Source organism: Brachypodium distachyon, chromosome 1 (genome assembly GCF_000005505.3).
Source record: "Brachypodium distachyon strain Bd21 chromosome 1, Brachypodium_distachyon_v3.0, whole genome shotgun sequence".
Lineage (NCBI taxonomy): Eukaryota > Viridiplantae > Streptophyta > Magnoliopsida > Poales > Poaceae > Brachypodium > Brachypodium distachyon.
The window spans coordinates 24,724,493-24,972,225 of NC_016131.3; the positions used below are offsets into that span (position 1 = coordinate 24,724,493).

Consider the following 247,733-nt stretch of genomic DNA (forward strand, 5'->3'; position numbering starts at 1 on the left):
TCATCGCCAAGGAGCACGAAGATTTTGAGGGCGTCAGTCAGAGCCTTGGCGAAGTCGCCGATGGCATCGAACTCCTTTGCAAAGACTTTACAACGACCCTTGATGCCCTCGATGAAACTCCGCGAGATGCAACTGAACTACGACGATCTGTCTCAGCAGCAACGGGCGCAAAATTTGGCCATCACCCGGCTGGAACGTGCCAGCCATGGTGGTCCCTCCCTCGACGCGGAGGATTCGCTGCGGCCAGCCATGCATCATGGCCCCTTCCGCCACCCGACAGCGCCACTTGGGGCAGGAGAAGACCAGCCACCTCGCCTCTACAAGCTCGATTTCCCCACCTTCGACGGCACCGGTGACCCTCGACCCTGGCTGATGAGATGCAATCTCTTCTTCATCGGACAGCAGACTCCTGCCACTGACAAGACCTGGCTGGCATCCTACCACCTCATGGATGTCGCTGCCCTCTGGTACGGCCATCTGGAAGAGAAGATGGGGCGGCCTTCTTGGGCAGAATTCGTCGGCCTCATCTCCTAGCACTTCGGCCCCCCTACACGCGCCAACCCCTTCGGCGAGCTGATTTCCCTGAGGTGCACGGGCTCGGTGGCTGACTATACCCAGCAGTTCCTACAATTGGTGTCCCGCATCAAGCGGATTCCAGACGAAGCGGAGTGCAACATCTTCACCAACAACCTCGGCGAGCCTCTCAAAACCCAGGTCGAGATGCTTCCCTCGACCACTCTCGAGGCTGCCATGGACATGGCTGTCTCCTTCGAGCATCTTGCCTCCGTGACTGCGGCAGCAGGCCCCACACGTCCGAACAGGCCGCCGCGTCCGCCCAATACTGCCCAGGTTGTCGCTACCGACGCGATCCCAGGAGCAGCACCCGTCTTCAAGAAGCTGAGCGCCACCGAGATGGAGGAACGACGGGTGATGAGGACATCCCCCATGTTGATACAACCGCTGCACCTACAGCTACAATACAAGGACCTCTCACAAGAGCTCGTACACGCCAACTTAACTATCAGGTACTTTCGTTTCTTGGAACGATTCCTTCCATACATGAGCATATGATGCTGCCTAAATCAGATGTGTTTGTTACACTTAGGAATGATGGACCTAGCATGGATGAGAGGGACAAGCACTGGAGCATGATCACGCATGGAGAAGATGGTAGCAAGTGTGAGAGGCTTGAAGATGACGCCGCAACAGGAGATTTCAGAACTTTGAAGCTACCATAAGGAGAGATGAAGACGTGGGCGACATATAGAGTTTCCAATTCCTATTTACGTCCACGTGAAGATATGGTGTTGCGTCACCTCAAGTTGGGCCAGGCCCATGTAAACTGACCTATATAAACCCCTTCTAGGTCATCGTTTAGACGCGGATTTTATTTAGTTTAAGACTTAGCCATTGCTACTCTTCGCCATAGGCACGAGAGTCAAATCGACCTCCTGTACTACGCACTTGCAGAATCCCACATATAAAGCTTCATCTTTATTTGCAATATCTTGATTGCATCTATTGTTCTTGCCGGTTCTTCGGTTGCTTGCAGGGATTGATCCTTCCGGATCAGGTTGATCTAGCTCCGGCGTGGTCAATAACCTCGGAAGTTGGTGTAGCGATTGCTAAGGCGCAACGTCTCGCACGTTTGTAGTCGGTTCGCCAACGCCGACCTCCACCCAAATCGATAGCTATCTCCTCATCGAAAGAACGGGCCACCTTTACCCTATCAGCGGGCCAAGGGGACGTGCTTCAATTGTGATGAGAAATTTGTCCGTGGACATCGCTGCAAGCGTTTATTTTATATCAAGGTCGCCGACGAGGAGGAGGAGGAGGAAGAAGAGGAGGAGGAGAACCTCCAAATCTCACTCCTCGCCATCACCAGCGTCCGCACCAGCGACACCATGCAACTGGTGGTGCGGGTTGGGGAGCGTGAGCTCCTCACCCTCCTCGACTCGGGCAGCACCCACAACTTCATCAGTGAGGAGTTAGCAGCACACGTTGGCGCCCCATTCTCTACTGGTCGTCGCCTCCGGGTGACCGTTGCCAATGGAGACCACGTCGCCTGTGGCGGGCTGCTTCGACACACCACCATCGCCATCGATCAAGAGAGCTTTGTGGTGGACCTTTATGCCATCCCATTGGGCGGCTTCGACGTCGTCTTGGGTACTCGTTGGCTCAAGACTCTTGGACCCATCCTATGGGATTTTGAGCGGCTCTACATGTCCTTTTGGCGGATAGAATACCGCATCGAGTGGTACGGCCTCTCAGCCACGGGGCACCTCCACCATGTCCAAGTCAGCACGGCTCGTGACCTCCTCGACAACCTCCTCGCCAACTTCTCGGACGTTTTTGCCGAGCCCAAGGGGCTGCCGCCGTCACATACCCACGACCACCGCATTCATTTGGTGCCGGGAGCCGCTCCGGTCACTGTCCGCCCATACCGCTACCTTGCTGCCAAGAAGGACGAGATCGGGAGGCAATGTGCAGACATGTTAGCACGTGGGATGATTCGACGCAGCACCTCGGAGTTCTCTTCCCCCGTGCTCCTCGTTCGAAAGAGTGACGGGTCTTGGCGTTTCTGCGTCGACTACCGTGCCCTCAACAACAACACTGTCAAAGAAAAGTTTCCCATCCCCGTCGTCGACGAACTACTCGATGAGCTTAAGGGCGCCCGCTTCTTCACCAAGCTGGATCTGCGCACAGGCTATCACCAAGTGCGCATGTGCCCGGAGGATGTACACGCGTTCCGCACCCATGAAGGCCTCTTCGAGTTTTTCGTCAGCGAAACAAGACTACACCACTTGCATGGACTCGCTAGGAATGGTCCCTCACTAGGACGGACAATTTGGCCAAATCGGAGTCGGTGCTAAACTTAGATCCGGAATGGGTCCATTTGGCGTTATAAGATGAGCACACCAAACAAAGCTACTCATCGAAGCGGAACAAGACTAGACACTTCTACGGACTCGCTAGGCATGGCCCCTCACGAGGACGAACAATTCGGCCATATCCGAGTCGGTGCTAAACTTTGATCCGGAATACTAGCATGACAACACCAAACAAAGCTACTCCTCGAAGCGAAACAAGATTAGACCACTTGTACGGACTCACTAGGCATGGTCCCTCACTAGGACGGACAATTAGGCCAAACCGGAGACGGTGCTAAACTTTGATCCGGAACGGGTCCGTTTGGCGTTTTAAGATCAGCACACCAAACAAAGCTACCCATCAAAGCGAAATAAGACTATACCACTTGTATGGACTCGCTAGGCATGGTCCCTCACTAAGACCGACAATTCGGCCAAATCGGAGTCGGTGGTAAACTTTGATCCGGAACGGGTCCATTTGAGATACTAGGATGAGCACACTAGACAAAGCTACTCATCAAAGCGAAACAAGACTAGACCATTTGTACGGACTCTCTAGGCATGGTCCATTCCTAGGACAGACAATTCGGCGAAATCGGAGTCGGTGCTAAACTTTGATCTGGAACGTGTCCATTTGAGATACTAGGATGAGCACACCAAACAAAGCTACTCATCGAAGCGAAACAAGACTAGACTATTTCTACGGACTCTCAAGGCATGGTCCCTCACTAGGACGGACAATTTGGCGAAATCGGAGTCGGTGCTAAACTTTGATCTGGAACGTGTCCATTTGAGATACTAGGATGAGCACACCAAACAAAGCTACTCATCGAAGCGAAACAAAAATAGACCACTTGCTCGGACTCTCTAGGCATGGTCTTTTACTAGGACGGACAATTCGGCCAAATCGGAGTCGGTGCTAAAGTTCATCCGGAACGAGTCTGTTTGGCATTATAAGATGAGCACACCAAACAAAGCTACTCGTCGAAGCGAAACAAGACTAGACCACTTGTACGGACTCGCTAGGCATGGTCCTCACTATGAAGGATAATTCGGCCAATTCGGAGTCGGTGCTAAACTTTGATCCGGAACGTGTCCATTTGAGATAGTAGGATGAGCAGACCAAACAAAACTACTCATCGAAGCGAAACAAGACTAGATCAGTTGTACGGACTCGCTACGCATGGTCCCTCACTAGGACGGACAATTCAGCCAAATCGAAGTCGGTGCTAAACTTTGATCCGGAACATGTCCGTTTGGCATTATAAGATGAGCACACCAAACAAAGCTACTTAAAGAAGCAAAACAAGACTAGACCACTTGTACGGACACGCTAGGCATAGTCCCTCACTAGAACGGACAATTCGGCCATATCGGAGTCGGTGCTAAACTTTGATCCGGAACGTATCCATTTGAGATAGTAGGATGAGCACACCAAACAGAGCTACTCATCGAAGCAAAACAAGACTAAACCACTTGTACGGACTCCCTAGGCATGGTCACTCACTAGGACGGACAATTCAGTAAAATCAGAGTTGGTGTTAAACTTTTATACGTAACGGGTCCGTTTGGCGTTGTAAGATGAGCACACCAAACAAAGCTACTCATCGGAACGAAACTAGAGGACTTGTACGGACAATTCGGCCAAACAGGAGTCGATGCTAAACTTTGATCCGGAACGTGTCCATTTGAGATACTAGGATGAGCAGTCCAAACAAAACTCCTCATCGAAGCGAAACAAGACTAGCCCACTTGTATGGACTCGCTAGGCATGGTCCCTCACTAGGACGGACAATTCGGCCAAATCGGAGTCGGTGCTATACTTTGATCCAGAACAGGTCCGTTTGACGTTATTACATGAGCACACCAAACAAAGCTACTCATCGAAGCAAAAGAAGATTAAACCACTTGTACGAACTCTCTAGGCATGGTCCCTCACAAGGACGGACAATTCGGCAAAATCGGAGTCGGTGCTAAATTTTGATCCGGAATGTGACCATTTGAGATAATACGATGAGCACAACAAACAAACCTACTCATCAAATCGAAACAGGGATAGACCACTTGTACGGACTCGCTAGGCATGGTCCCTCACTAGGACGGACAATTCGGCCAAATCGGAGTCAGTGCTAAACTTTGATCCGGAACTGGTCCGTTTGGCGTTATAAGATGAGCACACCAAACAAAACTACTCATCGAAGCGAAAGAAGACTGGACCATTTGTACGGACTCTCTAGGCATGGTCCTCGCTAGGATGTACAATTCGACGAAATCGGGGCCGGTGCTAAACTTTGATCTAGATCGTGTCCATTTCAGATACTAGGATGAGCATACCAAACAAAGCTAGCCATCGAAGAGAAACAAGACTAGAGCACTTCTAGCTACGGACTCGCTAGGAATGGTCCCTTACTAGGACGGACAATTCGGCCAAAGCGGAGTCGGTGGTAACTTTGATCCGGAACGGGTCCATTTGGCGTTATAAGATGAGCACACAAAACAAAGCTACTCATGGAAGCGAAACAAAACTAGACCACTTGAACGGACTCGCTAGGCATGGTCGCTCACTAGGACGGACAATTCGACCAAATCGGAGTCGGTGCTAAAGTTGATCCGGAACGAGTCCGTTTGGCGTTATAAGATGAGCACACAAAACAAAGCTACTCGTCGAAGCGAAACAAGACTAGACCACTTGTACGGACTTGCTAGGCAGGGTCCTCAATAGGACGGACAATTCGGCGAAATCGGAGTTGGTGCTAAATTTTGATTCGGAACGTGTCCATTTGAGATAGTAGGATGAGCAGACCAAACAAAGCTACTCATCGAGACTAGACCACTTGCACGGAATCGCTAGGCATGGTCCCTCACTAGGACGAACAATTCAGCCAAATCGGAGTCGGTGCTAAACTTTGATCCGGAACGGGTCCATTTGAGATATTAGGATGAGCACACCAAACAAAACTACTCATCGAGGCGAAACAAGACTAGACCATTTGTATGGACTCTCTAGGCATGGTCCATCACTAGGACGGACAATTTGGTGAAATCGGAGTCGGTGCTAAACTTTGATCCAGAACATGTCCATTTGAGATACTAGGAATAGCACACCAAACAAAGCTACTCATCGAAGCGAAACAAGACTAGACCACTTGTACGGACTCGCTAGGAATGGTCCCTCACTAGGACGGACAATTCGGCCAAATCGGAATCGGTGGTAAACTGTGATACGGAACGGGTCCGTTTGGCGTTATAAGATGAGCACACAAAACAAAGGTACTCATCGAAGCGAAACAAGTGTAGACCACTTGCACAGATTTGCTAGGCATGGTCCTCACAAGGACGGACAATTCGGCCAACTCGGAGTCGATGCTAAACTTTGATCCGGAACGTGTCCATTTGAGATACTAGGATGAGCAGACCAAACAAAACTCCTCATCGAAGCAAAACAAGACTAGACCACTTGTACGTACTCTCTAGGCATGGTCCTTCACTAGGCCGGACAATTCGGCCAAATCGGAGTTGGTGCCAAATTTTGATCCGGAACGGTTCCGTTTGGTATTGTAATATGAGCACACCAAACAAACCTACTCATCGAAGCGAAACAAGACTAGACCACTTGTACGAACTCGCTAGGCATGGTCCCTCACTAGGACGGACAATTCGGCCAAACCGGAGTCGGTGCTAAGATTGATTCGGAATGGGTCTGTTTGACGTTATAAGATGAGCACGCCAAACAAAACTACTCATCAAAGTGAAACAAGACTATATCAATTGTACGGCTCGCTAATCATGGTCCCTCACTAGGATGGACAATTCGGTCAAATTGGATCTGGTGCTAAACTTTGATTCGGAACGTTTCCATTTGAGATACTAGGCAAATAAAAAACAATTCTGCGCTGGATTTGAACATACATAGAGAAATAATCGAAGTTCATACATGGGATCAAACTTTAAACATAAAAGAACGGAATTTGAATTTAAATTCGCCAACACGCTGGTCGGCTCACTTGGACTCTAAGAGCATCTCCAATGGGCTACCCCAAATTTCTCTCCCAAATGTCCTCTTTTTGTCCGTTTGGGGGAGCAAATGGACATGTGTCCGCCCAGTGTCCGCCCCCATCACCCAATGGTGTACCCCAAACGGACGTGTGTCCGCCCAATGTCCGTCCTCACCATCACCCAAGGGCGTCCCCCAAACGGACATCTACATGTCTGAAAATGTGTTTTATTTTTTTTTTGCATTTCTTGCTAGCACACATGCATACTTTATTTGAATTTAAAAACATACAAATTAATGACATAAAAATAGCTAATGATAAATAAACATGGATACGAACTGTCTGAACTGAAACCGTGAACGTTGACTATAGCAAAATCACACCACATATAGCTTCTAGTATAGCTCAACAAAAGCTCAAGAAAAAGTATAGCTGAACAACAAGGCTATTGCAGAATCTGAACTGAACTGGGATTCTAGTATAGCTTCAAAATCAGACCATATATAAATCAAAATCTGACATGCGAAATATGTTCGTCACTAGACACAAGAAGCTCAAGCTAGCTTCCTTGCTGAATATGAACCGAACTGAACAATGCAAATCCAGCTAGCTTCCTTGCTCCAACAAAAATGAAAACTTACAGCTTACAAGAACCTTCTTTTTTTCCCAGACATGCTTGACGGGCAGCATAGACCACTCAAAAATTACAGCTTACAAGAACATCAATTGAGGTCTATTGGTTTCCTTTGTGCCTCCATATGTGCTCAACCAAATCCTCCTGGAGTTGGTTACGAGTATCTTGATCACGAATCTCACGATGCATCTGGAGAAAAGCTTCAAAATCTTGTGGTGCATGCTCCGGCTCAATCAAAGGCCCCTGAAAGTCCCATCCTCCTAGTTCATTGGCTCCTTCTCGCTCATCCTCCACAATCATATTGTGCATGATCACACACGCAGTCATCACCTCCCACATTGTGTCGACACTCCATGTTCTTGCGGGTGCTGAACAATAGCCCACCGAGCCTGGAGCACACCAAACGCCCGCTCCACATCCTTCCTACAACCCTCTTGCTCTTTTGCGAAAGCTCTTTTTTTGTTGGTATTGGGGACAGATATCGTCTTCACAAATGTGGATCACCTGGGATAAATACCATCTGCTAAGTAGTACCCTTTTGTGTAGTGGTGGCCATTGATCTCGAAGTTGCACTCAGGAGTTTGACCTTCGATAAGCCTTGAGAACACCGGAGAACGTTGAAGCGCGTTGATATCATTATGAGACCCCGCCATGCCAAAAAAAGAGTGCCAAATCCACAAGTCGTGAGATGCTACTGCTTCGTGCGCGGTGGAGGAGCAGGCGACTGAAGCTCTTTTGAACTGAAGAGCGCAGTGGAGAAGCCAGACGCGAGGAGCCAGTTTTGTGAACTGAAGCTTGTTTTCTGAACTGAAACAATCTTGGTTGTATACAAATATACCTACACTGCAACTAGTACAGATGTTGGTTGTGCCAGCATCAATAAGTTGACATGATAATTGATAAATCCTAGCTAACCTGAGAGATCTCGCTGTAATCAGAATACCACAGCATAGTTCTTTCTGAGAAATCACAGCATAGCTCTGTGTAGAAATCACAGCATAGTTCTTTCTGAGAAATCACAGCATAGCTCTGTGTAGAAATCACAGCATAGTTCTTTCTCAGAAATCACATCATAGTTCTTTCTCAGAAATTACATCAAAGCTCTGTGTAGAAAATCACAGCATAGCTCTTTATCAAAAATCACAGCATATCTATTTGATAAAACTCACAGCATAGCTATTTGTAAAAATCACAGTATAACTCTTTATAAAAAATCTGACATATCTCACAGCATATATAGGTTCAAAACTAGCAACATTTATAGGTTCAAAAATCTGGCATATCTCACGGCATTTATATAGGTTCAAAATCTGGCATGTCTCACAGCATTTATAGTTTCAAAATCTGACATCTCTCACAGCACATATAGGTTCAAAATCTGACATCTCTCACAGCACATATAGGTTCTAAATCTGGCATCTCTCACATGAGAATATGAGAAGAAAATGCATAACAGGGTAGCTTCAAGTTTGTCGATCCGCGATCTCTTTCTTCTTCTTGATCTACCAAGCTCTCGCCACATCATCCAAGGGGCTCAAATCCATGCTCATGATCCGGTTCTCCTCCATCAACATCTTGAGCTCCACTTCTTTGGCCCTTGAAGTTGCATCCAGCTTGGCAGCGGCGGCCAGGTCAGTGGCAACAGCTGCATCTCCACGGTACTTCTCTTGAATCGTGTCCATGAAGCTTTTGAAGCGCTCATCTTTCTTCAGTTCTCGAATTTCCCCCCTCTTTCCACTTGAGGCCTCTTTAACAGAAATCATCTCTTTCAATGATTCTTGCAAGGCAATAGTGGAGGCCTCACGCTTCAAGTCATCCTTCGAAAGCTTCTTTCCCCGGGGTCGATCTGAACGCTTCCCCAAACCCCCACTTATTTCACCAGCTTCAAGATCAATTGGTATCCCATCATTCCTTCTTTTCTTCCCTTGAGCAGCATTCTTGGCTTGGATTTTGAGAGAAGCAACTAGATCAATCCATTTAGGAGCCTTGTGAAGCTTGATCCAACAATAAGGTAAGTTGAATTTCTTGCCATTGTTCATAGCCCGGAAGGCATCCATTGCTTGGATCACTTGTGAAGCCATGCCAACTCCACTCACGGGGCGGTTCTTCACACTATCATAGGCAGCGGTGTACTTGTTGCATTCAGCTAGGATATGTTGCCACCGATGGGTCAAAGAGTTTTCATTGCGATCACTTTCAAATGAGTACGGAATGTGGCTCTTGTACTTGTGGAAGTACTCATGTATGCGCTTCCAATATGCACCGCCCTTTTATTCGGCCCCGGCAATTGGGTCTTGTCCAATTGTTAGCCATGCATCACACAACAACTTATCTTCATCCTCCGTGTATGATCCGGTCCTCTTGGTGCGACTTGCTGTTTCTAAGGCTACTTGAGCTAGTTCTTCTTCGAACGTACTCTTTCCCATATAATCAAACTCTTCATCCTGCTCACCATTTTCCTCTCCATCTAGCTCATCATCTTGCTGCCCACTATGGCCACCATCTTCGTCTTCCTCTTGCCGACCATCTTGCTGCTCACCATGTCGTATCATCTCTTGCAATGATTCTTCATCATCATAGTATGCCTATTGTGATCCAAAAATATGGCATCGGTCAAGCCCCATCAATTTGTTTGAAAAGACAACAATTGAATTAGTGAAATATGTACCTCATTCGTCGGTGACAATTCATCGAACACATTCCGGGCATCCGGTGACATGGCCGTCGGGGAGGGAGAACTAAACAGATTCCGACCATCGGGGAGATCGCGGGCGGATGGAGGCATCCATTGCATCATTGGCGAGTCACCGGGGCTGTTCATGGCATTGAGGTCGAGAGCCGACGGTGCACCCACAAACGACACCGAGTCGCCCACCTCCGGGGACTGGATGCATGGAGAGAAAGGTCCCATTGCAGGCTCGGAGCCGTATGTCGGAGATGACACGGGCGGCGACATGCTCCGAGGAAGGCGGTTCCCTGAAGATTGACTCACGGCCGCTTGTTGGGCAAATGCTGCCGCCACGGCCTGCCGGTTGTACAGGAGGAGAGCCTGTTGGGCGGCCAACTGCTGATTCTGGGCGGCCAACTGCTGGTCATGCGCCGCCTCAGCAGCGATGGCATCTTCTTCCTTGGCGGCGGCAAGGGCTCCAGCAGCGGCATCCTCCTGCGACTTCTTCGCCTCCGCGGCCCGGTGGCGCCTCTCCTTGCGCTTCAAGCTCTCAGGGTTAGGGATCTTCCTTGCAACGGCAGCGTCGGCATGGACAGCAGCAGGTGCGGAGTTTCTCGGTGCATCGTCCATGGCGGCTAGGGCGCGGATAGGTGAAGGGCCCCGACGGGACGCAGCGGACGGCCCCGGTGTGTCGTCCAGGGCGGCTCGGGCGCTGGGAGGCGACGGGGGCCGTCGGGGGACGGCGGGATTCGGCCTCTGCTTCCCGTCCATGGGGGAGCTCGGGGTCAGGGAAGAACGAACGGGGGAAGGCGACGGGGGACTAGGAAACGAAGGAAATCCCGTTCGGGAGGAAAAGAAGCTCGTGCGAGAAAGAAAAAAAGTCCGTGGGCCAGGCCCGAACAGAGGACAGAAGGACATCCCATTTCTCCTCCAAATTTGGGGCAAGTTTGGGGGATCTGTCCGGACAAAAAAACCACTTTTTCTGTTTGGGGGAGTCCATTGGAATGTGATTTTTGGGCCAAGATGTCCTTTGTCTCAAATAGGACATTTGGGATAGCTTTGGGGTAGCCCATTGAAGATGCTCTGAGAGTCCGAGGAGATGACGATGACTCCACCTCTTCAAGCCATGCCTCCGTTGTCCTCGCTAGCTCCTCGTCCAAGAACCTCCGTTGGCAGGTGTCCTCGGCAACGGCTGTCTCCTCGTTGTTGCAGAATAGGTGAAAGGAGATCTCAGTGGCAGATTCATCTTGACATATTTCGACGAAGTTGGAGGATTTCATGACTGAACGATATAAAAGATCTGCTGTAACCTTGTTTTATCTCTTGTTTTGTTTCCGGTGTCGTGGTTTAGATCCCAAATTGGAATTTGGCGACGCATGTTTGATGTGTCAGAAGTAAAACGGGACATTTATACGAAGGAAATATCCATTGAAATAAAAAAATCCATTCCGTTCCGTTCGGCTTCTTTCTTCCACTCTAGGGTTTTAGCAGGCCGCGAGCGTTGAGTTGAGTTCCCCTCTTCCTCCTCCATTCGCGTGAGATCAAGCAAGCTAGGACCTCCTCCTCTTCCTCCCCACGGACCCGATTTCCTTCGGATGAATGGATTCCAGTGATCCCTGCTACTACATCCACCACCGCCCCAGCCCCGCCGCCACCGCCCAACCGCCGCCAACCGCCGCCTTTGATGACTTCCGGCACCATGTCGCTGCCTCCCCCGCCTTCTCCTTCCAGATGCCCCAGGACCAAGAACCCATGCCGCAACACCACGCCGCCTCCGCCTCCGCCTCCGCCTCCGCAGGCGCCAGTGCCGAGGATCCCAGTGAGCAGGTAAAGAAGAAGCGGGGAAGGCCCCGCAAGTATAAGCCGCCGCCGGATGGTCTTTCGCCGCCTTCCTCCACTTCTGCTTTGGTCACGGTGCCTGCCACGCCGGGATCGGGGCCGGGGCCGGGGGGCTCTGGAGGCCCTTCCGAGAAGAGAAGAGGACGGCCGCCTGGGTCTGGGAAGATGCAGCAGCTGGCTTCCCTCGGTAAGCCGGATGTGTTTGTATGGCGATTAGATAACGCAAAGGTCAAACTACTCTTCTGTTCACCGTCATGGAAGAACCTGGTTAATCTGCTTTGTTAGATGACAGACTGAAGAAAAGCCCCCATGACAAATGTAACATGGAATTCACCATCTTGTTAATTCATTGGTCGATTCAGAACCTTGTTATATGCACTACTCTAGCTGCTTAGCCACCTTGGTAGAGTTTATATCTATCTTGTATAACTCTTTAAATTGCTGTTTTATTGGGTTTTCTACAGGAAAATGTTTTCTTGGCTCTGTCGGAACAGGATTTACTCCTCATGTTATCATTATCCCCTCAGGAGAGGTATACCATACTGATATAATGCTCAACAAAATAAGATTATTTGTTCTGTATATTTCATCATGTAGGCTCTCTGTGTTGTCTCGCTACAGTTTTTCAAGAACCGCATTTCCGTGTTACCTTTCTGGAAATGATAATTTTCTGTAACAAGACAATTTTATGCCACACGTCGTCACAATGTTTGTACTGGAGTATTGTTGCTGTGCTGTCAAATTCATGGGTTCCTTTTCTTCTCTTGATAATTAGTTACCATTTGTTAACCATTCTTCTATTGCCTCCAATCATCTTTCCAAAGAATAGAAACTATTGATCAAGTGTTCTAGGCTCTATGCACATGCCGTTGCATCGACTACAGTAATAGCTTGTATATGCCTGTTTTCCTTGTACAGGATGTTGCTGCCAGGATAATGTCCTTCTCACAACAAGGCCCAAGGGCAGTCTGCATCATGTCAGCAACTGGAGCTGTCTCCACAGCAACACTTCATCAGGATGCAAGCTCTGGCAGTGTAATTACATATGAGGTATATTCTCATGGGTGTTAGCACCAGTGGTCTAGACACTGATATCTATATGCCATATAGTCATCTTGTTATCTAATGCAACAAATATCATGCTTCAATATTCCGACTTATCTGTTCTGTTACCCTGCAACTTTTTACCAGTTCCTTCAGAAAATTTGGTTTTAGAATGAACCCTTGAAAATAGATTTTTTGGAGTCTAACCATATGGTCTCATGTAGGAGTAATCATATGGTTTTCCCGTCAGGTTCAAAATCTAACCATATACGGTCATATGTTTGGTAGAATGGAACTACTTGGCTAACATATAACTGCTATTACATCCCACTTCTTGCAGGTCTACTAGCACTCTGTTGATAAACATGGAAATATGTGTGTTCCTATTTGTGGAATGGAGGTTTAATTGCATGAGCAGAGTACCCAGTATTCAACATTATAATATATTAAACAACCAGACTTTGTTTTCGTTTGTCATTTCTTTTTCTTTTTGTGGAATTTGGAAGATAATAAACCTCCTCAAGGCTGCTGGGACAGGACTATGTCGCATGGTCTATTATGCTTTGTTACAGGCATCAATGACAGTCGGACTCTTTAGTACATTTCATCGTAGTGCTCTCCTTCCTGTTATTCGGTATTTCAGAGCAGCATCTTTGATGTATTACGCTGTTGACCTGCTATCTCAGTAGAAGTAAACTGTACTGCTTCTGTCTTCTGCTATCAGATAATGTCACAGTAGTTATTTGTTCATTTGCAGTTTTTAGATCCATTCGCTCATGACTATGCAAATTATCATTTTAAATTTTATTTTGCGAAGAAATGCTTCACTTGTAACTTTGATCATGAGAAACACTTATTTGGACCACTCTGTAATCCATTTTTATGTGTCCACTGAACCTTCCACAGGGACGATTCGAAATCCTGTGCCTCTCTGGATCATATCTGGTAATAGATGATGGTGGTTCACGGACACGAAATGGAGGGCTATGCATAGCATTGTGTGGTGCTGATCACAGGGTTATTGGAGGGAGTGTTGGTGGAGTCCTTACTGCGGCTGGCACAGTTCAGGTTGATCACAGCTCTGTTATCTCCATGTTTTACCAAATTTCAGCATGTCATCAATTTGGGTAACTTTGAGTTATATAACCTGATGTTGCGTCCCAAAAGCATTTTGTAAGCATCTGAAATGGCAGAAGCCCAATTGTGGGATTATTGCGGCAACTTGTTTTGTAACACAATCTGTCGGTCCTTGCTACAGGTGATTGTAGGGAGCTTCATGTATTCTGGGTCAAAGAAGAACAAGAAAGGAAAAGCGGAACAAGAGGCTGAAACAGAGGAGGCCAATGGTGGTGGCGAAGAAGAGGCCCCGTCGTTGATGACGATGCCCCACGAGGACCTATCCTCTGATGCAATGATGGGCGGATGGCCTGACATGATGAGGCAGATGGATTCAAGGTCTTGCAGCATTGATATGAACTCGGTCCGGGAGTAGCCTGTTTGGTATAGAAGAGAAGCCTTATGAGGATGAATGCATGTAGGGGATAGTTAAATTGTATTTCCTAAATTAGAAGTCGAGTAAATCATGGTATAATTAAAAAGGAGTGTGTTGGGGATATGTTGGGGGTTTCATTAACTGGTCAAGGTGATTAGATATTGTTTACCCAGTGTGAAACGCACAATGTAGAGCAGAGCGGGTTGATCATGCCCGTCCATAGGGTTCAATGCAACGTATGTTATAACAAGTCCCGATGCAGGCAAAAGTTCAAAGTCAAAACAACATAAGGATCTCACGGTACATAAGTCCTTTTGAGTTCTAGCAGATCCCTTAAAACGTGATTAATTTTACGGTTTCGATTTGGTCCACCAGGGAATAACTAAAACCAACACCACAAATTAAAAAAAAAAACAGTTCGCGATGGAATTTGAACAAGCACAGAGCAAGAACAACCATAGTTCATCCATCATACATTTGATCAAAAATTAAACTTAAAGCAAGAAGAATTTGAACAAACACAATTAACTTAGACGTGGCGTCGTCGGCGAGCTTGTTGGCTCACTTAGAGTCGGAGTAGATGCAGACCAGTGTCTAGAGCTTTGCCTCCGCACGCTACGCCTCCGTCATCCTCGTCGGTGAATGCAAACCTCTGGCGGTGGGCATCCTCGGCGACGGTGGTCTTAAGTGAGATCCGGAGGGCATACCGGACGAGGCACTCCTCGTCCTCGTCATCGGAGTCTGTGTCAGCGTGTTGGTGGCGAAGGCGGAGGGTGGGCGGTGTCCTCGGCAACTTGCATCGGGCGGGCGACTCTCTCTATCTATCTATCTCTCTCTCTCTCTCTCAAATGCGACAATGGGCAACGATGAGCTAGCCGATCTCCTTGAGATCGGCCTGGCAGGACCAAGCGAGGGTGTGATGCCTCCGCATACTGCGCGCCGTCCAATAAGACAATACGGTGACGATCCTCGCAACGGCTGCCTGAGAACGCCATGAGGGTTTACGGCCGTGCCTAGTGGTGGCAGATTTGGGAGAAGCCGGTCGAAGAGGAGGAGGTGGGGGAGAAAATGAGGATTGCACCCCGTAAAATGACCACCATGTGTGTGACGGCCGATTTACCGTGACGAGTAAAAAGTTTATGGGCCGGGCGGCTTTACGGCCATTTATTCGGACCAAAACCTTATACTATAAGAGCCGCGCGATTTTACGGGAACTGTACCATGGACCAAAACTGTCCGTTACCGTTCAGTGCGAGTCACGATATTAGAAATTGATCGAAACCATGGAGATGGTATGCTATAGATTACATAAACAGTCGGAACGATGATTTTTCATGTGCATTTACCAAGCGTGGATATCCAAGTTCAAACTAAACCGTATCTGAAATTGTTTTGTTTCTGGTGTTGTGGTTTAATACATCTGAGATTGAAATTTCGTGATGCTTGATTGATAACCTACGGAGCATTATATGGATGAAGGAAATATCCGACGATCAAAAATCCCTTCCATTTGGCTTCTTCCTTGAGATCTCTTGTTTCTTCCATTCCATTCTAGGGTTTTAGCAGCCAGCGTTGAGTTGAGTTCCCCTCTTCTTCTTCTTCTTCTTCTTGCATTCGCGTCGCGTGAGATCAAGCAGGATCCTCTTCCTCCCCACGGACCCGATTTCCCTCGGATGAATGGATTCCAGGGATTCCTGCTACTACATCCACCACCGGCCCAGCCCCAGCCTCAGACCCCCCGCCACCGCCCAACAACCGCCGACCGCCGCCTTTGATGACTACCGGCACCATGTCGATGCCTCCCCCGCCTTCTCCTTCCAGATGCTCCAGGACCAAGAGCCCATGTCGCAACACCACGCCGCCTCCGCCTCCGCCTCCGCAGGCGCCACTGCCGAGGATCCTAGTGAGCAGGTAAAGAAGAAGCGGGGAAGGCCCCGTAAGTATAATCCGCCGCCGGATGGCCTTTCGCCGCCTTCCTCATCTGCTTTGGTCAAGGTGCCTGCCACGCCGGGACCGGGGGGCTCTGGAGGCCCTTCCGAGAAGAGAAGAGGACGGCCCCCTGGGTCTGGGAAGATGCAGCAACTGGCTTCCCTCGGTAAGTCGGATGTGTTTTCGTGCTGCATTCGTATGGCGATTACATAATGCAAACGTCAAACTACTCTTCTATTCACGGGCATGGAAGAACCTTGTTCATCTGCTTTTTTTAGATGACGGACAGAAGAAAAGTCCCCCATAACAATGTAGCATGTCATTCACCATCTTTTTAACTCGTTCATCCATTCAGAATCTTGTTTTTATATGCACAACTCTAGCTGCCTGCCTAGACCCACCTTGGTAGAGTTTTGTATTTATCTTCTGCAACTCTTAGAATTGCTGTTTTGTTGGATTGTCTACAGGAAAATGGTTTCTCGGATCGGTCGGAACAGGTTTTACTCCTCATGTTATCATCATCCCCTCAGGAGAGGTATACTATACTGATATAATGCTGAACAAATAAGATTATTTGTTCCTGTATGTTAGATCACGTAGGCTTTCTGTTTGTTGTTTTGCTCTACAGTTTTGCAACAACCGCATTTCTGTGTCACCTTTCTGAAAATGATGATTTTCTTTAACAAGACAAATTCATATGTTGTACTCCCTCCGTCACAAAATAAATGACATGGATTTGTATAAGAATCTATACAAATCTACGGCACTTATTTTGGGACGGAGGGAGTAGAATAAATGTACTTTGATATTGATTCATGGTAGGCGCAGTTTTCTATTTTGGGCACCAAAGTAAACTTGAGGAAGTTACTAGCAGTTGGTAAATGAGATTGTAGGATTATAACTTTAGTTGTGTTGGACGGAGGGAGTAGAATAAATGTACTTTGATATTGATTCATGGTAGGCGCAGTTTTCTATTTTGGGCACCAAAGTAAACTTGAGGAAGTTACTAGCAGTTGGTAAATGAGATTGTAGGATTATAACTTTAGTTGTGTTACTAGAGCTCTATATTTTAAAAAACAATACTTGCTGATAGTGAACTGTTCTGCCTAAGGGCCTTGTTGGGAGAGACGTATTTATTAGAGCAATACCACTTTCCCAAACAGCCCCCGAGTGGTTCTGATCCTTTAGCACAATAATGTGGAAGAGTTAAGCACTTTATGTTTGTTTTTCATGGTTCTGTAACCACACCAGATATATGGGTGTTGTTGCTCAAACAAATTGTCTGCAATACTCTGTTTCTTATTTTTGAAACGAGAGCCAACTGCCTTTTTTCAAGTGCATTACTCGGTCTGTAACTATTGACACTTTTGGTCTTAAACCATTAAATTGCGGCCCACATGGTTCATGATGGTTTAAATGTACTGGAATATTGTTGCTGTGTTGTTGATTCATGGGTTCCTTTTCTTCTCTTGCTAATTAGTTACCAGATGATAACAATCATCTGATTGCTTCCTTTGCCTACCTCCAATCATATTTCGAAAGAGTAGCAACTATTGATTAAGTGTTCTAGGCTTTATGCACATGCCGTTGCATATGTTACAGTAATAGCTTGTCTATGCCTTTTCTCCTTGTGCAGGATATTGCAGCAAGGATAATGTCCTTCTCACAACAAGGCCCAAGGGCAGTCTGCATCATGTCAGCAACTGGAGCTGTCTCCACACCAACACTTCATCAGGATGCAAGCTCTGGCAGTGCAATTACATATGAGGTATGTTCTCGTGAATGTTAGCATCAGTGGTCCAGAGACTGATATCTATATCCCTATAGTCTCATCTTGTTATCGAAGGCAACAAATATCGTGCTTAAATATTTCTGAGTTATCTGTTTTGTTACCATGCAACCTTTTACCAGTTCCTTGTGAAAATTTGGTCTCAGAATGAACTCTAAGAACTGGGAAAAAATTTACAGGAGTCCATCAGGTTTGAAATCTAACCATATATGGTCATACGTCATGGTAGAATGAACCAGTAGGATGACAAATGATGAAAATTCCTGCTATTACATCACACTTCTTCTTGCAGGCCTACTAGCACTTCGTTTGTAAAATTGGAAATAGGTGTGTTCTTATTTTTGGAATGGAGGCTTAATTGCATGAGTAGAGTACCCAGTATTCAGCATCATAGATCAAGAACCAGCCTTTATTTTCATTTGTCATTTCTTTCATCTTGTGGAATTTGGAAAATAAACCTCCTTAAGGCTTCTGGGATAGGACTTTCTGTTATCCTTCCATATATATCGCCTGGGCCATTAAGTTTTGTTACAGGCATCAATATCAGTATGAGACTTTAGTACATTTCATCCTAGTGCTCTCCTTCCTGCTCTTCGGTATTTCAGAGCTGCATAGTTGATGTATTACGCTGTTGATCTGCTGTCTCACTAGAAGTAAACTCTACTGCTTCTGTCCTTTGTTACCAGGGAAAGTCACAATACTCTATTGCTTCTCTGTCCTTCATTATCAGAGTCATGATAGGTTGCAGCAACTTAGGATAGTAGTTATTTGTTCATGTACAGTTTTTAGATTCATTCACTCATTACTATGCATATTATTATTTTAAATTTTATTTCACCAGGAATGCTTCAGTTATAGCATTGATCATGAGAAATGCTTATTTTCCACCACTCAGCAATCTATTTTTATGTGTTCACTGTACCTTCCACAGGGACGATTCGAAATCCTGTGCCTCTCTGGATCATATCTGGTAATAGATGATGGTGGTTCACGAACTCGAAACGGAGGGCTATGCATAGCACTGTGTGGTGCTGATCATAGGGTTATTGGAGGGAGTGTTGGTGGAGTCCTTACTGCAGCTGGCACTGTTCAGGTGATCACAGCAACGTTATCTCCATGGTTTACGAAATATCAGCATGTCATTAATTTGGGTAATTTTGGGTTATATAACCTGATGTTGCCTCCCAAAGGCACTTTGTAAGCATCTGAAAAAGCAGAAGCCCAATTGTGGAATTATTGTGGTAACTTATTTTGTAACAGAATCTGTGGCCCTTGCTACAGGTGATTGTAGGGAGCTTCATGTATGCTGGGTCAAAGAACAAGAAAGGAAAAGCGGAGCAAGAGGCTGAAACTGAGGAGGCCAATGGCAGTGGTGAGGAAGAGACCCCATCGTTGATGACAATGCCCCATGAGGACCTATCATCTGATGCAATGATGAGTGGATGGCCTGACATGATGAGGCAGATGGATTCGAGATCTTGCAGCATTGATATGAACTCAGTCCGGGAGTAGCCAGGTACGGATGGCATGGATACCCACCGGGTATTTACCCAATTAAGGTGAGGGTTTGGGAATGTTGTACACCCGTGGGTGTGTAAATGGGAAATACCTTGTACCCAGTGGGTTTGGAGAATACCATACCCTTGTACCTGCCTATTTATATGTTGGTTCTACATGCAATAGGATTTCTGTGATGTGATTGTGTGGCTTGTGTCAGCTGTTTGATCTTGTAAACCTGAACCATTCTCCATTGCATGATGTTGATGTACTGTTGTTATAAAATCTATCATGTATTGCTGTTGTAATGGTGGACTATCAACTATCTTCAATTTTGATGCCTTTCCCCCATTCTTGTTGTGCATTTACCTGACTGGTGGAGGATATGGAAAACAATTGCCACTGGGATGCAAGTGATGGGTTCAATTTTTGGTGGAGGGTACGGATTTGGGTGATCTCTACCCGTACCCAAACTGTCATGAAGATGGAGCTACATAAACTTCTTTTTTCAACTACATGAAGATGTTCCAGTTTTTTCTTAAGCTTAGAGTTTGACAAAGTTTATACTCCCTCCGTCCCATATCAACTGACTTTTTGTTACATGTATATAGACGTATTTTAGTATATAGGTACGTCCGTATATATTATTCAGAAAAATACAATGCACAGGCTATTTACGGGAGATAGAAAAAAGCTTACCTATGCTAGCAAAACTATACAAGGCTATCTAACCAAGAAGGAAAAATAGACAACAGAGCTGGCTTCAATCTATATCTGAGTAAAGAGATATCCTCCTTAAATTTCCGCAGCCAGGCTCTGAAAGTAGGGCGAACCCCTTCAAAGATCCAACATCTACAATTCCAAGTTAGTTTTATTAAATTTGTCATGATATATAGTATATTCATAGTATACTTATTGGATATTGTAGATATCAGTACATTTTTTCATGAACTTAGACAAAGTTAGAACATCTCATAAAAAGGAACAGGGGAATACCATGCTTTTCTCCCCTTTCTTTTCATGCAAGGAACTAGACTTGCATTACCTTTTTCAGAGACCATGCCCGAAATCTATCTATTTATTGCCTGCATCGCAGCAAAGTAAACCCTAGCTATATCATGACAAGGAAAAAATGTCATTTACAGGGTCGATCATGACCATTACTTAACATATAGAAAGTAGATTATGACAGACAACTCCTGACTACTCCTTAAGGGCCTGAAGCTACATTACAGGCAGTCTAAAACAAAAACTAGGACATGATACATCATTTATTTACCAGCCACTAAATTCAATTCGTTTTCCATGTTAGGAACATGATCAAGATTATATACTACTTCCTCCTTCCTAGCGGCACAAATGCAGCAGCTGCCAAACATCTACGAGGAAGAAGACGACGACCCGGTCCCAGATATATTCTTCAGCTGAGGCTGCATCATATTCATATGCATATGCGTGCACACCCTCTCTGGCTCTCCCTTGAACCACAGGTTCCGCAGCTCCCTTCTCTTCCACCCAAGCAATATCAACGTGCCTGCAACCAAAGTAGCTAGGATGTCAGTGAAACTACACTACTTCATTAACTGGATTCCCGACTAGATATTGCTTACCCAGTGTGAAAGGCACAATGTAGAGCAGAGCGGGTTGTCCATGCCCATCCATAAGGTTCAATGCAACGTATGTTATAAGAAGTCCTGATGTCAGCAAAAGTTCAAGCAAGTCAAAAGCAATATAAAGATCACACTGTGCACGAAGCTTCTGTTTTACTCGCGTAAAAGAGAGATGCATAGATCACTTACCAGTACCATAGGCCAAAGCTGACCACAGAAAGTAACCAGACCGTAAGCTTTTCTTGGCAGTCCAATCATATCTGCAGGTAAATTAAATGAAAACTAGATGCTGGCCTCAGTAACCACATAAACGCATAGTAAAACAACTATCGTAACTAGCAGCTCTCACGTGCCTGCTTGTGTTCACATGAAAGCATGGCCAGAACTTTGGCAAACTAACCTTAATGCGAATGCAACCAACAGCCCAGGAAGAAGAATGTCGCCGAAGCCAATGATACTGTATCCACCCCATGGATCAAACAACCGTGGGATTTTTAGCAACATGGGCACACCATCTTCATCAGTTCTATCACCACGTGCAACCTATGACAGCAACACCAGCATAACCAGCAAGACTAGATATGACACCACCAAATATCAGAATAGCCCTTACATAATACCTACCGCAATCATCACACTCTCATGAAACCACCTTTTGGAGACAAACACCCAGAAGATGTCATACAAGAAAGCACAGCTGAGAAGAACTGAACCAACCTGATCATGGCCAAAAGGTAAGCAAAACACGTCCCATAAAAATTTATAAAGGAAACTCACATCAAAGCTGAACACCATGCAGAAAGTCAAGTCTCAAAAGCCAAGATCAGTTAGATTACCTTGAGGTTAGGTACTCTAACAATTTGGATAACGGTAACTATCAGAGCAATACCCTGAAAGTACGGTCAGCTATCAATTGATCTGGCAATCACATTGAATGATATTGCATAACACAGATAGTTGCACTCACAAGAATATCTTGCCCAATCCAAGCATAGGCAAACTGGCGAAAAACAGCCCATAGAACAGCAAACACAATGCAAAATGGGGATACTGCGATCGTAAGGTATGAAATAGCTCCAAAGAACGGTACTTTCACAAAAGATTCTGCGGCAGGTTTAAACCATCTGAAAAATTCCATTACTTCCAATCAGTAAGAGACTAAAAGTAAGCAAAATATTTTATGGTGGTTGGAGAAGTTCCACAACTATAACGCGACACAAAGTCTCAAGCAACTCCACTGTACCTTGATAATAGAGCCACCAAACATGTTTGCAGACCCTGCATAAACAGAAGGCATTAGTTCAAGAAAGGAAACAAAGCAGGGAATTAGCTCACAATAGTTTGTGTAAGTCAGACAAAATTGTACCTCTACACCGCCGATGCAGAAGATTACCACTAGTAGATCAACAAACCAGGCGGACATCAGCTTGTAAAGCATCAGTAAGAAGCATGATGCAATCACAACAAACATTATCGCTGATATCACATTGATGTCTATCATGCCACTAGTAACTCCACCCTCAACATTCAGTGAGACTTCATGTCCATCCTTTACAATAAGTGCATCTGTCAGTCCCACATTCTAAATAGAACATACATAAAAGCTAATCGTCATGGAATTAAAAGATCAGAACCTTCAGAAGCTTCTCCTGTTCACTAACGGCTTCTCTAGCACTCCATGCTGACCAGTATGATGCACAAAGGACAGTGCCAACAGCCATGAGCCAAAGGAACACCTCTGCTGTATCGACTACAGGACGATCTGGAGAGTATAGCTGCACAGAAACTAACGAAAGGTGCAAAGATATGTCAGTAAGCTATTTTGGAAGAATAGGTAGCGTGAATCCAAGTTAGCCTAAAATCAGATCCAGCTGGATAGCAAAAGTAAGTACTCACATGTTTCACACAAAAATCAAAAGTTAGGGGCCACAATGAGTTCAGAGGTTACCTGATTTACCAGTTGTAAGAAACGAATGTAAATCGACTCCAGCATCATTTGGCAAAAGAACTGCAGGTATGTGTATATCAAGCTCTGTTTCGTTCTTTTCACAGACCATCTTGTAGAGCTCTGCAGGGTAATGCATGGATATAAGTCAAAATTTAATAGTTGACAGGAAAACATGTACATATGCTACCTATAAACATATGCCATTAATATTTTGACACTTGTAACGAACCAGCAAAGTGAAAAACAGTAACAACTTGGATGCTAAAATAAAATAAATTTTCAGGAAAACTTGGATGTATTGATTCCCTCAGAAAATGAAAAGAATGTGTTGGATTCAAAATTTGGCACATTCCCCCGGTATTACACTTGGTACCACAGTGATAACAAGCCTTCAAAGAGAGGGATCAAGACAAATATTTAACAGCGGGACTACTAAACATGAAAATAAGTTGCATAAGTGAGCATTCACAGGACAGCACATAGCATGTTAAAGCACTGAGCAGCTCTCAGCTTCCGTAGTCAGGACATTCCTCAGATAGTCAGAAAAGGTGTCGTCAAAGGAACATGGCTAGGATTGATCTTACATACAAGAAGCAAGGCCTTAACTCATAAATAGGGAGACAACTTACCGTGCCCATGGTTTATGATTAGCATGCCAGAAGCACCAGCAGCTTCAGCGAGCTTTGCTTTTTTTGTGAACTTGCATTTCCCCCTTTGAACTAAAAGAACACCACCGGAAACCTAGAACAAAGGAAGCTGCAATTATTGGGATACATAAGTGCCTGCAGGCAAAAGAAAAACAAGTGTTGACTTGCTTGAAAAGAGAAACCTTGTATTTTTGAGGAGTGCAGCAATCAATCGGTTCTGCCAAGGTAAGTATAGTTCGATTTGCGTGTTTTTCCTTGGACACTATCTTGGGACCAAAGCGAGCACCGACGCCAACATACTCATCACCTTCCTTACCATTGATCCAACTTTGTACTTTCACCTTAAATCAGATCAAATGATTAGAGATAGTAAAAGATGGAAAGATTGGCATGCTTAATAGGGAAAAACGTAGCAGCAATCTAAGTCTGTTATCACTTATCAGGTATATATTATATGAGTTTGAAACATTAGACAAATTTGTGTTGACAAACTTGAGTGATTGATTCAAGTACAGACAGCTACACTCGCACCAAATGAAGTGAGGATGTTTGTGACCAAAATAAATAAATAAATTCCAGATACCCACATAACTGCGGCTGGATTCAGCTATACATCCAATGGTAATCCAGTAGACTAGAGTTCAGTTCAATCCCCCACAAGATGAAGTTGGTTGATTTGTCTAACCCTAGGGGAGGGGTGGAAAAAGAAGAAAATTACTAGTTGGGAGCAGTAATTGGTGCTGAAATTGAAATCTGAAAGTAAAGGGGTGAAACTTGGGCGAAAGAGAAGGATCGGAGCAAGTAGAGTAGTTACAAGGACGAAGTCGTTGGAGCAGCCGGGGATCTTGGGGACCTGGTCGTCCTGGTGTACAATGTCGCCGCCGGCAGCAGCACCCGCCAGGGCGGACGCCAACAGCACAGCCAAAACCGCCGAAGCGGCCATCTCTCCCGGAGCTGAAGCTGAAGCTGAAGGTGGAGAGAGTCGCCGGCGACCACCGGCCCGGGGAAAGGAGCTGAGACTTGAGAGGATTCGGGAGAGAGATGCTTGACTTGCTTTTCTTTATTAGCGAACGAACAAGCACTAAACAACTGGACAGAGACAGACAGAAAGAAATTCGTCAGGTCAGCAACTTAACTCAAAGCGGTTACCAGTGAAACAAAAATTCAAACGTCAGAAAAAATTTACACGTGTAGTTACTCCCTCAGTCCCATAATACGAGTCACGCACGCATCCTAGATTCTTAATTTGGTTAGTTAAATATGTATGCTTCTTAACAAAAATACATCATTAGATTCCTTATCGAAAAATCTTTGATATAATTTTTTTGTTATTTAATTTTTATTTAGTTAGTTACATTGACGATATAGGGATACACACGTGCCTCGTATTACGGGACGAAGGGAGTAACAATAATCGGAGACAAAGTTAACGCACAACCTCTTACATTTATTTACTCGGGATACAAGCAACACGCCATTCCTTTTTATTTTCAAAGTATCAACATTTTATCAAGTCAAAAACAATGCTTTGTTTTTTAATTTATATAAACACAAACACCGAATACATGAATATTTATGTCAAACATGTGTAAACATTATTTATACTTGCAAATGTTTTCTGATCTGATTGTTCATACTAGGAATTGGAGGTGAATTATTGGAAAAAATATTGATTTAATACAAAGTTGTACTAAATCCAAGACACTCATTATGGATCGGGGGAGAAAAGTACGGATGAACTCGATCGAAGTGGATCCAATATATTGACTGTTTATTTATCTTTACTATTCTTTAAGCCACAGTTGCGTCCGTCGTAGGTACGTCCTCACACGACCGAGCGAAAAAACCCGGTTCACATCAGCCATCCAACAGAAAAAAGGGAAACTGCCGTGATTCTGCCGCTTAGAAAGAGTACCGATGGAACAAAAAAGAAACTGCAACCACAGACTATCGCCCAAAACAAGCAATCAGGCGCATGTTAATTGGGCAACTACTCAATCGCGTCATGATTTTCAATCGTAGCTAAAATCAATCAATTTAACTAGGCAACTATCAATTAAAAAGATGTTTCCTAATTGTAGCTGGAATCTTAGGCAACTAGCAATCGATGGTTATTTCCTAATCGTTCCCGAATCATTGTCCCCAAATTTTGATCGTTGTAATATTCGTGTCTCTGTTGCAATGGGCACTTAGCTAGTTTCACATTAAAGTAGAGTAGACTTTTATTTTATTTTGACAGACAAAGGTCTAGTTTAGCTCTCTCAATTCTAAAATATATGACGTATAGTTTTTATTGACTCTCAACTTTTAATAAGTTTGATCAAAGTTATAACAAAAAAATCAATATATAAAAAGCTGTATGTCTTATATTTTGTAACGGAATATATTCCAATTCCCAACCAGCTACACGTGGAAGGAAATTCGATCGCAAACCGACAATATAAAAGGCAAAAGGGTTTGTATTGGGCTGGCGTCACATGGAAACGAACCCTTTGCTTTCTTTGCCTTTGTCCTTTGGCATGTGCAAACGCAATCAGTCAGTTGAGTGAGTCGATTTAGGAGTAGTAGTTTGCTTCTCTTCTCACTCACTGGCCCCTTCTCCCAGCGGAGATATACATCTCGGTCGGTCGGTCGGTGATTCGTATGTCGAGATCACAGAAGAGCAGAGCTTCTTGATTATACGCCTTCGTCGTCGCCTTGGCCGGGGTAAGAAACATTTGTCCGATTTCTTTTTCCAAGCTGTACTATCTAGTCTAGTCCCGCCTTCGCCTCGCCGGAGGAGGCGCGGGCCGGCGGTCTCAATGCTGAGCCTTTTTTTCCTCTTTGATTAAATTAATTTGTTGATGCAATGCCTGTTGAGTTGCTGCTTCATCCGCCAATCCAATCCAGCTCCAGCAAGGCCAGAATTGGGCAAGGGATTTCCCCAATTCCACACGCACCTCTTTCTTTGCTTTAGTTAGGGCATTTAAGATTCCCTTTCCACCTTCCTTCCCTGTACAACTGATATGATATCCCTTCTCTCCCCTCCCCTCCCCTCCTATGTGATTTGATTGCAGTAACTAGTGCTTCAGTTTTTCTTAAAATTCTTTTGATGAATTAATTCAGTCTTTTTTAACATCGAGTTCCAGAACCAGGACATCAAAGTCTTTTCCAATTAAAGAGCAAGCAAAACTGAACACTGCATCAATCAAAGTGTATTCCATACAGGCCCTGCTAGTATGCTTGGATGACAGCCTCTGTGGCCAACCACCTTCAAGGTATCTCCCACACTCAGCCACCAGCAATTGACCTCCCACACACTCTGGAGAATCAAAATGCTGCTTCCACAACGAATTCTGCTGGCCTTACTAGAGCTGGAGAGCTCAAACTATCCAATGGGGATATCTACTCCGGCGCGTTGTCAGGGGAAATACCTGAGGGTTCAGGGCGGTACATCTGGTCGGATAGTTGCTGCATGTATGAGGGTGAGTGGAGGAGAGGGATGAGGCATGGCCAAGGAAGGACACTGTGGCCGTCAGGAGCCATCTACCAAGGCGAATACTCTGGGGGCTACATGGATGGTGAAGGAACATATGTTGGATCCTCTTCTTACAAGGGGCGCTGGAAGCTGAACCGTAAGCATGGCCTTGGTCTTCAGACCTTTCCGAATGGAGACATCTTCCAAGGTTCCTGGGTTCAGGGACAGATGGAAGGCCATGGCAGGTATACCTGGGCAAATGGCAACACCTATGTTGGCACCATGAGGAATGGACTCATGTCCGGCAAAGGGATTCTCACGTGGAACAACGGGGACTCATTTCAAGGGAGCTGGTTAGATGGCATGATGCATGGTTATGGATTATATACGTGGGAGGACAGTGGATACTATCTAGGAACCTGGACCAGGGGATTCAAGGATGGTAAAGGCACATTCTATCCAAAATGTTGCAGAGTTCCTGCTGCCCACCAGCTCTACATAAATGATTTAAGGAAGAGAGGTGTGCTACCTGACATCTCAAATATCCTTCGCTCGTCTTCCTTTGACATGACGGAAGGCACAAATCGAGAATCTGCAGGTGCTTTGTCCAGAAGAAACTTGAGTTTTGAGCAGCCTCCCTCGAAGAAGGCATCTTTACAAAGACGCTGGAGTATCGGAGTGGCTATTGAGAAACTCATCGGTCATGAAGCGAGTGCAAGTTCTGAAATACAAAGCTGTGAAAACATGGCTGATTCTAACTTCCCTATACTCGAAAGGGAATACGCACAGGGTGTTCTAATCAGCGAGGTTGTACTGAATAAGAGCTTCTTGGATTCATCCAAAAATGTGAAGCGTCGCCAGAGGAAGATTGTGAGGGATATCAAAAGGCCTGGAGAGACAATAATTAAAGGACACAGGAGCTATGACCTAATGCTCAGTCTGCAGCTTGGAATCAGGTAATGCATAATACAAGGAACCTAATTTCAACTCATTTTAACTTCCTTCAGCTTGTAGTTGACCATTGTATTTCTTTACTTATAAAGATTCGATTTGGTGGTCGTCAATTCACTTAATTGAGGCTATCACCTATACAGCTAGAAAACGAATTTATATCTTGAGAAAATTGTTATTTAACAAAATTTGAGAACATAAGAGAAAAACGCAATTAACCAACTTATGTATAATAATAATAATAATAATAATAATAATAATAATAATAATAATAATAATAATAATAACGTAGCAATGCACGTGCTTTTATCTAGTATATGTAATGTTGTGACATTAGTACATGCACTATCCATTGCCTTTACACCACATGTGGAAGGGCCCAAGTTACCAACATAGCCTACAACACCAACTGTGCATCTAACTTCATTAAGCAAAGTAGTTATGAATTTTCCAAGTCTTAGAAAGATCACTGCTATTGACATTGTGGAGTATAAGGTGCTATTGCGGTAGATAAGGGGAAAGAAAGGTTTCTCATCGGTATAGAAACTGACAATGTGTTTTCTTTTTTGCTCTTGTCTACATTAGAATGTCTTGTTGAATACCAAAATAATTTATTTTCTGGTGATCAGTAAAAGGTTGTTATGTGATTATACTACTCAGGTACACAGTTGGAAAGATCACACCAATTCAGAGGCGTGAAGTGCGAGCTTCCGATTATGGCCCCAGAGCTAGTTTTTGGATGAACTTCCCCAAAGAAGGATCACGACTTACTCCTTCACATCGTGCCATAGATTTTAAATGGAAGGACTACTGTCCAATGGTTTTCAGGTTTGTTACCATTGGCTATCACTTTTCACTTAATAAGAGTATTATCTGGTCGGCCTAGGTTATTCTGTAGATATAGTATAGCCTTGTACTTGGCTTAACAAGTAAAAGTATAAATATAAAGAAACTTGAAAAGTTCAACGTCTTAAGTACTATCATGTTGCTATCTCTGGGAATCTTGTTCTACAACGCTATTGATTGTTTATGAATTATGCATCTATTCCTGTTTAGGTAAGGGTAATAACTCATACAGTTTGGAATTACCTTGTTTGAGCACCCTAGCTGTACTGTTTCCTATTTCATAATATAACAAGACTAATTTGGTGTTTTGTTATAGAAATTTGAGGGAGATGTTCAAGATTGATACAGCAGATTATATGATTTCCATTTGTGGAAGTGATGCACTTAGGGAGCTATCTTCTCCTGGAAAGAGTGGAAGTATTTTTTTCTTATCACAAGACGACCGGTTTATGATCAAGACTCTTCGGAAATCAGAAGTGCAGGTTTTTGTGTCTCTTTGATGAGTTTAGAAAGTTTATTAAGCAGTGTACCATTGAATCATGTTAGTTACAAGATGTATCGGTAACTTGTTATGGTGTGGTAAAGAGACATAGGACCATGACATGGACCCTGGCCTCATTTTTTCCTGAGAGCTGGATCCATGTCTCATCATCTACAAAATCCCAGCAATTGACAAGAATAGGATGTTTTCAACGATCTGGAGTTTTCTTTTTTCATTTTCTTACATGTGCAACATTGATGTTTTCTTGACATGATATTTTCATGTAGGTTCTTTTGCGTATGCTTCCAGAGTATTATCGTCATGTCCACACTTATGAGAACACTCTTGTAACCAAATTTTTTGGTCTCCACAGGGTGAAACCTTCAAGTGGTCAAAAGGTAATGACATTGTAAGCTGTTCTTTGAGCTTCCTAACTATTATTCTGTCATTTTAAAAGTATGAAAATATTTAGAATTTGTATTTATTTTTTACTTTGACCAGTAGTACTACAAATAAAAATATTTAGATTGATCATATCAAATACTACTATTAGATGTTGCATGGAAAGTACTTTGATGTACATTCTTGCTAACATATCACTGTTACACTTGATGGTCAAAGTTATATATACAGTCTAAAGCTTTACATATTTTTTTTAATAAGGGTAGTACTTTTCTTTCATTTCTACAAGGATAATGGTTGATTTGATTTTTATTGTTCATATTTACAGTTCCGGTTTGTAGTGATGGGAAACATGTTCTGCACAGAACTTAGAATTCATCGAAGATTTGATCTGAAAGGTTCATCTTTGGGCCGTTCTACGGACAAAATTGAAATTGATGAGAACACAACACTGAAAGACTTGGACCTGAACTATTCGTTCTATCTTGAGCATTCTTGGAGGGATACTTTGCTTAAGTAAGCATGTTCTCTCAAAGCAGTTTATGCACAACAGACATAAAATGCATTAAGGAGTTCCCTCGTATAGAAAATCATGATTAAAGGGTTCCCTCTTATGATTTGGTTTGTTGGATTACTCGCTGTACTTTCTATGAAATTATGGTGATACAGTCAGTTAGTGCAATATATGAAGAAGGTAACCCCCTCTATTACTTGATAAGTAGGGAAATGTGCCAACTGTCTATTCTTATTGTGTGTAGGCAAATCGAGACCGACAGCGAATTTCTAAGGAACCAGGATATAATGGATTACAGTTTGCTTCTTGGTTTCCATTACCGAGGTCGACAGAACCTAGAAAGAGGAGCATCATGTCATGAAAACATTGTGCCAGATAGACTAACCGTTCTTTCAGAACAAGGTAATTAATTGTCTGGGTGTATATGATGTCCAGTTAATCCTTGGGTCGATAAGATTTCATTTGAGGTAGCAATGTTTTGGTTGCCGATGTTGGTAATATAGATGCTGTGGAAGAGGATTCTGCTTATAACTATCGAGAAGGCCTGGTTTTGGTGCAACGAGGTAGCGACCAAAAGGGTAAAGTCGCCGTTGGCCCTCACATAAGGGGGAGCCGCCTGCGCTCGTCATCTGCTAGTTTTGAGGAAGTAGATCTTTTGCTTCCAGGCACAGCAAGGTAGTTTTTTTTATTCGATCATCATTCGTCATGTATATTAGTAAATTCTCATGGATATGTGATTCCCTGGCCGTCTAGGCTAACAAACAAATGATTGATGATGTCAATTTGTTGTCGAATAAATAGGCTTCAGATCCAGCTAGGGGTGAACATGCCGGCGAGAGCCGAGAAAGAAGATGGCGAAAAATCATTCCGTCAGGTGTATGATGTGGTGCTCTACATAGGGATCATTGATATTCTGCAGGAGTACAACATGAGGAAGAAGATTGAGCATGCATACAAGTCCATCAAGTATGACCCCTTGTCAATATCTGTCGTTGAACCAAAATTCTACTGTGAGCGCTTCCTCAGATTCATCCACACCATCTTTCCACAAAACTCGTAGTTTAGCTAGCCAGCTACAATTCAATTCAATTCAATTCATCATTCTTTCCTTGTGCCGTTCTAGCAATAAAATGTAAAGAAATTCCAAGGAAATGTGTTTACTGAATTGATGTGTGTGAAATACCTAGTGTTGATAAATATCAGATCAGCATCCTGACATGTTTATAATTTGTTGTCGCCACTCTGCGTACTGTATTCGTTTCAGTTCGAATTGTGATTTCTATGATGAAAACCAAATAAGCTTAATTTCGCACATGCAACAGACCATTCATGTATAAGTAGGTGTCATCTCTCAATTAATTTGCAGTACTCAAAGACATCATCAGTTACTCTAGCACAGACTCGATGCCTCATCATTCAGCAATCATATCTATATTCTTACGTCTCGAGCCCTAACCTCTAAGCATCACCCGATTGCTTCAAAGCATCGGAATCTGTTTTCTCCTTTGAAGAGAAAACTATCCACTCACAACTGGCCGAAACCCTCATCATGATCATTTATTCTAATGTATCATGTTATCAGCACTTTCCTGCATCACATTGTGAAATTAGATGACATGTCAACTTTATATGCATCCAGCCAAGGGATTTCACAATTTAAATCATCAACAGAAAATGCATATATGAAGTACCTGTCACAAATCCAAGTTAGTCACCCGTAGCTTCTTAATCCATGCACAACCTGCAAGGCTGCAAATGAAGGGATTTTCAACAATTAGGGAAAATGTCCAATATGGCATGTCTTGGAAATAAACTGGAAGCTACAACTATTCCAAGTATTGCTCCCTAGAAGCTAGCCAAGGCTTTTACTTTACTTTGCTCTTCCTACGACATACAAGCTTAAGCTGGGAAACAATGCTTATCAGTATAGCACTCCTTTTCGTCCAGTTTCTTTCATTGTCGTTGGTGCAAACGCCAAAGCAAAATAATATTCATCCAGTGCTGAGAAGGAACACTATCCTCTTCTCATAGTAACTTGGTTTAGTTAAGCATGCGCATGAGAAAAGTAGCACTGACTCGACCAATATCAGCTTCCTATTGCATAAACCATTTAGGATCTAGGACATAACATATCCCAGCACTACCAACAACATGACCTATGCATCATCAGAAATAGCGATAGTGAGATTCTTAGACAAAATTATTATGAGGTGATCTCATGGGTATATTAAAATAAAGAATTTAAAGAGAAGATAGTTAAGAATAGAGGAATAAATGGACCACGTCATACCAGTCTTCCACAACCGATACACAAAAACTAAAGAAACAGATGGTTTTACCAACTTAGATAGTAAAGTATAATGAAGTTCCCAATACCGACTTGTCAACTAAAATAAACAAGAGGCAACTCAAGTTGCTATGAACAAGAGATTGACTTCAGTGGCAAGTGAAATGCTGCATATCGACTATGTATAAGCCCACCCGTGCAGGTTCTCATTGCTATATACAGTTGATGGACGTCATGTAGACATCAGAAGAAACTTTCAATCTACGAGAGGGTGCCACATATCCCATAGATAATGCTCCGAACAGAGATGCACCACGCTTTCAAGTACACATTGATTTCTACAAGGCCTACAAATGAAGAATGCAGATTGGCGAACTCAGCTGATTTTGTGCCTGAGCTCATTCGTCAGAGAAAGAGGCAACCCATTTTTTTTGACAAACTATTTTTACAAAATACAATTATGTTTTACATGAAGAAGGAAATAAACATGGCAAGGGAAAGAGACAACCACAGACCGTACTATCATTTACCTGGCTGTTACTTGCCACCTGAGAACTGTGATAGGCCACAAAAATCTAGTTCCTAGAAAGGCAACAACTGCAAGAGTAAAATTTTGATATTCATTACAATGGCCAGAATTGGCATGATGGAATTAATCGAAAGTACACATAATACCGGAGTGAACGTCGGACTTAAGCCAGAGCGGGTCTCTTCATAGTTGATATCCCCCATAGAACTTGAAAGGTCAGTCCCCTGCATTGAACAGAAATAGATAAATATTTGATGCAACATGACCAAAAGGACATAAATATTGTACGGAAGCACTTCATAGATCAATAATTCATAAATTGGAGCTAGGGTACCCACTTGGGACATGTTAGGAGGAGCCTCCAAGTCCTGCACGTCATAAATGTTAGGACATTGACTGCAATAAGAGGCACTAACACTGCACAGCATGAGATGAGATAATTGCAAAAGGTTGCAATATGTACACAAGCAATTTTAGTAATCAGCTACAGTTCTATGACGTGGACATAAACTATACCTGATGACGTGATGCAGGCAATAACTACCTAAAACTTTATAGAATAATGCACTCTATTACTGCAGCAACTTATAATATGCATAGCATAAACTTATTCCAATAGTTGCTCCCCAGAGAGACAAGGATTCTTGGGAAAGTCCCAGGACAGCAGAGAAACTTATATGATCGCTGCCCATTGCAAATAAATGTTGTACATGATGGCTTCAAATGGCAGTAGTTAACAATTAACATGTGGCATATATTCAAATTTGCATTGTTAAACTGGATATCTTGATACCTCGACCACAAGAAATAAAATAGCGAGATCACCTGAAACATGGCATTTTCAGATTGAGCAGAAGCATTTAACACAGCATACTGCACTGCAGGTTGTTCCAAGTGCACTTTCTGCTTCTTCCGCAGACCTTTTTCAATGTAATTTACTGGATGGCCTTTACTTTTTTTATCTTTCTTCTTTACTATTCTTGCTGGTGTGCTGCATGACTTGTCCAGGACATTTTCTGATCCGGTACCATTTGTGATAGAAGACAAGGACATCTTAAGATTGTGAACATCAGGCTGTGTCACAGATGTGCCAATGCTCTGTTTCTGTAGGATTTCTTCAACTTTCTCACTAAGTTCTCCCCAAAATTGGTCTAGTACTCTGTAGGACTCCTCACATTCAGATGCCCGGGCAACAAGCCTAACATACTTCGGGCACATGTGCTGATAGCGGTTAGAAATTTCCTCTGATCGCTCTGCTTGCACTGTTTGACCTAGAACCTCCGGTGAGGTTAAGCACCTTGCATATTTGGTCCAGCGCCTCATGATGTATCTATCTGGTATATACTTTATATCCATAGTATCTAGAATTTTCAGCGCATGGCTACACAAGAAGCCAATCGTCTCAAACTTCCTACATGAGCATGAAACTGTCTGCTCCATTGAGCTCCCATAAACTGTATATTGCTTCTCTTTTTCAACAATCGAGACAATATACTCTCGACAGGGACCACCTTCATCACGATTCACAATGTAAGCTGACTGGAACTCCTCGTATTCTTCTTGGAAAAGCTGAAAGATCATACTGGTATAGACCTCAGAAGCTTGTGTCAGCATAGGGGCTCTAATTTTTAGGCAAGGTAACTTCAACCTTGAACTATACTCAAACTCCAATTCTTTGTACCGCCTGTCCTTGATCACTTTCTGAAGATGCCTCAGGAACAAAACAATATCAACCTCGGCTCTCAAATGATCCCGCACATCAGAATTCAGGCGTTCATTCAATCTTGTGCTCATGCCAGCTGAGAAGATCCCTTTTGCATAGGGTCTAGCCCACTTTTCTTTCTCTTGAAATAACTTGTGCAACCATACGTTGTCACGAAGGTCATACTTATTGATCATAGCTTCCCAAGAAGCAAGAAATTCTGCCTCCTCGTCATAATTGTTGATGCATGCTTTGAACTCCTTGATAAAATCGCAGTGACCTTTCGCGAGCCGATTTACGTTCCTGGTTGCAGCATGCTTTACGTGCCACGCACATATAGCATGACTTGTACAAGGCATCGCTAACGAAACGGCCTTTGTGATAACCGTGTCTTGATGTGAAAAGAAAGTCTTTGGCGCTTGTCCAGACATTGCATGCAGGAAGGTCTGGAACAGCCACTGGAAAGATTCGCAAGTCTCGTCATACATGAGCGCCAGTCCAAAAATAACAGGCTCGCCGAAACTGTTGCAGCCAACAAAGGAGGCGAAATGACGGAGGCTGATACAGTTCCTAGAGAGAACATCAAAGGCGACAACATCACCGAAGTGACTATAGTCGATAACCATCCTGGCGTCAGCCCAGAAAACATTAGCCACTTTATCCTCAACATCCAGCTGCACAGCGTGGTGGAACGAGGGGTCGGCAAGAGACTGTCGCCGTAAGTAATTCAGGAGAGCGGCAGCCTCTCCATACTTGATCTCCCACTGCCTCCGGGTCCGAAGGGGCAATGCGGTGGCATCATCGTCGGTGCTTTGAGTAGAAAAGGAAGAAGAATGTAGTGAAAAACCCGGAGATGGAAGAAGAGCAGCAGGCTGAGGAGGGAAGAGGAAGAGTGGATGGTTGTGGCGAGGCTGGAAGGCGTAGACCTGGAAACCGTGCTCGGTGCGGCGGAGGATGAGGTGGGCGTTGCAGCCGGTCCTCCTGGAGCTGGTGCTGGAGCTTGGTGGCGTGATGGAGATGTGGGAGGTGCGGTTGTTGAAGCCCTCGAGGGAGCAGGCGAACTTGCAGGAGGTAACCTCGCCGGTCTTCTTGCTCTTGTTGGTGTACCGCCTGCGGACACTGAAACCGGCCTTGGAGGCGTAGCGGCGGTAGAAATCGTAGGCGTGTTGCTCCGACGAGAACTCCATGTCCATCCGCGGCGTGCAATCCTCCTCCCCCGCCGCCGCATTTGGTTTTGGTATTGGTGGTGGCGCAAGGGATTTAGGGTTTGGTGGGGAGGACTGGAGAGTGGCTGAGGCTGAGTCGGAGGAGGAGGGGAGAGGTTTTGGTGAAAGGTTGGTCGGAGTTGGATCAGGTTGTCCGGAGGCGGAGGCGGAGGCGGAGGGGGAGCTCATCGCCGGCGCCTCGCTTCCGTTCTGAGGACAGAGGAGCTTTGGGAATTCTGTGAGGGAAGGAGGGAGGCGCCTTCGCGCAACGAAGACGTATTCCTTCCTTCCTGCTGCCTACTACTCCACACTAATCAAGTGCATTCTGAATGTTCTTGGAAATCTCCATCGTGTATTGAGTGTTAAGCTTATGTATTTGTTTTCTGAAACTCGCGCTCGGAAGATAAATGTCCAAAAGGATGCAAACGTTCTCTAAGCTAACCAACCAAAAAAGCTAAAAACAAACAAGACGATACGAAAGTGGAAAGCGAAAATCTTTCGGCTACTCCATGCAGAGGGGGACAAGCATGTTGTGATAGACTCTTTAAGACCTTAGCGTCGAACATCTTTCGTTGATCAATCTTAAGAAGAACCTTCTCACCGATTGCAATTTGGTCGTGTCCATCAACAACTCAAGGATTTGATGGTTAATTGTACCTCCAATCCACGAGGATCACAACACAAGTTTAACATCCTATGTGTTTTATTTCAGGCGGATTATGTTTTTAGTGATAGGCGGCAACGAACCGTAGACAATAAACGTCAGCTGGTTGCTTTGACAATCTCAAGGCGCTCGGTGACTCCGATTTTTCATAGACATGCGTTTACAATGTAATTGATGGTTTTACAGAAAAGACAAAAACGTTGCGCATACTTTGACCGTCTTGCCAGGGTCCTATGGAATCTAAAGTATAAGGAAAAGCAATGTACTCTCTCCCTCCAACAAAGGATGTCTCAACTTTGATTAAATTTGAATGCATCTATATACACTAAGTCACATCTAGAATCCAAATTTTGACAAACTTGAGTCATCTTTTGTTGGACGGAGGGAGTATAGAAATTTCCCAAGTTTCGGTTCTCTGATAAAAAAGAGTCTTGGTGAAAGGACAATGCATTGAAACTATACAAATTCTTTCTGAAAATGCACCGGTGTCTACCCTAGCCAGGGTCAGGCATTTAGGGCATGTTTGGTTTGCTATCAAAACATACCACGCCAATTTTTTGGTCATTAACCAAAATTTGGTGTTTGTTTGGATGGTGACCAAATATTTGGCTGTCAATGTCCCATAGCCAACTTTAATTTAATTTTTTAGTCAAAATTGAACAACTCATGGGTTAGTAAAACCATAACCAACTATTTGGCTAGTCAAATTTTTGGTAGGGCAATTTTGGGTTCAAACCAAATACCCCTTAGGCCTTGAGGGGTAAACCTGCTTCCAACTTTTGGGTTCAATCCTAAATCATCCTTCTTTCCTCCCGGCAAACATATAAGATACTACAGTAGTACAAATGGAAACAATTGGTCAAACAAACGCAACATTTGACCCAACAAAAAACTAGCGACGAGTGAGTGCTCCGTCGTGCATGTGCTAATTACCGTCCTAATTAATCACAGCAACTTAAGGGAGGGGTAAAACTTTGTCTTGTCTAGAGAGACGAGTATATTAATGCTGCACTCCACTTGAGACCTCTTGTTCATCAAACTTGTTTGCCTATCCACTCAGGCGACCGGCGGCTGAAACCCTGTGCATGATCATTGCCTCTGCAGCCTGAATCGCTTCTGGGGTCCCACTGATCACCACTTCCCTGCATCACACTCTTCAGATTATTCACCACTTCTCTTTCTGCATATGCACCATGGACAAACACAAAGATGCAAAACCACATACCTGTCACAAGTATCCGCTATGAAATCACCCTTGGCTGAAATCCTGATACATGCACCGCTAACCTGAAACCCCAAGGAACTTCCAACAATCAGGCAAAAAAATCCATCCAACCAGCCAGGCTATCCAGAAACATTCCAACAGTTAGCTAATGCCCAACATCTGGGAAAGTGTCTACTTTACTGTTTGTGGCGCATCTTTGGACATACATACCTGAGTGATCTCGTTTATGCTCCTCCCAGCACGACCAATAACAGCGCCTATATGCTCATCAGCAATAGCAATAGTGAGATACTCTTGGCCATCATTCTTATCAGGTGACCTCACGGGTGTATTTGGCTGAAGAAATTCAAGAAAAGATAGTTGAGATTTTACGACAGACTTATACCATTGCTTAACTGAACATCAACAATAAATGGTAATCTTGATCATTATTTTTGTATCTAGTATGAAACAATTAATAGCGGGAGAAATTTGTTGAAGAAATTCAAGAAAAAATGTTTAAGATTTCACAATAGGCCTATACCATTGGTTAACTGAACACAAACGATAATCTCGAAAATTTAATTTACATCCAGTACGAAACAATAGGATCATGATGTTTACCAAATCATAATCTATATGAAGCATGTATGAATCAGATTAACAGTTTAGTCTGAAGACCACAATTTCGTTCTTCCTTTGAAAAAAATCTCCCACGTTTATTCTCCAGAAATATAACAGCCTTTACATGCTAGTACCTCCGTCCTGAAATAAGTGACGTGGATTTGTATAGATTCTTATATAAATCCACATCACTTATTTCAGGACGAAGGGAGTATAATATTTTTCTAAATCAGAAAGTACACTTAGACTAGGGCTGGACATCTCTTATACCTTTTCCTTTTGGCATTTCTTAGCTTTGATTTGGAATCAAGATTCTAGTGTATTACCATCAAGTTTATGACGGAATACAACATATAAAGAGTGTCATTTCTTTCTTATAGTAACTATCTCACACTCTCCTAACCTCTCATCTTTTCTCTTTACCACTTTATTTAGAACACTTACTAAATGGACATGCATGGCATGGTAAATACTAAGAAGCTCCATAAAGATGGACCAACCATGCGTGAAATGGAGTGAGATCCCCTGACTTAAACGTCAGTGACTGCAATGTGGACCCGGGCCCACCTGTCAGTGACTGCAAAGTCACTTACGTTAGGTCAGAGGATCCGTGTCCGCATGAAATAGGTAAGCCAGATTAAGGGCGAACCAGAACATGTACACGTGTACTTTGACAACAATGTCTTACCTTGTTTTGGTATCTTCCAACATGTTCATCCGACCCAACATTCTCATACTCAACAGGTGAAGCAGGATAACGTGAAAAAACAATGCCTGTATATTTGAGAAGCTGATTAGTTACTGGAAAACGTGATGCGAAAGCAACGAACTAGCAGCTCGGTGCTAGAAAATCATATGAGTAATCCAGCATATCAATACACAAGGAACGATAGAAATAGTAGGAAGCAACATCTTTATCAAGTTCAATCTTAGTAAAGCCTGTGACGGACACTACATGAAAAATACCCCTAGGCAAACAAAATGCGGATATGAGGAGGAATTCAAACCAAATTGAGTAGCAGGCAGTAAATAAACAAGGAAAACAGATATTCGCTAACTTCAAGTGCTAAACGTTACAGACATACGTGCAATTGGAATTGAGTAGAGAACGTCCTCCAGCAACTTGGATAGTATCAAAAATATTGCACGAAGCTGATTGTCCAAGGATCCTGTGATTGTAACCAGTCTATCATGCAAACCATAAGAGTTGTCCTGGGGTGAAATCTTAATTCCAGCACTTGCCTTTTGAGTTATTGCCCTAAATGATATACAAAGAGAGATTGAACATACTTTCAGTGTCTGAAAATAGCAAATAAAAAGAATAATTCCCTAAAAAAAAGAATAAGAAATGTGATGAGAATGCTGGTGTGAGGGTAGAGTACTAGAGTAGATTTTGGACTCATGGAATGCTAAATGCACTAGGTTAGGCACGCCGAGCACGATCCAAAACAAGAGATCAAGCGGAACTGTGCACGTGATGCCTCTGTTTATATATGTTCTTCACATATACAGACAGAGTTGAAACACAAGATTTAACAACAGCACTGTTGGAATAAATTGCAACGTGAAAACTAGAAAGATCCCTGAGGATGGAAATCATGAGTTTATTTGAGCTTGTTTTCATTACAAAAAACGTAGATAGAAAAGGGTCGCATTTTCTGTCGTACGGTGAAGATATGTCTCATTACAAATACCTCAAATAAAGCGCATGAGAAAAGGAAAGGAAAGCATATATATTATATACTTGAGTGTTGCTCCTCCTTTGCCAATCAGCGCACCACAACAGACGCTAGGAACCACAAGTGCAATTGTAGCTTTTGAGTCAATGACTTGGTCACCCTAAGTAGACAGAGCACATTTGTGAAGCAGGTGAAATAATGCATGAATAACATGCAAAGTAAATGAGAATGCAATTAATCCTGAGAGACCTGATAGACAAGCCTTTCGAGAATGAGCTCCATGGCATCCATGAGTTGATTGAAGAGGCCAGAGACAAGGACGACTCTGCTGGTCGTTCCAGGAAAGAGCTGGTCATGACGTGAGATGTTGATCCGAGCCCCCGATTGGGATTCCATGGACTTGACGATGGATCCAGCCTTCCCGATGATGCATCCGGCCTCCATGTGAGAGACCAGGAACATGACGTGCTTCTTCTTGCCGCCATCTGAGCCTGCAAGTGCAAGTGCCAAGAGGATGGAATTAAAGAAACGGAATGATTGATTGAAGTAAAACCCTTGCAAAACCCTCTTCCTGCTCCTGCTCCTGCTCCGGCTCCGCCGTGTCTCTACTATACTGAGCAAGAAAGAGAGGGGATCGAGAGGGAGAGAATGCAAGATGGACACGAGAGCGGAGGGGATCGATCATCTGATCTCGTTCTTCTTGTTGCACACGAAAGAAAGAAAGAAAGAAATATATGCAAGATGGATGGATCCGAGGGGGGAGTTCCGGCCATGGATGATAGAGAGCAAAAAAAAAAGGTAGCAAATGCGAGGCGATGATACCTTGGTGGTGGTGGTGGTGGTCTTCGTCGTCGGAGGCGGTGGTGGAAGGGGAATCCATGAGGAGAGGAGGAGGAGGAGGAGGAGCAGTGGCAAGCCAGGAAGGGAGAAGGTACACTGCCATGCCTGAGCCTGAGCGACCTGCCCTCCCTTCTTTTTGCCTTTTTTTTCTTTCACTCCCGCCGGCTGGACCCCGCTGCTCAGCAACACATGATCCAGACTCTTCTTCTTATTCTTTTTTTTTGTTGTTGTTACAGAAAAGAAAGAAGGCCCCACCCTCCGGTCAGGTACCTTTTCTTTCTCACAAAGAAGGCACACACATATTTCGACCAATGATTTGAGAGTTAAGTGATACAAAAATTATTTTATTAAATTCATATTTCAAAAACACATATTATTGGTCTAATCGTTAGTTAAAATTCGACCTCAAAATGCCGTGGGTGCCATTCTTTGTAAAATAGAAGAACTATGTATGTACTGTATGCTCCACAATCAAAACACCGCCCAAAAGATTCTTTCATTCTTGATGATGAGGGCTTGATCCATCAACAACATATAAGGATCAAGGAGGAAACTCATCTATCAACAAATCACAAAACGCACTAGCTCCTATATACTGTAATAAAGAAACAGCAGTCACCATCCATCAGATTCTGAATTTCTTCAGTTTACAAGGCTACCAGCTTCGTCTGCTCTCTCAACAAAGACAACAACAGCTTCCTCCTCCCTTCCTCAATTCAAACCAAAATCGCTATCTACAGACACCAGCAGATCCTACAAAAACAACTACTAGCTAGCTTAACATCATGCCTCCTCCTTCCACGGCCCCAGGATCAGCTTGTACTATGTTTTGGGAGTCAGCTTGTACGATGTTTTGGGCAGGATCAGCTTGTATGATGTTTTGGGCAGGATCAGCTTGTACGATGTTTTGGGAAGGATCAGCTTCTACGATGTTTTGGGGATCAGCTTGTGCCATCTTTCCAGGATCAGCTTGTGAGATGTTTTCTGGGATCAGCTTGTGCAGGGTGGATGTACCCTGGAACACAGTTGTCCGCGCACCCTTGAGGTGTTCCAGCAGCTGTGTCACGACATTTTTATTTATTCACAACCGGTTTCATTTCATTTTCTTCACAGTGACAATTAATGATAAAAGATTAACTCAACACCAACCTCATCTCGGCTTATCTTTGAGAATCCAAACCGCTGTGTCCAGATGGACACCGCTTCATCTGCAGCTGGTAGCACAAAGTATTTCACCTTCAGAGATGCCAACAGTCGCTCTATGCACCCAAACAGAGCTTGGAAATACCCCTGCTCAGTTCCCAAACCACAGGGGCAAACATGCATCAATAGTAGCCTTGGTTAAATTCAAAATAAACAGTATGTAGGTAGCTAAATTACTAGCACTTTCGTACCACATATCTCAACACAAAAAGAATAAGTCAACTTACAAAGCCTTGGTTATCCCTGCTTGTGGCAACCAGGGGTAGCTCAGCAGCTTCACGACCCATGATACGGAAAAGACCTGCAGAAACTACAGTGTTGCTGCATCAACAGAATCCAAATTAGAGTTGCACAGCCAATTGGTTGACAATGTTTGTTTTTCAAGAAGAAAAAAGTTTACCCAACGGTTAATACTGCACAATACATTCCTGTGTAATCTTGGTCCCTTACACTCCTCCTGGAAATAAAAGCATATGCAACTTAGATGTCTTATGCCCAGAATACATGTAAATGAGATATGCATTAGTCCATACCCATAAACCATGGCTGGAATAAGGTCTCGCCCAGTTGTAGTTTGGATAATGGGATCAAATGATTCCTGCAAAAGTGCCAATGGTAGATTAAGAAACTAACACTACCACTAATTATACAATATGAAACCACAGAAACTCACATGGAAAATCGCAACTGCTTTGGAGAGCACCAATTTACTATCTTCTGAACTTTTGTCCCTCAAAACTCTCCATCTAACATCAAGGTCGCCATCCTCATTTAAACCTTTGTCTTCACGCTTCTTCTTTATAAGATCAGCATCCATGGCAGGAACAGGTTCTGCCCCACCGCTAAGTAGGTCTTTCATTGTCTCACTAATCCTCACACAGTCACTGGAACAATACCATGCTCCCTCTGGCAATGCCTGCAGCAGTCAACCATTAATATAGTTCTTTGCTCATGATACAAACTTATCCAGATATCTCAGGCTAGGAAGATCACCGTCAAATCCGCCATGCTGTGTTCTTTCAGGCATCCAACATGATATTCCCTCCCGCACTAGACAAATAGCAACATATGATTGACAGATTATCACAAAAGAAGATAACACAATACAACAGCATAATAACACAATACAGATAGATTATATAAGCGCATCAATATCAGCATCGCTACAGTTTATGTGACTGGCGAACATACTTGGTCACAGAGCAGCACAGTTCGGGCACTAAATTTCTTTTTGCCAAAATCATGGAGCCTGCAAAAAAAAATTGCTCATTGGAGCATCAGATAGTCAAATGGACACCAGTCAAAGAACACAACGACAACTTAAATCCTAGATCATATTAGTGGTGCACGAGGATTACTATTAACTAAGTTCTTTAACATTAGAAAGAACAAATTAATGAAGTTATGATGAATGCAGAAGTGTTTAATGGATTGGTATTGACCAAGGAGATGAAATAATCAGTATGAAGCCTCCTTAGCTCCAGCAGTCTATACTGCATAACAAGTTTTCGATGCTAAGCTTAACAAAGTTTCTGTGTTGGGTAGTCTCATATGGTAGACTGGCACTGTATGTGCTGTATGGGGAAGATAATGAAACAGAGTAGATGTATATGCCAGCGAACATACAAGGGAGATGGATGGACACTTACTTGCATAATGCACATCCACCAAATCCAGTCTCAGGTGTTGTAGCAATACGTATGGATCGTGTAAATATTTGTTCCATGGAATCAATTCCGTCAATCCTCCCAGCAGCTATTGCATTGTGGTTATATGCCAAAGAACTTTCTCTCTGTTGCCTAGTCTCACAATACCGGCAACACCAAGTTCCTTTCGGTACAGCAGTCAAGTCAACACATTCTGCAATAGATAAGTAAAGACAGGCGGTGATGAGAACCCAGAAAGAAACAATGCAACATCAGGGCACCAAAAGGCAGTATCATAAGGCAACCAAACAGTAAGAACATGAACCCTCTCTTCGGAGTTTACAATTCAAAGCAGGCATAGTGTTGAAACACTAAATCTTGCAGACAGGCATTCTGACACTCTAAATTGCTGCTTATACATGGTAAACCAGCCATTCCTCCAGCAAACTAATATCCGAGCAGTCGCATATCCAAAGAGAACGGAAGGTGGCTTAACTGAGCAACATATTGTATTGGCTAGGCATAAATGCATAATGTCTTTACCTCTGTGGAAAGCTCTTGGACAGGTGTCACAAAGGAGAAGCTCACCACCATCTGAACATATGCTGCATAAGTCATCACTTTGTCTGTCTGACGTTTTTCGACCTCTTGAAAGTGAAACTGACAGTTCGTGTAGAGAGACACCATTCGACATGTATATGTTGTGGTAACTGCAATAATATTAGCAAAAGGAATGAGAGTTTGAACAGTGCTCCAACTGAACACATTACAAGAATACAAACTCACGGTTTGCGTCGAGCAGCTCGGCCAGCATGACCTTCAAACTGTGAAGGACTGACCTGTCCATTCAGCATAACAAAGTTTCTGGTCAAGTACAGGGCTAAACATAGAACGAAAACGTCCAGGCTAACTTCTTGAATGAATTGCTTTATGTATCTAATAGAAGAGACTGTAATTTACCACTGTATTGCAGCAATGACAGTGGATTCCGGGTTCCTTTATGTAGCCATCCAGCAACCTCTAGAAAGTTGACAGTAACATGTTAATAAACAATAATATTGTGCAGGCTGCAACAAGAAGTTTTGTAGACAGAAAACAAGAGATAAACCTTTCCCCCAACATAGTAGCCCACATCGGTGCCCTCTGGTAAAATGCCACTCAAGAAAACCAACTTATGCAATCCATGGTCCCTGCAGCAAGAACGGAGAGCAACAAATTGTGATAAAACTCAGGGAGAAAAAAGCTTAAGTTATAATCAACAAAACCTACTTTCTTGTAAGCCTTCCTGCGCTTGTACTCTTCGCTCCTGGGGAGAAATTTTTAGGCACCCTAGCTGATGAAGTCGGACTCCTTGCAATTTTTGGTGACCTAAACAACAAAAGGAAGACAAGGAACCACAATTCAAAGAGATTAATATCAACAGTATAAACAATGCTCTATAAGAAGAAGAAAAACTGGAACAACCGCGTAGCCAAATATGATATTACAAACATTACCTTGTACTATTCCGAGCTCCCTTGGATTCAAGACATGGATCACATAACAAACCAAATTTCCCAGTGCGAAGAGTTCTGAATGAATCTGAAAGGTAAAAAATTGATCAAAACTGCTGTAGAAATAACATTGGTCAAAATTAGAGCACCAAATGAAACAAAACTTGGTGTGGATTAGAGGAAAAACAACTCACTTTTGCAAACTTGGCATCTCAATGTCCTCTTCTGAGGCATTGGGCCTATTGCACTCTGTATTACAGATTCTAATGTATCTAAGGTAGCACCTGCGCACGCCCTCATTATACCATGCAGATTATTTCCGCTTTCCAGGAAAATATAATCAGATGGGCGTTTTTTACAACTCCCAGCATGCACCTCAAAATAGAAAGGTGAAACAACCTGCAACACATGGTGGGTTGGTTGGATTTGGAATGGAAAATTATATTGTTGCAGAAGAGAGGGGGGGGGGGGGGGGGGGGGCTCACATTCTGGCCTTTACATGAAGTGCAAGAACACAATATGCCAGTGTCTTTAATCACTCCACGAAGTACTGCTCGCTGAAACAAAAGCAGGATCAAAATGAAAGTAATTTCACCGAGAATTAGATTTAACTTTGGAGGTACCCACTACAACATTCTATTTCTTCTCATCAGTAAAATGTACGAGTTGCCTGAATTACTCCATATCGAATTCAAAGGAACCAGTATCTTAAGTCGAGCATACGAATTAAGAGGAACAAGGCAGGCATTATTACCTTCCCTTTCTTCATGATGTACTTGACAGGCTGACCCTCGAGCGTACCGGTTGCAAACAGTTCCTTTAGGTTCTTGGGGATTTTAGTCAATTTGATCTTGTTGCGCTTGGGCAGCTTAAGCTCTGTGTTCTTGTTGCTGCTGCTTGGGGAATGTGAAGGGGAGCTGCTAGCAGTGGTGGTGCCTGATAGGTCGGCATCCAGCTGGTCGTCGTCAGACGAAGCAACCGGCGCCTTGTCCTTGAGCAACAGTGACCTAGTGAAGCGGCGGGGCGTCGTAACTGCTACTCCTGAGGGCTCCTCCGCCTCTGCCTCCGGTTTGGGATTGGGATTGAGTTTGAGTTTGGGTTTGGAGTGGTTGGTGGTGGCAGGGGAGGAGGGCTTGATCATGGAGCGCGTGATCCGCCTGGGCGGCGTCTCTGGCGGGATGAAGAAGGCGTGGTGATCCTCCTCCTGCTGCTGCTGCTGCTGCTGCTGCTGTTGGGGCGGCTGCTCATTTCTGTCGGGGTCAGCAAGCAAAGCGAGCACTGGAGGAGCCTCCTCATCGGCGGCAGCGGCGGGGGGATCCGGCGGGAGCACGGGCGGATCCGGCGGGAGTAGGCTTGGATCCGGTGGGAGAGCGGCGGCGGGAGCCGGGCGGCGTGAGCGCTTGGAGGGCTTGCTGGGGTTGGAAACAGGGGCGGGAGAGGAAGAGGAAGAGGAGGAGCGCGTGCGGCCGAGGGAGGGGGCGAGCGCGGCTTGGGAGGCGATGGCGAAGGCGAACTCGCGCTTCAGCCCCACGCGGACGCCGGAGCGCAGCACGAAATCGTCCATGGCCGGAGGGAGCTTGCCTAGCCTAGCTACCAAGGGGGAGGGCTAGGGCAACCAAATCCCCCAAGGAAGACGAAGGAAGCCGATAGACATGGGATGGTGAATTTTGAATTCTGCTTTGGAAAATTTGATCGGAGGATGTGGCTTTTGCTTTTCTGATGGATCGGAATTGGAAGTGCCAGCTAAAACAGTAACTGCTCTACGCTCTTCTTTTTGTCCATTTCACAGTTAATAATTTCCTTTTTTTCTTATTGTGAATTGCCATTTTCTCTCTCAAGTATGGACACCCACTAACTGCCCCTTCCGCTTCTTTTCCGCCACGTCACTTCATTCGATGTATATATATATGGCAGCCACACGGTAACTCTTCACTCCTTACGGTTTTTTTTTCTTAGCTCGAGCGTCCATTTCACAACTAGCCGTTTTTCCTTTCTTTTCGACAATTATCATCGTTTTCAAATCTCAAACTTCTCCACCTCCGAAAGTAAGTGACGTACAAGTCCATGCACCGTTTAGTAAGGTATCCACCAAATATAACCTTCCTCATCGCCTCTCCTTTGTCACCATCTCTAGTTATTGGTCTTGTTGTATGTGTATGTCAATCCAACAGTAACTCCTCGCTCTTCGCTTTTTCTTTCATTTTGTGTCCCAAACGTCCATTTCACAAATGTCACTTTTTTGCACTCCTCTCTCTTCACTTTTCTTTCCTTTTGTGTCCCAAGCGTACAATTCACAAACGTCACTTTTTTTCAACTTGAACCTTCTCCAGCTCCTATGGCATCCTGCTGTGTTGTCAACTCTATTTATACATAGTTTCAAAAAAAAACTCTATTTATACATTTCGAGAGTCAACAAAGAGCTGGTACTAGTCTTGCTCCTCGTGGAAAAAGGCTGTGTTTGATTTGAACCCAATCTAACCCCACCAAAAGTTGGCTAGAAAATATTTAAACTTTTCGTTGCATATGTTTTGACCGATGTTGGCGAGAAAAAATGAATTAGCATTGGCCAGGGAGCATGTGCATACAAAAATACTGGCTACCATTCAAGCAAGAGCCAAAATTTCGGTCACAGTCAAAACATTGGCATGGTTTGATTTCGGTTGCCAAGTAAACACACCCTAAAACTCACAAATAACGAAATCTCAAGAGTTGGTGTAGAAACTTAAAAGATACACGTGGGCAGCGAGGTAGGGGAACACTAAACCAAAAATTATCACATGGCATCACAGCACATGGCATCAGACATATCCAGTCTCTTAGTATCATGAAGAGGAACACAAGCCAAAGTGCAACATTCAACAACTAGTCACGAGAACAGGTGACCTTCAAACTCCTGCTCAACTCCCCAGTGATACCACTTAATTTGCTGTTACTCCCATTTCAGTTATGCTTCCCATTTCTGTCCCTTCTTCCGCCTGGCGACCTCGATCGATCCCTTGACCGTCTGCGAGAACGGGGAGGTGAAGGGCTCCGTGCTCGCCCTTGAGAACGCCCGCCTGCACATACAATCAATTAGATATCATCTGAATTCATTGCTACACATTACAGACCTAGTCCCCCAACCCATCTATGTATCCCATTCTTGTCCAGCAGACCAAACTGTGTTACAGTGAAACAAGAGTACCAATCCCGTGAGTGAATCTAAAATGCACTGGAAATGAAAAAAAAAACGGCTAATCGTGTTGGCTTAAGTTCATTGTACAGTAATCTGATGCTACAGGACATATCAAACAATCTAGAAGAGAAGCAATATCAGCAACAGGAGGCAAAGCATCTATTCAAGTAATCCCAGTGCAGAAGATAAAATATATCTCTGTGCATACCTCTTGGGCCACAGTATTCTCCAGGAGTAGGGGTCCTCTTGCGAGTTCTTTTTGCCTGAAATTAAAAATGTCAGCAGCAGACAGGAATACAACCACGCTATAAACCAAAATTACTTTGCATAGATAGATTAAGTCAATTTAGTCCTAAAGGGAAGCAAAATGAGGTCCTTTAACACCAGCCACACGTACCGCAGTAGCTCAACACATATTGAAAATTTGAAACAAGGTCTACGGTGGTGACACGTAGACCTGCAACGTCCAGAGACATGTGACTTTTTTTACCCCAAGACCATAGCAGTGACTTCAGGTCTAAGGTCAGTGCAGAAAGTGCAGTGGACGATGGTGATGGAGAGGCAACAGATGGTGAAGTTGCAGGAACCAACCGGTACTTGATTCAGTAATTTTATAGACAACAATGTTGAGGCAGCCAACAATGTGGAAGCTGCATGGTCAGGGAAATCAGCAGAAGAAAAGCAAAGAAACACATAAACAAGATGAACTATCCATTTCCTGGATTGGAAATGTGTAAGAGCATAACTCGAACAAACCCTTACTAGTGTATGCTACACCAGTGCACCAACGCAATGGGCCGTGCAGAATCCATGGCCGCCCCAATATATAAATTTGCTTTGTAAGATAAACCAGCGTTTCTGAAATTCAGTGAGACTTGACCGAGTTCATAACAGAATTGCTCAAGGTTTTGATATGTATAAAAGATGTTACAAAGTACAAACCAAATTATATTTTGTTGGAGACTAGACATAAGGGCACAGACGCGCAGTTTCTAGCCTCACTCCGGTAGCAAACTATGGATTCATAACTTGTAACCAGTAACTCTTCCTGGATGTGTGGTTAATTCTCAGATAAAGTTGGCCAAAAACATCTGAGTAGGACAGCTAAATTCTTGTGTCAAGATCACGCAAAGAGTTGATACATACACTGCTCTACTACCTGGTAATAAGAACTAACATGAACACTCGAATGGATATGACATATGAGAAAAGAAAAAGATGATTATGTAACACGGGGTAGCATTAAGGTTGGTACAAAGAAAAAAAGGTATGTTACCTTTGCCACACTGATGAGGCGGCCTTCAAGTACAGTACGGTGCAGGTATTTGATGCAACGCCTTGCATCCTCGATATTGTCCATTGTCACAAATGCAAAGCCACGGGATTCTTTTGTACGAGGATCCATAACGACATGGCAGTCTTTAACCTGCAGTTTTGAAACACAGCACATTAGCTAGCCACAATAATGCAATAAGCAAGTGGTCACGGGTAAGGAGAAATATCAAATATAAGATCTGAAGGAACAATGTAGAGCACGGAGTAGCAGAGTACCTTTCCCTCTTTACTGAAGAATTTCTCCAAGTCATCACCGGATGTCCGTGTGGACAGTCCAGTGACATACAGGTTGTTCCCAGGATTCCTTACTTCATCTGCACTCCTGCTACACATAAGGAAAATAAATATGAATATCTTTTATGATACTGCACAATATATTTTCTGAATGGCTAATTGGCCGCCTAAATAACATGGTCCCTGGTACATATACCACATAGACTTGCCTTGAGCGGCTTCTATTCCGAGACCTGGATCTTGACCTTGATCTTCCACGCCTCTTTGGAGGAGGAGACCTTGAGACGCTGCGTCTTCTAGGCAGAGGAGACCTTGAGACGCTGCGCCTTTTGCAAGGAGATGACCTTGCGATGATGTGCGTGCCTTTGGGAAGTGGAGGAGGAGGAGGAAGAGGAGGTGACCTTGAGGCGGCACGTCTCTTTGGAGGGGGCGACTTTGAAGAGCTGTCTCTGTCTGCTGGGGGTGTGATCGAGCGTGCGGTGTACCTGAAAATGAAGGTAAGGTTCTCGCTCTTTTCACACAAGATAGCAAAGGCTGTGTTGTTAATAGTCGGGAGAACTGACCTTACTTCATTGGACTGCGGCATCAAGCTGCAGAAATCAGACAAGAAGAGAGTAAACACATGGCATACTGCACTATAACAACAGGGAGGGGCAGTGCCAGATAGTAGAAAGCATGAATTCTCCTCAGAGAGAGTATGCATGTTTAGGCTTTTATGGGCAGGGGATCCAGCAAGGTTAGGGTTCCATGTATCGATCCTACTAGTACAGAAGACTTGTAGGTTCGATGGATAGCCTGAAGTGGTGGAATTTGCGAAGCAGTGAAGAAACATGGTTGCTTAGATTGGATTCCTACTGCCCTACTCTAGTACGGAGTATTTAGTGACAGACAGCAGAGTAAAATTAAATACCTCCAAGATTTAAGGGTGGAGGATAAGATACTAAGATCCATAAGATGGAACGGACATTCAGTATTTCAGTGGATGAATTGACTTAAGAAGAACAAAAAAAACCCTAGGTAAAAAGAGGAACATGGAGCAAAAGGCGATCTCTATTGCATGATAAAGCAAGAAAGCAGAGAATGAAGAGGAGAAGAAATCCATACCAGCACCAGCACCACCACCACAACCTGGGGGGCTAGGGTTGAAGCTGAAGAAGACGGGCCAAGTTCAAGTCCAAGAAAAGCCAAGAAAGAAGAAGATGGATGTGCAGAGCAGAGCAGAGAAGGGGGAAGGGATTCGGGATGGACGGCGACTGCTTTCTGCCTCTACGGGACTACGGGAGGGAGGACTCCACTTGACTCCAAATCGTTTTGCCTTACTTTGCTTACTTGGGTCTTGGGTTGGGCCTTTGGGTTCTGCTAGTTGTGTCTTAGGCTGGGCCTGGCAATTTTCTACTACTACGTAGGAACAGCATGGATCATGGATCTAGGCGTTTTGTTTCAGGATATCGATCCTTTGTATTTTGTTTATTGAACCAATAAATACAGATGTTCTTAAAACCTACTGTGCTTGCTGGCCTACTGATTAATTTCTGACATGAATAAGTCTTTCCCCCTCCTCTCTCAAAACAAGAATGATCCTTACCCTCAGAGAAAAAAAAAATCATGGACAAATAAGCAGGACACATAAACACATCGTATGCAATCGATTTGAGCAGCATTGAAAAGAATTTCCAATCATATTTACTAGAGTTGTTCTCTTGAAACAAAAGATCTCTTGTTAACCAAACTTTAACTGCTGCTGCGGCTACACAAGGAGGGAATTCGATCCATCTAACTTGTACATTACTAATTGTATGTATGTATTTCTACTTACTCCATCAGTCAGTCAGTTACATACACCCACATACAACACACAGGAGCAGGATATATAAGGAAGAGGGTGGGTGATGGGTGGATGGATCAAGAAAGGAAGAATTGAAAGGACTCAGTGCTTTTGGAAGATGACCATGCAGAAGAAGGCTATACATCGGAACACTATCCCATTCGCCACAAGAATTATTATACACAGAAGCTTGTCATCAATGTCGTATCCAGTCTTCGACAGCGAACCACATCGAGTGATCAGCCACACACCGGAATACCTACATTGCAATTTACCATACATATGTATCATATGCTTTGTGAAAATATTTATAACTGTATATCTACTTTACAAATCGATCAGACATGTTTTACCTCTGCGCATTTGCGATCACAAATGCTTCCAGAGCCCATTTTGTGTAGCATAAACTGGCAAATATGGTGCCTTTCTGCTCGCTTGATACCAAAGTTAGAACAACCGGAAGCAGCGCTGACCACTGACATTAAAACCATGTCTTAATTTTCTTCACCCTAAACTTAAAAACCTAGCTAGCCGTGTACTAGTATGAGTTAATACTATATGAAACATACCAGTTGTGCAGAACCAGGCTGGAAGAAGATGGCAAAAGTGTAGCCGATTCCCGTCACGCAGTAGACAAGCGCAACAAGGACAATGTAGTTTTCCCAGATTGATGACCTTGGGTTGTTAAAGAAGTAGAACATGGATAGGTAAACGATTGGCTTTATAATCGTATTGATGTGATCTATTGTGTCTTTGGACAAGAAATATGCCAGTGAGCTCATGCCAGATGCTCTCTCTCTCCAGTAGTGTATCTTCTCCAGGGAAAATGATCGAAGAGCTCCAATCTTGCACAGCAGAGCTGCAGCCAAACACTAGCTAGTTTATTTTGTTTGCTTCACATGCAAAATGAATTCTACGTACTATGTTAACTGTTAAATTCATCCAGAAACAACCTTGACGTCGATCGTCGATTTTGAGTTCTCAGCATCAGTGCAATTTAATTTTGAGTTGTAGCTACAGCAAAAGTTGAGTTCCTATATAGGGCGTTTCCCAGAACTAGCTAAAAGACAAACTTACAGACAGCAATGACAGTGTATGTGTAGCCAAGTGCTCCAAATGTCTCGTCGCTCACTTTAGCTAGTGTGCCTAGACAGATACCAGCAAGACCCAGAATCATATAGTCGACTCCTTGTATTCTAGCTTCACGAAGCCTCTGCTTGCCACATCTGGGGCAGGGGAGTAAACAAACAAAATGAATATGATGCAGCTCATAAGTATCAAATACGTACCTCAAAAAAGAAATACGAAATCTGTATGTACTTCCCAAAGGAAACAATTATATACCTTCCCAAGTAGTACTTATACTGCCTAAGGATGCCAGGAGTGTGTCGGTTAGATAAATCTTCAGAAGATTTATTGTAATCAAACTCATCCTTCTTCTGTCCAACTATGTCCCTGACATTACCCCACACTCCGGGGTCAGCTTCAGGGCTGTGACTCCCTTCTGATCCCCTAAATGATGATTCTGCGTCAGAAGAACTCTGCAACATATCTTGTGGAACTTCGTACCCATTATGCAGCATCCATCGCAGAGGGAGATCTTTTACATTAACTGCTTCATTTGTGTTTGGCTTAACAATTCCCTCCAAAATGTCTATGTAGTAGTCCGGCGGATTCACACGATCCGGGACGACAATCCCCAATCCTTGAAAGTACTCCTCCACTTTCTTCACAGGCCCATGGTAAACAGTCAAACCACCTTTCGCGAGAAGTATCAAATCATCAAACATCTTGTACAATGTATAGCTGCATGCATGTAACCTCAGTTGAGTCAATTAATAAACTTGAGTTGTACCCAGAAGCAACAAGGCTGCATATATATAATTAAGCTGTTATGGAGGAAAAATTGGAAATTAACAGTAACCTGGGTTGATGAACCACCATAGAGATGTTGACGCCTTCAAGAGCTTCCCTGCGTAGAGCACGAAGTAAAAGCAGGGATGAAGCACTGTCCAAACCAGATGTTGGCTCATCTAAAATCAACACAGAGGGTTCCATGACCATCTCTAGGCCAACATTTACTCGTTTACGCTGGCCACCAGAGATGCCGCGCTGTTCAACAGTTCCAACCAAGGAATCACGAACTGCTTGCAGCCCCAAGGCCTCGATGACTCTTTCCACAACAAGAACTTTATCAGCTTGTGACATGTCAGCGGAAAGCCTGGAGAACATGCAACAAGACTAGCCTTTCAGCATGTCTACATTTATTTACGGGCCAACATGTAATAAATACACCACACTATGAAAGAAAAATGTAATATAGTACGTACCTGCATCTTGCATTGAACCAAAGGTTCTCTTGAACAGTCAAGTTTCCATGGACAATATCATCTTGCGGGACAAAGCCAATGATTTTCTTGTATGCCCGGAGAGGTTCTATTTTCCCGTTTATGAGTATCATACCGGTTGTCTCACATCCAGTTGCCTTGCCTGCAATAGCACTCAAGAATGTGGTCTTTCCCGCACCTGACGGGCCCATCACAGCAGCTACCCGACCAGGCATAAGCTTCCCAGTTACAGACCTTAAGAGTTTTTTCTTACTCCCCTTCAAGGTTAGAGTAAGGTCTTTGAAAGCGATCTCAATTCTAGGTCTTGTCTTGATATCTTCATCAGTTGCCATGGATATCACTCCTGAAAGGGTAAGGTTACTACTACTACTCTGCTGCTCCATTGCCTTTTCCTTTTCAAGTTGCCCATATGCATACTTGAAAATTTGGCTCTGAGTGTGCGCATGTCTCCCTTTCCTCCTTTTCTCTCCTGCTTCTACATTGTCTTTTTCGGGGTTCTCTTCAAGTGAGTGCATCGTGTCAGTAAGATTATCATTCTTCTTCCCTCCTGATTCTTTCGCATCAGGTTCTTCAGGTGGATGCAGGCCGCTACCTCCTTTAGGTGGTTCATGTGTCCTGAGAGTCTTCTTGCGTGAGAAAGTCCGGGAGAGCGATGACTGCAGGCCAATGGCATGCTTCTTTGCAACATCTTTAGCTGATTTCCACCTTTCACGAGCCTGTACAGTCTCTCTTGCGTGTCTTGCAGCAGCCTCCCTAGATTTCGCTTGCCTTTTCTCCCGGTTGGTCAGAAGTTGTCCAGAGAAGTTATATATGACCAATAACACTAAACTCAGGGCACCCTACAGAATTGTAAAGCCCAACCTGTTAGGTTAAAGATTGGGTATCAATACAGTAGACTCCGAACATCAAATACGGTATGTTACCACTAGCAATGCACCAAAAATCGTAATGTCCTGCGTTGCAGAGTTTGGTTTACAACTGCCCTTGGATAAGCATTCTGCAATTAAGGGGGATACGTTCAGAAGGTTGGCACATATGAAGCACAAAGCAAACTCTAACAACAGTATTTAATTCAGAGTGGACTAGTAGAAGAACAAAAGGAAAACATGTAAATATAAAAAGTATTAAGGAGCTAACTTACTAGTCTGGGTAGTTGATCCTTTCCTGCAATAGAACCTGCACAAATGCAGCAGCTTGCATGTATTAGTAAAAAGTTTGACGACTCACACAAGGAAACTCACATTTACATATAACTAGTAAAAAGTTTGGGCATGAGAATCATTGTGAGGTTCAATATTAAGCATTTGATCGATAGATAGAATTACCCACTACTGCAATCGAGTTTGGTTATAGTGCTTGGACAGTAGTAACCAGGTGGACAGAAAACATCGTCAGTACTAAGGACATCTGACCATCTATCAGCACCACCACAAGTATGATTTGGTTTCCCAGGAGGTGGTTGGTAATTGTATCTGCAACGATCCAGCAAGCAAGCATTTATTCATTAAGTTAGAACATAAGCCGGCCTTGCATTTCCATACACTGGGGAGATGACATGGGAGAATACGGGTAGCAATGCAACTTACGGATCACAGATTCCAGTGGTTTTGTTTAGAGTGGATTGTGGACAGTAAGCTCCCAAAGGGCAAGCTGCATGTGTAGTACAGACAGAGTAGGGCGACAATTAATTATTATATGTTTAGCGCTACGTACAAGAGTGTTAGTTCATGTACTATATATGAAGAACAAGTCTTCGAAAAATAAAGAAATTTGCAAGTGTTACTGAGGGCTTACGTACGTACGTATCATGCAAGTGAGGCCATGAGGGCAAAAGAATCCGGGACAGCACCCTCGGCAATCAACCGTCCTGGGAGGGAAGTTGGTGGCATCTTGCAAATCCACCTCCTGGCCTGCATCAGCAGTGCAACCCCAACCAGGCTCACAGCCGTCGATCCATGACGTGAGGTTGCAGTTCCTGTTTGGCCTGACATAATTCTTCCTGCCAACACTGTCGAGGATGCTCTCGAAGTAGAACTTCAACTCGGCGGCCGTGCACACACGTTGAGGTAGGTCTCCTGCATGTTGGACGGATTGATTTGTGTAAGGATGCATGAGAAGCTAGCAGACCGGATGTGTACTGGACAACGAAATGCTTAATCATAGTGTGTATTCAGTCAGAAGCAGAGCAAGAAAATGCCATCCTCCTTATGGATGTTATGGTTGTCTCATATGGATCCTTCCTAATACTGCAAGACGTACCAAATAAAGCCCTGTATAGCCTATAGGTGTGTTGGAACACGCATCACTTGCACTTGCATTGACACAAAGTTGGAACTAGTGCAGTACACTGTTAATAACTTAATACTAGTATTTCCTCCATCCAACAAAGGATGTCTCAACTTTGACTAAATTTGAATGCATTTATACACTAAGTCATGTCTGGATACATTCAAATTTTGACAAACTTGAGACATCTTTTGTTTCGTTGATAACTTCAGTATAAACTTTTGCTTGCCAAGATTTTGTGAACCGGCTTGAACACCCAGACACTGCACACGAGATGCGTATAGCCCAAGACAACCATATATAATTGCTTCAATTTATTCAAAAAGTATACCCGCAAATAATTATTATTCAAAAAGTATAATAAGTGTTGTTGTTTTATTTCGTTGATAACTGGAATGATCCATCATGATGAGTAAATGAGCATGACAAAAAAAGGGTAGGCGGGTAGCAGAGCATGATAAAGATTGTTACCATCCTTCATGCAATCGACGAGGAATGCGGGATTGGAGGAGAAGTTGAAGGTCCTATTCCACTCCCTGTCCCCGAAATTCAAGTCAATCTAATGCTTATGCTTTAATGAAAATCGAAATCCGAATTTTGGAGGGAGGAGTGGATGAGTAATATACGTACGTGTCCTTGATGCAGTAGCCAAGCTCCCTGCGCACCTGTGGCGCAAAGGCGTCGGTGAGGCTCTTGAGGCGGGGGTTGACGGTGGAAGAAGCGAAGGAGACGACGTCGCCGGCGAGGGAGCGGCGGGGAATAGGGTTAGCAGCGGACGCGGCGGAGGAGGCGGAGAGAATAAGGAGGAGCAGAAGCGCTGGCGCTCCCGCTCGCGCCTCCATGGGTATCGATCGAGATGGGGATGGCCGGGGACGGAGACCAGACCGGGATGGAGGCAGGAACCGATGATGGGGCTGGGGTCAGAGAGGGGTCTCGCTGTGGCAGGAAGGAGGAGGAGGAGGAGGAGACTCTGCATCCCCATGTCGTCGGAGGGGCGGAAGAGGCGGAGGAAGGAGAAGCAGCCGGCGAAGGATGCGGCGGAGACACACAACTCTCCAAGAGCATATGCAGCCTTTCAAAAACACACACTATATCTATACTCTTTTATTCATGCGGCCTTATATTATTTCAAAATATAAGATGTTATAGATTTAAGTCAAACTCTTAAAATTTAACCAAATTTCCTATACAAAAATCCACCAATAATTATAAATCTAATTTAGTTTTGTTAAATCCATCGTGTTGTATATCTTCATACGGAGTAGTATATTTATTTCCTAAAAAAATAGTAGTATATTTATTTGAAATTATACATATTGGTATATTTTTTTCTACAGACCTGATCAAATTTGAAGAAGTTTGACTTAGGACAAAACCCAAACATCTTAAGACTTTGCTATTTGAAGGCCTTGTCGAGACGTACTTAAACGTAAAAGCAGATGCTTAATCGGGTTTGAAATGCAAGCACAACCCATTAGACCCCGCCACGAGGATGTGCATGTAAGTTAGATGAACTTGTTAATGCATATGTGAAGACTAAGATACCGTGTGTATCAGTAATGGATAGGGCACGTACTATGTTCGATAAGACCGTCTTATATTATGTATTCCACGTCATTTAGAAAAGACAAGAAAACGTATTGTACAATGCGTTATCTCTTATTGTTATATCTTAGAATTATTGATTAGATGAATAAAATTAACTAAATAAAATGAAATATAGTATAATGAAAATTTGTCTTATCTATGCATTATCCCTGTGAATGGAAGGTTTATGTCTTTTTCTTTATTCCCCTTTCTTTCACGTCATACATGGCACCGACGATTGTACACGCTCTTATTAGTCACTCGATTTATATTTGCGAGTATCTTATATTAGAGAAAATGATGCTTTTTTCCTGGTGGTGGGCCCACCAACGGAGTTGGGGTTGGCGCAGCCAGGAGCCAGCTGGAGGGGGTGGGTAGTGAGTAAGTCAAGCGAGTCGGCAGGGCAGTCTCTGGTCTTCCTTTTCTCTTTTCCGTTCCGCCTCCCTTCTTCTTCTTCTTCATTCATGCGCCCAGATCGAATCGAACAACAAGAAGGAGAAGAAAGGTCCGAGCTTGAGCTTGGTCTTCCTTGTTAGGTGTTGTAGCAACACAAACACTAGTTGCTCTGCTCTAGCTTAGGATACATATGCGGCGCCTGCTGCCCTGCTTCCATGGAGATGGAGGAGAGCAAGAGGACACTCCCAATATCGCCATGGCGTACTCCACGAGCACCGCCACCGCATCGTCATCAACCGTCCCGTCTGGAGCCTCCGGTTCTATCAACGCCTCCGACATGAGCGTCGAGTCCATGCAGCAGCGGCAGTACCCGAGCTTCGTGGACAGGCCGGCAAACCTGAGAGTCTTCTCCTTCTCCGAGCTGCGTGCCGCCACCCGCAACCTCAGCCGGTCGCTCATGCTCGGCGAGGGTGGCTTCGGCTGCGTCTACAGAGGCACCATCCTCAACGGCAGTGGCTCTGCTCAGGAAGAGGAGGTTGCTGTCAAGCACCTGAACCGGAATGGACTCCAGGTAATTAAACATCTCATTTCCCTGTTCCTTTGTCTTAATTTGATGATCTGAACCTGAAATCGAATTTGATGGAACAGGGGCACAAGGAGTGGCTGACGGAGGTGAACGTGCTGGGAATCGTGGACCATCCCAACCTGGTGAAGCTGATCGGCTACTGCGCCCAGGACGACGAGCGAGGCCCGCAGCGTCTCCTCGTCTACGAGTTGATGCCCAACCGGAGCGTCGACGACCACCTCTCCGGCAGAGCCATCGGCACAACGCTCTCATGGCGCACCCGCCTCAAGGTCGCCCTCCACGCCGCCAGGGGGCTCAGCTACCTGCACCACGACATGGATTTCCAGATCATCTTCCGGGACCTCAAGACCTCCAACATCCTCCTGGACCAACACTGGAACGCCAAGCTCTCCGACTTCGGCATGGCCAGGGAAGGCCCCACGGAGGGCCTCACGCACGTCTCCACGGCCGTCGTCGGCACCCTCGGCTACGCCGCGCCCGAGTACATCCAGACGGGCCGCCTCACGGCCAAGAGCGACGTCTGGACCTACGGCGTGCTGCTCTACGAGCTCATCACGGGACGCCGCCCCCTCGACCGCAACCGGCCCAGGAGCGAGCAGAAGCTCCTCGACTGGGTCAGGCCATACATCTCCGACACCACCAAGCTCAAGCTCATCGTCGATCCCAAGCTCGAGGGCAACTACAACATCAGGTCCGTCGCAAAGCTCGCCACCGTCGCCAACCGATGCCTCGCCAGGCTGCCCAGGGCGCGTCCCAGGATGTCCGAGGTGCTCGACATGGTGCAAAAGGCCATGGATGTCGATCTTGCCACCAGCACCAGCGACCATGATCAGGCGCCTCTGCACTGCTACGGCGCCTGTGGGGAGGAAGATGTGAAGCAGAGAAAGGGCAAGAAAGCTGGATTATTATGGGTGTTGCTGGCCAGCTTGACAAGGTCCCGCCCAAGCTGATCATTCTCAAGCTCTACTCTCTTCTAATTAGATGTTGCTGAATCCTAATTAATCTAGCCCAGTATAGTTAGTAGTATGAGTTTTTCCCCTCTTTTTTCTGAGTGACCAATCAATTCCATCGGAAAGACTTCCTAGTGTGCGGTTTCATCGGAAAGATATAATGTTCATGAGGTGAATGAATCATATATGTGATGATACTCTCATTGTTTTCATTTTTCCTCTTCATGGCGGCCATGTCATACATCTCCTTTTTGTTGCATTTTCTTTCTTTGGGGTTGATAGTGATGCTTGCTACTCCCACCTGCTAGTTGGACTTGTAGGGTCTTCTTGTATGACCGACCAAACAAGTCCAACCTCTCTACTGTAATTAATCCGACATTCGGACTGACCAAGTCAATACATCTCCATCCAATCCATCCACACCCTGGAGTATGTGCGAAATGAATATTCTTGGCAAGCAAGATAGAGGACAAATCTGTACATGCATCTATCTCCCCAAGAAAAATAATATCCCTAGATGCATCTAAAAGAGAGAAGGAAGCTTGTCTCAGCTTCTTCAAAAAACACCAGTAACATTACAGACACAAAAAACAGAGTAGTGGGTTTTGAGATAGTCATAAGATTGACCAAGTCAACGCTAGTGTCTCTCTATCAACATGTACATCGTCTGCCACCGAAAGAGCAATAATTTTCACATAATCAGAACAAAGGGTATCAACATTTTTTTTCCACATTTACGCAAAAGAAAAGCAAAAATATTCATATGAAACCTTTTGGTGGTGACATGAGGGAGAATTATACGGCATATATAAAATTAAATTGCTGCACGCAAGAATTATACGGCATATATAAAATAAAATAAATTTAGGAAGAAGAAGAGAAATGTGAAGCAAAGCATTGGCAAGTCCAAGTTTTGATTGACGTGGTTAACAAACAGGAAAGCAGCACTAGTAGGGTAGGGACAGAGGGGAGCGGCCTCTAGGTTTCCTGTGTCAGCCTGTGGGGGGGCATGTGGAGGCCATGGGCGCGCGCTGCGTGTCCTCCTCCTCCTCTTCGGCCGCCGCACACCGCCACCACCACCATCTCGTCCCTTCTCCTCCTCCCCCATGCGCCGACAATGCGCGGCCTCAAAACCCCCTCCTCCCCTCCCTCTCGAGGTCCGCGATTTCTCCGATTCGCTTTCTCGATTTGATTCACCTAGACGACTGCTGGATTGCTTGGTTGCGGTGGATATGGCGTCCTCCTCCAAGCTGCTCTACATTGTCGTCGCCGACCATGGCCGTGACAACACCTTCCGCTACACGCGCCCCGTCCTGCAGAGCACGCTCCAGCTCATGGGATGCAAGCCTCGACACGCCTTCAAGGTCCTCCTCCTTCTCTTCATCCCCTTTCTCCAGTGGAATATAATCTGCTCTTTTTGAATTCCAATTTCCTCACAATCACTGTCTGCTTTCTTACACTTTTTCCGTCGGTTACCATTTTAGATGCAACTGACAGCTGCTAAACACCTAGCTTCACTAGGATTTTCACGAAAGTCAACAAATGACAAACCACCGCTTGCTTAATCATGTCACCAGATCAGCAGAAGAGTATTCGAGGTGACAAAGACCGATGAATCCTTAGGCTCACCAAAACCGGGTCAGGAGAACGATGGCAGCATCATCGACGCTGCTGCTGCTGACCTCTTCAACACAGACAGCAACGTGCCGTTCCAACTGTACAAGACCCAGACAACTGCTCTTGTTTCCAGGGAGGAGTTCCTAGATGTTGTGTGCCATGCCCTCACTCTCTACAAGTATGTCGGCCCCAATCAGAGGGCTGACTTGCTTCTTGCCTGCAGGTATACCGCAGTTCAGTTCGCAACCAATCTCCAACAAATTTTTGAAATGGCTCCTTCAAGTAACATCAACATCATTTTGCTTCCTTTTCATGCTTATCGCTATGTTATACATTAGGATTTTATTTTTTTCACAAAGAAATAATTTCATTATGTTATACATCAGGATCAAGGAGAGAAAAGAATCTGTGACAGTGCTGTTGTGTGGCACAAGTGGATGCGGCAAGTCCACCCTGTCATCTTTGTTGGTAAGTGCTTTTTCTTTCATTATGGCAACCCTTTTTGAAGGGAATTAGGACACCCCTTCCTTCATTGCAGTGATAGATACAAGTTGATGAATAACATCTCTTGTACACTAGTAGTATACTGTAAGATATTCCACATATCCACACAGAATGGCATTTTTTTGGGTAGGAGTGAATTAATTACACTGATTGGTTCCCTACCCTTTATTATTTCCCAGGGCAACAGGCTGGGTATCACCACCATAGTTTCCACGGACTCTATACGGCACATGATGAGGAGTTTTGTAGACGAAGAGCAAAACCCTCTGCTCTACGCGTCAACCTACCACGCAGGAGATTTTCTAGACCCTGTTGCAGTTGCCCAAGCTAAGGCGAAAGGCAAGGCAAACAAACTTGCTGTTATTTCTCATTCCAATGCTAATGGACACAAAGATGGTGGCACTTCAGATGAGAAATGTACTGACGGATCGTCAGACCTGTCTCCTAGAACTGAAGTGACCAGCAAAAAGCAAATGGCGATAGAAGGGTATAAAGCGCAGAGTGAGATGATCATTGGCAGCCTTGACAGATTAATTACGACCTGGGAGGAGCGGAAAGAATCTTTAATTGTAGAAGGAGTTCATTTAAGCCTGAATTTTGTGGTAAGTATTGTAAAGAACCATGTTGCTGACCTTGCAAAAAGGAACCCTGCTGTTTACTTGCATCTTATATTTCCATGGTTACATTCTTTTCTTTGTTCAAGAGCATGTAGTGAAGTTCTTTCTGTTTCTCTTGTCTAATAGATGGGGCTAATGAAGAAACATCCGTCCGTAATACCATTTATGGTATACATTACAAATGAGGAGAAGCACATGGAACGGTTTGCCGTCCGTGCAAAGTACATGACACTTGACCCAGCAAAGAACAGATATATTAAATACATCCAGAACATCAGAGCTATCCAGGAGTACCTGTGCAACCGAGCCGACAAACATCTAGTGCCCAAAATTAACAACACTAATGTAGACCGGAGTGTGGCGGCTATTCATGCCACGGTTTTTAGCTGCCTTCGCCGGCGGGAGGCTGGGGAGCAGCTGTATGACCCCCATACAAATACTGCAGCTATGGTTGATGAAGAGTACAGGAACCAGTGTGCCGCAAACTCATTGAGTTCCAAATGCATGTTTCAGTTAATTCAAAGGAAAGGTTCTTCTAGGAATCTGATGGCTCTCCTTAACACCGATGGATCAGTTGCTAAGGCATGGCCTGTGTACGCCGGGGACAGCAGTGGAATCATAAATGATGGCGCAATCAGTGAGAAGTCTGTTGGAAGTCCTATGTATGGCCCGTTGCAAATCGGGAAGGCAGAGCCTGTCAATCTTCAGTTTGGCTCTTTTGGGATTAGTGCATGGCCAAGTGATGTAGGAGGCACCAGTCATTCTGGAAGTGCTGATGACTCGAGGGTTGACGGCACTGATACAGGGAGTAGATATTTATCCTCATGTTGCAGCTCACCAAAGGTGTCAGAGGACCTTTCCAAAGAGGTTTGCTTCTTTATGCTTTGTATGATTGTGATATTCGGCAACTGGTTACGCACATGGAAAATTAATTGTGCTATGATAAAGCTTAATGTTTGTCATAAATGCTTCACCAGCCATGATAGCTATGTATACATGTACGGAAGTTTCAGATTTCTCATGTACCACATGTAGTGTGCAGTACAGCATGAAGTTTAAGTAGAATGCTGATGCTGTATTTGGGCTGACACAGTTTAATTCTCATACAGCTTGTGGAGGAGTATTCAGTTTTTGACAGTGAAGAAGAAGAAGAGGAAGGTGAGGATGCTGGGGATGTAGAGAGTAATGACGATCTAACGGATGAAGAAAAGGACATCCAAGAGGTAGTGTAACATAACATCCTTCTTATCCTTCATTTCTCTACACGCTATAGACAGTAGTATTTCCATGTAAAAAACGTTGGCATCACGAAATAGTTGGACTTGGGTTGTGCGAAAAGCTTGTAGATGCTGCTACGATGAACATGAAGAAATAAAAATGCACTGTAGTTTGTTTCTTTTTCCATGTGCCCAAGTGTTTGTGGTGAAAAATGTGAAGTGAACCCCATCATTTGTATACTGTAGATGGAGGAAGCAGGGTCTGTGGATGAGCGTTCGACAAAGTCGGATGAGGAGTATGACGACCTAGCCATGGACGAGGATGGCTACTGTTGTGATGATGAGCAGCAGCCCACAATCCCGTGGGTAGGCAGCAACGGCGGCGATGATGATGGTTGTATGAATTCAGAGTACAAGCACAACCTGGGGCTGTTGATGGAAATGAGAAAGGAAGGTGGGTCGGAGATGGCGTGCGCCTACTCTCTGGTGAAGGGCGGCAGCAGTGATGAGAAGATGAGGAGACGATGCGTGCAAGATTTGCAAGGGCCGTAGCACCGCCTGGCCATGGTAGCGAGCAAGACTAGGTAGGTGCTTGTGGAAGTGGAGGCTGAGACAGGTAGGTGGTGTTAGATCACCTGAGCTAGAGCTAGTTGTGTTGCTGCTTGTAAGATGTCATGCCCCACGTTGTTGTATTTCTGGAGAGGAAGCAGGGGAAGATGTAGTAGTGCAGCAGAAACTGTATCAGTAATAAATTCCATTCCGATGATTTGATTTTTATGGCACAAAAAATGGACCAGTGCAGCAGAATTACAAGAAGCTACAGCAAGCAAGCTGAAGGTGTGCTGAAGGATTACAAGGTGGTGGGTGTAGCGGCTTGCTGGGTTCCGGTGCCCTGGCATTTGGTGCAGGATCGCGTGGAGGAGCATCGGTTGCAGTAGGTCCACTTGGTGGGGAGCCCCGCGGTGTACCTGGTGGCCATGTTCTTGGCGGCCTTCCTTGCCCGGCTGGCCGTCTCCTCCGCCACCTCCTTGAAGACGAAGCCTTCCCCTTTGCAACGCGGGCACAGCCCACTCCCGCCGCAAGCACTGCACGCTTCTTCTGCTATCTGCGTTGCTTCTTCTTCTTCTGCTTCTTCTTTTGCCTGCTGCTGCTGCTGCTTGCTGTTTCCTCCCCGCAGGAGCAGGACTCCTCCGGCCACCAGTCCGGCGACCAGCACGGACGCACCAGCGGTCTCGGGCAGAGCATAGGGTGGACTAGGGAGGCCACGGCGTACATTTACTGCAGCAGCAGGACGACTGGTTGTGTTTGTGTGGAGGAGGAAGCAGCAGCTGCTTCTGCTTCTTCTTCCTCTTCCTACAGAAGAGGAGGAGCTCGAGGGCACGCTTGGTGGCGACGAGCAAGGAGAGGAGACTGGTGCCGCCATGACCACACGCTCTCTGTCGATCAGATTGCTGACTGACCTCTTTCTCTTCTTCTCTACGGGAAGTGGATGGATGGATGGATGGATGGATGTGGATGGGAACCAACTCAATCAACGGCCGAGATACCTGCCTCTACCAAATCTATCCAACCCCTTTGCTTCCTTGCTCCTTCTCATGGTCGCGCACGGACCACGGCGGCTAGGTAAACAAGGGCTGGCACCATGATACCTGCAGCAGCCGCCGCCCTCCAGCTCCCTCCCACTGCTACTCGCCGCCGGACTTGCTTCTTCTTAGCCCCTCCTCCATCTACCACCCTTCTTCGCTATCGGAATCTCAACCCCTCCAAGCGCCTCCTCGTCGTCTCCTCCTCGCAATCCAACTTCTCCAAAGGTATATATGTTCGCCCATTCATTCACCCCTTGCTGCCTTGTGCTAAATCTCCCTGGCCTGGCCTGGGAACCCCGCCAACTAAAAATCTTCTTCTTACTCTATAGTGGAGCACTATCATCTGAACGTGCTAGCTGACTCCAATTAATTAACAGACGATTATCTATATTCTTAATTTGGGGGTGCCAACACCAGCACTAGCCAGATACCCCTTACTGAATATAGCCCATCTTCGGTTTATCTCACTCCCATACGCATTTCATCTCAAGAGAACTCTGAATGTTTCCTTACAAATGTCGTCAGTTTCTTCCCTTCTCATAAGTTGCGCATATATCACTTTGTGACCTGCTGAATTTATCTGGTTGTACTCATATTGGTCTTTGTGTTTTCAACTATGAATGCCTTGCTCCTGCTCCTGCTAGTTGTTTCGATCATGATATGGAATCCCAAATATTTGTCTGTCTCGTGTTATACTCTCTAACGCTCCTGCATATCACAACAGCTGTTCAAACGGCATGGAGGGTTGGCAAGGACGCTGTGGACGCAGGAAGCTCTCTTGTCCCAGTATGTCTTACTTATTCATATTCCGCGATTTACTTACTATATTCTCTCAAAAAATAATTCCCTCTTGATGCGTGACAGGGTTCAGTTCCACGGCCAGTTGCTAGGATAGGTGTTACTTTCGTTGCCGTGTCAGTCGCCCTTTTTCTTCTCAAGTCCGTTATCTCCACAGCATTGTTTGTACTGGTATGTACGCACAGCATCCTTGGCAACCTGTCAGACACACTACATATAAACGCGTTCAATAGTTCAAATATTTCTTCACCACATCCGAAGAATGTTTATGCCCAGAATTCACTGCCACTGTATCCTCCTGTTGTAATTTTCATCAAATCCTCCGATGATTGGTTTTCATGGTGATTTTTACAGGCGATGATGGGGCTTATATATTTCGGCTTCCTTGTGATGAACCCAAAAGAGGGGTCTAGGGTGAATGAAGGAGACACCAATCCATCGGAGGACCCCGCTGAAGAAGCCCGGCGCATAATGGAGAAATACAAGTAAAGAACCTTGGGTGAGTTTAACAACTGGTGTTGCTCTGAATAGGTACATATATGAGTTGTGGCCAGCCATCTGTTCTGATCTGATGATACAGTTTTCCTGATGGATATGTGGGTCTGGTTTTAGATCATAGAATTGAATTCGATGAAATGGCTATTTCTGGTTTAAAATTATTTTAGTAAGAAAGATGAGATGGTGCACTGTGCACAATAGTTATTGTTTATACAGTAGTAATCTGATAATGGAGCTCAATTCAGTTGGTGATATAATTTGGTACCTGTTAGTTTCTTTTTATTTGGGACTTGCAGCATAATATTGTGAGTAGTAGTAATACTGTGGGCAGGAATAAGATGAATGGTATTGAGCTAGTGGAGTGCATTTGGCAATGGGAGCTGGGGAAAGGATTAGCTGTAGCAAAATGCAAATGACAGCAAAAGTTTCTTTATCTTCATTTAGTTTTGGCTTGCATCGGTGGTGCTACATGAGATGATTTACATGGACGCGGCAGCAGCATCGAGGAGATGAGCCGTCCTGGCAAGTTCCGCCTCTGCATCCTCGATGAGCCTGTCGAGGTCCAGATCGGTGTTGGTTTCGGGCAGCTGCTCCAGCATCGCCAGGAACTCATCCTCCACCATGCTGCTGCTGTCCAGCTCCAGCTTCATGGTGCTGTCTTGGTCGTCGTCGGAGGTGAGTAGAAAGTTGTCGGATGGCGGCCGCCTGCAGTGCTTCTCTATGACGATGAAGCCGGTGGATGAGCCATCATCATAGGAGCTGCTGCCGTGGCTCCGCTGCTGCTGTCGTGTGTTGTTGTTGGTGTTGATCCGAGGGCGGCAGCAGGCAGGCAGTGGCAGGCAGCAGTTAGTAGTAGCTGTCTCCTCCTCCTGCTGCTGTCCGTTGTTGTTGGTGATCTGCCGCCGGCAGCAGGCTGGCAGCGGCAGGCATGCAGTAGCAGGAGGAGACGGGACTAGCTTGTGGTGGAGGGCGAGCGTGAGCACGGCCCCGGCTGCGGCGCCGGCGAGCAGGAAGCTGAGGACGCGCGGCTGATCGCGGCCGAGGTCGACGCGAAGGTGCTGGTGTGGTTGGTACGAGCTGGGCTGCTGGTCATGGGAGATGGCGACGATGGTGAGGAGGACGGAGGTGTCGACGGGTCCAGCAGCAATGGCGTGGCAGTGGAGGAGGAGCACCTGGTTGCGGAAGTCGGCGATGCCCTCCCCGGACGCGGATGCAGAAGCACGCGGCGCCGTCTCAAGATCAAGATCAAGAGTAGTTGTTGTTGGGAGATGAAGATGGATTTGGTGCACGGAGGCGGGCAGGCCGGTGACGCGCTGCGCCTGCAGGCACACCACCTCCATTATTTCAGACCTTTGATTCCGACGATCGTCCCAAATTGGACTTGCTCAGCAGCAATGCAAGAGTAGGAGGAGTATTCAGAAATTCAGATCCGCAGCGTTTGCGCGTTCGTCTCTGATCTGAATCTGATGGCTGCTACAAGGAACGAGGGACTGCATAGCTTAGAATTGCGTTCTGGCCAAAGGGAATGAATGAATTGCGGGCCATGGATTTGGGCGGCTGCCTTTTCAATCCTGCCCAGATTTGGGCTGCCTGCTAACACAACACGTGTGTATACTAAACCCAAGAAAGTGTCTATTTTTTTCAACCGAGGAGGGGAGCAGTACACTCTATTGTTTGTCTTTGCCAACTCTTGTCATTTAGCGGCGACTATAACACACACGAGGGGGGTTCGGTTGAACTTGTACAGTAATAAATTCCCACTCCTTTGAACCAAAAGCTAGCTTAGCTGCTTTGGCTATTATACAAGTCAAGTCAGATACTAGGGTACACAATTGCTCCTAGCCATTTCAGTATACATGATACCAGTTTCAGTTTGTAAGGAAATCGACACGTCTGTGATACACATGCACCGTTTGGCAACACACAAGCGCGCTAGAAAGACCAACAAGGTGAAAAATGAGTATCACCGTTTGTGCAACCATGTGCGAATTCGTGGGGATTCAAACGGCGGTCTTCACATTTGCACCCAAATGTGTCGTCTTTGTTAAGAAACATCCCCTTAATTAATCCTAACTTTAGTCGTACGTGTGATTAGGAGGCCAAGTTTCTAATTGATGCTACAAGCGGGTGGACCCACTTGCGTACGTAGAGAGAGATAGTGGGGGCCCAGCTGTCGTATGAACCTTGACAAAGCATAACGTGGGTGGGCCCGACGGATGACATCAGGCCCACTAATACAGAGAGAGAGAGAGAGCCGTGCCAGCTCTACCATCTCCTTTCCTTTCTGCATCCCTCTCCAGCTGGCCTCCCCTTTCCTTGTCTGGAGTCAATCATCATCGTCTTTCTAGCTGTGTTGCTTCTTCTTCTTCTTCTTCTTCCCCTCAACAGAAAAGCAAATCCAAATTCAAATCCCTTTGGCGTCGCCACCGATCGATCCGCCATGGCTCGTCGTCCTCAGAACGGCGGATGCGTCCGCTGCTGCCTCGGCTTCCTGCTCAAGTTCCTCGCCTTCCTCCAGGCCTTCGCCGCCGTCTCCGCCCTCCTCTACGCCGCCTGGATCCTCTCCCGCTGGTCCCGCCACCACCACCTCCACCTCCACCACCTCCTCCCCGACCTCTGGTTTCCCTTCCCTCCCTCCGATCCCTTTCGTTTTCTTCATGTGCTTTGGTTTTCAAGATTTAAGACCTCTTCTGTTCGCGTGTTGCAGGTTCGCGTGCGCCGTCATGGCAGCCGGCCTCTTCTACTGCGCCCTCCTCCTCGCCGGATACGTCGCCGCCGAGATCAACAGCGGATGCTGCCTATGCTTCGTACGCTGCCTTATTCTTTAACTACTCGTCGCCTTAATTATTACTGTATTGCATGTCCCCCTAACCGTGACCCATCTTCAATTCCTCTTGCCTTCTAATTTCTCGTAGTACACCGCCTTGGCGATGGCCATGATGCTCGTTGAAGCGGCTTTCGCCTCCCAGATCTTCCTCAACCAACAATGGATCCAGGTGACTGGAACGACAACAAACCTCCTTTAATTCACTTGGATATTTGGATCGGAATGGATGGTCTCATTCCCTAAAACATTCAATCTAATCACTTTTCTTTCCGACAGGATCTGCCGTATGACCGCACCGGAGAACTCAACAACCTCGTTTCCTTCGTCCAGAACAATCTCGATGTCTGCAAGTGGGCTGCTATTGCAACTCTTGCTACACAGGTGCTTCCTGTTCCTATGCTTGTTACTTCAGATCAAACTTTCACAGAGTCTCTGTTTCCCTTGGAGGAGGATCTATTCTGTTCTGACGCATTTACATGTATGTATAGGCACTCTCGCTTTTCTTGGCAATGGTTTTACGAGCCATGGTTTCCACCACCAATGTCGACTATGACAGTGATGAAGACTTTGTGGTCATCAGGAGGCCGCTTCTTCTTGCCCAAGGTGCTCCAGCTTATCTACCAACGACCACCGACGCTACAGGCGTCCATCCGGACCTATGGAGCTCCAGAATGAGACAAAAGGTCAGGACCTACTCTCCAATACTTGCACTAATTACGGACAGACTAGATAACCTAAGCAAGGGAATACTATAGCAAAAGAATGACTACAGCTCCACAATGAGTTAATCAGGTTAAAACATAAATGTCTCCTTGCCAAACTCAAGAATAGTTACAACCTTTTGGTTTTATGTATCATAACATGTGAATACTATTTTATTGGAAACCTATATATCTCGACACCTGGGGTTACTCACGAGCAATGACCCTTAGCTTCTGGATACCATCTAGCCATGACACTCATTGCCCAAACTGAAACTGCATCGCAGATGATTTATTAGATCTTCTTTCAACAACTTATCTTCACAAACAATCTGAAAAAAAAAACTGCTACTAGTATTTTTGTATGCTGACTACATCATCTAGATTATATTGTATATTGGATTTCCCTCACGTCGGCATACCATGACAAGTTATGAGAGGATTATTTAGCCATTCGGCACACAATTGTTTTGGAATTCTGAACCGTATCCACCTGCTGTTGAGTTGTACAGACAAACTAGTTAGCTGGAGACCATGACTTGTAATGTAGAACAGGTAGCAAGTCGACTAGTAATGGATTTGTAAGAACGATCCCTGTTTTTGTGCTGCAGTTACAAGCTTTATTTTAGAGTAACCGTGTCATTGTTGGACCACCTATGTAGATGGAAAAGAAACTTAGAATGCCCAAAGATTATTTAATATAGCACAGAGGGCTATAGTAAACTAACCTTTTGCAAGTTTGGCTAAAAAATTGTGGCAACCTTATTATCGGAACGAAACATACACACCCTTTGTGCAACATTGCAAATGTGTTGAGATCAACAGTGTATTTCCAATTCCACCAGATTATATCAACTGAAAATAGCAATTTTATATTGTATTATGAAATGATCGATTGGTAACTAATTCATGTTCTCTTTCCCCGTCCAGTATGGACTGAACTCGAGCGACTACACCTACAACACATTAGATCAAAATGCAGTACCACCGCAGTGAGAAATTGCGGAACAGAAGAAGCGCATACCTTTGTTCAAAGCAGCTAGTATATATTTGTTGGAAGCACCTATACTGTACTGCATTTCTGTCTCTCTCTCTCTCTCTCTGTGAATGGCAGCCCTGGTTGTGTGTGTGTGTTGTGTACATAATTGCATCTTTACTAATAAGAGCATGTGAATAGCAGCCCTGGTCGGTCGGGACAAAGTAGCCAAATTATTGGCCACTAGAAGATGGAGGGCTAACCAGGTATTTTTTCTGTCCTAAAATATGGCTGGAATTTTTGTGGCTATATAGCCCACAGTTAATGGGCATTAGGGCCATTCTGAATCCTGACGACCCTTAGTAAATGATACTGTAGCTCAGGGTGTGCGTTTGGTTTTCGGTTTGGTTCGGTTTATACTGTTAATACGGTTTGTATACATCGGTTAATAAGGTTTTGTACGAAAATACGGTTCGGTTTCGGTTATAACCATTTAGTTTCAGTTCGGTTTCGGTTAACCACCAAAGTTGACTTGAATTTTTGAGAAACAAATAAAGTTTTGGTGCAACTAGTATGCTTGCAGTGAAAGATACACCAAAAACAAATAAATTTTTGGTGCAATCAAGCAGGTGTGGCTACCGTGCGTGGGTGTGCACTCGATCTCGCAAAATAATAAAGGAATACACGATTGGATCCACTGGAATCTCGATACGTCTATCGTCACCCCAACATCGCAGCCCGGGCAATACAACCCAACCACCCAAGGCCCAATCGGTGCACTACAAACCGCTAAAATGATATTTTCCTTACGGTACGAACAAGCATCGCTCAGCCTGACTGCCTGGACGGTGCAGCACAGAGGTGGAGGTCGGGAGTTCGGTTGCTGGAGGACACAATTTTCCTTATTTGAGGTGAGTTTCGGTTAATTAGGTTTAACCGAAAACTAATAGTTTCTAAAAAAAAACAAATCACCACTTTCGTGGGCCATAACCCTCGTTTTTTTGGGTCCCGTGTCGATTTTCCGAGGTCGTAACCCTCGGTAACACAGTTTCAGGCCGGAGCAGAAAAATCACATTTTTTGCCGTTTTAGTGGGCTGCACACATTTTTTGGGTCCCGGGCCGATTTTCCGAGGTCTGCGGTACACGGTTTCGAGCAGTTTTAGACCGGTGCAGACAAATCAATGTTTTGGTCGTTTTCGCGGCTATAGACCACGTTTTTTTTTGGTCCCAGGACGATTTTCCGAGATCGTGACCCCATCACACGAAAAAAAATGGGATATGCATTTGAAATAGCACACGTTCTTTGGGTCCCGGGCCGATTTCCCGTTCTCGTGATCCCATGTTCTCGGTTTCGAACAGTTTCGGGCCGGTGCAAAAAAATCACTGTTTGGGCCATTTTCGTGGGCTATAGCCCATGTTTTTTCACGTTTTTTGGGTCTCGGGCCGATTTTCCATTCTCATGACTCCAGGTTCTCGGTTAAGCAGTTTCGGGCCCGTGCAGAAAAATCACCGTTTTGGCCCTTTTCGTGGGCTAAGCCCACGTTTTTTGGGTCCCGGGCCGATTTTTCGTTCTCATGAACCTAGATTCTCAGTTTCGAACAGTTTCGAGCCGGTGTAGAAAAATTCACCGTTTTAGCCGTTTTCATGGCTAGTCCAAGTTTTTGGGGTCCCGGGCTGGTGCAGAAAAATCACCGTAGGCCCATGTTTTTTGGGTCCCGGGACGATTTTCCAAGGTCGTGACCCCACGATTTCGAGCATTTTCGTTTTGGCCGTTTTCATGGGCTATAGCCCCATGTTATTTGGGTCCCGGGACGATCTTCCGTTCTCGTGGCCCCCGATACATGGTTTCGAGCAGTTTCGGGCTGGAACAAAAAAATCACCGTTTTTGCCGTTTTCATGGGAGCCCACGTTTTTTGCTTCCTAGCCAATTTTCCGTTCTCATGACCCCAGGTGCTCGGTTTCGAGCAGTTTTGGGCCGGTGCAGAAAATCACCGTTTTTGCCGTTTTCACGGGCTATAGCCCACATTTTTTGAGTCTCGGGCCGATTTTCCGTTCTCGTGACCCTTGTACACGGTTTCGAGTAGTTTCAGGCCGGTGCAGAAAAATCACCGTTTTGGCCGTTTTCATGGGCCATATCCCACATTTTTCGGGTCCCGGGACGATTTTCCGAGGTCGTGACCCCGAGAAATGGTTTCGAGCCGCTGCAGAAAAATCAACATTTTGACCGTTTTCGTGGGTTATAACCCAAGTTATTTGGGTCCCGGTCCGACTTTCCGTTCACGTGACTCATACATGGTTTCGAGCAGTTTCGGCCGATGCAAAAAAATCACCGTTTTGGCCGTTTTCATGGGAGGCCACGTTTTTTGGGTCCTGGCCAATTTTCCGTTCTCATGATCCCAGGTGCTCGGTTTCGAGCAGTTTTGGGCCGGTTCAGACAATCACCGTTTTTGCCGTTTTCACGGGCTATAGCCCACATTTTTTGAGTCCCGGGACGATTTTCCGCTGCAGAAATATCAACGTTTTGGCCGTTTTCGTGGGTTATAGCCCAAGTTATTTGGGTCCCGGTCCGACTTTTCGTTCTCGTGACCCGTACATAGGCCCCACGTTTTTCAGGTCGGTGCAGAAAAATCACTGTTTTGGCCGTTTTCATGGGCCCCACGTTTTTTGGGTCTCGGGCCAATTTTTCATTCTCGCGAGCCCCGGTACACGGTTTCGAGCAGTTTCGGACGGGTGCAGAAAAATCACCGTTTTGGCCGTTTTCGTGGGGTGTATAGCCCACGTTTTTTGGGTCCCGGGACAATTTTCCGAGGTCGTGACGTCGGTAGAAGGTTCCGAGCAGTTTCGAGCCGCTGCACAAAAATCAACGTTTTTGTCATTTTCATGGGCTATAGCCCACGTTATTTTCGTCCGGGTCCGATTTTTTGTTTGTTGTGACCCCCCATCCACGGTTTCGAGCAGTTTCGGGTCCGTGCATAAAAATCGCCATTCTGGCCGTTTTCATGGGCTATACCCCACGTTATTTGGGTCTCGGGCCGATTATTCGTTCTCGTGACCCTTGTATACGGTTTCGAGCAGTTTCGGGCCGGTGCAGAAAAATCACTGTTTTTTGTGTCCCGGGACGTTTTCCGTTCTCATGACCCCAAGTTCTCGGTTTCGAGCAGTTTCGCGCCGGTGCAGAAAAATCACCGTTTGTGCCGTTTTCGTGGGCTGTTTTTTGGGTCCAAGGACGATTTTCCGTTCTCGTGACCCCAAGTTCTCGGTTTTGAGCAGTTTCGGGCCGGTGCAGAAAAATCACCGTTTTGATCGTTTTCGTGGGCTATGCCATGGATTGGAACAGCGCCAAAGTTACGAGGTTAACTTCGGCACAATCCAGACGGCGCAACAGAATGCTCTGGTGGGGCCATCACCCGTGGCGGCAACTCTAGAGTCGGTGGCGGCCCGGATGTTACAGGCAAGGGTTACGTTGTTGGAGTCCAGTCGAGCTGCCGAGGTACGAAAATCCCTTGAAGCTTTTAACTCTATCTTTAGCATATATATCCCTACTGCCCGAGGTTTAGGGCGAGTAAGAAATAGTCGGCCTGCAGCTTACCTTCAAAAACTTCAAACACTATTGCCCGAGATTCGGGCCGGGTTTTAGAAAAGTCGGCCTGAAGCTTAAAAACTTCAAACATTATTTCTCGAGATTCAGGCCGGGTTTAGTATAGTCGGCCTGAAGCTTAAAAATTTCAAACACTATTGCCCGAGATTCAGGCCGGGTTTAGAATAGTCAGCCTGATGCTTAGAAACTTCAAACACTATTCCTCGAGATTCAGGCCGAGTTTAGAATAGTCGGCCTGAAGCTTAAAAACTTCAAACACTATTCCCCGAGATTCAGGCCGGGTTTAGAATAGTCGGCCTGAAGCTTGTAGTTGTTGACTTGCCACCGCTATCAAATTAACTGTGGATCATTTCCTTGCAGAGCTGTATCAATAAACGAAACTCTATCTTCAAACTTCTGCTTGCGTCACACCGGAAATTGACGGATAAGCACAAGGCTTTGGTGGCCGAGCAGCAAAGCAAGAGTGAGTACACTTCCACCGACATAAAAACTATGTCAAGTTACCTATGTATTGTGAAAACTGACATGTGCCGTCACAAACAGCCGGGGACGACGCACAAGTGTCGGAGCTACTGACGCGCGTTGCGGAGGTGCAAGGTATGACTTTATTCCATATGTCGGATTGCGTCCATTTCTGTCTTTAACTCTTGTAACCCATGTCAAAACTCAGCTAGTGGAGCATCACCGAGATGAGGTGGCCCGATTAAGGGCGCAACTCGAAGCGTAGGCCGAGGCGCATAAGGCTGAGATAGTTCAACTTACCTTGGCGCTCTCTGCGCAAGCCGACGAGAAGATCCGCCTGTAAGGCGAAGTGCAAAAATACAAGGGTCTTCTCGCCGAAACCAAGACCCGAGCCGCCGCTGCTGAAGAGGAGAAGGCCGAGAGCGCATATCTACTAGGCGTGTGCACACGGGATCTCGGCAAGATAGATGGATTGCTAGCCAGTAAGTTGTCCAAACCGAATCTTTTTCTTTGATCATTTGGCTGACAATAGCAGTGTGCCGGGATTTATCACTTATTCTCTGTTTCTTTGCAGAAATCATCCCGCATTCTACCGAAGCTGCTCAGGCCGTCATGATTAGAGCTCGCGGAAAGAGGGATTCCTCCAGGGGATTGCCATCGGTGTACGATGTGGAGAACTATCTCATGATCATTTGGACCCGTGTCAAGCCTTTGAAGGCTTTCGGGATTGATATGCTCAATGCCGGCATCCCCGCCTTCCGAGCTCTTTGGCCGGGAGAGGAAGCACCGAGTGTCATTCCGGAGTTGGCCAAGCGTCTCCTGGAGGGGGAGGACCGGCTTAGCGAGTGGCAGGAGTCGGCCGCTCGTGTGGGCGCCGACGAGGCATTGTCGTTCGTACTTTCTTGGTACGACGGCATTAACCTCGACATGCTGCAATCCATGCGCGTCGGCTCTCCCTTCTTCTCGAATCCGGAGTTGATTGCCAAGCGTCAAGAACGTGCCTACTCCTTCATCCAGTACGTCGGCGTGCATTCCTTCGTGGAGAGTCCGAGATCGGACCCTGACGAAGAGGCGGCCGAGGAAGAAGAGGAGGAGGTGGATGAAGAAATCATGGCCGAGTCACCTCCCGCCGAGATAGATGCTCCGAGCACCGGCACCAATGATCCTGCCATCTGAATTCATGCCTTTTAATGTCGGCGAAAACTCTTTAAAATTGTTAAATCCTCGGGATGCCGGGTGCAGATGTAAATACGTTGAAGTACTTATTTGTGATGCACAATATTTCAATTTGGCTTATGCCACAAGTTATCGAGTTCCCAGCCGAGTCCCCGAGTTTACTTTTCTGTTGGTGAAATTATATGACCTCGTACTCGGACATGCTCTGATACCAAATGTTGGGTTTGCCCAAAGATCAATCACATGAAGACGCACACGAGGATCACCAAATTATGACCAAAGGCACCTGTCGTGCCTTGTCTGTTTATTTCTCTTGTAAATCTCACGTTACAACCCTCTTGACCTAGTTGTGTATATATACACACTACCCGACCAGCTTAGCTAGGACCAGAACACCTACACGTATTAGTACTCCTACTTCTAAACGGACTCACCCAGTCACCCGTGGCAGCACTTGCCATCTAGTTAACCTTGTCCAATTACAACTAGGAATCCACTCTGAATACAACTAGAACTCTAGCTATTGCCTGTACTATTTTCATTAGGCAAGATTATTCCAACAATCTCCCCCTAATCTTGACATGTCATCCGTGCTCTCCCTGATCTTGACTCATCACAGCTTCACGACTCGCCGACTCAGCTCAACGTATGATCTTGACACCCAGCCACGCTAACCTTGTGTACAAAACCATACACCCTGTGACAACACCGTCCACTCCTAGCGCAAAACATCCACATGCTACTAATCACATTGTCTCATGCAAGGAACATGGCCTCACTGAAGAGACTCATCACTGGTTACCGCCTCACAATACTCTTGACCTTTCGTCTTTTCGCCGAGACACACGGATGAACACCTGCCACCTTCTCTGCATGCACGTCCTTCGCCCACGATGATACACCTCATCAGAGAGCCCTTCGACCGTGAGACACTTCCGCTGCAACAGAGTCCCACACAAACGAGCACTTGGACAACTCCTCGAAGACAATCTTGACGAGATTCCCCGGTACCGCACCACAACCTCCCCTCAACGATAGTCACCGACCTTGGCGACAACAGTTTGCCCTGATGCCCAGTACTTGCCGGTTTCCCACTCGGGCTCCAAGTGGGCCGACATTGTCACGCTCTCACCTGAGATAGCCTTCATCTCCCATGGCCGAGTATCCGTCATTGTAACGGTCTTGCTGGCGATCCTCACCTCGATAAAGGGGTTACACCCGGCACCCTGCTGACATGCAGCAGTATTGGGCGCCGGACCCCGAGGTTGGCGTCCATGACCTGCCGAGTGGCGCTCTTGCGGATCTCGACAATTGTTACCGAGATGCAAACCACTTTGGCCGTCATCAACTCTTCTAGCCATTTGCTTCTCAGCCAGTGCCGGATCATAATTCTCTAGCCGCTTGTCTCAGCCAGAGTTGACACTCTTATCCCATCCGCCACCAGGCGAAAACGCTTGCTTGTCGGCCCGGCCGCCAGCGCCTGCGATCGAGTGAATGAACTGAGATGCACCGGGCTTGCCGTGCAGTCTCATGTACGCCTTGTTTTGCTCGTTAGCCGTGCGGAGCAATTCCTTTACACGCAACTACTGCAACCGGAGTGCCTCTCTCGTGAGATTCGGCAACTCTTCTACTTTAACACGGGTGCTATATTTTGGCTTTAATGCCGACGCATAGCTTGTCGACACAGCAGGTATTGCCTTGCATTGTGAAAACTGACATGTGCCGTCACAAACAGCCGGGGACGACGCACAAGTGTCGGAGCTACTGACGCGCGTTGCGGAGGTGCAAGGTATGACTTTATTCCATATGTCGGATTGCGTCCATTTCTGTCTTTAACTCTTGTAACCCATGTCAAAACTCAGCTAGTGGAGCATCACCGAGATGAGGTGGCCCGATTAAGGGCGCAACTCGAAGCGTAGGCCGAGGCGCATAAGGCTGAGATAGTTCAACTTACCTTGGCGCTCTCTGCGCAAGCCGACGAGAAGATCCGCCTGTAAGGCGAAGTGCAAAAATACAAGGGTCTTCTCGCCGAAACCAAGACCCGAGCCGCCGCTGCTGAAGAGGAGAAGGCCGAGAGCGCATATCTACTAGGCGTGTGCACACGGGATCTCGGCAAGATAGATGGATTGCTAGCCAGTAAGTTGTCCAAACCGAATCTTTTTCTTTGATCATTTGGCTGACAATAGCAGTGTGCCGGGATTTATCACTTATTCTCTGTTTCTTTGCAGAAATCATCCCGCATTCTACCGAAGCTGCTCAGGCCGTCATGATTAGAGCTCGCGGAAAGAGGGATTCCTCCAGGGGATTGCCATCGGTGTACGATGTGGAGAACTATCTCATGATCATTTGGACCCGTGTCAAGCCTTTGAAGGCTTTCGGGATTGATATGCTCAATGCCGGCATCCCCGCCTTCCGAGCTCTTTGGCCGGGAGAGGAAGCACCGAGTGTCATTCCGGAGTTGGCCAAGCGTCTCCTGGAGGGGGAGGACCGGCTTAGCGAGTGGCAGGAGTCGGCCGCTCGTGTGGGCGCCGACGAGGCATTGTCGTTCGTACTTTCTTGGTACGACGGCATTAACCTCGACATGCTGCAATCCATGCGCGTCGGCTCTCCCTTCTTCTCGAATCCGGAGTTGATTGCCAAGCGTCAAGAACGTGCCTACTCCTTCATCCAGTACGTCGGCGTGCATTCCTTCGTGGAGAGTCCGAGATCGGACCCTGACGAAGAGGCGGCCGAGGAAGAAGAGGAGGAGGTGGATGAAGAAATCATGGCCGAGTCACCTCCCGCCGAGATAGATGCTCCGAGCACCGGCACCAATGATCCTGCCATCTGAATTCATGCCTTTTAATGTCGGCGAAAACTCTTTAAAATTGTTAAATCCTCGGGATGCCGGGTGCAGATGTAAATACGTTGAAGTACTTATTTGTGATGCACAATATTTCAATTTGGCTTATGCCACAAGTTATCGAGTTCCCAGCCGAGTCCCCGAGTTTACTTTTCTGTTGGTGAAATTATATGACCTCGTACTCGGACATGCTCTGATACCAAATGTTGGGTTTGCCCAAAGATCAATCACATGAAGACGCACACGAGGATCACCAAATTATGACCAAAGGCACCTGTCGTGCCTTGTCTGTTTATTTCTCTTGTAAATCTCACGTTACAACCCTCTTGACCTAGTTGTGTATATATACACACTACCCGACCAGCTTAGCTAGGACCAGAACACCTACACGTATTAGTACTCCTACTTCTAAACGGACTCACCCAGTCACCCGTGGCAGCACTTGCCATCTAGTTAACCTTGTCCAATTACAACTAGGAATCCACTCTGAATACAACTAGAACTCTAGCTATTGCCTGTACTATTTTCATTAGGCAAGATTATTCCAACAATCTCCCCCTAATCTTGACATGTCATCCGTGCTCTCCCTGATCTTGACTCATCACAGCTTCACGACTCGCCGACTCAGCTCAACGTATGATCTTGACACCCAGCCACGCTAACCTTGTGTACAAAACCATACACCCTGTGACAACACCGTCCACTCCTAGCGCAAAACATCCACATGCTACTAATCACATTGTCTCATGCAAGGAACATGGCCTCACTGAAGAGACTCATCACTGGTTACCGCCTCACAATACTCTTGACCTTTCGTCTTTTCGCCGAGACACACGGATGAACACCTGCCACCTTCTCTGCATGCACGTCCTTCGCCCACGATGATACACCTCATCAGAGAGCCCTTCGACCGTGAGACACTTCCGCTGCAACAGAGTCCCACACAAACGAGCACTTGGACAACTCCTCGAAGACAATCTTGACGAGATTCCCCGGTACCGCACCACAACCTCCCCTCAACGATAGTCACCGACCTTGGCGACAACAGTTTGCCCTGATGCCCAGTACTTGCCGGTTTCCCACTCGGGCTCCAAGTGGGCCGACATTGTCACGCTCTCACCTGAGATAGCCTTCATCTCCCATGGCCGAGTATCCGTCATTGTAACGGTCTTGCTGGCGATCCTCACCTCGATAAAGGGGTTACACCCGGCACCCTGCTGACATGCAGCAGTATTGGGCGCCGGACCCCGAGGTTGGCGTCCATGACCTGCCGAGTGGCGCTCTTGCGGATCTCGACAATTGTTACCGAGATGCAAACCACTTTGGCCGTCATCAACTCTTCTAGCCATTTGCTTCTCAGCCAGTGCCGGATCATAATTCTCTAGCCGCTTGTCTCAGCCAGAGTTGACACTCTTATCCCATCCGCCACCAGGCGAAAACGCTTGCTTGTCGGCCCGGCCGCCAGCGCCTGCGATCGAGTGAATGAACTGAGATGCACCGGGCTTGCCGTGCAGTCTCATGTACGCCTTGTTTTGCTCGTTAGCCGTGCGGAGCAATTCCTTTACACGCAACTACTGCAACCGGAGTGCCTCTCTCGTGAGATTCGGCAACTCTTCTACTTTAACACGGGTGCTATATTTTGGCTTTAATGCCGACGCATAGCTTGTCGACACAGCAGGTATTGCCTTGCAATCCCTAGTTATCTCGGCATTCAGGTTTTTGCCACGATTACGCACTTCCCAACTCGGCTAGGGCTATGCACTGCGGTAGAATTGAGACCATGAGCTTTGTTATACTCACGGAGCAAAATCTCGAGCTCTTGCCGAGCATGAGCCACGTCGACAGCTTCCTGCAGCAGTTTCTGGCGTTCCAACTCCAGCTCAGCCTGCAGCTAGGCCGAGTTGGCGTTTGGTGCTACAGGCAAGGTCAGCCTTTCGATGGCGGCCTGGAGCGGAGTCGACTTTGCCTGTGGAGCGGATGTGCCGGCCTGAGCAGCGATGTTCTGCCGGACTTGCTCGGGAATCCAGCGCATTCTGCCGCGCCCTTGCCAGCATGACCTTCGCACGGTCAGCGGGGCAGTCGACATGCCGGCCGCGAACCGTGCCGACGACGGGTGGATCTTCGGCCTGCGCAGGGAAGTGGCGCGTTGTTGAAGCAGCCTGCGTTGTTGTCAATGAAGCCCAAAGAGCCGAATCTCTGGACCAAACCGGAGACAACGCGCTCTTCGATGACACGGAAGCTTTCCGTCGGGATGAAAACTCCAGCCAGCGCCGCTGCTGGCCCCACGGTGGGCGCCAACTGTCGTGGTGGTGTCACGGTAGATGCCATAGGATGGCTTGAGATGGGGCCAATGGACGAAGGAGGATCCGAAGGAGGGATGTCGCGGTGTTGACCACGCACGAAGGATAGAACACACGGTGTTTACCCAGGTTCGGAGCCTTCTTGATGAGGTAAAGCTCCTACTCCTGTCTTGTTGTATTATCCGAGATATGGAGGGCTACAATAGTACTCCTTGAGCTGTATCCAGAAGAGGAAGGAGAAGGAGAACTCCTAAAATGTCTAAGTGAGGAACCCCTCTCATAGGACGGGTGGATCTTTTATTTATAGGCCAAAGGTGTCACACTGACATGTGGACCAAAAGCAAACCCTACCTACCACCGAACCCGCCGGGTACGCCAATGGTCCCCTCCGGATTGTCCGGGAGGGGACAATGCAGCTTTGTACTTTACGTATTGCCAGACGGCACGCACTGTAGCATTGCCCCGGCCTTTGTCATCTGTCCTTCTACGACGCATCACTGTGCAGTCGCCCGGCACAGCGACTGCTTTTCGGAAGCTGCTTTACTTTGCGCCATATGATCAGGATAGGACCGTTGGTTGGCGCATTCCGGCCTTAGCCAAGATCAGATAATTTGTGCTTATCCTGCAACCACATAAAACAAAATAAACATGCCGGCATACCATGCCGGTACACTTTTGATATGCCAGCCGGTTATTAAGTTGGCTTTGAAGATGCCGGCGTGCTTGCTTACACCGGCTTTGCTCTCGCTATCCCGGTTAATACGTGTCGTCATGACCCTATCCAGGGTCATCCCCCGATACCGGAGCAGAAAAATCATTATTTTGGCTGTTGTCATTGGCTATAGCCCACGTTTTTTAGGTCTCCGGCCGAGTATCCGTTCTCGTGACCCCTGTACACGGTTTCGGGCAGTTTCGGGCTGATGCAAAAAAATCACGGCTTCGAGCAGTTTCAGGCCGGTGCCAATTTTCCGAGGTCATTTCCCCAATTCCCCTGTACACGGCTTCGAGCAGTTTCGAGTCCTTACAGAAAAATCATCGCTTTGGCCGTTTTCGAGAGGTATGACCTTTTTTGTTGTTCCTAGGACGATTTTCCAAGGTCATGACACCCAGTACACGATTTCGAGATGAGTTATGCATACCCTACACAGTTTTGTGTTTATGTACTTCATCCAACAAAGGATATCTCAACTTTGACTAAATTGGAATGCATCTATACACTAAGTCTTTCTAGATACATCCAAATTTTGACAAACTTAAAACATCTTTTGTTAGACGGAGGAAATAGTAAGAAATATCAGTTTTTAGGTGTTTTTGTGCGCAGTACAAGGTTTTCATGTACTTTGACAATTTCATGGTTACCGGCAGATTGAGACACCAAAAATTTCTCCTGTTTTCTAAATTATGGCAAACGGCAGAACATGGTTGGGGGAGTGGATGTACCATCCCACAACCTGAATTGAAGTCCTCACCGATGCAAATTTAGTTTCCTATTACTATAGGGTCTCCCTTACTCAGCTTGGAGAAATTAAATGCTAAAATCATAGCGTTCCAAGACAGACAAAGCGTGGGGAAATCATACCAGTCCCACAAAATCGCTGCGTCTTCTGGCTGTTCTTTGTTGGAGAACCCTTTTGCTATCTCTCCACGTGTTATCTATATCACTATCACAGCGTAGGAGTCTTACTAAATCTACCTTAATCTGGGATTTCACTCGTGGGTTACTCCTACGCTTATTACCCTCCAATATCTCTGATTCGTCACAAGATGCTGGAGGAGTGTGAGGTCCTGCTTCGGTGCTTGATCTGAAGACATGGGGGAAAACGAGTCATACGAAAGAAAAGCAAATGCACTTCTACTAATCAGCAGATTCCCAACATCCTTTGCTCAAACTATCCTAGCATAAAACTTACCAATACGTTACTCCAAGCAAGCACATCAAGCGGCCAATGCGTTACTCAAGGAACTGGTAAATTAAAACGAATATGCATACCTATCTTCCTCGCTAGCGGACCGTGGAAGCAGTATAAACCCATCACCGTTATTAGGACAGCAAGCAGGACAATAGAATGTTTCTGGAGGGGGTCCACACAAATTGATGCAATCAAAATGGTACCACTCATCACACTGATCGCATGCGATCATGGCCCTGTTATCATATGGCTTACGGCAAATGCAATAAAGAATGCTCCGGTCTCTGAGTAACTGCAATGAAACTTGGTTGGTGAGGAAAGAAACAACAAACTGCTCGTAATGAGATCCAGAATTAGCATATATACCTTTAGTTCCTTCTCGACATGCACAGATAGTTTTTTCCCTTCCATAATAAGCTCATATACAAGATCAAGTGGAAGCTCACCACAATCAAACGCAACCTGCATCACAGTATAATCTTAAAGGTTTCTGTGGTTCCATTTCCATCTTAACAAACCAAATAGCAAATGAAACTATCATTTCACCTTTTCTGCTTTGGCCAGCCACTGCTGACTGGCTTCCTTTATTTTACATATCTCCAATTTGAAGAAATCTTCACCAGATATCTCTAAATTAGAACCCTAATGGCATCAATGCATTAAAGAATACATCAGGCTGCTTGAATTTCAATTTAAATTGCCATTGAAGAAAAATTAAGATGTAGCATTAGGTAATGCAGTAAGCCTAAGGGCATCCCCAGTGTATATGGACAATTTGACCATAAGCTGGGACCCAGAAATAAAATCAAAAGCTTATGACAATGTACTCAATGTATGTGGTCACATGGTCCATAAGGTGGGTCCTACATGGACCTACATGTCATTCATGGAGGCAACTAAGCCTTTTGTCCCAACCAAGTTGGGGTAGGCTAGATATGAAACCTAAACAGAAATTTGTGGAGAATAAAAGTAAACACAAAAACAAAGAAATAATTAAGGTTCAGACACATGGATTGCGGATTTCCATACAGCCCTATCGGAAGCCAGATCTCTCGACGAAGAATATTCAACATTCGGTTTCTGGCTTTTCAATAACACATTTGCATAGCACGCTGTTAATTTAGATTTAATATAACAGCGCCACGAAGCATGTTACATATTTTCGGTACTACAGTTATGTGGAGTCCATAAATCTCCATGTTGACACCGCTGCAGTCTTTTGAACTATTTGCCTGTGCCGAAATGATTTCGTATTTGACTGGAAAAAACTTCAATCTTTTATGCAGATGCTATTTTGTGTTTCAACTGGTTGCAACTGTGGACTTCACTACATCATTCGCAACACAGAAGCAGATGGAAGTTGGGGTCAAGCCCTTGGAGTGGCTTTATGTCCTGATTTGGATGGCGGCTATAATAGGCTACTGTCATGTTGAATTGATATGGCGTGGTATATTATGTTTATTTTTGGAGCTTGCAATCATAGTTACGACACTAATAAATATTGGTTGTGTGGCCGAAGACAATATATCTCCCATTTTCTAAAAAACAGAACTTCCATATTTGCTTTCAGTGACAAAGCCATTCCAGGAATCAAGAGATCATGACCTATTATCAGAATCAGAATTAACTATAAGATGAATGGTTCATCACACCAGGTATAGGATCAATCTTGAAATGCCATATAAGTATGTAACACAAATCTACGAGACCTGATTTAAAACTGTCATTCCATCCACATCTCAGTTTCCCCGAGTGGTATCACTATGATTGCCAAAGCACCTATATTCAGGAGGAATGATTGCCGAAGCACCTGATATGGTGTAGCCATGTATGTAGTAAACCCCACATCATGGATGCTCCATCCATTACCGATCACCAAATAAATGTTCTAACTAGAGGATTTTATAGTTTAAATCAATTATATTACCTCTTTATCAAGGCGCATGACATGTTGGATTGATATCTTCATTCCACCACACGAGATTTTATGAATCTGTTTCTTCCACGAATATCTTCTCAATACCAACTCAATGTTGCGGTTCACTTCCTGATCATATAAGCCAGCAGCTGTTGTTGCCTACAACAAACAAAAATGAACATATCATGCACTTGTTTATTTCTTCTTACATATTCATCACTTCAAGTCCAGAGCATCTAAATTACATCAACATTTGTTTCGAATGGAACCAAGACTGCCAAGGATCACCTTTAGAGCAACCAGAAGAGGCTTGCACATGACCCTAAGATCTTTTCCGTCGTAAGAATCAGCATCATGCAAAATTTGCATCAGATGGGACTTAAAATCACAACCCTTCTTGACAATCTCTCCCAACAAATCCAACTCCTCGATTCTAGAAACGTTCGGGCAAATCCTAGTAAGCCAAGGTGAGGAACATAAGTTTCAATGAAATAAAATTATTGAAATTACCCTGCGTAGAAACCCTTTGTGAAACTGCGGAGTTCAGCAAGTGCACTAAGAGCAGGACGGTTCCCTTTAGACATCTGTAACATTTGCATCTGTATCAGATTATAACATCAATCATCGCCTTAATCAAATTTATCAAAACTGTTAATTACCTGTTCTCGTATTCCTTTTTCTAAAAGATCCCCGCTTTCTAAAGAGAAGCAAAATGGGCAAATATATTCACGAGACGTTCGTTTAGAAGCAAGCAGTGGTTCCACACAAGAGCTGTGGTATCTGTACAATAGATCATTCAATAAACAGATGAAAGAGAAAATGCACAGAAGGTAAAACATGAGAGGCAATATCAAGACGACATAGTTAGATTGAACTAGTTGGTTCTTTCACTTAATACTAGCATCACATATTTGAAACAAAAATTCCCTTTTTAACACAATGATTTGAGCATAAAAATATCTTGCTGTCACGTTGCATTTGGAGAATCCATCCCATGGACCATAATGATTTATGTGCACACAAATAATCAAATCATCCTACAAGCATGATATGCAGAAGCACAATATTATGTGGTTGACACTTGACACAAACATGAAAAACAAATCAAAGCACCTAAAACTTACTGGTGTTGACATATTATACATGTAGAGGTTACATCACCTCCCATATCATATGAACAGATGACACAGAACCCATTCTTCTTCCAATCCTCAGCATATAACAAAGAAGCATTGTCCAGTGATCTGCTGATCTGAAAACAGGAATGTCAAAAGTTAAGTGTTCGCCAAGAAATAGAACAAAACAACAAACCTTGGTACTTCAAACAAAAACTAACCTGTAAAAGCATGGAGCGCGATGAACCATTGACATTGCCATCAGGATACAGAGTAGAGCGGCATTTATTGAACCACCCATCGATCTTTTTAATACCAAGAACAACCATATCCATTTCACAACAATCAAATGCAACAGACTGGCCACTGTCCTATAAAGGTTCGTATCATGAAAGTTAGCAGAAGATATTCAACATGAGTATTCGATATCCCATGAATATGTAAGGAAGAATGGGGAATTTAGTTATGAAGCTCACTGTGCTGCATATCTCATGAATCCAAATTTTCGCAAGAATTACACAAATAAATATCGTGAGGTATCCAGTGAAAACCCCAATTCAGTGCAAACTTGCAAACTATCGTTGTAGGCCATCGGATCAAGGATGTACGTTTCAGATCAAAGTGACACACTTTTGTCAAGCTAACATGTAAGGGAAAGGAATTATGTGCAAAATTGTGTTTAAGTGTCTGATCAGATTCCCACCTTTGATCTGAACCGCACGTTCTTGATCCGATGGCCTACATCGATAGTTTGCAAGTTTGCACTGAATGCGGATTTTCACTGGATACATCGCCAATAAACATGAAGACAAGAAATAGCTATACTGCAGAAACATTTGCAATGTAATCATATGAATGCTACTAAGTTAACAAAAGCGCAATGAATAAGAAATGCAGCATATAGATAGTCATAATATGAATGACTTACTCTAAGCCTTACTAGTCCAGCCCAAGATTGGTGATCAGGTAACGTAAAGAAGGCATTACATTGCTGTGTCCATGACCTGAGAGGAAGGAATACTCATTGAATGATAAAATTATGGACCTGAAATGCAACTTGATCACTTAAAATATTACTTGAGCACATAAAGCATTGTGCGCGCACAAAGCAGCTTGAGGAAAAAGTGAACAAGGCGAAAGAAGATAGTCTAGAACTCTAGTACAATCTGTTAATCTTTTCCAAGATATCTGTACTAGTATATTCCAGCTTCAATATGGTAGCAAGACCTGGTTATTCATATCTATCCCCATGAACAACACTGAGAAGTTCAGCATAACGATTCTGGATACAGGTCACTTACTTATGTTTGTTTATAGCATCCTCAAGCTTGGTAGTCATCATAGAATAAGGTACAGCAATTTCCTGTGACAAGCAAAAATAAAATGGCAACAGGTGAACAAATGTATGGAAAATGTGAAAGATAAATCAGCTTAAATCAGTTCTGAAAACTTGCCTGATGTTCTGCTAAAATGTTTTCAACCTTTTCCAATTTAGGTTTTACAGACTTCCCAGAATTACGAAGCAAAACAAGAGCTTTTCTTAGCCAAGATAATCCACTCATCAACAATGTAACTAAAGGGCAGTTTGACAAAGGGGCAGGCAGGTGGACAGCTTCTTCAATTGCTCTATCAACATCCTGAGACATTAAATTTAGATTTTTACGCGAGATGATCAAAACTGTTTATGCTCCTGCAACTTCAGCTGCACACTTGAGACATACATAGTGGAATAGAAAACCATCTAGTTAGATGGCACAGGAGGACCCTCTAGTTAAACAGTAAACAATAAGAAGTTTCAATCTACACCTGAAGAATTAAAATCCAATGGTCAGTTAGGATCAGCAAGGACATGCATGTCAAAAGGACAACTGACTGGCAACTATGGTTTATTATCAATGGCTGAACTAGAATGAAGATGACCGCCACACAAATCAGAAGAAAGACAGATTCACAACTATGGTATGTTATCTTCAATAGTGAAACCAAAAGTCAGATGAAAAAGATCATGGGGTGAGGGAATTGGACATAGGAGTGTCACTAAAACAATAGAAGCAAAGGTATACAATAGAGAGCATATTAAACAGACCTACAGTACCCGAGTACCTGACTGTAGATAGAACAACTAATTAAAATGACAGATGCAGCGAGCGACAGTTAAGACTGTGATAGCATGTGAACAACATGTTACCTCTAACAAGGGAATCCCGCAGCAGAAAGACAGTGCTCTCAACATCCATTCAAGAGCCAGCAAAAAATCTTTCAGTTCATTTAGAAGCTTTAACTCAAAACCTAGAGATAGTCCACTTTCTATTTCCCCACTGACTTTATTTCGCAGCTCCTCCAAGTTTCTTTCAAGTGGGTCAACTGTAGAGCCAATCACATTAAAATGCAGTAGGGTTCTTAAATTGCTCAACAGAGTTAGCGAATTACGTTCCCACTCTTCGACATCACTGAGAACAGAATTAAGTGCTGAAGTGTCGAGAATGACTTTCATATTTCCAGGCTGACAGATTAAATCCTGTGATATGAAGAAGCAAGGTTATCAAGTAAGTATGCCCGCTGAAAACAATTTCTCATGGGTAGCCATATCGAACGAACCTTCAAGTCATCAACTTTAAGAAAAACACCATATCCAAGTTTATCACATCTAGGTCTCAGATAGGCCTGACATTTGTCCATCCACAACTTAGCAGCAATAACCTCTGCTTTCATATCACGCTCAGACAGAAGTATAGCTTTTATGTCCTCTGAGCACCTGAAATTGGAACATTAAGTATTAAAAATAGTCTGTAGCATAAGAATAGAACTCTTCATGACGACTAGTACCGTATATGATCTTCAAACTCAGAGAGAGAAGCTGATTTCTCCAGCATACGTCGAGACTTCTCTTCCCAAGCGGTGGCATTTTTTAGCAGCTTGGACAGATCAACAAATAGTTGTTCCTCTTCAATAGTTAATCTGGCAGACTTGTAATAGTAAGGCAGAGCAAAATAGTTATCCAATACAATATTTAGAAACTGGTGAATCAATTGCACTTACATGGAGGCTTGTATTAGAATTTCTTTAACAAATTCCAGCGAAGTATGTGTTGCAAGAGCCTGTTACATACTCAGATGTTATGTTATTGATCTACTTAAGCGTGCATTAAAGAAATAATATCCACCCTAACAATGGTGTTGAAACTTGAAAATACAATACAACAATTCATGGAGACAAAGATAACAGAAAATTACAACTAGGCTCTGATACTGGAAATAAGAGATGAATTATGACACTCGTTACTACTCAGATAGCACAATAGATCAGCTTTATAGAACTACTCAGATAGCACAATAGATCAGCGTTGAAGAAAATTCATGCTTTTTGTGACAGGAATAAGATGTTCTGTGACTAGGATCCAACAACAGAAGCATGACAAAATTGAAAGGGCTCCATTTCAGCTATCACAAACAATGATATTCAGCTATTTAAAAACGTCAAGAAATTAATGGGTTTCAAGTTTCAACTCAAGTAAAAAATATGTATGCTGGCATTAAGTTATACCAATAAACATCTATGTTTCAGTTGCTTTATAGTGAAAACAATTATATTGTCCGCTCATCAGCAAGAGTTACATAATCCAAATTCTGCAGGAGTCAAATGTTGGTTTAATAGCGCGATAAGAAGGTGTCTGCCAAAGTGAAAGTAGGCAACTAATTCACATTACAAGAGTTCTTACTCAAGCTCTAGAAACATACCTCGGATGCTTGCTTCCTGCAAAAGGATTTCCTCAGTTCTTTCTCAACAATTGGTAGTTCGTCAACTGAGTAGAAAAATACCTCTTGTGAACATGGGGGAAGATAATGAAACATTTCAAATACATCTTGAAGTATTTTGAAAGCATACCTTTTACCCTCAGTGATTTCCCATCCTTCAGAATGCCTGTTAACTCCTCAACAACGTTGTGATAGTCATTCCTTTCAAAAAGTTTTCCGAGTATGTTATTGACATGACTCGCCCAGGAGGAAGCATCTGAATGATGTTGCTTAAGAAGGTTCAGCTCTGGAATGCTAAACTTTGTACCATCGTACGCAAGGAGGAAACTCTCCAGCTCCTGGAGCATTTACAACAAAGGAATAACACATCTACATTCCTTCAAAAGAGATATAGCGGAAGAAAGGAATAGGACTGCCAACCTTTAGAACAGGGGAGTATTGGAGGAATGATTGACACCGCATTCTCAATGATTCAGCTTCATTCCACAGCTTTGAAACAAGATCAATTTCTGGAACTAGAACTCGAAGTTGTACCATCTATCAATGTTTTAAACATATAAACAGCAAGTGAGTCAGAATGAACTTCAAAGGGGAAGTTGACAGCCAAAATTTCTGGAAAAACACACCTCTATTTTCAGAGTATTCAGGAAATCTGAGTCAATGAGGCCCTGTTTATTCTGTTCAAGGAAAGCACGTGCTTTCTTCAACCAAGACTACAGCACAAGTGAAATACAAAACATTCCAGAAGTTCAGAAACTCGATATGTTAAAAACTGAATTCTGATTAGAATGGGAGGAGAAAATATCACTAGCATATAAGAAAATCAAAAAATTCATTACTCAACATAGTCCATACCTTCGAAAAAGAAATCTCATAAGACAATGTTGATGTTTCTGTTAGCTCAACAGGGAATTCTGAAGCTCGAGAATACAGCGTTTCCAAGCGCTCAACCTAAACATGGCAATGCGGAAACGTTGTTAGCACAATTATGAAATGGTAGGTGGAAAAATCTAAGGTTGCAATAGAATTCATTTTCTTAAAAAGCAATATAAATATGTTGTGTCCCACAAAAGATGTTTCCAGATTATACTTATTATCTTACAGAAGTACTATAGGTTTAGTTATGAACAAATACAGTTGTGGAAATGTTATTACCGTTGAGAGGGATGATAATGCAATGTTTATTTCACTTATCATCATTTTTCCTTTCTCGGCATAGGCCTGCAACAGGGGGAAATCATAACAACAGATCAAATTTTAGGGTCATAGGATAAGAACTCCAATGCCCCAATAGTAGCTGATTATACATACCTGCAGCTGCGCAAGACTAGGCTCACAGGATGGTTTACATCTTACAGCAACTAATTCTTCGATTTCCACGTAATTTACTTTCTCTGAAGACTTCTCCTTAGAGAGCAAACATTCATCAATTCTGGAAAGGCAATTTCTAACACACAGAGCCCAGTTCTTAGCCTCAGTTAATTTAAGTGTCATATTCCGGACCTAAGAAATCATAGTATCACAGTAAATACAAGTCAGTCAATTGTTTTAAAAATTCTAGGAACTCATAGCATGTTCAGTACAATAAAACGTACAGAATCCATGTCATGGTCACCCCACAGAAATTGTTCAGCAGCTTCTAAGGCAGTGGAATATGCAGTATCCAGAAAAGGCATATGGAGAATATGATCAGCTTTTGAAAGCCAATCCTCAGCAAGTTGTGCATATGATATATACTGATCTTTGACCTGGAGACAGGTAGATAAGGACCCATCGAAAGCAAGAGAAGGAAAAGAAACAAACATAATCGAGGTGGTCTTCCATAACACAAAATTATGGCATATGGTGGCATAATTTCTTGTTCACTGTATCAGATGCCATGAAATCATGAGAAGACGAACCATTGAGACATTGATAATACCATGTAAAAAGGAAGCAAATCACTCTATGCGTACTCTTGTCTAATGGACAACTAAATGCAAATACTCAAAAAAAAAGAGATAACTAAATTGACACATGGTGTGTAGTAGTCCATATCAAACCTGTTTAGATGGCACGGGACCAGTATTAAGCAAGAAGAGGCTCTGCTTAATATTCTCCCCAGAGAGACTAGCCTTGACCTCGCAAGCTAAATCACCCAACTCTGCAAGGGTGTGGCGGTAAAGTAAGCGATGCTTCTCTGGACTGCATTCACAAAGGTGCTTCCAGTGCTGGGAAAGAAAGGAATTGTTCTTAACAAACATGGCTTAAACCAATTTTATGAAAGCACTATCAGTGCCACTGCATAAGATAACATCCTCTTCAAAGATGTTCTTTTGCTTCCACACAGCAGCTAAAATATGATATTCACACCCGAGTTTCACAGTAAATGGAACAACCCATAAAGATGGCATGGGGTTAACAATTGACTAAGCAAAATAATGCCATAAGAAAGACAAACCTCAAGGCAAACGTAAGAAGAAGGCCTACAGTTACAGGAAACCGCTGAAAGATACAGGTACTGTCGGCATATAATGCACATAGGATCCTGCATAACGAAATTTGGAGATGGTTCAAAATACATCGAAAAAAATTTCCATGACTGGGAACGAAGCCATGAAGGACTAACAGAAGAAGTACCTCTTCACTTCCAATAAAGTTGGGGTTACTCCTTGGCGGCATTAAACTGGATTTGACAATCCCATTAATCCATAGCTCCCCTCGGCATTTTTTCTCTTTCACAAATAGCCTCTCTACTTCTCCTTTTAAGTACGGAAGAGATTCATTCTCCACACCATTCTGCACATAGAAGGATCAACAAATGTAAACATAGGCCAGCTAGCACTGTGCACAAGTTATAGTTACTGCTTACTACAATATACCATTATGTACCAAAGCACAACAATTCAATGCAAAACCTTTTTTGGGGAAAGCTGTAGTGCAGGCTCCGAAAGTACCTAATATATTATTAATAGGAAGAAAATGTGCCAGAAGAGATCTGATGCAAAACTGGATTGCTAACAGTGTCATAATTATGCAGTAGTTAAAAAAAGAAAAATCCACAATAAAGTACTCCCTCCGATCCGTAATAAGTGTCGGGGATTTAGTACAAAGTTGCATAATAAGTGTCGGGGATTTAGTACAAAGTTAAACTTTGTACTAAACTAAATGCACGACACTTACTATGGATCGGAGGGAGTGATACAATTCAGTAACTATAAACAAAGACTGCCGACATTACCAGAACCGGAACCATTAAATCATTCATTGCTTGACAGGATAAATTGTAAGCTAGTCCATCAATGGTTCAGTCAAAGGTAAAAAGGTTGCTGCAGCTCTGGACCACCGATACGGCCAGACCCGTCGATTGGCCAACGTGCTGACACGCAGGGATACATATGTCCCCAAGTATTCCCTGATTTCTGATCATTATTTTTACAGGAAAAAAGGAGGGATGCAGCTAGAATACGTGACTCACATGTTTGTGATATGGTGGAAGGGGATCAAGATGGCCCAAGGCCCAAAGGCACATAAAAAATAAGCTAACCTGCAGGGGCACACCGCGCACAGAAGGGAGCACTCGAGGCTCGACCCGCAGGCATCGCTAGGCGCCAGTCGCCGGACGCCGCTCAACTGCTCTGTGGCCATGCTGTGGTACAGCCAATCCTCTCCGCCCTCCGGCATCCAGCCTCGGGCAGGCAGCCCCTCTGGCTACTTCTCTCTTCTACTTCACCGAATCCCTTTTCTCTTTTTGTTTGCTATTGCCAACCGCCAATGTGCTTTTCCTTTTTATACCCATTAGCCACTTAGGCTAGCTGTCTACCGCTGCTAATGTATTTCTTAATTTCATCTCAGTATTCATGTCTTACACTTATTCTTTATACATGGCATTTTTTTTAGCTATTTTCTATGTATACTCGCCGTATCCCTGTATGACTGTTTTTGGAAAATCATGTCCCGTGTCCCCACATTCATATCCCCGTGTCCGTGTCTGTGTCCCCGTATTGGTGCAACGTAGGTAAGCAGCATCACATAGTCAGTGTTGATTACACATTTGATAATATGTATGCTGCAGTGAAAGAAACAACAAATCTTGTATCGCTCTGCTACAGTGGCTCATTGTACCCTATAGCCGTCTGCTTCACATATTAGCCACCTTAAAGCGAAAATTCCACAAAATGTTACTTTTTGGGCCAAACACAAGCAGAAAAAAGAAATTGCATTTTAAATAATTACAAGGTTAATTGTCAAGATTTGTCACATATGCTAACAACTGAATGTTGAACAGTCTTCTGTAAGCTAACTAGCTAAACTAAGAACTGACGACAAAATTTGCTGAGGATTGCTGACCAATGGCAAAAGAAAACTAAGCTAGCACAATAATCACACAAAACTAATCAGAACGTGAGACAGCAAATAACTAATAGATATTCTCTAACCTTCGCGACGACATACAAAAGCTCTTCATGGGACAAAACAGGTGCCTTACGGTACATACGATATAGTTCAGCTCCAATTCCACCATGAGGTAGCCAATCAGCAGGAGCAAAATTAACAGCCTCGGCACAGTTTAAACCTGAATTGCAAGGTGTGTCTCAAATTTTGAGTAACATCATAACTGAAAGAGAAATGATTATGGAGTATGGCCTGTATTACCTAAATTGAAACCACCATGGAATGATCTGGGAAAAGTAATCACGAAGTTGCCAGGTTCCTAGAGAAAAACAGCAAAAAAAAACAAGTTTTATCCACTAGAAGTTGATGTACATCCAATTTCCATAGCTAGCAAATACTCCCTTAGTCCACAAATAAGTGTACATACGCAGGTTTCAAGAAAATTACAGCATGAGATAGAAAATGTATTAGGAAGGTGCCAACCACCATCTCTCTTCTCTTTAATTCTCCCACCTCCAATGAGCTAAGTGCATGAAGAAATGTCATTGGTTTTGATTTCCGTGTAATGAGAGATAAGCAATTTTTCTTAGTCTAACAGAAAAATACACTATTTTGTGGACAAATTTTAAACCTAAACGTACACTAATTTGTGGACGGAGGGAGTATGATGGAAGTAGTGTGCAAGTACTTATGCAATTATACAACTAGTAATGCTGACAATAACCAGTCAAAATGGCATAGCAGGAACATCCATATCACGAAATGATGTCATCGTCATAAATAACATCAGTAGATATGTTTGAATGTTTGTCTGCCTGAAAACAGAGTCTCTACTAACCTGCATCACACTATAAACAGGAACACCATTTGCTCGTAAAACCGATGGATTCAGCATAGTGACGAGGTGAAAAAGTAGGTCAGGTTGTGCATCAAATAGATCAGGTAAAGCATTGCGCATAACCTGTGGGAGTATACAATGTCAAACACTCAAATTACACATAAGAAGGCACAAATGTTACCTAAGCCCATGTATTTATATAAAACTCATCATCATGAGCTGCAGCCCCTTCTGGAGGAAAACTAAAAGGCATGGTCAACTATATTCTGTGTCTCACTGTTCCACCATGCAGATGCGAATATCAGTCTTTTGTTCTTTCTGCAGAACTGTGACGCACTTACGTAACCATTTAACAGGATTGTCGGAAAGATTGGAGACTGAAAGAATAGCTAAACAGCAATTTTTGCTAAGGAGCATTTTACTATTTCTTAAAAATATAACCAAAAAGGGGGTAACTAAACAATTAAGCATATAGGTTATACATGACCAGCTGTATGTTGTGCATGTGCTACGCAAGATAAACGAACTACATAATCAAATAATGAAAAAAGAATGTTTGAAATAAATACATAGTAACAACAAAGTATGTTCATGACTATTATCAACTTTGCTTCCATGGTATAAATGTGCGTGAATAATTAAATCCTAGAAACGACTCAATCTTTCAAGTGAAAAAATATGGAAAGATTTACTGCAACTCCTTTGTAGCTCAAAGTAGTTAAGCAATTACAATAACACTTGCTACAAGTAGTAACAAGAGAATAACTCCACTTCCCAATCCCCACTACAGCAAATATGAAATGTTATGAAGGTGTTAAAAACAGAATGCAATGTACTGCTACGAGTGTAAACGATATTTGCACATACTAACTTTAAGTTAATATCAGATTTGTGTGAAACTGAGATACAAATATCATGCCGTAAAATACCATACCTGCTCAAAAGCATTTGCTTCTGCCCCAGGTACCCCATACCAACATTTTGGCTCTCCCCTGAAACACATATCACACATTTTACTTCAAGCTGAATGACCGCCGGCTCAAAATTCAACATGATTCAGGTAGGGTTTTCTTACCAATGTAAATAATTAATTGAATAAAAACAATGGTCCTCAACATGCCAACAAAATGACGAAAATAACATCCCTATGTAGAGCCAAGGGACCATTACACCAGCAATTTTATCCTGCACAGTTCGAAGAACTGAGCCTGGCAGGTTTGGAAAATTGTTGAGATTCCATGGGCTCTTGCAGTACTTCTGCCATAACTCTGGATCCACTGATGGCGGCACCAGATCACCAAGACGAGGAAATCCACTTCCATAAAGTGAAGTGTCCATGTCACTCCCATACATAACCTCCAGCTCCCCTGCCTTACCCTCCACAATCTCCCAAAACTGCTTCTCGACCTGAACACGGCTAGGATTCCTTTGCCCAAACCATCTCCTTCTCACCCTCTCATCAAATCGCTGGAAAGTATCAAGCAAGCAGGTCTTCCTCCTTTGGACAAATCCAAAACAATCCCTATCAGAGTTCATGCAGTCTGAGCAATACCAGTTCCCTGGAGGCACAGTGTCGAGCGGAGGTGATAAGCAATACAAATGCCACCCTTTATCGCAGCGATCACATAGCAGCATGGCGTCACCATGCAACCCGCTATTACACTGCTCACAGACCTGGTCCACTTGGTTAACCTCTGCGTCGAGCTTTCTCCTTTTACGCTTCCGAGCTCCCGAAGACGCTGCATTCTTCCCGATACTGTTACCTTGACGCTCACTACGAGCCATTCCGAAGGCTTTCTTGTGTATGGGATTCCTCCTCTTCCGGCTCCTAACACCAGAAACGTCTGCATCAATCGTTTCTGCAGAAACAGATTGGTTCCTCCCTTCATCCTGTGAACCAGAAACCGATGGTTGATCTCCGAGTTCCGCCTGCTTCACCTTCTTGTCATCCTGTCTGTTTGTGAACTTCTCGTAGTCGTAGAGATGCTCGTAGTACAGCTGAGCCAGCACGTGCTTGGCACACTCAGGCACATGCCTCGGCGCCTTGTCATCAACGAGGCGGACGACGTCGTCCCATCGCTTCCCCTCGCAGGTGCCATCGTAGCCGCCGAAGCGCTTGACGGCATGGAACAGGCGGCAGAGGTCCAGAGGGCGGCCGTCGGAGAGAGCAGGCGACTTGGACAGGCCCTTCTTGCGGCCTCGCCGTGGCGGTCCGCAGGCGGCGGCCTTGAGGAAGCGGGTGTAGTCGAGGAGGAAGGTATCCGGGTCAGCGGGGGCGGAGCGGGCGAGGAGGCGGTGGATGGGCTGCCTCTTGGTGGGGAAGGAGAGCGCGGAGACATCGAGGGCCTTGGGCGGCGACCAGGACGGCGGAGGCACGATGCGGCAGATGCCGTAGGGCTCGGCGAGCGGGCGAATGCGAGCGACGTAGGCGAGCGGATCGGCGAATTCCTCCTCCGTGGGGCGGAACACCGGCGCTTCGGGTACGAAGCCTCCGCCGCCGCTGGAGCCGGAGGGAGAGGTGGTGGTGGTGGCGGGCGGGAGGGGCCGGCCTTTGCCCATCGGCGGCGGCTGGGGCAACCTAGGGTTTCGGCGAGCAGATCGGATTGGGGAATTTTCTTTCGGGAAGGATGTTTTTCCAGAATAGACCACGCAGAGTTGGGGGCTTTGCCGAGAGAGCCGTTAGTTGTACCTTTTAGACTTCTGGCGCATTCCGTATTTCTTCCAGGGCCTCTTTGTGAATTCGAAAAGAAGAAAAAAGACCACTTGGCCCACTTCTGTCCTCTTGGCCCGTCTAAAAATAGCTTTCACCCGAGTCCATAAAAAAAATCGATTCAAGTTTCCTCTTGGTATAAAATTTCAAAATCACATGAAATGAAAAGAGGTCAGTTATTCATTAAAAAAAGACTCAAGTCTGCTTTTGGTATAAAACTTCAAAATCACATGAAATCAAACCGTACACTTTTGAAACCGTTTATTCTAAGGGAGGTCAGTTCCGTAGAAGCATGACCTTCCGCCGTATCTCGAGGGGAGGAGGAGGGCAGCGATAGCGACGGATCAAGATGAAGGGAGGGGAGGGATCACGCGTGAGAAGAGAGGTGACGCTGCGTGGTGAGGAAGGCGGCAGCTTCTCATGGGGAAGAGGAGGTGAGAGAAACGAGTGAGTGAGGGAGGAAAGAGGTGCCATGAGAGAAGAAAAAAGAAGAAGAGGAGGGGTGTGCGTGCGCAAAAGGAAAAATTCGTCACTAGAGAGGAAACTCGATCCATCTCGTCTAACAAAAACTTTCACTCGTCTATCCGAAAGAATTCATTCAAATCTTTCACGTGCTACGGAAACTTCGATATCGTAAGAAATCGAACCGTACACTTTTGAACTCTGGGGCTCGTCGCTAGCCGCCGCCGCCGCCATGCCGGGAATCTCTTCAATCCGGTTTGATTTGGGAGTCTTAGTGCTTCCACACTGTGCCAAAACCAAATCTGCCATGTCATCCTAATTTGGCACCGGTGTCATTTGAGAATTTTCTCTACAACGTAGCGGTGCCAAATTACCTAAAAAGTAGGTCCCACTTGGAAATAAAATAAAGCAAAACAACACCGCTTTCCCCTCCCCTGTTCTTTCCCATGTCTCTCGACCTCTCTCCGTCGGCTGATTCTTCTCCAAATTCCAGCCCAAATCACAAAGTCCTACTTCCAAAATCACAGCAAAGCAAAAGGCAAAAGAGAAATCCGTGCGTCCATGGCCTCCGGCCCGCGGCCAGCGCCGCCTCCGCCTACACGGCTATCCTTCGCGGGGGAGCCCTCTATTGAGGTCCTAGGGAAGCGCTGGTACCACCTGCTGCTGCCGGCCGCCGGGGGATCGCTCGAATCGGGCCACCTCGTAGTGTTTGCTGGTAGAGCTTGCCATCGCGCCTCCTGTCTTCATCGCTCCTCAATTTTTCTCTGTCTTTGTTGGTTCTTTGCCGGCGAGCAAGAGGTGGGAGACGGTCGTCGATCAATTTTTTTATTCTTCAGCCGGATTTAGCACCGGAGCAGCTACTTGCTCCGGTTCCAAAAAATTTAGATTTGGCATCGTCTCCACATTGTTGAAAAACGGTACCAAATGCCAAATAGCTATTTGGCACACATTTGTGGAGACCCTTCCCAAGTTAACCCTGGCCGATCGATCTCTAATGGATGGACGGACGGTCTGGATTAATCCCCGAGAAAGAAAGAAAAAGAAAGAACAGAACAGGGGCACCCTCGCTCGGTGCGTCGTGTGGTGACCGCTGAACCAGAAGCCGATACTCGCTCTCGGCGGCGATGGCCGCGGCGGCGACCAAGGGCGGCGCCGACGCCTGCCGGCGGGAGCAGGAGCGCGCCCGGAGGCCGAAGCCCTCTAGGGTGGCGGCGGACTTCGCCATGGGCGGCGCGGCGGCGGTGGTGGCCAAGACTGGGGCGGCGCCGGTGGAGCGCGTGAAGCTGCTGCTGCAGAACCAGGCGGAGATGCTGCGCCGCGGGGGTCTCACGCGGCCCTACAAGGGGATCGCCGACGCCTTCGCCCGCGTGCTCCGGGAGGAAGGCGCCGCCGCGCTCTGGCGGGGGAACCAGGCCAATGTCATCCGGTACTTCCCCACCCAGGTCTCTCATCTGCTCTGCTTCCTTTCCCCTTCCTTCGTTGATTCGTCCCGTTACATTCTACGGAGTACATTTCATCACTTGCTCTATTGATTGATTGGTTGAATCGAGATTGACATTCGTTCAGCCTTTAGCAGCAGCAGAAATTAACAGGCAACGCCTAATCATATATCTATGTATCCAGCAATGATAATCATGTTATAATATTCCCTCCGTCCAACAAAAGATGTCTCAACTTTGACCAAATTTGAATGCATGTCTAGATACATCTAAATTTTGACAAACTTGAGACATCTTTTGTTGGACGGAGGGAGTAGACGGATTTAGTCCTGTGATATGTTGACGGTGTCTTGCATGAGGCACACATATTTCTCTGTGGCCTCAAAAAGCTCTGCTTCCTTCAAAACAAGTTGCTCACAGCCATCAGGTCAGGTGTTGTCCTGTCTGTCTGGCTGATATCTTCCAACCTTTTCTCACCACAGAATATCATGTTCCTCCCTTTTACAAAGCTAAATTCTGAATCTAATGAAGATCGTTGTGGGAAACATCTATGCTTCTGATGGGGTGCTCTATATGCTGGAATTATAAAGAATAACTAATGTTTGCACAGTTTGCTACAGAAGAAGCTTCTGCTTCTGCTGCTGTTGCAATTATTTCCATGCTATAGCTAAGAGTGAGAACCACATTCTGTTTCATGTTGGAACTTACAAACATGACCCTCACATGTATATACATTCAACTATGTGAAGTCAGGAAGCAATGTTGTCATCACTGTAATGGACCCTCACTTGCGCCTCACTGTGCAGGCTTGCAACTTTGCATTCAAAGGCTACTTCAAGAGCTTATTTGGCTATGATAAGGAGAGAGACGGTAAGTGGAAATGGCTAGCTAGCAATGTAGCATGCGGCAGCGCTGCAGGAGCTACAACGTCGTCTCTGCTATACCATCTCGACTATGCACGAACTCGGCTAGCTACTGACGCGATTGAATCCCGGGGAAACAAACGTCAGTTCAGGGGGTTGCTGGATGTCTACAAGAAGACACTTGCGAGTGATGGTATTCCTGGATTGTATCGAGGCTTCAGTGTGTCTATTGTGGGCATCACTCTATACCGGGGTCTCTATTTTGGCATATATGACACCATGAAGCCTCTCGTCCTAGTAGGGCCATTGGAGGTAACGCCATTCTTGTGCCATATCACAGATAAGGTTCCCTGAAAATCAATCTGACACGCTTACTTTTATGGATGCTTTTGCAGGGAAATTTCCTGGCCAGTTTTGCTTTGGGCTGGGCAATAACTACATTCTCTGGGGCCTGCGCTTATCCATTCGACACAATCCGACGTAGGATGATGTTAACTTCAGGGCAACCATTTAAATACAGGAACGCCTTCCATGCCGTAAAACAGATAGTTTCCACCGAAGGGTTCTTCACACTATTCAGAGGTGTTGGTGCAAATATTCTCTCAGGAATGGCAGGAGCTGGAGTTCTTGCTGGGTACGACCAGCTTCAACGGTTTGCGGGCCAGCATGATTACAGATTTGGGAGCAAGATGAAAGGAGCATTGAAGTGATGTGCATAGATACACGTATGGGAAGAAGATTCGTTGGTTGTTAAGGCTGGGTTGGCCAAATGGGATGTAGGAGCTACAGACTAGCTTACAGAACAAAACTCTACTCCCTTCGATCTTAACAGTTACTGGGATGAATGAGTTGATCAAAAGAACATTTCCTGGAGGAGGTTCCCAGGACAGTCATGATGTAGTAAATGATTCTTGCTATACACGTTTTAAATAGATGTGATTCTTGAAGTGTAAATTGCCATAGACGCAGAAGTTGATGTCCCCATGTACACCATCACTGCAAACTGTAAATAGTACATGTGGAATTGCTATTACTGAAGGATATGATTCTTCTTTCTGTTGGGCATGACTCGGTGAGCAATTGATTTACCAACGGAAAACTGATTTAGAGTTCTAGATGTTGGTAGATTTTTCTATAAATAAGAAGTTTGACGTAGAACAAAGCTAGAACATCTTATAATTTGGAACAGAAGGAGTAGATATGATTCTTGCCGTGTAAATGAATAAAGATTAGGGTAAAGCTGAATATGTACGTACCCCATGTACACTGTCAATGTAAACTGTAAATAGCACTACTGCATAGATATGGATATTGAGGAGAATACGCATGTAAGTAATAGGCATCAATTTCAGCACGCGGAAGGAAGTGTAGGGGCAGATTGCTGGGTGTCTAGCTGGTCCTCCAGCTTCAAGACAGGTTGTTATTTTGCTCGGCAACTATCTGCTGCAGGTGTTGATTGACCGCTTCGTTGTAGGAACCCTTGAGCTGCACTTCCTTGAGGCGAGGTAACCGGTCTAGCCCAGAAATCTCAAGAGACGACTCGGTAGCAGAAGAGCAGTGAACCACCAGCACCTCAACATATTCCGGTATCCAGTTTCCAAAAACTATCTTCAACTTGTAGCTGCCGCAATCGATCTTGAGGGCTTTGGCGGCTTTGAAGTGTGCCCCACGCCACGAGCTTTCCCGCCTACCATAGTGAAGCTCACAGTCTCGAATCGGCTTGACACGAAGATGGCGAAACATATCCTGACATGGCAACTCCATAAGGCTGTCTATGTCCTCTTGCGTTGATATTGTCAACTCAAGATGAACCTTTTTGAGATTACCAAGCTGCTTGAGCCAGACAGGCGATACATGTACATTCCCGTTTCCATTCCCTCCTCCGTACAGCTTGAGGCTCTTAAGGGTCTTTGGTGGCTCGAATTTCTCATCGAAATAAAACAGATCCTGCTCATCGTCGAACCACACTGACAAGGACTCAAGATGCCCGTGACCCGATATGGTCGAACACAAGACGCGCCAGTTTTCCCTGTTGATGCCGGACACCCCAAGCTTGCGCAATTGGGTAAGCCTCTCGAGCTCCTTGAGAAGGAAGGCACCTGCACCACCGCTAACATTGACAACACCAAAAGTATGTAAGGCTGTCAGCTTCCCGATCCCCTCTACAGCAGCAGGAACAACATCAACACTGCCATCGTCATGTCGTGGCCGTCTGCGCAGCTTCTTTCTGAGGGACACCACCAAATCGTGTGCCCTTCTACAACATGACGCTACGGTAATTGATTTGCGGACCTTGTCTGCTGCTATCTGGCTTGTGCTCGCGCCATCTTTATCTGCTGCGGCTTGTTGGCTTGTGCTTGTGACATCACTGTCTGTGGCTCCTGCTGTCCGGCTTGTGCTCTTGCCATCACCCTCTGCCGCCGTTGTCTGCCTTGTGCTCCTGCCCTCACCCTCTGCCGCTGCCGTCTGGCTTGTTCTCGCGACACCACCGTCTGAGGCTGCTGCTGTCTGGTTTGTGCTTGCGCCATCACCATCTCCGGCTGCTTTCTGGCTTGTGCTCGCGCCATCACGGTCTGCAGCTGCTTGGTTTGTGCTCACGCCATCCACATCTGCTACTACTGGCACATCGCTGTTGCCTTCAACCAATGATGTATTAGTGGTGCCAGCACGAAGATACTGCAGCTTCACAAGCTTGATGATAGCACTTGACAGCTTGACTATAGAGGTGTGTCTGACATCCAGAGTCTGCAGTTGCCTCAATCCAACCAATGAATCTGGCACACGGGTAATATATTGGCATCCTCGCACAGAGAGAAACTTGAGACGAGGCAGTAGCTTCAGGATCTGCTCGAGGACATCATCTGTTACACCAGAAGTCGCGTCCTCCAGATCGAGCACACGAAGCAGTCTCATCTTGGTATCACTAGAGATGAAGAATGATTTCCAATCCCCAAACACTGTCAAAGACCTCAGCCGTGTCAAGTCCATGCTTTCAAATACAATCTTGTCTCTGTCCCAGCTGCTCATTATAGCAAGGTGTTGTCCTGTGCGTTGCATGTTGGGCCTGCAATGGCCTTCCAGTGCAAACACAAGGTTATCTTCCATTGGCCTTGACTTGATATATTCAAGGAAGAAACCGTTCACTTGGTACACCATCTTGCTGCTGTTGCTGCTGCTTGGTGTCTGCTGCTCTTGGATTATGCTTGACTCAACAAGCTGAGCAAACAACATTTCCCCATTATCCTCTGCGGTACCACTTGCAGATGTGTCCGTAGAGTAACCCTCGGCGATCCACCGCCTCAGCATACGCCCTCGTCTGATGTCCTGGAAGATTGAGAGGTAGAAGATGCATGGCTTGAGTGAATCCGAACATGCATCGAAGTAGGACTGCATCCAACAAAATAGACCCCTTAAACTATGAAATCTTGAGCCCATCTCCAACATGCCAATAAAGTCATGATGTAATGTTGATATGCTAGTGAAGGGAGAATATATTATTGGCAAGGCATATTCGCCTATAGCAGCTATTACTTTGGGAAGTCCGCCACACTTAGCCAAGATAGCTTCTGAAAACTCCCTCTCTTTGGTAGTCAACTGATTCTTGCCGGCGCCCCAAGCTATCTGAAATTTGGAGAAATTTCGAGTTACGTACGGACTCAATTTGCAAACGGTACTAACTTAACCACGTCTTTTAGAATTACTTAATGTCAAAATATATGTTGATAAATTCATCACCAAAACCAAATTAAAGCTTAGTTAGTTTCTCAAATGGATATCAGATCTGAAATCAATTTTGAAGAGGAAACAAATTCAAATATGGAATGGAATGTGTACATGTTCAATATATGCCAAATATGAGTTAATTGAATAATCATATTCACAAATTTAATTAAACTGCTATTGGACTGTGCGAAAAGTGAGCAGCTAAGGAATTCCATATTCTAATTACACTGTGCACATGTCCAATTGTTGTTTTTGAGTAATCCTTGCTTAGGAGTTAAGGCAGCAGCTTGTAGGTCCTTCTAGAACTAGTAGTCAGATTGTATGTGTTAGGCACTAAACTATAGTAGCAGTAGCAAAGTTTGTTTTGTCATCTTGGCTAGCACCAATGGGATGCCAGCCCAGGATCAGCCACTAAACTGACCTTGTACCCCTATATATATCTGAATCCAATACAAGGTGCAGTAGCTTTGCAGCGCACTTAAACCAGATAGCCATATACCTGTGTATGTGAGCAGAAAGAACTTCTAACAAGTGGTATCAGAACCCTGTTGAGAAGAGGATCCTGAGAGATGTCAGCTCCAGTTCAGGACACCACCCACGGTCGGCCTCGGCAGCTGCGGCGCCGTTTCCCTTCACCGCCGCTGAGACGACTGTGCCACCGTGAGGCTAGAAGGCGCGAGTTCATCGTCGAGCGTGTCATGAAGGACGTTGGCGGTGGCAAGTACCGACGCTGATGCTGAACGAAGCCTTCTCATGAAGGTGATGCTGCAGGCTCGCGGCCTCTGGGAGGCAATTGAGCTCGGCGCCGCTGACTTCCAGGAAGATCGAATGGCGCTGGAGGCTATCTTGCACGCGGTGCCACCAGAAATGATGGCCAAATTGGCCGTCAAGTGGACCGCGCGGGAGGCGGTCCGAGCAATGCATGTCGGTACAGACCGCGTACGGGAGGGCAGCTGAGGAGGGAGTTTGAGACGATGTCGTTTCGCGACGGGGAGACCATTGACGACTTCACGCTATGCCTCACCAACCTCGTCAGTCTCGTCACAAGCCTCGCCACGCTCGGAGAACCGATCGACGAATCTCAATTCATCAAGAAATTCTTACGAGTTGTGCCGCCTAGGTTCTCGCAGCTCGCCCTTTCGATCGAGACACTCGTCGACATATCTGAGTTGTCATTGGAAGATGTCACAGGTCGGCTGAAGGCTACAGAGGGCCATCTCGAGTCGCTGGAACAGCCACTGAGCAGTGCAAGCTCCTCCTTATTGCGGAGCAGTGGCGGGAGAAGATGAAGGAACGCCAAGGAGGCAGCTCCGCCAGGCCTGCGCGTGCACCACGCAGCGGTGACGACAACCGGCGCATAAGAAGGGTGGAGAAGGTGGTGACGAACAGGCAACATCTAGGGACAGCCCTCGCAATGACAAATGCCTCAATTGCGGGTGTCGTGGCCATTGGTCCAGGGACTGCAAGCAGCCGAGGAGAAACGGGGCTCCAATGCCACTTCTCTGCACCGTACTCCCCACGGCAAAATGGAGTTGTTGAGCGGCCGAACCAAACGGTGGTGGCAATGAAATGCGCTCTGCTGAAACAGAGAAGCATGCCGACTGAATTTTGGGGGGACGCGGTGAGCATTGCTGTCTTGCTCAACCGAGCTCCCACCAAATCACTCACCGAAAAGACGACTTACCAAGTGTGGCATAGCCACAAGCAAGAGGTCCACTACCTTCACACCTGTGGGTGCTGTATGTCAAGGAACAGGGGAACCTGCGCAAGCTCGATGACAGCAGCTCTCCTGCTGTCTTCGTCGGCTATGAGGAAGGAGTCAAGGCATATTGGCTGCTGGACCCTGCGACGAGGCACGTCCGCATCGTCCGCGACATTATCTCTGATGAAGAACATGGCTGGGATTGGGCAGCGTAGTAGGTTATGCCGGCGACGTAGCGAAGAATTCTTTTCACCGCCATCATGTGCTCCTCTGTGGGTCGTTCCATGAAACGACTCACAAAACCGATGGCAAAGTGGTTTTAGACCAGCTAGCCATATAGCTGTGTATGTGAGCTGATAGAACTTCTAACAGTTTTGAGACCTTACGCCTCTTCCTCAACACATGTCCAACACTCAGGTCGCCCCCCAACCTAGCTGGCTGGCTATTCCCCTGGTTTTTCTGGTCCTCGCAGGCAGCACGGCAGCTACGACCAGCAGAGCGGACACGGAAGGTGTACGCAAGGTGCTGCAGAGCGGCAGGCATGGCGTCCTGCGGAGCTGCCAGACGTCCGGCATCCCCTGGCGGCGAGCTTTAGGCTCACAGTGTTGCGGCTCTGCTCCTGCTTAGATGCTATCCTGGCGCTGAGCCGGCTCTTAGCCGGTCATGGGCGTTTCTTGTAGCAAGGTGACAGGCTCCAGCGCCAGCATGTTAGTTTTGGGCAGTTCCTTTCCCCAGATCTGATGGGTCTGGTTGGGCTCTTTTTGGGTATGGAATCTGTGTTGTCGTTAGCTAAAAGGGCCGAGGGTGTCCAAGGTGCGGTCATGACAGAAATGGTGATTTGTTGTAATGGTTTTTGGCTGATTTCTGCTAATTAATTGGGAATTCTCTTTTTCTTAGTCAATGGACTGAGGCCTTTGGACTCAAAAAAGGAAAAAAAACTTCCTCCTATAAAAATATCCCCTCTTGTTATCGGAAATTTGTTTTCTTGACACCAACATATATGGAATTTGGACCCCAACGATATAACAACATCATAAATGCATTTCATATGATTGAGAGTAAAACATACCTCTTTGAAGAGACGAAGTGAATGGGCAGCATTTAGACATTTCACATTGAGCACTCCCCCGTTGTCATGTGATGCACAATGTGTGGCGACACTTGCTTCATTTGAAATGACAACAACGGTACATCTTCTTTGATCAGTATGCTCGGACAAGAAGGAAGCTCTTATCAGATCCCAGTCATGTGTGGATCTTAGGCCATCAATAACAAGGAAGCAAGTGTTGTCACGCAGAATTTTACAACACGCGAGAACTGTCTCTTGGCCTTCCATGATTCCAACTGCTGCAATTTCCATGGCTTGAAGGTCATTTGAATGAAAACCCATAAGTAAGCGCCGAGAGAATTCGGTCATATGGAATGGATTAGGCACATCAACCCAACTTCTGCAAATTCCTGGGCTACCCGAAACGTCCAGGCGGTAACGACTCCTGACCAGTGCTGATTTCCCGACACCAGCAACCCCCCACAAGGAAGACACGCCGGGAAATATATGACGAAGCCATGAACTCTCTTCTTTACGGCCCACAAGGTGGTATTCAGTGGCCCAAGAAGTATGTGCCTCTTCTCTATCGTACAGAAAACGGACAGGAGGACCTAACTGCAAGTAAGATATACAGAAAACGTAGTGCACTGATTAAATTAGTATGTATATCTAGCCAGCTAGCAAAGCCAGACCGACCGCACAAAGAGATCACTACGCATAATTATTCATTAAGGTCGACGATTTAGATGAGAGAAGATCGACGATGGAGTAAACATACACACCTCTCTCAAGGGACGATGACGAAGCACTCTCAGACGTTCGACACCCAGCACTCGATCATCAACTACACAATGTCTGGCGACACTTTCGTCGTTTGTAATGACAACAATACATCCTTGAGTAGGCTGATCAGAGGACAAGAACGTAGCTCTTATCGTGTCCCAATCATCTTCAGATCGCAGACCATCGATAATAACCAAGCATTTTTTTTGTTGCAGAAGCCGACAACACTCTTGAATCGGGTCCTGCTTGCCTTTGCATAGAGCAATTACCACCTTTTCTTTGGCTTCAGGATGACGTGAATAAAAGTCCAGGAGCAAGTGCCAAGAGAAGTCTGTCAAGTCGAATGGATCACCATCGGGCACGTCCACAAAGCTGAATTCTTCAAATAAACTGAAAGTGAAGTACATTTGGCTGTAGTAGACCGTTTTAACAATCACTGATTTCCCAACACCAGAAAGGCCCCACACGGAGATCACACCAGGATCTTTTATTTGTCTCTCTAGGGCATCCACTTCATTCTGTCGACCAACAAGTTCGAAATTATTGACCCAGCAATATGCATCATCTGGGTCGTGGAACAAAAGGTGAGCCCTACGAGAATCCTCCTTTCCTCCAATTCCACAGCCTTCATAATCCTATAAGTTAATTAAGATACACATATACTTGTTAATTGAACAGACGTTTTTGTAGTACAAGTTTTATTTTTTCTGGAAAACATCTTTTGTAGAAGCTACTGAGACCAAGGACCAAGCTAGTAGAAAACTAGAATAATGATATATATGCGTGCATACATACCTTGGTCAAACGATTAAGAGCCTTGTCGGCGTCCACATCTTTTTCGTCAAAGACTCGATCCTGTTTGTGATCTACACAATGTCGGGCCACACTCTCTTCTTTTGTAATCACAATGATACTGGTGCCTTTAGTAATTGGCTTGCCGGATAATAAGAATATCTTGTTGATCTCGTCCCAGTGTTTCTTTGATTGCAGACCATTAATAACGACGAGGCAGTCATCTTCACGCAAATACCTGCAACACCGTTTGACTATAGCTTGGTGTCCCCCCTCACCGACTGCTGCAATCTCATTGGTTTGGAAATCACGTCGCTGAAAATCCAGGAACAGCCGAACTGAGAAGGCCTGCATGTCGAACGGATCTGGTACATCCACCCAACTCTGCTCTTTAAATTCCACTAGTCCGTTGAATTCTTTACGCTTATGCATTATGTACTTGTACACTTCACATATGCGATGTAGTTGGTGTCTGCGGTCTTCTACATCGTCACCACAAAGCACGGAAATGACACCACCACGCCTCATTTGCCAATTAAGTTCACCCATATCACTGCGGCGGACTGACAACTGCAGCACAATTGAAAGTATGTAGTATGAAATATATATGTAATATGCAGTATGTAGAACATAGTATACATTTTATTTCAAGTTTTCAAAAATCTTGAAATTTTTACCACAGCATTGCAACATAATATAAGATGGTTCAACGATGTGATCCGAAAAATACTTCTCGTGCCCGTGGCAAAAAGAAAAGAATCTCAATTCGCCAGTGGACATATATAAGCTCCTGTTTTTCTTTTCTTGCGACCGCTGCGCCACAACATTACAACCATAATATTGTCATGATTTTGTGGTAAAAAGAATGAAAACTTTTACACTGTCCAATCCTAAACTAGCGTACGAATTAGCCTGCATACCCAAAAATAAAATTATATATATGCTAGCTCCACCGTGAGTTTTTCTTTTCTTTTTCACAAATCATCAATTATGCGCTTACCTTCATTACTACTTCCGTTCCTAAATGTAAGATGTTTTAACTTTGTATTAAGTCAAACTTTTTAAAAATTGACCAAATTTATACAAAAATTTACCAACATCTATAACTCTAAATTAGTTTGATTAAATCCGTCATATTATATATCTTCATAGTATATTTATTTGGAGTGGTAGACGTTGGTAGATTTTCTCTATATATATCATATATTATCTCTATCTCTTCTCTAGAGATCTCCAGTACTCCCTTTTCATCGTCCAATTGTTTTGAACCGTCAGATCTAGTGGACGCCTTCAGATCGTCCCCTCTCGGTCCACGCCGCCTCGTATTTTCCTGCGACCGCTGCGCCACCTCACCTCTGCCTCTGTTCGCTGCCTCACCTCCGCGGCGCGCGCCTCCTCTCCCCCTCCACCGCCACCTCATCTCCCCCTCCGACCACCGCCTCCGCTCTCCAGCACACTGGAGGGCTAGCGGCGCGGAGCGCGTGCGACGGCGGTTCCGGCGACTCGCACGTCCTAGAGGTCGTGGCCAGGGCTTGGCCACTCCGACGGCCAGCTGCCCAGGAGTTCCTCCACTTCCTCTGCGCTGGACAACCAATCGGCACGCAGCAACGAGCAAAGTGGGGCGCCAAGGTATCCCTCTCTTCTCCAGCTCCCTCCCGTTCACACATCGTCCCATATTTCGATCTAATTATGAGCATGTACTTGTATGTGTGCTGGCTGTAGGTTATTGCAATCTTTTGGTGCAGCAATGCATCCCGGCCTCTCTTCCTCCTGTCCAATTACTTTTTGTGATGATTCTCGTCCAATTATTTTGATGGTCACTCTAGAAATAATGTTCTTAGATTTTAGGTTGTTTTAGTATTCTCAAATTTATGATTTTGCAGGCCACTCCACCTGGATTAGTAGTCAGAATGTTGACGCATGATTAAAGTACTGAGTTGCCTTTGCGTTACATTACACTAGATTGCTTGCATTAGGGAATTTTACCATGACTTGTATACTGAATAAACAAAAGAATTTCTAACAAACCTGACTGATTTCTTGATTGCAACATTGAGTTGTTCTTTTTGGTGGTGAAATATTGAAGGGGGACAGAGGTTCAGCGAGTTTTCTGGAAGTCTGAATTTGACTGGTGTGTTCATAATGTAGCTCGTCCAAAAAAAGACTGCTATATACAGTACTTCAGTCTAAACTTTGTGTCTTTCTAATGTGTTGGAACAGGACCTTAAGGCCCTTCGAATCTAATTATTTGATTCTTGTTGTTACTAGCCGGTAAAATCCATATCTTTTCGTCGTTTAGATTTCAGTATTCGATTTCAGCTAAATCTTTGATATTCTAATTCAAATCATTCTGTAATTGTGCACTCATGGGCCTGAATCCACGAGCACGCAACACCTCAAACAGAAAGGGCCAGACCATCGAGTCAAAAGTCCGAGAGCTATATCTAACTTAAGGAGGATCGCTGGGATTTTTCTGTGATGAAGTGTCTTAATCGCTTGTTGAACCACCCAGAAGTTGTCATGAATGACACGATCATGCATGAACGCGCTTTGATTGTGACTGATCAGGTTAGGGAGGCGGCCACTGAGCCTAATGCCTAATCGCCAAAATCTTAGAGAATATTTTCCCGAAATTATGGACAAGGCTGATAGGACAGAAATTGGACATGGACTCGGCACCGTCTACTTTAGGGATTAGATACATAAAGGGCCTGGTTAAGAGAGCCGAAGCCTCTAGCCTGGAGGTGGAACAAAGAGTTTAGGGCTCCCGGGACATCACTTTGATTGCATGCCAACACTTTTGATAGAAGAGAAGCGGGAAGCCATTGGGCCTCAGGGCTTTATCAACCGGCATGCAACAAATCAGCTTCCAAAATTCCTGCTCAGACCACTCCACCTACAGGCCCGCTAAGTCGAGAACAGAGAGGTCAAAGCGCCTAAAAGTTCAGGGAGCGAGATCAAGCCTTGGGAGCGCAGAGCAAATCCACAAAGAAAGTGTGTGCCTCTCTCTCCAGGTCCTTTTGGGAAGAAAGAATCCCCTCCTCCGAGACCAGGTGCGGGCTGAAGTTTTTCTTTCAGCACATGGCAGCCTGGACATGGAAAAATCTAATATTGAAATTCCCCTCTTTGAGCCAAAAAGCTTCGAACGCTTGCGCGTCAGGATGCGCTCGAGCGAGGCGAGAGCGAGACACAACAAATCGAACAGCTTGCGAAACCCAGATTCTGCTGCAGAGAGCACGCCCGTGTCATGGGCGTTAAGAATCGAGGCGGAGAATAAGCTCATGGGCCATGTAAAGCTACAGCTTGATGTTGCCCACCTTGCACTCGCTACAACAACAAAGGCCATCGGCTGTCGCACATCCAGAAGCCTAGAGGGAGAAACCCACTGGTATCCACTGGCGTCCACAATCGCTAAACTTCAGTCAGGAAGCCTGGCAGCGAAGGGCAGAAAAAATGAAGTGGAACCACCTTTTGACATGAGCCGCGAGAGCTAAGCTCATGAGCAGGGGGGAGTTATAGGACACCAAGGCCTCCTATGGGAGTTGATAACGCTCGCTTGATTGATTTCTTTTGTGGTATGAGAGCTACCTTCTCCACACGTCTAGTGTTCATGGCAGCGAGCTCCTACTCGGATTATATTTAAAAAAGTTCATGTACTATGCATGCTAGTATTTCATAAGGAAACGGATATAATTTTCATGGAAGTAGGTAGTTGAATATTTGTTGGATCAAGGGGGGTTTACTTACCTTGTTGGAGAAGGCACAAAGAGATTGACAATCGGAGATGCGTGTGAGCTCTGATACTCGGTACGGCTCTCCTGTGCAGAAACGTGCGAGCCTTACGTGCTGTGCGGTGTACACGACGATTCGGCTGCCATTGTTAGTGTCCGGCAGATACATTCTGATGGCATCCCACTCTACCACAGAGGTTACATCTTCCAGGATGACGAGATAACTCTGCTGCCGAAGTTGCTGCATGAGCTCGTCGTGTTCCATGGCCACCGCTGCCTTCAGCTTTTGACCCAACTCTGCACCCATATTTGGACGGTGAGAGTTGCAGTACAACTGGGTGAGCAAGCTCTCGAGGAACTCGTCCGGGTCAAAAGGATGCATCAGCTTCACCCAGGCACGGGTTTTGAATTCCCGGCGGATTTCTGGGTCATCGTACGCCTCCTTGATAACGTACACCGCCTCAGCCTCAGGATGAGCAGCAGAAGCACCTCCTCCAGGAATACTAGTGCTTACCCATACAGAGATCACTTGACGGTCGGTGCCTTCACTGGTGATCAAATGTTTGAGGTCCCTCGTGAAGTGACCCTCTCCTGCAGCCTCCCACACAGCGTGTAGGATGTTGAATGATGTGGGCGGCTGCTGATCCAACGCAGCAGAGTCAGAGGAGACGCCCGAGACACCATCACTGCCGATGAGGTTGTAGCGGGTGTTCCTCTGGCTGACATCCTGCACCCTCGCCTTGAGCAGATGTATCTCGGCCACCGCCTGGTCAAGTGGCCGTGGCGGCACCATGCAGGACGGCACCACGCGCCATAACCAGGACCAGTCTGACTTGATGTCGAGGGAGATGTCGAGCTCGACGCAGTCCTCGACATCAAAGGCTAGGTCGCGGATCTGCCTCACCCACGTCCTCACCACTTCGTTCTTGGCGCGCTCCTTGTTGGCCACGTTCAGGAAGGACTGCATCATCTGGAACTCGCCGGTGATGAACATGAGATCATTCTGCACCTTGACCTTGCGCTTGGTCTCCTCATCAATCGCCAACTTCACCCGGCTCACCGTCCCCTCCACCGCCGTCTTTGTCAGACCAAGCGCGAACTCCGCCATTGCTACCTAGCCAGCTCTTGCTTGGATCTATTGGCACTGTATATTACTGCTCCACCTTGCTTGGATAGATCGATCTATATCAAATGGATTGGTACTTATGCCAGATGGGTGTGGGGACTCCCCCAACAACCTAGATTAATTGTTTTCTTCTCCTTCTTCTTTTTTTAAACATTCTAATTGACTAACATTATCTCTGCACTGCACCGGCACCGACGGTCCCCCAATAATTCGAACTGGCTAGTAACAACATTATAAAGTCCTGCTCCATTACTCATTGTTGTGGACCTGTGGTTACTGTGGTACTCAAAACAGCAGAAATATGGCTCAATAAAAAGTAACCTACGGGCCTACCATCTGGCTTACACAGTACTAAAATAACTGAGCAACAGTGCCCACAATTAAGGTTGCCAACCAACTGCGAACGAACTATTGTACGCGCAAAGGTTGCAGTCTGTAAAAGTGAACAGTTGTGCACCTTGCTCTTTGATTCAACTTGTACAACGCAATGTCAATGAAGAAAACCAGGATTAAATGAAATTTATAAGGAAGTTGTGATACCTTGTGAAAATAAATAATTGAGCAGCTTTGGCGTTTTGGTGAACACATGGGCGGGCATCTTATCTTCCAAGCAATATCGATGCAACTGAATATGGCTCTCATTGTTGCCAAACACATTAATCGATGTTGGCGGGCGTTTTGGTGAACACTTGGCGAACTATTGTAAGCAATACCTTGGCCCAAATCCATGCTTGTGTGTGATTGCTTAAGAAGACAGAACCAAACAGCAGAAACAGTTGGTCATGCTTGCGAGAATCATCGGCCAATGCTCCTGAAAATGACCAAAGAGAAGGAATAAGAAAAAGCAAAAACTCCACAGGCCTAAGCATAACCATATCACGAAGACATCAAGTTAAGCAGCAGTGGTAGTAATGAAAATGGGAAGGTAAAAAAAAGCTGGCTTACCTAGCTAATGCAGACACTGCAAGGAGAGGGGGCGGTAGGTACCACCGTGTAGAATGAATGATTGATAGGCACCCGGGGAACGGAGAGCCAGCGGGTGGGGCATTTCGTCGAACAGGTGCCGCACATGGCCACGGGGGCCAGGAGACACGGAACCGAATCCATCAATCAGGTGGGGCCTCGTCGCGGAACGCGCACAAGGCGTGACAGAAGGGAGGTCCTACAGGATTGGCAGGTGGGATGCGAGGACAGACACCATTGGCCTAGCTGCCTAGCGATGCAGATCCAGATTGTATTGGCCAGGGAAGAACGGAGGGAGAGGAGACGACGCAATTTTTCTTTAAATAATACATTTTTTTCATCAATATTAAAAATAGTATGCAGTTTGAGAAATTTTCAAAAATAACACAGCCTGCCACACCGACAGGCACTAGCTGGTCTGGCCGAAACCGATTACTACTAATCAGCTTCGCCCAAACTGATTAGTACTTATTAGCTTGGGCCAAGCCGACTGCTCATATGCATGCATGCATCTCCATGGTACTTTAGCATGCAAGAGCTTCAAGTTTGAAGTAATCCTCATTAATTAAAGTCTTATCAAATAAAACCTAATACTCCCTCCGACCGGTATTACTTGTCTCAAATTTGTCCAAATACGGATGTATCTGTATGTAAAAAGCGTGATACATGTAATATTTTGACAAGTAAATCTGGCCGGAGGGAGTAGCATGGTTTATATTTTAGACGTTTAGATACATGTAATATTAAGTGAATCAAATTTGTCTTACCAAGGGGAATACCGAGGCTATGCCGTGCGTACATATAGCGTGATACAAGGAATTAACGCACTGCACGTATATGCTGCTGGCGAGAGATACATGTCCGTACATTCATCCATATACTCAATCAGTCTCATATTAAGTGACTCAAATTTGTCTAAATATGAGCGTATTTGTATACTAAACTTGTAATATTTCGGCACTACATATGGGACGGGAGAGTATACTAGAGTACATGCATTGTTCTACCTCCGTCTAAAATATAAATCATACTATTATGTTACATTTGATAAGACTTTAATTAATGAGGATTACTTCAAACTTGAAGCTCTTGCATGCTGCAAATGTATCATGGAAATGCATGCATATGGGCAGTCGGTTTGGCCCAAACTGATATGTACTAATCAGCTTGGGCGAAACTGATTAGTAGTAATCGGCTTCGGCCAGGCCGACTAGTGGCTGTCGGTTTGGCCCAAGCCGAGACCGTGTTATTTTGGAAAATTTCTCAAACTGTATATTATTTTTAATATTGATAAAAAAATGTATTATTTTAAAAAAATTAGCGGAGACGACGACGGCATTTATACGTCGAACAGCTGAGCTGCCCTGCCGCGCGCGTGTGCTCGGCCGATGAAGACAGTACAGCAGCCATGGATGGACGGATATGTATTGGGGGCGGCCAACAAGAGAGTAGTGGCCGGCGCGCACGCAATCGGGAGACGCCAGCAAGCAGCGTCGCGTGGGAGAAGAAGGGGAACAAAGAGAAAAAAAAAAAGGAGGATCAAAGGAAAAAGGGGCGTTGCGAGAATCGAACTCGCGACCTCTCGCACCCAAAGCGAGAATCATACCACTAGACCAAACGCCCGCTTTGCTCATTCGCCATGCTTGAAACTATATGAAGTAACGCACTCCTTCAGGCATTGAGGCTCGTTGTCAACCTTAGAGAACTTTCTGTCTTTCTCCCCCACTTCGCGAACTCATTCCGATCCCATCGATCCTTCAGTCCTTCTCCCCTTCCCATGCCGACGACAGCGGCGGCGATAGCCTCCCCTCCGTCTCCGGGGGGCTCCACCACCGCCCGACGCCGGAAGCCCCTCCCTCTCCTCCGCCCCCGCGCCGCCTCCTTCTTGCAGCCGACGAGGCGGCTGACAGCACGCGCCGTCGCCGCCTCCGCCGGCCGCCGCGACCGCGTCGTCTGCAAGGCCAAGGACGCCTCCTCCGCCACCGACCACGGTACGTGCATCATCCTTAACATCGATGCAGATTGATCATCCTATTGTGCTTAGGCACACACACACTATTGATAAAAAAAAAACGCTAGCTATCGACATAGAGTAGCTCACTGCCGACTATTTTACCCAGCTCAATTAGCTTAGGCACACGCACACTTTTGTGCTTTTCTTCGTCCTGCCTTGTTTAACAGCTTCCCAGCAACTCTTCTCTGTAGGCACAATCAACCAGCACTGGAATTTGACACATGTAAATCTGAAACTATGTACTTGTGCTGAGGTGTAATTTTTGTTTTGTCTATTCAGAAATTGGGAATGGATGATATTCATCTGCTGCTTGGTTAAAAACTAAACAGGAATCATTAAGGTCTCAGCTTTGGAGTTATTTTGTTTGCAACTGGAGTATACTCTGTATATAACAGAAATAAATCTAGCTTCTAGTGTCACAATAATGAACTAGTACAGTAAGTTTTTCAGGGGACAATGAACTGGCTAAGTGTGTGGTTGCACATATAATCCTAGTGCAGCAGAAATGATCTAGTCCTTGCCTGTATATTCTGGCTTCCCTAGCTCCCTGTCCATTGCTAATCCATGCATCACACACAGAACCACCTGCCTGCATGATTGCTTATTCTTCAGTTCTTCTGAAGCACACAGACTCTCAATGACTCAATCAGTCTCGATAGCCTGTGTAACTACAAATGTTTGCATTTGCAGTGGGCGATGTAGGGGAGCAAACATGGGACGAGGCCGTGCTCGGGTGCGAGACGGCGGTGCTGGTCGAGTTCTGGGCGCCGTGGTGCGGCCCCTGCCGCCTGATGCACCCCGTCATCGCAGACCTGGCCAAGGCCTACGCCGGCAGGCTCCGTTGCCTGAGGGTGAACACCGACGAGAACCAGGAGGTGGCAACGAGGTACGGCATCAGGAGCATCCCCACCATCCTCATCTTCAGCAAGGGCGAGAGGAAGGAGACCATCATCGGCGCCGTCGCCGACACCGCCTTGGCTGCCACCGTCGACAGGTTCTTGTAAGGCAAAGCAGGCTAGATCATTCATATCAGAGTTGCTGAAAACGTTGCAACTGTTTTCGTGGTTTACGGAATGAAAGACTCACGGGCCGGATCAGCTAGTTTGCTATCAACTCTTGCTAGCTTTTGACCAAAGGAATGAAGAGTTAATTTGTATGTGAGACATTTACGTGTACCCAATTATATGTAACATTTACATACCCGGTTTAATACTCCCTCACTAACTTTGTACTAAATCCAAGATACTTATTACGGATCGGATGGAGTATAAATAAAAGGAACCACACATGACTTGTAAAATTGGCAAAAGAGACATTTGGACTATCATTTTGTTGATCAAATTCATTTGTCTTTCCCTACATAATTACACGGCGAGCTAATTAAGGATAGATTTTCATGGTTTGCAGACGAGATAGTAAATCGATCTCCAGCAGCAAGGAGGAGCACTCCCACTCTTGCTTATGCATCTCCATGGTCTCCAAGTCAAGGACAATCCACCGAAGCCCACCGTGTGTCCCTAGCACCCGCAACACCACCACGTCGGCGCTCCTATCACCAGAGCCATCAAACTCAACGGCTGCAACGGCGGATTCTAGCGACCGCAGCTTCTCCTCCATGTCGATCACGGCTTCTAGCGCCCAATCACCGCCATGGCTGGGTCGTTGTCGTCCGGGAGTTGCAGCCACACGGACATGATGAAGCCATCGATGGCGAGTAGCTTCAGTAGCTTCCCGTCCGGCGATGTGCCCAGGTGGAGCTTGCTTCCTCTGTGGTGTGCGGTGGCCGGCGGGAGCTTCGCATTGGTTGAGCGGATGTCGTAGGTGAGTGCTACGTTGCCCTGATCCGATGCCAGCCAGTCTGCCAGTGGATGACGTACGCCGCCGTGAACGACGGCGGGCTGTCAGTAATTTTTCACCCACATCCAGGGGAAGTCAAGATTCTCCTCGTAGGCAACGAGAGGTCCCCAGGTGCCGGAAGATCCGGTGGTCTGTACTTTGATGGTTCGGGGTTTGATGTATTTATGAGCCCTAAGTAATTGGCTGTCTACAAAAAAGTAGACCGTATACGATATCCAAAATACTCAACTTAATTTCCGGAAATCAACACAACGTAATTCCAAGAATTTAGACGAGAACCAGGAGGTGGCGTCGATCATATATCATCGGTTTCACATGCACCACCCGGCCGATCGATCGTGGTGGTAAAATTCATTTGTGTTTCCCTGCTTACTTAATGATAGATTTTCATGGCTTTTAGCTGAGATAGTAAATTGATCTCCAGCAGCAGGGAGTAAGCCCCCGCTTGCTTATGCATCTCCTTGGTCTCCAAGTCAAGGACAATGACCGACTCAATGAAATACGACCGAAGACCATCGGGCACCCGCAACCGCAGCAGCACCGCGTTGGCGTTCCTATCCCCGGAGCAATCAAACACGATCACGCCCCCCCCCCCCCCCCCCCCCGCCCCCCGCCCTCCCCCCGTCCCCCCGCCTAGAGGCTTTAGCGACCGTAGCTTCTCCTCCACATCGATCACGGCTTCTGGCCCCCAACCGCCATCAGAGAGTTGCAGCCACACGGATATCATGAAGCCGTCGATGGCGAGCAGCTTCCCTTCCGGCGACGTCCCCAGGTGGAGATGGCTTCTCTTGTGCTTTGCGGTGGCCGGCGGGAGCTTCGTCGTGCCTCGCTTGGTTGAGCGGATGTCATAGGTGGGTATGGTGTTGCCATCATGGTCATGCGTCGCCAGCCAGTGGATGACACCGCCGTGGAGGACGGCGGGCTCGCAGTAACTTTTCACCAGCATCCGGGGGAACTCAAGGTGCTTCTCGCAAGCGACGACGGGTCCCCAGACGCCGCAAGACCCGTCGAAGGTCTGTACTCTGACGGTCCGGGGTTTGAGCTCGGCGACGAGCAGCATGAAGGAGGAGGAGCGGTCGATGCCGTCGGCGGCGGTGAGCAGGACGTACTTGTGGTAGAGCTCGGAGGTCTCGTTGTTCCACGGGATGTTGGGCGGGTAGGAGAGGAAGGTGTGAGCGCCGGTCATGGCGTCGTAGACGCACAGGTCGTTGGAAGAACGGCGCCTGCTGAGTCGGCGGCGGAAGACGACGAGGCCATGGCGGGACGCCACGGCGCCGTGGTACTGATCTAAGACGGCGACGCGGGATGTGAAACGCTTGAGGTGGCCGCGGAAGAAGGAGGCGGCTGCAGGGTTGATGGGGTGGACCAAGGAGAGGGTTTTGGTGGTGTCAAGGTAGGCCAGGATGCAGGGAGGCACGGCGCAATCTTGTCGGGTGGTGATGCGGTGGAGGAAGAACGGGCTGAGGATGTCGCGGCGGAGGAGCTTGCAGGTGGCGGCGCAACTCTCGAGGGTCGAAGGGTCGGAACGCGCGATGATCTCCAGCAGGAGATCCGCCGGAAGCTTCCACTCTATAGGCGATGCCGGCGCCATGGCAGAGGAGGAGGAGGCATTGTTTCGTTGCCGTTTCCGTGGCGGCGCCATGCGGGCTTAATTAGATCTCTATGCAGCTTAATTTGTGTGGCTTCCGATCCAAGAATATATATATAGCAGAGAGCGCCGGCAAGAGAATTAAGGCCGGGAACGAAGATAGGATTGAGTTGGACTGTTGGAGTCAGAATCGGGTACGTATTGTATAAGTGCGTTTCAGTTCAGGTATCCGATCTTGGCACGATCGATTCCAAGAATACGTATTACTCTATGTGCGTGCAGGCTTAAGTAATTGGTTGTCTACAAATAATAGCAAAGAATAGCAGAGAGCGCCGGCCGCCGGCAGCATGTATTGCAAGAGAAGGCCGGACGGGATCTCTGTGATCTTGAGTTGGAGTCGGAAGCGAATATGTGTGTGTTATACTACATACGTTGGTATACGGTTTCGTCTCAGGTCTCAGATCCTTGTTCCAAAGTAATCAAGCTTCAAAAGGATCCATCCACTCATCATCTTCCCTAACAGCTTTATCCAACCATTCTTTCAACTTCTCCATCTCAGCCGACGATTGTCTTCTATTCTATTGACATAACAGTAATGCAATAATTCACATTGGAAAATATTCGAGGAAACATTTAGTAATTTACATATAGAAAGAAGAGAAGATAGATTATTATACACTCACCTGTGTCCGTAAATCCAAACATCTGCGAGGTATCTGTCGCAAGAAAAGAAACTCAGTAATGGAGTGTGCCGGGGAATCATGGATACTGCCCTGGCAGCCATGCCACGGTAGACAGGTTCCTGTAAGGCAAGCAGGCTAGAGCAAGAAGATTGCCACTGTTTTAGTGGTTTGGGAGATGAAACTGACATCAGGGTGCATACACATCACAGATCTTACAGGCGGCCAGCCCCCTGTCAATGCCTACAATGTATTAATTGGGAAAATATGTATGTTATCATCCTTCCTTGCAATATGGGTTTATCTAAATGATGATGAGTTTCTAGCTATCTTGCCTGTCAGCATGCGACTATAAGTCTCATCGATACATAATGGCACATACTGTGATGATGACTGTTTTATTTCACAAGGCTGTACCTTGAATCAGAATCCTTATACACAAGGCTCTGTTTCGCCATTCCAAGACCAATTGGCTAGCTACAGCCATCTCCCATGGTAGTTGAGCTCTGATATGCACGACGACAGTGCTTCCCTTACCATCTTGTTATCCGCCTCCACATACAGAACATCTTCAAACAAGCTCTTTGCCTGCTCCAGAAGCCTGATCTTCTCCTTGTTCTTCCCAGAACGCAGTTGGGATCGCTGCTGCAGCGCGCTGCCCCATCGGTACAGAGCTGCAACATGCCACATTATTTACACATGAGCACTATTGTCAACGACATCCAAAGAACCAGAGATAAGAAAAAGAAAGATCAAGTTCAAAGTAGCAAGAAAAAGTAGAGCTGTATCAAACCTTCTGGAGCATAAGTGTTGCTTTTCGATAACATGGCATCAAACTTATCGATTGCAGCCAAGTACACCCGATCAGCATCAACTGCCGCTTCCTGCGTCAGTTTTTTCTCTTCCAGTAAGTGTAAGTAGAATGCAAGTTTGAAGTCGAATACAAATAGCTAAAGCATAAATGAACCTAAATACTTAGCAGCGGCATGTTACTTTGTGCAGAATGTATTGATGGATGCCTAGTATTTGAGTTTCGAGGGTGTTCACAGTGAGTTAAGTTATTGCAAGCTCTCATCTTGGCAACATCACTGGGTAACTATGTAACACTGCTTATACCCCCTAAAACAAATGTGGCATACATTACATAAACTACTAGGCGATAAATGGCGATATGAGGTTGTTCTGTGAGCATGCATATAGTTGATATGATACAGGTATGTTGATGTCCATACCGGTCCGATGTCGGCAAGTAGTTGGGCACGGAAGATAAGAGCCAGTCCCCAATTGTATAATGCTTTGACGTCACCCGAATCAATTGACACAGCCGTCCTGTAGCTTCTCCCAGCATCAACAAGCAGGCTCTCACACTCCTCACAAACATCCACTAGTGCGGACGAAATGTTCTCTCTGGTTACGATTCTTCTATCCAGCTTCCTGGACCGTGAGACACGCTCTCTCCCATTTAGATAAGCCCCGCTGTTGGCCAACAGCGTCCTCAGCTCGCGGCTAATCTTGAGCTTGAGCTCCCCATGGAGGAGGTAAGTGTTCCCTAGCTGACCCACTGCAACCAAACTTGTTGGCCTCAAAGCTACAGCAGTAGAAAGAAGGCTTGCTGATTTATACAGCAACGCATCTGCAGTCTCTTCATCAGCCCTGGCCATCATGCACTCCCTCGCCTTCCTCAAGACCTCCGCGGCCTCCTTAATATTGCGGCTGAATTCTTCACCATCCGAATCCACGGCAGCAGCACCCTCATCATCTGTAGTTTCATCAACACTTGCAGCATTACTCCTGAATTCATCGGCTGACCTCTCATGTACTCGGCTATCACTATCGCTGCGACGCTCAATCTTCAACCTGTACGACCTGTCGCGGATCTCGAGCGTCCTCTCCAGCAGAGACGACTCAGTGGCAAACCTACGGCCTTGAAATCGACCGTTGTCCTGCGCACCGCTGCCGCGCCCGTACCTGTGCTTGAACACGAGCCTCTCCAATCGGTCATCATCTTCAGCCTGACCACTCTGAGAACTGAACCCTGCATCTTCCAGGTCATCGGCATCCTTGGCGTCAAACGGCAGCATGTCGAGAGGCCTTGCAGCACTTCCGGTGGGACGGATCGATGATGAATCATCCCCATTCGCTTTTTGAGCTTGAGTGTCTCTGCTCCCACTGTTCACTAACCCAGCGTCTGAATTTTTTAGATCAAACCCAGCGTCTGAATCAGCATCTACTGCAGCGGCGGCGGCGGCGGCGGCGACCTTGACGGAGGGCTTCTTCCGCGGCGAGGTGAATCTGAGCTCCCGGAGGGTGTCCCGGACCCAGGCGCCGAAATAGCCGGCGACCTCCCTGGCCAACTCGCCCAGCGTCCCTTCGTCCGGCGCGGCTGTGCTGCCCTGGCCGGCCACCGCGGCCGCGTAGTCCCGCACCGCATCGCGCGCGCGGTCGACGGCCTGGAGGAAGCCATCGTCGGCGGGGGAGGGCGAGTGGGTTTTCTTCAGGGAGAGGAGGCGGGCGTCGAGATCCGCGAGGAGAGAGGCGAGGCGGCGCTGGGCGTGGGCGTGGGAGGAGGAAGCGCCGGGGGCGAGGTGCCTGGCGGTGGCGAATCCGGCGGCGAAGGCGGCGGCGAGGAGCGGGAGCGGCGGGAGGCGGGAGAGGGAGAGCGCGGCGGCGGGGACGAGGAGAAGGAGGATAGGAAGCGGCGCTGCGGCGATGGATTGCGGGACGCGGAAGAAGGGGAGGATGTCGTCGGGGGCGGCGGCGGGGAGGTCGGCCCAGCCGTTGTACGAAGAGGAGGAGGAGGATGCGGAGGAACAACAACGGATGGAGGGTCGGCGATGGCGCGGGTGGATGTGCAGCAACTGGAGACGAGATGGCCTCTGTGGATTAGAGAGGAGGAAGAAGAGAGGTCGGGAGGAGGAAGGAGAAGGGAGGCTGGGAGGAATGGTGGAGGAGGAGCAAGGCAGTGAGGTCGCTGCCGCCATTTCCTTCCTACCTCCCCACGAGGCTCTCCTCGATCTTCTTCCTCACCAAACTCCTCCTCTCTCGGGGAGCCAGAGCTCATGTTTTTTCCAAGCGATAATTTCTGCTTGTCGCTTTATTATTTTCAAAAACAGAAAATGGCATTCCTGCATTACACAATATATTCATGCCTTTCATATCCAGCAGTATCATCTTCAGAGATTTCACGCGGCCTGACAATATGTTAACTTCACCAGAAACTACCAGACCCATGGACACATTTTCACAGAGAGATCATACGAATAACCAACAACACTTGACAAATTACCAGATCGAAAATACTGACACTTGCTGATACGATTAATGGTAAGCAGAAGCAGATGAAACGCTAAACAAAGCTACCACTTGAATAGAGACGAAAAAAACCAAAGGATCAATATAATATATGCAGATGAGGGTTTTACCAAAATCCAACACTGGGAAAAACAAATACCGAACACGCACATCCTGTCTAGTACAGCAGCAACAGCCTTATTTTTACCAATCACTTCTCTCTCTCTCTACAAAATGCAAATAACAGTAGTAATAATATGCAACAACGAATAAAGCTTTTGCTGGTCCATTAAACAACCCTCCTTCTCTTAATAACAAAATTAATAATAATAGTACACTGGGCGTAATATCTCCGCCATGCCATCCATGCTTTGCCGCCCTGATGAACTCGGATGATTTCACCACCTTGCATGTGCTCTTTTGCCACCTCCTCTTCTGGAACAACTCTACTGACTTCCAAATATAATCCTACTGCAAACGATTAGCAGCTGATCAAGGTCATCTTCATTCAGGCTGCGGCGATGGGCTCCGCTGCGGGTGCTGGTGCTGCTGCTGCTGCGGGGGTGGCAGCGGCGGCGGCCTTCTCCATCTCAGGGACTGTGCCATTGGCAGGGGCAGGTGCTGCCGCCTTGGCTCCGTCCTTTCCAGCAGCAGCTGGAGCTCCATCCTTGGCGGCGGCAGCTGGAGCAGGTGGGGGAGGTGGCTTCATGTGTGGCGGGGGTGTGTGCTTCAGCTTCAGCAGTATCTGGCGCATCCGTGCCATGTCGGTCGGCTTCCCGGGCTTTGGTCCCTGGACCACGACAATCCCAGGCTTCTTGTCCTTGTCCTTCTTTGCACCTCTCTTCTCAATGTTTGCAATCTCATGAGGGATGAGCTCTGATATCGCCTTCCAGTACTGCTTATCTGCGCCGGTATGGAACTTCTCCTGGTTGGCTAGGAAAAGCTGAAAAGAAACAGAAACACAGTAAGAAAAAAAAAGATGTCAGGCAAATACATTGGGTACACAGGTCCGTGATCTTAAGAAAAGAAAAAAAAAAACTACCTTCTCCCTATCCCGGTTATGATCCTTGCTTGTCTCAAGGTTCAGCTTACGCTTCTCAACAAAACCGTTCTTGAATTCTTCAGCCTCAAGGATGATTTGGCTCCTCAGCTCCTTCTCATGCTCCTCCTTTTTCTCCAGAAGGATGGCATTTTGACTGTTGATAGTTGGGGTGTTAGCATCTACTTTGCACAAGAGTGAGCAAAAAGTGGTAAAATACTAAAAATAGCACCAATGATCCTCTAGCAATCACCTCAGTGAAGACCTTTAATGCAAATCATATTTATATCTCTAAATGATAGTATTTTTTTTTAAGAGAAGACACGGTTTTCTTAATGAGAAGTGACAGTTATTTACTAGAGGCTGGAGCAAACCACAGCTCTCGGCAAGGAAGCTCTACAGACAAATCATCATGTTCGACCCTTAGTTGGATATGAGGCCATGCATATCTTATTAATTATGCCCATAAGACTGTTTTATGTCGCTGGAGTTTTTTGGGTTTTCAAATTCCTGCGACATACAACAATCTTATGGGCATAATAATTTAGGCATGGCCTCATGTGCAACTCAAAGGGTTGAACATGATGATTTGGCGCTAAGCAAGTCTAGCTCAGGCAAGAACAATGGCATCATTTTCATTTCTCTATTGGTACAAACTAGATTTTTTTTTTAGTAAGTGACAGTTATTTACTAGAGGCTGGAGCAAACCACAGCTCTCAGCAAGGAACCTCCACAGACGCAAGGAACACCCACAGACAAATGAGGAAACATGAAACATACAACAATACTGTCAGAAGCATTGACAGTATTGTTGCATCCAACTCAAAGGGTTGAACATGACAATTTGGCGCTAAACAAGCCTTGCTGAGGCAAGAACAATGGCATCATTTTCATTTCTCTATTGGTACAAACTAAGAGTACACAGTTTTCATCATAGAGGCTGACGTCCAAATCTGTTTGACTTTGATTTGTTTGCACATCATGGTCTACAATACACAGGAACTACTGAAACCTGGATTTGAACTGCTTATTTTACCACAACACAAGTTTAACTAATAGCATGAAATTGACAGACCCATTTTACAGCATATTGACAGGTCACGATGCATGCAGAGTGTGGCAGCTGAATTACAGTTCTCGTATTTCTGTAAGAACGCTATGCATAATTCATATCTTGACAAAACCGTGGGATGAAGATAATATGAGCTAATCGAAGGCATCATCGATTATCAGTGCACTTAGTAATAACAAGCAATAAAACAGCTATGAAGTAAGATTGTGTGGCTTTGGGCGATCATTAGCTACTATTCAGCTGGAATCCTAGTGTACTGAAGCTGTGAAGCTGCAGATGCACTGAATTTCGAGCTGGCGGTTGGCAATAAGAGAGCGAATCTACTGCGCAGCGATGGCATCTCGTGCAAGAATACAGTAATGGGCACGCCGGATCGCCAGCAATTTAGGCAGATCTACACCTTGGAACAACCGCAACACAAGCACGATCGCGCAGGCAGGATGGACAGATCTAGCAGAACCAACCACCGAGCCGGGCCAGATCTGAGCAACAGAAGCAAGGAACAGACTGAAACACAACATACCGGCGCCACTCGCGCAGGAGGACGCCCTCGTCGGCGCCCATCTCGGTGGGCGGCGGGAGGACGGGCCCCGTGCCGTTGTGGGAGCTGAAGAGGCCTTCGTCATCGTCGTGGTGGAGGGCGCCGTTGGAGTCGGGCATGCCGAAGGGGTGCGCTCCTGCGGCGGCGGAGGCGTAGGGGTCGGGGGAGGCCGGGAATCCGTCGTCGATCCCGGCGGCGGGTGATGCGGCGGGGCCGTCGAAGCTGAGGAAGGGGTCGTCGTGGAAGGCGGCGGCTCCGGCCGGGGAGGAGGTCGGGGAGTCGAAGGGGCCGGAGGCCATGGCGTCGCTCGCTCGGGATCTGGGGGAAAGGAAGGTGGATGGTGATCTGTGATGTCGCGTGGGAAATGGTGGTGCGGTTGTGCGAGAGGGGAGTATATCAGATCGGAAGGTACGTCAAGGAAGAGAAAGGAAGGGTCGTTGGCTGGGTAAGAAATTACGCAACTGCCCCTTGGGAACTGGACCTTGGCCACCACCGACGGGTCGTATTTGCTATAGCGAGCCCACAGGTTAATGGGCCGGGCTTCAAGATTTTATCGTTACTTGTGTAGGTGTTCAAAGCCCGGCCACCTTTTGGAAAAATGCAGACATGTCGCGGGAATTTCGGACTCGGAGGATGCCGCTGGTTGTAAAAAAAACAAAAATTGTACTGTACAGCATCATTTGCCTGTATTGCTGCCGTAAAATCTATGACTAATTTGCGCCACCTGATAAGCTTCAAGTTTTTATTTTTTTGGACAGCAGCTCCCAAGTTGTTACTGACTAGCAAAAAGCCCGTGCGTTGCTACGGAAGAAAAGAAATTGAAAAACATGTCAGTTTAAGTTTTCAAAAGTGGTGTTTTTTGCACGTAGCTACGTATTGAGAGCAACTCTAGCAGTTACCGAAATTTGATCGAAAAAACGTTAATTCAGTCTACCAAAAACGCATTTTCCGATATAATTTCATATTTATAATTTTTAGCTCATATGAAAATTATGTTAGTCCCGACGAGATGCTGCTCTCCCTTTCGCTCCATCACGCATCTCTGTGATGCCATGCCACATATATTGGGCCTGTTTCAACCATGATCTTTAAGAAAAATCAAGGATCCAGCACATCATCGATTAGTCATATGATCAAGTCCAATCGGGTCAAAAAATAGATCCAGTAAAATGGTAAAACTAAAATCATATACGGAGGAGAAGTAAATCAATGGAATTTTTAGAGCAGATCCATGTCCTAATTAAATTTAGAAAGCATGGTCTGCATGTACCATCAATTAGGCCAAGATTTCAGCAAAAGTAAAGAAAAAATAGAGAAAAATGTCGGTAGTAGCAGCGTCTGAACGCCCGCTCAGGAGCAGCTGTTGCTGCGGCATCGCGGGAGGAAGGCGTCGGCGCTACCGCCATGCCCATCTCGGCCACCGCGCATCGGATCTGCAGTCGCGGCGCGCCGACGACCATCTAAGGAGGCGCCCGACCGACCCGCCGAGGAGCGAGCGCCGCGGAGGATCTTGACGACGCAGGCCGGACGAAGGAGCGGCACTGTTGTCTTCCCACGCGGATCCTCATCACTGGGATCTGACCGTCAACGGGACCCGGGCGCTCTGCAACTGGCAGCGTGTCGTCCTACGCCTCCACCTAATCGTCGAACGCGACCCGGCCTCTCCCGATCTTCTGTAGCACTGCCCTCGCGCCTCCGTCTTCAGACTACAGGGCTGCCGCCGAGCTCCACCTACCTCACTCGCGGCTCGCCCCGCCTTTGCCAGAACACACAGTCGATCTCCTCCACAGACTACAGCCAGCCGTCCAGATAGATGAAGAGGGAAGGGGGCAGGGGTCGGCGTCCTTGGTTCAGATCGGGAGCACCAGAGAAGCGAAGAGGGCGGGGGGCGCTGGGCCGCCAGATGCCCAGATCGAGTCTCCTCGGGACTCGGGAGGAGGAGACGGGGCAAGGGATGAGGAGACGGGAGTGGTCGCGTGGGCCAGATTGGTAGTAGAGAGACCGGAGAAGGACTGGAGAGAGGGCGGCGCGGCGGGGGAGAGCAGTGGCGGCGGCGGCATGGAGAACGAGCGAGGATGTTGATGAAGGGAGGAGTGGGACTTCGTGGAGGAGGCGGATCGAGCAGTGCGAGGAAGAAGAGTTCGGGGAGGATGGATCGAGGGGATATGTGCGAGAGGGAGAGGGGACAGGGGTCGGGCCGCGTGCCCGCATGAGAGGATCGTGCGGAAAGTATCGAGGACGTGCGGCGGTGGTTCGAATCAATCAGATAAAAATATGCTTCGGGATTAAAAGTGTTGACAGCGGTAGCAAATTCGTAATTTTGGTGAAGTGACGTACGGTTGCGACCGTATCATCATCACCAACTACAATTTAATATATTGGTATAGACTGGTATATGGTATAGATAAGAAGAATAAGAGAAGATGGATTCTGAGTATTTTTTTTCAGAAGAATCATCTGCAAATTGCAGCAGATCTGTGTTTTCCGGCACCGAAAAGGACACGTGCCTAGGAGTGTAGGTAAACTGGACAAGGACATGTGCTTTGCATACACGTGTCATCTTGTAAGCCCGCTTTAGTACAAAAGTAACGATGGAACCGAGCCCAAGAAAAAGGGGGACACCTATTTTTTGACAATAATCGTAATCAACTCACCTAATCCGGCCATCAGCTGAGTGGCTGACAGGTGGGGTGCAGGGTTAGGTTTGGTGCACGACATGGAGGAACAAAGCCACAGTCGATCGAATCGAAGTAGCCCGTGATTCACCACCGGCCGCGTAAATGGAGATTATTATTTTGTAATAACGCAATTTGATTTGTCTGAGATTTTCTTTCCATTTCCAGTGGCGATTACTACACTGGAGATTGATTGATTAGGCGCGCCCCCTTTCCCTTCCTTCCGCTCCAGCCACCCTTTAGAACCCTCTCGAACCTTCTTCTTCCCTTCCCCTTCCCATTCCGCCGCCCGCCGGGCGCCGGCCGACGAGGCCCCGCAGGCCACAGGAGGCCTTCCCTCCTCCACCGTGTTGCCGAACCCAACCAAGCCCTCTGTCGGCAAAGGCGGCGGCTTGCACCGACAGGCACCGGCGCCGAACGGCGGCGCGATGAAGTACCCGCCGCGGCGCGCCGCCTCGTGCGGCGGCTACCTGGCGGCCGTGGTGGCGCTCATCCTCCTAGCCGCCCTCCAGATCCAGTACCACCACCTCAAGGTCCTCCCCTGCCATTTCCCATCATCTTCTCCCACCTTCCTGCGATGCAATTTTCTTCAGATAAGTTACCTGACTGACTGCCCGACTGAACTGACACTCGAGGCGGGGGTGGTAATACTTCAGGTGGATCTTGGGAAGGCCGACTTCGCCACGGCCACGACGCAGCAGCAGCAGCGGGGTCATCGCAGGGCCGGTCGCTGGACCAGGAGGAGCACCGGCGCCGAGGGACTGCCGCGGGGCATCGTCCAGTCCAGCTCCGACATGTACCTCCGCCCGCTCTGGGACTCCACCAGGGCCACCACCGACAACAAGGTACCCTTTACCTACCTTTGCAACTGCGGTTAACCATGGTGTTACTATGCCGCTGCTCAATCCATCACTGCCACAATTGCAGCTTTGCTAGCAGCCAGCCCTATCAATGAGTTTGGCTCGCCTCACTCAGTTGGGGGTCACAGTACAGCTGCCCGAAATCGTAATGTGCGGTGCTGCGACTAGTTCATTTGTTGCTCTCCCAGAGATGCCATAGCCTAGCGTCTCCTAACACCACAATTTACGGGACGATATACTAGGATCCATCGACGCGTTCACAAACTCTTTGTGGGTGGAAAATCGGTAGCTAATGTTGTACTGCTCATCCATGCCTGCAGAATAAGAACGATAGATACAAAGCTCTGTTGGCAATGGCCGTCGGGATTTCGCAGATGCAAAATATCGACATTATGGCTCGTAAGGTATGCATCTCTCTGTCTCAACTTCTTCTTCCCTTTTAATGCTAAACTACCTATTTGGTGTTGCTCAGTAAGGAGTGGCTTATTCTATCATAATCCGGTGTTCACCATTTCCTCTGTTTAGTTCCTGAATGAGAGCTACACGGTTATGCTATTCCATTATGATGGAAATGTTGATGGATGGCGTAGTCTTGAGTGGAGTGACAAGGCCATACACATAGTTGCTCCAAACCAAACCAAATGGTAATTCCAGATAGTTTCTCATCTCGTTTAAGTCATTACGTTCCACTGCTTTTGGAGTGAGTAGTGTATGCTCCTGCTGCAGGTGGTTCGCTAAGCGTTTTCTGCATCCTAATGTTGTGGCTATCTACGATTTCATCTTTTTATGGGACGAAGACCTTGGAGTGGAGAAATTTGATCCAAAAAGGTATGGGACATGTCATAGGATTTCACCAGATTGAAAATGGTTTTTTAGTTTGCTAATGCTGACTAGATAGGATGTCATAGTAGCAAAATTAGGTTATAAAAACTCATAGTTTGATTTCCCACTCTTTTTTGTTATGATCTGTGTAACTATGAGACGGCCACTGGACAACGGATGAATTTCTTCTATTCTAATTGCTCAATCATTTTCGTGAGAAATAATTATTATGCTGCATTTTTTTGTTGGTTATGGACTCATCTTGAAGCTCCTAATGGGATTGTTTTTTTCATTGACAGTACTTTGAGTAGAATGCTATTGATTTTGGTTTGTGGCTTCTGAGAATACATCTTGATGTGTGCTGCATTTTCTGTTGAAAGGTGCTGTTTCATTTTTCATGTTGCTCATCCTAGGTATCTTGATATAATGGTTTCTGAAGGCTTAGAAATCACACAACCTGCTTTGGACCCTGATCTATCAACAGATATTCACCACCGGATCACAATCCGCAACAAGATGACAAAAGTGCATAGGTACTTGTGTCTTTCTGATTCCTCTTTCTCAGGATATGATTTTTTTTTCTTGTCAATTATTTTTATGCTGTAGATCACGTTTTTAATGTTTCTGTAGGAGAGTATATGACAACCGTTCAAGCATGAACTGTTCTGACGATAGTAAAGGACCTCCATGTACAGGGTAAAGAATGAAGCTTTGACCTTACCTTATGCAGTTATTTTGGTAGCTATTCGAATGTTTTGTAGGATTCACGTTTACCACATTTACTGTTCTGCTTTATTTAAAGTTTCATAATAACTTTATTCTTTGATTTTAAGAAATGAGTAACCTTGAGACCATATTCTTTTAATCTATTTATGTTTGTGATGGGGGTACACTATAGCCTAAATGCTGGATTATTCCATAGCATTTTTCTGGCCCTTACGATCAATCAAGGAAAACTATACCATCCAACTGATTGATTCTTAGCAAATTATACCGATCCCATTCCAATAAACTGGCTCGATTGATTTATAGTACTGTAATTGGCATTCTTGGACAGGTGGGTTGAGGGCATGGCACCAGTTTTTTCCCGTGCTGCCTGGAAATGTGTATGGCATCTAATACAGGTACAACTTATGTTCAACTTATGTCCATCGCATCATCTGATTTACTCTAGTGTAACTGGAAGGTCGTAACTCTTAATATCACATCCATTTTTATTGTTCCGAGCTTGCAGAATGACCTGATTCATGGATGGGGCCTTGACATGAAGCTTGGTTATTGCGCTCAGGTACTTAGATAGTTCAAATTTCATGGCGGTATACTGCTATGCAAGCTTCACTGTCTATTTCGATTCCTTTTTTGCAATTCTTAGTATGTCATGTTAATACGTGATCTGTTTTTTCTATTACAATGCAGTATTTTTATTTAATCTGCAGCTTAATTATGTCTGATCTTTGAACAATCATCTCTGTTGACCAGGAAGAATGCTTTAGGCACGAGTTTGTTTGGAATAATAAACCAAATACTGATGCATGTACTGCCATTTGATTTCAGGGTGATCGGGCTGAGAAGGTTGGTGTAATTGACAGTGAGTATGTTGTCCATCAAGGGATACCATCATTAGGAGGACCGTCACATACCAGCAAGGTCTGTTTGTCATCATATTTTTGGGAAAAATTGTTGATCAAACTTGAGTTTTGTGTTGGCTGTTTGCTCCATTCCTGCAAGATAACTACTAGCATTATTCACCTGATCAAGAATGTAGCTATGATCCATCGGCGTACTACATTACTGACTTCCTTTTCTTGCTACAGATACCTCGGAGATCTTTGGATTTACGGACACAGGTGAGTTTTATATTCTCTTCTTGCTCTACCTAATTTAAAATGTTTCTCAAATATTTTGTAACGTCAATTAAATTACTTTTACATCAATAGATTAGAAGACAATCGTCAGCTGAGCTAGAAAAGTTCAAAGAACGGTGGAATAAAGCTGCAAGGGAAGATGATGAGTGGATGGATCCTTTTGAAGCTTGATTACTTTAGGAAGAAGGATCTGAGACGGAAGATACAAGACAAGGCCCGCAGGTCCCGAGTGAGCCTGCCCAGATTCATTACGGTAATTAGGCTCGATGAGATATCACGTTACAGGAAAACTTGTGGGCCTCATAGGAAAAAAAGTTAGTTATAGCCATATATAGGCATTTTGCTGACTTACACACAAGACTCTGTCCTCGAGAGCTAAAAAGAACAACTGGGAATGGCGTCGATCATCAATACAAGGAGCAACTGAGCAAGAAGTCAAACTAACCAGTACGTGACCAACACAAAAATTCTTGTAACTAATTCAGTTCTCCATTTCACCGGGGTTGTATAGTAACATGACATACATATTTGTGCAGTTATTTTAATCGTAAGTTATGAAAGAAAGAAAAAAACGGTTTTGTCTCCTACTCTTGTGCTATATGTCATAAGATGTTCTGGTTTTGTATCGAGTCAAAGCTTTTAAAGTTTGGTCAAACTTGAAGATGTTTGATTTGGAACAAGGCAAGGACATCTTATGTTTAAGAACGGAGGGAGTATTTCGTAAGACATGTAATTTATTATTTTACACATTTATGGATAACGTCTGTACAGGACGTGCTTGTAAATTTGATGCAGAAGACGTAACCCCATTTCTTTTGTTTATTCTAGTTTTCGTTTGGCTGGCCGCCACTCACCTCTTCCCTATAGGTTTTGCAAGGGAGATGGCGGGGGAGACCACGGCGATGGTATACGAAGCAGCAGGCCTCACTGTCCTCTGCCGTTACCGAGTCAATAAGTGGCGTCGACCGAGGTCCAAACGCCTGTGCATCCACGACCCCATGACCGGCGCCCGCACCTTCCTCTCATACCGCCGAATGTCCAAGGGAACGACTACCACACCAAGTACGTCCTGCTCACCGCTGCCGATGGCATCGACACTGGCTACTCCTCCTTCCTGCTCCTCGCCGCCTATCTCAAAGGACGGACGATCGAAATTCAGACCTGGGGGCCGCTCGTCACCTGCACGAAGCACTACGACCCTGTGGGCTTCCCAGAGATGTACGTAAAACATGGTTGTGAACCCGCCGTCCTCCACGGTGGCGTCATCCACTGGCTAGACTGGGACGGCGACATTATCCTCGCATACGACATTCGCTCAACCAAGATGGACACATTGAAGCTCCCGCCCACCACCACGGAGCTCAAAGGAACGCAGCTCCACTTGGGGACGTCGCGGGACGGGAAGCTGCTTAAGCTACTCGCCGCTGGCGGGCTAACGATATCCGTGTGGTTGATGCAACCCTCGGACCCAGCAAGTGGTAACAATGGCGATTGGACGCTCGCTGCAAGACGTGATCGACATGGAGGGGATTCTGCGCTCGCTAGAACCCGACATTGCTCCAGGCGGCGACGGTGCAGCCATTAGGTTTCATGGCTCCGGAGATAGGAGCGCCAACACGGTGCTTCTGTGGTACCCAAAATACTGCTCGGGTCCGTACGTTGTCTTTGACTTGGAGACCAAGGGGGTGCATAGCATAGGCAGCGAGAGTGGAATCACTCTGTGCTGCTGGAGATTGATTTATCATCTCGCCTACAAGCCATGAAAATGTTTTCCTAGCAGCTGGCTAAGTAAGTGCTAGGGCAGGATCCAAATGAATATTTTGCGACCTCGATCGGGTGGTGCCCGCGATAGTCGAAATGTCTCTTTTGTCGTTTTTCATAAGTCATGTAGTGATTTGTTTCATACATTTATGGATGAAGCTAGAGTGTACACTGCTGCTTGTAAATTTGTCGTCGGCTGCGCGGCCTCGGTGATCTTGGACGGCTACTACTAAGCATCAACCTAAGTGATTTTAAATTAGTCCTCTTAAACTAAAACAACAATGACAATTTAGGATCGGAATGAAGAAGCAGTACGGTATTGTTAAAATGTGATTCCTCCCCCAATCTCCTCTGAGGCTCTGACGACAGCGTCTTTCAGAAAACACCATGGCCGATGACAGGTGGGTCCCGCAGGTCAGTGCACAGATGGACTTGTCTCCTGCAGGTTCCCGTGTCCTCCTGTTTTCTTCGCTTGTTCCTTGCAGAGTCTGCGGGGAAGGTCTCCCCGCCGTCCATGGCGGCGGTCGCGGTCTTCCTCTCGGGCTTCCTCCTCGGCCTTCTCTTTCTCTCTCTCGCGGAGGGGGCGGCGCTCGTCTGGGCCCTCCGCACCCTGCGCCGCCGCGGCCCAAGGCCTCCGGAGGCCGCAACCGCCGCCGTACAGCTCTCCGGCGACCGGCCGTTAACCACCGAGAAGCAGGTCAGCAAAATTGTATTTCTTCACTCCCTGCACCCTCCCCTTCTGACCCGATTTGCTTCTCTTCTCTTATTGCGACTGCAATTGCAGTCCAATGGGGTAGGCAAGCGAACAGACGGGGTTGCAGGAAGAGGAAAAACTCGTTTCTTTGTGATACAAAGTTCCTACTCTATGTCGGAACGCAATTTTATCGTATTTACTTCTCCGATTGTTTAGGCTGAATGCTTAGTGGATATAGGAGCAGTAATCTCTTCTCAATTTGTACATGCTCTCTGCTCTGTTGTATACAGCAAGCACCTCCTTTGCTGCACTACTAGGCTTACTGATCGTTATACAGCCTATGGCGATCTAGGGATGTTCTTTCCACGATCCAACTCTTCTTGCAAATTTGATAATTACACCTGACTGTCCTACGTGTTGCAGGGTTTTCTATGGATGCTAGAGCCACAAAAGATGCCAAATGTTAGCAGCAGCAACCAATTGCCTAATGGGGTTCAGAAAGACACCAAGGATAAAAAGAACATTGTCGAGGTTTTCCCTATAAGGATGTTGGCTAAAATTGATGGCCACTCGCTTATCTTGTCGGGCCCTGATGGTTCTCGGATAACCATTGAGCTTATGAATTGCTCAGCTGTTGCTGTTTCTGCCTCTAATCTACCGTCACGTAAATGGTCAGTATGTCTTGTCAGCCTTTAACTTCTGTTATCAACAGCATAGCCTTGATATTCTTATCTTTTGCAGTCAGCTAAATACTAAAGACACTTTATTTCTTCAAGTTCGACGTTCTTAAAAAGTGACTATATTTTCCACTTAGTTAATTTTAATGCTGATGCTAGCATACACCTCACGTCTGTACTCTAGTTTTAATGTGACCACCATTTATATTTGTCCATTTATTTTCAGGGCTAAAAGGTATCCAATAAAACTTGAAAGCAAGGGATCTGAGATTTGCAAGGGGAGCAAGGTATGTTATCTTTATGTGGACACGTCTTGGGAGAAAGAATCATGGTGCAAAGCACTTCGTCTTGCATCTTCTACAGATAAAGAGAAACTAAACTTGCGTGCCAGGCTGAGTGAAGAGTTCAGAAGTTACATATCCTCACTAAATGCTGGATACCCTTGTTTCCTGAAATCCTCGGCACTTAATGCCGAGGATCATGCAATTATGGACAAGGTAGTAAAGTCTGATGGGTCGTCTAAAGTTCGCCTTCTCCTGAAAAAATTGGCCAGGAAGGCATCTGGAAAATCTCCCCAAGTGACTAGAACAAGCTCAATCTCAGCGCAAGCAGAAAGAAACGGGTGGGATAAAATCCGCAGCAACCGTGGTTCCTCACTGATTGATGCGCCAGAAGAAAGGTCCAGCAGTAGTTCATCATCACAAGGCACAAATCAACCCAGTACACCTAGTTCTGATTTCGGCCACAGCAATGTGTTCTCAGATTCCCCTGATGCAAATATAGATGAAAAGTGTGCCGACGGAGGTACACTTTGTTGGAACCTCCTAATCTCTCGGTTCTTTTTTGATGCTAAAATGAGTGATGAGATAAGAAAGGCCATTAAAGCACGCATTCAGGTTAGATAATATTTGTATTTGCGAGTAAACTCATCCTTTACCAATGTTTGTTAACGGTTGCTTCATGTTGATCAGCGAACATTGTCAAACATGAGAACTGCAGCCTACATTGGTGAAATTACACTTACTGATCTCAGTCTTGGAGAGCTTCCACCATATTTGCGTAGGATGAGAGTCCTTCCAAGAGATTTAAATGAACTGTGGGCTTTTGAAGTTGATTTTGAATATTGTAGTGGAATAGTACTGCATATTGAAGCAAGACTTGAGGTTCAGGAACCAGAGCTGCAAAAAGACATAATGAAAACTACTCTAGGAGCGGATTCTAATGGGAGTATAGATTCAGAATTGATGGAGAATATTGAGCATTACGGCAACCAATTTAGATCTCCGCAACTTTTGGCTCCTGTAGTGGAGGATGAAGATGACACAGGTTTGTTTGCATTTTTCTACACATTTTCTTTCTCTTGTTATTGCACAGAATGACCATTTACTCTGTTTATAAATTATAAATAAGCAAGTGAACAATAAATGATGTGGTGCTCCTCCCAAAATTGCACTTGGTGTATAACTCGGGCATTATTCTTATGTATGCGAATGGTGAATCTCCGTCCATGTTGATTTGATATGCTTGCTGCTCTTTTGTACCAGACGTGTTAAGGCGGTCAAAGAGTACTGGGTGGACATCAGCATATACATCAAGGTGGAAAAATATATTACATTCAATAACTGACCATGTCTCTCAGGTTGGTTCTTGTTTTACTTGTTTCACAGACTGAAGTAATGTGTTGTTTACAGTTACACATGCAATTTGTTGTACTTAGTGAACTGACGTATATGCATAAAATATAATCTGCTACTCGTATTTTGAAGAGATTCTCTTGACCACTGTACTTACTATTTTTTCACTGTCAGTTGTTTATTTGTGAGGTGCAATATTAAGCATAAGTATATCTGTGACCTGTTTTAGCAGTTTAAATAAGAGATCAAACCCATAGATGAATTTTTTTTGGATAAAAAAGTTAATGGTAACATTACTAATATAGCCATAAAATACTGACGCGTGTAATTTGTTCTCCTTGTTCCTGCAAAAGGTGCCGTTTTCATTGGCAATTAAAATCACGTCTGTTCGTGGGACTCTGCGCATACAAATAAAGCCCCCTCCTTCTGATCAAATCTGGTATGGATTTACCTCAATGCCAGAGCTTGAATGGGAACTGGAGTCTTCTGTCGGGGACAGAAAGATCACCAACAGCCACATTGCATCGCTTATCAGCAACAGAATCAAGGTGTCCCTTCAACTTGCTCTGCTCACCATGTTAATGTCTGCTGCCTTATATGCTTACTTATGGAACATGCCCTCCCCTACAGGCTGCGCTTCATCAAAGCTTGGTGCTGCCGAATTGTGAAAGTATTCCCATGTCATGGATGGTATCGGAGAAGGATGACTGGGTACCTCGCAAAGTTGCACCCTTTATATGGCTGAATCGTGAACCCCCTGAGGCTGTAAAACAGAATGCAGACACGGGTACAGTCCGGCCTGACGATGTTGTGGCGCTAAAGGTCAGTGCCAACAACAAAGCTATAAAATCAAGTCCACCTGCTCCTTCAACTAGAATCGGAGATGAAGCACTGAAGAACGTGATATCCGCTCTAAGGCCGAACCAAGAACCTGCAGCAGTAGTATCAACCAGCTTCTGTTCTTCACTACCTTCTGAAACTGAACCTTCCAACGAATTGATGACGCCGCTGCTGACCACCAGAAACTTTGATCAGGAAGGTGCATCTGAAAATGCAGTAGGCTCTTCTCTTCAGCTTGCGGTGGTGGTACCTAGAGGGGAGCAGTCGTCATCATCTGCCTCTCCTAGAGGGTATGATGTCAAGAGGAAAGGCAGTAAGCGAGCTTTGGTGATGGGTTTGGGAAGGAGGATGGGTGATAAGTTGGAAGAGAAGAGGCGGCTTATCGTCGAAAAGATGAAGAAGGAAAATGCTGAAAAGGAGCAATAGCTTGGAGACAATACATAGTTAGAAGTATGTCCGAAAGTTCATCTGTTGCCAGAAAATGACGAGCATTAAAAGATGGATTCTGTACAGTCTGGGGTTCTGTCCCAGCAAACTTTACTTCGGTATATATCTGGCTAGTACTCCTAGCAAGAAGTGGGAGTGTTTGCAATTGCATAAATAAATGTATTTAATATCACTGTACAGGTATGGAAGAAAATGAAGAAAGTGTTGTATGTATCATATAGGTACTGACAGAATATAGAAGGAAAATAAATGATGAGTAGAAGATGTCATAATTGTGAGTGCTAAATCAACATTCCTTGAGGAAATGTCATAATTGTGAGGGCATGGATTTCAAACCCCCTTTTCCGCGTTTATTTAGCCGTTCCGTGCCTGTGCATGGATGGTTCAAACCCCCTTCCCGCGTTTATTTAGCCGTTCCGTGCATGGACGGTTCAAACATCCTTCCCGTGCACTTATTTAGCAGTTCCGTGCATGGATGCCTCAAACTTCCTTCCCGCGTTTATTTGGCCATTCAAGTTTTTCTTAGACAGCACGTCACGTGTAAAAAAAAGGCGCGAAAGATGTATAACTGTGTGGACATAAACCCTACATCGTCAAAATCCAAGAAACACACCAATCAAAACCTAAACAATAGAAAGATTCATACACACAACAACGCAAGATAACAGACATGGATGCCGGCTATTTATTCCAAAACCTTCTGATCCACAAACAACACATCAACTTATTCATGCATCCAACCCAACCTGCAGCTAGCATACACGTTTCAAGACACATCAAAACAGCATAAACACAAACACGGCCGGGCATCCGAAAACATCTAGAAAATTGATCAACCATCCTCGACATCGGTCCCTAACTGGTCCTGCCTCACGGGGTAGACGGCTTCAGTGGTGCGCTCCCCAATGGATATGCCACAGCAGTTCTCCAGGAGAGATCTCACACAATTCCCAGCGCCGGTGAAGCATGAGTAGCAGTTGATGCTGGTCACCGATACGACGGCAATGAACACGATGAAGATGATAAGCATGATCAGCGGCCCGGACCCGTCCTGATCAGCCGATCCACCATCAGAGCCTGCCGGTGTCACCATGAGCAAATGGTGGTGGTGGTGATGAGAGTGATATCTACTTGGCCTTGTATTGCCTTCCTGGCTAGCTACTAGGCCTTAAAAAGAAGCCATTGCATTGGGGGCAAAAATGGAAGGAGGAAACTTGTTAGTAGCTGCAAATGTACAACTTTTTGTGACAAAAAAATTCCTGGGCTGGAATCATCAACAATTAAACGGTGGTCACACTTTACGTGCAAGCATGAGGTAATGTGGTTTTGTCTGGGTGCATTTTCAGTTTGAAGCTTTTTGGAAAAGGAGCATTTTTTGGATGTGGAGACAAATATTGTTGTGGTCTGCTTTAATTTTGTTTATTACTTGTAGTACCGGCAACGTACATCTAACTAATAGTTATCTTTAAAATTCTTGTTTTGTTTTGATTCAGCAGCTTTATGGTAGAGAAAGAAAGGGGTTTGCGTTACTCTTGGATGGATCATGCCTACAGCCAGGTTCTCTCTTTGCTTTGCTTGGCTACACGAGAGTTCTTTCCTTTTTGTTCCTTGAGATGCCTATCTGATGTGCTGCTAAAAAGTTAGGCGTTTCCCAGAGGACACGGTGGGCCGTTGCTACAGGGCCATGGGCTTTTCTACAAAGTTGAAACTGACGAATTTTCTCTGGAATATCAAGTACTAGGAGTTGTGTACATTGTTGTAAAAAAGAGAGGAGTTTTTGACAGAAAATTAAGCACCAGAATCATCTTCCAGTCCAGAGGGTATGATGTGAAGAGGAAAGGCAGCAGGCGATCAAGCTCTAGTGATGTGTTTTGGAATTGAAGGCAGATCGGACAAGTTGGAAGAGAAGAGGCGGCATATATAGCATATACTGACATAATATAGAAGGAAACAAATGATGAGTAGAAGATGTCATACTTGTGAGTGCTATATCAACATTCCTCCAGGAGGAAATGTCATAATTGCGAGGTCAGGGCATGGATTTCAAACTCCTTTTCCCGCGATTATTTAGCCGTTCCGTGCATGGGTGGTTCAAACTCCCTTCCCGCGATTATTAGCCGTTCCATGCATGGACTGTTCAAACTTCCTTCCCGCGCTTATTTAGCCGTTCAAGTCTTTCTTAGACGACACGTCATGCATAAAAAATGGCGCCAAAGATCTAAAACTATGCTGACACGGGAACTCTACATCGTCACAATTCATGAAAACACCAGAACCTAAACAAGAGAAAGATTCATATGCACATCACAACCAGATCACACATGGATATGCCTATTATTCCAAATCCTTTAATCCACCAACATCAACTTATTCATACATCCAACCAGCAAACACTTTTCAAGACATTAAACAACATAAACACAGGCTCCATAAACATCTAGAAAAGCACAACATATATCGATGGATGTCTGAGAACATCTCCCCCTTCACAATAACCATCCTCATCAACCACCACTGGTGGCTCTAGCTAGACTCCTCCATCCTCCGGAGCCACTTCCTCGACGTTTGTTCCTTCCTTCTTCATGGGACGACGAACAACATTGGTGTTGCCCCGACCAACGGTTATGCCACAACACCGCCCCATGAACGATGTCATGCTGCATCTAGCATTGGCAAAGAAGGACCTACCTTCACCACGCTTGCGTGCGAAAACCACGGATGCAACCGTGAGGATCGCGATGATGACCAGGACCACGATCACCGGCCCATAGGAACCTCCCTGAACCGATCCAGCATCAGGAATTGTTGGTGGCACCAAGAATGGTGGTGGTGGTGATAAGAGTGACGACATCTCTATTTCTAGATTGGAGAATTGCCTTTGTGTGTGCTCAGTTGAGTTGAGTTACCTTCCTAGCTACTTGGCCTAAAAAGAAGCCATCAGGGGCAAAACAGGAAGGAGGAAACTAGTTTGTTACAAGCTATAGCAAATATATATTCTTTTTGTAACGAAATTTCCCGTGGGCTCGATCATCAACAAACAGTGGTCACACACACTTTAGGTGCACACATGAGGCAATGTGGTTTTGTCTGGATGCATTTTCAGTTTGAAGCTTTTTGGAAAAGGAGTCAGAAGAGTTGTGGGTGTGGAGACGAATATTGTTGGTCTGCGTTATTACTTTTTTTTTTGAAACTTGGTCTGCGTTATTACTTGTAGTACTTGCATGCATCCAAGTAAAACCGTGTGCCTGCATGCCTTGGTGGCAGTTAACCGAGAGTTATCTTCCAACTTTAGTACAGAAAGAAAGGAGTGTACGTTACTGTTCTTTTCATTTTTTTCTTTTTGCGAATAGTTTACGTTACCGTTGGATGGATGCATAGTGCTTTCTCTCATGCGTTACCGTTGGTTGAAAGTTGAAACTGAAGCACCCAGAATCGTCCTTGCTGGTGATCATGGACAATCGGAAATCAAATGTGAGTCTGAACTCTGAAGCACTGTTTGCACTCTTGGTGAAGGCGGATTAATTGTGTCCCCCAAAACGTCTCGGCTGCCTCTTCCTACTTCAATTCTTGGGCCGAATCAAGAACCTGCAACTGCTGCATCAACCTGCAGCTCCTCCTGTTCTTCACTGCCTTCAGACTTTGATCAGGAAGGTGCATCTAAAAATGAAAATGCAGTGAGTGGGCTCTTCTCTTCAAGTATGATGAGTAGAATGTATCCGGCAAGTACTCCTAGCAAGAAATTAGAGTGTTTGCAATTGCATAAAGAATTTTATTTAATTTCACTGTACAGCTAGGTATATATGGAAGAAAATGAACAAGTCTTGTATGTATCATAGTACTGCAGTATATACTGACAGGATATAGAAGGGAAACCAAATGATGAGTACAAGATGTTATAGTTTCTGCGCTAAACACAGCATTCCTTGAGGAGAAAATGTCATAATTGTGAAGGCATGGATTTGAAGCTCTCTTCCTGCGTTTATTTAGCGTGCCGTGCATGGCCGGTTCAAACCCCCTTCCCGCGTTTATTTAGCCATTCCGTGAATTGATGGTTCAAACTCCCTTCCCGCGTTTATTTAGCCGTTCAAGTTTTTCTTAGATGGAACGTCATGCATACAAAAGGGCGCGAAAGATTTAAAACTATGCTGACATAAAACCCTACATCGTCACAATTCAAGAAAACACCAAAACCTAAACAATAGAGAAAGATTCATATGCACACATCAACCAGATCAGACATGGATGCCTATTATTCAAAATCCTTTGATCCACCAACATGAACTTATCCATACATCGATCGAACCAGGAAATTACTTTTCAAGACATCAAATAGCTTAAACACAGGCTCGAAAGACATCTACATCATATATTGATGGATTATGACACCTCCTTCGTCGTCGATCAACCAACGGTGGCTCCGACTCCTCCATCCTCGATATTGATTAAATCGTCCCACGTCACAGGATAGAAAGCATCAGTTGTGCTCTCACCAACGGATATGCCACATAATTTCTCCACGAGAAATCTCATACCATTTCCAACACTGGGAAAGCTGCAGGGGCACCAGCAGTTAACGCACGTGCGGCGTATGAAGGACACGTGTGCAGTCACGATGAACGCGATGTAGATCAGAACCATGTACAGCCGCCCGCGAGAATCGTCCTGAGCCGATCCAACGCCGGAGCTTGGTGGTGGTGGTGGTGGTGGTGGTGGTGGTGGTGGTGGTGGTGGTGATAAGAGTGACATCTTTTTAGATAGCTAGTTTCTAGATGAAAATTGCCTTGTGTTGTGTTGTCTTGCCTCCCGGGCTACTTGTCCTTAAAAAGAAGTCATCGGGGGCAAAAAAGGAAAAAGGAAATCAACTTGTTATAGAGGCTAGCAAATGTATGTATCTTTAATTTGTGACGAATATTTCCTGGATTCATCAATGAACGGTGGTAGTGGTCAGATTTTATGTACGTGCACGCATGAAGCAATGTGGTTTGTCTAGATGCATTTTCAGTTCGAAGGTTTTTGGAAAAGGAGTCAGAAGAGCTTGGTGTGGAGACAAATATTGTTGGTCTGCTTTTTATTACTGGTAGTACCGGCAACATGTACATATATACATGCATCCAAATAAAACCCAAGTGTGTGCCTGCCTTGGTGACAGCTAACCAAGAGTTATCTTCCAACTTCTTTTGTTTCGATTCAGCAACTTTAGCAGAGAAAGGGGGTTTACGTTACTGTTAATTTCAACTTCTTTTGTTTCGACTCAGCAACTTTAGCAGAGAAAGGGGTTTGCGTTAATGTTTCCTTCTCTCATCTTTGCTAATTGCTACACGAGAGTTTGCAAGTTTCAGGTGGCCCTGGTCCCGACTCCCTGGATGCTACCAGCAGGATTGGATTGGGCCGACAAATGGGCCGTGATTTTTGTTTGTCCAGCCCGCAGCCCAAACTCCTCTGCCCCCAGACAAACTAGACAAACTGATAACATGCAGGCCAGTTTGTGTATTACCTAGAAAGAAAACCCTAACCGCCGCTGTCTTCGAGGAAGCTTCAATCTCCAACGGTTCCACTCGTCTCTCACGGCCGATATTGTTGGGAATATGCCCTAGAGGCAATCATGTATGATGTAATTCCCAATGTATTCATAAATATTATTAAGTTGTCCTTGTTTGAACATCTGATATGTATCATTGAATATGTGATTTGATTGTGGAACTATGTATTCATGTTGTTCATACTAAATTGTCCTTAGTCATTGAGGTTGTGCTGGACACATAACCTAGACTAATGTGAAAGTTGGCTGATGACTCGGTTCCACTTGTCATGGGCATGGTGATGTCATTCCAGCTTACACGGACTCGGCTAAAGAGTTTAGCGAGTCGGACTGACCCATATTGAGATGCAACGAGTAGGTCGTCATTTGCATGTCTCAATCAATGTAATCCTTAGACCTGAGGTTATCGCACAATCCGAGTTGTGGATCACCAACTTAGGTTCTGTCAAACGTTTCCGTAACAGGGCAGTTATAAAGGCAGAGTTCGGGTTGACTGAGAATTAAGCTGTGTGATGTGGATAACCAAGATGGGATTTTGCCCCTCCGACTGGAGAGATATTCTCTGGGCCCTCTCGAGTGATATGATTCGGGAAGCACGGCCATGCGCGACTTGGTTAACTGTTAACCGGGTCGATCGACTAAGAGTTAGTCGGATGAATCGTATATCACAGATCGAGAAGAGAGTTGAACTATTAAAGGGATGACGATTAATCGCCTATAGTTCGACAAGGTATATCGTGAGGCAAAAGGGACTAAGACGTATGTCACATTGGAAGGTACGTCGTCATGACTCGATGGTACTTGGGAGTCGGCACGTTCTGCTAGGAGCCGCTACCGATTGATCGATTGTGAGTTGGACTCCAATCGTGTCCAAGTCGCCATGAGCCTGCGGGGTCACACACTTAAGAGCGGGAGCAAGTATTTGGTCGGGTTGGACCCGAACTGGAATTGGGCTGACAATGCGAGTTGGACTCGCAGGGTGGATGGGCCACAAGGCTTGGAGCCCACTTCCACTCGGTATATAAACAGGGGCGTGGGATGGCTAAGGGGCACGGTTTTTCCACTCTCATGCGTTGAGAACCCTAGCCCGATTCAGTTCAACCGTCGCACCGGACCTAGCAGTCCGCCGCCGGAGCTCCTCCTCGCACGTGTGGATGCCGGCAGAGGTGCTGTACGTTCAGCACTTCGACGATCGCGGGATTGGATCGGCTGGATCGGATCGAGGGACTGCACTGCATCAAGGCGCCGCATCGATAATCCGCAACTGCGCGTCTAGTGGTAATCCTCGTGGCCTTCTACCTCGGCTAGATCTTGGGAGTTCGCGTAGGAAAAGTTTTTGTTTATCTCTACGCGCCCCTTCAGATATGGCCTTAAGAGACGATGGGAACTACGGATTAACGTCTGACATCAAGTTTTGGTATCTTGTTTTGTTAGGTTTTTGTGTGCTTCTCGGTGGCGTCTTGACGATGGAGACACCGTCGTCTAGAAGATTGGTGCCCTGGCTCCTTCATCTTTTGGTGTAGGCGCTGCAACCTATGCCATGGAGTCGGTGGTTCTCATGGCACATCTTTTTGTGTTTTTGGTCTTTTTCCTCATTGATTCATCGACGCTTGTCTTGCAAGGGGTATGACCTCGGCCATGGTGTGTTCAATGATACTAAGTTCTCACCGTTTGAGGTGGGCGACTCATGCGGCTTTTTAAAACCTCCGAGGTTAGTTCAGCTTGTGCAAGTATGATATTCTGCAATTTTGTCAACGAATACATGGAGAAGCATCAAGATGCGAATGATGAATCAAGAGAAGTTTACTTCGAAGTACTACGATGAAGCTTTTAATTTTGTTGAGTATCTTTGTTATCTGTGTTTGTTCGTGTATCGATCTTTTGTACTTTGTCTCTTGAATCAATAAAGCCATATCGTTGCTCTAAAGAAAGATGACAACGGGTCCCCCCTAAAAAAAAGCTTGATGACAGCGAGCAAGTAATTACAAATGGATACATAAATAAATATACGGAGTATTTAGATCGGAGTGCTTGCAATTGCATAAGTAAATGTATTTAATTGCACTGTACTGACAGAATATACAAGGATATATGGAAGAAAATGAACAAGCCTTGTATGCATCATACATATACTATTATATAGTATGTACTGACAGAATATACAAGGAAACCAAATGATGAGTACAAGATGTAAAATAATTGTAAGCGCTAAATCAACATTCCTTGAGGGAGGAAACGTCATAAATGTGAGGGCTTGAATTTCAAACTCCCTTCCCGTGTTTATTTAGCCGTTCTGTGCATGGACAGTTCAAACATCGTTCCCGCGTTTATTTAGCCTTCTGTGCATGGACGGTTCAAACATTCTTCCCGCGCTTATTTAGCCATTCAAGTCTTAATTTCTTAGACCATGCCACACATATATAGTAGTATGGTGCGAAAGATCTAAAACCATGCTGGTATGAACCCTACAACCTCGCAATTCAAGAAAACACCTAAACCTATAAACAAGAGAAAGATTCATATGCACACATCAACTAGATCAGATATGGATATGCCTGTTATTGAAAATCCTTTGATCGACCATCATCAACTTATTCATACATCCAACCAGCACGCCCTTTTCAAGACATCAAACAGCATAAACCCGGACTCCAAGAAACATCTAGAAAAGTACATCATATATTGATGGATTATTAGGGCATCTCCAGCAAGATACCAACTAGTAGCGGTACTAATTTTTTTTCTCTCCCTTTTTAATGTGTTTCATTTTTCTTATTCATTTCTTTTTGTTGATGGACCCACATGTCATCTTCTTTGCTGTCTTGGTATCCGTGTAGTACCGGTTACTTCTTCAAGTAACCATTAATTAGTCGTGGTATTTCTCTCTCCTTCACATTGGCCACTAATTTTTTGGTATCCGTATAGTACCCTTTGTCGAGGATGCCCTTAGAACACCCACTTCCTCGTCGATCAACCAACAGTGGCTCTGGCTCCTCCAACTTCGACATCGATCCCTTCTTCCTTCCTCATAGGACAGACGGCTTCAGTGGTGCCCTCACCAATGGATATGCCACAGCACTTGGCCACGAGAGATCTCATACCATTTCCAGCCCCGGCGAAGCATGAGGGGCGGCAGCAGTTGACGCAGGCTATGTGCGCTAAGGCCCCGAATGCGGTCGTGGTGAGCGCGATGACGACCAGAAGCATGATCAGCGGCCTGAAAAAACCGTCATACTGAGCCGATCCAACGTCGGAGCCTGGTGGTGGCACCAGCAGTGGCAGTGGTGCTGGTGGTGATAGGAGCGACATATCTCTAGCTAGCTAGTTTCTAGGTAAGAATTTTGCCTTGTGTTGAGTGAGTTGCCTTCATGGCTACGTACTTAGAGCCTTAAAAAAGAAGCCATTGGGGGCAAAACAGGGAGAAGGAAATTAATAACCTGTTATCTTTTTTTTTGCGGGTAATTAATAACCTGTTATCAATAGCATATATGTTTTTGCTACCAAATAGTGGTCACACTTTGCGTGCAGGCAAGCATGAGGCAATGTGGTTTTGTCTGGTTGCATTTTCAGTTTGAAGCTTTCCGGAAAAGGAGGCAGAAGAGCTTGGATGTGGAGACAAATAATGTCGGTGTGCTTTATTGCTTGTAGTACATGCATCCAAGTAAAACCAAGTGCCTGCATGCCTTGGTGGCAGCTAACTAAGAGTTATTAGTAGAGAGAGGGATTTACGTCACTGTTGGATGGATCATGCGTCTAATGCCGCCTTCTCTCATCTTCCTCTCTGTCTACCAGCTGGATTGGATTGGGCCCATGTTTAATTTGTCCAGCTAGCTCTCAGCCCAGTATAGGTTTTGACTAGTGTATTGGAGAGAAGATAGTGGGCCAATTTAGATGATACAACCATGTCACTACTACAGAAAACCCTATCCGTGATCCTCATCCAGTGGCGGTTAAAACGGACAAAAAACACACTGTTACTGGAGGCCTCTCGAGGCATCCACGAGCGCCACCAGTGGCGGTGATCGGTGATTATTAGCGCCACTGGCGCCTCACCACCAATAGCGGTGAATATTGCTCCGAAACATGTCACCGCCACTGGTGGTCCATCACCAGTGGCGGTGTTTGTCACCGCCACTGAAAATGGCCATGGAAACCCTAACAACCACCAGTGGCGGCCGTAAAAAAGAACCGGCCTGGTAGACCACCCGATACATGATGGTACTACTCAGTCTCAGTGACCTTCCCTGAACCCCTTAAGCACCGCCCGATCATTCGTTTAGTACTCAACCGGAACGGGGAACGCACCGAGCACTGAATAGTAACCACCGGTAAGTGGGGCGGTGGAATCCTTTTTATGCTGGTCGGAACTCTTGTAAACTAGCGAGGTGAGACTAAAGCGGGGAAACTGGTGGGAGAGCACCAGTGGCGGGCCTCCTTTAACCTGCCACCGCTGAGTCCTCCAGTGGCAGTTTATTTTTCCGCCCACCGCTGGAAGTCACCAGTGGCGGTTTATCCTTACACCTGCCACTGGTGACCTTCCTATATATAAGTATTGTGTGCGAGCCCCAGTTGGTCGAGCTCGCGCGTCTGTCTGGACCAGTTGCGGCTCTCTCCTCACTCGCACCGGCGAAGCCCTGCCAAAATTGATGGCGGCGGCCGCCAGGTAGCTCTCCCCCCTTCTCCTCCCTCTTCCTCTCCCTTCTTCCTCCTCCTATTCTTCTCCAATTTGGCAAAATCACCATTAATGGCGCCATGGCCGCCGGCGGGAAATTCGGCCCTGATCTGCCCCCGCTCTATCCGTGGCTCCCCCGCGGCATAGCTCTGCCCTCCCCCCCGGATTGCCCTCTCTATGGCTTTAATTTACTCCCATGAGCGCTCTCTCTCTAGAGCTCTCTCTCTAGCTCTCCCTCTGGAGTCCATGGTCGCTGCTGCTTATGGGGGAGCTTAGCCCCTGGGGGTTAGCCCTAGGGTTAAGCTTAACCTCGGGACCGGTGTACGTGCATGTTCAAGCATATTAAATGTGTGTTGACACCGGCCTTCGTGCCGTGTATTTCTTATGTGATGTGATACCGGCCGTCGTGTCAATGTGGGTGGGGGTAATTTGTTTTTGATGCAGGCATCGAATTTCGTAGTGCAAAATGCTATTTTTTTAGCAAAGGTCATGCCGAAATTTTCCATTTTTGTTGATCAAGCTGATTCGTTTATTTTAAAAAAAAATTGTGTTGTAGCTCGATGGCCGTGCTTGGATGTACGAGGACAGGTTACGTGTTGAGTGGATAGAGCGGCTAAAGACTTTTGTCGATGCCGGCATGGAAGACATGCATAGGAAAGGGGGTGATAAGATGTGTTGTCCCTGTGTGAGATGTCGGAACATCAAGCTGTACGAGCCAGAGGATGTCAAGATGCACTTGCTCATGCGGGGATTTGTGTATGGTTATTCAAGGTGGACTTCTCACGGGGAGGATGGCACTGAAGTCGATGACGGCATTGCGATGGAAAACATGGAGTCTGACGACCAGTTCCCGGGGGGGTCTTACCTCGGGCGGCAGCGAACAGACTGCCCGACAAGCTACCAGCCCGGAAGGGCTAGTGGGGCTTCGGGGAATATTGCCGCCAGGGCACCTCCCGGGAAGTCACTTGCCGGGACGGGGGGGGGGGGGGTTCCCTGGCGCCGGTTCCCGCCGTAAGGACGGGGCCAAGCGAGCAGGGCATCGACGCCACGTGGGCGCGCGCTGGGCGCCCAGTGTGCAGTCTCGCCAGGGCGAGGAGTGAGCCGCACGGCGCATTTAATGAGGCAACAGGAGGGGCGTTATCCATCTTGTCGAGCGAACAGTGGCTGTCCATTCCTATTCTTAGGCCCTATACCCTTCGCAGCGGGGTTGGCGTTCATGCATGCATGCCAGCGCACCGAGGAGGAGTTGCCCAAGCTCCTTGCTCGCCACTTGTAAACCATGCACCGTGGCACATGTGGTATCCCCTTGGCTATAAAAGGAGGACCCGTGCCAACGGCCAAAGGGTTCTACGGTCTCACAGCTCGACACTAGCCTTAACCAAAAGTAGTAAGGAGCACTTAGCCAAAGGGAGAGGATACCCGGGAACTCATCCGGCAACCTGTAAACACTTGGTTTTGCGGTAACACGAGCTCAGACAAGCAGAATGTAGGGTTTTACACCTCCGGGTGGCCCGAACCTGGGTAAAACGTGCGTGCATGTGTTCCTAGCTTGCGGGCATTCTGGGTGCACCTCTTTGCAGGTTACGTGCGCCATCGGCCACGCCGGCGGTCGCCGGAGCGATCCCCGCCGCCCCTGCCGAACCTAAAAGGGGGTGCCGGCGCACCCCCGATGTCGGAGCCCTGCGCGACGACATCTGGCGCGCCAGGTAGGGGGCGCGAGAGGAGAGCTCGCCGGTGACTGCCGGCGGCGACGTCTACACCAGCGTTGGCTACGCCTTTTTCGACGGCAGAGCCAACCACCATGCCCCCCAAGTGGGCTGGTGACTCGAGGATCGACCTGCGTGAGGCCCCAACGGCGCACACGCGGTCGCATGACGTGCCACGCGCGTCGCAGAAACAGGGTGATCCTAAGCCTCCCCGAGCGCAGCCAGCACAGCTGCCACCCCCACCTCCTCGGCCGACAGCAGATAATCGGCCGAGGGGGCCGACGGCCCCTAGTGCCAGGGCCAGCTGCGCGAGCGGACGCAGCGCCGCCCCCGCCGGCCATCGAGTCAAATCGCGGGCTGAAGGCGCGCAGCGTCAGCTGCGCCACGAGCATATTGCGTCACGGGCAACGCCGGTGGGATCGCACCCCGCGTACCCGGGTGCGTCTAGGGATAGGGCGGAAGGCAGCCGCTCGGGATCCTTGGTCGGCCGGCACTGATCAAGTTCATGGCGGCTACACATTGCGCCTACGGCGTAATGAAGATGCCGTCCGTGTACGGCGTCCTCTCCATCAGGTGTGATCTCAAGGACGCGGCCTGGTGTGTCGGCGAGGTCGTCAGGGCCGCCGCCGCAGCCGACGCCGGTGACGAAGACGTCGCCAGAGACGAGGGCTCGCCGGGCAACGGCCCGGCGACGAAGAAGACCCGCGCTGCCCCGCAAGAGCTTGCGGGGGGAAGTGCAGGCTCGAGCTCGTGGCCCAGCAAGGGCCGGGAGCTCCTGGAGGAGGCTGCCAAGGTGAAGAAGCTGCCCCTCCAAGACGGCAACAAGGAACGCACCGTCACCGTCGATGCGAACCTTACTGCCGAAGAGGAAAGTGCCCTCATCACTTTCCTCCAGGAGAATGCCGACGTGTTCGCTTGGGAACCGTCAGATCTTCCAGGGGTCCCCAGGGAGGTGATTGAGCATCGATTCGCGGTGCGCCCGGACGCCCGCCCCGTCAAGCAGAAGATCTGCCGGCAGGCGCAGGAGCGGAAGGATTTCATCAAGCAAGAAGTGGACAAGCTCAAGGCTGCCGGGGCTATCAGGGAAGTTCTGTACCCCACTTGGTTAGCTAACCCAGTAGTAGTGCCTAAGGTGGAAAACAAGCTTCGCATGTGCGTAGATTTCACTGATCTTAACCGTGCATGCCCCAAAGATCCCTTCCCTGTACCCCGTATCGATCAAATAGTTGATTCCACCGCCGGTTGTGACTTGCTAAGCTTTCTAGATGCTTTTTCTGGCTACCATCAAATCAAGATGGCAGTCGAAGACAAGTAGAAAACATCATTCATCACCCCGGTTGGCTGCTACTGTGACACGTGCATGCCTTTCGGGTTGAAGAACGCGGGCTCAACATTCCAGCGCGCGTTGCACGAGTGTTTGGGACCCCAGCTAGGCCGAAACGTGGAGGCCTACATGGACGACATCGTCATCAAATCGAAGTGTGGGGACTCGCTGGTTGATGACCTGCGGGAGACGTTTGACAACCTCCACAGGATCAAACTCAAGTTGAACCCTGAGAAGTGCACCTTTGGTGTGGACTCAGGCCAGCTTTTGGGTTTCTTGGTTTCTCACAGGGGGATACAAGCCAACCCATGGAAGATAGAAGCTATTGAGAAGATGGAGGCCCCCCACAAGGTGAAGTATGTCCAGCACCTCAACGGTTGCGTTGCCGCGTTGGGCCGCTTCATCTCGAGGTTGGGCGAACGCGCCCTGCCTTTCTTCAACGTAACGACGAAGAAGGGTCCGGTTGACTGGACCCCCGAGGCTGAAGCGGCGTTCCAGGAACTCAAGCAGTATCTGAGGTCGCCGCTCGTCCTCGTCGCCCCCAAGCCGGGCGAGCCGCTGCTACTCTACCTAGCAGCGACTGACCAGGTGGTCAGCTCGGTGCTGGTTGCCAAGAGGGAGGAAGATGTTCTGGGGACTGAGGCGGCGGGGCAGGGGGCTGAATGGCCCTCGGCAACCACCTCGGACCCGGGGACCACCCCCTAGCCGGCAACTCCAGTACCACGCAAGAGGCTAGTGCAGCACCCGGTGTACTTGTAAGTACGGTGTTACGCGACGCCTGAACGAGATACCCGCAAGTGCAGAAACTCCTTCTGGGGATTCTACTCACCTCCCGGAAGCTGCGCCACTACTTCCAGGCGCACCGCGTCACGGTGGTGTCGGGGTTCTGCCTGGAGCGAGCCCTCACTAACCGTGCAACCACCGGGAGGGTGGCCGAGTGGAGGATGGAGCTGTCGGAGTTTGATCTGCACTTCACCAACTCCAAGAGCATCAAGAGTGCGGCCCTGGCGGACTTCGTCACAGAATGGACGTCGACGGGTGTGGAAGAGGAGGTGCCGGAGACAAGCCTGCCGGGCAAGCTGGACGAAGGCCACTATATCCTCTACTTCGACGGCGCGTTCAGCCTCCAGGGAGCCGGCGCCGGGGTCGTCATCGAGTCACCGACGGGGGACCAGCTGAGGTTCGTTGTCCAACTTGATTTCTCGAACTCCACCAACAACACGACGGAGTACGAGGGTTTGCTCGCCGGGTTGCGGGCGGCAATCGACCTCGACAGCAAGCGCCTGGTTTTTCGCGGGGACTCCCAGCTTGTGATCAACCAGGTTAACAAGGACTACGACTGCCCGCAGATGGCACCGTAGGTGGAGGATGTCTGCAAGCTAGAACGCAAGTTCAAGGGTTTGCGATTCGAGCTCGTCAAGCGGAAGGACAACTTCGCAACTGACGAGCTGTCCAAGATGGCAGCAGAGCGCCGAAAGCCCCCGGCGGGGGTGTTCTGGCCCAGGCAAGCCGCGCCCTCAGTCGCCCCTGAGCCGGTTGCCGGGGAAGCCCCTCCGGCAACCGAAGGAAACCCCGCAACGGCAGGGGTCCATGCCACCGACATAGCAGCATGCGTTAGCAGGGAGACCCCTCCCTGGGCGGTGGAAACCGCCTGCTACTTGAAGGCGGAGGCCCTCCCGGAAGACGATGTCGCCGCGGAGCGAGTGGCACGGCAAGCTAAGATGTACGCCGTGGTGGACGGGAACCTCTACCGCAGGCGTGCAAATGGAGTCAAGCTCCTCTGCGTGCCCCAAGATGAAGGGCGCACACTGCTGGAAGAGATACATCGAGGCACATGTTCCGACCATGTGGCCTCCCAGGCGATGGCCGGCAAAGCGTTCCGGCACGGTTTTACTGGCCCACAGCCCTGGCCGACACGGAGCAGCTGGTGAGGACGTGCGAGGCATGCCAGTTCCACTCGAAGAAAAGTAACCAACCGGCGCAAGCCCTGCATGTCATCCCCTCCTCGTGGCCGTTCGCGGTCTGGGGGCTGGAAATCGTCGGCAAGCTGCCAAGGGCAGTCGGCGGCTACGAGTATTTGTTTGTGGCCATCGACAAGTTCTCCAAGTGGGTGGAAGTAGAACCAGTGCGGAAGGTGACCGCCCAGGTGGCCATCAAGTTCTTCAAGAGCATTGTGTGCCGGTTTGGTGTCCCTAATGGCATCATCACCGATAATGGCACGCAATTCACGAGCGCGGTGTTCCAAGCCTACTGCGAGGGCATGGGCACCAAGTTGCACTTCGCGTCCGTCACTCATCCAAGGAGTAACGGACAGGCGGAGCGAGCTAATGCGGAAGTATTGCAGGGGCTCAAGACGAAAACCTTTGATAAGCTCAAAGGCCACGGGAAACACTGGATCGAAGAACTCCAGCCCGTGCTGTGGTCAATCAGGACCACACCTAGTCGGGCAACGGGCAAAACCCTTTTCGCCCTTGTCTACGGGGCAGAAGCGGTACTGCCCCTCGAGCTCAAGCACGGATCTCCCCGGGTACGCGCGTACGGCGACTCTAGCCAACACGAGCAAAGGGTCGATGATCTGAACTTCATCGAAGAACTTCGATGCCGGGCTGCTATGCGAGCTGCGCGCTAACAGCAGGGACTCCGTCGTTATCACGACAGGCGAGTCCGTCCCCGGGGGCTCGAGAACGGAGACCTTGTCTTGCGCCGGATACAAGGAACAAAGCCCGGAACAAGTTGACTCCGAAATGGGAGGGCCCCTTCCGGGTAGTGCAGGTGACCAAACTAGGGGCTGTCCGGCTGGAAACCGAAGAAGGCTTGTCGGTGCAAAATAGTTGGAATATTGAGCACTTGCGCAAGTTCTACCCGTGAAGCGGCGGAGGCCGACCCTCAGGTGATGCTGCCGATGCATACCTCTCGAGCTAGTGTAGCCGGGCAGCCCCCGTGTCTAAACCGCTAGTTATTGTGAATAAAGATAAGTGCTTTTCCCTTGAGTTTTATGATTGCCTCGTTTATTTGCATGTTCCTCCTTCTTCTGTCTCCTGCTTTAGGTGCACAGAAGTGTCTTTCCATACTTGGTTGTGAGCAGGGGGCTACCGGAGCCTCGAAAACATAAACCCGTTGCCGGATCGCTCCGGCACGGGACATGGAGTTGCCGGGCTTCCCGCAAGGTGCATCACGGGATATGCAGTTGCCGGGCTTCCCGCAAGGTGCATCTCGGGACGTGTAGTTGCCGGGCTTCCTGCAACTTGCATCACGGGACGTGCAGTTGCCGGGCTCCCCGCAACGTGCATCGCGCAGTCGCTGCGCCTGGCAAATGAAATACTTGCATCCAAGTTTGGGATCGACCCTTCTGTGCCCGGGGGCTGGGAGGCAGGTGATCATCCATGTTGCTTTGAGTTTTTCATGGATTTTGAATTTTTTTTGCAGCATCTTGGGCCTGGTAAGAATCTAATGTGCAGGGTAAAGGTGGAATCTTGCGCACTGTAGTGCCCATGGACCGCCACGGGTCGCAGCATGCAGCAGCACCTTGTGGTGCGGAGTGACTGCACCACGAGGGACTCGCCACACTTTGAGGCCCCTGATTCAGGAGGAAGCCGCCACGTGTGCCACAACGGCTTGGCGTGCGGAGTGGCAAGGACCGTACCGCACTCTAAGGGGTGGGGCGCCACGCATGCCGCATTGACCCGGCGCGCGTGGTGGCAAGCCCCCCTTCCGCGCCTATAAAAGGGGCGCCCCAGCCATGGAACGGCTCAGAGCACGGCCAAGAGGCTGAAAAGGCGGGTGGTGCCGCAGAGGCGCAATGGTGGTGTATTCCATCAGCGCCTAGCGCCGACGGGTGCACTGCCGTTGCGCCCTTGCCGCATTACCCCACCGAGCCCGCTCCGAGGGGCATCGCAGAGGCACGGTGGTGGTGCATGCATCGGTGCTCGGCGTCGGCGGGTGGACTGCCACCGTGCCCTTGCCACGTCTCCTCTAGCGAGCGGCTCCGGGGCGAGGGTTGCCGCGGAAGCACTGTGGTGGTGCATTCCATCAGTGCTCAGCGTGGACGGGAGGTTCGCCGTTCACTCGGGCCCACCGCAACGTCCCTGCTGCGTCCCTCAGACAGTTTTTTCCAATGCAGTGAGGGCTGCCGCGGGAACGTCGTGACGTCCTCGCCACCCCCGCTCGCTGGTGGCGGCGAGGAAGCCACGACGTCTCCGCCGTACCCCTCGAGACAGGTTCCCCCAAAAGCAAAGGGCTTTTTCAAAAGCGAGGGTTGTTGCGGAGGCACGGTGGGAGCATCGTCATCGGCGCTTGTCGCCGGCGGCGATCCTGCCACGGCGTCTCCACCGCATTCCTCCAGCAGGCTCTCTCGAGGAAGACATGCCAGGCGCGCATCGCCAGCAAGCGTGCCGAGCACAACACTGAACGAAAAGCCAAGTGCTCGAACCTGAACGATAGAATTTTCAAGAACTGAATGTAACTGAACGCTGCGTCGCCAAGGGTGCCCCCGGAACCTGCGTGTGGCCAGGGTGTTAGAAGGAGGCTTGCGGGGGGAGTGCGCTCCCCGTGCAGCTTCCGGGTCCGTCCCGGGAGGGCATGGCTTGGAGTAGTTACCCTGCAAGTGGAGTGGCTCGCCGCTGCTGCGTGACCCCAGGTCGGCACTGCGGGTCTGTCCCGGGTCCCTGGTCTGGTCAGGAGTGAGGCGTGCAAGTCCCCGGCAACACAAAGCATAGCACACAAAGGCTAAGGGACCCACCCCGCGAGGCGGCCCCGGGAACAAAGAACAAGCATTAAGCAAAAAAAAAGCTTGATTAATTAAGCGGTGAATGATTACATGGACTAATCAAAGTGTAATTATTCAAACAGCGCAAAGTGCTACACTTGCAGGGCAAAGGCAAAAGAAGATAAACGGGAAAGCAGCGGGGACCGGCAGGGGATTGCGGCAACTTGTTGCCGGCGTCTTCCGCCAGGGGCTCCGGGGACGGTGCGGGGTCCGGCTTCCGTTGCATCCGCTCGACCACCTCGTCGACGAACCCACACACTGCTCGAGTGTGGGTGGGCTCGTCCTCACTGCCTGACCAGGCGTCTAGCAGCGTCTCGAAGGGAAACGCCGGGTCCCGAAGGTGTATCCTCGGAAGGATCGTCCCGGCAACCACCCGGGCACAGTTGGCGACCTCGTTGGCGCCATATTGGGGAATCCAGACGTCGAGCGCCCCGAGCTTCCCCACCAGGTCGGAGAAGAAGGGGATCAGCATCGAGACGTCCGTGCCATCCACCTTTGCCGCCTGCAACTCGATCCGGGGCAGCAAGTCACGCAACGCCTAGGCGATCTTGAGCAGCTTCTCGGTCTCTATCTACCGCTGCCCGATCAGCGTGCCGTGGTTGAGCCGAGCCTCGAGGGCAGCCTCCTTGGCCTTGCGAAGGCGGCTCGCCAACGTCGCCTTGGCCACATTGTCCTCGCCGCCTTGAGGAGCTCCTTCCGGACGGTGGCCAGCTCAGTCTCAAGTCTGGCCGCTCTGTCTTTGGCAAAGCTGAGCTGGATCTCATGCTGGGCCGCCGCTTCCACCTCGCTCTCGGTAGCCTTGACATGCACCTCCAGCTGGACCCGCAGACCCTGGATTTCACCGTGGTAGTTGGCGGTCAGATCGCTCTTCTCGTCAAGCCGGGCCTGGGCTGCCACGAGCACCCCGCGTGCTCCTTCATGGTTTCCTCGAGGGTTGCCGCTAGCGAGTCCAACGCCCCCTGGAGTTTGGCGCGCTAGGCCTCCAGCCGCCGGTAGAGCTCTGCTTCCGGGACGACCGGTTCGTCGGCGTGCTCCAGGGCTTCCCGGGCAAGGCGCGCCTCGTCCCTAGCAAGGCGCTCCTCCTCGCGTAGCTGGGAGAGCTCTTGCCGCTCCTTCTCCACGGCTTCCCGCACCTCGCCAAGTTGGCTCTTGGCGATTGCATGGTGCTCCCTCACCTCGTTGAAAGAGGTGACGAAGGCCAGTTGTTGGTCCTTGACGGCGTCCAGGAACCGGTGCCCTCGCTCGAAGACGCTCGGATCCCAGGTGATGGGATTCCAAGCCACCTCGGCAAGGGTGCCGAGGTCGGTGTCGAAGGTGGCGGCCGATGACGACGAAGCCCCCGCTGCCACCGTAGAGCTGGTCAGGGGATCGTCCGCTTGAGCCGAAGCACCCAGGTGCTCCTCCCCGGCGACCTCCCTCTCACCCGCGCCTGGGAACTGCGGGGCGGGTGAGGTTGTCGCACCCCCGGCAGGGACCGCCCCCTGCTGGGCGGCAGAAGGGTCCGTGCCGGCTGCATCCGCGGCTGCCGGTGCGTCACTGGGTGCCGTCCCGACGGCGGTAGTGGTCACCGCGGCCGCCGTGGCCGGCCCGGCAGGGCTTGGTACGGGAGTCATTGCTGGCTCCTCCGCCGCCCCCGTGACCTCGACGTCAGGGTCGAGGTCAACCACCATAGCGCCCACTCCTGGTACTGGCGCGATTGGGCCTGCAACGGCGAGAAGGTTGAGAAGCATGAAGCTAAGCGAATTGCCCGGAGGCAGGCGCGGGGGACCAGGATGGTTACCTTGCGGGGCCGCTGGGCTTGTGGGGGGAACGTCCCCCTCCTCATCTGCCTCGGTGGGAGGCTCTACGAGGCTTGCCGCGGGCGGAATGTTGCCTACAGAAAGGAAAGGTACGGTTACGTGACTAACTGACAATTGAAAATGCAGCGAAGTAGGAAGGGAAGAGCCATACCTGTCGCCGGTGCCTCCTCCGTTGGGGCAGGGTCATTGGCAGGTCCGACGACGACACCGCTAGCCCCTGTGCCGGTAGGGTCGGCGGCGACGCCTGCGTCCGTGCGCGCCTTCTTGCTCGGCGCGGCAGGCGGGGAGCCGTCTCTCCCTCTCTTGCTGGCGCCCGCTGGTGTATCGGTTCGCGGGGGGTTGCGCCGGAGCGCGAAGCCCCGGAAGACCCCCCGAGCGGGCGGGGCCGTGGGTGTCCGTGGGGTCGCCGCAGTCCGTAGCCCCGCGGGCACCGACGGCGAGGCCGCCGCAACGACGGAAGCCGTAGCCGGTATGGCAGCCGCCGCGGCCCCGACATCTGCTGCTGAGGTAGCCGCCGCCGTGCTGCTGGCGGTCGCCCCCAGGGCAGTCACCGCCGTAGCTCCGGCAACCGCCCCGGCTGTGGTTGCCGCCAAGGTACCGGCGGATGGCCCCAGGGCGGCTGCCACCGTGGAGCTGGGAGCCGCCGCTGGGGCGGATACCGCCGTGGAGGTAGCCGCGGCCGCTGCGTGCGCCCTTGATCTTCGCACGATCAGGGGCGCGTCGTCGCTGTCCCCCTCGTCGTCGTCCACAAGGATGACTTCCTGGGGCGTGGCAGGTTGGCCCGCCTCGTCGTCTGAGGACCGAAGGGATGGCCAACTAATCTCCGACTCCCCCCCGCTCCCTTCGAGCACCTGCTTCCCGCGAGGTGCCAGCAGGGGAGTGCGCGGGGTCTGAGTGGGGGTATCATCCATCAGTCCCCACTCGTTGCAGGGCGGGAAGGAGGCGACGATGTCGTTGAGCGCTGCAACGCCGGAGTGGAGGGAGAAAACGCCCGGCGGGAACCCCGTAGCGGGAAGGTCCTCGCCAGAGATCCCCTTCGCCCACACCTTGAGGGATTCCCGGTCCACGCCGTCGCGATGTACGCGCGTCCGGTCTCCGGGTCCCGTGTACATCGATGCAGACCGGGAGCGCAGTTGGAGTGGTGCGACGCCTTGGGTGATAAAGGTGCGCGCCACGTCCACATCGGTGAGCCCTGCCAGCCGCAAAGCCTTGATTTTCTCTACGATGGGGAGGAGATCAGCGTCGCGGTGGTACCTGTCTTGCCAGCCGCTGTGGGGTTGCGGCAGCTCCGTGGGCGAGAGGATGAACTCCTGGGGGTCTTCTAACCGGACCCAGCACCAGTCACCCCGCCACTCCTCCTCGATCTTCTTCCCCGACCGGACGATGAACTCGGACTTCATATGGTCGCGGGCGCGGAACACCACCCCCGACGACATCGCCTTCGTGTTATCGATCCGGGGGTAGAAATAATGGCGGAAGAGCGCCACCGACGGCATCACCCCCACGAACGCTTCGCAGAGGAATTGGAAAGTGGCGAGGAGGAAGAGCGAAGTGGGGTGAAGCTGCGAAGTGGTACGACTCCATCAGCGCGTGGAGAAACAGCGAGAACGGCGGCACCAGCCCGGTGAGGATGAAGCGCCCGAACACCGGGAAGTCATTTTCCTGGTGGTCGGCGCCCGCGGGGAAGATCCGAGTCTCCCCGTGCTCGTTAAACTCGGAGGCGACGGCGTGCTGGATCTTGGCCAGCACCTCGCCGTTGTAGCCGGGCCCGTAGAAGGCGAGCGAGGCCCTCATCGCCCGCTTCTTCTGGTCTTTGTCGGCGGCGGCCGTGGCGGCCGCCTCGCTCTTGCTGGCCGCCGGTGCCTTTCCCTTCCTTGTGGTGGGGGGCGCCATGGGAAGCGGGAGCAGGGAGCTAGCAGAGCTTTTGGGTGCAAGATGCGAAAGGAGTTGGAAGACGAAGGCTGGGGGAAAAGTGTTTTCCCCATGGAGCAGAAGTAAAAGCTTTAGAACACGCCGCCGTTTGGTAACGGTCGGTTCCGCACCCTACGGGCGCGCCAGGATAACTGCTAATCAAGGAGATAATGTGAAGAGTGGCCTTAACTTCCCTGTTTAAGGGGGATTATGGCGGTAAACTCGCGCCCACTACTCCGTCTGTAACGGCGGGGTACGGGGGATGGCGAAGAGACGCGGGCCCAGGGTGAGTCGTGACCCACGCATCGGTTGGGGCGTAGCCCGGCAACCGACTAGGGAAGGATTTGCCTGGGAACGGATGTTGTCAGCCGACGCCGGGGGCTACTGTCACACCAGTGGCACCTGGGGTACCACCGCCGCACGACGCGTGGGTCGCATCACTGAGTTCCCGGGGGGGTCTTACCCCGGGCGGCAGCGAACTGGCTGCCCGGCAAGCTACCAGCCCGGAAGGGCTAGCGGGGCTTCGGGGAATATTCCTGCCAGGGCACCTCCCGGGAAGTCACTTGCCGGGAGGCGGGGTTCCCGGGCGCCAGTTCCCGCTGTAAGGGCGGGGCCGAGCGAGCAGGGCGGCGACGCCACGTGGGTGCGCGCTGGGCGCCCAGTGTGCAGTCTCGCCAGGGCGAGGAGTGAGCCGCACAACGCATTTAATGAGCCGACAGGAGGGGTGTTATCCGTCTTGTCGAGCGAACAGTGACTGTCCAGTCCTATTTCTTAGGCTCTATACCCCTAGCAGCGGGGTTGGCGTTCATGCATGCATGCCAGCGCACCGAGGAGGAGTTGCCCAAGCTTCTTGCTCGCCACTTGTAAACCATGCACCGTGGCACATGTGGTATCCCCTTGGCTATAAAAGGAGGACCCCTGCCAACACTCAAAGGGTTCTACGGTCTCACAGCTCGACACTAGCCTTAACCAAAAGTAGTAAGGAGCACTTAGCCAAAGGGAGAGGATACCCGGGAACTCATCGGGCAACCTGTAAACACTTGGTTTTGCGGTAACACGAGCTCAGACAAGCAGGAAGTAGGGTTTTACACCTCCGGGTGGCCCGAACCTGGGTAGAACGTGCGTGCATGTGTTCCTAGCTTGCGTGCATTCTGGGTGCACCTCTTTGCAGGTTACGTGCGCCATCGGCCATGCCGGCGGTCGCCAGAGCGATCCCGGCCGCCCCTGCCGAACCAAAAAGGGGGTGCCGGCGCACCCCCGGTGTCGGAGCCTCGCGCGACGACAGAGGCGAAGAAAGTTACATGCCCCCTCGGGTTAGAGGTCATCAGATACCATGCTTGTCCGCTGGACTGCATCATATATAAGGGCGACTACAAAGACATGCACATCTGTCCAGTATGCAAAACATCCCGATACAGGAAGAAAGACCCCAATCCTGACGGCGGCGAGGAGGAAGAAGTGAAGCGTGATCCGGCGGCAAAGACGGTCTGGTATCTCCCGTGTGGCACCAGGCTGGAGCGTTGGTTCTAGAACGAGAAGGAGGCCAGGTGGTTCCTCTACCACGATGCGACTCAGGCGGATATCGATCCCGAGGGCGTGTACCGCAGACACGCCGCAGATGCGGCTCAATGGAGGACTCTGGACGACGAATTCTCCGAGTTCGGCGCAGAGCCCAAGAACATCAGGTTCGGGATGAGTACGGACGGGATCAATCCGTTCGGAAACTTGAGCAGCAAACACAGCACATGGCCGGTGATCCTGTTCATATACAACCTCCCCCCGTGGCTTGTCATCAAGAGGAAGTACATCCACCTATCAATGCTCATACAAGGCCCTAAGCAGCCTGGAGCTGATCTGAACGTGTATCTAGAGCTGCTGAAGGATGAGCACAAGGAGCTTTGGGAGAAGGGTCGAAAGGTTTGGAACGCTCATAAGAAGGAGGAGTTCACCTTTCAAGCAGCTCTCCTGACATGTGTGCATGACTACCCGGCGAACGGGAACTCATCCTGCAAGTCAACACATGGGTACAAAGCGTGTACAAATTGCGGGGACGAGACAGAAGGGTTGTTCCTGCCAGAATCAAAAAAGATTGTGTACATGGGACACCGTAAGTGGCTGGAGATGAAGGACCCGTGGAGGGATGATAAGAAAAACTTCAACGGGAGGGCAGAGAGGTGGCACAAACCGACGGAACTGATTGGACACGAAGTATATGAAGTTGTCAGGGACCTCGAAGTCATGGCCGGGAAAGCACAGCCGGCTACTGGTCCAGATGGCCGCCTTACGTACAAGAGGAGGTCTGTGTTCTGGGACCTGCCTTACTGGAGGTTCTTACAGAGCCGTCACACCATAGACGTCATGCATGTCGAGAAGAACGTGTGCGACAGCCTGTTGGGCTTGATAATGCACCACGCGGACAAGTCAAAATATGGACCAAAGGCACGGAAGGACCTGCAGTGGATGGGGATAAGGGAGAAGCTGTGGCTGATAGAGGAAGAGGCGCCGTAGGAAAACAAGGATGGTGAACTCACGATATATACGCGATGCAAACCTGCGTGTTACAGTCTGAGCAAAGCCGAGCTGCATAGAATGTGCGAGTGTCTCCATGGCATCAATGTTCCATCGAACTACTCATCCATCATCAAGAAACTCGTTGACATGAAGAGCCAGAAGCTGGTTGGCATGAAGTCTCATGACTGCCACGTGATTCTCACGCAGCTACTTCCGGTTGCAATAAGAGGCTGCATGGAGCCATGGGTGAGAGAGACGGTCATGAAGCTCTGTGGACCGTTGCCTGCAACTGAGGGACGCAATGATACAGATATTGTGCGAATGTGAGATGTTCTTTCCCCCAACGTTCTTCGACATTATGGTCCATCTGATGGTCCACGTCGCCGATGAGATCTTGTTGTTAGGGCCATCGTTCCTGCACAACATGTTTGGGCCCGAACAATACAACGGGGTGCTGAAGCGATATGTTCATAACAGAGGGTGTCCCGAAGGAAGCATCATGGAAGGCTATTATGCAAAAGAGTGCGTTGAGTTCTGTATTGATTGGTTGGTGGACCGCAAACCCATAGGGGTCCCCGAATCACGACATAAGGGGAAGCTAGAAGGTGAATGTGGGCTTGGCCGGAAGGATCTTGATGTGCATGCCCCCTAAAGAATGGACGACTTTATAAGAGCACACACAATGGTGCTGCAACTCACGCCAGAGGTCGAGCCGTTCATCGACATGCACATAGAAGAACTTTGAAACCTCAACCCTAACAGGAATGATGATTGGATCCGGCGAAAATACAATTCTACATCCGCCTTGTGGCTCAAGGATCTTTGGTATCCGAGGGCTGCGGCGAATGAAGATGAGAAGATTGTCCAGAAGTTGTCACGGCTTCCCGACCGCAATGGCATGACATACCAGTCATACGCAATGAATGGGTATACATACTACACCAAGGCTCAAGACAGTAAGAGTATGCACCAAAACAACGGTATAGTACTCGTTGCTGAGACGGGGACCGACAGCGAAGGCCAGACTGAAGCGTACTACGACGTGGTCGAAGAGATCTGGGAGCTTAACTACACCTTCACCACCATCGCCATGTTTTGCATCAGATGGGCACGCAATGTCAGGCATAAAGATCATAGGTTCACAACGATGATTCTGCCAAAAGAGGTTCCCCGTCATCAAGTGAACGTCAAAAGAATCTCGGCACTGCTTGAACCATGACAATTTGCTTCCAAATGCAAACAAGTCTTCTTCACAGAAGACCCGATAGAGAAAAACTGCATAGTCGTGAGGAGAGGCAAAAGGAGCATTGTTGGGGTCGACGGAGTAATTTCGCAACAAGACTATGAAGGTTTCCCCGATCCCACAACCAGGCAAGAAGAAGAGGTGGCAAGACGGACGATCCAGACAAGAAAGGAGTCAAAATTACCCACACAAGACGGGGCCTACGCCAGAAGCAGCCACGATGAGGTCCAAACGTATAAGAGAAAAGAGAAGACAACAAAGAAAAAAGACAAGATTGTCCAATAGTTCACTATTTGTGTAATTTTGATCAATTATGCTCGTTGATGATTTTCTATGTAATTTGAATTCTAACGAGGTTCGAATTTTAACTTGTTAAAATTTGAAAACAAATGCTGTAAATTTGTTCGAAATATTTTTCTAGTGCGAATGCATATTTTATTTGCTTGTTTCGATTTCGGTAACAATTACATTACAGAATGCATATTTTATTTCAGAATGAATATTTTTTGAATAATTTTTATATTTATTACTTTTATTTTCATTATAAAGGAGGAAAAAAAGATTTTTAAGCCCGCCCGGGTCAACCGAGCGTTTCGGGTTCGGGCCCAGCCAGGCGAACCTGGGAGCAGCCTACTACCTACTAGGCCAGCGCACCCTGGGCACACGGGGTTGTAATCCGAGCCCACATTGAACATTACAGGTAACGGGCCCACGGGCCAGGTTTGAATTCTAACGAGGTTCGAATTTTAACTTGTTAAAATTTGAAAACAAATGCCGTAAATTTGTTCGAAATATTTTTCTAGTGTGAATGCATATTTTATTTGCTTGCTTCGATTTCGGTAACAATTACATTACAGAATGCATATTTTATTTCAGAATGAATAATTTTTATATTTATTACTTTTTATTTTCATTATAAAGGAGGAAAAAAAGGTTTTTAAGCCCGCTCAGGTCAACCGAGCGTTTCTGGTTCGGGCCCAGCCAGGTGAACCTGGGAGCAGCCTACTACCTACTAGGCCAGCACACCCTGGGCCCACGGGGTTGTAATCCGAGCCCACATTGAACATTACATGTAACGAGCCCACGGGCCAGGTTTGAATTCTAACGAGGTTCGAATTTTCACTTGTTAAAATTTGAAAACAAATGCCGTAAATTTGTTCGAAATATATTTCTAGTGTGAATGCATATTTTATTTGCTTGTTTCGATTTCGGTAACAATTACATTACAGAATGCATATTTTATTTCAGAATGAATATTTTTTGAATAAATTTTATATCTATTACGTTTTATTTTCATTATAAAGGAGGAAAAAAAGGTTTTTAAGCCCGCCCGGGTCAACCAAGCGTTTCGGGTTCGGGCCCAGCCAGGCGAACCTGGGAGCAGCCTACTACCTACTAGGCCAGTGCACTCTGGGCCCACGGGGTTGTAATCCGAGCCCACATTGAACATTACAGGTAACGGGCCCACGGGCCAGGCGAGGAGAGGCGGTGAGAGGTTAGAGGAATATTCGGAAGCTGATGCACACAGGGGAGAAAGCCTTATATGCTGGTCGGAACGCGTGTAAACTAGCGAGGTGGGACTAAACTCCCACCTCGCCTCGTGCAGCAGCCCGCAGAAGGCCACCAGTGGCGGTTATCCAAAGAAACCCGCCACTGGTGCCCGTACCAGTGGCGGTGACTCCCGGAAACCCGCCACTGGTACACGTACCAGTGGCGGTGACCCCAGGAGACCCGCCACTGGTGCGTGCTAACAGAAAGGAGGGAAAAAAGTTTTTTAGCCCGCCCGGTCAACTAGGCTGTTTCAGATTCGGGCCCAGCCAGGCGAACCGGAAGCTGCCTACTATCTACTGGGCCAGCAGAGCACGGGCCCACAGCGCTATAATCCGAGCCCACAAGTGAACACATAGGGTACCGGGCCCACAGGCCAGGCGAACGGGAGTGGAAGGGAGAGCGGCATTTGATTTTATCCGGAATCTGAAACAGGAGGGGGAGGAAGCTATTTATGCTGGTCGAAACGCTTGTAAACTAACGAGGTGGGACTAAACTCCAACCTCGCCTCGTGCGGCAGCCTGCAGAAGGCCACCAGTGGCGGTGACGTCACAGGAACCCGCCACGGGTGCCTTAAAGCACCGGTGGCTGTGATTACAGGGAAACCCGCCACCGGAAGGGGTCACCAGTGGTGGGTGCTATAGGACTTAGGGATTTCCCAAATCTTGTCCCACTCACCACAGGCGGTGATTTGTGTGAAACCCGCTACTGGTAATGATTTCAGAATGCACTATTATACTCCTATTATATTCTCTGTGTTCCCAAAAAATATAGCAGTTGTACTTTTGGGTGTATAATAATATTGTTTGTTCCCAATACAAGTTTTAGACATTAATTCATAGTATTTCATACAAATTTATGTGATTATGTGTGGCTTTTCTGCTAATTTAATTTCATAAAATTCAATTTTCATCGAAATGAGCTAAAACTTTGCATGGGAACACCTATCAGTCTAATGAAGCCACATGGAAAAAATCAAGGTCAAAGTTGTTTTAATGTTACAATTTGGATGTGGGCTTAGAAGATATCAGAGATATCTACCTAGATGATCCCAATATGGTATTCTTATGGCCTTCATTTGGAATTTTGACACCAAACTTCATATGCAGGCATATTGTTGTGTGAGAAGCTTCCATGCCAAATATCAGACCATTCTGAGCAATTTCCTAATTTATAACAATTTTTAACCACAGTAAGCACTGCAAAAACATACATATTTCATTTTCAGCAATGCATTTAGCATTCAAAACATTAGTGAGACAAGAAATTATTATTATACACTTGAAAGTACAGGTACTATAAATTTCAGATAGACACAAAATATAATAAGAATATAATATAAAGCCAAAATAGTCGCAAGTGGCGGGTAGTTTTCAGATCCCGGCGGTGGTTGTTTAGTACCCACCACTAGTGAGCACCAATGGGGGGTATCCTTGAGAATGGCCACTCGTGGTCTCAGTTAGCAATGGCGGGTATATGCTGTTACCCACCACTGGTGGTTTTGCGTATATATATAGGACGCACTGGACTTGGCAAAAATTTGTATTCGAGACGCGCGTCTTTCCCAGACCAGCAGCGCTCACTCCCTAACCCTACGGCGAAGCCCTGCCTGACTCCGCCATCGCCGCCGCCGCAAACCCTAGCCGCCGTCGCAAACCCTAGCCGCCGCCGTCGCAGCCCTTCCCCGCGCTGCCGCCGCAAACCCTAGCCGCCGCGATGTCTTTGCAGGGGACGTAGGGAAGAAGACCCGCAGAGGCAAGGTGCGGGCGCGACCCCCGCGGCCGCCGACCCCACGGCCGCGATGTCTTTGCAGGGGACGCTGCCGGAGCTCTTCCGCGATCCCCGCTCCCACCGACCCCACGGCCGCGACCCCCGCGGCCGCCGACCCCGCCGCGACCTATGCCCCCCCGGCCGCGCCCCGTCACCCCCCCGGTAGCGACCCCTGCTCCCGCCGACCCCACGGCCGCGACCCCCGCGGCCGCCGACGCCGCCGCCACCATGCCCGCCGCCCCGACTCCTCCGCCGGCTAACGAAGCCCCTGCCCCGGTGAGTCAAATTAGGTTCAATTAGGGCTGAATCATGTTTTTTAGGGTCCAATTAGGGTTGAATCTTGTTGTTTATGTTTAATTAGGGTTTAAATATTGTTGTTTATGTTTAGTTAGGGTTTAAATATTGTTCTTTATGTTTAGTTAGGGTTTAAATATTGTTGTTTATGTTTAGTTCTAGCTAATTTTTTTTAAATAATACGATTTTTTTAATCATTTAAAAAAATAATACGCGTCTTTAAATTTTTTTAAAAATAATACGGCCTCGGCCTGGGCGAGGCCGATTGGGCCCAGGCCGATTAGGCCCAGTCGGCCTCGGCCAGGCCGACTGGATAGGCGGCCAGGCCGACTGGACAGGCGGCTTGCAGTCGGCCTGGCCGAGGCCGACTGGATTCAATTCATTTTTTTCTGGCCCGATTCGAAGTAATTCCATGTTTTTCTTCGGATCCTTCCGATCTTTTGAACTAAAAGTAACACGCCGAATCCGATTGGAAGTAATTAGTCTTCGCCGCTAGTTCGTTGCATGATCAACACATACACGGCCGAGGCCCATTTTTGTCTCGAATCCTTGCGGTTTTTTGAACTTAAAGACTTGACAACTTGGATAAAGAGTAACATATATCGAGAAATTGCTGGACAATTTCTGTGTCGATTCTTTGCGGTTTGTTTGAACTGAAAGACTTGATATTTGGATAAATTAACGTACATCGATAATGTGCTGGTTATGGAACCAAGGCACGATTAAATTAACATACATTGGTAATACGGCAATTGGACATAATTAAAGATAGCAAATACATAAAAACACAAGCACTACTGAGTCCACTTAGGCCATTTTCCGCTCGTATCACCACGTTCTTCTGCAGCCTTTGCCACGGCGGCCCTTTCTCTTTGCCTCTCCATTTCTGCCTCACGAGCATCCTTGCGCCTTCGTTCCTCCTCTTGCATCTCAAGCGCTTTCTCCCTGTTTTTCCTTACTGCTTCGTCAATCCAACAACGTTGTTCCTCCCTATGCTCTTTCATCCCTCTCTCTTGCTCCTCTTTCTCCTGGGCTGCAGCTTTTTCTGCACGCTCCTCCGCGTGGAAACGCTGCCATGCATTTCGGGACCTTGTTTTGATCTCTTCCACCGCCCAATCCGGCATCTCTGTGTCAATCCAACGATACCACATGCATAGGGGCGGAGGAGACTACAAAAAAGCCTACTGTTACAAATCTGATATGACACAAAAAACATGTTTTAGAACACCTAAATGTGCTTACCGGAGGCTTGTCGTACGGCGAAACCGGGACAGGTGGTTCATACTCATAGTTTGCGCACATGAAAAACCTCATGCCCAGCTTATCTGAAAAATCTGTCACCTCCTTCACCTTGCATAGATTGCCGCACTAACACCTGAGATGTTCCACCCCCCGAGGCAACATCGCATCTTTCATCCTCCTCGGCCTCTCGCCCTGGTCCGAGCAAGGCAAACTCATTTGGGGACACTGAAATATTGGAAAAAACAGTAGTGGGAAGGATGCTTGGATGACTACCGGAGATGAGGTATTTATAGGCTCTCAAACTCATTCTCCCGCCACCGTTTCCCTCCTCTTTTTCCCGCCTGGTTTTCGCGCCTCCTTTTCGCGCCACCGTTTCCTGCCTCCTTTTCGCGCCACCGTTTCCCGCCTCGTTTTCCCGCCATCGTTTCCAGCCTCGTTTTGGCGCCATCGTTTACTGCCTCCTTTTCCCGCCTCCTTTTACCGCCACCGTTTCTCGTTTATTTTAAGTTGGCGGTTTTAATTTCAGTCTTTCTATTGCATATGTATTTAAGTCCTACCGTTATTTATATGCAAATGTAACTTGAATGAGAAATATACATACCCTGTGGCTGGGTCTGTGGACGAAACTCGAAGTTCATCCTGGGACTCTACTGGTGCTGCCACGACGAACCTCCAGCCTCAAGAGAGGGCTGCTGCTGGTGGCACGCCGAACCTCCAGCCTCAAAAGAGGGCTGCTGCTGGTGCCAATAGTCGAAAGAAGACTGCGGCTGGTGCCACGACGAACCTCCGGCCTGCTCAAGAGGAGGTCGCCTGGGCGTCGACTGTTCTGGTAGACGTGGACGCGGGTGGTGTCGGGGGTGTGGTGCTTCCTGCTGACATGGCCGCTGCTGGTGCGTGGAGTGACGAGGGGGCCGTACGGACGCCTGGTGGTGAACGACGTTGGAAGTGCGGGTGCACGTGATAGCCGCATAAACAGAGCGTAGCTTCTCCTCCATTCGTCTAAGCCAGGACTGGTGCGGCTCCCGTGGTAGTAGAAGTGGACCAGTCGAAAGCGAACGTCCATACGCAGCGAACTCGGCCTGTAAATCCTGTGTCAACTGAGCCTGCAATTGGCACGAAGAGTATTACATATATATGGCAAAGTACGTAACAAACACATGCATTATGTTAAGAGAAGATACTTACCGCGTGCTGTCTAGAGCCTGAAGTAGACTGGCTAGGGTACATATCTTGCAAACTCGGCTCGGCTATCTCCTGGGGGTGAGAGTGCTGAATGATGGTCAATCGGGTAGCTGTCATGTACCTCTGCAAATATCCGTTGAATAGATCGAGATCAAAGGCCGCCAATGGCCAAACCCGTGTCGTCGCAGTCTCCCACTCTGTGACGTACGACTGAACCCTCTGCAGCCACTGAGTCTGGGTCCTGGTACTTCCCTTCCTGGTAAACCTGAGATCGCAATAGAAAGTTGAACAATAAATTCTGGACAATTCTGGGCGACAATCATAAATTGGAGAACTGCAGATACCTGTGGACGACCTGTGGAAATGGATCCTCCGTCGGTGGAGGAACGACCAATTGGCGTGCCCCAAACTGCCTCATGACCCTCTGTTGGGCCTTCTCCTCCACGCAGACGTCGAAAATGATCTTTGATTTTGTCATCCAGGCAGGGTGTATCATCCAATTTTCCTTAGGAGTGCGCGTGACAAGGGGCTCGACACTCCCAGGATGCGCCACCAATCGAGCAGCCCAATGCTTACTCTCAATCTCTGGAGATAGCAATGATACTCTCTCCATTTTGTGCCTGCAACATTTATAAACATAGTTAGACATACAAATTAAAGTTAACCATAGTTAAACCGAGAGTACATATTAAAACATAGTTGAACAAGCGTAGAAATTAACACACAGTTCCACACAGAGTACAAATTAAAACATAGGGCACAAATTAACACTTAGTTTCACGGAGTACAAAATAAAACTTAGTTCCACATAGAGTACAAATTAACACATAGTTTCACGGAGTACAAATTAACACATAGTTCCACATATTGTACAAATTAAAACGTAGGGTACAAATTAACACATAGTTTCACATATGCATGATAAGCCTAGTTTCTTCCTCTCCCTCGTCGTCCACGTCTGCCTCTTCCAAGGGCAGTAGCTCCACCAGTACCGAAAGTTGGACAATAAGTGTCCCTGTGGCCAAAATGGTTGCATAGAAAACATTGCCGTGACGGTCATCCGGCTTCAGATTCATCCATATCATTTCGGATGCGTGCCTGGACGGGCGTCTGCCTGTGCCTGTCCGCAGTAGCCTAGGGTCAGGGATGTACCGCCTTTCACCAGGGGTTACCTTGTTGAAATTGCCCATTGCACGAAACCCTAGCATCTCACCCATCCATGTGCTAAGCACAGACTCTTTTCAGGTAATAGGGAGACACAAAAGAGATTGCGTCCATCTCTAGTTGCCCGCAAGCAGCAAGTACATGTGAACAAGGAAGGTGAAGCAACTTTGGTTTGTTGCAGGTGCACTCAGACGTTGGCCACGCTTCATTTCCAATCTTCACCTCCTGTGTCCTCAATTCATTTCCAACGCCGAACTTGTCAGTTGGCAAGCGCACCTCAAACCTTTGTTCTTGATTACCGATGGTGACGACAGTATGCGATCTAGCTTTTTCCATCTTCTCATCCATGTACTTCATAATCTTTTCACAGTACGGTGTATTTGGGTTGTTCATTACATGCATTTCAGCTATCTGACGTCTTTCTCTGAAATACTTCACCGTGCCATGGAAAATACCCTCGACGATGGCTGTAAGTGGTAAAGCCCTATTTCTCCTCAGGACAAAGTTGTATGTCTCTGCCAGGTTAGTAGTCATGACGCCGTACCTAGCGCCATGTGTGTCGTGCAGCAAAGACCACCGCTCCAGAGGCTCGTGCTCTATCCACTGCTGGAAGTTTTTAATCTGCCTCCCAACCCTTCTCCTAGTGCCGGGTGGGTCAAACCCTGGCAAGTCACAAAGCCCAATAGGTTCTTCCTCAGATGGTCCTGTTCCAACTGCTGTCTGTGCAGCCACTGCTGCTACATGTGCTGCTACCGCCGCGTTTCGTGCTGCTGTCCTCTCCCTAACATGTTTCTTCGTGAACTCATCAAGATAACCACATATCCTAGTGTACTTGCATTGTTGGTTCTGTTTGCAGAGTTTCTTGAATAGATTCATAAGTGACTTGTTCCTGAACTGCGAGAAAAAGTTGGTCCCCAAATGCCGCATGCACCAACGACTCTGCATCAGGCCCAGGGTTTGTCAGTGTCCTTATCGCACTGAGTATGCCTGCATGTCTGTCATGAAGGATGCACACATTCGGCTTATCATGCACAATTGCTCTCTTGAGCTGTCTGAAAAACCATAACCAACTTTCAGTGTTCTCACCCTCCACGAAAGCAAATGCGAGCGGAACGATTTGATTGTTGCCGTCCTGACCAATGACGGTCAAGATCTGCCCCCTGTATTTGCCAGTGAGAAAAGTGCCATCTACGCATAACACCGGTCGACAATGATGGAAAGCTTGGACGCATACACCGAAAGTGAAGAACAGTCGTTGCAGCACCCTCACAGTTGGATACTCTGGGTGCAGGAAGTGTTGGATGTCGACATAGGTGCCTGGATTACGGGCTTGCAGTGTATGGAGGAGGTGGACAACAGAGTCGTACGAGTCGAAAAACGAACCAAATCTTTCCTCAAGAGCACTCTGCTTAGCCCTCAAAGCCTTGCCATACGAAATGTTGTACTTAAACCTTACCCTGACCTTATGCATGATGGCCTTCACTTCCATTGCTTTGCTCTCCACTATCTCCGTGTAAAGCAACCGAGCAAGAAGCGTCGACGAGAGGTTACGATGGTCTTGAGGGATACTGGGAATGACACATGTGTGCAACACCAAGTCACTCACAACCCAATCTGTGTCATACTTAGGAACATAGCCATGCACCCTCCCGGGACAATCTATTTGTTCGCACTCCATTGTCAGATATTTTTGTGAAGAGACTGTTGTTTTGAAAACCCTTTGCGTGGACATTGCCCAAGCAACTATGGCATCCTGCAAATGTTTCTTGTCAGGAAATCTGGCACCCTTCGCAATGTTGTTTTTATGATATTGCCATGCAGAGTCATGCCCATCGTTCACGGTCATAGCTGAAGAGAAGTGTTGATTCCATGATGCAGGAATCGGCACCTCCTCTTCGTCCGACTCATGAGACTCATCGTCATAAGAACTACGACCATCTGTATCTTCATCCTCCATCTCGTTCTGCAAGTGACCATCTTCGTCTGCATCTGCCTCGCCAGTGTACTCATCCTCTCCTACTGCCCCGGAGCTCTGGCCTGATTCATAACCACCACCTCCAGCATTCGACACAGAGTTTGCATTGGACAAGTCATAACTTGATTCACCCTCGCCTTTAGCTGGATTGGTCTCATGAGCGAGAACCTGGATTAAGGCGACAGGTGTAGTTCCCCTTTTCTCGCAACTTTCTAACCATCGCACCCACTTTGATGTCCGGTCTATCGGCCTCAAAACCCAGAAAATATTTGTACTTGACTTGGTCCACGATGCTTGCACACGGACGGTGTATGTTTCAGGATTGACCGCTAAACATCCTACCAACCATTCCCGCAGCTGACTAAATGTTGGGGAACGCGGTATGCTACGCTAGCAGCACGTGCCAACTCCCGAGTAACCACAAGGTATATTGACGAACCATACAATGTGTCATATGCAACATTCCTTTTGCCTCGCGATATGTGTGTCGAGCTCAAGGCGAGTGCGTGTCATCCTTGTGGATAGCTCGAGTCTCTTCTCGTTCCTGTGATACAGATTCCCGAACGGGTTAACACTTAACCCAAGTCGCATGGCCATGCTTTCCGAATCTGATCACTCGAGAGGGCCCAGAGATATCTCTCTGAACAGGAGGGGCAAATCCCATCTTGATCAACCATGACTCGCAGTATGCTTCTCAGCAAACCCGAAAGCTACCTTTATAACCACCCAGTTACGGAGTAGCGTTTGGCAACCCCTAAGTAGGCCGATTCACATCCCAAGCTCATACGATGACCTCAGGTCTAGGACTGGCATATACATCGTACTTGAGACTAACAAATGACAATCATCTCGTTGTGTCTCAGTGCGGGTCTGTCCGACTCAACAATCTCATTGTTGAGTCCATGCTATCAGTCGGCAACACCTTGCCCTATGACTTGTGAAACATAGTCATCATACTGATTCACATTGCTAGTCTAGATTATGTGTCCGCATAACCTCAATGACTAGGGACCATTAGAACAACATCATAGAATACATAGTCTCACAAACAAATCACGTATTTATTGATACATATCAGTGATGATGTTCAAGGACAATAACAATAACTCATGAATACATAGGAAATAACATCATCACATGATTGCCTCTAGGGCATATCTCCAACACTAAACGTCCATGTTTGAGGGGCCGTTAGATCCAACTCCACATACTTAAACTGACTCAGATCAGCTCCGTGCTCGGTTGTTAAGACAGTACCGGAACCGTAGTAAAAAACAAACTTCACTACACCGGACATCTCTGATGCCTAAAAAAATGTTTAGACGCGTCAATTAGTAAGCAGTACGGCATATAAAAAATATTAATATGCGTCAAATACTAAGCAGTATGGCATATTAAAAATATTAATACGCGTCAAATACTAACCAGTACGGCATATTCAAAATATTAATACGTGTCAAATACTAACCAGTACGGCATATTAAAAATATTAATACGCGTCAAATACTAACCAGTACAGCATATTAAAAATGTTTAGACGCGTCAAATACTAACCAGTACGGCATATTAAAAATATTAATACGCGTCAAATACTAACCAGTACGGCATATAAAAAATATTAATACGCGTCAAATACTAACCAGTACGGCATATAAAAATATTATGACGCGTCAAATACTTAGTAGTACGGCATATTAAAAATGTTTAGACGCGTCAAATACTAAGCAGTACGGCATATTAAAAATATTAGTACGCGTCAAATAATCACAAGTACGGCATATTAAAAATATTAATACGCGTCAAATACTAAGCAGTACGGCATATTAAAACTATTAATACGCGTCGAATACTAAGCAGTACGGCATAAAAAAAAATCTATTCTATCAAAACATATTACTCCCGGCCATAATATTTAGATGCATCAAATACTAAGCAGTACGACATTAACAGTTGTCCAAAATAATGAGCACTACCAAACGCTAAAACATACTTCTATATACACGTACACACATATCCTCATAAACATATACATTATAGGATAAATACGTGAGAGATTAGGATCTACCCTTGAAGCGTGCGAACCCCAACCTCGAGCAGCCTCACGATCACCGGATGAGCACCACCACCACCTCCAAACTCCTCCAAACCACCACCATTGCCCAAACTTAGGAACACGAAATTAGCTCAAAATGTTCAACGAAAAGAGTAGATCAAGGTGTCATTGGGTGCTAAATAGCAAGGGGATGCAGTTTTGTGGGTTAAACGGGAACAAATCTCACTAATTTTGACTAGAAATTGGGGGCATTTTTGAGGAGGAAGAAGAGAACAACAACAACAGAAGGGAAGGGCAGGGAAGGGCGACCTGGGCGTTGGGCTGCTCGGGCTCGGCCTGGGAAGGAAGAAGGGAAGGAATAAAGGGAAAAAGAGAAAAGGCGTGCGGGCCCGCGCGCGGTCGACTCCAGTCGGCCCAGGCGAAGCCGACAGCCCAGTTGGCCTGGCCCAAGCCGACTGGGCGCCAGTCGGGCAGCCCGGGCGCAAGCGGCCTGCAGTCGGCCTGGCCGAGGCCGACTGGGCCTAATCGGCTTGGGCTAGGCCGACTGGGCCCAATCGGCCGTATTATTTTTAATTTTTTTTAAAAATGCGTATTATTTTTGAAAATGCTTAAAAAATCGTATTATTTAAAAAATTTAGCTTAGTTCTATAGTTAATTAGGGTTGAATCTTGTTGTTTTTTAATTAGGGTTGAATCTTGCTATTTATGTTTAGTTAGGGTTTAAATATTGTTGTTATGTTTAGTTCTATAGTTAATTAGGGTTGAATCTTGCTTTTTTTTAATTAGGATTGAATCTTGCTGTTTATGATTAGTTAAGGTTTAAATATTGTTGTTTATGTTTAGTTTTAGCTATTTAGGGTTTATATTGCTGTTTATGGTTAAGTATTGATGTTATTACTATTTATGGTTAAATAATACATGCATGTGATCTCGACCATCATGTCGGTTGATATGAGGAATGTGGGCCCGGCCATCGTGCCGGGTCAGTGAGAAGGGTCCGGCCATCGTGCCGAGGGGGTATATGTGGGTGGGAGTTTTTTTTATGCGGGTATAAAATTCGGGTAGACTCATTTGTAGTTTTACAGCAATGGTCATTCCGAAATTTTCTTGTTTTACAGCATTGGTCATGCCGAATTTTTCCCTTTTTTTAAATTACTTTTATAAGTGTTGCATAGGAACCTCAGGCTCGCGTTGAAGAGGTGCCTGAGCAGCCACCGGTTGTGGAGGGAGAAGTCAAAGAAGAAGCGGGGGCATCTTCCTCGGGCTCGGAAATTGCCATGAGCGATGGCTTCAAGCATGGCGAAGAAGGAGCCGAGGAGCAGCTGTTCCTTGAAGGAGCCGAGGAGCAGCTTCTCCTTGAAGGAGCAGCTAACAAGGAAGAAGCCCAGGGTGCGACGTCACAGGCTACATCGTCGACTACTCAGTCGAAGTCCAAGCGGGGGGCGAATAAGGTGCCGTCGGAGTCGTGGGTCATCACCAAGCTCAATAAAGAAAGCTACCCGGAGAAACCGGTGGAGGCTGCAGAAAGATTCTTCAACACATGCAACGCCATCGTACGGTACGCGCTCGGATCTATCAAAGATGGAGTGACTTCCCGGAAGCTGTGAAGCAGGACTGTTACGAGACGACATGAAAGTGGTTCGTGCGTGCCAATGATGAGATCAGGAGACGGTTGGAGTGGCAGATGCACCAAGGCATGAGGAAGGGCCAGAGCACGTGGAAATATAACTGCAGGAAGCTCATCAGCAAAGACTGGAAGACAGTGGTTAACAAGCACCGGAAGGGGATCTCGGAAGAGGACTGGGAGAGGTTCAAGGTGTGGGTTAGGTCCCCTGAATTCAAGGCCAGCCAAAAATGGTACAAGGAGCTTCATGAGAAAAGGCCCTTTGACCACCGCCTCGGCAGTCGTGGACGCCCCGGAAAGGAGAAGGTGTGGGCGAAGGAGGAAGCCGCATTGGACCAAGCCGGTATACAGCCGAGGGTCCCAACTTTGCTTCACGGTGAGCACTTCAGCAAATGGCTGCGGTCGTCCATGACCGCAAATCAGTGGGCGGGCCTGGAGCCTATTTCAGAGAAGCAAGAGGCTGCACTCGTAAGGCCTCGTCCCGACAGCTTCTTTTATCGGTTGGGCTTCTTATACTCACATATAGATTAACACTGAGCATGTTGTTTTTTGTATACAGGATGCAATGGCAGAGTGGGAGTCGGATGGCTCCCACTCGTCTATCAACCAACAGTGGAATGATGCCATCAGCTACGCTCTACAACGAAATGAGCACGGGGGCCATATGCGAGGTGTCGGCTCCGGGCCCTTTCGCAGGTAGATGGCGAAAGAGCAAGGTTCCCGCAAACTCAGAAGGGCGTCCAGCAAAGAACATAGCTCAGAGAAATTAGATGAGAAAGATCCGGGTGTTGGCGAGGGAGGAGCTCAGGAAGCTCATGCGGCTTGCAAGGGACCAGCGTGACGTCGACAACTTCATTGATCATGGTGTTTTCCCGCTGGCGCCCATCCAACCAACCCCAACCACACCGGATCCGTCCCCGCTACCCAATAAGAGCACCTCATGCTCCGGCACCGAGTGCCAGCTTGACATGCTTGGGCCACCCGACGAGAACCTCACGGTAAGCGTCTTTGCGCGCTACGAAAAATAATGAAATACCACTATCATGCTCCAATCTATTAATGATGTTGCCATGTTTGTCATGCACAGAAGGGTATCAAATGCCGGCTACACATGCCGACAGTGGGAAATCCTCTGGGCGCGCACGGGTTGCTGATGCCGCGTACGGCCGTGGTGCACCATGTGACCCTGCGAGACGTCATGGTCAGGGTGCAGGTGGACTCCGTGCTCAAGGGCTTCGAGGAAGAACCGGTCCCTTATCCTCCGCACGAAGAGGCGACGACCCTAAGGGATTGCGTCAACTCCTACGTCATCTGGCCTAGGAGGTTGGTGGTCCTCGCTACGGAGCCTTCTCCGTCTCCGTCTCCGTCGCCCCGCCTTGGTCCGTCTCCACCTGCCCGGCGCCTGACGTCTCCGTCACCGCTTGGCGCCTCACCCGGTCCTTTGGACTACGAGCCCGCGGAACGAGACTTCTCACCTGCGGCGAAGTGCAGCGACGACAATGCAGGTCAAAATCCTCCGTCGCCGCCCAAACCCGAAGCCCCGAAACCATCCGTACCAAGACCCGTCCCTCGGAGAGCCGCGGCACAATCGGCCCCGTTGGAGCCCCGTTGAAGTGCCCCATCTGGGATGCAGGTCCCCCATAAACTGGACAGTTCCGATTTCCTGAGACGCAGGAAAAACAAGAGGGGGACAGGCGGCAAGGCAAGCAAGGGCTCCTCCAAGGAGGGGAAAGAGTCATCTTCTATGAGAAGACAACCAAAGACCGTGCCGCAGGTAGAAAGGATTTGGGAAGAGCAACCAGACATTCTGAAGATGCCCACCTACCCCCGTGTTGGAGATAGATTGCCTGATGGATCTTATTTCGTGGACAGACAATTCTCCCAATTTTTGTTGTTCCACCCCGGACAACCGATGGTGTCCCCGGATGACCTGTATCTCCTGCCACGGGAGATGCAAGAGCTCCATGAAAAATACACGAATGTGGCATCATCAGGCGCAGACCTAACAAATCTGAAAATTAGGATCCGAGTGCCAAAGCATTATGACTTCTTCGACTCCAATACGGGGGAAATCCAGAGGGAAAACGACGTTACCTTCGGCATTGACTTCCTCGACTTGTTTCACCTCTTCAATCGCAAGTGCTTCGACAACGCCATATTAAGATTGTGGTGTGTACACTACATGAGGGAGGCCTATAGGGTGAAGCAATATGGGATGGCCGTCACCGACCCCCTTCCCTTCAACGCCACTTTGCTTGGTCCAGACCCATTGTTGGCCGAAAATAGAAGGTTGGCGATTGAATACCTCACTCAATTCATGTTGAAGCACCAAGACTGCCGTTTTGTATTGATATCATACCATCTACAGTAAGTTGTTTTCAATTCGCGTGAATACATACATCTTTTTCCGTCGGAAAACTTGCTTGTTATATTATTTGGTTAATACAATGTGCGTTCTATTGTGAAACAGCGGCCATTGTGTGACAATCGCCATCTGCCTCGATCTTGGAGGGGTCACATATTTTGATCCACTACGACGCAAGAAGAATGAACCACAATGCGACTTTGAGCCGATCAAATATGTCATCGACGCAGCCTATCGCGACACGGTGAAATGGTACGCGATGCCTAGCTTCAGCCGCAATCGTAATGCTCCCCTCAGGAACACTTTCAGGTTCCCCTGCGAGCAACAGCCTGAAGGATCCGTCTACTGTGGTTACTACTGCACGCACACTATTCAGCAGTTCATCAACGACTTCCAGCCGAAGGGGAAGAGGACCTTCAAAGAAGTGAGGAATTGGTTTCTGGCCAGCGCTGAGTTAGGGCACAACTAAGAAATTCTCGTGTACAAGATCCAGAAGGACATCGGCGAAATCCTCAACAAGGAGGTCCTCAAAGCGAGCGAGGATTACTACGGCGGCGGGATTGTCGCCAAAAGTGGTTAAATTGTGTGGAACAGTTCTATTTGTGGCTCATTCTTTCAAACACTTTGTATACATGCATGTGACTTGAATGTTTAATTCGTGTGGAACTTTGTAATATATTTGCTGCTATTCTGTTTCTTTGTTGCTGTATACTGTGCTGTTGTATTCCTGCTATTGTCTGTGATATGTTGTATTCCTGCTATTTCTGTGCTTCAAGAATATTTATTTTTATAAATAATTCATTTATTTATTTTCGGGAAAAAATAGTACCAATGACGGTTATAAACCACCGCCACTGAACATATAGCAGTGGCGGTTATAAACCACCGCCACTGAACATATAGCAGTGGCGGTTATACACCACCGCCACTGGAAATGGTTCCAGTGGCGGTGGCCACAGACCACCATTGGAAATGTCCAATGGCGGGCTTTGCCCGCCACTGATGTACTCCACGCACTTTTCAGGTGGTGCCGGAGGGATTTACAGTGGCGTTTTGTAGGTCTTCGGTGGCGGATATTTTACCCGTCATTGATGATCTCAGTGCAGCAGTGGCGGGTATTTTACCCGCCACCGGTGCTAAAACCTCCAGTGACGCAAAGTTGGTGACGGGCGTGATCACCACCACCAATCCTATTTTTTGACCGCCACTGGAGGGATTTTCTGATGCACTGCATGATCACTCGTACAGCTAAATAAATGAGCTGATTCTAAAAAAAACAACTAAATAAATGAGTTTAGGAGCGCTGGCTGCACTTGTCGGAGGCCCATGGCATAGATAGCAGCTAGCTAGCATGACCAACAGAATAATCTTAATTTCCACCCTGATGCCAAGTAGTAATTAATTGTGTTTAAGATGTAAGAGGGGATGGGATGATCGATGTGGATATGTGATAGTGTATCATATGAGAGAGAGAGGTGACGTGACATCTAGATCGGAGTCCAGATATGATTAATATACACGCCCTGCGTGACGTTAATTGTCTATCTGGACGACGAACCATTATTCATTTGAAAACAATTGAGCTGAGGACTCTAGACATGTACCACGAATGTGTACAATGAGTTAACGACAGCAGCATCCCCACGTATCTATGTGGCCAAGGATTCTTTATAGTAGCTTTTCAAACATGGATAAAACATATGTAAGGTGGTCTATATATTCATTTATTGATTACTTACTCGTTTTCGTATATATTAGGTTTCGTTAAGACAAAACTTTGACAAAAAAATGTCCGCTAACTGCTCACTCTTTTTGTAGAGGCACGACGGAGTGCATGCGACTAACTATGTACATCGTCCCTCAGCTAATTTTAATTATACTTTCTTGATCGTTTCATATCATAATATACCTAATATAGATTCGTGCACTTCAACCTGCAAGACATCTCTCTCATTTCTAGTGTCTGGCCATTCATATTGATTTAAGAATAAATTACTGTGAGAAATTATTGATCCGATGCGGGAGCCAAATAAACAATGAGCTGTATTACAGAATAGAAAAACTGAGGTTTATATAACAAAACAGATGGAGTACAGATCTGGGACAATATATGCCCCTCTCGGGTATTAAATTTATAATGCTAATTGCTGCTTGAATTCCCGCAAATTATAGTATTAGATGCACCTCTATCGAGTACTAGCTTAATTAGCGCTGCCCCCCAGTGATCGAGATGCGCGATGATGCCACTTGTCTGCTCGGTCGGATTTCAAAATTCGGTAGGCAAGCCCGGTACCTAGATGAGTGATGAGACAAGCTTATGTTAAAGATACTACTCCCTCCGTCCAACAAAAAATGTCTCAACTTTGACTAAATTTGAATGTATTTATACAGTAAGTCATGCTTAGATATATTCAAATTTTGACAAACTTGAGACATCTTTTGTTGGACGGAGGAAGTATATATATGTAACAAGAAAACATACTCCAAAATAATTATGAGTATCAACCATCAAATTAATATGCACGCAAATAATTATGACAGACCAAAATAATTAATTTGGAGTACTATACGCAAAACATTTTTTATTATATATATATTATTTCCTGGCCGGGCCAGCTAAATAAGTTGGCCAGATCTGTTGACAGCTTGGGTGGTGTCTGTTGACAGTTTGATACTGATACATGAAATCATCGAAAGGCCTGCAATTTGTCGCTCTCCATATTGTTTTTGTCCCCCAATTAAAACAAGTGTGTTGTGCTTTTTTGAAGGAAAAGGTATAGTTGGGCAGAAAAACAACTTAGCTAGGTTATTATATCTTCTATATCTAAGTAGAAGCAACCCACTACTAGATTTTTCTAAACATGCAAGCATACTACATCATCATATAATTAATTTGTTCATACTTATTTAGTGGAAAATTCATATTTTGCACATGCTTGCATGTTACTTCCATCAAGCTGTTCTCACTAAGTGAAAAATGTACGGTTTTATTATATTTTTCAATTTTGAATACTCTTTGTGTTAACTAAAAAATTTCACAACAACATGCGGGACATCATCTAGTTGTTAGAACTATTGCATCCTTGATTCTTATATGCATAGATAGAATGGAGTACAGTTGTTAAAAAAATTGGAAAACTCATATTTTGCACATGCTTGCATGTTACTTCCATCAAGCTATTCCTACTAAGTGAAAAATGTACAGTTTTATTATATTTTTCATATTTGAATACCTTTTGTGTTAACTAAAAAATTTCGCAACAACGTGCGGGGCATCATCTAGTTGTTAGAACTATCGCATCCTTGATTCTTATATGCCTATAGAGAATGGAGTGCAGTTGTTAAAAAAAATACCAAACCCCTCCAATTGTGCATGTAGGACCCTGATGATTGACATGAGCAATGACACCAGATTATGTATACATATAATGTCTACCGCTGAAAAGAAAGGTGAGCGGGAGATGTTGAAAGATAGAATCAACATGGATGGTATATAGGGCCGGCGGATCTAGAGCGGAAATGACCGATGTCCAAATACAAGTGACACATATTTTTCACATAAATTTAGGGGTGTCACACTCTATATATATAGCTAACATATATTCCCTCCGTCCCATAATTCTTGTCGTTGTTCTAGTTCAAATTTGTACTAAAACAACGACAAGAATTATGGGACCGAGGGAGTACTCAAGAAAATGATCGATTTTTAGTCTTTTACCTGTGGTCTCCAGTGCACCACACTGGTTCAACCCTCTTGTACGCTCGATCCTGATCATATGATACTCTTGACGACACTAAGCTAACAGGAGAAATATTTTCCCTGACAGATATCCTTGATTTCTTGTTTCAACAGAAACATTATATCTGACGGCTTAAAATAATTAATTGTTTATGTATGTTAAAGGGTTTTAGATACATCTACTCCATGCATTGTATCTTAATTAATTACATGGAGAAAATATTTATTATGTATAGTAGATCGACCTCACTTTTATTAATACTGTGAAGTTTATTGGGTGAGGATTGTGGTTTACGTGATGATACGGTAAATACGTGCCACATATATAAACAGAATGCTGATGCCACGTGAGAGCATTTGGGAGAGACCTATAAGTTATCTCTTGCAGAGGCAACGGTTATCTCTAGCAGAAGCCACGGCTTAATTAATTGAGGCTTATTTCTCCTCTGCATCGATCACTGCAGAAAGGCGCCGATGGCAACGATCGATCGAGCGCGACGGCGGCAATTTTTAACACCTGACAGATCGAGACAGCTAATTAATGGAGTCACCGCTGGTACACGACGACATGTAACACCAGCTAGCTGGGCCACTTGCTTGTTGCGCGTTTTACAACTGTTAAGCACAACCTAATCACATGGACCCATGGTGGGTACATATAAACTTTGTTAGTTTAATCAGCCCTCAATCAATTATCTACATACGTACAGATGGAAGGACTCCATGTCCATCTCCATCTCCATGGGTATGCATTCTATATGTACTATATATGTGATGAAAACCAGAAGAGACCCTTTTGCTTTGCTTTCTTCTCTCTTCTCTGCTCTTTACACAGATAGCTTAGGAATCCCTCTCTTCTCTTTTCCACAGATCTTACTACTGTTTATCGGGGCCCTGTTTATCTCTCTCTCTCTCTCTCTGAACTCTCTATCTGTGAAGAAATCGTAAGAAGCTGCGGGTTCTTGGTCTCTATTCAGCTGCTCGCTTGGTACAATATATCCCTCAGGGTATTAATTCCTCCATCTTAAGGTCAGTGATTATTAACTCCTCGATCGGAACTGCTAATTTGTTTTCAGATGTTAATTCGTACAACGATTAGCTAGTCATGTTTTTGTTTTTGACTTATGGAAACTGTAAGTACGTCTTGCTTTTCCAAATGGCAAGTTGCAGCAAACAGCAAGTTTTGTCCGTCTGAACTTGTTAGATCTTCAGAAGATGTCCACCAGAGGGAGCAAGACCATCCCCGAACTACAATTTGACCGTTTGAATACGAACTTCTCTGATAGTATTTGTGAAGATCAATTTGGGATACTTTATAAGGTTTCACCTCTTGCCATAGCAAATTTTTTTCTGCCTTTTAAAAGGTTGAAAATTAGAAAGATGTTAATATGTAGTAGCATCTGCATGATTAATTAAACAGGGAAAAATGGATGACACGGAAATTGCTGTGAAGGAACTTACGGAATCAACTGAAAAAATATTTAAGGAGGAGGTTCAGAATATGATGGCACCCGAACATGAAAACATAGCACGATTGGTCGGATTCTGCTCGGAAGGAAGATCTGTTCATGAAAGGCCGTTACTCTGCTATGAGTATTTACCTAGTATTCTTATGACCCTTGACTGTTATCTTTTTGGTATGTAACCTCTACACTATTTTCATTTCTCTTCCAGATTCTCTCAGTACGTGTTTAAATTATTTATCTCTGTTTCCTTAATTTATAGCTTTTACACCGATATATGCAGCTGAGGGTTCAGCCTCCTCTTCGGCTGAACACGGTGTCCATTGGGACGAACGCTTCACAATAGTCAAGGGGATTTGCCAGGGTTTATGTTGTCTGCACAAGCTGCGCGTTATCCATCTGGATCTCAAGCCGGCAAATATATGGCTGGATGAAAACAAGGTGCCCAAAATTGGGTGTTTTGAACTCTACAGATTCTTTGGCCAAGGAGAGATTATAAAGTTCACAGGATCAGTTGCGGGATCAAAGTAAGCTAATCACAACTTTTGATACATCATCAATTGTTCCTCTATTATAAAGCAAAGAGATGTTTTTGTTATGATTGTTAACTCTCGATCAATATTTTTGTTGATTGATGATATATCCAGTGGATACATGGCTCCAGAATATGTACACGATGGTAAAATATCGGCCCAAGCCGACATATATAGTTTAGGCCTAATGATAATCGAGATCACCACAGGAGTGAAGAAAAGTCGGGCGATTGGCCAACCGTCCGCAAGGAAATACATTGATGAAGTAAGAAGAAATATTATTTTGGCGATTTGAGCGTTCAAATTTAAAAAGCCTATATATATATGTTACTTTACTTTGCATATGATCATCATATCACCAAAATTATATAATTCCAATTCTGTATATGTAGATACGTAAAGAATGGACACCAGAGCACATAGCATCCCAGTACCCATCGTATGATGCAGAAAGGCTCCAGCAAGTATATGCATGCATAAAAGTTGGGCTAGAATGTGTGCAGCTTGATCGGGAAAAAAGGCCTCTCATAGGGGCAATTGTTGACAGGCTCAATGCAAGCTAATCAAAAGGCAGACGAGGTATGAAAGCAAAGGGACACATGCGCGCGTACGTGTGTTCAAAAGGACAGTTTTGACAAATCCATCGTTGATTAAGCCTCTCTTGTATATTATATAATTAAATATGTATTGTGGTGTGCCCTGAAAACCCATATTACTTGTCTCAGATTTGCCCAAATATGGATGTATCTATGTTCAAAAAACATCTAGATACATGTAATATTTTGACAAATAATATCGGTCGGTGGGAGTACTAATTAAGTTATGTCACTGGAATAAACATACGAGTTCATTCGGTGTGTATACAGTGGAAAGCTCTTGTACAGTACCCTGAAATTAATTTGGTATCCATTCTCTTTAATCTAAGAACTCAGATTAGTTGCTGCTCCTTAATACTTGGATTTAGATTCGTGGAGTATCATCTCCGTATAAGATCGATGGAGTATTCAAAAGGCAAGGGTAAAATAGTAAGAGAAAAAAGAGTCGTCACTTATTGTCTTCTCTCTAGCCGGAAAACTCGCAGGGCGCCGGTGGCCGAGGGCTCGGAAGCGTGGCTGGCCTTGCCGTGGAGGCTCCGGAAGGACGGGAAATCGCGGGGCTCATCCCGGCCGGCCGGCGCTCTGAGGAAGGGCACCGTTGAGGTATATGCAGCCTCGGCCGACGGGCTGAGAGGGCGGCGAGGGCGGTTCCCCAGTCGTGGCTCGCTCCAGAAAACACACGATCGAGAACCCTCGACGTGCGCTCCTCACCGCCGTCCGGTGTGTCCCGCATCTCCTGCCGTCTTCTGCGGTTACGATCTGTAAGTGATGCCAGGGCTAAAGCCAATTCATTTCATAATTAATCTCGACGAGCAAGCAATTTTTTTTTGACGAAACGAAACAGCGTGCCATTCATATATCAAAGAAGGTCGAGAAGAATTCAATCAAGAGGGTAACAATCAAAAGCAAAAAACAACGAGCAAGCAATTTGACATCCTAAATTCCTGAATCCACTGGTGATGCTAATTTCTCTCTCTTGTTTGTATCCCCTCTTTGTATAATATGTATTTGAATCCTAGGTACTTTTATTTGTACTAATTTCAGAGGCAGCAAAAATATAATGGAGCGCCTTTTGAATTTGAAAAGAAAATTAATCTCCACCACTACGGACAGATCCTGACGAAGGTCCACCAAATGTTTACTCGTGCGTCTCCTTCGCCGGTGTCTCGACGAGACTACGAGTACGTACGTACAAGACGCAGCTAGAGGATTTATCATAGTTTTAAATAGCGGGAGCCATTTAGCGGCAGCCTGGTCCAGAAGCTATATGTGCTATAGCGGCGCTAAGACATTTAGCGGATTTTTTAAAAATCATACAAAAGTATCAATAAATGAGGCATCATATGATAAAAAAAAAATTCTCCTTGACATCGGTAGGAATTCCTTGACACTTAGAAACACCACTTGTAATGCCAGCAAGGTTGTACCTAGTCCTAGTAATGCCAACTATACATATATTGGGACAATAGCAGCATTTAATCTAATTTTTTTTTTTCAAATCTAGAAAACTACAATGAGCTGAGGCATTGCTTCTGTGATGGAATTTTAGGCATCGCCTGTGCCAAAAGCCCCAAAAATAATTACCGCGGGGGCAGCTTAGCGCGCTAACGATCCCAAAATATAGTGCTATAGCGTGATTAGCGGAGCTAATAGCGTTTTTCTTAGCTTAGCGCTAAAACTGCATAGCTTTAGCGGGAGGCTTCTCCAAACGCTATAACGCCGCTATAGCGCGCTATTTAAAACTATGGGATTTATATGAATATATTGGACTGAAGCTACGTACAAGATGAGATAATGCGCAAACATATATTTGATTAGAGGTTTATTCAGACCACCAACTGGTTTCAACTATGAAAAGAGGACCATAGAAAATATTGAACGCCATTTTAATCCTAAACTGGTTTTGTAAAATATGATTGGCTAGAGTACAACGTTGAGAAGCAACCAAATCAGAAGCAGCACCACCGTCGCCCCTCCCGTTGATGCTGGACCACCATGCATCGTCCACGACGCCGTCACTCTCCTTTGCCCAAGCCCACGACCACCCCGTGGGTTCCTGATTCCGCATACATTGGGACCCCTCGCATGGCATCTCCTCCTCCTCCTCCTCCCGTTAGATCTGAATTAGGGGGATGGTGGGTGGTGGCGAAGGTGCTCGCGTTTGTTGCTGCGAGTCTCGGGAAGGGTGGGTGGGCTGGTGGCGATGGCGGAGAAGGGGACAGAGGGGCCGGGCAAGCCAGGGCGGCCGGAGCTGGAGGAGAAGAAGGGGGGAGAACGGAGAGGAGAAAAGGTAGAAAAGATGAAAACACAGAGGGTCTGGGTGAAAATGCGTGATGGACAAAAATTGTCATACAAGGCATTACACGTGGGACCAACTTGTCGGGTTTGTCAAATGGCTTAATCGGACGGATTTGGTTGTAGCGAAAATAATTACCGCTAGAGTAGTGGTAAATTATTACGAACACTTAAAGTGGTGGCTTACTGGAATCATATCCCCAAAAGTAGTGGTTTTGTGAAATTTTCTCATTTTCAGAGTACTTTAGAAAAACTACTCATTGTTGCTACTAGTCCGTTTTGACACCGGTGACCATTATTTCGCTCCGCCCCTGCCTCTAACGGGATGGAGAACCCGCCGGTAACCTTTCGATGAGTTGAAGGACAATAATATACTTACCCCAAACCGCGGGGAACAAGTTGGACAACGAATTAATCGATGTGCCTCGAATTGCTACGAATCGTTTGCTAACCTGCATGTGATTCTGCAATTTGAAAACAATTTTTAAGCAAGGCTGGCGAGACGACGAGCTGCTAGATGGATCAGTCCTAACAAAAATGATCTGTGCTAGTACCGAGCTCACAGGCTTAATCTACTAGCTTGGACCGGCCCATCGATCGAGACCATAATATAAATCGGTCGATCGTTGAACAGCTCCTACAATCTACGATGGGTGTTATGACTGACCAGCACTAATATGTTATGACTGACTAGCTAGCTGGGAATTCTGGTGGGGCAAGGAGAACGGTAAATGTAAAATGCAATGGATTAGCTGGGATAGTACGACGAGACCCAAGACGCATGGTGGTATTGGCTTTAGGGACCTGCAACTTTTCAATCAAGCTCTGTTGGCAAGGCAGACATGGAGGCTTCTACAATTCCGAAACAGCCTTTGTGCCTGGGTTCTGAGAGCTAAGTATTACCCCAATCGAAATCTTGTGGATACCGTTTTCACTGGGAACCCCTCCTCCTCTTGGCGTGCAATCGAATATGGCCTGGAACTTTTTAAGAAGGGCGTGATATGGAGAGTCGGCAATGGGACCTCAATTCCAGCATGGCGTGACCCGTGGATTCCCCGTGATCACAATTTCAGGCCCATTACTAGACGAGGGCGATGCAGATACAAGTGGGTGGCAGACTTCATGCACCCACATGGAGGGTGGAATGAGGTTTTGGTTAAGCAATATTTTCTCCCGGTTGATGCTGAAGAAATCTTGAAAATGATTACGTCTCGTCTTACTGAGAACGATAGCTTAGCTTGGCAACCGGACAAGAAAGGTTGCTTCTCTGTGAAAGAGTTCATATCAGCAGTCCCTCAAAGAACATATGGTTGAAAGTGGGGTAGGTGCAGCTAGTAACATGCCTGGTGGTAGAAGGTCAATATGGAAAAATATTTGGAACATCCCTGTGCCAAAGAAAGTGCAAATTTTTGCCTGGAGGGCTGCTCGGAATGCCCTCTCTACACAAATGAACCTGAGACACAGGAACATCAACACACCACATAATTGCCCAATTTGTGGTACTGATCATGAGGACATTTTTCATGCCTTAATTAAGTGTCCACACGCTAGAAGACTGGTGTGCTAAGCGCCAGCACTGGGGACTCCCTGACTTTGAAACTTTCCCGAGTACCAGAGAATGGGTTCTTCTCTTGCTGGAAAGTTTTAACTCTGACCAGCGTGTTATCATCCTCATGACAATGTGGCACATATGGGATGTTCATAATGACATTACTCATGACAAACCTGAGCCGCCAACGGAGGCCTCTCGCGGCTTCCTTAATAGTTACATTGAATCACTTCTCCTGGTGAGGCAACACCCCTCTGTGCAGGATTTGAAAGGGAAGCAGGTGGTCAATGTGCTGGGAATTCGTCAGCCGATCGAAACCAATTATTAGTAATCTGTTGTCCTCGAGGAAACTAACTTGGGTGCCGCCTGAGCCTGGCAAGCTGAAGCTTAATGTCGATGGGTCCTTTAACTACGATGATGGTGTTGGCGGTGCTGGAGCTGTCTTCCGAGATAACAATGGGATTGCAATCCTTCTTGGGTGTCAGTACCTACGTTACTGTCAAGACCCCGTCGATGCTGAATTGATGGCCTGCAAAATGGGTGTTCAGCGTGCTCTCCAGTGGACGCCAGACCCTTTCGTAGTCGAGGTGGACTGTGCGGAAGCTCTAAGCCTTATTACACCGTCTGCTGTGAACATGTCGAAAGTACAGAAACAGGGTTGCTTCCATTCGCAACCTGCTTCTTGAGCGTCCAGGAATCGTGATTCAAAAATGTTCTCGTGATCAAAATTCTGTGAGTGACTGTCTAGCCAATTATGGTAGAAGTTTTGTTAGCACCAGGTGGTGGTACTGTGAAAAACCAAACTTTGTAACTGATGCTCTGCGTCGGGACTGTAACTCGTTGATTGATGATGGTTTTTTACTTGCAAAAAAAAAAGGTAGCTAGCTTAGTAGGTCTAAATGCATGCTCCGTGCATGTAGATCTGTGTGTACGTTTTCACATACATGAGCATGTGTGAGTTCATCTCCGTCAACGACTATGGACGGTCAAGGACAATTAATTACTACTCATAACAGAGTTAGCTCAAACTGTGTGAGATTGGTCGTCACATAGGCTACAGACAAGCCTTCAGATATACATTGGATTCTGTTATCTCGATCGACAACCCTCACATGCATGCTTATAGATCAGTTTGAGATCGATCCTTGGGTTCTGTTAGCTTAATTACTGTACAGAGTAAATTTAACAAGATTATATGTTGAAATAATTAATGTTCTCTCGAGTTCCAAAGTGTCTGAGTTAGTTGTGCACTAGCTGGTATATACACTGGTAAACCGAGCTAGAACTAATTCAATACCAATCCTCCTGCTAAAAATACAGTATTCCAAGCTGGGTTTAAGTTAATAAGGCCGTAAATATATATGTGACAACTAGTACTTGTAAGTTATTTCGAAAAAATATATAGCGATCGATGGAACAATATAAGAAAAGCTCGCGCGCATGTGGTAACGTGATGAGTGTGTTGCCTGTTAAATTTTTTAGAGCATACATAGTTTGTGTGTCAGCTCAGTTCTTAGGCTAATACTTATTTACAGTTTGGATCAGCGAAGACTTGCTCATTTCATTTACAATTAATATATAATCGGGCGAAGACAGGGCCATCTCGTGTGTAGTCTTGTTTAAAAATTGCATTTTTTTTAAATTGCATTTATAATTGATGGATTCATTTTTTTGGCCAAAAAAAAGCGGCCTTTGTATTCTTGGACGCACATAGCCATATTTTATTTTTCAAAAAGATGTCAGACATTAAGCCTGAACACATCAGCTAAAAAAATTTGGAGACAATCTTCTGTAGACTAGCCTCACCACACCCATCTTCTCCGTCTTCTACCAAAAACCAATTGCCAAAGACCAAATCCACTGGCAGGAACAACATAATGATCAACCCAAAGCACAATACTCCAAGACATGCGATGTTATACAGAGCCGAACGTCGAGGTTTGGCAAGACAGGGCGCGGGACGAGACGTCGCACAAAACCGTGCACCGAGGTTTAATGAGGCGAGACGACACTATGCGCATAGAGCCATGCACCAAGGCTTGACGAGGCGAGAGGCGAGACGCAGCTTTGGTACTGAGTTGGGTACCAAGGTAGGCATGCTGAGGCCATGTGGTGGCGTGGTGAGGTATTGACGTCGCATAGAGCACCTAGGCTCGCAAGGGTCAAAACGTTTTGTTTCGATTCAGAGTGGGCGTGGACCCCTTCCACAACAGATATGAAGTTCATGCCAAATGAAATTATGTTGATATTGAAATTTGGCACTCCGGTAGGTACCGGAGCAGTTAAGAACGTGGATAGATGGACGGAGGGAGTACTAAAAATAGTCTTTATAGGTTCATTAAGCGGAGACAAAATAATTAATGGCCGTTATCTAGCTGGACAATTGGATGTGCCTCGCGCCCTCGATCGAACCAGAGCATCGATCAAATTAATATTGATATCCTCTTCTAACCAGCATGTATACTGAGCTGGACATGGAATTGTTAAAGGGAAAGCTAGCTCCATCAGCATGTACCAATCAATCAAGCAATTTGAACATTTAAAAAAAAAACAAGACTGACCAGACGATGAGTTGGAGTCCTAAACAAAATGATTTTTGCAGCTGTAGACCCTTCACAGCTTTGATCTGTAATTGATCAATCATAGAGCAGCGCCCTACTTCATGGCAAACCCGGTCGTGGAAATTAAGCTAGCAAATGCTTACGGGTTAGTTTATGGCGCCATGTGAAAGCTAATTTTGGTCAACGACTCCGAGAACTCCAGAGGTGGAACAGCTAAGCATATATACTGCTTAGATCAATACAGTAAGCTCATATCATAATGGAAACCTGCACCTTCAAACAGTATATCTATATATAGTTAAATTTAAAAGGCAGATCAATCGATTCATACTTGGTACTCCGCATGGTGGTTTTTTGGGGACAACAAGGACAATGCACATTCAACTAAACGTGAATATGCTAGCGGTTCATCTAATGACGTGTAAGGGTATTTCGCTAGGTTTACCATATCCCCAAAGTGTATGATCCGTACTGACAAGTGCATTGGGCCAGTACCCCCAACTCGGAAGGCTTTTCCCTCGTTGAGGGTCTGGGAGTCCTAGGAGGGTCTCAGAGTTAAGATAGATAACATCGACAAGGAGCAAGTCAGGATACCTCGCCCGGTTGGTAACTCTAAGAATTAAAGTTTAGCTACTCGATATTGTGTGATATTACAGATGTTGGAAGGGTGTAGGGGTGTATATTGGCCTAAACCTAGGTAAACTTGGTGTTTTCCATGTCTCTTAAGTCCACATACCTTCCCCCTCCCTCAAAAAAATTCTTCGTCGAATAGCGGTAGAATTGTCCAGAGATCAGAACACCACCCTCTCTGATCTGTTCATTTCACCGCCATAGACGGCACCACACAATCCTCCATCGCCATGTGATGGTGCCAAGTTGATGACCCCAAAAAGTTTGATGTTGCTTACTATAGCTGTTAGGATTATTGGGCCTCTTAGTGTATTACCGTAGAGAGTAAGTTTAACAAAATTATACGTTGAAGTATTTAATGTGTGCTATCGTTGGAGTTACAAATTAAAGTGTACGTTGGAGTTACAAATTAAACTGGTAACTAAAAAACCATTGGAGCCTACTTGGAATGAATAACTAAATACCAACCCTGTACTAAAAATACGGTATATATATCCCAATCAGGGCATTAATTATTCAGAATATATATATAGTGATCAATGGACCAATATATATAAGAAAAGCTCCCGCGCGCGCATGTGATGATTGCTGCGTGTTGAATTTTCTAGGGCATATATAGTTTAGTTTGTGTGTCAGCACGGTTGTTAAGCTACTAGGCATTTACAATTTGGATCAGCGAAGACTTGTTCATGTCATATACAATTAATAAATAATCGGCGGAGACTGATCCATCTTGTGCAGTATATTGTTTAAAAATCATTGATGGATTTTTTAAGAATGGCACACATCCAAATGTGTGAGATGGATGGATGGATCTCCGGCCCCTTTAAGAATGGCACATCCAAATGTGACCGAGATCGATGCTCTCGCACAACTCACATAACACAGCACACAAGAATTCGAAACAGCCGAGAGACTAGCTAGATTGATCGATATTGGAGCTAGCTAGTCATGGCGGACCTTGTGCTTGGTCTGGCCAAGTATGTTGTGGAAGGGGTGATGACCAAGGCCCAGGCGGCCATCGAGAAGGAGGATGGTCTGCGGCGGAGCGCGCAGAGCAACCTGGTGTTCATCTCCGGCGAGTTCGAGATGATGCACTCCTTCCTTGAGGTGGCCAACGCAGAGCGCGTGGAGAACCCGGTGGTGAAGACGTGGGTACGGCAGATCCGGGAGCTGGCCTACGACGTGGAGGACTGCATCGAGTTCGTCGTCCACCTCGACAAGAGGACCAAGTTCTGGCTGCTGGTCCGCCGGATGGTCCCGTCGTGTGGCATGGTGCCGCCAATGCCGCTGGACGAGGCGGTGGGCGAGATCGAGCAGCTCAAGGCCAGGGTGCATGAAGTGAGCACCAGGAACACGCGCTACAACCTCATCAGTGACAATGGGTCCAAGCCCATTGTCGTGCAGCAGCACCAACAGCCGGAAGCCGCTGTCGGCGCAACCACATCCAACATGCTGGCCGAGGCAAGGGGCGCTACCAAGAGGCAGAAAGGCTTTGCTGATCTCACCAGATTGATCATCCTCGAGAACAATTCTTCACGCCCCGCGCCCGCGGACCCTTTTCAAGTCATCTCCGTGTGGGGTTCAGGAGGCGATCATGGGACCACATCCATCATCAGTAACACCTACGACCACCCTGAAATCTGCAAAGACCAAGACTTCCATCGTGCCTGGGTGAAGCTCCTGCATCCCTTGAGTCCCCGCGACTTCATCAGCAGCTTGATGGCTCAATTCTACGCAAACTCGCCTTCCCGGCAACAAAATGCTGCAACCATAGGTGTGCATGGCCTAACCAACATGCAGGTCTTCCACGACTTCGAGCGGCTAGTCGCAAAGAAGAGGTGCCTCATTGTCTTGGAAGGCCTGTCAAACAAGGCAGATTGGGATACTATCAGGACGTTCCTTCGTCGCATCAAGGATGGCAGCAGGGTCATCGTGTCCACGCAGGAATGTGAAATCGCAACCTTGTGCATCGGCCCCTCTTACCAGATATTGGAGCTCAAAAAGTTCTCGGATCACCATTCTGTCTGTGCACTCCTGATCAAGGTATTTATTATTTTTGTTAATTTCTCTTCTAATTAAGAAGATATCATTATTTCCTTTTAAGAATATATATATGAGATCGCATGCAATTTATTCCATCATCAACATATATAAAAAAGAAAGCGTACGTACGGCAGTCAAAATTAAGTACACGTCCTTAACTAGGCTTTCGGGTTCCACGTCTTGGACCGCCAACTACTTGAGAGAAAAAGATCGGTGCTCTAAATTGGAAATAATAATAATTTGAGTCTTAAACTTTTTATTTTACATTACAAAATTTTGCATGCATGTGTATCTTTAAGGAAAAAAAAACTACATAAAATAGTGTTTTTTGCACCCGTAGTCGCGTGCTGGTCTTTGGTGCAACTTTGAATTACACTTTTGTAACTGGAGTGTTCGTAGTCGCATAAGTGTAAAGATTCGCAAAAGAAGAGGACTCCTCTTCGGCTGTTCTACCACGCAGGTCCAATATGTCAATATGAGCTACTACCTCCGTTCCCTAAGTCAAACTTTCTAAACTTTGATAAAATTTATAGAAAAATTTATCAACGCGTAGAATATCAAATAAGTATACTGCAAAAATATATATTATATATATATATATATATATATATATATATATGATCAAAATCTGACTTAGAACAAAGCTAGTATGTCTTAATTATATTTAGGAACGGAGGGCAGAGAAGTATATGGCGACATTCCCAGATTCCCTTAAGCCAGCTGCTAAATTAACCAAACTTGTCGATAATTGTGCATTGCCTCTGATCTCTAGTACTAGTAGTCTTCTGCGTTTTATGGTTTGTAACATACTCCTATTTAGATAATCAAGAAATTCGAGCTGGTTTGTCTTTACTTTAAATCCCATGGCTTCTGTGAATGACATGAGGGTCCCACAGCCCGCATGTCAACCACACAACGATTAGGTGACGTACGTCAGAGAATCTACGCCGGAAGGAATTACGCCAAACAGCTAGCTAGCTTCACATGTGCATGCTGTATATACTTATATAATTGTGTGTTAATTAATGCCTCTCGATGTCCACATTATATACACATATATATACAGGGTTCTCGAGATGCACGAATCGATGAACTTGGTAATTATTTAGCAAAGGCACGTGTCGACTCTCCAGCAGTTATGTGCGTGTGGGGAACAGATGATGTTGGGAAATCAGCTCTCGTCAGGAAATTATACGATGAAAGAAGGCTTCAGCAGCAAAGCGACCAAAAATTTGACAAATATTATTGGGTGGATGTATCCCATCCATTCAATTTGACAGACCCCATTGAAGAGAAGCTTCTGAAAGATCATCAGTGCCTGATCGTTATAAACGATCTCCGGTCCAAAGAAGAATGGGACTCGATGCAAGCTGCCTTGGCGTTCAAACATTCCAAGAGTAGTAGTGTTATCATAGTAATTACAACTGACCAAAGCATTGCCTCACATTGCACAAATGATGTAGAACTCGTGTTTAATGTCAAGGCTCCAGAAGCTTCGGCAGCCTCTGATGATCTCTTCAAAAACAAGGTACGCACGTACGGTCGTCTCTCGTTTTTTACAAGCATCTACTGTATATTGACCATATAGCTAATTTTCATTTTCTATAATAGTAGCTTTATTTGATGCTCAACGTCACATGAAAACAATAGAACCAAACAAGAATAAACAATATTGTATTATTCGGTCTCTTTAGCTACACACAGCAGCATGTAGGGGTGGGCACTTTAGAATCGCGAAATCCGGAAAACGAACTGAACTGAATCTGTACAAAGCGATTTTTTATTATTATTCGGTCTATTAAGGTATAGGGTTCCCTTCTTATTTTCGTATTATTCGGGTTTCTACATTGAAAACCTGATTAGACTGATTTTTAAAAAAAATCCTTAAGTACGTCGGCAATTGAGTTTAGTTCTTGTTGTATGCATTTTCAACTAGTTGTGATGGACCACTTGTGTATTTATTATGTCTTGCTGCTATATTTTTTTTTTATTGGTTCATTAATTTGTTATGTTTCCTTTACCCTGCATGTAAAAAAATTAAGGAACAATAAAGGTCTTTATATATGGCAAATTCTCCCGAACCCATTACTCCAGCAGGACTAAACGGAGTATTAGAAATGGGCATTTTTGTCTTTCACATTTTCGCATGGATAAAATAATAATTAAGAAATAGGTTGATCATCTTCCCCACTCGAGCCTGCGTCGTCCTTGCCGCGCGCGGTGCCGCCTTCCCTGCCCGCGGCCGTCGCCGTCCTCCCCGCGCGTGCCTGCCTTTCCTGCCCGCGCCTGTCGCGGTTCTCGCCGTGAGCGCCCGCCTTCCCTGCCCACGGCTGTTGCCGTCCTCCCCGCGAGCCGCCGCCTTCCCTGCCCGCGCCCGCCGCCGTGACCGTCCTCCCCGCGCGCGCCCCCGCCTTCCCTGCCCGCGCCCGTCGCCGTCCTCGCTGCGCGCGCTGCCGCTTTCCCTGCCCGCCGCCGTCGCCATCCTCCCCGCGCGCGCCGCCCACTCTCTCCGCGTCCGCGCCGCCTCGCTCCCCTCCAGCGGGCCGCCGCCGCCCTCAACCAGCCCGCGGCGCCGCCGCCCTCATCCCAGTGTGCACTGCCGCCGCCCTTCACCCAGCCCGCGCGCCGCACGCATTCCGCCCTCGCCGTCCTCCAGCATTTCGGTCGGCGTGTGTTTTCAGGATTTTTTTAACAGGCGTGAGATTATGTTTTGCCCTTACTTTTGAATACTCCATCCTATTACTCCATACACCTCAATTGGAGTATTAGGGGTTATCAACAAATCTGAGACCTTAGATCTAAAAAATAAAAGGTTCAAATTAATTCTAAGATACTGTAGAAGAGTTCTATATATATTTCAGTCTATTCGGTTCCTGTTTTGCTCTTCAAGGATTCAGGGGCGACCTGGACTCCTGAACCTGCTTCGGCCTTCCTAATTCTTATACCAACCCCGGAACCCCAAACTCGTCCCGCAAAAGCAATCCCCGTCGCCCCCTTTCTTTCTTTATAATTTTTTTTCTCTACTCAGAGAATTAGACGCACCCGGTGCTCCACCCAGACAGCGCGGCTCGTAATTATCGGTAACATTGAGATGGTCGTCGCTGCTCCATCACCAGCAGCTCTCGTGCCGCTAGTGTAGCCGATCAGTGCACTTGCGAGGCATGCACCGTTGCCGGCGTAGTCGCCGGTGTGTGACAGCCTCGGTCTAACCCCGTGGCCTTCTACTGGCACGTGCCCCGTAAGGGCCAGTTCGGTTTCACCCTTCCCGGTGGGGATTGGCAGGGAAACGTGCAGGAAATTTAGTTCAGCTTTCCCAGAATCCCTCTCAATACATGCAGGGATCGCTCGAAACGAACGGGGCCTAAGGGAGCGATGATTATTTGGCAACTGGTTTCAGAATTAATATAACTACTTTACATATATATATTGTACTCCCTCCGTTTCATAATTCTTGTCTCAAATTTGCCCAAAATTGAATATATCTATTCCTAAAAAATGTCTAGATACATGTAATATTTCGACAAAAATTATGAAACGGAGGGAATAGAAACAACACACCATACTCCGACGTTAGTATACTATCATATGATAGTATGTATTCTATTTTATCATTTTTAATATATTTGTATGCTATTTCTAAGATATTTGAAAAAGAACTAGGTGAAATTTTTTGCAAATTGCGTTGTAGTTTTTACTATACTAAAAATTTAATTTTTTTAGCGGATACTAATAATTTAATGAATCTCCATCGTTGTCCACACACATTTATACAGGGTTCTGAAGGCGATGGAGACAAAGACAAGAACAATACTCGTACACTTTTTGGACGCGACCCACAAATAAAGGAACTCGGTGAATATGTATCAGAAACACGTGTCAACTCTCCCCCGGTGATGTCCGTTTGGGGAATAGCTGGAGTTGGGAAATCAGCTCTTGTCAGAAAATTATATGATGAAAGAAAGCTTCACAGCAATAACTATGACAAGTATTTTTGGGTGGATGTATCACGTCCGTTCAATTTAAGGGACTTGTATCTGAGCTTACTTCAAGGTATTCATTCGGAGAAAGACCCCATTGAAGAGTGTCACAGTCTTCTGACGAAGCATCGGTGCTTCGTTGTTATAGACGAGCTCCGGTCCACAAAAGAATGGGACTTGATGCAAGCTGCCTTGAAGCCCAAGAAATCTAAGAGCGTTATCATTGTCATTACAACTGACAAAAGAATCGCCACACATTGCATAAATAATGAAAAGCTCCTGTTTAATGTCAAGGCTCTAGAAGCTGCTGCGGCCTCTGATCTCCTCAATGAGGTACGTACGGTCCTCTTCTCTCTTTTTTTTTAAAGCATCGTCTCGACTATAAACCATATAGCTAATACTGTAATTTCTATTTTCACAATAGTGGGAGCTTTATTTGACTTCACATTACTGAAAACAAACAGGACCGAACAAGAATTCACAACCGATCGATCTCTTTAGCTACACACCGCAACAAACAGACCAGTCCATCCACCTACGTACGTACAATGCAGCCATAACCACATCCTAATCCTCCACTCACTGAACACGACCAGTACATTCAGGGTGAGTAGTAACCTCTGCATGATAAAAGAACTTCTCACCAATCGACCAACAGACCAAAAAGTGAGACCTAATCCTTTCACGTTGTTGAATAAGCTTGGCTATTGCTCAACGAGGGGCAAGGCGCAAAGCAATTTATCCTCCCGGAATCTTAATTATCTGAGTGCCTGGCCGTGTGCATCAGTCGATACAGAGGCCGGGAGTTATCCTCCTTTTCGAAAAAATAATTTATTTGAGTGCCATCTTTGATGTTGAAGGTTCTAAAGTGAAAAAAAAGTGTCGCTTCACATTCGTCAATTTGATGCACGTGTTAGAGCATCTCTAGCAGATTGCCGGACCATAGCCCAAATCGGTGGCCAAAAGCGTCCGATTTGGACCGTTTGGGTGACGAGCTGAACAGGTCTGGACTCGATGTCCGGCCCCTGTCCGTTTGGGTCTGCCAGGGCCGGCCCCTAACGCGGTCATATTTTAGACAATTCTGGCCATTCGATGACCACACAAATATAAAACAAGTAATCCGAATTATTGCAAATAATCCAATACAAATAGTTTACACAATCAAACATCGTTCTAAATATTGAAATAAATAGAGAAAACTAAGATGAAACTATTGGTTTCCTACGTGGTTCCACGTGTGCTAAACCAAATCATTTTGGAGTGGGTCGTGAGTTGCCCCATCACGGGTTTCATGATGCACATGGAGAAACTGTTGGAAATATGCTGGTCTAGGATGAGGTCGACCAACTCCCCACGGAAGTCCCACTCTTTATCATATATGGAATCATCCCGGTCGTTCTCAACAACCATGTTGTGGATGATCACACAAGCAGTCATCATCTCAGTCATGATCTCTACCTGTGGTAGCGGAATGGGCGGACGGTGGCACCCGCGGCGGATTGGGGAGGCAGCGAGGAATATGAGGATACCAATCCATACCCCCCCCCCCACCCCATTCCCACCCCGGCAGTAGATATATCGTGAGGGGAGACGGATTTAGGGTTTACCAAAATGAGTTCTACGTGGGCTGATATATGTAATGAATCTGTTTCGTGCAGTTTTACCGCTCACAATTGTACACCTTTACGAGAGATCTGGTAGAGACGCTCTTACGTATGTTAGAAGCCAGGACTGCATGTTTCGTGTATCGTCCTAGCTAAGGAGGACAGACTCTCTTGCAATCACATGTGAGTTGATCATGTTTGAATAGAGGTTTGCTAGTTGGTCTTGGTATGTACGTGTACACATGCAACTGCATTGTATGCCAGACAGATCAGATGTTGGAACAGGAAAAATAAAGAAAACAAGCACGTACACTCACCCTTATGAATGCACACACGCACACCCCATCTTCATAAGCACTTTGGAGAAATTGACCTGGCAGATCTTGAGATTGACGAAGTCACCAAAAGCGTCTCGTAGTTGTCACTTGCACTGAGAGAACAACGCCGGTTAAACGCTTTACTAAATTCAGGGAAATGTGAGCACTAATATTGCCAAGTCTGGAACTTGAACCTAGGTGGTCTGGTTCCATCACAAAAACCAAATCATCTGAGCGCTACACTCACTTAAAAAAAAAGCCGCCTCGAGTGATAATATTGTTAGATCGTGTGCGATTTTTCTTTTTATTTGATCGATACTTGGTTTTTTTACATCACGATGAATATCTGTAGGTCCATAAGACGTCGATTCAAGATGATAGGGAGAAGGAGGTACAAGGACTTATTTTAAAGTGTGGAGGTATACCCAAAGTAATAGCTGCCATAGCCTCCAGCATCGAGATGATGATTAAAATGAACGTTCTTGGTTCTTTCAAACACAAATTTATGCATCACCTGGAGACCAACCCGGAGTATGATATGCTACAAGATCTATTTGACTGGATCCGTGCTTACTTCCGCGATTGTCCAGACTACCTCAAGCCATGTATCTTCTATCTGTCAATATTTCCTCAAGGCAACATCATTCGTCGGAGGCGACTGGTAAGGCGGTGGATTGCGGAAGGCTACTCCAGGGACAGCCATAATGAATCTGCGGAGGAGAATGGGGAAAATCACTTCTCTGAGCTGCTTGAGCTGAGCATAATCCAACAGCTAGCATCACAGTCATCATCGACGTCACTAAATGTTGACACAGATGTTCGGATGGTCTTTTGCCAGGTGAATACTTTCATTCGAGAGTACATTGTATCACAGCGAAGGGAAGAGAACCTTGTCTTCGAACTGGGTGACAAAAGTGCCCTAACCACCCAGCGCACAGGACGTCACCTTGTCATATTGAAGAAATGGTACCGAGACAAAATTGTGTTTGAGAGGATGGACTTCTCACGGCTACGGTCGCTGACTGTGTTTGGAGAATGGAGAGGATTCTTAATCTCTGAAAGTATGAAGCTTCTTCGGGTGCTTGATCTAGAAGATGCATCCCATGACGTCAAGCATGAAGATCTAGATAAAGTAGTGAAATGGCTGCGTCGCCTCAAGTTCCTCTCTCTACGATGACACGATGAGATCAAATATCTACCAAGTTCATTGCATCGTATGGGACAGCTCCAGACACTGGATATCAGGGCGACCTCCATAGTCACCCTGCCTGAGACCATCACCAAGTTATGCAACTTGCAGTACATACGTGCCGGTAGACGACAACATCATCGCCAGCTGTTTGGTGTTGAGGTGCCTAGAGGGATTGGGAAACTCACGGCGCTGCACACGCTTGGTGTTGTCGACATCGGTGCTTCAGGCACAAAGACCATGATGAAAGAGCTCAAGGAGCTCACCCAGTTGCGCAAGCTTGGAGTCTCTGGCATCAACAGGAAGAACATTAAGAAGTTTGTAGAATCAGTTCATGGTGCCCATTTGGAATCCTTGTCCCTGCAGCTCGACAAGGACAATCAAGGCTGCTTGGATGGTATCTCCATGCCTAGGGCTTGGGTGAACCTACAGAGCCTTAAACTGTATGGGCTTCAAGATAAGTTGCCACAATGGAAGGACCAACTTAGCAAGCTCAGGAAGTTGGACCTGGAGATGGCCACTTTAAAACAAAATGACAGCACTGAGTTCCTTGCCAAGCTACCAGAACTATGCATTCTGCGCCTTTGTGTCGAGCAGCTTCAGGATAATAAGCTTAGTTTTTCTGCGAAGATGTATGGAGAAGAGGTACCCACATACGAAAAGGTGAAGATCCTCGAGATTTCTTGCAGCTCCAGCAGCTCATTACATGTGACCTTCGGATCAGAAACAATGAAAAATCTTGAGCTGCTCAAGCTTGACTACTCCAGCGGGTTGTCGTCATATGACCTGACTGGCCTGAATTATCTGTCTGAGCTCAAGGAAGTCTTGCTGAAGGGCACCAACGAAGAAGCACTCAAGACAGACCTCGAGCAAAAGCTTCTCAACCATCCAAACAAACCTGCTGCGAAGCTGGAGGAACCAGCAAGTTCGTCCTGAAGGGTCCAAATTGTGGGTTCCCCTCTAATTCTTTACTTGCATATCTTGTATGTTAATCTTATCGTCTCTTCTTGTAACTACAAGACACTGCAGGGAGCCACGTCGCTCATAATTTTTTATTATTGCAAGAAATGAAGTGCGACTCTTTTTTATGTGAAACAGTAGGAGTGTTCTACTGTAATAAATTACAATAAATTGTTAAGTGCATCTGTTCTTTTGTTGGTTCTTCTCTGCCCAGCAAGTTGCTGCTTTCTCCTTGACATGTTTAACCCAGCAATATTGCATACTTCAGTGGTATTCTGTTGCATTAGAAATATTGCATACTTGTGAACAATGATGATGCACCCAGCATTGAGAAGGACTCAGTTATGCTACAAGTCAACCATTAATCCGGCAAGCATTCCACACGACAGCCTGTTTTTTTTTTACTATTGCAGTCCGACAGTATATAAATATATAATTTTTATAAAGTGTGGCACTAAAATGCAACCTTTGATGATCGAACTCGGTGGGTTACCAGCACACCTGGCTGGCTGACTACCAAAGTTATGCTCTAAACTTACAGCCTGCTTTTTCAACAAATAACCAAGTAGCGTGGAAGAAAGGTCCTCTTATGTTTGCAAACAATCCAGAAATCCAGTAATAACAAGATCAGATTTTATAATCAATGATCCGGCGAATGCTTAACATGCATTGATCTACTACTAAGATGTAAATTGAATTTACCAAGCAGATATCATGAGAATATCCATGGCATGGCTTTCTTGTAAAACTCCCTCCGTCCAAACAAGGATGTCGCAATTTTGATCAAATTTAAATGCATCTATACACTAAGTCATGTCTAGATACGTTCAAATTTTGACAAACTTGAGACATCTTTTGTTGGACGGAGGAAGTACTATAATCAGTTGAGCTTTTACCAGACTGACAAGCCTGATCGATGACAGTTAACATCTGGAACCAATCCAGATGTTCAGAACGCACTGGTAGTACATACATGATAAAGATCATCAAATGTAAATGGAGAAGTAAGTGAAACAACTTAGAAGGGACGCGATGAGTTATGATATATGTATGGATTATATAGTATACAATATAAAATATAGAAAGCACTGAAGCACGCTAAAAAGTAAAACTTGTCTGTTCAATTACTTAAAGCCTGTTGATTAGAAGTACGGTAGTTATTGTTAGTGACCTCACCTCAAATGTTTGATCGGTTCTTCTCTGCCCAGCAATTTGCTGCTTGCTTCTTCATATGCTGCACCATTGTTTGGTTCACTTCAATATTATGCCACACATGTCCAGTCTGACACCAGAACTTTGTATTTCACATGTGTTAGGAACGGATTGAGACCCGCCCGGCAACGTGTAGCATCGTGAATGAAGAGAAGAAGAACAAGAGTGAGAACCGCCCGTCTGCGTGTGATTTACGGCCTTATCACCAATGGTTTTGAGCTACCAGTGTACACTAACCAGTGCATAGCTTTGGGACTCGAGAGAACATTTAATTACTTCAGCCTATAATTTTATTAAACTTTGTACAGTAATTAAGCTAACAGAACCCAAGGATCGATCTGAAACTGATCTAAGCATGCATGTGAGGGCTGTCGATCGAGTTAGTAGAACCCAATGTAATGACATTCATTATTATATATCTACAGGCTTATCTGTAGTCTAATGTGACGATCGACCAATCACACACAGCTGAGCAAACTCTGTGATGAGCAGTAATTAATTGTCCTTGACTGTTCAGACTCGTTGACGGAAAATGAACTACACATGCTCATCTATGTCAAAACGTACACAGATCTACACGGAGCATTTAGACCTACTAGCTAGTTAGTCATAAGATATTAGGGCTGATCGGGCGGTGAGCATACATCCATCGTAGATAATAGCTAGCTGTTCCATGATCGATAGATTAGCAAAATTTGATAATTACACCTGACTGTCCTACGTGTTGCAGGGTTTTCTATGGATGCTAGAGTCAGAAAAGATGCCAAAAGTTAGCAGCAACAACCACTTGCCTAATGGGGTTCAGAAAGACACCAAGGATAAAAAGAACATTGTCGAGGTTTTCCCTATAAGGATGTTGGCAAAAATTGATGGCCACTCGCTTATCTTGTCGGGTCCTGATGGTTCTCGGATAACCATTGAGCTTCTGAATTGCACAGTTGTTGCTGTTTCTGCCTCTAATCTACCGTCACGTAAATGGTCAGTATGTATTGTCAGCCTTTAACGTCTGTTATCAACAGCATAGCCTTGATATATGATAGGCTAGCTAAGCTTTCTTATCTTTTGCAGTAGCTAAAGACTAAAGACACTTTATTTCTTCAAGTTCGACGTTCTTAAAAAGTGACTATATTTTCCACTTAGTTAATTTTAATGCTGATGCTAGCATACACCTCACGTCTGTACTCTAGTTTTAATGTGACCACCATTTATATTTGTCCATTTATTTTCAGAGCTAAAAGGTATCCAATAAAACTTGAAAGCAAGGGATCTGAGATTTGCAAGGGGAGCAAGGTATGTTATCTTTATGTGGACACGTCTTGGGAGAAAGAATCATGGTGCAAAGCACTTCGTCTTGCATCTTCTACAGATAAAGAGAAACTAAACTTGCGTGCCAGGCTGAGTGAAGAGTTCAGAAGTTACATATCCTCACTAAATGTTGGATACCCTTGTTTCCTGAAATCCTCGGCACTTAACGCCGAGGATCATGGTAGTAAAGTCTGATGGGTCGCCCCAAACCTCGTTCAGTTGGTTCCAAGACGTACCCAAAAAAATCGCACCGTCCGCGAGGCCCTTGCCGATAGAAGTTGGATCCACGACATCCGGGGGATTCTTGATCCTGTTGCCCTTTGGCAATACTTTCGGATTTGGGAGCGGTTGCGTATGGTCCAGCTTTCAGATGCGGCTGATACCTTGTGCTGGAGATGGACGGGTGACGGACAGTATTCTTCCAAGTCATGCTACCGCAGTCTCTTCCATGGGGGTGTTCTTTCTGACATTTGGAGGCTGAACTGGAAGTCTTGGGCACCGCCACGTGTCAAGTTTTTCATCTAGCTCGCCTGCCAGCATCGATGCTGGACGGCGAAGAGAACGGCACGTCACGGGTTGTCTCATGCCCCGCGGTGCTTGCTGTGCGACCAATCGATGGAAACCATGAATCACCTCATGGTCGACTGTCCCTTCTCCCGCTTCATGTGGCATGAGGTGCTTTCTTGGATCCGATCCACCGCTGCCCCTCCTACTGTAGGTGTCCTCTTTGCGGATTGGTGGCATGCGACGGTCAACACCGCTCCTTCTTCGGCTCGGAAGGGCACTGCTTCAATCATCATGCTCACGCCTGGTGGATTTGGAAGCATCACAACGCGGCGGTCTTCGACAACTTGACTCCTAGCATCGCCTCACTGACCCGATCCATCAAGGCAGACGCCAGGCTGTGGGCTCGGGCTGGGGCGACTGGGCTTGGAGTGCTACTCCCGTCGGTCACTGGTTCCTAGAGGTCTTCTTGCGTTGTATTTTTTGTGGGTGTTGCCCTCTTGGGCTTGTAAATTACTCTTTCTCTCTTAATATATGCATCGAGACGCAAAGTTTTTGTGTTTTCTCGGAAAAAAAAAGTCTGATGGGTAGTCTAAAGTTCGCCTTCTCCTGAAAAAATTGGCCAGGAAGGCATCTGGAAAATCTCCCCAAGTGACTAGAACAAGCTCAATCTCAGCGCAAGCCGAAAGAAACGGGTGGGATAAAATCCGCAGCAACCGTGGTTCCTCACTGATTGATGCGCCAGAAGAAAGGTCCAGCAGTAGTTCATTATCACAAGGCACAAATCAACCCAGTACACCTAGTTCTGATTTCGGCCACAGCAATGTGTTCTCAGATTCCCCTGATGCAAATATAGATGAAAAGTGTGCCGACGGAGGTACAATTTGTTGGAACCTCCTATTTTCTCGGTTCTTTTTTGATGCTAAAATGAGTGATGAGATAAGAAAGGCCATTAAAGCACGCATTCAGGTTAGATAATATTTGTATTTGCGAGTAAACTCATCCTTTACCAATGTTTGTTAACGGTTGCTTCATGTTGATCAGCGAACATTGTCAAACATGAGAACTGCAGCCTACATTGGTGAAATTACACTTAGTGATATCAGTCTTGGAGAGCTTCCACCATATTTGCGTAGGATGAGAGTCCTTCCAAGAGATTTAAATGAACTTTGGGCTTTCGAAGTTGATTAATTTTGAATATTGTAGTGGAATAGTACTGCATATTGAAGCAAGACTTGAGGTTCAGGAACCAGAGCTGCAAAAAGACATAATGAAAACTACTCTAGGAGCGGATTCTAATGGGAGTATAGATTCAGAATTGATGGAGAATATTGAGCATTATGGCAACCAATTTAGATCTCCGCAACTTTTGGCTCCTGTAGTGGAGGATGAAGATGACACAGGTTTGTTTGCATTTTTCTACACATTTTCTTTCTCTTGTTATTGCACAGAATGACCATTTACTCTGTTTATAAATTATAAATAAGCAAGTGAACAATAAATGATGTGGTGCTCCTCCCAAAATTGCACATGGTGTATAACTCGGGCATGCGAATGGTGAATCTCCGTCCATGTTGACCGCATAATCCATGAGACCATGACTTGATATGCTTGCTGCTCTTTTGTACCAGACATGTTAAGGCGGTCAAAGAGTACTGGGTGGACATCAGCATATACATCAAGGTGGAAAAATATATTACATTCAATAACTGACCATGTCTCTCAGGTTGGTTCTTGTTTTACCTGTTTCACAGACTGAAGTAATGTGTTGTTTACAGTTACACATGCAATTTATTGTACTTAGTGAACTGACGTATACGCATAAAATATAGTCTGCTACTCGTATTTTGAAGAGATTCTCTTGACCACTGTACTTACTATTTTTTCACTGTCAGTTGTTTATTTTGTGAGGTGCAATATTAAGCATAAGTATATCTGTGACCTGTTTTAGCAGTTTAAATAAGAGATCAAACCCATAGATGGAATTTTTTTGGATACAAAAGTTAATGTATTACTAATATAACCATAAAATACTGAAGCGTGTAATTTGTTCTCCTTGTTCCTGCAAAAGGTGCCGTTTTCATTGAAAATTAAAATCACGTCTGTTCGTGGGACTCTGCGCATACAAATAAAGCCCCCTCCTTCTGATCAAATCTGGTATGGATTTACCTCAATGCCAGAGCTTGAGTGGGAACTGGAGTCTTCTGATCAAATCTGGTATGGTTCTCTCTTTGCTTTGCTTGGCTACACGAGAGTTCTTTCCTTTTTGTTCCTTGAGATACCTATCTGATGTGCTGCTAAAAAGTTAGGCGTTTCCCAGAGGACACGGTGGGCCGTAACTACAGGGCCATGGGCTTTTCTACAAAGTTGAAACTGACGAATTTTCTCTGGAATATCAAGTACTAGGAGTTGTGTACATTGTTGTAAAAAAGAGAGGAGTTTTTGACAGAAAATTAAGCACCAGAATCATCTTCCAGTCCAGAGGGTATGATGTGAAGAGGAAAGGCAGCAGGCGATCGAGCTCTAGTGATGTGTTTTGGAATTGAAGGCGGATGGGACAAGTTGGAAGAGAAGAGGCGGTATATATAGTATATACTGACATAATATAGAAGGAAACAAATGATATATGAGTAGAAGATGTCATACTTGTGAGTGCTATATCAACATTCCTCGAGGAGGAAATGTCATAATTGCGAGGTCAGGGCATGGATTTCAAACTCCTTTTCCCGCGATTATTTAGCCGTTCCGTGCATGGGTGGTTCAAACTCCCTTCCCGCGATTATTAGCCGTTCCGTGCATGAACTGTTCAAACTTCCTTCCCGTGCTTATTTACCCGTTCAAGTCTTTCTTAGATGACACGTCATGCATAAAAAAATGGCGCCAAAGATCTAAAACTATGCTGACACAGGAACTCTACATCGTCACAATTCATGAAAACACCAGAACCTAAACAAGAGAAAGATTCATATGCACATCACAACCAGATCACACATGGATATGCCTATTATTCCAAATCCTTTAATCCACCAACATCAACTTATTCATACATCCAACCAGCAAACACTTTTCAAGACATGAAACAACATAAACCCGGGCTCCAGAAACATCTAGAAAAGCACAACATATATCGATGGATGTCTGAGAACACCTCCCCCTTCGCAAAAACCATCCTCATCAAACACGGTTTATTTTTCCGCCCGCCGCTGGAGGTCACCAGTGGCGGTTTATCCGTACACTCGCCACTGGTGACCTTCCTATATATAAGCACTGTGCGAGCCTGAAGCTGTTCGAGCTCGCGCGTCTGTCTTGGAACAGCTGCGGCTCTGCTCCTCACCGGCGGTGAAGCCCTGCTAAAATTGATGGCGGCGGCTCGAAGGTAGCTCTCCCCCCGATCTCCTTCTTCTTTCTCTCCCTTCTTCCTTCGCTTGTTCTTCTCCAGTCTGGCAAAATCTCCATTAATGGCGCCGTGGCCGCCGGCGGGAAATTCGGCCCCAATCTTTCTTCGGCGGCTCTCCCGGGCTGCCCCTGCTGTCTTTGGTGCTCCCCCTCACCCTAGTGAGGGCCCTCCCTCCTGGATCCCTCTCTCTCTCGCTTTAATTTTGCTTCAATGAGCTCCCTCTCTCTCTATCGCTCTCTCTCTAGCGCTCTCTCTCTCTGCAGCTCTCTCTCTGGCTGCTTATGGGGGAGCTTAGTCCCTGGGGGTTAGCCCTAGGGTTAAGCTTAACCTCGGGACCGGTGTATGTGCATGTTCAAGCATATTAAATGTGTGTTGACACCGGCCTTCGTGCCGTGTATTTCTTATGTGATGTGATACCGGCCGTCGTGCCGATGTGGATGGGGGTAATTTGGTTTTGATAGAGGCATCGAATTTCATAGTGCAAAATGCTATTTTTTTTATCAAAGGTCATGCCGAAATTTTCCATTTTTGTCGATCAAGCTGATTCGTTTATTTAAAAAAAAATTGTGTTGTAGCTCGATGGGCTGTGCTTGGATGTACGAGGACAGGTTACGTGTTGAGTGGATAGAGCGGCTGAAGACTTTTGTCGATGCCGGCGTGGAAGATATGCATAGGAAAGGGGGTGATAAGATGTGTTGTCCCGTTGTGAGATGTCGGAACAGCAAGCTGTACGAGCCAGAGGATGTCGAGATGCACATGCTCATGCGGGGATTTGTGTCTGGTTATTCAAGGTGGACTTCTCACGGGGAGGATGGCATTGAAGTCGATGATGGCATTGAGATGGAAAACATGGAGTCTGATGACCAGTCTGGTGAAGAAGCATACCATGGCGAGGATCCAGTACAGGACGTTCCAACCGGGAGGATGGTTGAAATGCTGGACGATCAGCATCTGCATAATCAGTTGGATGACCCCGAGGATGAGAGGGTGGCCTGTAAGTTCGAGAAGCTGAGGGAGGATGCCGAGACACCGTTATATGAAAATGCCGGCGTCGATAACAGTGTGCTAGAAGTAACCCTCGAGCTTTTGCGTATAAAGGCAAAATACAACATCGTGGACTCGGGATTCATGGAGATTCTGAGTTACCTACGTACGGTAGTTCCTCCGGGCAACAAGTTGCCTAAGAGCACGTACGAGGCGAAGAAAGTTACATGCCCCCTCGGGTTAGAGGTCATCAGATACCATGCTTGTCCGCTGGACTGCATTATATATAAGGGCGACTACAAAGACATGCACAGCAGTCCAGTATGCAAAACATCCCGATACGGGAAGAAAGACCCCAATCCTGACGGTGGCGAGGAGGAAGAATTGAAGTGTGGTGCGGTGGCAAATACGGTCTGGTATCTCCCGTGTGGCACCAGGCTGGAGCATTGGTTCCAGAACGAGAAGGAGGCCAGGTGGTTCATCTACCACGACGCGACTCAGGCGGATATCGATCCTGAGGGTGTGTACCGCAACGATGATGGAGTCCTCAGACACACCGCAGATGCGGCTTAATGGAGGACTCTGGACGACAAATTCCCCGAGTTCGGCGCAGAGCCCAGGAACATCAGGTTCGGGATGAGTACGGACGGGATCAATCCGTTCAGAAACTTGAGCAGCAAACACAGCACATGGCCGGTGATCCTGTTCATATACAACCTCCCCCCGTGGCTTGTCATGAAGAGGAAGTACATCCACCTATCAATGCTCATACACTGGAGCTGCTGAAGGATGAGCTCAAGGAGCTTTGGGAGAATGGTCGAAAGGTTTGGGATGCTCATAAGAAGGAGGAGTTCACCCTTCGAGCAGCTCTCCTGACATGTGTGCATGACTACCCGGCGAACGGGAACTCATCGTGCCAGTCAACAAATGGGTACAAAGCGTGCACAAAGTGCGGGGACGAGACAGAAGAGTTGTTCCTGCCAGAATCAAAAAAGAATGTGTACATGGGACACCGTAAGTGGCTGGAGATGAAGGACCCGTGGAGAGATGATAAGAAAAACTTCAACGGGAGGGCAGAGAGGCGGCACAAACCGAGGGAACTTATTGGACACGAAGTATACGAAATTGTCAGGGACAGATGGCGGCCTTACGTACAAGAGGAGGTCCGTGTTCTAGGACCTGCCTTACTGGAGGTTCTTACAGAGCCGTCACACCATAGACGTCATGCATGTCGAAGAACGTGTGCGACAGCCTGTTCGGCTTGATGATGCACCACGCGGACAAGTCAAAAGATGGACCAAAGGCACAGAAGGACCTGCAGTGGATGGGGATAAGGGAGAAGCTGTGGCCGATAGAGGAAGAGGCGCCGCAGGAAAACAAGGATGGTGAACGCACGATATATATGCGATGCAAACCTGCGTGTTACAGTCTGAGCAAAGCCAAGCTGCATAGAATGTGCGAGTGTCTCCATGGCATCAAAGTTCCATCGAACTACTCATCCAGCATCAAGAAACTCGTTGACATGAAGAGCCACAAGCTGGTTGGCATGAAGTCTCATGACTGCCACGTGATTCTCACGCAGCTACTTCCGGTTGCAATAAGAGGCTGCATGGAGCCATGGGTGAGAGAGACGGTCATGAAGCTCTGTGACTTCTTCGACACGATCGGCCAGAAGTCCATCACGGTGGACCGTTGCCTGCAACTGAGGGACGCAATGATACAGATATTGTGCGAATGTGAGATGTTCTTTCCCCCAACGTTCTTCGACATTATGGTCCATCTGATGGTCCACGTCGCCGATGAGATCTTGTTGTTAGGGCCATCGTTCCTGCACAACATGTTTGGGCCCGAACGATACAACGGGGTGCTGAAGCGATATGTTCGTAACAGAGGGCGTCCCGAAGGAAGCATCATGGAAGGCTATCATGCAGAAGAGTGCGTTGAGTTCTGCACTGATTGGTTGGCGGACCGCAAACCCATAGCGGTCCCCGAATCACGACATAAGGGGAAGCTAGAAGGTGAAGGTGGGCTTGGCCAAAAGGAGCTTGATGTGCATGTCCGCCAAAGAATAGACGACTTTATAAGAGCACACACAATGGTGCTGCAACTCACGTCAGAGGTCGAGCCGTTCATCGACATGCACATCGAAGAACTTCGAAACCTCAACCCTAACAGGAATGATGATTGAATCCAGTGAAAACACAATTCTACATTCGCCATGTGGCTCAAGGATCTTTGGTATCCGAGGGCTGCGGTGAATGAAGATGAGAAGATTGTCCAGAAGTTGTCACGGCTTCCCGACCGCAACGTCGTGACATACCAGTCGTATGCAATGAATGGGTATACGTACTACACCAAGGCTCAAGACCGTAAGAGTACGTACCAAAACAACGGTATAGTGCTCGTAGCTGAGACGGGGACCGACAGCGAAGGCCAGACTGAAGCGTACTACGGCGTGGTCGAAGAGATCTGGGAGCTTGACTACACCTTCACCACCATCGCCATGTTTCGCATCAGATGGGCACACGATGTCAGGCATGAAGATCATAGGTTCACAACAATGATTCTGCCAAAAGAGGTTCCCCGTCATCAGGTGAACGTCAAAAGAATCTCGGCACTACTTGAACCATGGCAGTTTGCTTCCAAATGCAAACAAGTGTTCTTCGTAGAAGACCCGATAGTGAAAAACCGCGTAGTCATGAGGAGAGGTAAAAGGAGCATTGTTGGGATCGACGGAGTAACTTCACAACAAGACTATGAAGGTTTCCCCGATCCCCACGATCAGGCAAGAAGAAGAGGTGGCAAGACGGACGACCCAGACAAAAAAGAAGTCAAAATTACCCACACAAGATGGGGCCTACGCCAGAAGCAGCCACGATGAGGTCCAAACGTATAAGAGGAAAGAGAAGACAACAAAGAAGAAAGACAAGATTGTCCAATAGTTCACTATTTGTGTAATTTTGATCAATTATGCTCGTTGATGATTTTCAATGTAATTTGAATTCTAACGAGGTTCGAATCTTAATTTGTTCAAATTTGAAAACAATGCAGTAAATTTGTTCACAATATTTTTCTACCGTGAATGTATATGTTATTTGCTTGTTTCGATTTCGAAAACAATTAAGAGATATGGATTTTTTTTAAATCTTATTACATGTTATTTTCATTATAAAGGAGAAAAAAAAAATTTAAGCCCGCCTAGGTTAACTGAGCGTTTCGGGTTCGGGCCTAGCCAGGCGAACCCGGGAGCAGCCTACTACCTACTAGGCCAGAGTGGACCCGGGCCCACGGGGCTGTAATCCGAGCCCACGAAGAATAGTACAGGTACCGGGCCCACGGGCCAGGCGAGGAGCACATGAGACAGGCGAGAGGAATATTCGGAAGCTGATGGGAGAAGAGAGGAAAGCCTTATATGCTGGTCGAATCGCTTGTAAACTTGCGAGGTGGGACTAAACTCTCACCTCGCCTCGCGCGGAGCCCGCAGAAGGCCACCAGTGGCGGTGATTTCCTGGAATCCGCCACTAGAAGGGGTACCAGTGGCGGTTATTACAGGGAAACCCGCCACTGGAAGGGACACCAGTGGCTGTGATTTCCGTGAAACCCGCCACTGTTGCGTGCTACCAGGAAAGGAGGCAAAAAAGTTTCTGTAGCCCGCCCGGTCAACTAGGCTATTTCGGGTTCGGGCCCAGCCAGGCGAGAACCCGGGAGCTGCCTACTACCTACTAGGCCAGAAGAGCACGGGCCCACAGGGCTATAATCCGAGCCCACCAGTGCACACATAGGGTACCGGGCCCACAGGCCAGGCGAACAGGAGTGGAGGAGAGAGCGGCATTTGATTTTATTCGGAATCTGCAATGGTAGGGGGAGGAAGCTATTTATGCTGGTCGAATCGCTTGTAAACTAGCGAGCTGGAACTAAACTCCTACCTCGCCTCGCACGGCAGCCAGCAGAAGGGGTACCAGTGGCGGTGATTACAGGTAAACCCGCCACCGGAAGTTGGCACCAGTGGAAGTGATTTCGCTGAAACCCGCCACTGGTGAATGCTACAGGACTTAGGGATTTCCCAAATCTTGTCCAACTCACCAGTGGCGGTGATTTTCATGAAACCCGCCACTCGTAATGATTTCAGAATGCACTATTATAATCCTATTATATTATATGCGTTCCAAAAAAATATATCAGTTGTACGTTTGGGTGTATAGTAATATTGTTTGTTCACAATACAAGTTTTAGACATTAATTCATAGTATTTCATACAAATTTCTGTGATTATGTGTGGCTTTGGTGCTAATTTAATTCCATAAAATTCAATTTTCATCAAAATGAGCTGAAACTTGGCATGTGAACACCTCTCAGTCTAATGAAGCCACATGGAAAAAATCAAGCCCAAAGTTGTTATAATGTTACAATTTGGATGTTGCCTTAGAAGGTATCAGAGATATCTACCTAGATGATCCCAATATGGTATTCTTATGGGCTTCATTTGGAATTTTGACACCAAACTTCATATACATGCATATTGTTGAGTGAGAAGCCTCCATGCACAATATCAGACCATTCTGAGCAATTTTGTAATTTATAACAATTTTTAACCACAGTAAACACTACAAAAGCATAAATATTTCATTTTCAGCAATGTATTTAGCATTGAAATCTTTAGTGGGACAAGAAATAATAATTATACACTTGAAAGTACAGGTGCCATAATTTTGAGAGAGACACAGAATATAATAAAAATATAATAGTAGAGCCAAAATATTAACCGATGGCGGGTATATACAATATCACCGCTACTGGTGCGTGGAACAGGGATGTGGTGAACCCTCACTCTTGTTCCAATTACCAGTGGTGGGGTTTTCATATACCCGCCAATGGTGGGTCACCAATGGCGCGTATCCGGAAATACCCGCCACCGGTGGTCTCCTGTACCAGTAACCCTAGGAAGGGTCGCCAGTGGCGGGTATCCACGAAATACCCGCCACTGGTGATGTTCCCTATATATATTACAGGGCGTGACTTTGCGAATTTTTCGTATTCGAGACACACGTCTTTCCCAGACCAACAACGCTCACGGTCCATCCCATGACGAAGCCCTGCCCGACTTCGCCGCCGCCACCGCCGCCCTTCCCCGCGCCGCTGCCATGTCGCAGAAGGACACGAGCGGGGGGTCGCAACGGACGACGAGGAGCGGCAAGCCCCTCGCCCCGTAGGCCCCCCGTCGACCGCCGGATCCGGATCCGGCGGCCCCGCCTTGCCGCCGCCCGGCCCGCATCGCCGGGGGCATGGCCGGGCCGCCCCGACACCACCGCCTCCACCGGCTGCGGCCTCGGCCGGCTCCGCCCCTGCCTCCACCACCGACGCCCCCACCACGGCGGCCGTCCCTGTCGCCGACACCACCGCCGTCACTGCCCCTGCCGAGGTAAGGGTCAGGGTTAGGTTTAATTTTCTATTTATGTTTAGTTAGGGTTTAAAATCTTATTTTTTATGTTTAGTTAGGGTTTAAAATCTTTAGTTCTATAGTTAATTAGGGTTGAATCTTGCTATTTTCTTCATTAGGGTTGAATCTTATTGTTTATGTTTAGTTAGGGTTTAAATATTATTGTTTATGTTTAGTTCTATAGTTAGTTAGGGTTCAATCTTGCTGTTTTTTTAATTAGCGTTGTTGTTTATGTTTAGTTAGGGTTAAATATTGTTGTTTATGTTTAGTTCTAGCTATTTAGGGTTTATATTGCTATTTATGGTTAAGTATTGATGTTATTGCTGTTTATGGTTTAATGATAAATGCATGTGATCCCGACCATCGTGTCGGTTCATATGAGGAATGTGGGCCCGGCCATCGTGCCGGGTTGTTGAGAAGGGTCTGGCCATCGTGCCGTGGGGGTATATGTGGGTGGGAGTTTTTTTTATGCAGGTATAACATTCGGGTAGACTCATTTGTTGTTTTACAGCAATGGTCATGCCGAAATTTTCTTGTTTTACAGCATAGGTCATGCCGAATTTTTCCATTTTTTTAAAATTACTTTTATAAGTGTTGGATAGGAACCTCAGGCTCGCGTTGAAGAGGTGCCTGAGCAGCCACCGGTTGTGGAGGGAGAAGTCGAAGAAGAAGCGGGGACATCTTTCTCAGGCTCGGAAATTGCCATGAGCGAAGGAGCCGAGGAGCAGCTGTTCCTTGAAGGAGCCAAGGAGCAGTAGCTCCTTGAAGGAGCAGCTAACGAGGAAGAAGCCTAGGGTGCGACGTCTTAGGCTACGGAGTCGACTACTCAGTCGAAGTCCAAGCGGGGGGCGAACAAGGTGCCGACGGAGTCGTGGGTCGTCACCAAGCTAAATAAAGAAAACTACCCGGAGGAACCGGTGGAGGCTGCAGAAAGATTCTCCAACACATGCAACGCCATCGTACGGGTACGCGTTCGAATCTATCAAAGATGGAGCGACATCCCGGAAGCTATGAAGCAGGACTGTTACGAGGCGGCATGGAGGCGGTTCGTGCCCGCCCATGATGAGATCAGGAGACGGTTGGAGTGGCAGATACACCAAGTCATGAGGAAGGGCCAGAGCACGTGGCAATATAACTGCAGGAAGCTCATCGGTAAAGACTGGAAGACAGAGGTTAACAAGCTGAAGCGACCCCCCCCCCCTTACTAGGGTTCGATCTTTGTGCTTATTTGTGCTAGTCCCTGGATCGACTCACTAGAACACACAGTTCAAGATGTAATACCAAGATACAAAGGTCAAAAGTACTTCATTACATCGTATCATCCAGAACTTAACTTGTACTTACAAACTTGCATGACCTCTTAGGACAGCATAAACAAATAGTGTTCAAAACCATGATAACATTGTATCATAAAGCTGCAGCGGAAAGGTAGAGGAAAAAGGGCCTCATCTACTCCCAGAGGAGAGAGCATGTTGGAATGTAAGCACATGACCCAATTAACATCGACGAACCTCACTCTTCGTCAGTTTCACCTGCATTATTAATTGCAGCCACTACGTGGTCAATATATTTAAATGTATTGGCAAGTTCACCTGGAAGTTATAACAGATCCTACCAAGTATATGCAATTGAGGTATAGTGGGGTTCAGGTTTTATGGCGTGGTAGCAAAACATAGTTTATCCTACTACAATTGAATGTTACAATATTGTTAACTAATGGACACGGGGTAGAAACAGCCATGCTCCTATTAACCTAGAGCACATTGAGTAGATACATCAAATGCCCCTACCCAAGTTCAAACCATTCATTTTATTTTGAAATTGGAATGAGTGAGACCTTCCTTACAACCCCAATATCTAGTTGCTCATAATTGTCCGTAATCGGGGACACGGCTAAGTACTTAGTTTGACACTCTCGAGAGGTGGTACACTTTACCCACAAGAAATCGACGTGTTAATCCCTTGCTGTCCTCCAGGTGGAGTAGCAACGGCATCGATTACAGGAATTTTCAGAACATATTTGCCCCAAACCACCTGAGGGACGCGTTCCAACCTACACTGCTACATACCGATGTCACCTCGGATCCAGGTTCATATTTCTTACGTCCATCCTGGCAGAGCCCATAATACCATGTGGTTGTACTGGAAGCTACTAAACAGGAAACTAGTCTAGTCTCTGATTATCCCGGGTGGCATCCTACATTGTGACGTAGGCGCTCCCCGAATCGCACGGGGAGACGACCATGGACGCTCCCGAATCTCACGGAGAGACGACTCAGCGGGCCCCATAGAAATGGACCTAACGTCACGACATCCGAATACTCAAAGCAGCCCACCCAGGACGGTTCATTAAAGTTGTTTTTGCCAGGTTTCCAAAATACTTTATAATAACACTTTCATGGTAATTGAGATTCCCCCCCACGTATACTAACATAGCGTAGCAAATCAACTACTTACGATGGCAATTGGTGGAAGGGTGATGGCAAAGGTGATCCTATCACTAATAGGTCAAGTCATAGCTAGCATAAGTACGAGTAATAGTCCTATCAATGCATTTCTACAAACAACTCTAATGCATAAGTATTTTAAAACAACAGTAATAGGATATGATCAAAGTGAACTTGCCTTGATAGCAGTTGGTATTCAAACACTCTTCGCAATCACACAGATCGCTCTCCGAGAAAACTAAATCAATACAAACAATACATACATAAACATACAACACAATCAAATGGAAAAGAGTATGTCATGATGCAATGCAAAACATGTGACATGAGTGGGTTGATTTTATTCGGGTGATCTACTGGTCCAAAACATCAATAATTAAGCACATATAATTAGGGGTTTAAATAAAAGCAAAGGTTAGGGTTTAAACCCTAAAATAAGGTTTTATGGGCATCAGCCAAAACAATTAATTCAAAATATTTATTTCTCTGTCCCATTGGACAGAGGACGATTAAAAAAATTTTTGGGCACTGGTTTCATTCAAAAAGGACCCCTAGACAATTAGTTATGAATTAAATGGTATAAAACCCTATTCTGTAATTTGAATGTGATTTAAATATTCAAAATTGAAATTGGACAGTGCCAAAATATTCTACACTTCCTAAGGATTCCAGAAAGGTGTGGATCATCAAATTTGGCCAAACAGATTAAAAGATATGATCATTTGAAGTTACAGGGGCTTTTCTGCAAAAGTGCCATTTCTAATTAATCCGGGAATTAAAATTAGATTTTCATTTTATAATTTGGGTGCCACGTGTCAGCATCTAATTGGTGCATACCGGTTCGGTTAAAAGATTAAATCCGATCTAATCCAGACCGTTGGGAAGGAATGGACGGCCGGGATCGAAGATGAAGCTCACCGGCGAGGTCTAGGGTTCCGGCGACGGAATCCGGTGGCGGCGCGGCTCGTGCGTGGAGGCGGGCGGCGGTTCCGGCGAGGCGGGTGTGACGGGGAGGTGCGGGGACGGAGCGGCGCGGCACGGCGGAGACGGGGACGCGGTCGGCGGCGCGCGGGGACGGCTCCGGAGCTTCGGCTTGTCGATGGCGATGGCCTGCGGTGCGCAAAACGCGAAACGGGGCGCGTCACGGGGTGCGCGAGAGCGAGAGGGAGGAGTTAGGGTAGGTGGCGGCGGCTCTCGAGCTTTAGGTTGCCGGCGACGAGCTCGAGACGGCGGCGGCGCGGGCGAACTCTGGCGAAGAATTTCATCAGCATGGGCGTGCAAGAGAGAGGGGAACCAAGGGGGAACAAGAGAGGAGGGCAAGGGCTATATATTGACGCGCTCGGGGCGGCGAAAACAGGGCGGAGCGAGGAGATTGCGGCGGTGAGCGCGCGGCGGCGAAAATGGCAGGCGGCGCTGCGGACGCGGGCGCTTTCCAAACGAGGAATATGAGCCGGACAGGTGGGCCCCACCTGTCAGCGTCTCAACGCGCGCGCGGGCGGCGGGGATGGCTGGGCCAGTTCGGGCGCAGTCGGTTCTGGGCCGGTTCGGCCCAAGCGGTCGGACCGGTCTGGTTTTCCTTTTTTTTTCTTTTCTTTTTCCCTTTTTCTCATTTCTTTGATAACTTTTGTTTTTGAACTCCAAATTGGTCCAAATAAATTGCAGAAAATTTGTAAAATCATGTTCTATCATGATACAACTTTTGGGAGTAGTTTCCCTTCAAAATAAAATATCTAAAAATACATTTGTCCTATAAATGCCTTTAGGGCTATATAACTATTTAAATAAAATACTTTTTCAACTCCAAATAAACCCCTTTTATAAATAAACCCTATTGGTTTGAAATTCCAAAGCTCAAATGGGTGTAAACCCTAGGGTTTAAATTGAAATAAAAATCTTTTAAAGCCTTTTGAGATCCAAATTTGAATTCAAAAATGCAATTGTGGCATGATGCTTATGGATGCAATGCACATGTACAAGTTTGAAATTTTTGGGATGTTACACAAGCACTGGAAGGGGATCTCGGAGGAGGATTGGGAGAGGTTCAAGGTGTGGGTCAGGTCAGATGAATTCAAGGCCAGCCAAAAATTGTACAAGGAGCTTCGTGAGAAAAGGCCCTTCGACCAACGCCTCGGCAGTCGTGGATGCCCCGGAAAGGAGAAGGTGTGGGCGAAGAAGGACGCCGCATTGGACCAAGCCGGTATACAGCCGAGGGTCCCAACTTTGCTTCGCGGTGAGCGCTCCAGCAAATGGATGCGGTCGTCCATGACCACAAATCAGTGGGCGGGCCTAGAGCCTATGTCAGAGAAGCAAGAGGCTGCACTCGTAAGGCCTATGCCTGACATCTTCTTTTATCGGTTGGGCTTCTTATACTCACATATAAGATAAACACCGAGCATGTTGTTTTTTGTATACAGGGTGCACTGGCAGACTGGGAGTCGGATTGCTCCCACTCGTCTATCAACTAACAGTGGGATGATGCCATCAGCTACCCTCTGCAACGAAATGAGCACGGGGGCCATATGCGAGGTGTCGGTTCCGGGCCCTTTCGCAGGCAGATGGCGAAAGAGCAAGGTTCCCGCAAACGTAGAAGGGCGTCCAGCAAAGAACAGAGCTCAGAGGAATTAGATGAGAAGATCCGGGTGTTGGCGAGGGAGGAGCTCAGAAAGCTCATGCGGCATGCAAGGGACCAGCGTGACGTCGACAACTTCATTGATCACTGTGTTTTCCCACCGGCGCCCATCCAACCAACCCCAACCACACCGGATCCGTCCCCGCTACCCAATAAGGGCACCTCATGCCCCGGGACCAAGTGCCAGCTTGACCCGCTTGGGCCACCCGACGAGAACCTCACGGTAAGCGTCTTCCCGCGCTAAGAAAAATAGTGAAATACCACTATCATGCTCCAATCTGTTAATGATGTTGCCATGTTTGTCATGCGTAGAAGGGTGCCAAATGCCGGCTACACATGCCGACGGTGGGGAATCCTCTGGGCGCGCGCGGGTTGCTGATGCTGTGTACGGCCGTGGTTCACCACGTGACCCTACGAGACGACATGGTCAGGGTGCAGGTGGACTCCGTTCTCAAGAGCTTCGAGGACAAACCGGTCCCTTATCCTCCGCACGAAGAGGCGACGACCCTAAGGGATTGCGTCAACTCCTACCTCATCTGGCCTAGGAGGTTGGTGGTCCTCACTACGGAGCCGTCTCCATCTTCGTCGCCCCGCCTCGGTCCGTCTCCACCCGCCCGGCACCTGACGTCTCCGTCGCCGCTCGGCACCTCACCCGGTCCTTTGGACTACGAGCCCACGGAACGATACTTCTCACCTGCGGCGGAGAGTAGCGACGACAATGCAGACCAAAATCCTCCGTTGCTGCCAAAACCCGAAGCCCCGAAGCCATCCGCACCAAGACCCGTCCCTCGGAGAGCCGTTGGAGCGCCGTCGAAGTGCCCCTGCTGGGATGCAGGTCCCCCAGAAACGGGACAGTTCCCATTTCCTGAGACGCAGGAAAAACAAAAGGGGGACAGGCGGCAAGGCAAGCAAGGGCTCCTCCAAGGAGGGGAAAGAGTCGTCTTCTACGAGAAGACAACCAAAGACCACGCCGCAGATAGAAGAGATTTGGGAAGAGCGACCAGACATTCTGAAGATGCCCACCCACCCCTGTGCTGGAGATAGATTGCCTGATGGGTCTTATTTCGTGGACAGGCGATTCTCTCAATTTTTGTTGTTCCACCCCGGACAACCGATGGTGTCCCAGGATGACCTGTATCGCCTGCCACGGGAGATGCAAGAGCTCCATCAAAAATACATGAATGTTGCATCATCAGGCGCAGACCTAACAAATCTAGAAATCAGGGTTCGAGTGCCAAAGCATTATGGCTTCTTCGACTCCAATAAGGGGGAAATCCAGAAGGAAAATGACGTTAGCTTCGGCATTGACTTGCTCGACTTGTTTCACCTCTTCAACCGCAAGTGCCTTGACAACGCCATATTAAGACTTTGGTGTGTACACTACACGAGAGAGGCCTATAGGGTGAAGCAATATGGGATGGCCATCGCCGACCCCTTTCTCTTCAACGCCACTTTGCTTGGTCCAGACCCATTGTTGGCCGAAAGTAGAAGGTTGGCGATTGAATACCTCACTCAATTCATCTTGAAGCACAAAGACCGCCATTTTGTATTGATATTGTACCATCTACAGTAAGTTGTTTTCAATTCGCGTGAATACATAAATCGTTTTTCGTCGGAAGACTTGCTTGTTATATTATTTGGCTAATATAATGTGCGTTCTTTTGTGAAACAGTGACCATTGGGTGACAATCGCCATCTGCCTCGATATGGGAGGGGTCACATATTTTGATCCACTGCGATGCAAGGGGAATGAACCACAACGCGACTTTGAGCCGATCAAATATGTCATCGACGCAGCCTATCGCGACGTGGTGAAATGGTACGGGATGACTGGCTTCGGCCGCAATCCTGACGCTCCGCTCAGGCACACTTTCAACTTCCCCTGCGAGCGACAACCTGAAGGATTCGTCTACTATGGTTACTACTGCGCGCACACTATTCAGCAGTTCATCAAGGACTTCCAGCCGAAGGAGAAGAAGACCTTCGAAGAAGTGAGGAATTGATTTCTGGCCAATGCCGAGTTAGGGTACAACTCAGAAATTCTCGTGTACGAGATCCAGAAGGACATCGGCGAAATTCTCAACAAGGAGGTCCTCAAATTGAGCGGGGATTACTACGGCGGTGAGATTGTCGCCAAAAGTGGCTAAATTGTGTGGAATACTTTTATTTGTGGCTCATTCTTTCAAACACTTTGTATACATGCATGTGACTTGAATGTTTAACTCGTGTGAAACTTTGTAATATATTTGCTGCTATTCTGTTTCTTTGGTGTTGTATATTGTGATGCTGTATTCCTGCTATTATCTGTGCTGTGCTGTATTCCTGTTATTTCTGTGCTACAAGAATATTTATTTTTATAAATAATTCATTTATTTATTTTTGGGAAAAAATAGTACCAGTGGAAAAGATTCTAGTGGCGGTGGCCATAGACCGCCGCTGGAAATGTCCAGTGGCGGGTACTTCGCCCGCCACTGCTGTACTGTACGCACTTTTCGGGTGGTGCCGGAAGAATTTATAGTGGCGGTTTGTATGTCTTTGGCCTGCCATTGGTGATCTCGGCCCGGTGCTAAAACCTCCAGTGACGCAGAGTTGGTGGCGGACGTGATCACCGCCACCAACCCCATTTTTTGACCGCCACTGGAGAGGTTTTTTGGAGCAGTGAACCAAGTAAAACCGTGTGCCTGCATGCCTTGGTGGCAGCTAACCCAAGAGTTATCTTCCAACTTTAGTATAGAAAGGAAGGAGTGTACGTTACTGTTCTTTTCAAAAAAAATTCTTTTTGCGAATAGTTTATGATACCGTTTGATGGATGGATCATGCATAGTGCCTTCTCTGATGCGTTACCCTTGGTTGAAAGTTGAAACTGAAGCACCAGAATCTATTCTTGGTGAAGCACTGTTTGCACTCTTGGTGAAGTCCGATTAACTGTGTCCCATCCCCCAAAACGTCTCGGCTGCCTCTTCCTACTTCTCTATTATATCTTACCAATATATTAAATTGGAGTTGGTGGTGATGATACGGTCGCAGCCGTACGTCACTTCACCAAAATTACGAATTTGCCACCGCTGTCACCAATTTTAATCCCGAAACGTTTTTTTATCCAATTGATTCTAACCACCGCCGTACGTCCTCGATACTTTCCGCACGACCCTCTCACGCGGGCACGCAGCCCGACCCCTGTCCCCTCTCCCTCTCGCACCTATCCCCTCGATCCATCCTCCCCGAACTATTCTTCCTCGCACCGCTTGATCCGCCTCCTCCACGAAGTCCAACTCCTCCCCTCATCGCCATCCTTGCTCGTTCTCCATGCCGCCGCCGCCACTGCTCTCCCCCACCGCGCCACCCTCTCTCCAGTCCTTCTCCGGTCTCTCTACTACCGATCTGGCCCGCGCGACCACTCCTGTCTCCTCCTGAGTCCCGAGGAGACTCGATCTGGGCATCTGGCGGCTCAGCGCCCCCTGCCCTTTTCGCTCCTCCGGTGCTCCCGATCTGGATCAAGGACGCCGAGCCCATGCCCCCTTCCCTCTTCATCTATCTGGACGGCTGGCTGTAGTCTGTGGAGGAGATCGACGGTGTGTTCTGGCAGAGGCGGGGCGAGCCGCAAGCGAGGTAGGTGGAGCTCGGCGGCGGCACTGCAGTCTGAAGATGGAGGCGTGATGACAGTGCTGCAGAAGATTGGGAGAGGCCGGGTGGCGTTCGACGACTAGGTGGAGGCGTAGGACGACACGCTGCCAGTTGCAGAGCGCCCGGGTCCCGTTGACGGCCAGATCCCAGTGACGACGATCCGCGTGGGGAAGACAACAGTGCCGCTCCTTCGTCCGGCCTCCGTCCGGCCTGTGTCGTCAAGATCCTCGATCCGTGGTGCCTGCTCCTCGGCGAGTCGGTCGGGCGCCTTCTTAGCTGGTCGTCGGCGCATCGCGGCTGCGGATCCGATGCGCGGTGGTAGAGATGGGCATGGCGGTAGCACGGGCGCCTTCCTCCAGCGATGCCGCCGTAGCAGCTGCTCCCGAGCGGGCGTTCTGGCGCTGCTACTACCGATGCTTTTCTCTATTTTTTTCTTTATTTTGCTGAAATCTGGCCTAATTGATGGTACATGCGGACCATGCTTTCTAAATTTAATTAGGACACGGATCTGCTCTGAAAATTCCATTGATTTAATTTCTCTCCGTATATGATTTTAGTTTCACCATTTTCCTAGATCTATTTTTTGACCTGATTGGACTTGATCATATGACTAATCGTTGATGTGCTGGATCTCCTTAATTTTCCTTAAAGATCATGGTTGAAACAGGCCCAATATATGTGGCATGGCATCGCAGAGATGCGTGATGGAGCGAAGGGAGAGCAACATCTCGTCGAGGCTAACATAATTTTCATATGGGCTAAAAATTATAAAATATGAAATTATATCAGAAAAGGCGTTTTCAGTAGACTGAATTAACGTTTTTTCAATCAGAAATTTCGATAACCGCTAGAGTTGCTCTCAATACGTAACTACGTGTAAAAGACACCATTTTTGAAAACTTAAGCTAGCATGTTTTTTAATTTTTTTTATTCCGTAGCAACGCAAGGAGCTTTTTGCTAGTTCTCGATAGTTTTAAGAGAGAGAGGAAAATTATACTACTGCTAGCTGACGATGGACGGTGCAGCGTGCAGACACCCCAATGTGATAACAGGTACGCATGCACGTGCTCCGATGGTAAGATCGATAATGGTGTGGGTGCAGATTTATTTTATATCAATTTGATCCAAGCTAGTAGCTAGCTAAGGTCTTGATCGGTCCGCAAATTAAGATGATTAAGATAATAGCTGGTGTCTTGCAGCAGCGGCGATAGGTGTGCCTAGGTCGACTCAGGCCACTTTATAATTCCATTTCGAGATCTAGATCTGCTAGCTAGCTGCCCAAACTCAACCAACTCCAAAAGCATCAGTAGCCCGATTCTAGCTATTGTTAGAAGAGAAGCCTAGCTAGCTAGTTATGGCGGAGTTTGCGCTTGGTCTGACCAAGACGGCGGTGGCAGGGACAGTGAGCCGGGTGAAGTCGGCGATCGACGAGGAGGCTCAGCTGAGGGGCCGCGTCCAGGAGGAGCTGGTGTTCATCACTGGGGATTTCGAGATGATGCAGTCGTTCCTGAGTGCCTCCAACGCCGGGGAACGTTCATCCAAGAACCGGGTGGTGAGGACGTGGGTGAGACAGGTCCGTGACCTGGCCTTCGACGTGGAGGAATGCGTGGAGTTTGTTGTCCACCTGGACAACAGGTCGTGGGCCTGGTTGTGGCGCCTTGCCTCCTCCTGCATCTGGTTGGTGCCACCGCTTCCTCTGGACTTGGCGGTGGCCGAGATACGGCGGCTCAAGGCGAGGGTGGAGGATGTAAGCCAGAGGAACACACGCTACAACCTGCTCGTTAGCGACGACTTGAAGGTCTCCTCTTCGGCTTCGGTGCCGCCGGCTACAACTGGTGCCGCATCCTCAACAGCATTCCACATCCTAGATAAGGTGTGGGAGGCCACAGGGAAGAAGGAATGCGGCATGGGAGATCTCCGAAAGTTGATCACCAGTGGTGAAGAAGAAGACAGCAATGACCTTCAGGTGATCTCGCTATGGGGAACTAGTAGAGGAGATGAGGACGATCTTGGGGAAGTTGTACAGGCGAGCATTGTTAGGAAGGCGTACAGTGACCCCAAGATCTGCCAGGAATTCAAGAACCGCGCCTGGATAAAGCTGGTGCATCCTTTTAACGCGGACGAGTTTCTCCACAGCTTGCTGACTCAGTTGTACACAAGCTCTCACCAAGCGAAAGCAGTACTACTAGGTGACGACCACCATCTTGACTACTTGTGGAGGACAAGGGATGATGACCATCGTCGTCTCATCAAGGCCAAGCTCATGCAGCAGGTCAAGGAGCAGAGGTATCTCGTCGTTCTGGAAGATGTGTCCACTGTGGTAGAGTGGGATGCCATCAGATCGTACCTGCCGGCGTACACTAACAATGGCAGCCGGATCATCGTGTCGACACATCAGTTAGGGATTGCACTATTGTGCACGGGGGAGCCATACCAAGTGTCGGAGCTCACGCGCATGTCTGATGACCAATGTCTATAGCTATTGGCACCGTAACAAATTAATCGCACAACCTGTGGATCAATTTACAAAGTACAGCTGGGTCGATGTGCCCCATCCCTTCAATCTCACAGACCTGGCTTGCCGCTTACTTGTGGATTTCCACTCAGATAATGTTCGAGCAAAGGAAACCGCAGCACTTGGCATCGTGGAAGGTCAATCTCCAATTCAAGGGTGCTGTAAGTTTCTGCGTGAAGACACATGCCTTGTTGTTATCGATGGTCTGCAGTCTACACAAGATTGGGACTTGATAAAGGCTGCATTCTTGTCCATGCCTATAAAAGGTTGTATTCTTGTCATTACAAATGAAGCAAGAGTTGCTAAACACTGTGTAGATGGCGTCAAAGATCAAGTGGTCAACATTAAAGGTCTAGCAGCTGAAGCGGCCCTTCGTATCTTAACAAAGGTATGTTTGCTTGTTTGCTCGATCTCAAGCATGTACATATATGCTCTAGTGATCAGTACTAATACTGTAGAAGGTATTCTAGTAGACCATTAATTTGTCTCACTAAAATTATCCGGCCGATATCTTAATTCGTCTTAGCTTAATCATTAATTCATTTCCAGTGTTGGATTAGTGCGAACCAATCATATATAGATGGACTAGATCCTTAGGAGAGTACAAATGCTATATAGTGTCGAGACAAGAGACACAAAATATGTGAACCTCGAAGCACAATTTCACAGTGCACACCGGGTAAGAAAATTCTGCGCTCATAAATCGGTTAATCCTACTCTGTCGTTGTATATAATGAACCCCCGGGTAACAAAAAAATTGTCGTTGCACGTGCAAAACCACAACAAGAGGAAGAAAATGACAAGTTTTATAGAACTAGATTGGGTATTTCTCTATTACGGTAAGCACCCAAAACTGCAATTGGATATGCAAAGCGGCGATTCTACCGGATCCGTCGGTGTGCGGGGCATGCAGAGCCTGCCGCGTGGCATTGGGCCAGGCCCGTCTCATTATTATATTTTATTGGTATATGGTATCAGTCAATAGTATATGATATATGGTATTGTTATATGATATCAGTCAATTGTATATGGTATTGTTATATGATATCAGTTAGTGGCGGATCTAGGTTTTTGAGACAGGGTGATCCAATGTATAAACTTTTATCCCAATATAAATTATAACCAGCGATTTTTTACCTCAAACATATTAGTAGTATTGAATTTGGGAAGATAAAAAGACGGCATTGGAACAATTTTGCGATAATTTCAATCCGATCAATGAGCAAATCTTAATTCGATTCAATGAAAGACCGAGAAAAATGTCGCTTGTCGTCCGCTGGCAATCAGCGACAGATGATGACGAGAAATACGATGCGATGTTAGCTGTGTTGAAGTATAAATGGATCGCCTAGCCCCTTCTATTAGATCGGTCTTTTGGTTGTGTTGGCTAGCGCATGAAGCTCTTCATGGTACCAGAGCCAAGAGGTCTCGAGTTCGAGACCTGGTTGCCGCAATTAAATTGCAGCGCACTTTCGATCCACGTTTAGGCCTGCGAGAGCCACACGTGAGGGGGGGTATTGAAATATAAGTGGATTGCCTGCGAGAGCCACACGTGAGGGGGAGTGTTGAAGTATAAACTGTTAGAAGGCCCGATCTGATATGGTGATGCGTACACTACACAACAGAAAGAAAATGAGAACTGGCCGGGAAGATGGGCTATTTGCTCGGGCTGATTTTTCTTTTTTGGTGGATTTAAAATACAATAGTGTATATTATACGTGCTGTATTTCCAGGGTGATCCATGGACCACCTGGACCACCCTGGCCACCCTATGGATCCGCCGGTGATATCAGTCAATGGTATATATGATATATTTATCGGTATATGGTATAAGATGCCACGTGTCAGCACATGACTGGTTGCATGCAGCACATGGTTGGGTGCATGCTACCGCTAGGTAGCGGAACCAATAGAAAACACTTTGCGTTGGATATGTGCATAATTTGGTCACAACTCCGAATTTGACTTTGTTTGGGAACTAAAATGGTGTCTCACGCAATTGCACGGACGACGCCTTATATATACATCTTTCGTATTTTGACTCATATAAATATGAACACCAAATCATTATATGTATCTGTCGTTTCCACGTGATATTAGACGAAAAACAATAAAACTTGGTCATGGTAGGCCGTTTATATAAGAGTTTTCATGTCGTGTTTGGGATGATATTAGAGTAATAATACACCTTAATAATGAAGTTCGGATCATGAGTATGATTGATCGTTAGAAACTGTGAATTAATCAATTCACCAGGTTTCACCTCTCCACCTCTCCCTTTTCTCTCACCAAAGGGTAGCCATGGTCATTGTTATGGACCTCTGGCCCTCCAAATACCCCCAATAGAGATGTATCCTCGTTCCATCTTCAGTGAAGTGAACTCAAAGGGAAGATACCTACGAAAGACCTAAGAATACTCAAGGAGTCCTAGGGTCGGATCCAGGAAATCGCTATTTTGGATATAAGAGATGAGACTTTAGATTCATTTGTTTAAATTGAAGTTTCATATCTATTTTACACATTTGATCAGTGGAGTTTCAATGTTTAAGCTAGTATATTAATTATTCTAATTCGAGTTTGTACAGCTGAATATATTTATTTATTTCTGAAATTTTAGATGGCTCCTGGAGGAGAGCATTTGACTCCTAAGAATGCAGAGCTGAGAGATCTTACCATGCTCAAGTGTGGCGGGCTTCCCAAAGTAATAGCTGACATAGGCCAGTACTTGCACGAGTCCAGATGGGATACATGGATGTTGGAGGACATAAATGCTAACTTCATGGCCATATTGGAGAAGGACCCAAGATTCCATAGTTTGAAGGGTCTATTTTGTTGGATGCAGTCCTACTTTGATGCTTGCCCGGATTCACTCAAGCCATGTATTTTCTATCTGTCGGTCTTCCCCTTCGATCAGGATATTAGGCGGAGGCGTTTGCTAAGGCGTTGGATCGCCGAGGGTTACTCCAGGGATAAATCTACAGGTAGTATCGCAGAGGACGATGGGGAAATGCTGTTTTCCGAGCTTGTGAATTTGAGCATAATCCAGCAGCAGTCACTAAGCAGCAGCTGCAATAAGGTGGTCATGTGGCAAGTGAATGGTTTCTTCCGTGAATATATCATGTCGCGGCCGATGGAAGATAACCTTGTGTTTGCACTTGAAGGGCGTTGCAGCCTCAACTCGCAGCAACACGCAGGACAACACCTGACCATAAGGAGCAGCTGGGACAGAGATGAGACTGTATTCAAGAGCATCGACTTGTCACGGCTACGGTCTTTGACGGTGTTCGGGGAGTGGAGGTCATTCTTCATCTCATCATCTTCCAGTTCCAGATCGAATAACATGAGACTGCTTCGAGTGCTTGATCTGGAGGACACCACGAATTTAACAGATGATGACATGGCCAAGATCGGAAAGCTACTGCCACGCCTCAAGTTCCTGTCCCTACGAGGATGCAGAAAGATCAGTCATGTACCGAGCTCATTTGGTGGGCTGAAGCAGCTGCAGACTCTGGACGTCAGGCACACCTCCATAGTCACGCTGCCACTGGCTATCATCAAGCTACACAAGTTGCAGTATGTTCGTGCCGGCAGCACTGATGCATGGGATAGATTTAATGGCACGGTCAAAATCATATCGGCAGCAGAAGCGGCACAAGCAGACGGTGGTAATGGCATAGCCCCAATCATGCCAGCAGCAGCAGCAGAGGAGGAGGAGGAGGTGAAGGACCCGAGCGTGCCGACATGGAGCAGGAGGGCAGGTGCCTTGGTACGCAGCAGGTTCCGCAGGCAGCGACCTCCTAGCAGCGCTCCTCGTAATGTCGGTGGCGTTGAGTTTCCTGCAGGGATTTGGAAGCTGACGGCCTTACATACTCTTGGTGTCATCAATGTGGACGGTAGTGCCTTCCTCCTCAAAGAGCTCAAGAAGCTTACGCAGTTGCGCAAGCTCGGTGTCTCTGGCATCAACCGGGGAAATATCCACCAGTTTTCTTCAGCCATCTCAGGTCATACCCATCTGGAATCCTTGTCAGTACTACTTAACGAGGATTGCTTGGATGACACCATCTCTGAGCCACCACCCAGTACCCTCAAGAGCCTCAAGTTGAACGGGCATGTACACAGATTGCCACCCTGGATCAAGCAGCTTGACAAGCTCCAAAAGTTGGATCTCGGGATGACCTTATCGCGCGAGGACATAAACGTCCTTGCAAAACTGACGTGGCTAGAAGTCTTGTGTCTCAAGCCGATTCAAGATGGTGAGCTCCGATTTTGTCGGAGGTCTGAACATGAATTATCTTATATCGAAATCACTGTCCTCGAGATTGACTGCTGCTCCAGTTTACAGGTAAACTTTCGAGATGACATATGTCGAGAGAACATAACAATTTTTCTCAAGGTTATCAAGGTTCACTGCTTTGCTGGGTCGTCCTTGAGCATTTCTGGGCTAGCGGGTGTAGAAAATCTCCTGGAAGTTTGGCTTACAGGTCCTATGGGGACAACCTCAAGCAAGACTTACTGCGCCAACTTTCCATCCATAGAAGAAAGCCTGTATTGAAGCTGTTTTCCAACCACGTGACTAATCCGCGCTGAATCCTCATCGACATATCAACTTGAAAGTTCAGTCGAGGACGGATGATTCAGAAGCAGCACAATTAATATAATTCCTTTTCTTCTTCAGCCTCCAGCGGATGTTATAGCCCAGTTAACTTGTTGAAGTACTCATGTCTAGCTAGCTCGTAGTATAAGTTGTTGGGTTAAAGCGATTTTTCTACCGGAGCCGGGACCTACCGGAGTTTTATTCACCGTAAAATTTCGTCAAGATTCGTGCTGTCTCTAAACAGGTTCCATTTGAAGGCGTTGTCCCTACCACATGCAGGTGCAGACGCGGGACCGGCCACAGTGCATGCATAGGAAAGTAATTAATTGCTTTGCAATTTGCTGCTAGCTCTGATCACTGCATGCATGCAAGCATTTATGGCTACTTATTGCTAGCTCTGAAATTTTAAAGACACCTCATTGAAAATCAAAACATGCGATTGTTTCATTAGTGCATCATTTAAAAAAAATGTGTGTACCATTGAATTTTCATTGACAAGTCATTGAAATTTCGTTAGCACCAATTATTATTCCAATGGTCAAACATTGAACTAACATTGAAACACTAGTTTCATCGAGACACAAATATTTTCATTGACCGTATATATGAAAATATGTGTGTACCATTGAACTTTCATTGATAAGTTATTGATTTCGTTAGCACCAACCATTATTCCAATGGTCAAATATTGAACTAACATTGAAACACTAGTTTCATTGAGACACAAATATTTTCATTGACCGTATATATGAAAATGCGTGTACCATTGAACTTTCATTGACAAGTCATTGAAATTTCGTTAGCACCGTTCATTATTCCAATGGTCAAATATTGAACTAACATTGAAACACTAGTTTCATTGAGACAAAATATTTTCATTGACCGTATATATGAAAATATGTGTGTACCATTGAGCTTTCATTGACAAGTCATTGAAATTTCGTTAGTGCCAATCATTATTCCAATGGTCAAATATTGAACTAACATTGAAACACTAGTTTCATCGAGACACAAAATATTTTCATTGACCGCATATATGAAAATTTATTGAAACACTACTGTTTCAATTGGTAAGATTTGAAGTTATTCCTATATGATTGAAATTGTATAAGAAAGTTTCATTGAGACACCGATGTTTCAATCGGCAATCCTCAGGACACTAACGTTTCAATAGTTAGATTCTATTTCAAACCTTTGTAAAACACATCTTTTCGGCTTTGTTGTTTTGAACTTGCAGCACTACTGTTTCAATGAAAGTTTCATTTTGAATCTGCTCCAAAAAATTTGAAACTTTTTATGTAGGCCGGAAACACCATCTCAAACCAATCATCAATTTTTTGTCAAATTTTGAGTCCGTTTGGATCACCAAATAATTTGTACAACTACCAAAACGTGTTAGTGCAGTACTAGTATCGGTGGAGATCGGCCGAGATTTTGAACTTACTCGAAACTTTTTGAAACTTTTACTGTAGGTGGAAAACACCATCTTAGACAAACCCTCAAAATTTCACCAAATTCCGAGTTCATTTGGAATCTCAAAAAATTTGTACAAAAATCAAAATGTGTTAGTGTATCATTGACTTTCTCAACCAACACCACGTCAGGTCCTGCAAACCTGCCCACCTGCCCCTCACTGCCGCCGGACCCACTTCTGGATATGCACAACAAAATCCACAAAACCTCAAAAGAACTTTAAAACAGATGCACGAATCTCGCACGAGCAACCAACGGGCGATAAAACTCCGGTAGATCCCGGACCCGGTAAATTAGAATTTCCGGTTGATGGGTGCACTGTAGGTCTGTTGCATGCATGTGCAGTAGTTTGCTTCCGGTTAAGTTTGCATGTACGTAGAGGCAAGTTAATTTACCGTTCCTTTCATTGCTGTTTGCCTGTATCTTATCATGATCTGATTTCGTGGGATTGTGCGGGCGTTGTGGATCGTGGTCATATTGAAGAATTGGGACAGAGACAGAGTTGTGTCCGACAGCGTCCACTTCTCGCGGCTAGGGTCGCTGACAGTGTTTGGGGATTGGAGATCATTCTTCATCTGTGAAAGTATGAAGATTCTCAGAGTGCTTGATCTGGAGGATGGATTGCACATAAAAGATGATACTGTCAAGAAGATGGTGATTGGTGAAACTCCTGCCTCGCCTCAGGTTCCCTTCCCTACGAGGACACAGTGAGAATGAGAGATCCGCCAACTGCCAAGTTCAGTTGGTGATCTGAGCCAGCTGCAGACTCTTGATGTCAGTGGCAGCTCCATTGTCAACCTGCCTGCAAACATCACCAATTTGCACAGCCTGCATATGTATGTGCTGGCACCACCAATGTCCCATCCGATGTTTCGTCCAGCTGCTGGTTCCGTGGATGTCAACGCATGGTCGGTGTTGAGGTGCCTAGAGGAATTGGGAAATTCACAGCGTTGCACACGCTTGGTGTTGTCAATGTTGCGGCTTCAGGCTCAAACACCGTCGTGAAAGAGCTCAAGAAGCTCACCCAATTGTGCAAGCTCCGAGTGTCTGGCACTAAAAGGGGTGACAGTGGCAAGTTTTTCTCTGCAATCAAGGGTCATGTCCATCTGCAATCCTTGTCAGTGCGGTTTGACAAGGACAACAACAAAGGAAGTTGCTTGGATGACATGATCTCCCTGCCTTGCAAGAACCTGAAACTGTACGGGCTTGAAGACAAGCTGCCAGAATGGGGTCTTAGAAAACTCACAAAGTTGGATTTGGAGATGGCCACTTTGAAGGAAGATGACATAAGATTCCTTGGGGAGCTAGCCCAATTATGTATTCTTCGTTCAAGCAGCTTCAAGATGGTGTGCTCTGTTTTCGTGTGGGTGACGGCACACGGGCTAAATTCTGGATGGACAATTGGTTGCCTGGAGGGAGAGCTGTGCTCGATGTAGCTCCTGCGCTCGCCTCTTTCGTCAGCAAATCCAACATATCGGTGGCTGCTGCTCTCTCTGGCCGCAGATGGGTCATAGACATAACCGGCGGAGTCTCTTCTCTTGCCATTGCTGATTACCTAAGCCTCTGGGATATGGTTTCAGCAATTAATTTGACACCGGGACAACCTGATGAAGCTGCACGAAGGATGGCAACTTCTCAGTCAGCTCGGCATATCGCCTTTTCTTTGCTGCCAGCACCAAATTCGCTTGCGCCAAGCCAATTTGGAAATCGAAGGCCCCTATGAAATGCAAATTCTTCATGTGGCTCGCAGTTCATTGCCGCTGCCTCACAGCAGACAATTTAGCCCGCAAAAGATGGCCACATTGTAGAACTTGCCAGCTCTGCAATTCAGAAAATGAAAGCTGCACCCACATCTTTGTTCACTGCCGCTTCAGCCATCAGATTTGGTACAGACTGCGGGTCTGGTCCCAGGCCTCCTTCTCTCTACCGGGCTGCCATTTTAGTAGCACTGAGGACTGGTGGTTGACAGCACGAAAACGTGCTCCCAAGGTCCTTCACACTGATTTCGACACCTTCTTCATTCTGGTTCACTGGAGGATATGGAAGGAAAGAAACGCCCGGACCTTTCAGAATGAGGCCAGCTCTGTCGACAGAGTCTTCGAGTTGATCACGGAGGACCTCCAATCTTGGAGGGCTGCTGGTTGTGTAACCACGATCTGAGTTTGTTAGCTCTGCCGCTGTTGCTTTGTTATTGTTGTTGTTGCTTTGCTCGTTGTGTGAAGGTCTCGATGAATAGTAGCTGTTGTAGCTGTTGCTCTCGGTGGCCGGGATGAGATCGATAATCTCTCCCTGTTGTATTTCCAGTTACTGTAACTGTATCCTCTCTTCCTTCTTAATAAAGATCGGCCATTGGCCCTTCGACTTTTAGATACACATGTTTCTCGGCAGCTCATACTTGGCCAGCAGCTCCTTCATCTTGGCCTTCTTCTCCCCCGGGTCCTTTGAGCCAAAACGCCGAACAGGTTGCGTGCAGGGAGCAACGAAGCGCCTTTGTTTCTCTTGGTACTCTTCAGATTAATTTATATCATGCATGCGTTCGTTGCTGCTGTAGAAAGAAACAGATTTCAAAGTGAGTACCCTCTCACTCTCCATTCCCCTCCAATGAATTTATTCCAAAGTTAGAAGAATGGCTTTGTGTTGCCGTGAGGATAATCCTCACCGGTCTGCCTCATATTTATATTCACCTCTTGGTTAGATAAGGATTACAAGAGATTTACAAGGGATAACAACAAGGTTGTTGTGTTGCCGGATAAGCTACAGTAACAACCATCCGACAACATCTACACAAGCTAACCTAACTTAGTTAGGATCTTCATCAGTTAACATTCCCCCTCAATGTCAACCGGCGACAAGGTTGAGATTGTGCCTAAGTTGTTCCAACATTTGCTTGGTGACGGGTTTGGTAAATGCGTCTGCAACCTGATCAGCCGATGAGACAAACCGGACTTCTAAAGCTCCCATGGCAACCTTCTCTCTGACAAAATGAAAATCCACTTCAATATGCTTTGTGCGAGCGTGGAATACTGGATTGGCCGTGAGATAAGTTGCACCCAGGTTATCACACCACGGAACGGGAGCTCGAGGCTGTGGCAGACGCAATACCTTCAGGAGGGACTGTACCCATACTGCTTCAGCTGTTCCATTTGCCAACGCCTTGTACTCAGCCTCAGTTGAAGAGCGGGAAACAGTGGGTTGCTTCCGGGCAGTCCACGAAATCAGGTTGGGGCCGAAGAACACGAATCCTCCAGTAGATCGGCGATCATTGCCACAACCTGTCCAATCTGCGTCAGTGAAAACACTTAGCAATGTTGAGCTCGACCGCTTGATAGTCAGTCCGGTGGAGGCTGTTCCCTTGACAAAACGCAGGATGCGTTTGACGGCTTCCCAATGTACGTCAGTAGGCTGCAACAAGTATTGGCAAACCTTGTTGACAGCATAAGAGATATCTGGTCTGGTGAGAGTGAGATACTGCAAGGCACCGACTATACTTCGGTAGCGAAAGGAATCATCTTCACCAAGCAAGCGGCCAGATTCTCGGGTAAGCTTTTCCTGAGTACACATTGCAATTCTCCATGTGGTGCGCCGAAGTAGATCAAGAGCATACTTGTGCTGAGTAAGACTGATTCCCCCTAAATTGCGAACCACTTCAATCCCAAGGAAATAGCTCAGCGCGCCAAGACCTTTGACAGGAAAAGTTGCCGACAGGTTCTACAAGAGGGCAGTAAGTGCAGGAGATGAAGAGTCCGCAATGACAATATCGTCAACATAGATCAACATGTAGATGGTGACGCCATCTTGGCAGAAGATGAAGAGCGAGGTGTCGGCAGCCGACGGTGTAAAACCCAATTGTTGCAGCCTGTCACTGAGGCGAGAATACCAGGCACGCGGTGACTGCTTCAGGCCATAGAGGGATTTGTGGAGCTTGCACACATAATCAGCTTTGGCAGGATCTTAGAAGCCAGGGGGTTGCTGCTTATATGCTGTCTCATTCAGAATACCATGCAAGAACGCATTACTGATATCAATCTGGCGAAGATGCCAGCCACGGGAGACGGCTAGCGACAGAACAAGCCGCACAGTGGCTGGTTTGACCACCGGGGAGAACGTGTCAGAATAGTCAATCCCATGCTACTGCGTGAAACCCTTAGCGACAAGACAGGCCTTGAGTTTGTCCAAGGAACCATCAGCTTTATGCTGCACTTTGAACACCCATTTGCAGCCGATGATGTTCTGCCCAGGCGGCCGAGGAACAAGCGTCCAGGTACGGTTCTCTTGAAGGGCAGAGAACTCGGCCTCCATAGCAGGCCGCCAGTTGGCGTCGGCGAGGGCTGCAAGGTAGGACGTGGGCTCAGTGAAGAAGGCTCGTCGTCGAGGGTTGTAACGCACCGTTCCGTCTGTGGGCACTAGTGTCTTGGTGATGTTGTTACGCAGCCGCGTCGTGATGCCAGGCGCGACGGGGCTGCCGCGGCAGGCACGGCAGGAGTGGCAGCAGCCGACGCGGCAGGGGCTGCCGCAGCAGCCGCGGCAGGAGCCGGCGAGGCAGGGGCTGCCGCGGCAGGATCTGCAGTGGTAGAAGCCGGCGTGTTAGGAGCTGCTGCGGCAGGCGAGTCACCTTGTCTTGTACCTGTACCTGTGGTAGGAAAAGGACCACTGGGAGCAGCGTTAGCAAGGTAAGAAACATCATAACGCCTCATGTGATCATCAACAATAACCGGCTTGGTCAAAGGAAAAATAGAGGCTGGTGTAATAGGAGGAGATGATGATGATGATGACGAAGGAGATGAAAATGGGTAAGCTGCTTCATCAAAGATGACATCCCGGGAGATGTAGATGCGTCCACTCTGTCTATCCAAGCACTTGTACCCCTTATGCATGGAGCTATAGCCAAGAAAGGTGCATTGCTTAGACCGGAATTCCAACTTTCGGTTGTTATATGGACGGAGATTAGGCCAGCAAGCACAACCAAAAGACCTAAGGAAGGTGTGATCAGGACGCTCATGGAACAAACGAGTGATGGGAGCCGAGTGGCCAAGAACTCGTGTAGGCATGCGATTAATTAAGTAACATGCAGCAAGGAACGCCTCATCCTAGAAACGAACCGGTAGAGAGGAGTGAGCGAGGAGAGCGATGCCTGTTTCAACTAGGTGCCGATGCTTGTGTTCAGCGACCCCGTTCTGTTGAGAAGTATGCGGGCAGGAAACCCGATGAGAAATGCCTTCTCATGTGAAGTACCGAGATAAGCGATGATACTCTCCCCCCCAATCGGACTCTATAGCTTTGATTTTGGTGTCTAATTGGCGTTCAGCGAGCTTCTAGAAGTTGTAGAAAACTTGTTCTACATCGGATTTGTGCTTAAGGAGGTAGATCCATGTGAACCTACTGTAATCATCCACAAAGCTAACATAGTACTTGTACCCGCCGACAGAAGTGACGGCCGGCCCCCAAACGTCAGAATGGACAAGTTCAAGAGGCACATGTGACATATGAGAAGAATCACGAAATGGTAATTGGTGCACTTTGGCACGTTGGCAAGCATCACAAATACTAGAACTGTTGGAAGGGGCACAAGCAAATTTATTCTCTCTGAGAACTGAATCTACGACACTCTTGGAAGGATGACCTAATCTCCTATGCCATAGATCGGATGTGATCTTGGCGCTGGACAAAGCACGAAGACAGGACACGGAAGAACTTGACTTGAGGCTTGGCACCGGATAGAGACTGCCACGACTCCTACCGCGTAGCAGAACCGCCCTCATTGCTCGGCCCTTCACGTAAAAGGAGAAAGGGTGAAGTTCAACAAAAGCGTCATTATCAAAGGCAAGTTTATTAGCAGAGAGAAGATTCTTGTTGATACGTGGAACATGCAAAATATTGCAAAGATATAAAGGTTTGGAAGAGCCGAAAATTACTGAATGACCAACATGAGAGATGTTCAAACCTGCTCCGTTGGCGACCTGAACCTGGTCCTTGCCGCCGTAGCGCTCGTGGACAGTGAGGCGATCGAGATCACCCGTCAAGTGATCGGTGGCCCCGCTGTCCATGTACCAGTTGGTGTCTACGGAGTAGTTCCCCGTGTTGGCGGCATTGCCGGAGCGCTCGCGGTTCTCCTCCGGCTGGTAGGAGTGGTTGAAGTGCTGGCGGCAGTGAAGAGCATCGTGGCCAAACTTGGAGCAGACCTGGCACTTGAGGTTGCTCCGTCCTTTGCCGTTGCCACGGTTGCACGACTGCTGCTGGCCACGGTTCTGGCCCCCTCCTTGACCACCGCGTCCGCCGTGATTGGAGTCGTGCCCACGGGTGACGGAGTTGGCGGAGGAGGGATGGATGTCGGAGGCGGCGTTCTGCTACTCCAGGCGAAGCTCGGCGCTGAGGAAGTGAGCGTAGAAGCTCCCGAGGGTCATAGCCTTGTCTTTGGTGGTGATGGATGTCACCAGCGGCTCATACTCCGATCCAAGACCGGCCAGCATGTAGCCGAGACTCTCCTTGTCGGAGAGGGGCTTGCCATTGGACGCCATCGCATCGGCTAAGCCCTTCATGTTGGTGAAATACTCTGACGCAGTCATGTACTTCTTCTTCAGGTTGGAGAGCTGGTAGCGCAGCTGCATGACGCGACCGCGGTTTTGAGACGCAAAGGACTCGTGTAGAGCCAGCCACACGGATCATGCGGTCATGAGCTGCGTCATCTTGCCGAGGATGTCCTCGGTCATGGATGCAAGGAGGGCGATCATGACCAGCTAATCTTGCTGGTACCAGCACAAGTAGGCCGGATTGGCGACCTCTCGGGCATTGTCGTCCTCTCCCTCGAGGATGGTCGCGACGAGCGCGGCAAGAGTGCCGTCAACATACCCGAAGAGCTGCTGTGCTCTAAGTACTGGGACGGCTTGAGTTTTCCACAGGAGGAAATTGTCACGAGTAAGGCTGATGGTGGTGAGATTGGTGATGGAGGTGATTGAGACAGAAGGAGGATTGGCAATGGGGGCAGCAGGCTGGTTGATGATGGCGGCAGCGGCTGTCGTGGTGGTGGCACGGAAGATGCCATAGGATGGCTTAACTTGGGGCCGATGGACGAAGGAGGATCCGGAGGAGGGAGGACATGAAGGGGAACACGCACAAAACACACAAGCACACACAGATCTACCCAGGTTCGGAGCCCTCTTGTCGAGATAAGACTCCTACTCCTGCTTGGTTGTATTAGCCGAGATAGGCAAGCTCTACAATGGTGCTCCTTGAGCTGTATTCTTGAGTAAGAAGAAGAAAAAGGGAAAACCCTAGATGCCTAATTGCTCTCCTCTCTCTCTCTCGGGGTGAGGTTCTATTTACAGGCCACCTATGTCACGCTGACATGTGGGCCGAGTCTAACGTCATCTTCCTTGGGCCCCGCTGGGCACGCGGCTTGGTTCCCTCCAGGCAGTACCCTAGGGGACAAGACAACTTTTCTTTTCCTTGCCAGCCTGCAATGGGTACAGCTATCCTCTGCCGGCTTCCATCATAGATTCCCTTTCGGTGCTTCTCTAGCGTGGTCACCTGACACCGGTACGCAGGCTTTGACTGCTTTTCTGAGATGATGATGGCGATGCTTTACTTTGCACCGCGTGGTCAGGATAAGACCGTTGAGGGATCTCGGCGTGCCGAGATGAAGGAGCTCATCCTTATCCTGCAAACCTATAAGATAAGATAGCCATGCCAGCGTACGCCCGGGATGCCGGCTTAGTGTTAGTTTAACTTTACGATGCCGGCATAAGTAACTATGCCGGCTGTTCCTCCGTCACCTCGGCTAGAATTGTGTCGCCTCGCCATGACCCTATCCGGGGTCATCCCCCCGGCACTAGTCCCCGAAGCTGTTGCGGTCCGGTAAAGAAAAATGTCGGGCCACGACAGTTTCCCAAAGACAGACCATCAACGCCTACATGGGTTTAGCCGAGAAGGATGTCGAGACAAACCCAAGTTCTCCTAGCTGAGGTCACTTCATTCCGACATTCCGGGTTGGCACGCTTATCCGACCCTTAACCGAGATTGTTTCTTTTCCATGACCGACAGTCGAAAACTTGCTTCTGCCGACATAGACGCCACCTGTGACTTGGATTCTACACTTCTTTAAACTAACAGGAGGATAAGGCTTGAGTTACTGCCATTGCGCTTTTTGAGGCAAGTGCCCCTTCGAACGACCAGCGGGCACAGCTAGGGGTCGTTGGGCCAGTCCGTCATGGATTGGAACAGCGCCGACCACTACGAGGTGACCTCCAGCACCTTGCAGTCAGTCGGCAAAGCCTGCTGGTGGGACCTCCGCCCGCAGCGACTCCAGAATCGGTGGCCACCCGGATGTACCAAGCGAGGGTGGCCTTGTTTGAGGCTAGCCGATCTGCCGAGGTATGAAGAATTCCTTAAAATATTTTTCTTTCAATTCCGGTATAGTACCCATACGCCTAGTCCCCGATGTTTAGGGCGAGTAAGAATTAGTCGACCTGAAGCTCATCTCATAAAACTTCAAACCCTTATTCCTCGAGATTCAGGCCGGGTTTTAGAATAGTCAGCTTGAAGCTTAGAAACTTCAAACCCTTATCCCCAAGATTCAGGCCGGGTTTTAGAATAGTAGGCCTGAAGCTTAGAAACTTCAAAACCTTATTTCCCGAGATTCAGGCCGGGTTTTAGAATAGTCGGCCTGAAGCTTAGAAACTTCAAACCTTTATTCCCCGAAATTCAAGCCGGGTTTTAGAATAGTCGGCCTGAAGCTTAGAAACTTCAAACCCTTATTCCCTAAGAATCAACCATTAATTTCCTGTTGTGGTAAACTTAACTGTGAATCACTGTTTTGTAGCTCTGCATGAATAAGCGCACCGCCGCCTTCAAAACTTTGCTAACCAAGTACAAGAAGTTGGAGGCGGAGCACAAGGCGTTGAAGGCTGAGCGCGAGAACCAGGGTAAGCACATTTAACCGGAATAAGATCTTTGTCCGAGTATCAATGTTCAGCAAGGACTAACACTCGTTCTTGTTCACAGCTGGGGACAACGCTCAAGTAGCGAAGCTGCTGAAGCGCGTCGCCGAGGTTCAAGGTAACACTTCATCTTTACGCTCAAGTAACATATGTCTACTAAACAGATGAGAAGACTCGGCTGGCTGAGCAGCACCGGGAAGAAATAACCCGGCTGCAGGCGCAGATCGCGGCGCAGGCCGAGGCACACAAGACCGAGGTGAACCAACTCACCTCGGCCCTCTCTTCCCAGGCCGATGAGAAGATCCGCCGGGAAAGCGAGGTGAAGAAGGGCAAAGACTTAGCTGCCCAGCTTGAGACCCTGAAGCGACCGCCCCCGTAAAGACTGGCAGGCATCAAGACTAGGGAGGTGTGGCTGATGTCGCGGCTCCGTTCACCCTCTTCCTCTTGGAGCGGGTGTTGGTGGCAGGGGTGTCCATCTCGTGGACCTCCTGGGGCTCCTCCTCTTCAGTCGGCACTCCCTCCTAGGGTTCCACCTCTTGATCCTGCAGTGGAGGTGGGGCCTGGTTTGGCGCCGGTGCGGCAGTTGGTGCTACGTCGGGTGCTGTCTCGGCAGCGGCTTCAATGAAGGCCTTGAACTGCTCGCAGTAGTAGCGAGCCCCCCCTCTCATACTTCAGCTGGTCAATGGCGTCTCCCATGTTGAGGATAGTGTTTTGCAGTAATGCCTTATCCTCCTGCCATTGGGTCTTCTCCTCTAGCAGATGACCGACTAGCTTCTCAGCATTGTCAGTCCTGGTCATCTCCTCACCGAGGCAGGTCTCCAGATTCTCGGTGTTCTTCTCCATGCTCTCAAACTGGGCGGCCACCTCGAACACCTCCTGGTCGTCGGCTGCTGGCACGGCCTGGCACGTGTGGTTCCACCTTCCGAAGAGACGGAAGGGGAAGTCCTCGGGAAACTCGTGCTGATAGTCCCGACACACCTGCGCGAAGGCGCACTGCATGGCGAACTGAAGGCCTTGCTCGAAGGTGGGGTAGCGGGCGATGAAGGTGATATCCTGTGTAGCAGGCGCGATCTCACGCCCGCGGATCTTCGCCTCAATCTCCCACTGTGGCTGCCATCCCTCGGGTGCGGCGGTCTCGACTCGGCCTCGGAACCTGGGTGGTGGCAGGTCGAGGAACGCACACAGTGCCGCCAAAGGGGCACTGAACAACTGGTCATCATCCGTGGAGGGGTAGTAGACTCTTGTAAGCGGCGGTACGTTACCGAACGGTGTTGGGCTTCCCATCTATAGAAAATATAGGGGAAAGATAAGGGAGTATCAGTGACATGATCAAATGGTCGGATGTATGTAAAGTAAAATAAAAGATAGTAGAGTGGGAATAAAGTGATAAAACTTAATATAGATGGTGGAATTGCAAAATAAAATTGGATGCATAATAATATGTGAATAACATGGCAGCATGATTATAGTGGTGGATGGTATAATAAAACAAATATGCATCTGTGGTATAATAAAAGAAACATGCATGTGTGGTATAAGGCATAGTATTTGGTGTATATGTAGGATAAATCAACAAACATGTCATGCATATGTAAGATATAAATGCAATGATTTAGATGAATAGGGATAAGGAGTAAAATATATGTATAGATCAGATAGGGATAAGAAATCATCCTAAGGTTTGGTCTTATCCTATTCCAAGCTAGGGTCACGTTCCTACAAGCAACACATTGCTCTGATACCATCTGAAGCGACCGCCCCCGTACAGGGTTCGATCTCCGTGCTTAATTGTGCTAGTCCCTGGATCGACTCACTAGCACACACAGTTTCTCCAAGATACAAAGGTCAAATGTACTTTATTACATCGTATCATCCATAACTTAATTGTACTTACAAACTTGCATGACCCCTTAGGCCAGCATAAACAAATATTGTTTCAAAACCATAAAACATTGTATCATAAAGCTGCAGCGGAAAGGTAGAGCAAAAGGGCCTCAATTACTCCTAGAGGAGAGCATGTTGGAATGTAATCACATGACCCAAAGAACATCGACGAACCTCACTCTTCGTCAGATTCACCTGCATTATTGATTGCAGCCACTACGTGGTCAATACATTGAATGTATTGGCAAGTTCACCTGGAAGTTATAACATATCCTACCAAGTATATGCAATTGAGGTGTAGTGGGGTTCAGGCTTTATGGCGTGGTAGCAAAACATAGTTTATCTTACTACAATTGAATGTTACATTATTGTTAACTAATGGACACCGGGTAGAAACACCGATGCTCCTATTAATCTAAGGACATTGAGTAAACACATCAATGCTCCTAACCCAAGTTCAAACCATTCATTTTATTTAAGAAGTTAGAATGAATGAGACCTTCCTTACAGCCCCCATATCTAGTTGCTCAAAATTGTCCGTAACCGGGGACACGGCTAAGTAGTTAGTTTGACACTCTCGAGAGGTTGTACACATTCCCCACAAGAAATCGACGTGTTAATCCCTTGCTGTCCTCAGGGTAGAGTAGCAACGGCATCGACTTCAAGAATTTTCAGAACATAATCCCCCAGACCACCTGAGGGACCCGCGCTCCCACCTACACAACTACCTCAGTACAATCCCTCGGATCTGGGTTCATATTTCTTACTCCATCCAGCCAGAGCCCATTTAGCTTGTGATTGTAGTGACAGCTACTAAACAGGAAATTAGTCCAATCTCTGGTACCCCAGGTGGCATTCCACATTTGCGATGCAAGCGCTCCCTGAATCCACGGAAGAGACGTCCATGGACGATCCATCTCCGAATCCACGGAGACTCAACTCAGAGGGACCCATAGAAATGGACCTAACGTCGCAAAACATCTCGAATACTCAAAGCAGCCCACCCAGGATGGTTCATTAGGGTTGTTTTTGCCAAGTTTCCAAAATCACTCCACATCATCATTTCACAGTGATTGAGATTCCTTCCCACGTTTACTAACATAGCATGGCTAAGCAATACTAATCACGATGGCTATTGGTGGAGGATTCATGGCAAAGGTAACACTATAGCTAGTAGGTCAAATCATAGTTAGCATAAGTACGAGTAATAATCCTATCAATGCATTTCTACAAACAACTCTAATGCATCAGTATTTTAAAAAAACAAACAGTAATAGGATATGATCAAAGTGAACTTGCCTTGGTAGCAGTTGGAGTTTAAACACTCGTCACAATCACAAGGTTCGCTCTCCGAGTAAACTAAAACAAACAAGCATACACACACATAAACACACAATTGACATCATGACAAAAGAAAGTATGCTATGATGCGATGCAAGCATGTGACATGATTGGGTTTATTTTATTCGGGTGATCAACTGGTCCAAAGCATTAGCAATCAAAACAAAAGCATTAGGATTTTAAATAAAAAGACAAAACAATTGATTAAAACCTAAAATTATAGTTTTATTGGCATCATCCAAATAATTTAATTCAAAATATTTATTTCTCTGTCCCAATGGACAGAGGATAATAAAACAAGATTTTGGGCACTAGTTTCAATTAAAAAGGATTTCTAAATAAATAGTTATGAATTAAAAGGCATTAAACCCTATTCTGTGAATTGACTGTGGTTCAAAAATTCAAATTCAAAATTAAATAGTGCCAAAAGATTCTACAGGTCAAGGGTTTTCCAGAAAGGTAAAATTTGTCAAATTTGGCCAAAGGGTTTAAAAGTTATAAGCATTTGAAGTTCTAGGGGCTTTTCTGCAAAACTGCCATTTAATTATTCCAGGAATTAAAATTATATTTTCGTTTTTATTTAAGCAGTGCCACGTGTCAACTCCTCATTGGTGCGTACCGGTTCGCTTAAAAGAAAAATGCGAGATCTAATCTCAATCGTGCAAAACAGATCGGACGGACGAGATGGATCGGGCTCACCTCCGGGAACCATTCGTTTCGGCGATCGGCGTCCGGCGGCGGCGCGGTGCGGGCGGGGCGGTGGCGGGTTGTTCCGGCGGTCCTCAGAGCTCAGGAAAACGACGGGGAAGGGCGGCTTCGCGTGGCGGTTTCGATGACGGCGACGAAAATCTCCGGGAGCGCTCGGGGCGACGCCTAGGATGACAATGGCGACGGCGGCGCGAGCTAGCTCCTGTCGGCGACGGGCGACGGCTGCGGTGCACCAAAAAGGAAACGGCGCGTGTCAGAAGAACCGCGAGGAAGAGAGGAAAGAGAGGGGTGAGGTCCGGTCGTCCATGGTGTACCGTGCAGTCGTCGACGAGCTCGGAACGGCGGCGGGCGGCGGCGAGCTACGGCAACGAATTCCGGCAGCGTGGGCACGTACGAGAGAGGGCGAGCAGAGGGGAAAGAGAGAGGGAAGGCGGGGCTCTATAGAGACGTGGGCGGCGGGTTTCGGCAAGGCCGGAATCAACGGGGCGGGCGTCACGGCGGCGACGGCGCGGCGCGGGTCGGCGGCGCAGATCGCGGGAGCTTTCCCTGCGAGGACGAAGAGCCTGACAGGTGGGTCCCACCTGTCAGCGGCACGGTGCGGGCGCGCGTGCGACGCGGGGCCGGTTGGGCTGCGGTGCGCGCGCGAGCGAAGCGGGGCCGAACCGGGCCCATTTGGCCGGGCTGGTCCGGTTTTCTCCCTTTTTTTTTCTTTTAGCCTTTTCTCATTTTCTTTTTCTGATTTCTTTGATATCTTTTGATTTTGAACTCCAAATTGATCCAAATAAATTCTAGAAAATTTGTAAAATCATGTTTTATCATGATTCAACTTTTGGGAGTAATTTCCCCTTAAAATAAAATATAT

The 247,733-nt window shown here is 46.8% G+C and overlaps 26 protein-coding genes, 2 long non-coding RNA genes, 1 other non-coding gene and 3 pseudogenes across 58 annotated transcripts; 19 read left to right on the forward strand and 13 right to left on the reverse strand.

Moving 5' to 3' along the window:
* Positions 1-11,602: 11,602 nt before the first annotated feature.
* On the forward strand, positions 11,603-14,792 carry LOC106865944 (AT-hook motif nuclear-localized protein 9). Its single transcript, XM_014898050.2, has 5 exons — positions 11,603-12,193; positions 12,471-12,538; positions 12,925-13,056; positions 13,957-14,118; positions 14,309-14,792. The coding sequence occupies exons 1-5, from the start codon at positions 11,767-11,769 to the stop codon at positions 14,540-14,542; spliced, it is 1,023 nt and encodes a 340-aa protein (XP_014753536.1). The 5' UTR covers positions 11,603-11,766; the 3' UTR covers positions 14,543-14,792.
* Positions 14,793-15,984: 1,192 nt separating this feature from the next.
* Positions 15,985-20,101, forward strand: LOC100833750 (AT-hook motif nuclear-localized protein 9). The gene is made up of 5 exons (XM_014896762.2): positions 15,985-16,637; positions 16,939-17,006; positions 18,108-18,239; positions 19,192-19,353; positions 19,542-20,101. Exons 1-5 carry the CDS (start codon positions 16,220-16,222, stop codon positions 19,770-19,772), a joined length of 1,011 nt encoding a protein of 336 aa, XP_014752248.1. The 5' UTR covers positions 15,985-16,219; the 3' UTR covers positions 19,773-20,101.
* A 711-nt stretch (positions 20,102-20,812) lies between these two features.
* Positions 20,813-25,063, reverse strand: LOC100834060 (signal peptide peptidase-like 5). 2 transcript variants are annotated; one of them, XM_010240814.3, is made up of 14 exons: positions 24,777-25,060; positions 24,145-24,303; positions 23,945-24,056; positions 23,316-23,435; positions 23,002-23,153; positions 22,734-22,916; positions 22,611-22,645; positions 22,335-22,491; positions 22,204-22,257; positions 21,992-22,084; positions 21,768-21,910; positions 21,557-21,627; positions 21,368-21,451; positions 20,813-21,291 (listed from the first exon to the last, which is right to left on the reverse strand). In XM_010240814.3, the coding sequence occupies exons 1-14, from the start codon at positions 24,903-24,905 to the stop codon at positions 21,137-21,139; spliced, it is 1,647 nt and encodes a 548-aa protein (XP_010239116.1). In that variant the 5' UTR covers positions 24,906-25,060; the 3' UTR covers positions 20,813-21,136. The 2 variants fall into 2 exon arrangements, 1 of the variants encoding a protein (XP_010239116.1); XR_002964807.1 differs by lacking the exon at positions 20,813-21,291 and having other exon boundaries at positions 21,373-21,451; positions 21,557-21,649; positions 24,777-25,063.
* Positions 25,064-26,459: 1,396 nt separating this feature from the next.
* LOC100834366 (phosphatidylinositol 4-phosphate 5-kinase 9) lies at positions 26,460-31,837 on the forward strand. The gene is made up of 9 exons (XM_003560229.4): positions 26,460-26,668; positions 27,091-28,375; positions 29,031-29,198; positions 29,533-29,698; positions 29,985-30,095; positions 30,428-30,615; positions 30,858-31,015; positions 31,117-31,288; positions 31,415-31,837. Exons 2-9 carry the CDS (start codon positions 27,189-27,191, stop codon positions 31,671-31,673), a joined length of 2,409 nt encoding a protein of 802 aa, XP_003560277.1. The 5' UTR covers positions 26,460-26,668; positions 27,091-27,188; the 3' UTR covers positions 31,674-31,837.
* A 102-nt stretch (positions 31,838-31,939) lies between these two features.
* Positions 31,940-36,618, reverse strand: LOC100834666 (protein FAR1-RELATED SEQUENCE 9). Of its 10 annotated transcripts, none has more exons than XM_024461084.1 (7): positions 34,255-36,617; positions 33,768-33,797; positions 33,576-33,653; positions 33,431-33,482; positions 33,095-33,247; positions 32,305-32,362; positions 31,940-32,202 (listed from the first exon to the last, which is right to left on the reverse strand). In XM_024461084.1, exons 1-4 carry the CDS (start codon positions 36,523-36,525, stop codon positions 33,438-33,440), a joined length of 2,424 nt encoding a protein of 807 aa, XP_024316852.1. In that variant the 5' UTR covers positions 36,526-36,617; the 3' UTR covers positions 31,940-32,202; positions 32,305-32,362; positions 33,095-33,247; positions 33,431-33,437. The 10 variants fall into 10 exon arrangements, with proteins under 10 accessions (XP_024316852.1, XP_024316858.1, XP_024316849.1 ...); XM_024461090.1 differs by having other exon boundaries at positions 33,431-33,497; XM_024461081.1 differs by lacking the exon at positions 33,095-33,247.
* A 1,159-nt stretch (positions 36,619-37,777) lies between these two features.
* LOC100827556 (protein BTR1) lies at positions 37,778-41,662 on the reverse strand. Its single transcript, XM_003563158.3, has 8 exons — positions 41,330-41,662; positions 40,757-40,998; positions 40,573-40,667; positions 39,914-40,086; positions 39,517-39,602; positions 38,436-38,561; positions 38,226-38,287; positions 37,778-38,142 (listed from the first exon to the last, which is right to left on the reverse strand). The coding sequence occupies exons 1-8, from the start codon at positions 41,448-41,450 to the stop codon at positions 38,049-38,051; spliced, it is 999 nt and encodes a 332-aa protein (XP_003563206.2). The 5' UTR covers positions 41,451-41,662; the 3' UTR covers positions 37,778-38,048.
* Positions 41,663-41,820: 158 nt separating this feature from the next.
* LOC100835479 lies at positions 41,821-47,463 on the reverse strand. 2 transcript variants are annotated; one of them, XM_014897550.2, is made up of 18 exons: positions 46,444-47,456; positions 46,175-46,246; positions 45,884-46,088; positions 45,693-45,777; positions 45,466-45,564; positions 45,305-45,386; positions 45,157-45,216; positions 44,983-45,035; positions 44,740-44,906; positions 44,200-44,410; positions 43,742-43,799; positions 43,544-43,600; positions 43,224-43,466; positions 43,084-43,148; positions 42,951-43,007; positions 42,778-42,871; positions 42,497-42,637; positions 41,821-42,404 (listed from the first exon to the last, which is right to left on the reverse strand). In XM_014897550.2, the coding sequence occupies exons 1-18, from the start codon at positions 47,251-47,253 to the stop codon at positions 42,120-42,122; spliced, it is 2,844 nt and encodes a 947-aa protein (XP_014753036.1). In that variant the 5' UTR covers positions 47,254-47,456; the 3' UTR covers positions 41,821-42,119. The 2 variants fall into 2 exon arrangements, with proteins under 2 accessions (XP_014753036.1, XP_014753038.1); XM_014897552.2 differs by lacking the exon at positions 41,821-42,404 and having other exon boundaries at positions 42,778-42,851; positions 46,444-47,463.
* Positions 47,464-48,267: 804 nt separating this feature from the next.
* LOC100827861 (serine/arginine-rich splicing factor SR45a) lies at positions 48,268-51,730 on the reverse strand. 4 transcript variants are annotated; one of them, XR_002964818.1, is made up of 8 exons: positions 51,538-51,730; positions 50,997-51,023; positions 50,643-50,918; positions 50,416-50,524; positions 50,141-50,290; positions 49,262-49,722; positions 49,073-49,127; positions 48,658-48,745 (listed from the first exon to the last, which is right to left on the reverse strand). XR_002964818.1 is itself a non-coding variant. In XM_024461121.1 (7 exons), exons 2-7 carry the CDS (start codon positions 51,017-51,019, stop codon positions 48,630-48,632), a joined length of 729 nt encoding a protein of 242 aa, XP_024316889.1. In that variant the 5' UTR covers positions 51,020-51,023; positions 51,538-51,727; the 3' UTR covers positions 48,268-48,629. The 4 variants fall into 4 exon arrangements, 3 of the variants coding, with proteins under 3 accessions (XP_024316889.1, XP_003563207.1, XP_024316896.1); XM_024461121.1 differs by lacking the exon at positions 49,262-49,722 and having other exon boundaries at positions 48,268-48,745; positions 51,538-51,727; XM_003563159.4 differs by lacking the exon at positions 49,262-49,722 and having other exon boundaries at positions 48,268-48,745; positions 50,416-50,521; positions 51,538-51,725.
* A 352-nt stretch (positions 51,731-52,082) lies between these two features.
* LOC100835789 (ABC transporter G family member 28) lies at positions 52,083-57,975 on the reverse strand. Its single transcript, XM_003560234.4, has 14 exons — positions 57,523-57,975; positions 57,364-57,428; positions 56,409-56,681; positions 56,193-56,256; positions 55,932-56,078; positions 55,748-55,782; positions 55,530-55,603; positions 54,589-55,445; positions 54,183-54,479; positions 53,603-54,064; positions 53,336-53,484; positions 52,828-53,117; positions 52,612-52,733; positions 52,083-52,517 (listed from the first exon to the last, which is right to left on the reverse strand). The coding sequence occupies exons 1-14, from the start codon at positions 57,732-57,734 to the stop codon at positions 52,361-52,363; spliced, it is 3,204 nt and encodes a 1,067-aa protein (XP_003560282.1). The 5' UTR covers positions 57,735-57,975; the 3' UTR covers positions 52,083-52,360.
* Positions 57,976-58,664: 689 nt separating this feature from the next.
* LOC100836095 (serine/threonine-protein kinase PCRK1) lies at positions 58,665-60,682 on the forward strand. Its single transcript, XM_003560235.4, has 2 exons — positions 58,665-59,446; positions 59,524-60,682. Exons 1-2 carry the CDS (start codon positions 59,066-59,068, stop codon positions 60,409-60,411), a joined length of 1,269 nt encoding a protein of 422 aa, XP_003560283.1. The 5' UTR covers positions 58,665-59,065; the 3' UTR covers positions 60,412-60,682.
* Positions 60,683-61,370: 688 nt separating this feature from the next.
* On the forward strand, positions 61,371-65,132 carry LOC100836403 (P-loop NTPase domain-containing protein LPA1). The gene is made up of 7 exons (XM_003560236.4): positions 61,371-61,775; positions 61,989-62,251; positions 62,415-62,496; positions 62,712-63,134; positions 63,276-64,016; positions 64,259-64,372; positions 64,613-65,132. The coding sequence occupies exons 1-7, from the start codon at positions 61,518-61,520 to the stop codon at positions 64,916-64,918; spliced, it is 2,187 nt and encodes a 728-aa protein (XP_003560284.2). The 5' UTR covers positions 61,371-61,517; the 3' UTR covers positions 64,919-65,132.
* On the reverse strand, positions 65,092-65,847 carry LOC104585004. The gene has a single exon (XM_010240883.3). The coding sequence runs from the start codon at positions 65,787-65,789 to the stop codon at positions 65,217-65,219; it is 573 nt and encodes a 190-aa protein (XP_010239185.1). The 5' UTR covers positions 65,790-65,847; the 3' UTR covers positions 65,092-65,216.
* Positions 65,848-65,866: 19 nt separating this feature from the next.
* Positions 65,867-67,530, forward strand: LOC100828168. Its single transcript, XM_003563160.4, has 4 exons — positions 65,867-66,177; positions 66,677-66,738; positions 66,817-66,921; positions 67,105-67,530. The coding sequence occupies exons 1-4, from the start codon at positions 66,009-66,011 to the stop codon at positions 67,237-67,239; spliced, it is 471 nt and encodes a 156-aa protein (XP_003563208.1). The 5' UTR covers positions 65,867-66,008; the 3' UTR covers positions 67,240-67,530.
* A 1,265-nt stretch (positions 67,531-68,795) lies between these two features.
* Positions 68,796-72,254, forward strand: LOC100828466 (tetraspanin-18). 2 transcript variants are annotated; one of them, XM_010240902.3, is made up of 6 exons: positions 68,796-69,867; positions 69,956-70,055; positions 70,164-70,244; positions 70,352-70,456; positions 70,564-70,758; positions 71,957-72,254. In XM_010240902.3, exons 1-6 carry the CDS (start codon positions 69,689-69,691, stop codon positions 71,978-71,980), a joined length of 684 nt encoding a protein of 227 aa, XP_010239204.1. In that variant the 5' UTR covers positions 68,796-69,688; the 3' UTR covers positions 71,981-72,254. The 2 variants fall into 2 exon arrangements, with proteins under 2 accessions (XP_010239204.1, XP_003563209.1); XM_003563161.4 differs by having other exon boundaries at positions 71,707-72,219.
* A 3,284-nt stretch (positions 72,255-75,538) lies between these two features.
* Positions 75,539-79,979, forward strand: LOC106865772. Of its 2 annotated transcripts, XR_001405107.2 has the most exons (6): positions 75,539-75,813; positions 75,894-75,947; positions 76,021-76,294; positions 76,387-78,777; positions 78,851-79,124; positions 79,217-79,979. XR_001405107.2 is itself a non-coding variant. In XM_014896569.2 (2 exons), exon 2 carries the CDS (start codon positions 79,255-79,257, stop codon positions 79,816-79,818), a length of 564 nt encoding a protein of 187 aa, XP_014752055.1. In that variant the 5' UTR covers positions 78,785-79,124; positions 79,217-79,254; the 3' UTR covers positions 79,819-79,979. The 2 variants fall into 2 exon arrangements, 1 of the variants encoding a protein (XP_014752055.1); XM_014896569.2 differs by lacking the exons at positions 75,539-75,813; positions 75,894-75,947; positions 76,021-76,294; positions 76,387-78,777 and having other exon boundaries at positions 78,785-79,124.
* Positions 79,980-83,049: 3,070 nt separating this feature from the next.
* Positions 83,050-85,599, forward strand: LOC112268935. Its single transcript, XR_002960495.1, has 2 exons — positions 83,050-83,187; positions 85,327-85,599. It is a non-coding gene; the product is annotated as an uncharacterized LOC112268935 (long non-coding RNA).
* LOC100829070 (lysine-specific demethylase 5C) lies at positions 83,470-98,668 on the reverse strand. 3 transcript variants are annotated; one of them, XM_010240909.3, is made up of 33 exons: positions 97,116-98,660; positions 96,975-97,032; positions 96,041-96,163; positions 95,464-95,521; positions 95,247-95,383; positions 93,448-93,606; positions 93,269-93,355; positions 92,871-93,038; positions 92,424-92,576; positions 92,140-92,331; positions 91,984-92,049; positions 91,684-91,779; positions 91,455-91,541; positions 91,249-91,365; positions 90,959-91,166; positions 90,811-90,875; positions 90,113-90,171; positions 89,900-90,031; positions 89,672-89,828; positions 89,262-89,591; positions 88,528-88,710; positions 88,375-88,436; positions 88,002-88,077; positions 87,295-87,444; positions 87,083-87,210; positions 86,618-86,738; positions 86,469-86,542; positions 86,247-86,391; positions 85,968-86,117; positions 84,587-84,682; positions 84,407-84,502; positions 84,121-84,332; positions 83,470-83,932 (listed from the first exon to the last, which is right to left on the reverse strand). In XM_010240909.3, the coding sequence occupies exons 1-33, from the start codon at positions 98,597-98,599 to the stop codon at positions 83,704-83,706; spliced, it is 5,658 nt and encodes a 1,885-aa protein (XP_010239211.1). In that variant the 5' UTR covers positions 98,600-98,660; the 3' UTR covers positions 83,470-83,703. The 3 variants fall into 3 exon arrangements, with proteins under 3 accessions (XP_010239211.1, XP_024310981.1, XP_014752536.1); XM_024455213.1 differs by lacking the exons at positions 83,470-83,932; positions 84,121-84,332; positions 84,407-84,502; ... (2 more) ...; positions 86,247-86,391; positions 86,469-86,542 and having other exon boundaries at positions 86,639-86,738; positions 87,120-87,210; positions 97,116-98,668; XM_014897050.2 differs by lacking the exons at positions 83,470-83,932; positions 84,121-84,332; positions 84,407-84,502; ... (3 more) ...; positions 86,469-86,542; positions 86,618-86,738 and adding an exon at positions 86,776-86,995 and having other exon boundaries at positions 97,116-98,668.
* Positions 98,669-100,281: 1,613 nt separating this feature from the next.
* LOC100829369 (ADP,ATP carrier protein ER-ANT1) lies at positions 100,282-102,570 on the forward strand. Its single transcript, XM_003563164.4, has 3 exons — positions 100,282-100,654; positions 101,458-101,826; positions 101,910-102,570. The coding sequence occupies exons 1-3, from the start codon at positions 100,337-100,339 to the stop codon at positions 102,222-102,224; spliced, it is 1,002 nt and encodes a 333-aa protein (XP_003563212.1). The 5' UTR covers positions 100,282-100,336; the 3' UTR covers positions 102,225-102,570.
* Positions 102,571-102,693: 123 nt separating this feature from the next.
* LOC100836712 lies at positions 102,694-115,512 on the reverse strand. 4 transcript variants are annotated; one of them, XM_024461889.1, is made up of 6 exons: positions 115,365-115,512; positions 114,960-115,230; positions 109,566-110,132; positions 108,770-109,405; positions 108,009-108,602; positions 102,694-105,135 (listed from the first exon to the last, which is right to left on the reverse strand). In XM_024461889.1, the coding sequence occupies exons 2-6, from the start codon at positions 115,146-115,148 to the stop codon at positions 102,922-102,924; spliced, it is 4,200 nt and encodes a 1,399-aa protein (XP_024317657.1). In that variant the 5' UTR covers positions 115,149-115,230; positions 115,365-115,512; the 3' UTR covers positions 102,694-102,921. The 4 variants fall into 4 exon arrangements, with proteins under 4 accessions (XP_024317657.1, XP_010239244.1, XP_010239238.1 ...); XM_010240942.3 differs by lacking the exons at positions 114,960-115,230; positions 115,365-115,512 and adding an exon at positions 113,310-114,585 and having other exon boundaries at positions 102,694-104,838; positions 105,046-105,135; XM_010240936.3 differs by lacking the exons at positions 114,960-115,230; positions 115,365-115,512 and adding an exon at positions 113,310-114,585 and having other exon boundaries at positions 102,694-104,901; positions 105,046-105,135.
* LOC112271787 lies at positions 110,139-113,308 on the forward strand. 2 transcript variants are annotated; one of them, XR_002965213.1, is made up of 2 exons: positions 110,139-111,191; positions 111,285-113,308. It is a non-coding gene; the product is annotated as an uncharacterized LOC112271787 (long non-coding RNA). The 2 variants fall into 2 exon arrangements; XR_002965216.1 differs by having other exon boundaries at positions 111,649-113,308.
* A 1,421-nt stretch (positions 115,513-116,933) lies between the features above and the next one.
* Positions 116,934-117,005, reverse strand: TRNAP-UGG. Its single transcript has one exon. It is a non-coding gene; the product is annotated as a tRNA-Pro (tRNA).
* An 80-nt stretch (positions 117,006-117,085) lies between these two features.
* Positions 117,086-118,652, forward strand: LOC100837026 (thioredoxin 1). The gene is made up of 2 exons (XM_003560238.4): positions 117,086-117,373; positions 118,087-118,652. Exons 1-2 carry the CDS (start codon positions 117,160-117,162, stop codon positions 118,398-118,400), a joined length of 528 nt encoding a protein of 175 aa, XP_003560286.1. The 5' UTR covers positions 117,086-117,159; the 3' UTR covers positions 118,401-118,652.
* On the reverse strand, positions 118,547-120,582 carry LOC106865610. The gene is made up of 2 exons (XM_024457373.1): positions 119,777-120,582; positions 118,547-119,328 (listed from the first exon to the last, which is right to left on the reverse strand). Exons 1-2 carry the CDS (start codon positions 120,437-120,439, stop codon positions 118,777-118,779), a joined length of 1,215 nt encoding a protein of 404 aa, XP_024313141.1. The 5' UTR covers positions 120,440-120,582; the 3' UTR covers positions 118,547-118,776.
* Positions 120,583-121,006: 424 nt separating this feature from the next.
* Positions 121,007-124,600, reverse strand: LOC100837332. 4 transcript variants are annotated; one of them, XR_002964964.1, is made up of 5 exons: positions 122,754-124,600; positions 122,315-122,405; positions 121,939-122,195; positions 121,525-121,557; positions 121,007-121,414 (listed from the first exon to the last, which is right to left on the reverse strand). XR_002964964.1 is itself a non-coding variant. In XM_014896890.2 (3 exons), exons 1-3 carry the CDS (start codon positions 124,500-124,502, stop codon positions 121,999-122,001), a joined length of 2,037 nt encoding a protein of 678 aa, XP_014752376.1. In that variant the 5' UTR covers positions 124,503-124,599; the 3' UTR covers positions 121,692-121,998. The 4 variants fall into 4 exon arrangements, 1 of the variants encoding a protein (XP_014752376.1); XR_002964963.1 differs by having other exon boundaries at positions 121,007-121,419; XR_001405214.2 differs by lacking the exons at positions 121,007-121,414; positions 121,525-121,557 and adding an exon at positions 121,661-121,764.
* Positions 124,601-124,891: 291 nt separating this feature from the next.
* Positions 124,892-127,852, reverse strand: LOC100829679 (clathrin light chain 2). Its single transcript, XM_003563165.4, has 3 exons — positions 127,447-127,852; positions 125,855-126,008; positions 124,892-125,755 (listed from the first exon to the last, which is right to left on the reverse strand). The coding sequence occupies exons 1-3, from the start codon at positions 127,761-127,763 to the stop codon at positions 125,321-125,323; spliced, it is 906 nt and encodes a 301-aa protein (XP_003563213.1). The 5' UTR covers positions 127,764-127,852; the 3' UTR covers positions 124,892-125,320.
* A 2,438-nt stretch (positions 127,853-130,290) lies between these two features.
* On the forward strand, positions 130,291-134,273 carry LOC100837632. The gene is made up of 12 exons (XM_014897223.2): positions 130,291-130,672; positions 130,796-130,984; positions 131,320-131,403; positions 131,525-131,643; positions 131,726-131,827; positions 132,235-132,354; positions 132,452-132,517; positions 132,879-132,945; positions 133,056-133,109; positions 133,376-133,468; positions 133,636-133,668; positions 133,759-134,273. The coding sequence occupies exons 1-12, from the start codon at positions 130,568-130,570 to the stop codon at positions 133,855-133,857; spliced, it is 1,131 nt and encodes a 376-aa protein (XP_014752709.1). The 5' UTR covers positions 130,291-130,567; the 3' UTR covers positions 133,858-134,273.
* Positions 134,274-135,899: 1,626 nt separating this feature from the next.
* LOC100837943 (testis-expressed protein 2) lies at positions 135,900-140,025 on the forward strand. The gene is made up of 7 exons (XM_010240956.3): positions 135,900-136,144; positions 136,565-136,812; positions 137,045-137,714; positions 137,790-138,144; positions 138,363-138,457; positions 138,806-139,000; positions 139,083-140,025. Exons 1-7 carry the CDS (start codon positions 135,962-135,964, stop codon positions 139,716-139,718), a joined length of 2,382 nt encoding a protein of 793 aa, XP_010239258.1. The 5' UTR covers positions 135,900-135,961; the 3' UTR covers positions 139,719-140,025.
* A 44,878-nt stretch (positions 140,026-184,903) lies between these two features.
* Positions 184,904-187,079, forward strand: LOC100838241 (cysteine-rich receptor-like protein kinase 10). 5 transcript variants are annotated; one of them, XM_024459990.1, is made up of 6 exons: positions 184,904-185,193; positions 185,303-185,484; positions 185,585-185,801; positions 185,890-186,154; positions 186,275-186,425; positions 186,553-187,079. In XM_024459990.1, the coding sequence occupies exons 2-6, from the start codon at positions 185,380-185,382 to the stop codon at positions 186,721-186,723; spliced, it is 909 nt and encodes a 302-aa protein (XP_024315758.1). In that variant the 5' UTR covers positions 184,904-185,193; positions 185,303-185,379; the 3' UTR covers positions 186,724-187,079. The 5 variants fall into 5 exon arrangements, with proteins under 5 accessions (XP_024315758.1, XP_024315759.1, XP_024315756.1 ...); XM_024459991.1 differs by having other exon boundaries at positions 185,329-185,484; XM_024459988.1 differs by having other exon boundaries at positions 185,335-185,484.
* Positions 187,080-194,630: 7,551 nt separating this feature from the next.
* On the forward strand, positions 194,631-204,069 carry LOC100838537 (annotated as a pseudogene).
* A 1,787-nt stretch (positions 204,070-205,856) lies between these two features.
* Positions 205,857-209,311, forward strand: LOC100838850 (annotated as a pseudogene).
* A 17,374-nt stretch (positions 209,312-226,685) lies between these two features.
* LOC100839464 lies at positions 226,686-232,758 on the forward strand (annotated as a pseudogene).
* A 1,822-nt stretch (positions 232,759-234,580) lies between these two features.
* Positions 234,581-236,318, forward strand: LOC112268561. The gene has a single exon (XM_024460553.1). It carries the CDS (start codon positions 234,911-234,913, stop codon positions 235,439-235,441), a length of 531 nt encoding a protein of 176 aa, XP_024316321.1. The 5' UTR covers positions 234,581-234,910; the 3' UTR covers positions 235,442-236,318.
* The last annotated feature ends 11,415 nt before the right edge of the window (positions 236,319-247,733 follow it).

Excerpts from the sequence above, each read along its gene's own strand:
- LOC100829070 (XM_010240909.3), bottom strand. The coding sequence starts at position 98,599 with ATGGGCAAAGGCCGGCCCCTCCCGCCCGCCACCACCACCACCTCTCCC. Across the intron at positions 92,050-92,139 it reads CTAGTCTTGCGCAGCTGCAG|GCCTATGCCGAGAAAGGAAA; the intron begins GTATGTATAATC and ends CCCCTGTTGCAG. Across the intron at positions 86,543-86,617 it reads AAAAAGGAATACGAGAACAG|ATGTCTAAAGGGAACCGTCC; the intron begins GTAATTAACAGT and ends CAAATGTTACAG.
- LOC100834060 (XM_010240814.3), bottom strand. The coding sequence starts at position 24,905 with ATGGCCGCTTCGGCGGTTTTGGCTGTGCTGTTGGCGTCCGCCCTGGCG. Across the intron at positions 24,304-24,776 it reads GCTCCAACGACTTCGTCCTT|GTGAAAGTACAAAGTTGGAT; the intron begins GTAACTACTCTA and ends ATCTGATTTAAG. Across the intron at positions 22,646-22,733 it reads TCTGCATCGGCGGTGTAGAG|GGTCTGCAAACATGTTTGGT; the intron begins GTACAATTTTGT and ends CTGTTTATGCAG.
- LOC100836712 (XM_010240932.3), bottom strand. The coding sequence starts at position 114,401 with ATGGCGGAGTTCGCGCTTGGTCTGACAAAGACGGCGGTGGAGGGGACG. Across the intron at positions 109,406-109,565 it reads CTCTTAATCGTTTGACCAAG|GATTATGAAGGCTGTGGAAT; the intron begins GTATGTATGCAC and ends ATTAACTTATAG. Across the intron at positions 108,603-108,769 it reads GTCATCGTCCCTTGAGAGAG|TTAGGTCCTCCTGTCCGTTT; the intron begins GTGTGTATGTTT and ends TCTTACTTGCAG.
- LOC100837632 (XM_014897223.2), top strand. The coding sequence starts at position 130,568 with ATGAAGTACCCGCCGCGGCGCGCCGCCTCGTGCGGCGGCTACCTGGCG. Across the intron at positions 133,469-133,635 it reads GACCGTCACATACCAGCAAG|ATACCTCGGAGATCTTTGGA; the intron begins GTCTGTTTGTCA and ends TTCTTGCTACAG. Across the intron at positions 133,669-133,758 it reads CTTTGGATTTACGGACACAG|ATTAGAAGACAATCGTCAGC; the intron begins GTGAGTTTTATA and ends TTACATCAATAG.
- LOC100835789 (XM_003560234.4), bottom strand. The coding sequence starts at position 57,734 with ATGGAGGCGCGAGCGGGAGCGCCAGCGCTTCTGCTCCTCCTTATTCTC. Across the intron at positions 56,682-57,363 it reads CGTCGATTGCATGAAGGATG|GAGACCTACCTCAACGTGTG; the intron begins GTAACAATCTTT and ends TCCAACATGCAG. Across the intron at positions 53,485-53,602 it reads TATAAGTACTACTTGGGAAG|ATGTGGCAAGCAGAGGCTTC; the intron begins GTATATAATTGT and ends CCCCTGCCCCAG.
- LOC100837332 (XM_014896890.2), bottom strand. The coding sequence starts at position 124,502 with ATGGCGGCAGCGACCTCACTGCCTTGCTCCTCCTCCACCATTCCTCCC. Across the intron at positions 122,406-122,753 it reads TACTTGCCGACATCGGACCG|GAAGCGGCAGTTGATGCTGA; the intron begins GTATGGACATCA and ends AAACTGACGCAG. Across the intron at positions 122,196-122,314 it reads CAACACTTATGCTCCAGAAG|CTCTGTACCGATGGGGCAGC; the intron begins GTTTGATACAGC and ends GGCATGTTGCAG.
- LOC100828466 (XM_003563161.4), top strand. The coding sequence starts at position 69,689 with ATGGCTCGTCGTCCTCAGAACGGCGGATGCGTCCGCTGCTGCCTCGGC. Across the intron at positions 69,868-69,955 it reads CACCTCCTCCCCGACCTCTG|GTTCGCGTGCGCCGTCATGG; the intron begins GTTTCCCTTCCC and ends CGCGTGTTGCAG. Across the intron at positions 70,245-70,351 it reads TCAACCAACAATGGATCCAG|GATCTGCCGTATGACCGCAC; the intron begins GTGACTGGAACG and ends TCTTTCCGACAG.
- LOC100829369 (XM_003563164.4), top strand. The coding sequence starts at position 100,337 with ATGGCCGCGGCGGCGACCAAGGGCGGCGCCGACGCCTGCCGGCGGGAG. Across the intron at positions 100,655-101,457 it reads TCCGGTACTTCCCCACCCAG|GCTTGCAACTTTGCATTCAA; the intron begins GTCTCTCATCTG and ends CTCACTGTGCAG. Across the intron at positions 101,827-101,909 it reads TCCTAGTAGGGCCATTGGAG|GGAAATTTCCTGGCCAGTTT; the intron begins GTAACGCCATTC and ends ATGCTTTTGCAG.
- LOC100827861 (XM_024461121.1), bottom strand. The coding sequence starts at position 51,019 with ATGCCGCAGTCCAATGAAGTAAG. Across the intron at positions 50,525-50,642 it reads CGGAATAGAAGCCGCTCAAG|CAGGAGTGCAGATGAAGTAA; the intron begins GCAAGTCTATGT and ends CCTTATGTGTAG. Across the intron at positions 49,128-50,140 it reads GCCTCATCAGTGTGGCAAAG|GCAAAAAGAACTCGCAAGAG; the intron begins GTAACATACCTT and ends TTTTAATTTCAG.
- LOC106865610 (XM_024457373.1), bottom strand. The coding sequence starts at position 120,439 with ATGACCGGCGCTCACACCTTCCTCTCCTACCCGCCCAACATCCCGTGG. Across the intron at positions 119,329-119,776 it reads CGGTGCTGCTGCGGTTGCGG|CTTCCCCTGGATGTGGGTGA; the intron begins GTGCCCGATGGT and ends GGAGAATCTTGA.
- LOC106865772 (XM_014896569.2), top strand. The coding sequence starts at position 79,255 with ATGATTAGAGCTCGCGGAAAGAGGGATTCCTCCAGGGGATTGCCATCG.
- LOC100835479 (XM_014897550.2), bottom strand. The coding sequence starts at position 47,253 with ATGGACGATTTCGTGCTGCGCTCCGGCGTCCGCGTGGGGCTGAAGCGC. Across the intron at positions 45,565-45,692 it reads GGAGCTCGGAATAGTACAAG|GTCACCAAAAATTGCAAGGA; the intron begins GTAATGTTTGTA and ends TTTGTTGTTTAG. Across the intron at positions 43,008-43,083 it reads ATTCCAGCCATGGTTTATGG|GAGGAGTGTAAGGGACCAAG; the intron begins GTATGGACTAAT and ends TTTTATTTCCAG.
- LOC100838241 (XM_024459990.1), top strand. The coding sequence starts at position 185,380 with ATGTCCACCAGAGGGAGCAAGACCATCCCCGAACTACAATTTGACCGT. Across the intron at positions 185,802-185,889 it reads CCTTGACTGTTATCTTTTTG|CTTTTACACCGATATATGCA; the intron begins GTATGTAACCTC and ends CTTAATTTATAG. Across the intron at positions 186,426-186,552 it reads CAAGGAAATACATTGATGAA|ATACGTAAAGAATGGACACC; the intron begins GTAAGAAGAAAT and ends CTGTATATGTAG.
- LOC100834366 (XM_003560229.4), top strand. The coding sequence starts at position 27,189 with ATGACAGCCTCTGTGGCCAACCACCTTCAAGGTATCTCCCACACTCAG. Across the intron at positions 29,199-29,532 it reads TACTGTCCAATGGTTTTCAG|AAATTTGAGGGAGATGTTCA; the intron begins GTTTGTTACCAT and ends GTTTTGTTATAG. Across the intron at positions 31,016-31,116 it reads AACCGTTCTTTCAGAACAAG|ATGCTGTGGAAGAGGATTCT; the intron begins GTAATTAATTGT and ends TTGGTAATATAG.
- LOC100827556 (XM_003563158.3), bottom strand. The coding sequence starts at position 41,450 with ATGGCAGTGTACCTTCTCCCTTCCTGGCTTGCCACTGCTCCTCCTCCT. Across the intron at positions 40,999-41,329 it reads CCACCACCACCACCACCAAG|GCTCAGATGGCGGCAAGAAG; the intron begins GTATCATCGCCT and ends TTGCACTTGCAG. Across the intron at positions 39,603-39,913 it reads CTACTCAATTCCAATTGCAC|GCATTGTTTTTTCACGTTAT; the intron begins GTATGTCTGTAA and ends TCAAATATACAG.
- LOC100834666 (XM_024461081.1), bottom strand. The coding sequence starts at position 36,525 with ATGAGCTCCCCCTCCGCCTCCGCCTCCGCCTCCGGACAACCTGATCCA. Across the intron at positions 33,798-34,254 it reads CTGAAAATGCCATGTTTCAG|GACTTGGAGGCTCCTCCTAA; the intron begins GTGATCTCGCTA and ends TATGACGTGCAG. Across the intron at positions 33,654-33,767 it reads CTCCTCCTAACATGTCCCAA|GGGACTGACCTTTCAAGTTC; the intron begins GTGGGTACCCTA and ends TGTTCAATGCAG.
- LOC104585004 (XM_010240883.3), bottom strand. The coding sequence starts at position 65,789 with ATGGCGGCACCAGTCTCCTCTCCTTGCTCGTCGCCACCAAGCGTGCCC.
- LOC100837943 (XM_010240956.3), top strand. The coding sequence starts at position 135,962 with ATGGCGGCGGTCGCGGTCTTCCTCTCGGGCTTCCTCCTCGGCCTTCTC. Across the intron at positions 136,813-137,044 it reads AATCTACCGTCACGTAAATG|GGCTAAAAGGTATCCAATAA; the intron begins GTCAGTATGTCT and ends ATTTATTTTCAG. Across the intron at positions 138,458-138,805 it reads TAACTGACCATGTCTCTCAG|GTGCCGTTTTCATTGGCAAT; the intron begins GTTGGTTCTTGT and ends TTCCTGCAAAAG.
- LOC100836403 (XM_003560236.4), top strand. The coding sequence starts at position 61,518 with ATGCGCCGACAATGCGCGGCCTCAAAACCCCCTCCTCCCCTCCCTCTC. Across the intron at positions 62,497-62,711 it reads CCACCCTGTCATCTTTGTTG|GGCAACAGGCTGGGTATCAC; the intron begins GTAAGTGCTTTT and ends ATTATTTCCCAG. Across the intron at positions 64,373-64,612 it reads AAGAAAAGGACATCCAAGAG|ATGGAGGAAGCAGGGTCTGT; the intron begins GTAGTGTAACAT and ends TGTATACTGTAG.
- LOC100829679 (XM_003563165.4), bottom strand. The coding sequence starts at position 127,763 with ATGGCCTCCGGCCCCTTCGACTCCCCGACCTCCTCCCCGGCCGGAGCC. Across the intron at positions 126,009-127,446 it reads CTCCTGCGCGAGTGGCGCCG|TCAAAATGCCATCCTTCTGG; the intron begins GTATGTTGTGTT and ends AACTATCAACAG. Across the intron at positions 125,756-125,854 it reads ATAACCGGGATAGGGAGAAG|CTTTTCCTAGCCAACCAGGA; the intron begins GTAGTTTTTTTT and ends GTTTCTTTTCAG.
- LOC100833750 (XM_014896762.2), top strand. The coding sequence starts at position 16,220 with ATGGATTCCAGGGATTCCTGCTACTACATCCACCACCGGCCCAGCCCC. Across the intron at positions 18,240-19,191 it reads GCAGTGCAATTACATATGAG|GGACGATTCGAAATCCTGTG; the intron begins GTATGTTCTCGT and ends TACCTTCCACAG. Across the intron at positions 19,354-19,541 it reads CTGCAGCTGGCACTGTTCAG|GTGATTGTAGGGAGCTTCAT; the intron begins GTGATCACAGCA and ends CCCTTGCTACAG.
- LOC100828168 (XM_003563160.4), top strand. The coding sequence starts at position 66,009 with ATGATACCTGCAGCAGCCGCCGCCCTCCAGCTCCCTCCCACTGCTACT. Across the intron at positions 66,178-66,676 it reads GCAATCCAACTTCTCCAAAG|CTGTTCAAACGGCATGGAGG; the intron begins GTATATATGTTC and ends ATATCACAACAG. Across the intron at positions 66,922-67,104 it reads CCACAGCATTGTTTGTACTG|GCGATGATGGGGCTTATATA; the intron begins GTATGTACGCAC and ends TGATTTTTACAG.
- LOC106865944 (XM_014898050.2), top strand. The coding sequence starts at position 11,767 with ATGGATTCCAGTGATCCCTGCTACTACATCCACCACCGCCCCAGCCCC. Across the intron at positions 12,194-12,470 it reads GCAGCAGCTGGCTTCCCTCG|GAAAATGTTTTCTTGGCTCT; the intron begins GTAAGCCGGATG and ends GGTTTTCTACAG. Across the intron at positions 13,057-13,956 it reads GCAGTGTAATTACATATGAG|GGACGATTCGAAATCCTGTG; the intron begins GTATATTCTCAT and ends AACCTTCCACAG.
- LOC112268561 (XM_024460553.1), top strand. The coding sequence starts at position 234,911 with ATGGTCGGTGTTGAGGTGCCTAGAGGAATTGGGAAATTCACAGCGTTG.
- LOC100837026 (XM_003560238.4), top strand. The coding sequence starts at position 117,160 with ATGCCGACGACAGCGGCGGCGATAGCCTCCCCTCCGTCTCCGGGGGGC. Across the intron at positions 117,374-118,086 it reads CTCCTCCGCCACCGACCACG|TGGGCGATGTAGGGGAGCAA; the intron begins GTACGTGCATCA and ends TTGCATTTGCAG.
- LOC100836095 (XM_003560235.4), top strand. The coding sequence starts at position 59,066 with ATGCGGCGCCTGCTGCCCTGCTTCCATGGAGATGGAGGAGAGCAAGAG. Across the intron at positions 59,447-59,523 it reads TGAACCGGAATGGACTCCAG|GGGCACAAGGAGTGGCTGAC; the intron begins GTAATTAAACAT and ends TTGATGGAACAG.